Here is a 213,047-nt window from a genome sequence, read left to right as displayed (position 1 = left end):
GGCCAAACACATAGCAAATGAAAACAGAGCTTGAGCCTCCAGGTCAGTGTAATGTAACCACTCCTAAAACAAACATCTGTCTGTGATGTAAACCCCTTAGGAAATCCAGATTCTGAGTCCATTAAAGAGATGAGGTAGTTTAGGCCCCAAATATAGGCTATTTTTTGAGGGGACAACTGTTGAAGAAAACCCATTTTTAAAATAATTATTGTGAAACTTTTAATAAAAAAGAGTGCATCGGGGTGTGTTTTGTTTCTGTACTTTAAATTATACATCCCTCTGGGCTTTTGTGAACAGAACTACCCCCACTACCATGAAAATAGGAAAGTAAAATTGACTAGAAACAGACTAGTCTCATTTCACTGCCCTGAGTGAAATTCCAAAAGTAAACAAATGTAAACAGCCAAATGGAAGAAAGAAAATTATAGCCAGGATCTTCTAAAAGCAGCTGCTGATTTTGGGTGTCCAACGTGAGCTGCTTTAAAGGGGCCTGATTATCAGAGGAGAGGTGTCAGCACTTCCTGAAAATCAGAGCTCTTTAAAGTGTCTCAAATTGGGCACCCAAAATCACTCGTCACTTTTCAAAGTCTTGTCCTAGATTTTTGGAAATCTGTTTTTGTAACCTATGGTGTTCTTTGTAATGCAAACAAAGGGATATTTAAAAACATATATATTTTCAACCTAACTTTACAACATTATTATTTTAACAAGTAGCTTGTGACATGTTCAGCAGTTTCATGCCATGTAAATGGGAGATATAATTGTAGTGGACAGGGCATTTCTTCAGTTTCAGATACAAAACTCAAGCTGTAGTTGTTTAGCCATTAGTACTTCATGTCATAAAACCTGGGGCTTCTGCTATTCTTGCACTGTGAATGGCAGGATTTTTACTTCTCAAATAAGCATGATTGTGGTAACTCTTCTTCAGGGAAAGCTTTAGGGTCTGAATTCTGACCATATGAGAAAAAGAAGAGAGAGAGAATCTGTACTTATATATGGGGTGGAGGTGACAGAGTTTTTTTATTGGTTTATTTTGTTTGTGGTTGCTAAATATTTTTCACAGTGATACCGTCTTAAAATGCTTGAAAAATAATTAAGGATGAGAATAGCAGTAGATGTATTTACTGTTGATGACAGGGAGCACGATTTTAATTATGGATCATTCAGATGAAACTTAATTTACCCAATGTATTGCTGTTTCTTAGGTTTGTATAAGGTACCTATCACCATAGCACATGAGTGCTGAACTTAGTGTGTCACATAAATCTGCAAACACTGTACCTGTTGTATTTGGTAAGGGTCAGTTATTCTCCTTGCTATGGTTCCGTTGCTGTATAAACACAGCTACAGCCCGTAAGCAGGAATAGAAAGCATTGTGCTCTGTACACATGGTGGTCTAGTTCTTAGTGGGCAGAAAATGTAAGATTGGTGGGGTGTATAATTCCTTCGTGTATTGAGAGCAGGACAGATCTCATTAGACACAAAACAGTCTTTAGGAAACCAAATTAATATAGAACAACTATGCCATTTAACATGGAGTAATTGAAATAGTAAGACAACATTTTTATATTAAAATGCATTAGTACTATAAGTGCAACGACTCATATTAGTAACATTCAGCAGCAAAATCCCATTCTACATCATCTCATGGTTAATAATTAATAAATCAGCAGGATATGCTTGAATAGGATTCCAACCCACGCCAAAAACTTCCCCATTTAAACTCCCATTCAGCAAAGCAGTTAGGCATATGCTTAATTAGATCATTTCCTTAAATGTTTTGCTGAATTGGGGACTATTAAACCTGAAACAGCATGTGTGGGTAAACATCAGCATCTCATCCATTTTAACAGATGTTTGAACTTCTCTCCTCTTCTGTACAGTGATGTCTGAATTATTAAATGAGTTATAAGCAAAAGTTATAATGCAGCCATAAGTAACGGCGCCTAGTTCTGGAAGCTGCGTAGGGATGTATAATAATCTGTTTTCATAAGAGGCTCTTTGACCCGGGGGAACCATAGCTTGCATTCTCAATGGGGCAGTGAAACACACCGCACACGCATCACTGCAGAGTACAGCATTCCTGTTATTTTATATCCGCACATCTGCTGCCTATTTCTAAATACCCAAATAATGGCTGCTGTGTGCAGTGTATTGGCTTTTCTTGCAGTGATGCTTGTTGCAAGGCTTGCTGTCATGCACAATTCAAATAACTGAACATGTAAACAGGGGGAAGGGATGTTGCTAATTATTCTTTCAGACTGTTTGGAATCTGGTGGTTTCTAATCTCATTTCAAATACCAAACTTTTGAGTTGCTTCAAATTGGCTTATACCATAAATAATCATTAGTCATCAAACGACTAAAACATTTGCTTGCTCCATATTCTTCATGGATGTTGACACTAGTAGACCATATTTCTGTCTCTGAGACAAAGAAAGCCTGATTTTGAATTCTATATTCAGGTATCTTTCTCACTGACTTCAGTAGGAGTTTCACTAGTGTAAGGAGCATTGTCTTAAGAATACGGATGCACAAAAGTGCAGAATGCATTATAATCCAATTCTGGAGCCTTAAAATCCAAGGCAAAGAGGAGTCTTTCTTCCTCACTTTCGCATGTGCAAAGTTACAACAGACTGAATTCCACTAACACCAGGCATCCTTGTGGTACCCCACAACAGTTAAAAGTCACGTCAGCGAAACAGCTGGAGTGTATCCTTGTGCAAGCCATTTGTTCTCAGAGTCTGCGTTTTCCCATGCTAGATCTCAGCATTAATATACCTTCCACAGAAGCTCCGGGACGGTCCATCATCGTTTGCCAGAGGTGCTGCTCTTCCCCGTGAGAATCCATCCAATCAACTTCCTTCCCATTACTTATACCTGGCAATTGAAAAAACATGGAGAGTTTTGGCATGCTAGTGAGATGTGGCTCCTTATCTGTTTCAAGAAGGTATATGCAGTGTTGTTGTAGCCCTGTCAGTCCCAGGATATTGGAGAGACAAGGTGAGTGAGGTAATATCTTTTATTGAACCAACTTCTGTGGGTGAGCGAGACACGCTTTCGAGCTTACACAGAGCCCTTCTTCAGATCTGGGAACGGTACTAAGAGTGTCACAGCTAAACAGAAAATTGAACAGATAGTTTAGCATAAGTAGTTAGCTATGACACTCTTAGTACCTTTCCCAGATCTGAAGAAGGGCTCTGTGTAGCTTCAAAGCTTGTCTCGCTCACCCACAGAAGTTGGTCCAATAAAAGACATTACCTCACCCGCCTTCTCTCACAAGAGGGTACAGAAAGACAGCCTTCTCCTTCATTCACTGCTGTGTGCAAGGCAGTACTAGCAGGCATGTGCCTTACAAAAATTATGGATTTTTCCGGGGAGGAGGGTTTACATTTATCTATTGAGGGAAAAAAACCTGGCAGATCATAAAAGGAAAATAAAGAACAAAGAAACCAAAAGTATTTCATAAGTAAACGAACAAAGATTTTTAGAAATATCTCAAAAATAATCATGCAATAGAAAATGTAAAAGGTGATTTGTCAGCCTGGGTTTGGCTGGGGTTTTTTCTGGTCTTGTAAATCCAGCACCTCCCCATTGTGATTTTAAAAAAATTTTTTTACAAGTTTAAAAAACAAATAAATAATGTATATATCCTGAAAGACGTTGGATTTTTATCAATTAGCTGGAGACTAAAGTTCTCTTGGTAGCCACAAAATAGGTACACCATGGGCCTAACATGGCTCTATCCCACAACCATTGGCTTCCTAGCTGAGGAGGAATGGACGACTCTTTCTTCATAGCTGCCCCTTCATCAGCCAGAAGCATTGCTGCTGAGTAACATGAAACTCATTTCTCACTCAGATGGTAAGAAGTGTGTCCATAATTCTCTCAGTCCCAGTTGGCTTTGGAAGCCTAGTTACAGGAGGGTAACAAACTCATGTCTCTCACTGGATAGCATAAAGAAATAAGTTGCCTCTAGGCTACTAAGCCACTCTTTTTTCATTTCTCATAGTTCCTCTGTGCCCCATATTCACAACATTTCCATCCTTTACATGGCTATGAGACATGTGCTGAACAAAGTGATGATTCCCAGTCAAACAGAGCTCTTACCGCTTCCAGTGCTCAAACGGACACCTCCCAAAAAGATGTTACTGGAGAGTGACTCCTTGTCCCAGACTGTCAGTTCTAGGCAGACATTGTGTAGATCTGTAGGATTCAAGCTGCTGAAAGTGAAGCTGTGATTCCAGTGAGGGTTCACACTCTTCTTTATGACAGGAGTTTTATGTTTTGTTGCTTTGTTATTATCTGGGAGCAGATATCTGAGGGAGACAAACAGAAAGAAAGAGAAGAAGAAAAAACAGGTAGATGGGACTTCAGGTCAGTCATATTTATCATTTGTATTACAAAAAGAAAAGGAGTACTTGTGGCACCTTAGAGACTAACAAATTTATCTGAGCGTAAGCTTTTGTGAGCTACAGCTCACTTCTTCGGATGCATTCAGTGGAAAATACAGTGGGGAGATTTATATACATAGAGAACATGAAACAATGGGTGTTACCATATACACTGTAACGACAGTGATCACTTAAGGTGAGCTATTACCAGCAGGAGAGCGGGGGCGAAAAAACCTTTTGTAGAGATAATCAAGGTGGGCCATTTCCAGCAGTTGACAAGAACATCTGAGGAACAGTGCTGGGGAATAAACGTGGGGAAATAGTTTTACTTTGTGTAATGACCCATCCACTCCCAGTCTCTATTCAAGCCTAAGTTAATCGTATCCAGTTTGCAAATTAATTCCAATTCAACAATCTCTCGTTGGAGTCTGTTTTTGAGGGTTTTTTTTTTTTTGAAGAATTGCAACTTTTAGGTCTGTAATCGAGTGTATTACAGTATCACCTAGAAGTCAGCCAAAATCAGGGCCCCATTGTGCTGAGTTCAGTACAAACATATAGTGAGAACTGTCCATTCCCTGATGACCTTTCCTTCTAAATAGACGAAACAGAGAAAGGATGGGAGAAAGGAAGCAGTATTATCTCCATTTTACAGATGGAAAACCAAGACAGAGAGAGATCACCCCAATCAGCAAAGCATTTAAGCACATGTTGAAATCCCATTGAAGTCAAGTTAAGCATATGCCGAAGTGCTGTGTTGAATTGGGACCCAAGTGACTTGTCCAGGTTGTCTGGGTCAGAGACAGGAATTGAATCCAGCTCTCCTCTGCCCCAGGTTAAGGCACTGCTTTTAACCACAAAACTCTCAATTTCAGTGGGATTCCTCATGGAGAACAATGCTTCTCCATGTGAGTAAGAGTTTCAGATTCATGGTGAGAAGCAACACTATTCCATGATGATACACACATCTAACCTAACTTGGGCAAAAATAAGTGGTTGGTAGAGAAGGAACAGTAGCAGATTGTCCCCTTGAATGGAAATAAGCTTATGTTTACATTTATACCAGAGGCCTGATTCCTGGAAAAAACACAGAGCCCCTGATGCTATGAAATCTGACAATTTTTTCAACTCCATAAGCCTTATATTTTTACCAGAGTACTCTTTTCTTGAAACTTTGTAAACACAATATATAATTTTCAAAGTCGAGTAGTGGACAAACCTCCCTAGTCTGTACCTACCCTTCCCCCAGTACAGTTTATGGGTTCATCTCAGCTATAGAAAATATATTTTTAAAAACCTTGTAACCTGATGGAAAATTGTTTGTCCAAAGGAAATTGGTTCAATCTCCACTTACATAAAACAACCCATGCCAGCAACAACAGATGTGTGTGATGAGCTAGCCAGAGACAGTCCACAGTGTCAGCAACAGCAATGTGCTGCCAATTCGTCAACAAGGGGCTCCAACAACAAAAATTCCCCTTAGCCTGGTGTAAACTCCATGTCTCAAGTGTGTACGAGCTGCGGAGAGGAGAGTGAGGGACCAGACAATCTGTTTCTTTGTTTTCCTGTTTAAACAAAAACGCTTTTCTCATAGTCATAGCCAACCATAGAGAAAACAGCACTGAGCAAACCAACATAAAATAAGCCTATGGATTGCTCTTTGTGCCTAAAAAAATGTACTCAGTACACTGATCGTAGAGCACTTGGATCGTGTGAATAGGAGGTGCAGGGTGAAAACCTTACAATGAATTTTGGGTATATCTGCCCCAGGAAAACTTGCAAAAATACATTTGTCACTTGAGACAATTTGAGCTACAGCAAAAGCAAAATATTTTTCCTTCAGAAATATTTTTTATAACCTCAGGAACAATTGACCACTCTGAGAGGAATGGTTTAGCTGGTCCGGAGAGGAGGTGAATCCATATGGGGCATCAGGTTAGTGGTGAAACTTTGTCAAGGGGTTCACTTCAACAAAAACATGCAGACTGTAACCAACACACAACTATATGTAAAACAAGCAACTATGAAAGCTTTTATTGACAGGGAAAATGGCAAGGAGAAGCACTCTTGTCAGCTGTCCATATTTCACTCATTTAACACCTTGAGTGCCATGCTCACATTTATGATGACTCTAGTATAATCAGTCACCTAGGATTATATTTATTTATACAAACGTAAGTGTGTTCCTATAGCAAATATTTTCTGCTTATTCAGGGATATTAACTAAAAGATAAATAATATAATGAGGCATATGTATACAGCAAAAACCTGACACATTATATATATGAAATCATATTGTATTACAGAAATGTATATAAAGTATGTATACATATATCACATGCTCATCTTTTTAAAAAAAAAAAAAAAGTTTTACCCTTAATGTCAAATTTCAAAGCCACATTTTGAAGTCTACGAAGTAAAATTAAAGCTCTTATTTAAAATCACATATTATGACCTAAATTTAAATATAGTGGACAAAGAAGTTAAACTCCATTTTGAGGTGCAAGTTCTTTTTCAGGAGTAAAGTTGAGTAGCTATCAGACAAAAATGATATTGATCAGATAAACTAGGATTCAATGCAAAAGCTAGTTTTACTCTTGGCATGCTATGCAAAACATGGGAAAGTAAAAATTACCCTTTAACAAATGTGTCAGAAGTGCCTCCTGACTTCACAGCTGTTAAATTCTTGGCTTCCTTGATGAGGACCTCCAACATACCCCCAGAAGGTAGCTGTGTGTTTCCTTTCTTTCCTTTTTTTAAACTCTTCTTTCCTGTACATAAGACAAACCAACAACAAAATCAAGAACTTAATACTGCAAAACCAGTTTGGAAATGTAAGCCTTTTTGGACAGACTCTGCCACTTGTTTACTTCAACAGGACCATCCGTGGAGTGAAGCACTGCTTGCGTTTACAATCTGGTCCTTTATCTGTAAACATGGTCGGGCAAAAGGAGGAGATCACCCCACACCCGGTAAAAAAAAATTGACTCAGATGTGGTCAATCCTTGACAGACATTACAGGGCTGGGTTGTCCTAAGTCTCCAAGTACAAATATGGAAGTACTAATACATTGAAGGGAAAAGGTCAAGTTTTCTTTAAATCCTCTCCTCTTCTCTGCTATTACAGATGGCAAATAATACATTCTGAGTTGTGGTGGCAAAGAAGAGCTCTTATCAGACAGCCTCCCCCCATAGGCAGAATCTGAAACATCTCTCTCAAAGCCTGATATACAGGCATATATGGTACAAGTTCACTCCAGAAGAGATACCTTTGCTGCATGGAGTTTTTTTAATGATTTAGTTAAGATCTAGATTAATGAATATAAAAATTGCTCAGATCCACGTGCTGGGAAGGTCATTCGTTCACAACTCTGTTGTCACTGTGCTTTCTGAGTAAGATTAATACTTAAGAATTCAAGAAATCTGGGGCATACAAATTATAATATGCAGCAACTGGTTTCCTCAGACCAAAGACTACCAGATTATAGCAGAGGACCTTGGAATTTACTACTAATAAACTGAATGTAATTCATCTGAGAAAAGAGCCTATGCTACCAATGCTTGCAAAGTAGTATTGTCTCTTTTGGCAATAAATTTCTATTGTTCTCAAATCTCTCTGCCTATGGTCTGTATGTATATTGTGTGTCCAAGGACAGAATTACTATCTGGTCATTGCTACCTCTTTGGACCATCACTTCTCTGGACACTACTGCAGTACATGTAGTAACTAATAATATTTTCCTCCACAGAAACACTGCCCATTTCAGAGGACTATAATGGACCACCCTAGACAATTCTAATAGGATCCTCAGGGATATAATTACAGTAGGAATAATGGGATGAAACTGAGCAAAGGAAATTGTAGACTAAATCATGTAAAAAGGTTCTGAACAGTGAGGTATGTATCAGTAAGGATGATCTCCTGAGAGGAACTGTGCTAGCTGATCATCCATGTACTGTTTAAAACCAGACTGCACAACAAACACAACAACTCAGGATTAGAGTATTGCTTTGGATAATAACTGTCCTAAACCATGGCTATTGACCAGCTGGGTCTTTTTAATGATGTCACAGCTATGCAACAACTCCTAATGGTGCATAAATGGCATCTCATTACTAGGGGCAGGGGAGCATCATCCTTCCTTTGAAAATTCCCTCAGATATAGGTGCCTAATTTATTTCCACAGAACTTCAACCTTCTGCAACTCTGTTACTTCATAACTCAGCTTTCATCATACAGGTTATTTCCAGTACTTAGAGGATGCTGCCATCAATGTTCATTTTACCTTGAAACTGTCCGAGGGGAAGCATTAGGTTTTTCTCAGGGGGAATGTAGTGTAAAACAACTATCAGCTCTCCTTTATACTGAAGCCCGATATCTGCTGCAACCTCCAGCTGATGGAGAGGAAAGAAAAACAGAAATCCAACTAAGCTTAATAATTCACCCATTCATTTTCAATTTTTTTCATTGTACATGTAAGCCATGATATATGCTTAAATAGGTCATGCCACTGCACAGTGCTCAGAGCTAATTAGCCCTCAGTGATTGAATATAGACAGCCACATTTTTGAAAATGTAATAGTCTAGGAAGTGCAAAAAGCTCAGAAGAACAGACATCACATGCCCTGCACTAAATGCTGTTCGGTAAACATAAACGGGAGAGAGAAATTCGGTTTGTTAGAATGAAGAAAAATTCCAACCCATGTCACGCACTGATTTACAGCAAACAAACAGGTCCGAGTAAGCTGGATATATAAACTGTAGCTAATTTAGGGCCAGATTCTAATACCCTTATTCATGTTGATTAGCACCTTACTCCATAACTAGCCCCATTGATTTCAATAGGATTATTGTTGGAATTAGACGGCATAATCTGTCCCTGAAACAGAACAGAGATTTATGGATACAAATATTATTTCCCAAATGTCTTATCCTCTTCTTCCCAAACATCATTTCTCAACGTTCTGCACCTCTTTTTCCCCATTAAATTTCTAAAAGCAGTCCAGAAGAAGCGTGCTCTATGCTTTTTTATAACATTAATCAAAAGCAATATTAGACTTATGTATTTTTTAATTTAAATAAAAAAATGGATTATAAACTCATTTTTAAAAACTAGCTGCTTTTGTAGGCCTCCCCTACCCATAAAATAAACCAATCATATATCAGTAAACAGTGATTTCTCCTAGAGAAATGGAATACAATAGAGAAATTGTTCATGAAATTTCATTAAATTCCCAATCCTGTGGAACATTTAAGCATGTACCTAACTTTGCTCACACCGGTAGCCCCATTGATGTCAATGGGACAACGCATACAATCAGAGTTTATGAATGTGCTTCACAAACTTGGAGCTTAAAGGTGTGTTGGATCCAGATACCTAGATCTGCGGGGCTTAATCTGCACCAAGGGAGATTGAGGTTAGATATTAAGAGAAGCTTTCTAACTATAAGGAGGGAGAACTCTGAAATAGGCTTCTAAGGGAGGTTGTGGAACCCTCATCACTGGAGGTTTTTAAGAACAGGTTGGACAGACAAGTACAAGGTATGGTCTAGGATTATTTGGTCCTGCCTCAGTATAGGGAACTGGACTTTCTGACCTTTCAAGATCCCTTTCAGCCCTACAATTCTATGCCTATGATACATGAAGTGCTGCCCAGTATGACAACACTGAGTATCTGGGCAATACGCTATGCCTGGAATTACATTCTGAACACTGCATCAAGATACTGCACTGCTTATGAAATAACTGTGCTGGTGAGAGCTTACATCCGAAACTTGTTCAGCTTGCCTCCTCATCCCAACTACTAGGTAAAGAATTTTACTTTCAGGAAAAGAAATAACCTCAGAAATATGTAAGGTGACATACAAAAGCTCAGCCTGCCTTTAAAGTTAGGCTGCAGGTTAAGACACTATCACCTGATTAATAAAAATTTTAGGGCTAGATCCTGCCATGTGCTCATACACAGGGAGCGGATTCAGAGGAAGGTGCAACAAACCCTATACTGGACAATTGCAGAACAACCTGCCCATAGGGGAAAATTTCATTTTAATAATCCCTGTCTGCCAGGAAGCTTTATTATGCCCTGAAGCATGTGAGTTTAGTTTCACAACTTCCCTGTGAAGATGGTAAGAATAATTTTCCCCATTTCACAGATGGGGGAAATGAAGCACAGAAGTTAAGGCCCTAATTTTTAGAACTGACTTGCTCAAATTACCGAGGAATTAACACACATGTCTCCTGACTCCCAGCCCTGTGCTTTAACCCTAAAGCTATTCTCATGATCATTCTCATCTAACCACTCTCCCCTCAGAGGACTGAACATCCAACTCTCAGAGGACAAATGAATCTTAAAACCCTCAAATTCTTTCTTAAAACAGCTGAATAGCATCAGATTACAACAAATGTCAACTCTTAGCAAAGTTTAACTGGCATTCTTGTCAGAAACATGGAGTTCATATTGTAGGACAGTATTCTGCCTAGCATATGTATAAACAAACCAGATCTTTAATTCTGTTTGAAATAATTTGTTATTCAGAAAAAAAATTTTCTTTGCTTACCAACAAACTGAGCTACACTTACAGAATCAGAGAATCACAGAAATGTAGGGCTGGAAGGGCCCTTGAGTGGTCAACTAGTCCAGCCCCCTGAGGTGAGGCAGGACCAAGTAAACCTAGACCAACCCTGACAGGTTTTTGTCAGACCTGTTCTGAGAAGCCTCCAATAAGGAAGATTCTACAAACTCCCTTGGAAGCCTAGCCCAGAGCTTAACTCCCCTTGTGGTTAGAAATTTTTCCTAATGTCTAACCTAAACCTCCGTGCTGCAGATTAAGCCCATTACTTCTTGTCTTACCTTCATTGAACATGAGAAACATTATCTTTGAAAACATTATCCAGATCATCCTAGCAGGCAAATGAGACATATTCTAGTTCTCTTTTATTTGGTAATAATGAAGCAGAATTAATAGCTCTTATAATGAGTTTGGAAATAATCAGACACATTTCTTAGCTGGAATGTCTGAAATGCTTAGACCTGACTACTTTTTGGTCTGAGTGAAAGTGCTCCATCAGTGCCTTTGTTATGATTTAAAAAAAAAAAAAACCACTTAAAATGATGTGAAGCAGAACAGAGGCTGAGCAACAAGTCTTACAGTCCAGTAGTTTCACAATGTAACATTATGATCAACCTGAACACACAATGTGAGTGTATCTCATGTAAAATTCTCAATTCTAAATAAAAGCTAAATCCTACACTAGCCAGTACTGCTACAGAGAAATAGGAATGCTGACAAATATGTTCTCTGCTCCATGAATTGAGCCAGCCAGGGCAGGCTGTCATGGAACCAGCCTAGGGAAAGTGTTGCTCAGGATATTTTATTACTAGTAAAAAGGAAAAGCATTTGTCTCTAGCTGTTCAGGGTGCTGACTGCAGAAGTTGTTATTCACCAAGTGCAATAACGAATTGTTCTTTGAAATGTGTCCCCCTACTGGTGCTCCACTGTAGGTGTGCTTGTTTCCCTGCACTGCTGATTGTAGAACTTCGGTAGTAGTATCTGTTAAGCCTGCATGTCCACAGTCTCTCCTTGTGCCCCGCCACAAGGCTAGCCAGCGCATGTGGGCTAACCCCCCTCAGTTCCTTCTCTACTGAAGTCATAGACAAGAATTCTGAAGTAGAGGGGAGGAGGGTGGGTTGTGAAGCACCAAGAGGGGGACACATCTCGAAGAACCATCATTACTGCACAAGACGAGTAACTTCTTCTGCGAGTAGTGTCCTTGTGGGTGCTCCACTTTAGGTGATTCCCAAGCAATATCCCAACTAGAGGGCTGGGAGGCTTTGGAGTCTGGTCAGTTAGAGATGACAGCACTGTGGAGCCGAAGATGGCATTGGAGGCAGAGTCTCTAGCAATTGCATGATGCTCTAAGAAGGTGTTGACTGATGCCAATGTCACCGCTCTACAGATTTCTGAGATGGGGACTTTCTTGAAGAAGGTGATGGATGAGGCGATGGGCCTCGTGAAGTGTGTACAAATAGTATCTGGAGGGGTCATGTTGCGAACTTGGTAACATTGTCTAATGCAGTTTGAGACTCATTTGGAGAGTCTTTGGGCTGATATTGCTGAGCCCTTGGATCTTTCAGCAACAGAGACGAAAAGTCTAGGGGACTTCCTGAAACCCTTCGTCCTAGCCAGGTAGAAGGCTAGGGCTCTCCGGACATCTAGAGTGTGTAATATAGCCTCCCTGTTGTCTCATGAGGGTTGGAAGGTGAATCAATTGGTTCATGTGGAACAGGGTGGTTACCTTGGGGATTAATTTTAGATGTGTCCTGAGTGTAACCTTGTCCCGAAAGAATACCATGTAGGGATTTGCCATCAGAGCCACTATTTCTCCTATTCTCCTGACTGCTATCAGGAAGATCATTTTCACTGAGAGGTATGTAAGAAAACAGCTGGCCATAGGTTTGAAGGGAGGCCTAGTCAGTCCTTTCAATACCAGGGCTAGGAAGTCGGGGGTGTGGTAAAAAGTTTACTGTACCCCTGAGGAATCTTTTAGTAGTTGGGTGTAATAGCACTGAGTAGCCCTCTACTTGTAGATGGAAGGTCGCTACAACTGTGAGGTAGACTCAAGGAGCTGAGAAATAGTCCTGATCTTTTTTAGAGTCAGTCAAGGATCTTCGGAAGAGCTTCGGACGTCAGGGACATTTGTTGGAAGGTACACCAAATCCAGAACCTGGGCCATTTTCGTAGGGAAGTATGGCATGTTGAGAACTTTCTACTGTGTAGTAATACCTCTTGTACCTTCTTTGAGCAGGAGTTCTCCAGATATTGGAACCATGAAGGAGTCACGCCTTGAGAAGAAAAATTCCCAGGCTGGAATGTAGAGTGTGCCCTTTGTTCTGTGAGAGGAGGTACAGAGTGGATTGGAGAGAGATCGGCACGCACTTTGTGAGCTGTGACAGGTAAAGGTACCAGGTCTGTCTTGGCCAAGTGGGAACAATCAGTACAACATGTGCGCCTCTTCATTTTATTTTTAACAGGACTTTCAACAGTAGGGGAAAGGGAGGAAAGGCATTGAGAAGGTCTCTGTTCCAAGGGAGGAGGAAAGCATCACCTAGGGAATGTTGGCCTATTCCTGCTCTGGAGCAGTAGCGTGGACATTTCTTGTTTAGGTGAATGGCGAACAGGTCTGTAGTTGGCGTCCCCCACTGACTGATTGGGCGAAGTACTGCCGAGTCTATCTCCCACTCATGGTCGTGTGGGAAATTGGGGATTGAGACTGTCCACTATCGATTTTTGTGTTCCCGGGAAGTAGGCCGCAGACAGTGTAACATCATGGGAGATGCACCAGCTCCATAGTTTCATTGCCTCTGCACAGAGGGAGGGTGACCTGGGCTCCCCCTTGTTGACTGATGTAGTACATACAGGCTATGTTGTCTGTTAGGACTCTCGGGAGTGTTCCCTTGATCGGTGGCAGGAAATGGGCACAGGCATTCCTGACCGCGGTCATCCCTTCACATCAACCTCCTTAAGCGATCATTGTGGATGAGCACCTGCCAAGTGTTGTGAGATCATTTAGATGGGCACCCCATCCTATTAGCCATGTGTCAGTGGTGAGAAGCAGTGGTGGGAGCGTTTGTGAAAAAGGGATCCCCCTGCAAACATTGGCTGGGCCCTTTTACCAGGCTAAGAAGTTTTTGACCTGAGTGAGTAGTGACAGGGGTTGAACCACATCTGGAGGCATCACATGTGAAACCTGGCATGTGGTATTACAGCTGTGCCCACTGCCATATGCCCTAAGAGTTGAAGGCCATATCTGTTTCAAATGGTCTCTACAAATGTGGCCAAGGAGAGGAATCTGTGTTGAAGTAGGAGAGCTCTGACCTGTAGTAAGCCTAGGTCAGCACCTATAAATTCTAGGTGCTGCTCCAGAACAAGGGTTGATTACTGGACGTTGATCTGGAAGCCCAGCTCCATGAACAAGTTTATTGCAGATCTGGTGACTCGGTAAGTCTCTTGGAGGGAATCATCCAGGTAAGGTTAAATCATGATCCCTTGGGAGCATAAGTGCACTGCCACTACTGAGAGAACCCTGAAGAATACTCTCGTGGTGGATGATAGCCCAAAGGGGAGTACCTTGTACTGGTAATGGTTTTATCCCAGGGTAAATCTGAGGAACCGTCTGTGAGATGATAGGATTGAGATATGGAAGTAGGCATCCTGAAGGTCAGGGACCAAAAACCAGTCTCCTTGTTCCAACGTTGGAATAATCCTTCCTAGTGTGACCATCTTGAATTTTTGAGCTTTGACAAACCTGTTGAGAGCTCCGAGGCCTAATATGGGTCTCCAAACTCCCTTCCTTTCGTGTATTAGGAAATAATAAGAGTAAAAACCTTTGCCTCGTAGATGTTGAGGTACTGGTTCTATGGCTCCTAACAGGAGGAGACGATCTCTGTCATCATAGAAAACTCTTGTGAGAAGGGTCCCTGAAGAGGAATGATGAAGAGGTTGTGGAGGGGATAAGGAGGTAAAATGCATAGAATACCCATGGCAAACAATTTCCAGAACCCATTGGTCCAATGTTATGCATTCCCAAGAGCTGAGGAATGTTGCAAGATGGTTGCTGAATGGGTGGGAAGCAGCAGTCAGCTGTTGCGGTTGGGGGGGGGGGGAATGGTCTGTCAACGCTTTGACCAACACGACAAAATTGGTGCTTGGAAGACTATGGGCCACATGGAGGATGCCTAGGGAACTTAGATTTTTTTCCTCTGCGATTTGTAATAGCACTGAGTTTGGTACTGGGAGGTGTGTGGTTTGTGTTGGGGCTGCAGACTAAATTTCCTAATTTGTCCAGGCATATAGATACCCAATGAGTGCCCTAGACACTTTCAGGATATGAAGAGAAGTGTCCATCTTGTCCACAGAGAGGTTTGTGCCTTCAAGGGAAAGGTCTTCAGTGGTTGACTGCACCTCTTTGGGGAAGCCTGAAAGGTGTAACAATGACGCAGGATGCCTATCTACCACTAGAGATGGACCGGGATGGTGTGTCAGCTGCATTGAGGGCAGACTGTAGCACTGTCTAGCTGACCCTCCTGGATGACAGCTTTGAACTGGTCACGTTGTGACTCAGGAAGCTGATCAATAAAGTTGCTTAGTTTCAAATAATTGCCGGAGTCATATTTCACCATCCAGATTTGGTAATTGCCGATTTGAAACCATAGCATGGTCAAAGAATAAGCTTTGCTCCCAAAGACGTCCAAACGCTTCCAATCCCTGTCATAGGGAGTGGACTTCATTTGGTGTTGACAGCCCCGAAAGTTCACAATGTCAATGATGATGGAATTGGTGGGAGGGTGGGAGAAGAGGCATTCTGTCTCCTTTGCCTGTACATAATATTTTGTTTGGCTCTTGCAAGTGGGCGCCACAGATGCTGGTGTCTGCAAATGGTTTTAGCAGGTTTCAGGAGAGCTTTGTTAACAGTGAGGGCTATTTTAGAGGATGAGCAGGAATGTAATACATCAAGGAGCTGATTATGGATGTCCTTGACTTCCTCCAAGGGGCTCTGCATTGTATCTGCCACCCCCTTTGCCACGTCCCGGAAAAGCCAAAAGCCATCAGCCAAGGACAATGACGGAGGCATGACAGCCTCATCTGGGGAGTAAGAAGATATATTGGGCCTCGGAGTTCTCTCTTCCTCATTGCCACCCTCCTGTTCCTCCACAATCTCCTCTGGAGGTTCTGAATGCTGTGGCTGAGTGAGAACATCTCATCGATTCACAGAGAAGGCTATACACCTGAGAGGCATGAGGGCAATATGCAGCCCAGGGATCCCAGTATGGCCACTGGGGAGGTGGTATGGAGAGTGGCTATGGTGCCCAGGGTTGGCTGTACCACGGCGATGGTGGGACTGTCTGAGGGTATGCTCCGGGGGGCCTCTTGGTAGTGGGCAGCATAGGGATCATGAAAGGAGTAATGGTAAGCAGTCTCCTCTGGCTCGCTGTCAGAGTCTGCACTAGAGAGCAGAGGTGTGTGGCAGGGCAGCAGAGAAGATTCCTTTGCTTAAAGACTTCATGCTGAGGCACTGGTGCTGAGAAGAGGAGACGCTTGTATGTTGGATACTTGGATACATTGGAGGTCCCTCAAGTGCCGGAATTCTGGTGGTGTGAGCCAACTCAGTGCCATCAGAGATACCAAGGGGGTTGGAGATCTTGCCTGCACCAATCCCTCCAGTGTTGGATGGGGCCTTGATTCATAGATATTAAGGTCAGAAGGGACCATTATGATCATCTAGTCCGACCTCCTGCACAACGCAGGCCACATAATCTCACCCACCCACTCCTGCCAAAAACCTCTCACCTATGTCCGAGCTATTGAAGTCCTCAAATCATGGTTTAAAGACTTCAAGGAGCAGAGAATCCTCCAGCAAGTGACCTGTGCCCCATGCTACAGAGGAAGGCGAAAAACCTCCAGGGCCTCTTCCAATCTGCCCTGGAGGAAAATTCCTTCCCGACCCCAAATATGGCAATCAGCTAAACCCTGAGCATATGGGCAAGATTCACCAGCCAGATACCCAGGAAAGAATTCTCTGTAGTAACTCAGATCCCACCCCATCTAACATCCCATCACAGGCCATTGGGTCTATTTACCATGAATATTTAAAGATCAATTAATTACCAAAATCATGTTATCCCATTATACCATCTCCTCCATAAACTTATCGAGTTTAATCTTAAAGCCAGATAGGTCTTTTGTCCCCACTGCTTCCCTTGGAAGGCTATTCCAAAACTTCACTCCTCTGATGGTTAGAAACCTTCATCTAATTTCAAGTCTAAACTTCCCAATGACCAGTTTATATCCATTTGTTCTGGTGTCCACATTGGTACTGAGCTTAAATAATTCCTCTCCCTCTCTGGTATTTATCCCTCTGATATATTTATAGAGAGCAATCATATCTCCCCTCAACCTTCTTTTGGTTAGGCTAAACAAGCCAAGCTCCGTAAGTCTCCTTTCATAAGACAGGTTTTCCATTCCTCGGATCATCCTAGTAGCCCTTCTCTGTACCTGTTCCAGTTTGAATTCATCCTTCTTAAACATGGGAGACCAGAACTGCACACAGTATTCCAGGTGAGGTCTCACCAGTGCCTTGTATAACGGTACTAAAACCTCCTTATCTCTACTGGAAATACCTTGTCTGATGCATCCCAAGGCCTCATTAGCTTTTTTCACGGCCATATCACATTGGCGGCTCATAGTCATCCTATGATCAACCAATACTCCAAGGTCCTTCTTCTTCTCCGTTACTTCTAATTGATGCGTCCCCAGCTTATAACTAAAATTCTTGTTATTAATCCCTAAATGCATAACCTTACACTTCTCACTATTAAATTTCATCCTATTAGTATTATTCCAGTTTACAAGGTCATCTATATCTTCCTGTATGATATCCCGGTCTCTCTCTAAATTGGCAATACCTCCCAGCTTTGTATCATCTGCAAACTTTATTAGCACACTCCCACTTTTTGTGCCGAGGTCAGTAAAAAAAAGATTAAATAAGATTGGTTGCAAAACTGATCCCTGAGGAACTCCACTGGTAACTTCCCTCCAGCCTGACAGTTCACCTTTCAGTAGGACGCGCTGTAGTCTCCCTGTTAAACAATTCCTTATCCATCTTTCAATTTTCATATTGATCCCCATCTTTTCCAATTTAACTAATAATGATGATGGTGCCGGTGGTACAGTGCATACTATCAGAATCTTTTTAGTGGAGTGCTGTCTCCTATCTTTGGCCTTCAGTACCATTGACATCGGGTCATTAGGTACATCAACGGCACCTGTCGCTACAAATTTTTGTGAGCCATGGGTTCCAGGCTGGGATTGTCTCAGTGCCTATGGTACCAAGGGTACCGAGTGTGCCAAGGATCTCTTATGGCTAGTTCAGGGCTCACTCTGGGACTTCACGCTCTCTTTTTTGATGACTTACGAGAGGGGTCTGCAGCTGATTTCTTCAACCCACAGTCCTTGGATGTTGAGAGCTGTGGGGAAGACTCACGTCTGCCAGATGACTCTCAGCGCGGATCTGGGGAGGGTTGGAGGGCTGCCTCCATGAAAATAATCTTCTGTCTTAATTCCTTGCCCTTTCAAGACCTGAGTCTGAGTTGCTGGCAGAGACCACACTTCTATGGAACGTGGCCTTCCCCGAGGCAGAGTATGCACTGGGAGTGCTCGTCTGCCATGGGGGTGGCCTCTTTGCAGGAGAGGCACTTATTGAAGCCCAGTGAACTGGGCATATCCTGTTGAGGGAAGGGGTCCTGACGAAAAAAGGGAGGGGGAAAAATAAAGTCTTTTTTTGTTATTGGTTTTTGGGTTTGTTCACAAAAAGTAAAAGAAGAAGAAGAAAACTACAACTAAGATTAGGGAGACTAACTATAGAGAGGTCAATGAAGATAATGATCGCAAATGGACTGCAAATAGCTCCATCTGTAGCCAGGGGCGGTTGAGAAGGAACTGAGGAGAGTTAGCCTGGGTGCACTGGTTAGCCTCATGGCGAAGCACGAGGAGAGACAGCGCATGTGCGGGCCTAATGGGCACTGCTACCGAATTTCTCCCAGCAGCAGCGCAGGAACACAAGGAACACCTACAGTGCAGCCCCTAGAGTGACACTACTCGAAGAAGAATGAGCACTAGCCATCTGGGGAACAAGGCGTGCCCCATCTGGGCAGACCGTGCCCTTTGGGGGTTATGACGCAGGACAAGACACAGAACCCAGTCATCCCATTTGCAAACTTGAGTGATAAGGAATGTCCTTCCCCTCTGCTTTTGCAAGTGGAAAGTGTGTAAAAAGAAGGGACCGATTCTCACATGTGAGATGGCAACGTGGCATGGCCACTTCCTGCACCAGCCCTATCAGTATCAAGATCTCTGCAGGCGAGTCACCTGGAGCTGCCAGAACTGCTTCTTTTAGATCTCTCAGCATTACCTCACACTTGATTTAGTAGCATTTTGTTCTTTATTTTCTGAAGGGAGCATTCTCCACAGAGGCCCTTCTCCTTATCTCTGCACGCCCAATAGCCTTCCTCCACCAACAATTGCTCACGTTTCGGCAGGAGCGCAGGGGCTGCTAGCATGTAAATGGAGCGGGGAACAGCTCAGAACTAGAGCTGGGCAAAGTTTTCTGTGCAACTACTTTTTTCAGTAAAAAAATGCAGATTCAGATTGACTAAAAACAATTTGCAAATTGGGGTCGATTTCTGTGAATCATTTCAGTCAAGGAAAAACGGTTTGGGGGGGGGAATGTTGAAACATTGTGACTTTTTGTTTTGTTTCACAATTTCCCTCAATTTTATTTAAAAAAATATTAAAAACCATTTAACCTCCCAAAATCAAAACAAAAGATTTTGTTTTGGGTCAAACAAAATGTTCTGTTCAGCCCAATACTAAATTTTTCAACTTGAAAAAATCGGAAAAAAAAGTTGTTTCAGGCCAATCTGAAATGATTTTTATTTTTTTTTAATTTGATTTGGTGGCTGAACCAAAAAACTGGTTACTCACACAGCTCTACTCAAAACCACCATCCCCCAGCCTGATCTCTGCATGCTTAATGAGCTTTTGCTCCCTTCTTTGTTGCGAAGGGGAGCCTAGAAGATTAAGATGCTCCCTTACTTTAGCTCCCTTGCTCAAGTGTAACAATTGTAAATCACATCATGTATCTGACAGATCTGAGTGAGACTGTTTCATGCTGCAGCAGCTTGCCCAGGAGTGTGCAAGCCACTGAGCCTGGTCCAGTGGTACAGCCATGCCAGAGAAGCTGCCCGCACAGGGCGCTGGGTCCTGTGAGTGGTGGCCTGGTGTGCGGCTACTTTCGTCACTACCATTCCTGACAGAGCCCTGCAGCTCCTTGGAGATCCGCTTTATAGCTGTAGATATAAAGCAGGTGTCTGCACAGGGCTCTAGGATTCTGGCTGGTATAACAGCAAGCAATTTAGAAGCATATAATCTTCACGTTTATAAACAGCTCTTTAAAGTTGTTCCAATTCCAAAAACAAACACTTTTGCCCTCTCCAGTGAGGGATCCCATAAGTGCCAGAAGACATAGCCCATTAGTTAAGCATGCTCTAAATGCCATATTCCATAGAAAGAAAAGGAGTACTTGTGGCACCTGGCACCAGCAGGAGAGTGAATTTGTGTGGGGGGGTGGAGGGTGAGAAAACCTGGATTTGTGCTGGAAATGGCCCACCTGTTGATCACTTTAGATAAGCTATTACCAGCAGGACAGTGGGGTGGGAGGAGGTATTGTTTCATATTCTCTGTGTGTATATAAAGTCTGCTGCAGTTTACACGGTAAACATCTGATGAAGTGAGCTGTAGCTCACGAAAGCTCATGCTCAAATAAATTGGTTAGTCTCTAAGGTGCCACAAGTACTCCTTTTCTTTTTGCGAATACAGACTAACACGGCTGTTCCTCTGAAACCTGTCATATTCCATAGAGTTACTGTTTTGTGTACCAAATAGCATGATGCTATACCTACCTGTTTATTCAATATCAATGAAAGAGCAATGCCGAACTTCACTACCACAGAAAATTGTTAAATGCTTAAAACTGATGCATGAAGAAAGGTCTATTCCTTTAGCAGGTGATTGAGAAAGATCCATTGTTTCATGTGCTATTTCTTTAACAGGTCCCTTTTGATTATGTCTATTATTGGATGCATGTGTATGTTTATTCTTTTAATAGGTTTGGTTAGAATAGGCATTCATATATACTGACATAGACAGTATGTGTTGCTTTGTTAGAAGTATTATTCCTTTCACAGGTCCATCCCAGAAGTAGTTTATTAGAAATATATCATTTTACAGCCACACTTCAGTTGGAAAAAACAAAAACAAAACTTAATTGATCTTGCTTTACTGTTATTCCACTAAAACTGGAGAGCCTCACCTTGGGTTGGAGCACAAACCATTCATCTGTCTGATTTTCAAAATTCCAGGAGTCCAAAGGAATTTCCACCTCCCCAAGAAAGCTGTTGTGCCCAAATCTGTCATAGTGCCAAACAGAAAGTTGGAGGGTCCTAGTCTCTAGCTGTGTATGGCTGATGACATACTATTGAAAGACAAACAGAGTGGAGGATCTATTTAATGAGAGTCAAGTCCAGTTCCATAATGACATTATATAAAAAACATACAACCTTATCCTCATAAAGTACATGGTAGCTGACAAATGAAGCACAGAAGAGACATTTGTTTTCCTTACAAGTGAAAATCAATACAATTGCAGAAGGCTATTATTCAAGGGAGATCTATAAAGGATAACTGTTCACCGTACAGTCTGCATTTATCTGTTTACATTATTTTTGTTGTTGTTGTCACTTGTCTGTATTATTTCTTTACCAGATAGTTTTTACTACAAAAGGAACTTCTTAAAATAACCTTTATTTAATTCTTACACTGTGGCTTCCACGGTAATTAAATAGAACAATTAAAATAAAAGTCTATTCTACAACAAAGAGCCTTTATAAAAAAAAAGTTGGCAGCAGCGTAATGAACTTTCTAAAGTGTCCCCTCTTCTCAGTAAAGTATCGCCACAGTTTTTCAAAAGCCCAAGTGGTTACAAGTGCTAACAATTAAAATATATATTAACTAGCAGATTGTAAGAGGCCAGCAGTTACCCAATTCGAATGATGAGACTTTGCCTTGAAGGCCTGAAAAGGCCAAAAGAATCGATTCTAAGACAGTTTTTAAATTATAGTAATGGGAACAGTTAGGACAAACAGTTCTTCTGCTATTGAATCTAACTATTTAGCTCTTTGTCAGAACATATATAATATTTCATAAGAGTGTTAGGTCCCATCTACACAAAGTTCAGAAGCCATGTTAGGGTTGTCCTAGAGAACAGCGTTAAATGTGATCTTTGCTAGATGGATTCTAACTCACTTTTCCCCACTGCAGACCAGACCCAACTATACTATAAACCATTTCGCAAATGATGCTATAAAACAGGTCCCCCCTTGGTAAACAATCTGGCCAGACCAGGTGTATATACTGTAGTTTGTGAAATGATTTTATAGCCAGATTACGCAAACTACACTGGCCACAGAACTTAAATTAGCCCCTATAACAGGAAACTTATTTGAGCACATTTTTATTAGCCGCCATAGGAAAAAAAAACCCTGTTTAAGTATTTGGGGTGGGATTTTCAAAAGTATCTGAAGGACTTCGGAGTATAAATCCCATTTACTTTCAATGGGACTTGTGAGGTAATTTAGCTACTTTAGAAACTCCCATCATTTGGTTCTAAACTCACTGTACAGGGTGTGACGTTACACCCCATACTCTGCATAGAAATATCGTTATGATATGAATATGGCATAACTAAGATGTTTTATGGAAGATGGGTCGTGTGAGGTGTCATTGAAAAAGTTATGATCTACTGAATGTGTTTATCCAATTTGCATGCATGTATCATTTCTGTATCTGAAGTTAGGAATATTGACTATGTAACAATTACAACTGTGTGTACTTGGGGGAACACCCACCAGACAGTAGGTAATCAGCCTCAGTGGGCCATTAGGAAGAACAATAAGACTTGGAAGTACTTCCCAGTACAATAAGACTTTGGAGGTGGGACCCAGCACATCTGGTGGCACCCCGAAGTGGGGGTCCAACCCGTCACAAAGAGGATTTCAATGATTCTGAAACAGATCCCCGAAAGTAAAAATACAATAGTTGATTATCAAAAGTTATGTTGTAACTGGAAAGGAAAAACAAAATAAAAACTCTCCCTCAATACTGAGAAGTCAAAAGCTACAATCACTGTGACAGCTAGATATTTTAACTCAAATATTTCCATTTTTAGCACCATTTCCCAGGTTTAAAATCAATTTCCCAGTGTTTGGCTTATGGTATAAATAAATGAAATAAAAAACAAATTAATTTAATGGCAAAGATCAGCATGGATTACAGGCATGGCAGTGTTCTCACCTTTAGTGTTTCATTAAACTCTGGATTGGTGGTGTTGCTTTTGATTTTGGTCTTGCGTTTACTTTGGCGAGATTTGTCTGGCAGGAGGTATGCTTTGACATAGCTGCAGATTAAGTAGTAAATTATTAACAGAGAATAAAAACAACCAAGTCTGAGAGGGCCACCTAGCAAAATTACACCAGGAGTGTTAGTCAGGAAATCAATTTTTGCAGAATAATCTGTGCATAAATATTAGCGAGAATACAGTCAACAGGCAAAAGTGAGCTACATGTCTACAAACACACAAATGCACAGAGGATTCTGACGGCATCAAGATAATCACAAGAGCAAAGTTTAAGTAATTTGACAGTCCTGAGAAATACGTATAACTTTATTAGCAATTTCCTGTGTTGCAGTTTTTACATTTTTGATTGACCATATTTGCTAATAGGCAAAACTTGAAATTACACACAAACTCACCCTTTGGCCTACCTTCACATATTTATAGAGTTAGAGATTTTTAGAAATTGTTATTAATAGAGATCAATTAATACATAAAAAAATTCTCAAATATTTTAGACTTTTTATTTATATACTATCATATAGTTTACCACAAACCTGGGTAGATGTACACACAATTACTAAAGAAATAAGACATAAAAAGACACGTGTGGGGGCGGGGGGGAAGAAACAAAAAAGACTGACCACTCATTGCATTGTTTAGGCAATCAGATATTAAATTTGGTAATTTCCAGTTGAAATCTAAAATGAATTTGCTTTGGTCATGATCATCTCTTTTTGTGTTCACTTTCTACAAACTTTCATGCAAATGAGTTTTACTAGCATGAATATTTGGGAAAACGCCCTACATTTTAAGTTTGCATTCTCAAATATTGGTGGCAAAGATTGAATTTTAATAGAGCACTGATAGCTGCAAACCGATTGTGACAGTCCTCCAGTCAAGTAAAATAAACAATACTGCGTGGTTTATGTGAGCAATCACAACTAAGCAGCATACTCAAATAGCAAATCAGAGTAAACAAACTTAGGTAAAGTTTTGTCAAGTAACTTTGAATAGCAGATTTGAGAAAGTCATGATCTGTCGATGGATATTCAGAAAAAAGAAGGTTTCAGAGTAACAGCCGTGTTAGTCTGTCTTTGCAAAAAGAAAAGGAGTACTTGTGGCACCTTAGAGACTAACCAATTTATTTGAGCATGAGCTTTCGTGAGTTACAGCTCACTTCATCGGATGCATACTGTGGAAACTGCAGTAGACATTATATACACACAGAGACCATGAAACAATACCCCCTCCCACCCCACTGTCCTGCTGGTAATAGCTTATCTAAAGTGATCATCAAGTTGGGCCATTTCCAGCACAAATCCAGGTTTTCTCACCCTCCGCCCCCCCCCCCCCCAAACTCACTCTCCTGCTGGTAATAGCCCATCCAAAGTGACCACTCTCTTCACAATGTGTATGATAATCAAGGTGGGCCATTTCCTGCACAAATCCAGGTTCTCTCATCCCCTCACCCCCCTCCGAAAACCACACACACAAACTCACTCTCCTGCTGGTAATAGCTTATCCAAAGTGACCACTCTCCCTACAATGTGCATGGTAATCAAGGTGGGTCATTTCCAGCAAAGATCCAGGCTTTCTCACCCCCCCCCCGCCCCGGGAACACACACACACACACACACACACATAAACTCACTCTCCTGCTGGCAATAGCTCATCCAAACTGACCACTCTCCAAGTTTAAATCCAAGTTTAACCAGAACGTCTGGGGGGGGGGGGTAGGAAAAAACAAGGGGAAATAGGCTACCTTGCATAATACCTTAGCCACTCCCAGTCTCTATTTAAGCCTAAATTAATAGTATCCAATTTGCAAATGAATTCCAATTCAGCAGTTTCTCGCTGGAGTCTGGATTTGAAGTTTTTTTGTTGTAAGATAGTGACCTTCATGTCGGTGATTGCGTGACCAGAGAGATTGAAGTGTTCTCCGACTGGTTTATGAATATTATAATTCTTGACATCTGATTTGTGTCCATTTATTCTTTTACGTAGAGACTGTCCAATCTGGCCAATGTACGTGGCAGAGGGGCATTGCTGGCACATGATGGCATATATCACATTGGTGGATGTGCAGGTGAACGAGCCTCTGATAGTGTGGCTGATGTTATTAGGCCCTGTGATGGTGTCCCCTGAATAGATATGTGGGCACAGTTGGCAACGGGCTTTGTTGCAAGGATAGGTTCCTGGGCTAGTGGTTCTGTTGTGTGGTATGTGGTTGTTGGTGAGTATTTGCTTCAGGTTGCGGGGCTGTCCATAGGCAAGGACTGGCCTGTCTCCCAAGATTTGTGAGAGTGTTGGGTCATCCTTCAGGATAGGTTGTAGATCCTTAATAATGCGTTGGAGGGGTTTTAGTTGGGGGATGAAGGTGACGGCGAGTGGCATTCTGTTATTTTCTTTGTTAGGCCTGTCCTGTAGTAGGTGACTTCTGGGAACTCTTCTGGCTCTATCAATCTGTTTCTTCACTTCCGCAGGTGGGTATTGTAGTTGTAAGAAAGCTTGATAGAGATCTTGTAGGTGTTTGTCTCTGTCTGAGGGGTTGGAGCAAATGCGGTTGTACCGCAGAGCTTGGCTGTAGACGATGGATCGTGTGGTGTGGTCAGGGTGAAAGCTGGAGGCATGTAGGTAGGAATAGCGGTCAGTAGGTTTCCGGTATAGGGCGGTGTTTATGTGACCATTGTTTATTAAAACTGTAGTGTCCAGGAAGTGGATCTCTTGTGTGGACTGGACCGGGCTGAGGTTGATGGTGGGATGGAAATTGTTGAAATCATGGTGGAATTCCTCAAGGGCTTCTTTTCCATGGGTCCAGATGATGAAGATGTCATCAATATAGCGCAAGAAGAGTAGGGGCTTTAGGGGACGAGAGCTGAGGAAGCGTTGTTCTAAATCAGCCATAAAAATGTTGGCATACTGTGGGGCCATGCGGGTACCCATAGCAGTCCTGCTGATCTGAAGGTATACATTGTCCCCAAATGTAAAATAGTTATGGGTAAGGACAAAGTCAAAGTTCAGCCACCAGGCTAGCCGTGACATTATCGGAGATAGTCTTCTTGACAGCTTGTAGTCCATCTTTGTGTGGAATGTTGGTGTAGAGGGCTTCTACATCCATAGTGGCCAGGATGGTGTTATCAGGAAGATTGCTGATGGATTGAAGTTTCCTCAGGAAGTCAGTGGTGTCTCTAAGTATTACCAGCAGGAGAGTGAGTTTGTGTGTGTGGTTTTTGGAGGGGGTGAGGGGGTGAGAGAACCTGGATTTGTGCAGGAAATGGCCCACCTTGATTATCATACACATTGTGAAGAGAGTGGTCACTTTGGATGGGCTATTACCAGCAGGAGAGTGAGTTTGTGTATGGGGGGGCGGAGGGTGAGAAAACCTGGATTTGTGCTGGAAATGGCCCAACTTAATGATCACTTTAGATAAGCTATTACCAGCAGGAGAGTGAGTTTGTGTGTGTATGGGGGAGGGGGGGTGAGAAAACCTGGATTTGTGCTGGAAATGGCCCACCTTGATTATCATGCACATTGTAGGGAGAGTGGTCACTTTGGATAAGCTATTACCAGCAGGAGAGTGAGTTTGTGTGTGTGGTTTTTGGAGGGGGGTGAGGGAGTGAGAGAACCTGGATTTGTGCTGGAAATGACCCACCTTGATTATCATACACATTGTGAAGAGAGTGGTCACTTTGGATGGGCTATTACCAGCAGGAGAGTGAGTTTGGGGGGGGAGGGCAGAGGGTGAGAAAACCTGGATTTGTGCTGGAAATGGCCCAACTTGATGATCACTTTAGATAAGCTATTACCAGCAGGACAGTGGGGTGGGAGGGGGTATTGTTTCATGGTCTCTGTGTGTATATAATGTCTACTGCAGTTTCCACGGTATGCATCCTATGAAGTGAGCTGTAGCTCACGAAAGCTCATGCTCAAATAAATTGGTTAGTCTCTAAGGTGCCACAAGTACTCCTTTTCTTTTAGAAAAAAGAAGCAAAGTCATTCAAATAAATTACCTAGTTCATTTATGACAAATATTTGCAGAAACTATTAAAAATGAACAACATAATAGCCAATTATTCTCTTTGCTCTTGTTCTATTTAAGGATAGTTATGGAACATTATTTTGTGGTAAGACTGACATTAATAGGGACTTTTCACAGGACCATACAATTAACACTAATTAGTTTGTACACTGTCATGCTATTGGCCTGGGGGCATGGATCAGCATTCATGCCACACCCCCCGTCAGTACTTGCCCCGGGCCGGGGAAGCTAATGTTACAACCAGCAGACCAAATTCAGTGATGAATCCTGGTCACACTAAGAAGATGCTATTGGCCAAAAAGGCAAATTACAATTAATCCAGGAGTGATTATTTTCTGTTGTCATCGCATAGGGGCTGAAATTTCCCGTACTGTGGAGACCAGTAAGGCTGTGTTTGCAGAGCGGGCCCAATTACACTATTTTCTGGTAGTGGTGCAGTATCTATTTTTTTTAATTATAAAAAAAGGATCAATGAATAAAGTGGAATTTAGGATTTATATTTGATTTTAGAAAGAGGTATATTTGGAGTGAAGGATGAAGAATGCAATTTCTTTCTACTCTATAGGTTGCTTTTTCTGGCTATGTTTTTATTACTAGGAAATGGCTATTTTAAATTAAGGGAATTTAGAGTTCTATAAAGGTACCACCCTAACACCTCTGGCGGATAAAGTCTTCTATCAAAGACAGAGCAAACCTTCCCATTCAACCTTGACTCTAGCAGTAAGAAATTAGTTCAGTCTCTGTATCCATTCAGATCCCTGGCCCTTCTGCCCAAATTGCCAATAAAAGCATGTCAATTATTTCCAAGTGCAATAATGGCTGTTAATCATATGAACTCTCCCTCATTAGGAAACACACTGAAAACACCAACTCATTTCACATGAGACTCGAAGCAGTCAGAGTGTTATGGCTTCTGATCACTTGGGACATAGAGGTGAAAGGCTTCATATCCCGTTACCAGTCCACATAGTGTAGGGCTACAATATGTTCTCACATGCAGTCTAGAGATTCAAACTGTGCAGTAAGACTGAGAGCACTTCTAGGAAAGGGTAAGAAGGAAATTCTCTATGCTTACGGATCTGTTCTTTGCTTCTTTTCATCTGCTATGGCCAGGTTTCTGCAGTTTTTTACCAGGATGTTGAGGGCACCCGTTTTGTAGCTGTAGCTGAGGTGGAGAAGTATTTCCCCACTGACCTTCACATTGCCATAGTCCCCAGTTTCACTATAAACACTCATCATGCTGTTAATGCTAGTCTGAAATAAAGACCAAAAGAAGACAACTTGGAAGCTCAATCATTCTCTTTCCAGAACCAGTTTTTTCAAACAATGAGAGCCCTGCAATTACTGTTCTGCTGAACCTGCTATTAAAACTAGGATATCAAAGGACGTACAGAATTACCACTTACTTGATATAGAAAGGTATCACAATATCTCAAATGCCTACACAGTGTTTCTTCATATGTTGAACTCAAAACGATTTATAAAGGGGGTAAAGTTAGTACGATCACCATTTCCCAGTGGGGCCACTGAGTAACACAGAGGGTTAAGTAAATTGTCTACGATCACATAGCAAGTCCCAGGAATAGAGAATTGCCATACTGGGGCAAACCAATGGTCCCTCTAGGTCAGCATGCTGTCTCAGACAGTGGTTAGTACCAGGTGCTTCAGAGGAAATTATATGAAACCCCATCATGGAAATGACACAAAAACATATACAGTATCCTAATAAAGCAATGTCACCTCATCATGGGCATTTCTAAGAGCATAAGCAGGTCTCACAATTTTTAAAATTGTCCCTAATATAACTACTGGAAAAGAATTAAATCTTTGTAAGACAAAAATTAGGACAGTTTGTACATTGCAGAAACCCAAGGCATTTTAAAACTCTGGTGTACATTTTTTTGCTGGCTTTTAAATAATATTAATCAAAAACATATCTAACTTTTGGTGTTTTAGAATTGTTGTATGTAAAAAGCCTGGGTAAACCCCCGAAAGAGTTCTCAGCACAAAGAAGGAATAAGAGGGAACATCAGAAAAGCAGAATATCAGAAAAGCAGTTGACAGGAAGCAAGAGAACTCACAGTATCACCATCTGCTTCAGGTACATTTAAGTAGGAGCATTTTCTGTCAGAGCCTTCAGGAAAGTTCTTTCAGGAAGACAAATGCAAAGGTCAAAAGAAAATAGCATTAGATAGCTGCAGGAAGAATTCAGAAAAGAAATGACAAGTTCTACAGACTAGGTGGGTAGTGTGGTGTTAAACCACAGTGATACAGTACTTACAGCAGTGAGGCACCAAGCCATACCTAAATCCCCCTCCAATAATGAATTGTATAATTGTATAATGAGTGAAAAAGTGTCACCTGCTTATCTGCAGGAATACAGGTTAGTGACAAACGAAGACAGAATCTGCTGTACTAAGGTAGCACCAAACAAATTAAATGTGAACACCGACTCATCAGACTGGGATTTTCATTTTGGCCAAAAATCCTGCAAACACTAGTTAACTCTCTATGTGACTATTCCAATTGAAATGAGCGTCTTGTGTGAAAATTTAAGCATGCATGCAAGTGTTTGCAGCACTGGGGCCTGCATAAGAAACTAGAATTGTGATTAAAGCAAGCTTGTCTGAACACTTGTAGGTTGAGAGGTTAATTCTGGGGAGTTTTTAAGGGTACGTGTAAAACAAAAAACTTTTTTCTGGTTTTACCCTTTATTGTTCCTTTAAAATTGGCCTCCAAATTTTGTGAAAAAAATGCTTTTGGGTTTTTTTTTTTTTAAACTGAAGTATTAAGAACATCAGGGGCCCGTTTTCCTCTTGTTGCTGAAAGACCTTGGCAAGATGTCTGAAGGATCTCACCAGTGAGGTCACAGGAGTTTATAACTTGGTCACAAGCTCCTCTTCGAACCAGCGAAGGGAGAATGTATGAGCCACAGCTTAAGCTATAACCTCTTCTGACATTACTGGTTGTATCCTCCAAACCTCTTGCTAAGGTCCTGCAGCAAAGGAAGGAAAGTAGGGACTGGTGTGCTTATTCTTGATATCTCAAATTTAAAACCAAACCACCAGGAAATGTTTCTTTCCAGTGGAGCCCGGAATTCCATCAGAAAATCCCTACATTGCTAATAATTGCTTTAATAAAATAACAAAGACTAATTTAGAAAACATTTTATAACAACTGAAATATTTCACTTCTTACAATAAAAGCCTTTTGTTTTGTGGGATTTACACTGGGAGTCATGTTAAATATGATAAATGTGGCTGTTTAATGAAAACTTACTTATGTAATGACTGTATGTCTCAAATATCACTAAGAGCATCAGAGTGCAGAGCTTCCTTTTACTCAACATCTGAGGCCTGTATTAATCATCCTAGCATTTTATATCTTACTGGTAAAATATAAGACACTGGAACAAGGAATTAGACCGATGCAATGATCCTGACAAGTTGTTGTGTCCAGTGGTGGAACCCAGGAAAAATAACCTCTCTTTTCTTTTAGCCCAAGTACTGTGGTTTTGATTTTCAGGGCACTCTAATTATCTACACTGTAATCTCCCTACTCAGATTTCTATAAAATTAGGGTTCATTTGACATTTATAGAATTATTTTGTGCCACAGTACAAAGTCATTAGTTTCACTATCAAAGGTTAAAACTCAGCAACAAGCAAATTACTCGCAGCATTTGTACAATGCTGAAGGATGAGATGCACAGAATAAACTAAATAAAATCAGAAAAATGTGAGTATTCGAGATGGGGAATATTAGCAACAACATACATTCAGAGTAGGTCAAAATAGACTAGTAAAACTGTTCCACTCTAGGGGGGAAGAAAAGCTGCTTGCTGATAGAAGCTTTTCCATTAACATAGCATGCAGTGACTTTAATAAGCATGCTGGGGGGGGGGGTGTGAAGAGGAAAGGAGCACTGAGGCATGAGATCATCTCAGTTCTACTGCAGCAGGAAAGCTGCATTTAGATTAGGAGAAAGGTCAAAAGGAATCAATATAGGAAGACAAAACCTACTGCTGAAAGTACCATGGAAAATGCTCATTAAATAAAGTTACCACCTAAGGGCCGTTACCAAGGGAAGTATTGAGCACCTGCAACTCCAGAACTCCAGTCTCAGAGTTCAGACCAAGGAAAGGAATTCATCTATAAAACCTATAGACTGGCAAGCTATAGGTTTTATAGATGTGTTGGCAACGAGTCAAATTCAAATTTGGTTAAGTGGGTGTAATTCAGCTGATTTTGATTGAGTTACAGTTGCTTACTAGGGTTGATTTGGCCTGACATGCCCAAGTCTCTTTTAACTCTGATTCCTTGAATTCCTTGAGACCCTGGAATAAAGGGTTTGACCCAGCTCTTTCTCCTTCCAAAGCAACAAGCTGAATTCCATGCTGACAATTGAACGCAAGTCTTTTGGAGGTGACCTTTACTGGAATTCCATCTGCTTTGTGTGAGGCATTAAAAATACAATACCACATGCCACAAAATAGAATTCATTTCCTAGTGTCATGGCCCAAAATTTCCCTTTCCTTTATATCAAATGTCCTGATCACTAGTTCACCTTGCTACCACCCTCCAACCCAGAGACTGCTGCATTCCATTGGCACTGTGTATATTTGCTGCAATCTTGGGTCCCACAGAGCTATTCTGGCACAGGACCTAAGGGAGGGTGGGCAAGGATGGCTGTATGCAATCCCCCTATCCCTGGAACAGCTGGGGAGTCAGTTAGTCAAATCCCAGGAATGACTTAAAACAGCCTAAGGATGGCTCTAATTTATGGTTTCCTGCAGTGTGCACCACTCAGGCCCCTTCCCCTCAGCATGACTCCTATCTCAAGGAGTATAAATTGACTATGTAGTGCTGGTTACACCAACTCTATCCCATCTGGGATTCCTCTGCTTTAAGGGGATCCACAGCTTGCCACTTCAAACAAACCTAAGGCTGCTTTACACTCCTAGAATAGCACAAAGCAGCCTTCTTAGGGCTAAGGATCTGGTTCACTGTCTATAGTTTGTGAAGCGTCCTGGGAATGAAAAGCTGTTGCAGAAATATACAGTAGTTTTCATGGAAAGCAGAAATGCTTTCAGCAAAGCTGATCCCCAAATATCTTACTCTATGCATATGAAATGTCTTGAAACCTATGAGCCACACTGGGATTGTGTTGCATAGAGAATGGAATATATGTGGGGAGTTGGGGTCACCATTAGTACCAACTCCATATGGGTTATGAAGCTACTGACACACGATGCAAATGCATAAAATGAAAGCACTTGTATGTTGCAGGGAGCTTAAAAAATGTTCAGTTTTTTCAGAGTGAGCCCAACCATTCACAACCCCACCAAAGACTGTAATGAGAAGGCAGGAAAGACAGAACAGGGTGGGATCCTCTTTCAATGAAATGAAGAAGCTTCAAATCAATCATTTCTCTAGGCTAACTCTGAAAAACTGAGCTTGTTGCACACTATAAATCCCTATTTTTAATTTCTCCAGGTACAGGCCTGTATCTCACATCATCATTTACCAGGAGCTAGGGTTGCTAGTTTTTGTTGGAAGTATTCCTGGAGGTTTCATCACATGACATTAATCTTTAATTCCTGGAGACTCCAGGGAAATTCTGGAGGGTTGGCAACTCTAGCCAGGAGCCCGTGAACAATGGCTATTGTTTACTCTCTTCCCCCGTCGCCCCCAGACAAGCCCGCTATCCCTCAACTATCAATAAAAATCTTTTCTATCAAAAGGATAAATTGTGCCTCTATCCCCTTCCCAATTCCTCAGAACTTAGGGAATTTCCATTGCTACACTTCACCAAAACTATTAAAAAAGAATCAAGACTGAGCATTTTCCTTTCCGCTGTTTGGCACAATTTAAATAAATACAGACATTTGCTATCCTTGGTGTCTTGTGAAAAATGTTTTAACTTCTGAATAGGCTTGTCTGACTGTGGCCAGAAGTCAGGCATAGTGGATGGAAATCACACGTCCTTCTGATAATGGGACAGTCATTACAAGTGACAGAGGATTTTATTTTAAAGCCACATTATCTCCTCATATCAGTACCAGCTATTCTAGATTTGCTCATTTTGACAGAGCATCTAGATTGGCCAGATGTTTCAGGTTTCCTACTCATTTTTTTTCATGTTGAAATTTCTCACTGTTCACATACAGCATCTGCCAAACAGATCACAGTTACAATTAATGACGGTTAATAAGACGATTAAGAGCCTGATACTGAGTGCCCTGTCCACACCTTCTTTTGAGATCATTTCAAGGTGAGGGCACTCAGCACTTTGGACAAGGTGCTCAGCATCTCCGGAGATCAGGTCCCAAGTCATCAGTGTGCAGGGAGGACAGCTACACTATAAACAACAATGGATCTCTGCTTCAGTACTGATGGCAGAGAATGGCATTTTAGCTTTACAGATAGGGATACTAAAACTACAACAAACAGAAAAATCACCAAGAAGTCAAAGTTGCTACTAAACAGCAGTAGGAAAGGAGGTCTGGATATGAATCAATACAAAAAATATCTACTGAATGAAATTGAATGCTCAGTGTGCGTTCTGTGTCATTAGCCCACATCTATTTCAGCAAGAAACTGCTTAGTGAGAAAGAATGAGGGAATTCTAGATGTTTTCCAATGGAGACCTTACTGTTGATAATCCACTTGCCAAATGTCTGCGATGTTTTAGATAATGAGAGGTCACTATGTCATCAGGGTCTTCCTCTATCTCGTCCAGGTAATCCTAACCGCAAAGAAAGAAAGAAAGTCATTCAATTACTGTATATTACTGTCAACTGTATATCTGACTCCTTCCTTGGGTTCTATTCCATATTTTTCTGTTTAAGAAAGATTGTGTCAACACATCTCCCAAACTCAAGTCTCGAGAGACTTTTGATTCACACTTTCAACAATTTTACACAGTCACAATCAGTATACCAGGAACAAAGGGCGCTTCTGGTTCACCTTTCAGCTGTTTGAAAACTGTAAAACCTCCAGGCTTCTATGTCCCCAGAGTAGGAAATGGATTTTTACCTTACATGGTGGGGCACTGCATTACGAAGTCGATTTCCAAGCACCCTACATTCTCAGTAGCACACCTGAATTACCCTATTCTGCTAGGCATCTTCACACACGTATTTAGGTTGGGAAACAAGGGAGGGACGGAATAGGTGTTTTTCAATCTTAAGAAAATAAATATGTGAACTGGATGGCTTTGGATACCAGTTATGGGTTATGGAGGCTTCAACCTTTAAGTCATCAACTAAATTCAGCCCAAATCCATAGTGACCACAAGTTATTCCTACCATTAACTAGCTATTCAGTGAGCTGAGTTTCTGATCTCAGTCCAGTTTCTAATGGACATGTTTACATAACAACTAATCCACACCACTAGTAATATTAATTTGCATCCTTGTTGGCAATCGTAGCAGACAGACAAAGGACTGATTAAATATAAAAACAATATTTAAAAAATACTTTTTGACTGGTATTTTGAGTGCTCCAAGTCATGGTTGTGGACATTGAAAGAAACGTGTCCTACCACTGTCTGTGCTGAACATAGCAGCTGAATAAACAGAAAAATGTGGTTTCCAGAAAAGTCATTCTGGAAATTTTCAAGAAGATTATATTCATAGTTCTTTTTTCTTCAGCATTATAAAATTTTAACAAAGAAATGATATTTTCATAGATAGATAGATAGAATTTGCATTTTAGTAAATTACCTAATTCTTACACCTTGGGCACACCTTAGGTAATTATAAACTAAAACTATTAACTGAAACTTGAAAGCAGATGATTAACAGGAATGTTAGCTTTTGAAAAAAACCCAAACAAACAGAAAGTTACCATTCTATTATGAGTCATGTGGAGACTTCATAGGTTTTAACAAGCATTATAGATGTAAGCAGAATCTGAATGAGTTCTCCCCTGACAGCCAGCTGGGATGGGGAGAGACTTCAGGAGCAAACTGTGTTTACATGAACACACCTACTCTGCCTAAATATCCAGCAGATAGAGTGGTGTTGCTCAAAGTGATCAACTTTGGCTGGTGTTAGGTTACAAATCACTTTAGCACTGAATGCAGAGGTAATGAAATGTTATCAATTTTGTTGTCTTGATTGTATGAATAAAGGGGAGCAAAACTATGCTTAACCTGTCCCAAATGAGGGGGTCACCCTCAACTGAAAGGACATCGTTAAGCCAGGGGCTCAAATGCCAGACCCCTGTAAAAGTAAGAGAGGTGGGGACAGGTATCCCTTCCAGGAGGTGTGGACTCTCCTGAAGCGTCCCCGGTCTGGTTTAACCTGTTCCTCCCCACTGTTCAAAGATAGAGCTAAATAGGCTCCATTAGGAGCCTTTGGTATTTTAAGTGTTCAAAGCTTACAATCACTTGTAGGGACAGCTTGACAGTTTCTGTCAAGCCTAAGAGCTGAAAAATCACTTGAGCTTCCACCCAGCTCTTAGAGACTGACCTGCAGAGGTCATAGCAGAGAGGCAGGTGACAGAAGGTGACTGGCTAGCGAAAACAAGCAGCTGGCTGGACGGCCAGCAGTGCAGAAGTACTCAGATGGTGGAGCAAGCAAGGTGCCTTCTTCCCTGGATGGGAGGTGAATTCACACAGATGCACCTCTGAACTCTGGGTCCTCACTGACCAAGGACAATCACTGTGAGTGGGGTATGGCGAGGGAGCAGAGAGGGGCACAGAAAAGGAACTGTTGGCTGTAGAACCTAAGAACATAAGGCAGAAGACACTGCTCCATGCACTCTGGGGTGGGTGTCCTGTTCACAGTTTTAGGTTTATGAATCCTGATTGTGGCATTTTCCCTAATCAATGTCAGATGACTTCCCTCCTTTCATTAAAAGTTTCTTATCTATACTCAGATTCTGTGCTTGTGAGTGGGGAAGTATTGCCTCTCAGAGACACCCAGGGGTGGTGTGTAATTTTCCCAGGTTACTGGGTGGGGGCTCAAACCCCTGTATATTGAACCCAGCCCTGGCTGCTGCTGGCTCCACCTGGCAGAAGGGTTACATAAAGGTTATCACTGACATTTTCAAAGCTGCTGCCATTAGCTTTAATGGGAACTGACCACCCACATCTCTTAGGCAGAGGTTTTGAAAATTGGAAGACAGCAACCAAATTCCCCTTAGGGCTTTGAGAATCTCACCCTACATGCCGATCTAAAATACTGTTCTCCTTCTCCCAAACCAAACGGACCCTTATCTCCTCCAAGCTCGGTCTCACAGCTTTTTATGCAGGCCAGGAGAACAGAGTGGCAACTGGGCATGTAGGGAAACGTTTTGGGTTAGAATTGTTAACATTTGTCAATGGATTCCCAGTTATTGCATGGCAACTCAATTTCAGAGAAAGAGTATGTCTGACTGCAGCTGGTAGTGAGCCTCCCAGATAGACAAGATTAAGCTAGCTTGGCTCAAGCATGCTAAAACTAGCCATGCAGATATGGTAGCACTGGCAGAGGCCTGAACTAGCTACCCAATCTCAGATCAATGGCATTGGGTGGGCTTGAGAGCCTGAGCCTGCCACCCATGTTGTTAATTTCACACTGCTATTTTTAGCATGCTAGCTCAAGCCAAGCTAGTGTGAGTATGTCTACAAGGCTCACTGCCAATGGTGGTGTAGACATACCCATAGAGGGTCAAGTCCTTCACAGGTATAAATCAGGGTAGCTCCCTTGACTTTCCCTCTCTCCACTGACTTCAATGGAGCTACCCTGATATTTTGAAGGAGCAAATATAGAGACACAGTCAGGACTATTTTCTCCCTCAAAGTTATACAGAATACATTTATAGTTTAATGAAAAAATAATAGTTTTTGATTGCCCAGCAAATAAATGTGGTGTATGAAATTTGGATCAACATTTTCAAACTTGGGTGCCTAAATATGGCTTTGGATATCTAATTTCAGACAGCCACGCTATACATTTTGGCCATCTCGTCCTCCTTGCCAAAGGAAGTATGAAAATCTAACCATTAAAATCTGTAATTCAACTTGTACAGACTGTGAGCACATTCTTGAAACCAAGAGATTGCTTGGAAAGCTAACATTTCGCCTCAGACTCTCTCATTTGCCAGCAGAGCCACAGTTCATTTTACATGACAGCAGCGATGTTTCTCACGGGTGCTAGAGAAGCACAGCCACATAATTGGTTACTGTTGCTTATTAAAGTTAGAAGTGGTAAGAGACTAAGTAATCTTCATTGTCTCTGTCAGCGTTATAAAAATACACCCAATCCAATTCCTTCTACTAAAATGGCTGAGGAAGTGGTGAGCAGTGCTTTGTATTACTATAAAGTGGCTGAATAGGTGTTTCTTAATAGACCTTTAAAAACTAATTTAGTTTGCTCTGATACACTTTTGAAATTGCTTGTTTTAATTCCCTGCTTTTCCCTGTTCTGACAGAAGTATTTTTTCAGTAACCCAAACACACACAACTAGAGAGTTCTCTCAACTTTGAAGCAGACACCACAATTAACTCCCCTCCCCCCCCCCAGTACTCCTTGATAAATGTATTTCACAGTATTCAGCTTTTAAAGTCTATTTGGAAATTGCAACCAAGAAGCATCATAGACTCAGAGAAAGAAAAGACCTATCAGTTATCCAGTCCATCTCCCTGAAAAAGGAAGACTGTGTCCTACCAAAATCACCAATAGCTGACTGCGAGCAAGGGAGGCAAGTGCCCTCCCTCACTCTTTCAGCCCAGTTCATCCAGGCAATCTGCTTCTCGCATCCATGCAGGACATCCCCCACACCAACAGCAGCTCCAACTATCCAGGAACAGATACTTCAAAGTCCAGCTACCACCACCAGCTGGCCAGGCATAAGGGAGATACAACCTTTTCAGCCTCCAGGATTTGATTCTTCATTTTGCACACTACCCCTGAGATGCCTCTCATCTCCCACACCACTTTCAGGGAACCTAAAACACTGTGAAGGCCACAACCTTAACCCCATGAGCACAACATTACTGCATCCTCAGTCTCTTTGGGACAAGGGCTTCCAAGGTGAGTGTTTTTGTCTATCTTAGGTACTTATATACCCCCTATCACTAGGGTATTTGAACACCTCCCAAACTCGAATGAATTTATTCTCACACCACGCCTGTGAAGCAGAAAAGTGCTGGCATCCCCACTGTACAGCTGGGAGACTAAGTGACTTGCCCACAGTCCCAAGCCAACACCCTAACCACTGGACCATCCTTCCTCTCTGGTAGGTTAGGCCCAACTACCCCTTGATACCAGCATGTATGTCTGTGTGTAGCTACAGGTGACAGAACATGACTGCCTGGGTTATTACTTATAACACAGTAGTGCCTGTGAGGCCTAATCAGGATGGGGGGGGCATTGTACTAGGTGCTGTACATACACACACAGACATGATCCTGGCTCTGCAGAGCTTACAATCCAAGAAGACAAGTGACATATGAAGGGTGTGGGGGGGAGAGGAATACAAGTCAAATACATACAATTTTTATATACAGATATCCAGTTGAAAACTTAAAAAATAGTTATAAATACATAAAACAAGAGCCAAATAACCCCATCTGTGCATCACACATCATTAACTAGTTGATTTCTTATAGGCACTGAGGCCCAGGTGGGACTTGGATATATTTTGAGGAGGAGAGGGAAATGGTTTATGGATCAGTCTGTGTGCAAGGGGAAAACATGGAAGTGGGCATGGAGATGTTTGTGAGAAACTGCGAAATAGTAGGAGGTGACTGGCATCACTGGGGAGCAGAGACCGGGAGGGTGACGTGTTGCAAGACTAGAACAGACAAGCAGAGAGGGACAAAGCTGAAGAGCTTTGATACTGAGTATAACTCCGAATAAAAAAAATAAAAAATCCAATGAGGCAAGAGTTGGTGAAGATCTGAAGTGTTCAATGCACTACATGAACGGTATTCTAAGATGAGACTCCATCCACTTACAAACTAAAAAATTCCCAGATGAATAGCTATTGTATCTACCATAACTACAAAGAGCCTTAACTACTGTATAGCTATTACTTGGAATCAATCCATACACATCGTGTTTGGAAGGTAATGTTGCCCAAGGATATCATTTGTTAACGGTCCACAAAATTCCACACAATTGAGGCACCTTCTTGACAAACTGATTCCCAAACACATTTGTCTCCATAAGCCCAAGAGTCTTCTACTCCAATTTTTAATACTATTGTAGTGTGCGGTGCTTTACATTCTGCAATGATTGCAGCATAAGCTAGATGCAGGCTTGAATTTATACAAGTCGGAGTTCACTCTCGTGCAGAACTAGGAGTTTAAAGATTATGCCGACTTCAGAAGCTAGAGTGACAATTTTTCCACCCTGTGAGCTTTAGTGTCACTTCTAACTCACCAGGTCCTGGTCTAAAGCATCAGGTACAGATTTACTTCTTAAGCTTACAGCATCCTTGTTTTCTTCTGAGAAAGACCCACTCAAATCTATCTCAGATCTGCTGAGATCTGGAAAACAAAGGGGAAAGGAAGGTGTTCATTAATATACAATTTATACAACAAACACTGTTCTTTTCATATTGTCACCTTTTAGTAGTTGTTGCTACAACACCAAAATGATTTTTTTTTAAATCAAATCAAAATAATCTCCATCAAGGTATTTGTGCCATGGCACCCAATTGTGGTATCTGAGCACCTTCAGCTGAATGATGGAAAAATAATTTTTACCATAATATTCAACTTTTTGGATACCTCCCTTCCCTCAGTACTATTATGGGCTATATGGGTCTGTCCCCTATGGGTCACACGCCATTCAGCCTTTGGCCTTCTCATGCAGGGCCACCTGCTTGGGTCATTATGATATCAGGGACATAGGCAGCAGGAGCTCTGGATGAATCTACACGTTCACAATGACTCCTGCAACCCTTCACCTCAGCAAATAAGAAAAAAAAAACCCAGAGTCCGAAGTTTCAATGTTGAGTGAATGATGATACGGTGACCCTGGGAGCTCCTCATACCAACAGGCCCGTGGAGTATATCCATTATCATAATTTTGCCCATGATGTAATAAACTGGTACCCTGGCATTACCTTTTGCAGTAACTCACTACAGGCCTGACACACTCATTGGCCCACCACACTGTTGTCATGATATTCATTTAAGACATGTTTTGTAATATATCATTTGAAAATTAAGAACATGCTGGTCATTAATGACACTGGGAAATGTAGGTAACACAACTGTATGTGAAAGTATGGATACTCTCTGTTATTGTGTTTTGGAGTCTGTAAACAGACAAAGGAGGTAAAACGGGTTTTTTCCTAGACAAAGGAATCAGTGTTTCCTCTAATTTTTTGGAAGTGATGTGTGACACCTTAATATTGGTGCACATAACCAAATTCATGTGGTGGGGGGTGGGGCTGAGGGGTTCGGAGTGTGGGAGGCGGCTCAGGGCTGGGACAGAGGATTGGGGTGCAGGCTCTGGGGTGGGGCCAGGGATGTGGGGTTTGGTGTGCAGGAGGGTGCTATGGGGCTACATCAGGGAGAGAGGACTCCCGCCAACTCTGTCTCCCTGCAGCAGCACCCTGGCTGGCAGCTCTGGGGCTGAGGCTCCAGGATAGGTGCCCCTGCCCGGGCAGGTCCAGGCTGGGGCCGGGCTGGGGGAGGGGCACCCGGGCTGCGGCAAATCAGGGCACCCCAGCCATGGCAGGTCCAGGCTGCGGCTGGGTTCAGGCCAGGGGAGGGGTGCCCCAGCTGCGGCAGGTCCCCAGGCGGGTTCCCTGAGCACCTGCACAGCACTAAGTAGGCTCTTGCACGGCCGCGCAGCTTACAGGGAACTTAGAAAGGAATGTTTATTTATTTGTCTGACCTGCTTGATCACAGGCAACTACGTTTACATATAAGGTAAACAAAGCCATCAAGCTAAAAAGCAGGAGAGAAGACCACTTAACGATGACAATGAAGGACAGAATCTGCAGCCCAGGAAGTCTTCCTGGCTCTTGAGACAGAGACAATGAGCGTTGGTCAATATAAGACAAGCAAAAAGATTTCACCCCCCCACCCCCATACACACACAAACTCACTCTCCTGCTGGTAATAGCTCATCCAAAGTGACCAGTGGTCAGTTTGGATGAGCTATTGCCAGCAGGAGAGTGAGTTTGTGTGTGTGTGGGGGGGGGGGGGGGTGAGAAAACCTGGATTTGTGCTGGAAATGGCCCAACTTGATGATCACTTTAGATAAGCTATTACCAGCAGGAGAGTGGGGTGGGAGGAGGTATTGTTTCATGGTCTCTGTGTATATATAATGTCTTCTGCAGTTTCCATAGTATGCATCTGATGAAGTGAGCTGTAGCTCACGAAAGCGCATGCTCAAATAAATTGGTTAGTCTCTAAGGTGCCACAAGTACTCCTTTTCTTTTTTAGAAAGAATTAGGACTACTAATGAACACTTACCTGATGCTAGAGATGCCCTAGAAACTGCTATTGAAGGTGTTCCAGATGCATTCCTACAGTGTTTCTTCACTAAATCTTCAGGTACACTTTCACTTGCAGGCACAAAAGGGCCATTTTTTAAACCAGGGTCCTGCTGAATAAGAATAATATATATTCCATAAGCATCGAGTCATATACGAGCAAGCTTATTTATGGTCAGTCTGAGGCAGCACCATTACAGTCTAATTCCCATAACCCAAAAGAACACTATGAGTACACGATCACTTATTAAATATTTGTATTATAATTAATCAGCATTGGGGCCCCATTGTGCTCGACATAATACAAAGGGAAATGACAATGCAATCCCTGCATACAACCTCAGCTTTCACTTTAAGGGGACAAGTGGGGCAGGAAGGGTGGAGGGAGGCAAGGAATACAATCAAATATATACATTTGCCATTTTTCAAAATTATAAATATACCCGATCTACACAGTTTTTATACAAATACAGCTTTGTTAGTCAGGAGTGTGACTCATCTGACATAACTATAGCGGCACAGTCATACTAGTAGAAAAGTATTTAATACCCGTGCAGTTCCTATACGTAAATAGCTACAGCTATAACTGCATCCACACTAGAGCGGTTACACAACTTTTGTGCATAGACAAGGCCATAGACAAAGTAAGTGCCAATTTACTTATTTGCCCCTGAGCCAAGCCAATATAAATTTACTGTCATGGTACAGGTGGTTCATAAGGAGAATCATAGAATATCAGGGTTGGAAGGGACCTCAGGAGGTCATCTAGTCCAACCCCCTGGTCAAAGCAGGACCAATCCCCAATTTTTGCCCCAGATTCCTAAATGGCCCCCTACAAGGATTGAACTCACAACCCTGGGTTTACCAGGCCAATGCTCAAACCACTGAGCTATCCCTCCCCCCAGATCTGAAGGAGAAGAAATGGTAGAGCCCTTAATGATGAATTCAAGGAAGGCATTCTGTGTATAAAGGACAGCATGGAAGAAGGTGCAGAGAGCAGCTGAAAAACATACAGGCATCTAATGTACAGAAATAAGAATATTATAATCAAACACATGTTATTACCAATTATTGTGCAAGGCACTGGCAGAGACACAAAAGAAGGCAGAATCCTTGCTCCGAATAGCTTTTACTCTCAGAATATAGACAGTAGGTAGGAAAAGGGGGAACAACAAAATATTAAGGTAGTCAGCTGGTGATGTAGTGGTTGGCTACCTGCCGATAATGTAAAGTTTTTAACACAAAGGTAAACAAACTTATCCTACCCACAATCTGTCTGTTTTGAAATTTTAGAGTGTAAAGTCCTCGGAACACAGACTGTGCTTTCTTTTGTATTTGGGTAGTACCTAGCATATTGTGGATGCTACTGGATATAAACAACATCATAGGTTTGATAGCATATGCTGGATCATATGAATTTGTGGGTTTTCATTGTTAAATATCCCTAACAAAAAAGACTAGCAATTGTTCTAGCCAAGAAAGACATCCTGTTACGTGGGGCGAAGGGGGGGGGGGGGGAGACTACATCGTAATTAAAAAAAAAAGAAACCTTTGGTGCATATGTAGCAACTACAAGAACTACTAGAGAACCATAGGCAACATGAAGGAAGCTGGTCATGATATCAGTATCTGTAGACAGATTGCAATGTCCCACCTCTAGCAATCTATTATGGAAGCCACTGGGAAGAAAGCATACCTATGAAAGGTTCCTGCCTTTACAATGTCCCGGACTTTACTAAGCATCACACCTGTATAAAATGAAGTGGCAAGTCACTAACAATTAAAAGCTTTCCCTCCTGCATGCCAGAATCAGGCTAATGGCAACACTGCTTATTAGGAATCAGACTGACTATTCAGACTCATTTCTGCAGCTGAGATATGGTTAGCACTTGCAGCTGAACCTCTCTATGCCTGCCTTTGGCAGCTCTGTATTCAGGAAAGGCAGGTCGTTCTCTCTCAACAACACAATGTTAACTCACTAACTGATGCTCAGCACAATTGAGATGAACATCCTGGAGCTCAAAGTGAAGTGAAAGAGGTATTTTTATAATCATGTGGAAAAAGCGTCATTGATCCAACTGAAGGTAATTCTGGCTACTGTCTTCTAGGCATTTGCAGGCACTTTTTTCCATTACAAATTTTGTCCACATTATCAATTAAAATATATGCATAGTCAATATTAAAGCAGGAGAATAAAAAACAGAACAAGAAACTATCTTGATGGACAGAGTGAATCTCAAAAGCTTGCCAATTTTTAGTTAGTCCAGTAAAAAAAAAGACCACATAAGATGTAATGGGGGATTTATATCTATCTATATACAGAGAAAGTAATATCTTTTATTGGACCATCCTATGTTGGTGAGAGAGAGAAGCTTTCGAGCTACACAGTGCTCTTCTTCAACTGGGCTATATCTTGTCTCACTCTCACCAACAGAAGTTGATCCAATAAAAGATATTATCTCAGCCACCCTGTGTCTTTAATATCCTAGGACCAACACAGCTACAACTACGCTGCATATACTGTATACACACAGAAGCAAGGTGGGGAAGGTAATACCTTTTACTGGACAAACTTCTCTTGGTGAGAGAGACAAGATTTCAAGCTACATAGAGCTCTTCTTCAGGTCTGGGAAAGGTACTCTGAGCATCACAGCTAAATGCAAGGTGGAACAGATTGTTTAGCATAAGTAGTCAACACATATTCTAAGGGCGGCAAAGAGTCCTATGGCACCTTAGAGACTAACAGACGTATTGGAGCATAAGCTTTCGTGGGTCACCCACAAAAGCTTATGCTCCAATACGTCTGTTAGTCTCTAAGGTGCCACAGGACTCTTTGCCGCTTTTACAGATCCAGACTAACATGGCTACCCTTCTGATATTCTAAGGGACCAGTCAAGTTGAAGTGGCTCATTAATGCCCCTGTAGTCATAGAACAAAGCTTGCTCTCTCTCTCACACACTCACACACACATCTCTCTTCAGGAAACACTTAAGTGTCAGGTGGGATTAAGTTAAAACAGGGAATCTCAGTCAGTGTTAGTACAAAGGCTGCAGTCATTGCAAAATCTAAAATCAGACAAATCTCAAGGATAGTTGCCTTCCTGAAAAAATAAATGAAGGATAATTATTATTACATCCTTCTCAGATCAACATTTGTGCACAGGGCAGAAACTAGTCTCTTCCATCCCTCTGTCATTAGCTGCTGTTTCGATCTGCTCTATACTGTTGGGATCAACTGTTCTGCCCTTGCTGCTAGTGGTTGTTCTTAAAACTTCTCTTCGGTGTCCTTGTTTCCTCACACTAGTTGGTTTCCACTTAAAAGCTTCATGTGGGAGTCTGGGTGTTGGCAGCTGGAGTATTTGCCCCAAATATGTCCAGCACTTCCTTCTGATTCTAGTGGAGATAAGCTGCTTGTTGGTGATTTGTCTCATCTTTTAATTGGCGCTAAAGTCTCTCCATCCAATGCCCAGAATCTTTTGTAGGCACTTAATTTCAAAGTCATCTAGTTTCTAACGTTTTAAGAGCTCACCAGCTCTCGCAGCTGCATGTTAGCACTGAGATTACATTTACATTGAAAATTCTGAGTTTTGTTTTGGTAATGTATATCTTTGATTTCCATAGTTTGTCAAGTTTAGTGAATGCTGTGGATGCCTTTCCTAGCCTTGATGTCACTTCTTTCCTGTGGTCTCTCTTGGCTAGTATATAGGGTCGCCAACCCTCTAGGATTGTCCTGGAATGTCCAGGAATTAAAGATTAATCTTTAATTGAAGATTATGTCATGTGATGAAACTTCCAGGAATGTATCCAACCAAAACTGGCAACCCTACTAGTGTAGTACTGCCCAGATAAATGAACTGTTCTACTTTCTTGAGGTTTTTGCCTTCTATTACGACGATACTGCTTGATGTCTGGGTTTCAAGGATGTTTGATGACCCCTCCTTGGCCTTCGCAAAGGCATCTGCCTTCGTAGCTTTTCAGGAGTGTTGCTTGATAGCATGATAACATCAGCAAAGTCTAGGCCTTCTAGGCATTTGCCATTATCCATGACATGCCAGTGTTTGTGTTGCTCATGCACATCTTCATTATTCAGTCTATGGCGATGCAAAACAGCAGCAGAGATAGAATGCAGCCAGGCCTCATGCCAGTAACAACAATGAACCACTCTGTTGTTTGGTTTTTCACCCTTCCATCGCATTTTGCTTCACTGTACAACGCTGTGATGATGATGATGACTTTAGCTGGAATTTCATAAGACTGAAGACTATTCCGCAATGTATGCCTATATAGGCTGTCAAATACCAATTTCACTGATTTTTTTTTTCAAAAGGTAAGGGGAGCTTGGCATTTTATATGTTTGTCTACTACAGTCCTTAGTGTGAATATCTGATTTACACATGATCACTTGGGCCTAAATCCAATCTGTTCTTCCCTAAGCATTGCATCCACTGCCTCTTTTTTCTGTGTAGTTGTAGTATTTGCAATAAAGAAGATTTTCCCTACAAAAGAGAGTAGTGTGACTCCTCTCCAGTTGTTACAGTCAGTCAGATCACCTTTTTGGGGGCAGTCTGACAATTAATCCATGTTTTCACTGGTCGAGGGGGAGGTTTTTTTCCTGAGACTTCGCTGAGCCGTTCTGCCAGTTTCATTAGTCTAGTAACGTCATGTGCGCTTAGCATTTCTGCTGTGATTGGATCATCAGCCTCGGCTTTGTTGTTTTTCAGCGTCTTGATTGCAGCTTCTGACATCTCTATTGGACCGATGTTGAGATCAGGATGATTAGCTGCTATAAAACATTGTAAGGCAATTTTGGAATGAGAAACCTCCACAAATGTTAGGGATTTGTACTAATTAAGCAGCAGTAAGAACAATTTCCTTGATCACATTGCCCTGCTAAATGACTGATGGGGGGTTATATCTTTTACCCAACACAACAGAACTACATGAAATAGAATTGTACTAAAAGACTGTATTCCTGCCTGGCACTTTCAAAACCTGCACACGTACATCACTGCTTATAAACAGATGTCTTGCAACAGCTATCACTTCTTTATTAGGTCCTGCCATTTTTTTAAAAAAAGCAACAAAATAGAGATTGACATTAGAATGTTTGTACCAGGGGGGCTTGGAAGGCCAGCTGGAGTGCAAGACTTCCTGCCCCCTGCTTCTGTGGTCGATGTGCCTCAGCCTTTAAGGAGGGAGGGTAGCGGGACCCAGGCCCTCCAACTCCACTGGGTCCCAGCCCAGGCCCTGTGTAAGTCAACCTCTGAGTAAAGGAGCTCTCAGCGGGGAGTCTATGTCCACTGCCCTGGGCTACTTCCCACTGTTGCCCCTTCAGTTTGGTGTGTAGCCCCTATAGTACAAGTTCCTGTGATGCTTGTCTCTAGTATTGCCCCCCTGGGCAGCATCCTGCTGCGGTCCCAGCTTCCTCTGGCAGGGCAGCCATATGCTTTGTGGGGTGGGAACCCCCGTCAAGATCTCACTGCTTCAGAGACCCTGGTTCCTTGTAAGCTGGGTGCTCCTAGACCTCTTTCGCTGCCTCTTTTGGCCAGGAAGACGGTGCTTGGTTCCGGTGGCTACTTCGGGTAGCAAGCTAGTGATCCTTCCCTCAGGTAGGGAAGCAGCTAACACCTCCCTCTTCAACAGTCAGCCCCGAACAGAGCAAAGCTCCCTCCTTGTCTCTCCCCTCCAGGCCTGGCACTGGCTGCAGGTGGAACGGGGCAAAGCTAGCTGGGCCCAAAGGCTCTCTTTAATCCCTTCCATGCTGATGGGCAGTTTCTCTGCTTCACCACACTGTTGTTCAAAAATCAGGACACACTTGGAATTGTGAGGAGAGGATCTGACTGCGATGGAACCGCTCAGCAACCTAGCATTTGTGCAACTGGGATTCGTTAGTACTACAGATCAAACTTGTCCTGAATGAAGGAGAGAAATCTTTGGAAAGACTCACTATCCCAGAAGAAACAACACACCAATAACAGGAGGACTCCTTCCCCAGAACATAAGTTCATTTATGCGAAGAAAGGAGAAGGTCCTTCCTCTCATTCACTTTGCTGTCATGCTTAGGCCCTGCCAGGGAAGGCGGATATGGCATTCAAGAATGTGGCAATACCTCTGAGGGAAAGAAGTGGTGCTTCCTCCTAGGGCCTTAGAGAGCTTAGCACAGCATCCAATCCTTAACTGACCCTTTGATCACGAATCCTGGACAAAGGTACAAAGACATTTAAGAAGCTAGGCCCAGAAACCACTTGGATGTTCCCTTTCATGCCCAGCACCAGCCAGAGGAGTTCTGGGAGCAGCTTTAAAGTCCCAACTTTGGGAGCCTGGAGCTCTGCACAGTACCCACAACAGAAGCAAGTCCTTCACACCTGTACCAGCCTCCTGATGTCAACAAAGCCTTCAAACTTGAACTCCTGTGACTCAGTTTTTCTCAGCTGGTTGCCTACCTGGCTCTCCTGTCAATTCCTTCTGCTATCCTCCCACTCTTTTCCTTCAATCTTTCCCTTCACAGCCTCCCTTGGGTTAAAACCTTGTGGAAACTGATGGGTGTGGATGCACCATTACATCTTAAGTAGTAATTTTTAACATTTAAGTAATAACGGTCAATAACAGGACATTTTAGAATGAGAAAAAATGTTTGTCAATCCAAAAACCAGGTAATTGACAATGAGTTTAACAGATTTCATTATGGTGAGAGACTGTCACTTGTCACAACAGGATTAAGGAATAAATAGCATTATCTTTGGCAGGCTTAGCCTTTCTTGGTTGCAAGCTCATCAGATACTGACTGTGGTGTACATGGTTGTGGTGTCAGTGATGTCTGAGGGGGACATGTGTGCAGCTAGTAGCATTGCCACATTTACCCTGCCATAATCTGAAGTCACGCTGCGTGTGCTCAGTGCTGGTGACCTCGGATGGACTGGAGTGGAGGCATTGCTTCGGTTCCCAGAACTCACTGTGCCTTTCATGTTACCGGGAAGGGTCTCCGGGTCATTGTTGTTCAGCGAAAGAGTGCTCCCCCTGAGGAGACAGGACAAACAGATCCCTGCTTTCAAAACATTGGCAACACAGCAAGTGGGAAAAATAGGAAACAAAGTTTACTAGAACTATCTTATATCATATAAACTACATGTGATCTACTGTAAGGATGGATCAGCTACAAACACCACATAGAAAGCATCTGGTGGCATGGAAGGGAAGAATTAGGTGACGGTTGGTTGGAGATATTGTCTGTATACATTGCTTGATGCATTTATTCTCAGAATTAGGAAATTTTTAAACATCTCTCTGGCATACAGCATTAATATAATCCAAGAACTATACAAGATTTGTTTTCCTGCATGTTTATTTCATAAGTACACTTATTTCCAGCAGCTGATTCATTGGTTCTGCACATGGCATTCCCCATCACACTGCCCCTTGCTTCGCAATAGAAGTTACTGCGGCATGATGGTTCTGGATACACCTGCAGATTCTTTCAGTGCCAACAGACACTTCCGGTGAGTCGGCTGGCTCAGCTGCTCCAAACCTCTCCACCTATCTGTCTGCTCCTCAAGAGGGACAATGCGCCGCACTGTCCCATTTACCTTGTACTAAGAGTTCCTGGCCTGACCGGGCTAGCAGTTCCTACATGACTCGGCTCACTAGTGAAATCACATCACATTTTTTTGCAAGCTTGCAGCCATTCAACAAACCTGACAGAAAGGAACAGCGTTCAGAATACAGGAATCAGACTATTAATACTCAACAGCGTTATCATCTCTAAATGGGCACCGATACAGTAACCCAAGTCCCTGCCAGGAGGAAAACCTGATCACAGAAGATCCTGGGATAACAATAAAAAGGTGACGGAAGGAAAACTGAACTGAATTGACATTTTCACCCACATAAACAAAATGTCACTAGCCTGCTTAATAAATCTTCAGGGGTCTGTTGGAGTTCCCTTCATGCTAGACACGACACATGAGGGACACCTTTGCTTGGTTCATCCCGTCATATCATGTTTTGAATAACTGCACTGAAAACCCCTTTTGCCACATTGGAGACTTTTATAAGAGCTGCTGCTGAACTGAGGAACAAAATTCTTGACTGTGACAGCTCATGTCCCTCTAGTAACTTAAGTTAGAATACAGATTCATGAGACCAGTGTTGTATTCAGACTGAACATATCCTATTTGGAGAGTTTAATACCCCTTAATAAGAAAAACACTTTGATGACTTATCTGTGAATGTAAGACTAAAATACTCTGCCACCCCAAAGAAAATTAAATATTTTAGGAACAGCAAGGAGGTGACCGGTGTGTACTGAAAACCCCTGGATTTTAGTTCAGTGATGACTCCATTATCTTGACGTGTTTGTGAAAAGCTCAGATCAAAGAATAATGTTTAGGGTTCTCTCCCAACCACCTCCCCTCTCCCCACTGCTTATATAAAGACCTGACTCAGTACTATTAGGAAAGAAAGCTAAAATTATTCTGTGTCAACTGTGTTCCAGTGTCACTGTTGGGTTTGGATTCTCAGACCTCCCAACTTTCAAACTTGCAATACAAAATAACCAGAATGCGGAACACTTGGGTTTTGTTGAATGTTGCACCATAACTGAAAGATTGTAATGGATTTTAAACTATAAAACCTGTTCTTTAGGATGTTTTCTCACTATAGGAATTAAAAATAAAAGTTGTTCAAAAAAAAAGCTAGAGAAACAAATTCCATAATGTGTAACCATAAGAACACCTATGTGCATCATCAACCGGATTTGAAACAAGGACTTTCAGACACGCAACACAGACCTCTGCTACTTGAGCATATTTTCTCCTTTACTTCTGTTTGGGTCAACTGCTAGAGGGGAATGCGACAAAACAAAAAAAATTCGTTTACAAAACTATTTGCTAGACAGTGATGAAACACTGAGAATCAGGATTTGTTGATTCTGTTCCTGGCTCTGGGAATATGTCTACATGGAGTCAGAAGGTGTAATTTCCAGCTTGAGAAGACATACCAATGCTAGCTCTAATCAAGCTAGTGTGCTAAAAACAGAAGCACAGTCACTGTGGTGCAGGCAAGCAAGAGGGCCCAAACATGCACCTAGGCAGGGCCGTCTTTGGAGTGGGGGGTGCAGGCCCTGGACAAATCATCCTCCACCGGCTTGGGAGCCTTGCTCTGCATCAGCGACAGTTGGGGGGCCAGCTGCACTGCAGCACCCCTTACACTCCTAGTTCCTGCATCTATGTCTTCCGGGACCAAGCACGCCGGCCAATCACACTGGCCTGCAGGGCCCCCCAAAGCGCAGGGCCTGGAGCGGTCGCCCTGATTGACCCTACCCAAGGGACAGCTCTGTACCGAGGGTCTTGGATAAGATCGTGCTCAGGCGGCTAAACTGTCCCACTGCTCACACAACCATGGCTACACTTCTGTTTTAGCATGCTACCTCGAATAGAGCTCACAGGAGTATGTCGACTCAAGGCAGAAATTACACGTACCAGCACCAGTGTAGACATACCCTGGGAAGGGAGGCAGTCCTGCAGTTATTACCAACGTGTTAGCCAAGCACATAGATTGCTGTTCATTCAGTCTGAAAGGGCAGCGTGGCTAAGTAAATGAGATTTAGGTCTCCATTTTGAAGACCTTGGTTCTTTTACCATTTATGCTAGAAGTGACCTTCCGCAGCCTCGTACTGAATTGTCAAATACCCATGTATCTTTGTTGGGGTGGGGTAAGCCAGTGGAAGAAGGGAGCTCATGACATTCTGGCTCTCAGACCGGTGCACCTTTCCCTAAACCGAAGGGGGGTGGAGTGAGAGTATATTCACATTCTTTTCTTCCTTCCCTTTTGTTAAATACTGTTTTTTATTTATTTTTTATTTCATTTGATTCTACATTTTCTTTCACATATAGTGCCATTCCCCCTTCCCCCGCACGACCTGTTCTGTCCTTCCGATATATTTTGTACCCCAGAATGACTGTGTCCCAATCCACCCCACAATGATTGTGTCCTCACTCCACCAGGTTTCTGTGATGCCTATTATATCAATATCCTCCTTTAACATGAGGCACTCTAGTTCACCCATCTTATTATTTAGACTTCTAGCATTTGTGTACAAGCACTTTAAAAACTTGTCACTGTTTATTTGTCTGCCCTTTTCTGATGTGTCAGCCTCTTTATGTGAATGTTTCTCATCTGATCTGGCCCATACTTTATCCTCTTCCATCCCCTCCTCCTAACTAAAACCTAGAGAATCTCTATCGATAGACTCTCCTCTAAGAGAAGTCTCTGTCTGATCCATGTGCGCCTCTGCAGCAATCACCCTCCCCCGTCTCTTAGTTTAAAAACTGCTCTTTGCAATTCCAAGCAGATGTATAGGATGGTTAAGAGAGACTTTGATGCTATTTTTAACAATTAGTATTTAACTCTTTAAATTAACAGAGTATACATAATAAATGTACCTTATGTATGTGGCATTGTTACTTTTTTAATCTGATGAGCTATGAAGAAGATACTATACTGTAAGCATCAACATGAGCTGCTCCCTAGTCATTCCAGACACCACTATCTCAATTAATTCAACCTTTCCTGTAGGCAGTGAGGTAATTCAGTCATCCAGAGTCCCTCCTGAACACACAGGCATGTAAAGATGTGCCTTTAGTAGCTCTATTGATAGAAGTCACTGATTTGGATGGTGAGGCTGAGATGATGGAAGAGGTGAAAATTGCCATGCTGAATCAACACTGATTGAAGAAATCCTGAATCTTGCCTAGGGCCGAGGCCACTATGTGATGTTTAGACCCACTTACAACCCACCAGAGCATTCCTAATGCCCATGGCCTGCTTCAACACAATATACGAATGGCCAATTCATTAGCATTTTGTTGTCATGTTTACATCATTTTAGTTTACATAAGTGTATAAATAGACAATACTGTACATAAAAACAACTTGTCTAAATACATATAAAACAAGCTGAATTTAAAATATAAATCAATACAGATGACTTTAAATCTTATTAAAATATGTAAAATTTGTTTGGCCCACACAAAGTTGTGCTCAGGTTCATGTGGCCCTCCTGTGTAATAAGGTTGGGCACCGTTATTTTAGATGACGCCCGAAGGGGAAAGTACTTTTGAAGGTTCTGATGAGTACCTGTAAGTTTGCCCTCTCTCTCTCTCTCTCTAAGGGTATGTCTATCCTGCAGGTGAAGGTGAAATTGCAGCCCAGCAGGCATACTCATGCTAGCTTTCACCTGGCCAGAACAGCTAGCTATAGCAGTGTAGACATGCCATCATGGGCTAGAAACCAGACCAGAAGTCTGCTCGAGGTTCTGGACACGTGCTCTGGTTACTAGCTTGTGCTGCCACACCTACACTACCTTTGCCACCCATGATTAAAGATAGCACAGGTATGCCTACTCATGCTACAATCACACCTTAACTTGCACCGTAGACAGTCTACGGCTACATCTACACTACGAGCTCAGGGTGTAATTCCCTTGCTAGTGTACACGTTCCCACATTAGCTCTGACTGAGCTAGTACAAGTATGAATGGTAGTGTAGCCACAGAAGCACGGGTTACAGCAGAACAGGGACAGTTTAGCCATGCTGAGCACATATCCATCAGTTTCAGGCAGATTTGTACTTGGCCTGGCTAATCCATGCCTCTACAGCCACTATCCCTGTGACCACAACTACCCTGCTACTTATACGCATAATAGCTCAATGGGAGTTAGTGCGAGTATCTGTACTTACAAGCAGGGGAATTACACGCCTAGCTCGTAGGCCTAGACATAGCCGAAGCTTTTGTACCATGCTCACTGCGGCGTATCTGAATACCCACTGCAAAGTCTATTCTGCCTGCTTTGCAAAACACATACTACAGAAGGGAATTTTAATGAACTGGGTGATCTAATTGCTGTTCTATCTTTGCATCGTACCAATGCTAAACAGTAAGACAGATTCTTGAAAGCAAAGCTCTCTGTCACCCCAAACCTTCCAGTTAAGCAGAAAAAAAATACAGGTACAAAACAAAAAAGAAACAGCAAAGAGCCCACATCTGTTTTAATAAAACTTCAAGGCACAAATCTTGGCTGTGTACCAAAGATCCAATTACCTAAAGGAAACTTTTGGATTCTAGACAAGAGTTGACTTTAAGGTTGGCCTGGCTAATGAGATCTGTTCAGAGTGGATAAAGGCAGATTGGGAGAGTTCAGGGAGATTGTAAACATCAATCTTTCACCTCCTGAAGTACAATTAATAATTATAGTCAATAAATCAAAAGCCAGGAGGGAAATAAATTGCTTATTTAAATAACAGGACTCATCTGTAATACATCAATTATGATTATGTTCTTTTCACCTAATACCATTCACAATGAACTTGTCATAATGCTGCCAAGGAGATGAATATTCAAGCTGCTGTTCATTTAATTGGCTTGGAAGTTTTGTATTTGAAAAAGCTACCATTTATGTTTATTCCTGGAAGAATATAAATATTGTTGCGGTTTTTTCCCCATCATCTGGTACCAGATTTTCAATAGAACTTAGGTCTTATTTCACACACCAAATTAACTGGCCAGATCTTAAAATCTATGAACGTTGAAGGCCAGAAGAAACCATTATGATCATTCAGTTTGAACTCTTGCATAACACAGGCCCAAGAACCTCACACAATAATTTCTACATGAAGTCCATAATTTCTGATTCAGCTATAGCACATCTTTTAGAAAGACATCCAGTCGTGACTTAAAGACCTCAAGTGAAGGACAATCCACTATGTACCCTGGTAGGTTGTTCTAATGATTAATTACCCTTGCTGGTAAAAATTTGCACCTTCTTTCTATTCTGAATTTGTCTAATTTCAGCTCCCAACCACTGGATTTCATTATGCGTTTTTCTGTTTACAATGGAGTAAAAAGTGGTGCTGCTCTGCAGTGCCATCTTCAGGGCCCCGGCTGGTACTGCAGGACCTCCCACCTGAGTCTGCAAGGGTCTGCGGCCTATAGCCTGTGCTGTAACTCTGCATCAGTCTCTAAACAGTCATGTTACAAAACAGCAACTCAGGATTTGGCTGTCTGTGCCTTAAGACAGAGAGGAGGAAAAAAAGAATCTGAAATGCAAGTACTTATTTGCAGTGCTCAGAATCATAGAATATCAGGGTTGGAAGGGACCTCAGGAGGTCATCTAGTCCAACCCCCTGCTCAAAGTAGGACCAGCACCAACTAAATCATCCCAGCCAGGGCTTTAAAAACCTCTAAGGGTGGAGATTCCATCACCTCCCTACATAACCCATTCCAGTGCTTCACCACCCTCCGAGTGAAATAGTGTTTCCTAATATCCAACCTAGACCTCCCCCACTGCAACTTGAGACCATTGCTCCTTGTTCTGTCATCTGCCACCACTGAGAACAGCTGAGCTCCGTCCTCTTTGGAACCCCCCTTTAGGTAGTTGAAGGCTGCTATCAAATCCCCCCTCACTCTTCTCTTCTGCAGACTAAACAGGCCCAGTTCCCTCAGCCTCTCGTCACAAGTCATGTGCCCCAGCCCCCCAGACATTTTTGTTGCCCTCCGCTCGACTCTCTCCAATTTGTCACCATCCTTTCTGTAGTGGGGGGACCAAAACTGGACAAAATACTCCAGATGTGGTCCCCCCCAGCGCTGAATAGAGGGGAATAATCACTTCCCTCGATCTGCTGGCAATGCTCCTACTAATGCAGCCCAATATGTCATTAGCCTTCTTGGCAACAAGGGCAGACTGCTGACTCATATCCAGCTTCTTGTCCACTGTAATCTCCAGGTCCTTTTCTGCAGAACTGCTGCTTAACCAGTCAGTCCCCAGCCTGTAGCAGTGCATGGGATTCTTCCGTCCTAAGTGCAGGACTCTGCACTTGTCCTTGTTGAATCTCATCAGATTTCTTTTGGCCCAATCCTCCAATTTGTCTAGGTCACTCTGGACCCTATCCCTACCCTCCAGCATATCTACCTCTCTACCCAGCTTAGTGTCATCCGCGAACTTGCTGAGGGTGCAATCCCTCCCATCATCCAGATCATTAATAAGATGTTGAACAAAACCGGCCTCAGGACCGACCCCTGGGGTACTCCACTGCCAACTAGACGTCGAGCCATTGATCACTACCTGCTGAGCCTGACAATCTAGCCAGCTTTCTATCCACCTTATAGTTCCTAGGTCAAGGCCCTGGCCTGGGCTTGGGTTAGCCCTGAGGAGCTATTCCTCTGTCCCAGTCTCACCCAGCTCTGCCCCTGACCAAAAGCAGGCATTCCTTCTTTAACTGGCCTTCTGGTTCTTCACTGGTGAATATTTCTCTTGGCCCTTCTAGGCCTCTGGAAGACTGTTGTGTTGGTCACCTGGTCTGAGTGGATTTTCCTTGGGCAACAAGTGTCAAGGTGCTGATGCTTCCAGCAGGATTCAGAGACGGTCTGAGAGACCCCCATCCCAATCAGATGCTGAAGTCTTTTAGCAATCTGGCAGCAGGTTCTCAATTGGAGCAATGTGTCATAGGCCCCTGAGATACGAGAATTTACAGCAGTTGATTATGTGCCCCCTTACCCTTATTGTGAGGGCTGAGCGCTACAAAATCAAGTGGTTTCTCACTGCTTGTTTGGAATTACCATCACAGTACACCAGGGGGCTGTAGGCCTTGCCCAGCACCATCAAACAGCCAGAAAAACTCACTGCTTAACAAAAAATTAATAATAATTTTTAAAAGTACTTTCACACATACTCTGTTCATTCTGTTGCCTTTTTATGGAACGAGTCTTGCGGTATATTAAGAAAACATGTTACAGAGCAGTGGGATCAATTGCTCTCATTAGCTAATGAGGACAGAACAAGCAGTAAGGAGCAGCACAGAAAATTTACTTACAGTTGCATAACTGTTCTTGTTATTAATAGAACAAACTCCTCTGGGAGACTATGGAATTCCCATCACTTCACATATTCAAAGCTATGTGTAACACTGATCTATTACAGATAGCTCAGGGATAATTAAATTATTTTTTCCATGGTATGAGGGATGGATTTGACCCCACTAGGCCAACCCACGTGATTTAAGGATACCAGCATAGGAGTTGGCAGCAGACCATTCTTAGTGAAAGCCCTGGACACTGGAATTAGCTCCACCCTTTGCCCACCAGAGTTAATGTTGGTGAGCACGGTGTATTTCCACTTGTGGGAAGTAAGGAAAACAAACCCATCCAAGTTTCAGAGTAACAGCCATGTTAGTCTGTATTCGCAAAAAGAAAACGAGTACTTGTGGCACCTTAGAGACTAACCAATTTATCTGAGCATGAGCTTTCGTGAGCTACAGTTCACTTCATTGGATGCATACTGTGGAAACTGCAGAAGACATTATATACACAGAGACCATGAAACAATACCTCCTCCCACCCCACTCTCCTGCTGGTAATAGCTTATCTAAAGTGATCATCAAGTTGGGCCATTTCCAGCACAAATCCAGGTTTTCTCACCCTCCGCCCCCCCCCTCCCCCAAACTCACTCTCCTGCTGGTAATAGCCCATCCAAAGTGACCACTCTCTTTAAAATGTGTATGATAATCAAGGTGGGACATTTCCAGCACAAATCCAGGTTTTGTCACCCCCCCCACCCCCCTCCAAAAACCACACACACAAACTCACTCTCCTGCTGGTAATAGCTTATCCAAAGTGATCACTCTCCTCACAATGTGTATGAAAATAAAGGTGGGCCATTTCCAGCACAAATACAGGTTTTCTCACCCCCCCACCCCCATGCACACACAAACTCACTCTCCTGCTGGTAATAGCTCATCCAAAGTGACCACTCTCCCTACAATGTGCATGATAATCAAGGTGGGCCATTTCCAGCACAAATCCAGGTTTTCCCATACACTCCCCCCACACACACACACACAAACTCACTCTCCTGCTGGCAATAGCCCATCCAAACCGACCACTCTCCTTACAATGTGCATGATAATCAAGGTGGGCCACATGGCCCCACAGTATGCCAACATTTTTATGGCTGATTTAGAACAACGCTTCCTCAGCTCTCGTCCCCTAATGCTCCTACTCTACTTGCGCTATATTGATGACATCTTCATCATCTGGACCCATGGAAAAGAAGCCCTTGAGGAATTCCACCATGAAATTCAGCCATAAAAATGTTGGCATACTGTGGGGCCATGCGGGTACCCATAGCAGTGCCGCTGATCTGAAGGTATACATTGTCCCCAAATGTAAAATAGTTATGGGTAAGGACAAAGTCGTGAGGAATTCCACCATGATTTCAACAATTTCCATCCCACCATCAACCTCAGCCTGGTCCAGTCCACACAAGAGATCCACTTCCTGGACACTACAGTGCTAATAAACAATGGTCACATAAACACCACCCTATACCGGAAACCTACTGACCGCTATGCCTACCTACATGCCTCCAGCTTTCACCCTGACCACACCACATGATCCATTGTCTACAGCCAAGCTCTGCGATACAACCGCATTTGCTCCAACCCCTCAGACAGAGACAAACACCTACAAGATCTCTATCAAGCATTCTTGCAACTACAGTGCCCACCTGCGGAAGTGAAGAAACAGATTGATAGAGCCAGAGGAGTTCCCAGAGGTCGCCTACTGCAGGACAGGCCTAGCAAAGAGAATAGCGGAACGCCGCTGGCCGTCACCTTCAGCCCCCAACTAAATCCCCTCCGGCACATTATTGGGGATCTGCGGCCTGTCCTGAGGGATGACCCAATACTCTCACAAATCTTGGGAGTCAGGCCAGTCCTTGCCTGCGGGCGGCCCCCCGGTCTGAAGCAAATGCTCACCAACAACCACATACCACACAACAGAGCCACTAACCCAGGAACCTATCCTTGCAACAAAGCCCATTGCCAACTGTGCCCACATATCTATTCAGGGGACACCACCAAAGGGCCTACTAACATCAGCCACACTATCAGAGGCTCGTTCACCTGCACATCCACCAGTGTGATATATGCCATCATGTGCCAGCAATGCCCCTCTGCCATGTACATTGGTCAAACTGGACAATCTCTACGTAAAAGAATAAATGGACACAAATCAGATGTCAAGAATTATAACATTCATAAACCAGTCGGAGAACACTTCAATCTCTCTGGTCACGCAATCACAGACATGAAGGTCGCTATCTTACAACAAAAAAAACTTCAAATCCAGACTCCAGCGAGAAACTGCTGAATTGGAATTAATTTGCAAATTGGATACTATTAATTTAGGCTTAAATAGACACTGGGAATGGCTAAGTCATTATGCAGGGTAGCCTATTTCCCCTTGTTTTTTTCTGCCCCCCCCCGCCCCCCCCCCCCCCGACGTTCTGGTTAAACTTGGATTTATGCTGGAAATGGCCCACCTTGATTATCTTGCACATTGTAAGGAGAGTGGTCCGTTTGGATGGGCTATTGCCAGCAGGAGAGTGAGTTTGTGTGTGTGGGGGGGAGGGGTGGGAAAACCTGGATTTGTGCTGGAAATGGCCCACCTTGATTATCATGCACATTGTAGGGAGAGTGGTCGCTTTGGATAAGCTATTATCAGCAGGAGAGTGAGTTTTTGTGTGTGTGTTTTTTTGAAAAAAGGGGGTGAGGGGGGTGAGAAAACCTGTATTTGTGCTGGAAATGGCCCACCTTGATTTTCATACACATTGTGAGGAGAGTGATCACTTTGGATAAGCTATTACCAGCAGGAGAGTGGGGCGGGAGGAGGTATTGTTTCATGGTCTCTGTGTATATAAAGTCTTCTGCAGTTTCCACAGTATGCATCCAATGAAGTGAACTGTAGCTCACGAAAGCTCATGCTCAAATAAATTGGTTAGTCTCTAAGGTGCCACAAGTCCTCCTTTTCTTTTTGCGAAACCCATCCAAGTGTTCAAGGGCTACTGTATATATGTTTTGAGTTGCTAAACAATATTGGAAATTTCCATTTGAGCATTAAGTGAAATTACACTATTTTTCAACCCACATCATAAGATTTCTAGGCAGGTGAAACAATCAACACTGAGTGAAAACAATTTGCATCCACCATAATTTATCAAATAAGAAAAGTAGTAGATATCAGCTGGCCAAATTCTGGCTTTATTTTTGCACATTACAAAATCTGCATTCAAAATATGGGCATCACGTTATTTATACTCAACAGTATTACTATTTGTAAATGGGCAATAACTGAGGCCTCTTACACCAGAAAAACTGATCAAGGAATTCAGTTAGATATAATCAGAATAATTATGGAAAGACTATGGAAGTGAACCATTTTAAGAGCTCATCTGACATTTTGCCCAAGTTAGATATTGCTGTCAGCTTTATGCTTGACTGACTACAGGCTCTGTTTTGCAAGGTGCTGAGCAGAGCTCGCCAAAATAATTGACCAAAAAGGACAAAATTTTCCTGAAAAATGTTGACTTTTTCAACCAGCTCTAGTAGTGCTGAGTACTCAAGAGTGCAAAGGGCTACACAGGACTGTTCAGCGCCTTTCTGGATCAAGCTCTGAGCTATCATCAGACTTCGCTGTCCCTTACCTGTCAGAACAGGGAGTTGACCTGATACTGCGTAAACTTTGGGCATCAGCGTCCGAACTGCTGCTTCTTCCACCTTCAGCTTTCACATTGGCAATTTCTCCTTTGGTCACTGCCCTGATGGCCTTCCTGAGGAGCATAAATTAAAAAAAATAAAACAGGGTGAAAATGTAAAGCACACAACAGTTAAACCAATGTTGCTTTTGTGAGATCTTTCCTGTTAGAAAAGAGAGAAGGCAATGGCTCTGATAGCACCATGCTGTGCTTCTAGTGGATGTGTTTTGAGTATTGCTGAGGTCAAAAATGGAAGAGGCAGTCACAGGTTTAGAAAAAGGCTCACCTATCTCTCTCACTCACATAAATAATAATAGTGCCATGTATATTACAGTAGCACTCAAAGCATGCCAGGAGTTGTACCAACACATAAGACGATACAGAGCCAGCCCCAAAGAGCTTAAGAACTAAAAAGGAAAAAAAAACAGAGGCGGAAAGGGGCATGATTAACGCCCTACTCGAACAGCAGGATGATTGTCAAATAATTGCGGCTGAGTTGCGGACAAGACATGGAAAATTCTGGAAAAGTAATAATAGACCTATATTAATTGCAGTAATTTGGAAAAGTCAGAGAAGACCTATTTGTTAAAGAAAAAATTGCTGGAACTATATAAACACTCAAGTATTACATTATGCCTTCTAATTTTTTTTTTGATAACCATACATTTTGCTGCAACTATATTACAATCTTTAATGTACAGGGCTGACAGCGGGAGCACAGCCAGGCTCCTGCTGTCATCCCCGGGCGGCTGATAAAATTGCAGTGGATGCCTAATATTGTGGGATCTTCAATTCTTGCAATATTGTGAATTAAATAGGGCCTTAGGTATGACATTCAATCAATGTGGTCAGAGTGACAACCTCAGCTAGTAGTAGTTCTGATGGCACGTTAGTTAGTTTGGTTTCCTTTTTATTTGTTGGGGGTGTAATAGGTGGGTAATGAGATAAGAAAGGAGAGAAGCAAGAAGGGATAAGTTTGCGAGAATGAGAAAAGAATGGGACGATGGCATAAAGTAAAGCAGACAGAAAAGGAGGAGATGATGAAAAGGGGAAGTGGAAGAGTCCTGTGTTGTGACTGGAGCAGAGTTTTATCATTCCCTCCCACCTCCAAGAGCCCAAGTAAAGATGTCTGGGTGATGTCAGGAATCTGAGGGTCTGAAGCTGGCTCCCGCTGTGGGCTGCTAAGGCACCTTAGTTAAATTTACTGACGGAGACTATACATTATATATTAGCTGTGTTGCAATAACAGATGTAATTGTTTCCATGGCTTTTCAAAAAGCTGTGTAAAATGACTCTTGGCAATTGTAGGAAGTGCTTTGCTCTGATCTTCCAGTTATAAGATCAATCTCCCATAATCAGATCAATCTCCCATAATCAGTGACAGAAATATACTGCAGAACTGTTTATCACAGAGGGTGACTTCTTGGTAAGCTAATACTCCTTTTTTCCCCTCTTCTGGCCCTCTTAGATAGCTGCTAGATGCACACTCAGCAAACTGACAGACAGGCCGAGCGTCTTCAAGGAGAGAAGACTGTCCAAGATAAAAGGGATCTCAGAGCTTCTGGAGGTAAGCTACTGTTGACAGCAGATGGAGAATCACTTCCATTTGGCAGCATAGCACTTCCTTGTAGAGAGCTTCCTGCTGCTAAGGATGGACTGTACCTGTTCAGAGCACAACCTCTCTCTAAGCACCAAATGGAGGGAGGGTGGGTTTGGATGGTTGGTTCTGCCCCCTGTTCTGAGACAGTAAGTTCAGGAACAGGTACATACATATGAATGGGCGAAAGGCCACCAAATTGTCTTGGCCACCAAGGTGCCACCAGGATTATTGTTGCCTTGTCTTCCTTTGACCTTCTTGAAGACATGGGATAATAGATATATATTAGCGGACCTGACCACTGTACCAGAAAGGCATTCTCCTGGAGTTACGCCTATGGGTACTCAGGAGCTGTAGGCATTTCTAGTTTGCTTGGGTTGTAAAGAGGTCCCGCAATGGGAAACCCCACTGCCAGAAAATGTACTGCATCACAGAAGAATGGAGCTCCCACTTGTAATCCTGGTGGAAATACCTGCTTAGGTTGTCTGCTAAGGTGTCCATTCCTTCCAGGAGGTGTGCTGCTAAGGAGGTTATCCAATGCCAGATCCACCAGTTCCAGAGCATGACTGCTTCCATGCCGAGGGGCAGACTTTGTTTCTTCCTGTTTGTTTATACAAAATACAGTAGTCATGTTGTCTGACATCATTTAGACATGTGTGGACTGGATGAAGGGTAGGAACCTCTTGTATGCTTCATGCACTCCTGAGAAGTCTGATGCATAGTTTGGATTCTTGCAGAGTCCAGGATCCCTGAGCAATATAGTCCTCCAGGTGCACTCCCCAGCCCAGAAGAGAAGCATCCGTTATGAGTGTCTTTGTGGGTGGTGATGGGGGGAACATAGGAATCCCTATGAAAACAGTCTCTTTCGTTTCCCACAAAGTGAGAGATGTGAGGATGTTTGGAGGAAGTGAAACTCCTTTGTCCAGGGCAGCTGTGCTTGGCAGCCTCGATTGTCCATAACCATGCCAGGAGGCACCAGAGGTGGAGCCTCACAAAGGATGTCACTTAGGTGCAGGCAGCCACGTGACCTAGAGGGACCATGTCGGACAGGACTGCCATCTGGGGGCTGAGTCAGAGCTGGGTGATGATGTCCCTCAACATGTGGACTCCGTCCAGTGGTAAGTATGCTTTGGGTATGTAAGTATGCTCTAGATTTCACTAAGAAGCCGAAGGGGAAAACTCTGTAGTGAAAGTGATCGTGGTGCACCGTAAAGCGCGGGCCTCGCTTGTGAGCTGGATGAATGTCTATATGAAAATATGCATCCTCCAAGTCAAGGGCCACAAGTCAGTCACCTTCATTTAGGGATGGGATTATTGAGGCCAAGGTGCTCATCCTGAATTTTGAATGACGTATAAAAACATCAGTTTGTCTGAGGTCCAGGATTGGTCTCCAGACCTTCTTCCTTTTGGGTACAAGGAAATATCTTGAACAACAACCCTTGTCCCTATGTTGAGAAGGCATAAACTCTACTGCCCACAGCGGAATTAAAGAGTTCACCTCCTGTTTGAGATACCTCTTGTGAAGAGGGCTGGGGAGGGGCATTTTGGAGAAGGAGTAGAAAAGAGTTCTATGGTGAGGCCTATCAAGATTTTCTCTAGGACCCCTCTGTCCAATGTGATATGGTGCCACTTTGGAAGGGAATGGGACAGGCATCCCATCAAAATACCTTTTCCACGGGAGGCTGGGATTGAAGAGAGGAAAGTAGTGGTGCACTGTGACTGCCATGCTGTACATGTGTCACTTCCTAGGGAGCTCAAAGGCCCTTTGATCATAGATGGGCTGAGAGCCAGGACAGTGTCTATGAGTTCCTCCTGTGCACCAGGATATATATCCCTAAGAAGTGGAGAGCTGCACAAGACTCTTCAAGGGAATGAAGTGCCTCATCTTTCCCTCGCTGAACAGGTTGTTACCCTTGAAGAGGAGATCTTTTACTGTTGTCTGGACCTCCTTGGGGAAACCTGAGGATTGCAGCCAGGAGGCCTAACTCATCATGACCAATGTTGTCATATCTGCTGCATCAAGCAACGCTTGCAGGGACAATCTATCAACCAATTTCCCCTTCTCAAGGCCTGCCTGGAATTGGAGACCGCACTCCTATAGCAGCTTATTAGCTAACTCCAACAGCTTGGACATCAATACTTGGTAATTCACTATATGAAATAAAAAGCTAGATGATGAAAAATTCTTTCTGCCAAAGAGATCCAGCCTCTTGGCATCCTTGACTGAAGGGGTGGACCTAGGCTGGTGCAGCATGCTGCCTTCCATGACAGTCTGGACCATGAAAGAGTTCGGATTTGGGTGAGAGAACAAATATTCTGCCTCTTTGATGGAACAAAGAAATTTTTGTCTGCCCTTTTTGGGAGAGTGGCACAAGTGGCTGGAGTGTACCCCACCACCTTAGCAGCTGCCAATATGGCGTCATTACCAGGAAATGCCACCTTGTCCGGAGAATGTCCAGGAGCTTATGAGTTGGATCTTGGACCTCCTCCAGGGGGATCTCACCGGTTTCTGCAATCTTCCTTATAAGGTCTTGTTACTGTCTATAGTCATCTAGTGGCAAGAGTTAGGCTGGTGCCACTCCCTCATCTGGAGAGGAGGAAGAAGAAAGTGCTATCGGTGGATGCAGCGGTACCAGCTGGTCCTCTTCCTCAAAACACTCCTGGGGGGACTCAGGCTCGTGGCTTGAAGGTAACCTCTGTTAAAAGCATTGCCCAGTCTGGGACTCTAAAGTAAGGATGCCCGAAGCCTCAGTATGGCTCCTGGCAGGGGATCATACGGATGGGGGACAGTCCCGTGGGGAATACCACTTGTCCCTATACCAATAATGTGCTCAGTAAGAATGTGGAGGCATTCAGGGGGCTCTGAAAGCCCTGTCAGGGCTCATCTCATGTCTCAGGACCATGGGTGGAACCACTGGCCCCAATTCTTGTTCGTCAGTGGAGCTGGGCAACTCCTGTTCCCCTAATGGAGCTGATGGTACCATTTTGCCCTGTGATGTTGTGGCTGGTAGAACGAACCAGCAGCTGGTGTACAGAAGGTGTTGGAGCCTCTACACCATGGCTGGTATTCAGAACCAGCAAAGGCCGTGCCATCATTGTACGGTTGTCCCTGGGCACTACGGGGTCTGAAAGAATCAGTCACTCTGGATTGGTGTAGATCAGAAGGTCGTCAAGAAAGGGATATGCAGGTCTAACGGGTGGAGAGTGTGAGGGTCTCTGATTTCTGGGTCGATCCCCCCCATGCAGTTTTGTGCAAGGCGTCTTCTTGCAGCGTAGTGCAGAAGGTGAATGGTCTCTTCTCTCTTTCGGTGGTGCAGGGATCAGTCACACCCCTTGTATTGATGGTTTCAAAGCACTCAGCTCTCAGTAGCATCGGTGCCACATGCTTCCCGTGAGCTATAGACACACTCACACCTGGGTGTGGAGTCTCACTTGGTACCGAGGGTAGGGGAGAAGCAGTCCTCTTCTTAAAGGACTTGTGAGGCAATTTATCCCTCTTCTTACGGGGGTGTTAATCCTTACCCGTCTCATGCCTCCACTTAGATAATGTCAGGCACTGCGGCTCTCAAACCCAGGCCCATGGGGTTGCCAAACAAAAGCCTTACTCTCCGTGCCACCATGCTGCAAGCTGAGATTAGGGAACCACAACTAATGCCCCACCACCAGAGACTACATCCACTGACTCAGCAAGGTCAGATGACTAGCAACAGACTGCTGATTGCACACCACCAGGCATAAAGCTGCCTGTTCCTGTCCCACCTCTTGTCTGAGCAATTAGTTGCTAGGCCTGCTTGTGCCCAGACCCCTGAGACCAATTTACTGCCTCCTTGCCTGATTACTGGTCCTCGTTACTGTTCCATTAAGTACTCGCAGAGTCAGAACTCCCGCAACTGTCTGGTCCAAGGGGGAAAGAAATGGCAGATTGCACACTTGGAGGAATGTCTGTTTCCTGAGACAGTACAGGCAGCTCTTGTGAAGGTCACTGATTGGGAAGACTTGGCAGCAGGCCAGACAGAGCTAAAAGCCTGGAACCATGGGCATACTAAGAGCCCCAAATGGTAGGAAACCCCTAAGCTTCAAACTATCTACTAACACTAACAGCTAACTAGTAGGGCTGTCAAGCGATTAAAAAATTAATCACTAATAATTGCATGATTAAAACAATTAATCACACTGTTAATAAAAGAATATCATTTATTTAAATATTTTTGGATCTTTTCTACATTTTCAAATATACCGATTTCAATTACAACACAGAATACAAAGTGTACAGTGCTCACTTTATATTTATTTTTTATTACAAATATTTGTGCTGTAAAAATATTTTTCAATTCACCTCATACAAGTACTGGAAATTCACCTCATATAAGTACTGTAATTCAATCTCTTTATCATGAAAGTTGAATTTACAGATGTAGAATTATGTACAAAAAATAACAGCACTCAAAAATAAAACAATGTAAAACTTTAGAGCCTACAAGTCCACTGAGTCCTATTTCTTGTTCAGCCAATCACTCAGACAAACAAGTTTGTTTACATTTGCGGGGGATAACGTTGCCTGATTCTAGTTTACAATGTCACCTGAAAGTGAGAACAGGCATTCACATGGCATTGTTGTAGCTGGCATCACAAGATACTTACATGCCAGATGTGCTAAAGATTCATATGTCCCTTCATGCTTCAACCACCATTCCAGAGGACATGCGTCCATGCTGATGACAGGTTCTACTCGATAACGATCCAAAGCAGTGTGGACCGACGCATGTTCATTTTCATTATCTGAGTCAGATGCCACCAGCAGAAGGTTGATTTTCCTTTTTGGTGGTTTGGGTTCTGTAGTTTCCGCATCAGAGAGTTGCTCTTTTAAGACTTCTGAAAGCATGCTTCTCACTTCGTCCCTCTCAGATTTTGGAAGGCATTTCAGATTCTTAAACCTTGGGTCAGGTGCTATAGCTATCTTTAGAAAGCTCGCATTGATATCTTTTTTATGTTTTGTCAAATCTGCAGTGAAAGTGTTCTTAAAACGAACAACATGCTGGATCATCATCTGAAACTGCTAGAACATGAAATACATGGCAGAACGCGGGTAAAACACAGAGCAGGAGATGTGCTATTCTCCCTCCAAGGAGTTCAGTCACAAATTTAACGAACCCATTATTTTTTTAACGAGCAGCATCAGCATGTCCTCCGGAAAGGTGGACGAAGCACGAAGTGGCCCTACGAATGTTTAGCATATCTGGCATGTGAATACCTTGCAACGCCGGCTACAAAATTGCCATGCAAACATCTGTTCTCACTTTCAGGTGCCATTGTAAATAAGAAGCGGGCAGCATTATGTCCTGTAAATGTAAACAAACTTGTTTGTCTTAGTGATTGGCTGAACAAGAAGTAGAATTGAGTGGACTTGCAGGATCTAAAGTTTTGCATTGTTTTGTTTCTGAGTGCATTTATGTAACAAAAAATATCTACATTTGTAAGTTGCACTTTCACGATAAAGATTCCATTACGGTACTTGTATGAGGTGAATTGAAAAATACTATTTCTTTTGTTTATAATTTTTACAGTCCAAATATATGTAATACAAATAATAATATAAAGTAAGCACTGTACACTTTGTATTCTGCATTGTAATTGAAATCAATATATTTGAAAATGTAGAAATATATCCCAAAATATTTAATAAATTTAAATTGGTATTCTGTTGTTTAGCAGTGCAATTAAAACTGTGATTAATCAGGATTAATGTTTTAAATCACGATTAATTTTGTTGAGTTAATTGCATGAGTTAACTGCAATTAATCGACAGTCCTACTAACTAGCTAAGATAAAACTATGTACAAGAGAAACAAAACAGTTCATGTGGGAACGCTAGCAAAAGCAGTGGGCACTGGAGGGCTCGGTCTCAGACCATGAGCGGTAGAAATGAAATGGGGAGGTGGTTGGTTCACACCACCCCTTATCCTCTTGGTTTAGAGTACAAGGAGGTGTAAGGCACAGCCATGGACTAACAGACACTGATGTTGAAAAGTCTTTCAGCCTTAAGCACATGGAGTGAATGCGCACCCACAGAGAATATACAAAGGGACCAGCACTTAAAGAATAATACTGTGTGCCATACTGGTCACCTCATCTCAAAGAGGATATGACAGAACTAGAGGGGTTCAGAGAAGGATGAGGAGAATGATTAGCGAAATCAACCTAGAAATACTCTCATATGGAGACTGAAAAGATTGGGATTGTTTATCCTAGAAAGGAGATGTATAAGAGGGAGTATTATAAAGGTATACAAAATAACAAAAACATGGCCTAGAGAAAGTAGACTGGGAGCTTCTATTCTCCTTGTCTCCTAACACAAGAACAAGGGGACATTCAATTAAATAATAAGTAAGCAAATTCACAACTGATCAAAGAAAATACTTCTTTGTAATTAGGCTGTGGAACTCATTGCCATAGGAAGCTGTTGAAGCCAAGAATTCAGCAAAATTCAAAAATGAATTGGATATTTACATGGATAACAAGAATGTCCAGAGTTATGAAGATTAATGATAAAATGTTGGAGGAATTATTAATAATTTTATATATTATTATTATTGCAGACCACCTTGTGTCCAGGAATCAGCCAAACTCTAAGTATTAGAGACCACGATAAGGCCTAATATGAGGGACAGATAACCCAAAAGCTGTCTAGTGAAGGTTTCTTACACTTTGCTCTTGAGTTCCTGCACTGGGCCAAAGTCAGTGACAGGATACCAGATTCTGTAAAGCTTGGGTCTGACCCAATATGACAATTCCCATGTTTTCCTAGCTTTCTCTGCAATAAATCTTTCCCCTTTGGAGATGATTTGTCACTTGAAATATTGACATTTTAACCATAGCAGATTTTCCCATTTGGCGGTGAATTGCAATAAAAAGGGAAGATAAGAAACAGGCATAAATCAGTTCTCTAAACATTTAGTTACTGTGCTACTAAGTGTTCACAACAAAGATGGTAAATGCTCCACTCCACTAAGGAGGCCGATTTTCAAGATACCTTCACCATGGCTATTATCTGCATGAACTGTAATTAAATGCAATTTTTAGTGCCACCGATTCCTTAGGCTGTATCCCCTTCATCTGCATAGGAGTACTCAGAAGCCGCAGCTGCTTCTTTTATCCAACGTTAATGAGGAAAAATCAAGTGAAGTTTCAGATTGATTGTCAGAGGTCCAGTTCACTCCTCTATTCCCTTGACCATCACAGCCCTCATAATTTACATACTCTATATGCTGTAGATGCACCTGCATAGCAATTCAGTAAGTAGTAATTAGCAAACTCTTAACCAAGAGCTTTTCCTATGAAGAGTAACTATAGGATCTATAAAAAGAAAAGGAGTACTTGTGGCACCTTAGAGACTAACCAATTTATTTGACCATGAGCTACAGCTCACGAAAGCTCATGGTCAAATAAATTGGTTAGTCTCTAAGGTGCCACAAGTACTCCTTTTCTTTTTGCGAATACAGACTAACACGGCTGTTACTCTGAAACCTATAGGATCTATGTTCCCTGTCAAAATTTGCTCAATTTACCAATAAAAAGTTGTTTTTCTAATTGCAAGCCTGGATAACTCAGCCCACGATCTGAAAGTTAAGCTGAGTTCTGTCCTCCCCATGCATCAATGCCAATTTATGCCCCAAAAACAACTATTCAACCCCACCGCACGTGTATCGCTCATTCTTTACAAACATGAGGGAATGTTCTGGAAACAACAAGGTTGCACAGGTGTCACAGAGGCCATCATATACCCAAGCACCGTTTTTATTTACTGAAGAGGCTTCATGAAAAGAGAACATAGCTTTCAGATCACATGGGGGGAGGGGAGGGGTCACAGAGCTGGAAGTTAGGGGCAAAACATCATTTTCCTTGTGAACTGAGCTAATTTTATGCGGAAGCCACTCAGAGGAAACAAACATGGAGCTTCAAGGTGCCATTTTTACAGCCATTTTTCAGAGTAGAAGCACACTTAGAAACACTTCAAATTCGAAGTGTTAACCTCTTACCAGGAGGAAAAATCCAATAGTCGCCATTGCCTTTTGCTGCTACCTTGTAGCAAAAGGTAATTATAGCTGCATTTCCTAGGAGACTGCAGTCTAATTATAGCAATTGTTTCAAAGCAGATTGTTTCTAACCCTGGGAGATTTTGGTGTGATCTGCAATACTGGAGACACAGAGAGAAAGAGAGAGAGGGAGACTGGAGAGACTCAAAAGAAAATCTGCTCAGAGGTGCTGTACTCTGAATGATCAGTTTCCAAAGTTCAAGACTTTACCCTATCTTTCTGGGTCCACTGAATATTGATTTCTGCCCACTTGTGGAGGAAGCTGGGGTATCTTGCATTTGCTCTGCATTCTCCTGGGTGTGATCTTTGGCTTGCCCTCCTTCTTTCTTACCAGAAACAGTATCTGAAGGAGAAAAAAAATATTTGGGGAAATAAAGACAACATATGCCAAGTGTGCATCTGATATAGATAGAATATTGTTTTAAAATTAATAAAAAAACCTGTTCAGACTATCACAAAGCCATTTTTGCATAGCTCAGTTTCTTTTTTAAATAAGAAAGCATCACAAAAGTAACCAGTTTTAGTTTAGTTATTTTAGAACTTTGATGCAGGTGGGTTGTTGTTGGTTTCTTTGTTTGTTTTGTTTTTCAACATTTTCCTTTGAATTATGCCCCCAACTTTGTTGCTAATTAATAAATTAAATAAATTTAGTGATGGAGAAACATGGGAAAAATACACCTTGCAGTTTATAGCTCTTCCTGTGTTAAGTGAGAGAGCACATTCTCTGCATTAAAAATGTTTTCAACTGGGAGGAAAATGTGGACAAAATGCTTTGGACATTACCTTTTCTTCTCATAATATATCTAACAAAAATATAAATACACAAATACAGTAATATAAACAAAATATACATCTCGATATCTTGCATAAAATAAAGGCAGAAAACCAAGAATGCTAGTCATGTGCCAATGGATAATTCTTGAGGTGGCACACATACCAGAAAGGTCAAAATTTTGCCAAGTAGAATATCAGAATTCATAGTAATTTTCTTTTAATAGCAGCCAGCCCTCCTTCTTCCTAAATACACTTAGTCACTGTAACTTAGCTGCTGAATATGATAAACACTACCTGGAAAACACAGGCTGTACTTAGATGGTGGCATGTGGGTGAAGTGTTAAAATAGTTCATCTGAGAGGAGGGACCTTTGTATTCAGAAATAACTCCTACTCCTTAAACTGGTGACGCTGTAGTGGAGGTGAGACATGCATGCAGCTCTGAGGAATGTAATATGTGCTATCCCCTGTTGGATCAATGAAGCAGACCACATTATCCACGTGTAAACATGTATGTGCATGTGCAATGGGTATCTAGGTGATGGGAAAGTTAAGATGTTGCCTCAGAATAAAGAGGTACAAAGAAGCTGGTATACAGCCTGTGATCTAGCACTTAGCGAGTCTTCCCCCACACAGAATAAGAAAAAAAAAAGTTTAGTACAGTAGAGAATTACAATTTGAGTTCCATGGGGGGGAAAAGAAGTGGCAAAGATGGAAAAATCATGGAGCAGGTCCACATGGAATCAATCCTGAAGCACTTAGAGGAGAGGAAAGTGATCAGGAACAGTCAGCATGGATTCACCAAGGGCAAGTCATGCCTGCCTAATCTAATTGCCTTCTATGATGAGATAAGTGGCTCTGTGAATGAGGGGAAAGCAGCGGACGTGTTATTCCTTGACTTTAGCAAAGCTTTTGACACGGTCTCCCACAGTATTCTTGCCAGTAAGTTAAAGAAATATGGGCTGGATGAATGGACTATAAGATGGATAGAAAGCTGGCTAGATCTTCAGGCTCAATGGGTAGTGATCAATGGCTCCATGTCTAGTTGGCAGCTGGTATCAAAGGGAGTGCCCCAAGGGTCGGTCCTCGGGCCGGTTTTATTCAATATCGTCATTAATGATCTGGAGGATGGTGTGGATTGCACCCTCAGCAAGTTTGCAGATGACACTAAACTGGAAGGAGAGGTAGATACGCTGGAGGGTAGGGATAGGATACAGAGGGACCTAGATAAATTAGAGGATTGGGCCAAAAAAAATCTGATGAGGTTCAACAAGGATAAGTGCAGTTAGGACGGAAGAATCCCATGCACCGCTACAGACTGGGGACCGAATGGCTAGGCAGCAGTTCTGCAGAAAAGGACCTAGGGGCTACAGTGGACAAGAAGCTGGATATGAGTCAACAGTGTGCCCTTGTTGCCAAGAAGGCCAATGGCATTTTGGGATGTATAAGTAGGGGCATTGCCAGAAGATCGAGGGACGTGATCGTTCCCCTCTATTCGACATTGGTGAGGCCTCATCTGGAGTACTGTGTCCAGTTTTGGGCCCCACACTATAAGAAGGATGTGGAAAAATTGGAAAACGTCCAGCAGAGGGCAACAAAAATGATTAGAGGACTGGAACACATGACTTATGAGGAGAGGTTGAGGGAACTGGGATTGTTTAGTCTGCGGAAGAGAAGAATGAGGGGGGATTTGATAGCTGCTTTCAACTACCTGAAAGGGGGTTCCAAAGAGGATGAATCTAGACTGTTCTCAGTGATAGCAGATGACAGAACAAGGAGTAATGGTCTCAAGTTGCAGTGGGGGAGATTTAGGTTGGATATTAGGAAAAACTTTTTCACTAGGAGGGTGGTGAAACACTGGAATGCATTACCTAGGGAGGTGGTGGAATCGCCTTCCTTTGAAGTTTTTAAGGTCAGGCTTGACAAAGCCCTGTCTGTGATGATTTAGTTGGGGACTGGACTAGATGACCTCCTGAGGTCCCTTCCAACCCTGATATTCTATGATTCTATGATAGTTAATGTTTAGAGGTCAGCATAATTCATGCTGGAATGTCTGTATGTAAGGATACAGAAAATGAAATTTGAGAGATCTTGCACTACTGAATAATTTGTCTATGTTTATTTAGGTCAAGATCACATACAAATAGTAAGCTCTTCAGAGTAGAGAGGGTGTTCTTTTCAATGTTCTGTAAAGTATCCAGTACTCTTCAGACCTTAGTTGCAAAATAAAAAAGCTGACTAATACATAATTATTATTCAAATTCAGTGATAATTGGGAATTGTTTAGGAACACTTTACTAGATGCCAAAGAAGCCACAATCAAGGAAGAAGGCCATGTTGGTTAAAAATATCACCGGGTTTAGAAGACAACTATAAAAAATAAAAAAGATTAAGAAATAACAAATGGAAGAAAGGGGAAGTTGATAGTAAGGAATGTAACTGTAGAAAACCGAAGAGGGAACCAAAGGGACACAAGGAGAAATCTATGGCCAGCAGAGTTAAGAACAATAAGGAGTTTTTAAAGTATATTAGAAACACAAAAAATCCTAACAATAGTATCATTCCATTACTAAATGGAAATGGTAGAATTATCAATAATAATGAAGAAAAGCAAAAAATCTTCAATAAATATTTGTTCTGTATTGTGTGTGTGGGGGGGGGAGACTATGTAATCATGTCATATAACACAACACTCTCTCCATTCCACTAGTATCTCGAGAATGTTAAACAGGAGCAACTGAAGTTAGAGAGTTTAAATCAATTTATCAAGATAATTTGCATCCAAAACTTTTAAAAGAGCTGATTGAGGAACCTGATGGACTGTTAGTATTGATTTTCAATAGCTCTTGGAACATCAGGGAAGTTCCAGAAGACCAGAAGAAAGCTAATATCATGCCAATATTTTAACAAGGTAAACAGGATGACCCGGGTAATTACAGGCTTGACAGTTTGACGTTTATCCCAGGCAAGATAATGAAGCAACTGATATGTGACTTGATTAATAAAGAATTAAAGGAGTGTAATATAATTAATGCCAATCAACATGGATTTATGAAAAATAGATCCTGTCAAACTAACTGGATTTTTTTTTTAAGAATAAAAGTTTGCTTGATAAAGGTAATAGAGTTGATGTAATAGAGAGACTTCTGTAAGGCATTTGACTTGGTACCACACAACATTTTGTTTAAAAAGCTAGAGTGATACAAAATTAAGATGGCACACATTGAATGGATGAAAAACGGATAGGTTTCAGAATGTAACTGTAAACGGGGAAATCATCATCGAACGAGTATATCTCTAGCGGGGCCCTGCAAGGATTGGTTCTTGGCCCTTATGCTATTTAACACTTCTAGTAATGACCTAGAAGAAAAACATGCAATTATTACTGATAAAGTTTGCAGAGAGAGTGGTAAATAAATGAAGAGAGCAGGTCACTGATACAGAGATATCTGGATTGTTGGTAAGCTGGGTGCAAGCAAACAACGTGTGTGTTAATATGGCTACATATAAATGTATACATCTAGGAACACTGGAAGTAGGCCATACTTACAGGATAGTGACTATTCTGGGAAGCAACAGATCTGAAAAAGATGGGGAGGGGGGTTGCGATAGATAATCAGCTGATCATGCTGTGGCCAAAAGAACTAATGTGATCACGGAATGCATAAACAGGGGAATCTCGTGTAGAAGTACAGAGGTTATTTTACCTCTGTATTTGGCACTGGTGCGACCACGGCTGGAATAGTGGGCATCAGAATTGGTCACAGAATTCAAGAAGGATGTTGATGAGTTGGAGAGGGTTCAGAGAAGAGCCACGATAACGATGAAAGGTTTAGAAAACATACTTTATAGTGATAGACTCAAGGAGTTCAATCTGTTTAGTTTAACAAAAAGAAGGTAAAGAAGTGACTTAATTACAGTCTACACATACCTACATTGGGAACAAATATTTAATAATGGGCTCTTCAATCTAGCAGAGAAAGGTATAATATGATCCAGTGGCTGGCAGTTGAAGCTAGACAAATTCAGAGTGGAAATAAGGTATAAATTTGAACAGTGAGAGTAATTAACCATTAGAACAGTTTACCAAGGGTTGTGGTGGTTTCTCCATCACTGGCAACTTTTAAATCTAGATTAAATGTCTAACAGTTCTGCTCTAGGAATTATTTTGGGGAAGCTCCATGGCCTGTGTTACGCGGGAGGTCGGACTAGATTATCACAATGGTCCCTTCTGGCCTTAGAATCTATTACTCTATTGAAAGTATTGATACAGGCTAGGAGTTCTATAATATGAAGGATAAAACCCACATTGGTAAAACATTTTGACAACTAGGTTAAAATATAAGCCTAAACAGAGAACAACTTTTCTTGTGCATTCTTATTTTTACCTGAGGCTTTGCGTAGGATGGACTGTCTGACAACATCAGTTCCAAGGAGGTTGGATTGCTTGAAGCGCTTTGCCCTCTCTTCAAAAAACCATTCACCTGTCACTATCCTTAGCTGTCTACATGAGAAAGAAACCAAACAAAATGCACACATGAACTGTTCCAACCAGCCAAAACTGTTTCTTAAATCCTCAGGACGTTGTCCACCCTACATGCACACATACAGCTATGGATCACAGTCACACAGTACAAGCTAAAGAATCAAAAATTAGCTTGCAAAGTGTAATAGAATAGAATAGATTTGGTAGAAAAATTGTGAAAACTCCCTCCTCCCTAAGTGAAAAATGGCTTTTTGGTTAAATGGAAGCTTGCATAAAAATTGATTTTCATCAAAATTTTCATGGTTTCAGGAAAAACTGGAAACCAAAACATTTTTGATCATCAATAGAAGTTAGAAGTTCTTGATTTTGTATTTAGTGTCCAATAAACATTTTCAGTTTTTAATTTACAATGCCTTCCCCTGCCCCAAATGTTTTTTAAGAGATGGGATGAGGGATAGATAGGAGGAGAGGAGAGCAGGGTCAGAAGTGAGGGTGGGGCAGAGAGGAGCAGAAGGCACAGGAAGAGAAGTCTCTACTAGGGCAACCCCCCCGCCCACCCCGGACCCTGTTGTCTGCAGAAGCTCTGCTTTGTATTCTGCAGAATTGTGGGAAGGTTTGTACTGAATGAGGCAAGGGACTACAGGAAGAGAAAGAAGGGTCTCATGATTAAGGCAGCTGAAGGCTGCCCTGGGGAACTGGATTCTATAGCAGCCTCTGCACAGAGTTCCTGTGTGATGCTGGGCAAGTCACTTAAAACAAATTTTTCACAGGTGTTCCTCATTTTCTGGGTAAGCAATATGAGACCCTGGGGTCTGATTTGCAGCAGTGCTGAGCATTCAATTGAAAGAAATGGAAGCAGTGATTCGAACATGTGTAATGTTAAGTACTCTGAAGAATCAAGCCCTCAGGTATCCAAAATTAATTGGATTTCTGAAAATTGAGGCCTGAACATCAATGTGCTTCAGCTCCCCAATTGTAAAATTGAAAAAATAATATCATCTAATCTCACCAGAGCATTGTGTAAGGTAATCTGATGTCTACACCAGCTGCAAATCACAACCCCAACCGCAATATAGACATCACCATACTGGGTGTCCCTTCGTTCCCAGAGGCCCTGTTTAGTCATATGGGAAAAGTAGTTTGGTGGTCCCATTCTAGCTCACATAACCACCAAAACTGAATCAGATATGCGGTTTCTGCTTAGAAGAGGCCCAACACTGACTGGAAGAGCAGCATTTGGCAGGTCCACACTGAGGCGCGCTAGCAAAACTGTACAATGAAGCTTACCCAGCACCTGCTTGCCACATGCTTGGTTACTGACTGCTACCAGCCCTCATTTTTACAAGGAACAAAGTAGATCAAAACATTTTTAAAGTAAAATAAATAAGCTTGATTTAAAAGGCTGTTTTATCTCATAATTGCTTAATACTAATACTACATACAAAAGTATTTTATTTTTATTTATGGAAACTGGTTGAAGGGGAAGAAGGAGTTACTCTAGGCTGCATCGAATCTTGAGTGTCCACTGGCCTCCATAGCTATTTAAAAACTACTCCAATAGTTTTTCTCAACACCTGTAAACTCACTGAACTCAACCCTAACACTGGGAGGCATTTCCAGTAGTGCATAATCTGGTATTGTAACGAGGAGTGGTCCATCTCCACCCTCAGGTGCCCCAGGAACCTCTCAGACTCTGCCTATTGAGTGGCAACTTTCTGTGATTTATATTCACCAATGCCAATACTGTCCCATGTATATACAGTGCTTCTCTACCTTTAGCCCTTTCCTGCAGGGCTGAGGATGAACAGAGGTCTCCCTTCCTTGAGATCTCCACACATACTGGGATGAGCTAGCCGTGGTCACTCCTCCTCTTCCTCAGTACTTTTCTCCTGTGTCCTCCTTATACGCCTCTGCTGATGGACTACTGGCTCATCCAACCTCCCAGCCTGATCAGCCAATTAGCTAACACATCCCCAATCAGCCTTCGCCGGGGGAGCTGATTGATGCCTAAGTGGTCAGCGTGCCGGGCTCACCAGCTAGCTCCCAGCACTCCATCACGGATTTAAAACCACAAAACAACTGTACACTTGTATGGCTCCACTAGCAACGCCACCTGTACCAAGAAACATCTATGCACTAAAATCACAATTTTCCCTCTTCTGGGCAAGAATTATTCACACACACACACACAAAATACATTTTAAGATTACCGACTTTAACGGTTCCCAAGCTGATCTATGGGCTACATTTCCATCATTCTTAGCTTGTAGCCTGTTAAGAGTATTACATCCTACATCCTTTGGCTGGCAGAATTACTTAGCTTTATAGTTCTCAGGCCCTTATAAGGATTCATCCTTGAAAAGTCAAGAAATGTGGAAATTCAGTCAACATTGGTTGACAAAAGTCCTTAGTACTCTCAATTGTTTGAACACCCACCCCAATGAACTTTTCACATTTTGAATAAAAGTTGATGCCACTCATGCATAAAACATTCTTGTCTGTAAAGCACTCTTCCAGTCTGTTAATAAGCCTCTTTTTGAAATATTTTCAATTGATAGTACCTGTGTAAATTAGCTACATGGCTCAAGTTCATAATAAAGAAGTTTTTTGATAACTACTGATCTGCAGAATGCTGCTTCTCTGAAGCACCTAGAAGGATGTCCAACACGGGTAGTCTATTCAGGCACCAAAGCAGTCCTATTCTGCGCTGTTATTTTCTGTAAGATATGTTATTGATACTAATTGTTGTCTTTGCAAACACAAATACAGTAAATGGTTTTATTATGTTTAAGTGTTGCCACTCCCACTGACATCTCATTGAATACCATCAAGACATGTTTAGCTGCAATGTGCAATCAATGCTCAATTTCAAAGTATACAAGACTAGACAAAAAACACCTTGGGCATGGCTACACTGGAAACTTCAAAGCACTGTCATGGAAGCGCTCCCGTGGCAGCACTTTGAAGTGCGAGTGTGGTTGCGCGCGAGCGCTGGGAGAGAGCTCTCCCAACGCTCCTGGTAGTCCACCTCCACGAGGGGATTAGCTCCAAGCTCTAGATTTTTCAGACCCCTGAGCCAGTAAGTTAGAGCAATATCAAATGTAAGTGTAGCCAAGCCCTTTCTCATGTTATTCCCCATGGAAATACTGCATGGACACATCACCTTTTGCTATAATTTTTGTAACAGTTAAAAGCTTTTGAGTACAGAATTGCACGTTGTATAGAGCTGGTGACTACAAGTATTTCCCATGAATATTCACTCAAAACACTGATTTAGCTCCATTTGTGTTCATGACCAATTTGTGCTTGAATACTACAACTTCCTAACAAACAGGTTTATTCGCCTGTTCATAGAAACAGCAAATATTTTCATTTCCTTTGCTAATTGTTTCTTCTGCTTGTCCTTTTTCTTGGGAAAGAAAGGACAGGATTTCCCAGCAGTGAATCCATGGCAGTGGATGGACATTGTATGACAGAATTTGCCTCTACATTTAAAGAAAGTTTAAGTAACTGTTACTGTTTCAAAATCTTACACGACTCCAGCAGAGTGTGATTTTTCATTACCTGCATTCATTTACAAACACATCAGATAAAGAGAATCATATTTAGTTTGTGTGAGAATGGATACGATTACAGATGATTTTAGGGCATTGATCCGTACTTCTTACTCAGACAAGACTCCAACTTAGAGAGTTTTGCCTGGCTAAAGTCTGAGGAGTACTGAATAGGGCTCTATTGTCAATGAAGAATTCACATGAATGCAATTCTCTCTCATCCAATTATAGATTAAGTTTATGTGAGCACTACCAGAATAAGTTTAAAAAAAAAACAAAATCCAGACATATGCCTGCAAATATGATAATGAAAGATTATTGCCTTATCTTTTTGTTTGCAGCCTGTTGAGGACAATGCAAAAACAATTAATAGAAATCAATTAGTTATTGCCCAAAAGGCATTCAGAAAACCATTTCCACTCCATTTTTTTGTTTCCTTTCTAAGGATGTTCGCTTAAAAACAAAACTTAAAAACAAACCAAAAATTCATTGGAGAACACACAGCTTCTGGTTAGCAGGAAGAACAATTTTCCCCTATGTGTGATAAAAATATATATTGTCACTACTCACCAATAGCATGATCTTCTGTGGGTGCTAATTCTTCATAGTAAGGCTTAACATAAGTTTAGTACTCTACATCTGTCTTACCGTTGACTAAATTGCCATTGCAATTTGAACTTCAAAGTTCATTAACTCTTTCCAAGGTTAGTCCTGAGTTTGACAATGAAACCCCGAAGTGCTGTTTCTCTCTTACTTGCACATCTTAATTTCCCAAGTCTTGTACCACCAACACTTCCCTTGATCCAAGAGAGCTGGTGCACGCCTTCCAAACCACACGCTCATAGATTCATAGACATTAAGGTCAGAAGGGATGACTGTGATAATCCAAACTGACCTCTTGCACATTGCAGCCACAGAACCTCACCCACCCACTCATGTAATAGACCCCTAACCTCTGGCTGAGTAACTCAAGTCCTCAAATCATGATTTAAAGACTTCAAGTTACAGAGAATCCACCATTTACACTAGTTTAAACCTGCAAGTGACCCAGGCCCCATGCTACAGAGGAAGGCAAAACACCCTAGCCCCCACGGTTTTTGTCAATCTGACCTAGGGCAAAATTCCTTCCCAACCCCAAATATGGTGACCAGTTAGACCCAGAGCATGTGGGCAAGACCCAGCAGGCAGTTACCTGAGCAAGAATTATCTGTAGTAACTCAGAGCCCTCCCCTTCTAGTGTCCTGTCTCCAGCCAGTAGGGATTTTTGCTACAGGCAGTTGCTAATGGGCCAAATGCCATTGTAGGCAGTCCTGTCACAGCATCCCCGCCATAAACTTATCAAGCTCAGTCTTGAAGCCACTATTTGGTGAAGAAATCTCTCAGCTATCATATCCAGGAAAATCTGATCCCCAAGTTTATAGATTCATTAAAAATTCTTGCTATTGGACTTGCAATTTCATGTGTCGGGTCCTTTAATATTCTTGGATGGAGATTATCTGGCCCCCCTGATTTAATCCCATTAAGCCATTTGAGTTGGTCTTCCACTTCAGATGTGGTAATTCTACCTCCATATCTTCATTTCCATTAGCCATCCTGCTACTAACCCGAAGATCTTCATTAGCTTCATTAAAAACTTCCAGTGGTTTGCCAGGTGGGTAGAGCCAACATCCCTTGCACTGCCCTATAAGTTCTGGGACTGTCCCTAGTCATGATACAGAAGCAGGCAAAGCCCGATCAACGAGGATTAGTGGAGAGATTACCCTGGAGAATAGGTCCTTCAGGGATCATCAGGTAATAGTACAGATACCTATTTTAGTTGCAATCCCTTAACACAATAGAATCTGGATAAGTATGGAATGAAAATGAAAATGGATGAGTAGCTCTTGGATAAGCCAACAGGCTTAGTACTAGCTAGCTAGTTAGAATTCCTTGAAGTCACCAATGCTAGGTAAATGGCAGTTGAGGTGAGGATCATATAAACCTAATTTAATGATTGTTTTTGTAGTTTGCATCAGGGACGCTTAGAGTTCTGAATACCCTTTTTTATTGTTGTAGGGTGCAAATTAATAAATACAGTAAATTACAGACAGACTGGCATAAAAGATGATTTTGTCTGTGATACAAAATGCAAGAGTAGAATAATGGCTGACATCATCCTGAACCTTTCGCTGTGATGCTCTTCAAAACTAGGACTCTTCCTTATTTGGTTTGTGAAACAGATGCTCTTTGCTTAAGGCTAAGCCTTGAAGATATTTTAAGCCAAATTACCTGTCAATGTAACTCCAGTTACATCAATGAGTTACAACAGCAGTGAATTTGGCCCACAATTTTTCCCCCTTTATCTGTTTAATTTATTGCAATGGTGGCGGGGAAAAGGAGAATCTTTTCTGTTTTCTTTTTAAATAATTATAAAGAATGTTATATAATGCATGAAAGATGCTAAACATGAAAGCATTCTATATGAGCATGGTGGGTTGTCAAATAAAAGGCTGAAAAAACAGTTTACAGTATTTTTGGCTATTCCATTTATAACAAATTGTAATGCCAGAACCCCACCACCATCCCAACTTGCAACAATGCTACTGTGAGAGGTTGATTACAGGATAGCTAAGAAAAGTTCATTTAATCAGAAAAGGCAATTCACTGAATCATCAATACTCCCTCCAAGTGGCACATAAATGCAAAATGTACATTTGGCTCTTATTGGATGTGGCAAATGTCTAGTATAATTTGTGCGGCCTGAAAAACAAGTAGAAGCTGCTGACAGAAGTTCCAACTTATTTTTGGCAACAAATGCTCTTGGGATGTTTCATCTAAATTAAAGCATTTAATAGGGCTGGGCAGTGCTTTGGTGAGATTAACAACTTTCCTGTTTAGTCGTGTACATCCTTCGCATCTGAAAGAAACTTCATTGTGAGATCTGCATGACTGCTTACATGACTAACAGATTCCTGGTAATAAGTAAATACTGTCTGTTCACTGGTTCTCAATCCATGACCCACAGACCACTGGTGGACGGCAGACGACTTTTGGGCGGTTTGCCGATTGGTTGCCTGAAAATGAGCCATGCAGTGATTTCAAGCATGAGGAGGACTGCTACTTTGTTAAATAAAATAACCTAATTTCCATTTATGAGACAGAATGGAAGCGTTAACTGTTGTAACCGATCCTTTGCATGGCACATCTAACACCTCCACATAGGGTTTCTCTCTTAGGACACTCCTACCGCGGAAGCTACTGGCAGCACTCTGGCTCACACTGTTATGGAGCTGGTGCCCACCTGCAGAGGCCCTGGCTCCTAAGGAAGCTTGCAGCACTGCAGCTATTAAGGACTTAATTCCTACTTGCTAGGTCACTGTTCCTGAAAATGCAAATTGGAAGCTAAACAGAGATGGAGTGGAGATCTTAAAGAAGCCATTTCATCTTGGTTTGAGCAGACAAGAAACCATGTGACTGTGCAGTATTTTGAAGGACTCTGGAACTATGTGGCAGTACAGCTAAAAAACTATAAATTGTGTTTTCATTCACCACTCTAACCAAATTGATCATATTAAGCAGAAGCTACTGTATTTTAAAATCTAAATGCATCGTTGCCATCACATTAGCTTTATTTGTTCATGAAACTGACAAATTTGACATAAACATGACAAGGATGTATTTAATATATATATATATATATGTAAGCATAGTCAGGATGAGCTCTCCCCTGACATCTGGTGGTGAGGTGTGGCAAGTTGTGGAAAAGAACTTCAGGGGCTGATCTCATTTGCATAGGCACACCCACCCCGCCTAAATGGTCACTTTGGCTGCTGTAGGAGCCCCAGTTTCTCAGTTATTGGGGCAGGAATAAACTGTTGTTATTATCCTGATTATGTGAATCAAGGACAGTGGAACTGTACTTGGCCTTTTGTTATGATGGAGGGACTCACCATCAACTAAGCAGCACTCGCTAGGCAAGGGTCATGGGTTCCAAAACCCAGTGACTAGAGAGAGGCTGGGGACAGGTATTAATGCCTGGTGGTATGGGCTCCCTGGTGAGGGTCCTACATGCCAACTGCACCTTCTCCTCTCTCCACTGTGGAATATCAGAGCTAATATTTTGATTCTAATAGGAATCTAGTTACAGGCTGCTAAGCTGAAATCACTTTGGGCCAATGGTGCACCAGCACTGAGGCTCCCCTGCTACAAGCTGAAATCACTGAGCCTTGTGTTAAGTAGGGGCAGGCCCCGAAGCTATACTGTGAAGCACTTCGCAGGATAGCTGGTGCAGCTCATGGGATGGCTAGTGGAGCGGAGCAGTTTGCGAGACAGCTGGAGTGGCTCACGGGATTGTTGGTGGAGTGGAGCAGCTGCCAGAGCAGAGCGATTCATGGGATGGCTGGTGGAGCGGAGCAGAGCAGAGCCCCACGGAAAGGTGAGACAATTGGCTTCGGACCACGTAAGGTGCCCCTTAACTTCCCCCCACCCATTTCCACCCAGGTTGGGAGGTAAAACTCTACAGATAAACTTCTGAACTCTGGGGCTGCACTGACCAGGGACAGAGACTTTTGGGACTTTGGGTGACTTTTGGGTTGCTGTACTCAAGAACCAAAGGCCCAATTTGCTTGTAGCGGGTTTTTGCTCATGGGTTGTATTATGAATCCTGTTGGTGCTGTTTCCCCAGCATAATGCCACATTGTTTCTCTCTGTTATTAAAAGGCTTTTGCTACACTCAGACTCTTGCGATAGGGGAAGTATTGCCTCTTAAAGGCGCCCGGGGGGGTGGTATATATTTGTCCCAGGTCACTGGGTGGGGGCTCGAGCCAGTTTTTCATTGTGTTATTAGAATGGAACCCCTAGATACTGAACCCGGCTTTTGTTGCTGCCAACTCTGACGGGCAGAAGGGTTACATATAGTTGGTGGGTCATATTTTTTTTCTTTTTGAAAGTGGTGCAAGGCATGAAGAAGGTTGACAGACACAATTTAGATGCTATTTTACATTGGGAAGCTGGTGACCAATTCAGATTATAGCATTACCTGATTGGTAATGTTTAAGAAAAGCACTGTAATAAATGTTTATACCTCAGTAACTTTAGAACTGCTTTCCTGTGAGATAGACTAAGCCCATTCTTCTCCTTCAACACAGCTACAGAATTTATGGAGGGTTCAGAATAGTTCTACTCTTAAAATTGATTTGAACAGACATGCCTGAAATAAACAATAAAAGTAAAACCTATCATCTGCTGCATGAAATGTGGAGAATAAGGACATATGGATTCTTACCAAGCATTTGACCTCTCTGGCCAAGTCTAGTGCCATCCATAGTGAAAGAAAATCATAAGTAGAGAGTCATAGCAACTGACAGGTTGAACAGGCTTGGAAACCTCAGTGTCACCACCTTATATCTTTGTCTTTTTCATCATCAATGCAAAAAAAATTTAGGATCTTGAGTCATAGCAGCCTTCATTGTTAAAAAGCTCATGTCTCATAGACCATATGTACAGAAATACGTATCTTCTAATAAGGCAAGGGAGTCCAAGAGTTAACTGTTAGACACCCCATACTTTCAATTCATAGTGAACAATCTACGGAAAGGGCTTCAGGTTACAGTTGCTTAATCCTTCAGCTCCTTTAGGAGCATCAGATCCATTTACCTACAAAAATACTTTTTCATTCAAAATATAAAATGAATTCCTAAATCTGTCTTGAAGTTTGAATTTAATAATTGCATCTCACATTCCAAAACTAAAACTGAAGAACTAGAAGTGAAACTGTCTCTTGCACTCTATTATTTTCAGACACTGATAACTGTAACAAGATGGGAGTGTTTTTCCTAGCAATCTATTTTTCTTTCTCCAAATCCTGATGTGGGACCAAACTGCATTGTCTGACTTAGATAATTTTTTAGTATATTTAATGGGACACCGAACCAAAGCTTTTAAAGTATTTTTTTAAACTGACCTGAGATCCAAGTTCACATATGAAAACATGATATTCTTTTACTTACACCCCTCCAAAAGCCAACCTCTTGCATTCTCAATAGCAAGTGTAGTGATAAAAAATACCCTTTCCAATGCATTTTATCAAAGTAAGGTTTGGATGGGTTCTCCAGTATAGCGCCAGATAGAGTGTATTGTGACCAATAGCTTTAGTGAGCAAGCAAGAGGATTATGATAGCAATAACTTTGTCTGCTTCCTCTTACCCCTACCTTAAATGCTTGGGATTGTTTTAAAGAAAATCATGCACAATCATAGAATCATAGAAGTGTAGAACTAGAAGGGACCTCGAGAGGTCATCTAGTCCAGTCCCCTGCACTCATGGCAGGACTAAGTATTATCTAGACCATCCCTGACAGGTGTCTGTCTAACCTGCTCTTAAAAAAATCTCCAATGATGGAGATTCCACAACCTTCCTGGGCAATTTATTCCAGTGTTTAACCACCCTGAACTTTTTCCTAATGTCCAACCTAAACCTCCCTTGCTGCAATTTATTCCCATTGCTTCTTGTCCTATCCTCAGAGGATAAAAAAAGAGAACAATTCCCCCCCCCCCTTGTAACAACATTGATGTACTTGAATCAGCTGGGTGCTATACATTTTATTTTGCGTTTCAATTGACTCATCACATATTATTCATCAATCTACATAGTCCCGTGTCCTGAACTAAACGGCTCAATAGTGTGAGCAATTATTTGAAATCCTACAGTCCCTTGCAACTCTATCACTTACCCTCTCCTGCCAAGGGAGGTTGCATCCGGTAGCAGACTGCTCTACACTAAAGCACAGCTCAGCTCTGTGGGGTGCCCATGCCCATTTAATTTAAATTTGATATTTTTCAGCCTCTCCTTCCCCTTCCTGATGTGTTTTCTAACTATTAAACTGCCAGATAATCCCAGCGGTTTTCGCCTTTTTCTTTACAAGAGTGAGTATGCACTTGGAGCTACCCATTTACTAGAACAGGTCAGGAATTTTCTATTGAAATATTTTTTTCCAATGGAAAATGTGGTTTCCACAAAACAGAAATTTTCCATGGAAAAATTTCCATTTTGCAGAGAATTTTCAAACAGGACAATCTTAAAAAATTCATTTTTGGGTTGGGCCAATCTGAATTGAAACATTTCGGTTTGGACCGCTTTCATATTAAGCTGTGTCTGCCTGAGCTGCCACAGTGCCTCATGAGTGTCGTAGCTTGGGTTCCTCACGTACTGCAGTCTCCCCTCTGTGGAACTGCCACATTAGTCAGGGACAGGGCTGGCCTCACCATGAGGCGAACTGAGGTGGCCGCCTCAGGTGCCAGACTGTGGGGAGGACGCCACTAGGAACCAGTGTGCTAGAAAATTGTGTCTGCTGCTGTTGGATATGTATTCTCTCTGTTCTACATGCACAGAGATGGTGGAGTGCTGTGCTGGAGGAAGAAGGACACAAGAGACATAACATAGGCAGGAGAAAAAGTGAGAGGGAATAACAGAAAGCAGCAGGAGCTGCAAGGAGAGGGAGGAGGAGGAGCCTCTTATGTACCTCTCTAGCACCCCCAGGAACCTGGACTGATTAACATCAGCTTCTCAGGGAGCTTCCTGTTTCCTGCTGCTTCCCTGAACCCACTTGAGGAGAACAGGCAGTCAACTGACGTAGGAGCCAGTTAGGTCCTTAAGATGCTGATATCTTCCCTGACTCAGGCCCTGCTACCAGCCTGCTTATTTGTCCCCTTCAATTGAGTGTTGAGAGCCACTATAGCTGGCACAGAACAGCAGTCATGAGTGAAAGAAGAAAACGCCCCTTTGGGGCAGCGTTCAGAAAAAGAAAGCAAGCAAAGGAAGCTTTTCTATCTAAGCAGGAAGGAGCTCTCCTGAGATACATAGACACAAATGTTCACAGTGAGCCTTCCGGCCCCAGTGAGCATGTGAGTGGTGAGGAGATGTCTGATCTTCCAGTTAGTCAGAGTGCAGGTGACCTGGCAGCTACTGCAGCATCCATATCTCATTTCAAATGGATGTAACCATGCACATTCCTGAAGAAAAAAGTGTAGATCAGAGAAGTGTGTGGTAGAGGCACAAGAAACAGCCGCTGCTGAGGTTAGTTCCTTAAGTCTAGATGATCCAGGACTGTGGACCCACTTGAGCAGTAGCCCGAGGGACTTCCTTGTACTGCATGGCCACAGCAAGTGAAAAACTTCATGTTCCCCAAAGACAGTGAAAATAGACATTTCCATCCAACACATTACTGGCATGAAATCCCCAATGGTGACAAAGTGGAGAGGCCATGGCGATGTACTCAAAAACCCAGAATGCTGCATACTGTTTTTGTTGCAAACTCTTCCAGTCTAATGTTCCCAACACATTGGGTTCTACAGGAACAAAGGACTGGAAAAATTTGGATAGAAATCTGGCATGCCACGAGAAGGCAGCAAATCACGAGAGAGCATTCCATAGGTGGAAAGAGCTTGAGATGAGACTAAGGTTAAAGGCCACCATAGATGATCAGCATCAAGAGAAGATTGCATCAGAGTCTCTTTACTGGCAAAATGTTCTGAAAAGGCTCATTGCCATTGTGAGAATACTTGCTACCCAAAACCTAGCACTGTGTGGCACTTCAGATCAGCTGTATGTGCCAAACAATGGAAACTTCCTTAAAATTGAGGAGCTGATGGCGGAGTTTAATGCTGTACTCCAGGAGCATCTAAGAAGAGTCACCACCCAAGAAATGTACACACACCACTACCTTGGAAAAACAATTCAAAATGAGATCACACAGTTACTGGCAACAAAAGTCAAACAGAAGATTGTGGCAGATCTGAAGGCAGCAAGGTATTACTCTATTATTCTGGACTGCACACCTGACATCAGCCATACGGAACAAATGACTTTAATGGTGCGTTTTGTAACAACAATGGAACCTAGTGAAAATGTCCCTGTAAGGGTGACTGTCAGAGAGCATTTTCTAGAATTTATTGACATTGATGATACTACAGGAGCTGGTATGACAAATGTGCTTCTTAAAAAGCTGGAAGATACAGGAATTGCAATAGCTGACATGAGAGGGCAGGGCTACAATAATGGTGCCAACGTGAGAGGAAAGAACAGAGGAGTGCAGACACGGATCTGAGAGTTAAACCCTGGAGCTTTTTTTGTCCCATGCAGTTCTCATTCATTGAACTTGGTGGTCAGTGATGCAGCATCAGCTTCTAGTGAGGCTGCTGGATTTTTTAAATGTAATTCAAAGCATCTATGTATTTTTCTTTGCATCAACTCATCAATGGCAAATTTTGAAGCAATATCTGGGAACATCCTCTCTGACACTGAAACCACTGAGTGACACATTATGGGAAAGTCGAGAGGAGGCGATAAAGCCTATCGAACACCAAATTGGGAAGATAGTTGATACCATCGTTGCCTTTATGGAGGATAATGCTATGACAGGAACTGTTCATGGGAGAACAATGGCAGAGGGAAATGGAATCACCAGAAACATACATAACTTCAAATTTCTGTGTGGCTTAGTGTTGTGGCATGACATAATGTTTGAAATAAATGTTGTAAGCAAGAGACTCCAAGGTGTTGACCTTGATATATCTCAGGCAATGGAACAACTGGACAAAGCAAAGTCATAGCTACAGCCTTACTGGTCAGATGAGGCATTTCAAAATGTTCTGAAAAGAGTGCACAGAAATTGGCAGAGAAACTTCACACTGAACCTATTTTCCTACACATTCAAGAACACAAGAGTCACCAAAGAAGACATTTTGATTACGAGGCACAGGATAATCCCATAAGAGACCCCAAACAACAATTCAAAGTTGAATTCTTTAACCAGGTGCTAGATTGTGCAATACAGTCAGCTGAAGAACGTTTCATGCAGCTCAAGGAACACAGCAGTATATTTGGGATGTTGTAGGATATTCCAAAACTCCTCACTATACCTGAAGAAGACCAGCAATGCAGGGCACTAGAGACAGTGTTGACACATGATGACATGCGCGATATTGATGCGAGTGATTTAGGTGATGAACTGAAAGTCCTTTCAAGATACATTTCAGCAGGATCAACTCCAAAGGTTGTTCTGGAATATATGTGCACAAATAAGATGACCACCCTCTTTCCAAAGGCTTTTGTTGCTCTGCACATACTTCCAACACTTCCTGTAACAGTTGCCAGTGGAGAACGCAGCTTCTCCAAGCTGAAGTTAATAAAAACACATCCAAGCTCCACAATGACACAGGAGAGGCTGGTCGGCCTTGCAACCATCTCATTAGAGCATGAGCTGGCCCAGACTGTGGACCTTCAGGAAGCAGTTCAAATCTTTGCAATCAAGAAGGCACGGAAAGCACCACTTTGATTATTCAAACAGATAAAAATGCCAGTGTTTACTATGCAGACAAGAAAAGTTACATTTGCTGTTCAGGTGTTTGAATGTTAAGCGTTACTTAAAATTTTTGAACAAGGCATTTTAAGTTGTTAGTTCTCCTTTATTGGGGTAGGTAGCAGAGCAGTATCATGAGAGGAGTAGAACAGGAAGAAGGCAGAATTGAGACCTTTCAAAGTTTTGGCCCAAGCAAGGGGGCATGGGGGCATCATTTGAGCTCCCCGCCTCAGGTGCCAAAATGTTGTGGGATGGCCCTGGTCAGGGAGGCCCAGGACAGGAACAGTAAAAAAAAAATATAGTCCAGTCAGGGAGTCCAGCCCATATAGGAGAATGAGGACATGGGGGACATGGGGCACCCGAACTACAACCCCTGTAAGACATCATGGCAGCTCAGGCAGACTCAGTTTAACATTAAACCAAAACGAAGCATTTCAATTTGGTTAGATGAACTGCAACAAAACATTTCCACATCAAAATATTTCTTAGCTTTTCACTCAGGATGAAAACAAATGTCTAAACAGTGGAATCTCCAGTGGGACAGAAATTCATCCATCTCTACAACTTACTTCAGAAAAGTCTCATTGGACAAGCAGGTTACTCACAGAACTGTGTGCCTTGACAGAGAACAAGAGCTGTACCAGGCCCCCAGTAAAGCGAAGTAGTTAACTCCGGCTTCCCTTTCGTCTCCCATTGCACAGCTGCTCACGGGAAAAGCTATAAGAATGGCTGATGGGGAACCAGAGGCAGGAGAACACCTAGGGGAGGCAGGGCTCCACACCCAGGCTCTGTAAACTGGATGATGAAGCCTGGGCTGATCAGAACTTTTACTTACGGTAACTTGCTACAGTTTATAGTTACTGAGATTAGCTCCTGCTGATAAAACTCTTGTTGATAACTAGTATACAATCAAGCCACCATCTTATACACCCACGCATACGTGCAGGTACACATACACACCCCTTTCTGTGGGTTTGCTTCCACCCAAAATATTTGCAATATGCTCTTGAGGAAAGAAAAGAAAAGTGTAATTATTAATTAAAAAAAAAAAAAAAAAGACAACCAGGCAAATTGTCACTGAAGAGTCACTGAAATTAAAAACAGTAAGAACCACAAGGAAGATTTTTGTGTTAACTTGTTTGAAAATTCTCTGTTTTTAGGCTCGCTGTGTGCTATGGAAAGTAATTAACATTACTGATGACTTTTCCTGTTACTTGGAGACAGCATATTTATTTCAAAGATGCAGATAAAGCTCCTTATTTCTGCTATGTACTTCTATGGCAACTTGGCTGTCCAGGCATTTAACCTCACTTATTTATTCATTCCACAGGAGTAAAAGATGTAGGCCATACATATATAATTAGGAATATTTATAGCCTGAAGTTTCAAACCAAGCTTCCTGGCATTCTGACTGCAGAACAGGGCTTTCCCCAACCTATCACAGGCACCTTGTTAAACAGGTGTGTTTAAAACACAAACTGACCAAGGTTTTATTGACAGGATTTTAGTAAATACACCAAAAAAAGCCCTATTAAAATGGAAAGTTTCAATCCAAGGTTAAACATTTCTCAGTTACTATTCATTTGAGAAAACTATTGATGACAATTGGTCCTTATGCAGAAAGGGAAGAAGGAGGGAAAACTTTGAAGTCCATTAGGGACCTCACAATACAGATTCAATTTATCCAGGGAAGTACTTAAATACTACAGTGATTAAAACTATAGAAGACCCTAAGTTTATGAACAGGTGACTAAAGACTATATTTAGGCTTGATAGGATTATTTTTTTAATCAGTAAATGCCAGTAAATGTTGATTTTACTGTACACACACAAACCAGCAAAAAACATTTCCATCAATAATAGTAAAAAAATTAAAGATAGGCAAAGTATGAAAAATGCTGCTTAAGAACTTATATAAATTAAATATCCTTAAATCAAACTCTAATATTTTGACATGGGATGTTGACCATTTGTGTTTTAATGGTTATAAAGCTTTAACTTTTTGAATCTCAAGGTCTATTGCCCTCCCCCAATTTCCCTCAACTGTGAAAATTCAAATAGATAAAATTTGGGAAAAAATGCTTTAAAATGAACACCAATATTATCCGTCAGAATTATATATACAAAATACTGAATTCTGCCAAGCTTAACTATATTGTATTACACATGGCGGCAGAATTAAGAATGTGGGACAACCTTCGTTTTGCATTTCATGACTTCTGGGCACTTTTACAACCTTGATCTCTGCCAGTTAAAATAGGGACGCTCCAGATGACAAGATAACTAATTCTCTTGTTCCTGATCATGAATAATAGTGTTCATTTTCTGTTTTCTAGTGACATATAGTTCTTTTGGAATACAATTTGCATATAAAGCTAGATTTCTTATGTTGTATTTAAAAATGCTTGAGGATCTCATTTTTTATATTAAAAGTTCCACCCACAGAGTTTAATGAAGTTCTTCATGAGGTGATTTTTCTTTTGAGGGTTCTAGAATGTAGTGAATGTATTGTAATGGCCAACTCCCTCCCTGCCATTAGCAGGGCTGAAGGCAAGTGTGGTTTGAGAGAGAGGCTGGGGCAATTAAAACAAAGTGGTGTTCTGGGGGAGCTGGAGCTGCCTTTTGCTGACTCTGGGGAAGTAGATGCTGTTGTGGTGGTTTGACTGTACTAAAGTTTTGTTGGCGTTTTTTGACATAGTCTTTCCTCCTTCATTCAGATACTCTGATACTAAAATATTATTCCCTACATTTATCTGATAATTAGTTACATCATTTTATTTAAAACTATAAGTATTTTTAAATAATTTGGGGATAAAGGCTGCATATTCATAATTTGCCACATCTTTCTCTGGATTTCTTGACATTTGAATGGAAAGCCACTGTAAATATTAGAATAGTGCTGAAAATCTGTCATGGACTACATGAGAAAATGCCTTCTTACTGCACAGAAAATGCCATGGATACCTCTGACATAATGGGTAGGCGGGACTGAGAAATCAAACTAGAGAAATCAAGAGGAGTGAAAGATGGAAGTTTATTAAAGAAAGAGACAGGTGATGTTCAGATTTTCTTTCATGGCTATGTGTTTTGGCAACCATCTACTTTAGAATATCTACTCAGATCAGGCAAACTCGACAATACACTCATATGTCCAGCCATGATAGAAACACACAGGTATTATTTTCAGTAAACACACCAACAACAATACTTTGCTGCACCATAGTACGCTTTCCAATGACTTGAAGAGAAATGCTTTTGAAGCTTACTGAAGAAAAAATGGATGATTCAAGCGTAACAGATCCACCTACAGATCATGGATTAAAATGGTGGACTACACTGGTAATGATGAATACTCTTTCTTGTCCAACAGCAGCTTAAGGTCCTATGTGAGAGGAGTTGGGTGATCTCATTTCATAGCGGACAGAAATAGAAGTTACACATCCGAAATAGAAGTTAATAGCACACAGGTGACGATTTCAGCAGAAAAGTCAAGAATCAGATGACCAAAGAGCCAAGCACTGAAAGAGTAGAGTGTCTGGATTTCATTCCTCAGGGGTGTCAGATTTGGAATCTTCCATGAATACTAAATTAAATGTAGTTTACAGGGAACACTTTCGCCAAGATACAAGCACAATGAAACCACCATGAAGGAAATAGACACCTTTTACAGATCCACACCACACAGCTGAAAAATAACGTTGAAGTTTTTGCCCCTCTATTCACACCTCTTTCACTCCACGCAAGCTGCATGACTAACTGCTCCGTCCTGTCATGGTCCCACTCATTTCCGTACCTTCTCCCTCTGCCATCACATAACCCTCTCCTCAAATGCAATTCTTTCAAAATGCCTAAAACCCTAGCCTTCCCTGCACAAAAATTAAATAAGATGTCTGAAAATAAAACTGAACAAATCCAAACTAGAACTGTGGCAGTATCAAAAGGTATGAAAATCTACACTGTCCAATCACAGTGTTCTTAGTTGCATCCCATCTCCCATCCTTCATTAGTACACTGTCTATTTAGATGGTAATCTCTTTAGGGCAGGAACCTAGCATTACTTGTCTGCAAAGTGCCTTCTGCACAGTTCAGAATATACAAATAGATACCACCTGCTTGCAATAAGAACCTGTTCACTACATTTAAAAATCTAGGAGTAAAATGGTACTTTATGAATTGTATAGTAAAAGTAAAATTATGCATAATGCTGATATATCAGTCTAGCAGATTAAGCAAGAAATTCTGTGGTGCTGTAAAATACATACAGACATGCTGTAACTCTGAAGTGCTCATAGGCAATTCTGTTTAATGATGACTGCACTGAGGATTGCTTAGCAACATTTGATACCATACTCTATATTCTAACAGCAGAAAAGCAAAGGTTGACTCGCCCTGTACATTTGGCACAATGCCATTCATTTCACAATTCTATCTAATTCTATAAGCATGGGGAGATGTTTTACATTAAAGCCTTTTTAACAGATGTGGAGGTGTTAATATAACAGAGGCTAATGAGACAAGGATAAAAGTGTTGCTGAAAGTACTTTTACTCGTATTTTTGCAGGCCTTCTCTTTTGCAAAATAAACAGATCATATTAGACTGGACATCCATGGACCTTACATAGTTTTAGTTTTACCATTATTCAATTATTAGATCTGTTCCTTTATAATAAAAACAGATGTATTATAAAACAATAATCTTCTCTTATTTTCAGCTCATTCACACCTGTGGTTTAGCATCTGTGATGCTAGGAGCATTCTTTAAAAAAGCCAAAACACAAATAAACAAAAAACCCCAGCAACAACAAAAACAACAAGCAGGTGCTGAAGAGAAGATGATGAAATAAATATTGCTGAAAATATAAGCCACCTAAAATAAGCCTTTCCCCTTCTACGCCTGCTATGTTATGCCCTTGTGTTAAAGATGAGAAAGCAGCAACAGCATAAACTTATTTATAACACAGATGGCCTCTAACTCCATATTTACAAAAGCTTCAGAACTTACGCAATCTTGGCGCACACAGTGCACTTCCAGTTCCCATCAATTCCCAAAACACGACACTTGTTGCAAACTGTGAGTTTGCATTCTTGGCACTGGTCCCCCCTGTCAAAGATTAAGCCCAGGTTTTTCTGACAGCGAACACAGACCCTGCCACGGTCCTGTCGGCAATGGCGGTTTCCACCTTTTCGTCTCACTTCCAACAACTCATTCTTCAATTTCCTGGAAATAAAAAAAAAAAAAAGAGGGCACTTTAAATCTGATATACCACTGGGTTCATAGCATTTCATGGTAATATTCTGTATCCTCTTAGGTTCAAGTAACAGAGTCTCTAGGGAATGTGTATAAAATGATAACAGGATAAGAGTGTTAAGCATTATAGAAGACAACAGTAAAGAAGATCTATGCAAATTTAAGTTATATTTTCCACACCAAATCCCTTTACAGACAGACAGACATACTAACTACACAACCACCCCACACTGAAATGCAGCCCTTCATAAGATAAAATGCACCAGCTATTCAGCAGGTCACAACACCACCATACTTTCAGCTATGAAAAAGTATAATGTGGCCAACTGGAAACTGCAAGGTATATATAAGGAGGCAAAAAGTAAAAGCCTTAGTATAAATTTGGCTAGGACATTTGGGTTAACATTTCTGGATAAGTTCATGGAGGATAGGTCCATCAATGGCTGTTAGTCAGGATGGACAGGGATGGTGTCCTCAGCCTCTGTTTGCCAGAGGCTGGAAATGGGCGACGGAATGCCCCCCTTACTTCTGCGCTGCTGCCTTCAGAGCTGGGTGTGGCTGATAGTGGCCGCTACTGACTGAAGGCCCAGCTCTGCAGACAGCAGCGCAGCAGTAAGGGGGGCAGTACCATGCCATGCCATCCTCACTTCTGCGCTGCTGCTGGGGATGGCTTTGCCTTCAGAGTTGGGCGCCCGGCCAGCAGCCACCGCCCTCCAGCTGCCCAGCTCTGAAGGCAGCACTGCCATCAGCAGCAGCACATAAATAAGGGTAGCAGCACAGCAACCCCCGCCCTACAATAATCTTGCAACCCTCCCCCCCCAACTCCTTTTTGGGTCAGGACCTCTACAATTACATCACCGTGACATTTCAGATTTAAATGGCTGAAATCATGAAATTTACTATTTTAAAAATCCTATGACCATGAAATGGACCAAAATGGACTGTGAATTTGGTAGGACCCTATCAATGATTAATTCCTTTCCTAATAGGATTAATATGGACAATGGGTGTGTGTTCAAGAGACAAATAAGCCTGAACCAGAATTCCAGATCTGAAACCCTGTCAGCTTTGAGGAAAGTCTGATCTAGACCAGAATTTCTCATCTCTGAATTTTCTGTAATAAATATAAAAATCACTTTTATTCCAGAATAAAGTGTCCACATGGGGAGCTATTGCCAGATAGTTATAAAGGAATAGCTTATTCCACCATCGCTATGCCAGTCAATTTCCCGATGTAGACAAGGCCTAAGAAAGGAAGAGAGACACAGTAAAGTAAGTAAGAGTGAATTCCCTTAACTGGCTAAATATTATTCCTACTTTTAAAGCTATATTCCTTTTCTTGATGGTGAAAGGACTTTTTCTGAATAAGAATATGTTTAAATTGTTAACAAAGGCATGATTATGAACTCGAATTATGTCCTGCTGTAAAAGGTAGCTTTAGGGGATGAAAGGCATCCATACCAATGATGACTAGTACATACTGGGTCCATTGCTAGTCAAGCCTTTGGAAACCCTTCTAGAATGAAATGCATTTAAATTAAACTCTTCACTGCTAAAAACTAGCATTTACTATTGAAGCCCTATTTGATGAGGAAATTTTTTAAATTTAAAAATAAATTAAAAGAGCAGCCGATGCTTGCCAAACTGCTTGCAGCATAATTCAGGGGCACATCTCTTCCAAGAATCCCATCCTTCACATACCGTGTCCCTTGAATGCCACATGGTATTAAAGTTTGCAAAAGTGACAGAGTCAGACACAGAAAGCACTCCAGCAACGGCAAAGGAATTACAGCACAGTAGTCCCTGGCAAACACTACCTACACTCCAGGTGCAGATGCTTTCCATTTCAATTACTGCTAGCACTGGTCATTAAGAAGGTGGATGGAGATTTTTATGGGTCACCTTATTTGGCTTTTGTGTTGGTTTTTATATTTTAGTTTTCTGGTATCTTCAATATCACTTTAAATGGTTGTACAGTGTTGCCAAGTTTCTCAGTATGTATTTGCTCCATGTATGCAATTATTATTTGCGAAGTGCACTGTCATTACAGTGTCTTCCACTTGCTATATACTTTCACTCTAAGAATTGTAACCGGGGTTTTTGCATTATAAATAGATTTACTGATTTGTTTAGAGTTGTAATTATTTCTTACAACTCTAAACAAAGTTCACTTATAGAATGTGGCATGCAGGTCCGAGCCTGACATCTGAAGAATATCTCAAGTAGGATTGTCCAAATAACCAAATATTCTGTTCAGGTGAAAAGGAAAAAAAAAAAAGCCCAAACAAAAAAAATTGTTTCAGGTCAACCCAAAACAAAAATGTTTTGAAGTTTTCAGCAAACTGAAACATCAAAAAATATGTTTCATTTCATGTCAATCAAAACATTTTGGTTGACTTGAAACAAAACATTTAGTTTCAATGTCAAGGCTTTTAAAACATTTTAAAATTGTTTTTTTAAATAAAATTGGAAGTTAATTCGTAATAAAAAGTCAACATGTTTAGTTGCTGAAATGGCAAATGACAAATATTTCAACATTTCCCATTTTTTTTCTATTTTGAATAAAATAAGTTGCCAAAATGGACCCAAATTCATAAATTGTTTCAGTTGACGTGAATCTGCATATTTTGGTGAAAAAAAGGTTTCACATGAAAAATTTCGCCCAGCTCTAATCTTGAGTCTTACAAAGTACAGCAGAACATACATAAAACCCTATTCTTTCAGCTAATGAAAGCTTTATTTTTTCTTCTCCTGTCCAGCAGAAAAGGAGAATAGTCAATATTGAGGACTGCATGGGAACTACAAGAGAAGGGTTTCTTGGTCCCACTTGCAGGCTGGGCTCTGTAGGAAAGCATTTATCAGAGCGAGTATGGAAAGAGACTGCTTCAAGCAAGTTTGGGTTAAGTAGTGTCTCACCGCCAAAGGGAGCAACCTGTTTGCTCTCTTGCTGATTTGGGGTTCTTGTGTGTCATTGCTCCGAAGTCTAAGAAATAACGTAGTGTTATGCTACAACCTTCCAGCAAGAATATTTGTTTTTAATCTAACTTCTTTGTGTGTATGCAGTGAACATAAAGAGTCAGGACAAAAATCCTTATTCATAAAACTTATAGAAAGAAATAGCCCAACTTCAAGCCTGCTTTAGTAAGCCCTTCGACGTAAGTACACTATCTGAAGTGATGGAAAACTTTTTTTTGCTGAAGTTGCTTTAGCAACAGGCAGCCCTATTTCAGAAACTATATACATCAGACTCTGTGCAGCTGCTGTACTCATGGAGTTTAATAAAGCCAGTGCATGGGAAAACTGCTTAGAGTCCACAGGCTTGATTTTTTCTAGATACTCACCAGCCTGAGTTTCTGGATTCTTGCTTTTCTCTCCAGCTCATCCATTATCTACAGGCTATCTTTAATAACCTGAATAAGCACTAGTGAGTTCTAGCCATGCCTTTCTGCTCCTCTGAAATAAGGAGTTGTCTTGGTATCTCAGAATTCCCAAACAGTGCTTGGTTGACCCTTTGAATAGAAAGGTGTGACTTTTCTTAGCTTCCTGTGACCCTACGCCCCATATTCTTCATAAGAGATATGCTTACAATATGAATATGGCATAACTAAGATATGTTTTATGGAAGATGGGTCATGTGAGATATCATTGGAAAGGTTATGTTTTACTGAATGTGATTATCCAATTTGTATGCATGTATCATTTCTGTATTTGAAGTCAGAAATATTGACTATGTAATAATTACATCTATGTTTTTACGTGGGGAATGCCCACTGGACAGTATGCAAACAGCCTGGATGGGCCATTAGGAAGGACAATAGAACTTTGAAGATGCTAATCTCCCTCCTTCCTGAGAAGTTTCCTGGGATGCTGCTTTAACACTGCAGGGTCAGGTGATCATATCACCTGGTACTGGACATCATTTTTGACTTTTGGTATTTTTCCATTGGAAGGGGGTGGGGGTCAAAATAGGAAACAAAGGATTCCCGCCATATGTAAATCCTATTTAAGGTGGGGAGTGAGTTAATCTTGGCTCCACTGCCTCCCTGCCCAAGAAGGAAGACTGCTGAAAACACCTGAAGAAACAAAGGAACTAAGCGGGGAGGATGTAGGGGACGGGGACGGGCTGAGCCCAGGCAAGAAAGGTCAGCCTGTGAAGGGTATAACTGCAGATTTAAGCTGCAAGCAGTGCAGTTACCTTCAAGAAACTCTGCAACCTGCATAAAACAACTTTTAGGGTGAGAAATTACTGTTTGTAGCCAATTTCTTTAATGTATTAAGCCTAGTTTGCATGTTTGTTTTATATGCTCATTGGTCTGCTTTGTTCTGTTTGTTGTCCCTTATAATCACTTAAAAACTACCTTTTGTAGTTAATAAACTTATTTTGTTTATTCTAAAACCCAGTTTGTGCAATTCATAACTGGGGCGGGGGAGCTGTGCATATGTTCCTCCACACTGAAGGAGGCAGCGAATTTCATGGGTTTACACTGTATAGATCTCTCTACATCACAAGACAATGCAACTTTGGGTTTACACTCCAGAGGGTACATGCACCAGAGCACTGGGTAATTCCCCGAGCTGAGTCTTCCCACACAGAGCTGATTGCAGACTCTCTGTGATTCCACAGCTGGGTGATTCCATGTGTGTGTGCGCGTGTGCGCAGCAAGACAGCGTGTGGGAGCCCAGGCTGGTGGAACAGGTGGGCTCGGTGAGATCCCAATACATCAGGCGGCACCTCCGAAGGGGGGGGGTCCAACCCATCACACCTTCCCATCCAAATTAGGAGCTTTTAGATATTATTAGCATAATCACCCAATATTTGTGCAGGTGCAGCAGGATAATCATCTCTGACCCTCCAAACACTTTGTATGTTCACGTTTTATTTAATATTGCATAGGCCTGTTCAATTCTATGTGGTAACTCTACAGGAGTCTATTCCATTCACTGCCTGTTTTTTCTGGGACCTGCTGAATTCTTCCCACTAAGCACCTGTCTGTACCCTGCACAAGAGGTTCACTCTATCACTGAGAACAGGTCCATTAAAGGTGACCCACATGGGATTTTCTATTCATACTGGTACGATATATGGAGAAGGCCTGAAAGCTGCTGCATGGGGCGGGAGAGGAGGAAGGAGGGGATAATCTGCTTTGTTTGTCTGATTTTAGAAAGAGCTAGCAGGAAAGTCAGCTCAATTGTTGCCCAGCTACTGGATCACTTGTAGGGGCTCTCTGCGGATGTTTATCATTAGCTCTCAGATCTTAATTGAAGAGCTACAAATGTTGAACCTCTAGCAAGAGCTTCATTTCCCAACAATGTCAGTCAGTCATTGCAGTTATATTTGTTGAAAACCCAGAAATTTAAAATGACTAAAAATCCCCTCCCCTCAGTGGTTACAGTCTTGGCTCTTGTGATGTCACTATTTCAAAGGTTGTCCAGTCACCATAGAGTCTTACAGGATGGAAAGGATCTGAGTTTCTAATATAAAAATAAGCCCAAAAGTAACCCCTCACCATTTTCATGCCTTCTTTTTGCATTATAAAGCAGCAAAACTGGGTACAAAGTCTTTTTCTGTCCTGCACAGCATCTTTAAAATGGAGAAATCCCTTTGGGTCTCAGCTCAAATCAGTAAGCAGTTCTCCTCCTTAATCAAAGTGGAAATGTTTCCTTTGAGGTTAACATTTCCTATCATGGCTAAAGTGTCAGTCTCTCCTTTGGTACTATATTTAAAGAGGCAGTATCCTTATTTTCCAGTAATTCCATCTGCTCAAAAAGGAAAGGAGTCCTTGTGGCACCTGAGAGACTAACAGATTTATTTGAGCATAAGCTTTCATGAGCTACAGCTCACTTCATCGGATGCATTCAGTGGAAAATACAGTGGGGAGATTTATATACATAGAGAACATGAAACAACGCGTGTTACCAAACACACTGTAACGAGAGTGATCACTTAAGGTGAGCTATTACCAGCAGGAGAGCGGGGTGGGGGGGGGGACCTTTTGTAGTGATCATCAAGGTGGGCCATTTCCAGCAGTTGACCAGAATGTCTGAGGAACAGTGGGAAGGGGAAGGGGGGAATAAACATGCGGAAATAGTTTTAATTTGTGTAATGACCCATCCACTCCCAGTCTTTATTCAAGCCCAAGTTAATTGTATCCAGTTTGCAAATTAATTCCAATTCAGCAGTCTCTTGGTGATCTTCCTGAAAACACCATCCTGGCCACTATGGAGGTAGAAGCCCTCTACACCAACATTCCACACAAAGATGGACTACAAGCTGTCAGGAACAGTATCCCCGATAATGTCACGGCAAACCTGGGGGCTGAACTTTGTGACTTTGTCCTCACCCATAACTATTTCACATTTGGGGACAATGTATACCTTCAGATCAGCGGCACTGCTATGGGTACCCGCATGGCCCCACAGTATGCCAACATTTTTATGGCTGACTTAGAACAACGCTTCCTCAGCTCTTGTCCCCTAATGCCCCTACTCTACTTGCGCTACATTGATGACATCTTCATCATCTGGACCCCTGGAAAAGAATCCCTTGAGGAATTCTACCATGATTTCAACAATTTCTATCCCACCATCAACCTCAGCCTGGACCAGTCCACACAAGAGATCCACTTCCTGGACACTACGGTGCTAATAAGCGATGGTCACATAAACACCACCTTATACCAGAAACCTACTGACCGCTATTCCTACCTACATGCCTCCAACTTTCATCCAGACCACACCACACGATCCATTGTCTACAGCCAAGCTCTACGATACAACCGCATTTGCTCCAACCCCTCAGACAGAGACAAACACCTACAAGATCTCTATCAAGCATTCTTACAACTACAACACCCACCTGCTGAAGTGAAGAAACAGATTGACGAAGCCAGAAGAGTACCCAGAAGTCACCTACTACAGGACAGGCCCAACAAAGAAAATAACACAATGCCACTAGCCATCACCTTCAGCCCCCAACTAAAACCTCTCCAATACATCATCCAGGATCAACAACCTATCCTGAAGGACAACCCATCACTCTCACAGATCTTGGGAGACAGGCCAGTCCTTGCTTACAGACAGCCCCCCCAACCTGAAGCAAATACTCACCAGCAACCACAAACCACACAACAGACTCACTAACCCAGGAACCTATCCTTGCAACAAAGCCCGTTGCCAACTGTGTCCACATATCTATTCAGGGGACACCATCATAGGGCCTAATCACATCAGCCACACGATCAGAGGCTCGTTCACCTGCACATCCACCAATGTGATATATGCCATCATGTGCCAGCAATGCCCCTCTGCCATGTACATTGGTCAAACTGCGCAGTCTCTATGTAAAAGAATAAATGGACACAAATCAGATGTCAAGAATTATAACATTCAAAAACCAGTCGGAGAGCACTTCAATCTCTTTGGTCACTTGATTACAGACCTAAAAGTTGCAATTCTTCAACAAAAAAACTTCAGAAACAGACTCCAATGAGAGACTGCTGAATTGGAATTAATTTGCAAACTGGATACAATTAACTTAGGCTTGAATAAAGACTGCGAGTGGATGGGTCATTACACAAAGTAAAACTATTTCCCCATGTTTATTGCCCCCACCTCCCCACTGTTCCTCAGACATTCTTGTCAACTGCTGGAAATGGCCCACCTTGATGATCACTACAAAAGGTTTCCCCCCGCCCCACCCACCCCTGTTCTCCTGCCGGTAATACCTCACCTTACGTGATCACTCTCGTTACAGTGTGTAAGAGAACATGAAACAATGGGTGTTACCAATGTACATAAATCTCCCCACTGTATTTTCCACTGAATGCATCCGATGAAGTGAGCTGTAGCTCATGAAAGCTTATGCTCAAATAAATTTGTTAGTCTCTAAGGTGCCACAAGTACTCCTTTTCTTTTTGCGAATACGGCTGCTACCCTGAAATCCATCTCCTCAGTAATTCCTATTCTTTATCCAATACGAATCCTTGATTGATGACATTCATTCTGCTAAGGCTGCTCATCTTGCAGATTGACTTTTTTAAAAAGTGTACTGCTGTCTTAAAAGCTTTCTTCAAATCCTGGTAAAATAAATTGTCCCTCAACTTCCCTACTGACTTATTCATCAGAAAACATTCAGGCAGATGTGTTGGTCAGAAGCTTTGCTTTGTGATTCCTTGCAGAGTCTATTGGATTGAACCACAGACAGACTGTAACAAATGGGATCACATTTCAGAATATGAAGAATTAAGTGTTCCAAAGGCGAGGAAGAGTAGGAGGAGGTGGATGAGTCATCTGAAAATAATCCATCTTCACAGCAGCCTCTAAACAACCACTGCATAGCTGTGACCATTAAACAGGACTGAAAAGGGATAGCAAATGTACCACCATCTCTTCTACAGGCAGCACAGGAGGCAAGACTTCCGAAATGTTAAAGCAATGGACTCTCAAGCTAGGAGTCGGACGCATTTGTACTCACACATGGTATACAAGAAATGAAACACGACCAAACCATTTTCTAGGAGTACAAAGAGAATCCAAGAGAAAGCAAACCCAGCAGAATCCCATTTATCAAACTCCTGGGAAAAATATCCTATAATACCCCTAAGAAAGCTAAATTATCTATAATACTAGGGGTTTGATAGGAGAGATAAGTATTAACATCTGTCTCTGCTAACACTCAGCTATTCTTTTAAATGCAAAGGGTATATTAAAAAACACCACTACTTCAGAGGGAATGTACCAAGTGCACTGAAGATGCATTTTGTTTCTTATACCCAATAACTAGGCAGCACTGACATACTAAACCTTTCTAAATGGAGCATAAAATCAAGGAACATGCCCTCATAAAATACCAAAGTGGAAGGCAGAATAGTCTTAGTATACAGCAGGTTTGATAAATGACTCAGAAGAGCAAGGGTGAGGATAACAGATAACGTCCATGTGATAAGGAATGCTGTAAAACATGACGTCTTATATAACCACCTTTTCCACCACTGCATGCAGTTTTAATTTTCCTTTTTCTTCCTTACCCCCCACACCTTAACTTTTTAGAACTATCTCACTGAAAAAAGTAGTAGAGTCCGTGTTCCAGTTTTCCTTTTTCTGCTCTAATTGTTCCAAAGTTTGCAAAGTTATGAAAAATTGCAGACTGAATTAAGAAAAAGATTCACTGGGAAAAACTGTGAGGGGGGGAGGGGAATGGAAAGGACAAAAAGAGTGAGTTCATTCCAAAACCTTGGATCAGCCCCAAGAAAACTATGTCTCCTGTACAGATGAATTGGTAGAAAAATGTATTATGCCTGAGGAGCTGAGTTGCCAGCCACAGTCATCATTTGGAGCTGCTGGTGATCTTTGAGCTATTCTGGACCTAGGCCATACACAGGCTGAGGAAGCTAATTCAGCCCTAGAGTGACAGAAGCAGCTATAAAGTGACTCTGCCTTCCACCAGAATGATTTCCAGCACATAGACCTGCTACTTGGAACAGGATTTGCATCTCTACATTTTATCTTGTGTTGGATGGGATGATGAAGAGTAAAATTAATTTTATTAAGAACCAATGTATGAACTGATAAACTAATAATGATTTCAAGTGGCATCTCACCACACTGAAAATCAGGCCATTTATCTGCCTAAATATGGTTTCAGGTGCTCAATTTTCAGGAACCCAGGTATGAAAATTTTGGGCTATTTTATTTCCTTATATAATTATTTGATTTATATTATAAAACCTGGTTTTAAGATGTTTGATGGGTTATTTTGGAAAGCATGCATGTTTGAAGTGGGCAAGAGGAATAGTGAAATACAAAGGAAGTTTTGGAGTAAGACAGGGAATTAGCTAAGGGAAAAGGAAACTGAAGGAGTAGGGTGGTTGAAAATGGAAAGAAAAGGAGGGAGGGTGGGGGGAGAGGAGGGAGGTGAGAAGCATTAATGGGGAGAATGATATTGTACAGCTGAACGGTTGCAGTGAAGAGTGCATTGAAGGGTAACCAATCACCAATGACAAAACAGCAAATAAGAAAAAAAACTCGACCAAGTCCGAGTTTCAGAGCTGAATTAATGTGATGATATCAGGAGCAATCCCTCTAGGTTGGTGTGGGAAGCAAACTGGTGGCTAGAAAACTCTTCCCCAATGTCCCCTCAACTACAGCTAGTGCTGGCTGCTTTGGGCTAATACCACCAAGGTCCCACCTTCTCAAGCTCATCCTAGCTACTTCTGCTCATTCCTATAGGGCAGAGGAATGCAAACTCAGGGTATCATTTGGGTCCTGGATCCAAGATATATTGATGTGAATTTGGGGTAAGAAAATCCTTTTAAAAATGCCCCCTTATACATTCTTCCCCTTCTATAGTGCAGAGATATTGTCAGACAACTAAAAACAGCAAAAGAGATCAAGTATGTATGTTGTAGTCATGCACTCTTAGGCTTATTTTTTATTTTTTGGAAGGAGGATGGAAATTATTCTCGTTGGAATGTCAAAAACGGGCTCCTGGGAGAGAATGAAGGTGGTAAGAAGAAGAAAGGAAAAAAAGAGGAAGTTTAAATCATCACACAGGAGGAACCTTTGGCTGCCGGAATTTTTAAAGATAAAATTATAAATTATGTTAGCAAGATGAAATACCTTCCGAGTTACAAACTGTTGGATTCTTACTATATGTTGGTAGAATCAATGGTAACCCCAGTACGATTAAAAAAAAAGCCACTCTAGTTATTAATTAGCTCAGAAATGGAACATTCTTAATTTTTAAACAGAATTTTTAAACAGGCATCTGTGTTTATGGTACTAAAAATAGTAACTATTTATACACAAGAAGTATTTTATTTCAAATAATAAATGTACTAATGGAGCAATTTACTTGTCAAATGCGATAGTTACCAATCAGCTTCTCTCTTCCCAGACACATATGGATGAAACATACGGTATCACATAAGGTATATTTTCTTTAAAGAACTATTCATCAGTCTTGCAAAAACATACACTGTACACAGTGTATACAAGCCATAGTATTTTACAACACTTGCCCTTACAAGCAACTCCAGATACATCACCTGACAAGTCAATTTCCATGCACAGATAATTTCTCAAAATCCATTTCAACTCACTTCATGAATTTGCTAATAGTTACCAGATAGTGGTATCTAAGAGAACAATTTTGTCCTATATTTAGAATATGCTGATATTTTTAAATATTTCTATTGTACTGATTGATAAGGAGAGTCTTTATTCTAATTGGCGGCCCTGACCGTGCAGAATCCTTGCCAGAGGAACCATTGAGTGGACTTGGCCAACTAAACTGCTGCTAGGAGGCCAAGAGGGGATTACAACACACAAGTAATAACTTGATAGCATTATGTTGGGAAAGGCTCAAGTTACTTCCCTTCTCTGTTTTCTGTGTTCAGCTATTATTCTATTACTTTTTGTTTAAACAAGATCCAGAATTTTAATTCCTGTTTAAAGAATAAAAAGAAGCTTTACATTTAAAAACTGGATGGGAAAGGTGTAAATGTAACAAAGTACTAAGAGATGCAATAGGCAGGATATATGCCCATATGTGATACTATATTAGTGGTAGGTTGAATGCTCTGAATGCATAATATATTTGACCACATCAGCCCTCTCTGCATCTCTCCATTGACTCCTTCTCTATCCCTCAAAACGACTATTTGACTTCACTTCCAAGGCCCCTCAAGGTCTATCCTCATCCTACCTATGATCTCTCCTTTAGAATCAAAAGTTCGACTTCTGCCTCTGATCAGCCCATGATGTCAGTCTCCATTGCCCACTTGTTAAATTTAAAACAGGCACCTTCAGGGCTTTCTCCCATGCCACCCCTCACTTGTTTCTTTGCACTTGCCTGTCGGTCTGTATCCATCCATTGTTTCTTGTCTTACACTTAGATTGTAAGCAATTTGGGGCAGGGAGTGTCTTTGTTCGGTGTGTGTACAGCGCCCAGCACAGTGGGGTTTGGGTCCATGATTAGGGCTCCATAGGCACTACAATAATACCAATAATACATTAAACTCAAATACAGTGTGTGAACTGAGCATCTTGCCAGAATGAAAAACAAAGCTAATGTAGAAGACTGTGTACTTCTGTGAAATATGTTTCGATAAGACACACACCAGATTGCACCAAATGGCATCCCAAAGACAAAACATGTTCTTCAGAAGTATATTTATGAGCCAAGGATAAAAGATATCCTTGCCAGGGATAATTTAGCTGCATTCAGAGAGAGTCACCATGAACTCTCCTTGGAGGTAGGGAAATCCACCCAGCTCCCTGTTCAGATCCAAACATGTCTTGAATATATTGGGAGACTTTTTAAGGTCTTGGAATTTGATGTTATCAGGCACAGTGAGCAAAACATGTGTGAGGGACAATTCTCCAAATAACCAAAGGGTCTCGCATTCACTAGTCTCCCTGAAGTAGCCGAAAGACTGTGTATGCATTCCACTGAATTTAAGATTAGGTTTTTTTCAAAAGGTTCCTCATAATTATCATCAGGATCTTCACATTGATTTCAGTTTTCAAGCTGTTCTTCAGGTAGTCTTCTCCCACTAGACAAAAAGCCAATAAATCCGCCAGACGGCCCCGTACGCAGAAAATGTCACCAGTTTTCACCTTGCTAAGCCACATACCCACAATTCCACACTCAAAGGGGCAGGCAGGTAGGGTTTTTAAGCGACCATAAAGGGACAAGAACTTGAGAAAGGATGACAACTGAATGAGGAAGTTGCTGCAGAGAGCTTGGGAAGCCAGTGGCCCATTTACCTACTGGAATTGATGCAGGAATCTTTGATAGGAGCATAAGCATGATAGCACCTTCTGGGATAGTTATGCAGCTCAAAATTCCCCATCAGAGGCACTTCTGCAGAGCCAGCTGCAAAGCCTAAACTCCCAACCATGAGCTTGCACTACTAACTGGGCTACTCTCTAGTTTGCAGCATCCCTGCCCATTACTATTAAGGCTGATCCAGCTCCAAGGGTGAATACCGTGCCTAGAACAAACTGTGTCCCAACTGTTGCTGGGTCTGCACTTCCCTTCTTCATCTCTCAGTGATAACAACCATGATCAGAGCAAATTAAACACAACTTCCAGGCTGGAGATCTGCGTTCCTGCCTCACTCCTACATTAAGTGAGCTAGACTAGGCTTAGGCAAAAGGAAAAGCTTTCAGTTTACTCTGGCTGCCACATTTCCCACTGGGTAAAGAGGCTGCCAACAGCAATGGGTGCACTGCATTTACTCTAGTTACTTCGTTTACCTGCAGAGGGTGAGGGGGAAGAGACAGTTAAATGGAGAGAACTCAGTACAGACCCACAACCATAAAAATTTAACTGGATCTATATTGAGAGACCTCAGTGGGTGCTGAATACACGTGTCTGTGACACTTGCCAATCCAAAGAGAAAAACAAGCTATAGCCTGGCCTTTGAATACAGAAGTAGAAACAAACAAGCACTTGAATTCCATCTCCCTTTGCAACTTGGTATATCTTGCACGCTCTAAACCAGGCTCCCCCTGACCAAGAGACACACATAAATGCAGTCTAAACTTGTTTCTCAGAGCCAAACTACACAAAAATTTAGGTAGGGGGACAGTGAGCATCATGCTTAACTGAAACAAATAAATTTGAATTGTCATCTGAAATATCTGCATCCAATCCCCACTGAACCCCATTGTCCTCTGTCCCCAAACAATCTCCTTCCAATTCTAATTGTGTAATCTTTCAGGAAAGGAGAGGGTTACTAACCCTCATGGAGTCTCTACACCTTCCTCCCAGGCCTTTTGAGAGCTAGCAGGCAAGGCTGCTATCCTAAAATCTTGGATGGCAAAACCCCTTTCCCTGAACACTGTAGGGGAAAGCAGAACAGAGCTATTCCTTGCTGCTACTACTGACACCATGCTCACTCTCGCTCACTGGCTCTGAAGGAGCACACAAAACATAGCCACTCTCTCTGAGAAAAAAAGTGTCACAATAGCTTTGTTTAACCCTTTTGAGCGCATGGGATCAGTTCAAACAAAATAGCAGAATCAGTACCAGGCAATATTTCTAACTCTACTTGAAATACAAAAACTTTTGCCACAAATGTTTTCAGTCACCTTCGGTGCAGGAGTTAATCAGCCCATCGATAGAAAAATGAACTTGGTAACATACTAGAAAATAATACTTTCATTTTTATTGTAGGATAACCACTTTTTCCTGTTTTACCAAAATTCAACATTAGTGCCTAAATGATGACTTCCTATTCAAGGTGCCCACAGGCAGAGGCAATATCACCTCACAGATTTTGTTACTTTGGGACTCTGAACATTTCTGTGGGAATCAAACAGGAATGCTGGGATCTTAAATTTGGAATGAACATCAGTCAAGAGAATTTGTACATATTTTCAATGCAAAGTATCAGATTTCATTATGCCATAATTTTAGCACATTTAAAATGTTCTACAAACTTATTAAGACAATCTTATGGCAAATTTCCAAGGTATGCGGTAGATCTAGGTATCATTAATTCTCAGCATGCACTGGCATTCTGTTGCAGGTTAACCTTGCATGAAGTAATATTACAGCTTAAGAAACAAAACAAAGAAACAACAAATCTGCAGAATTCATGTGTGTGTGTTAACAAAAAGGTACTGGATTTAAGTTTCCAATGACTCTGCTATCCAGGATATCACTATCCCTAGTCTTATACCCTGTAGCCAGTGGTGAGCTGGAGCCAGTTCGCACAGATTCACTGGAACCAGTTAGTGGTGCCTTAGGTGCCGACTCTGTGGGTGCTCTGGGGCTGGAGCACCCACGGGGAAAATTTGGTGGGTGCACAGCACCCACCAGCAGCTCCCCACCCAGCTCACCTCCGCTCCGCCTCCTCTCCTGAACGCTCTGCTTCTCCGCCCCCTCCCCCTGCTTCCCGCGAATCAGCTGTTCGTGCAGGAAGCCTGGGAGGGCTGAGAAGCAGGCGGGGGCTTCGTGCTCAGGCCCAGGGAGGCGGAAACAAGCTGGGGCAGGGGGGCATGAGGAGGGCCACCCGCACCGCAGCAGGTAACTGGAGGGGCGGAGGGCACGCAGGGGAACCGCTCCCTGCCCCAGCTCACCTCCTCCTCCCTGGGCCTGAGCGCGAAGCCGCCTCCTGCTTCTCAGCCCTCCCAGGCTTCCCGCGCGAACAGGTGATTTGCAGGAAGCCGGGGGAGGTGGCGGAGAAGCAGAGCGGGGCGGCGCGTTCAGGAGAGAAGGCGGAGCGGAGGTGAGCTGGGCGCGGGGTGGGGAGCTGTCGGTGGGTGCTCTGCACCCACCAAATTTTCCCCATGGGTGCTCCAGCCCCAGAGCACCCATGGAGTCGGTGCCTAAGGCGCCACTTTTGATGTGATCAGTGGGGGGAGCGGCCGCTCCCCCTGCTGCCCCCCCAGCTTCGCTACCCCGCCCCTAGGAGCCAGAGGGACCTGCCGGATGCTTCCTGGGAGCTGCCCCAGGTAAGCAACACTGGGACTCCCCACCTCACCCCCTAGCAGGTCCCTCTGGCTCTTAGGGGCGGGGCGGGCACCCACTACGGTGGCCGATGAGATGCTCCTGCCCGGTTCTGGGGGCAGTCAGGGGACAGAGGAGGGGGGTGGATGGGGCTGGGATCCCGGGGTGGGAGGGGTGTCAAGGAACGCAGGGGGTTGGATGAGGCAGAAGTCCTGGGGGGCGGGGCCCCGGGGTGGGCCCCGACCCCCTTGTAGGGTGAGGAGGGAACCAGTTGTTAAAATTTTGGCAGCTCATCACTGCCTGTAGCTATGCATGCGTCACACACATTTACAAAAAGATGCATTAACTAGTGTTTTCCTCCCACTTCCGCCATACTTCTCTTTGCATGAGACTAGAGGAGCAATTGTGCTAAAGTGACTCCTGAAATTCAGGACTCCCACGTGGGTGAAGAGACCCTCAAGTCAGGTCCCAGTCTTAGGGCTGCCATCTTCATAATATTTAGAAACTGGACACTCCAGCAGGACTGCCAGAACCTTCCCTGCCCTGTCCCTTCCCCCCTCTGCTTCCCCTCTCCCTCAGTCTAGGTTGAGAGGATCTCGCCTGCAGAGCTGGGGCTGGGAGCTATAGCAACCTGACACAGGTAGGAGGCAGCCCTGGTTGAGTTGGGGCTGGAGCAGGTAATGAGCCAGTGCTTCCCCACTTTCCCCAACCTCAGCAACCGGACTTTGGGTGTCCAGTCAGTAGATCCGCCCGGACACTGTCAGGTCCACTTTTTGATTGGACTTGCTGGTCAAAAACCAGGCACCTAGCCACCCTACCCAGTCTGCAATATTCTAACAACTCCTCAAGCAAGAGAGAATGAAAAAAAAGCAATTTTTTAGAAGAAGAATGTTAAAAGATTACCTTATCCTCTTATCTTCCACTTTTTTCAAATACTCATCTCTCTTCAATACTCCTAGTATTGTTTCCCTCTCATGTTCCAACAAAAATGACAAATTGATGATCTCCAGGTTTTTTGACATGATTCTTCAATAGTGATTTTTCCAACAGTTGGGTTTCCAGAGAATAAACTGTTTACTGCAAGTTTCAAAGGCACATTTGTCACACAGGTACAAGATTTACAAGATAGCCTGACAGAGAGCTCTTCATTAAATTACCCAGATATTAAAAGCATGTGACCATGTCTTCCACCTGCAGGAGAGAAAGGTTTCTGCTGTGTTCTTTAAGAAATTCTCTCATTTTCCTGGTTACAGAATGTTCATTGCATCTTTTCTGGTCTTCCTTGACATGCTGCAAGCCTTCAACCCACATTCATAGAAGGTGTCTGAGTTCATCTTCAACACATCAACTGTCGTCTGAAGCCACACAACAGCTGGATATTTAGACTCAAACTATCTGAAAGTCAAAAAGAAATAAAAGGAAGTGATTTTGACATTATCCCGGTCTCATCTAAGAGAAGCTAAATGAAACAGTGGTTTGGGAATCAATGTCTAATCACCTGCAGACTAACAGATTGCCCCCAGGGTCATCTATGGCCAGTACTTTCTCTTTGCTACTGTTTACTCTAAAGTGTATGAATGTCATCATGCAGGCGCCCCTCCTTCTGTAAATTCATTTGCAATTACTCTCTGGTTGTGGAAGTCCTGAATTGGCTAAACTCACTTTGGACTTGATTTTGCTATTCTTATCATGATTAGCACCATGCCACACAAACACTCCACGAATTTCACTCGGACTACTTGGATAGAAAGGTACTGCTTAATGAGAGGAGGGATGGCAGAATTGGGCTCGAGATGTCTTTGTGTGCTCTAAGGATATCACATTTCCCTTCCTCCTTCTCCGCCCCCCTCACCAATGGAACAGAACAACAAGAATCCTGAATGTCTATATCTGAGTACTAAACATACCACCATTTCAAACAGTTTGCCTCTGCTTCATGTGGTGCATGACAAGAGAACTAAAATTTTAGGGCTGTTAACCTGGAAGTTCTAGTCATCACTGCCTCACAAACTGGAACTGAAGGAAGGCACAACTGATACCGAGCTTATTCATTTAAGATAGAAGTACATTTTTATATTTGTGTGAGTCTTTTCAAAGGTTGATCTAATCTGAGTGTGTTGGGAAAGTCTGATGTGGGAAGGGGATGAGAGGCTGGGTCCAATGGAAACAGGCAGAGCTTGTATACAAGTTCCTGCAGCTCTCCTTCCTCATTAAGCCTACTCTCCAGTCACTTTTGAAAGCTTTCCTTGCCTCTCTTACATCTTCCATGTAAGTAAAAGGCCAATGGCAAGTGGTACCGAGGTGGAAGCAATAAGAATGAAGTAAAGCTAAAATGGACAACAATGGACCTGAAGAAGAGCAGTGTGTGGCTCGAAAGCTTGTCTCTCTCACCAACAGAAGTTGGTCCAATAAAAGATATTACCACACCCACCTTGTCTCAACAATAATAGGGATAGATAAACTTATGCTTCACTACCTAGTCATCACCAACAAAAGCACAGCCACAAAATACAGTATAACTGGACAAAATGAAAACGTCCTTTCCACTAAATTACTTAAATCTAGGAACAGAAATTCTGAAAAATTAGTGTTCAAGTGTGAGACCCCCCACCCCCAAAGCTTGGTGGTGAGCTTATTAGTAAATCAAGTAAATGTCACACTTTCAGGAGATTCTGCCTTGCATTGACTTCTGTTACAACAGGGATTACGTCTGACATTTCATAACCTCTTCTCAGAATGATCTTAAAAACCCCCCACCTCAGATCAATGAAAAGCTTACAGCTCCTCTACAGAATATTGCTTTTTCTCTGAAAGCAATTCAATTGCAATATTACAACAGCAGTGTTTTATGAGATGAAAATGCTGTAAAAAAACAAACATCAGATCTTAGCAGTACTACTGTGATTCAAATAAATATATTATCATGCCCCCTTTTGTGGGTGAAGAAAGTAAGACAAAGAGGTCAAGTGACATGCCCAAGGCACACAGCAACTTAGCTGCAGAGTCAGGAATAGAATTCAGGACTGCCCCACTCTCATCTCTGTGCTTATCCCTCCTGGAACACGGGAAACAAATATTTGAGTTATGGACCAGAGTATGTCCTTTGTTCAGATTGTGATTTATTTTAAATATACCATAAAAATAAAATAATTTAAATATACTTTCTAAGCAATTTTACAATGATTGATAGTAACATGTTTGATATGCTGCTTTTAAAAGAAAAGCACCAACAATGAATTGCTTCTTCTAATTTTCACTCTAAAGTGCACTTGAAGAAGCCTCTATTCATGGTTGGCAGAAGAAGTAGCTGAAAAATGTAATGCTGATAGTTATGTACATAATTTGCATTTGCTGGATTCCACTTCAGCATCTATGTCCTGGCCATGCCCCATTTCCACCCCAACACATTCACTTTTCCTCTGTCTCAGCCAGACTCATTTCAGTGTTCTGGGAGTGCCTAAATGTGCATCCATTTCTAAGAACCGTGCACATCTCCTCCTGCTACATTCAGGTGCTGAGCAAATGGTGATTGCTCATTCTTTGGTTCCTTATACTTTTTAGCAATACTTGGTAGCCAAAAAGACCAGCCAGATCGTTCTTCTAAACAGTAGGAACTCTGACCATACCAATTCATTGATGGACATCAGGGTCTCAGTTCAGCGAGGTATGTAAGCACATGCCTAACTTTAAGCACACGAGTACTCCCATTAAGAGCAATTACTTCTAAAGTATGAGTTCTTACTGGCAAACATAAAGCCATATTACTGTATTTGTGAAGCTGAGAGACTGGAAAAAAATATGGAAAAAATCTACATGCGAAGTGAATGTCCCATTACCAAGCTTTAATCCCACAAACAATTCTTTCTGGAAAGCCCAACTGACCCAATTCTAAATCTAATTCAATTCAGTTTACAAACTGGGGAGTTGTAATATACTCATACTAGATATCACCGAAGACAGGATTCAGAGAAGAATTAGGCATTAATGTGGATAATGAGAACGCACATGGTTACATTGGATAGGGTAACTCATGCTTCAGGTAGAAGCCCATTACCAACTGACAGGTCAGGTTCTACTCCCATGGGCAGGTTATCCATTTTGTAGTTTCTTACTCCTCTCTCAAAAGTGTCCACTGATAGTTACCTTCAGAAACAGGAGAGCAAACTGGATGGACACCTGTTATGACAATTCTTGTGTTCATATCTGCCTGTCTGCACTGTAAAATAGTGGCTTAATGCCATCTGTGTCCTGCACAGAAACCATTACAGCTTTTTTCCGCTGAATGCATCCGATGAAGTGAGCTGTAACTCACGAAAGCTCATGCTCAAATAAATCTGTTAGTCTCTAAGGTGCCACAAGTCCTCCTTTTCATTACAGCTTTGTTTGTGAAGTCTATTGAAACTGATTTGACTTGTGTTACAGAACGTCTTCTAGAATATTATAATATTTACCAAGTGGGCAGTTGGGCACAATTAACAGGTACGTTATCCAGATTTAAAAGGTGTTTGTAGTTAAAGTCTTTTCTTGTGTAAAACATACCATTGGTTAACTGTTACAGTGCCACATAGTTCTCCCATTACACAGCCGGAAAAGTTTCACTCTATTTGAAAACTGTTTTTGAATCTTTTACAGAAGTAGTCTAGGGACAAATCCTTCAGTCCTTACTCATGGAAAAAATCTCCCTGATTTCAACAGTGGCTTTACCTGAGTAATGACGGCAAGATTTGGCTCCTGTTGATGTAGGTGTCACCTAAAGTTACTGTTTTGCTCTGGTTTCATATTTACAAAATAGTCTGCCCTATATAAAAACTGTTAAACTACTTTTAGTAAAACACTATTCTCTTTCCTTCTTGCCTACGGCCAAGATTACTGGCTGATGAATCCTGCAGCACAGGCGAATAAGGGGATGCAAGGCTACCTAGAAGCCCTGGTCATGGACATGGACCAGGACCAGGCACTACAGAAATACAAATAATAAAACAAACAAAACAAAATAAATACCACCTGTGCCAGTTGCCCTCATTGCAGGTTGTAATGGAAGGGAAGGAGGCGGGGAACAGCAACCTCCACAGGACCACAACTTCCACCCCCCACCACTCTGGTGTGTGGGCAGAACCCCCAACACACATATCAGTGCAGCTGTGCCAGAAGAAATATTCTGTGCTACGCAGAGTCAGAGTCTGCTTCCTGGTTCCCTTACCACCAGCATCAGTGGGAGGAGTTATCTGGGCAAGATATAGGCCTTACCCCCTGAATCCCAAGCGGGAGCAGGGAAACTGGGAGGTTGCTTGCGACTCTGTCACAATCTGGTTCCCGAGTTGCTCCTGGGATAGTGACAGTATTTAATTTGGTTTAAAAAGTCTTGGACAGTTCCGTAATTGGAATCATTGGATTCAGCAGCCAGATCATTTTTCTAAACAGTAGGAACTATGACCATACCAATTTATTGATGGACATCAAGGTCTCAGTTCAGCGAGGTATATAAGCACATACCTAACTTTAAGCACAAGTACTACCATTAGCTTCACTGCAACTGCTCGTGTGCTTTAAGTTAGAAGCGTACTTCAAGGCCGTACCACACTGGAGGCCCAGTAAGGAGTGAGTAACTGCCACTGAATCTAGTCTGGGTTTGATGAGTCCTGCAAGGGCTAGGGTTGAGGACTGTTTCATTTAGTATTTTCACCAGCAGTCTGGAAAACACACATTTGCCCAAGATACAAAGCAGTAGCAAATGACTGGGAGAAGAGAGAAAGTACCAATGGGCCAGAGTTCAAATGGAACAAGAGATTATTCCAACGAACAAGAATTAAAATAAAATGAAATGTAAAATAAGAAGTCAGATTCAAGCTAGTGAGTTCTTCCCCCACAAAGGGAAGAATAAGTGAGCACAGTTAAATTCTGTGATTAACGTTAACAGTCTTTTCTGACTTTTATATTTAGGTTTATTGAATCACAAACTTTTGATGTCCTGGTTTTTAAACTCAGACTCCGCTCACTTACAAACGCTTGGGTTTGGCTACAACTACAGTGCTCTAATAACGTTTTAGATAAACACATATCTGTTGGCAAACTTAGGGTTAGAGAGCAGCTAAATGATCTATCCTGAGTATGGGGCAGCAGGAAGTAGTGTTGTCCTGGAGCAGCTCAGTTACAATCTGCCCTCTTGATCTCCTTTGCTTCTCCTGGGGGTTGGGGGAAGTAAACCATACCAGGCTTACGCCTGCCACAGTACAGTCACCCAGCTTGCTGGTGCAGCAATGCTGACAAGCACATTGAGGGGTGGAGGTAAACGGGGGGCAGAGGGGACGCAATGAACCTAGAGACCACCCAGTCCACACCCTCCTTCACTCCACCCTCCAGCAGGCACAAGGTGGAAGTAGCAGCTCTGCCTCTCCTCCTGTGCTGCAACCACTAAGGAAGCACTTTACACTCCTGTGGCTACTGATGACAGTGCCCTGAAGTGGGACAAAGAGTCTGAGTATGTCCTAGTGAATGAGCCTGCTATTGACAGAGGGTAAACAAGATCTGAAATTTCCATGGCCAGATCATAGAATCAGAACTGGAAGAGACCTCAGGAGGTCATCTAGTCCAGTGGTTCTCAAAGCCGGTCCGCCGCTTGTCCCGGGAAAGCCCCTGGCGCGCTGGACCGGTTTGTTTACCTGCCGCATCCGCTAGTTCGGCCAATCGCGGCTCCCACTGGCCGCAGTTCGCCGCTCCAGGCCAATGGGGGCTGCAGGAAGCGGCGTGGGCCAAGGGATGGACTGGCCGCCCTTCCTGCAGCCCCCATTGGCCTGGAGCGGCGAACCGTGGCCACTGGGAGTTGCGATCGGCTAAACCTGCGGACGCAGCAGGTAAACAAACCAGTCCAGTGCGCCAGGCGCTTTCCCCGAACAAGCGATGGACCGGCTGTGAGAACCACTGATCTAGTCCAACCCCCTGCTCAAAGCAGGACCAACACCAACTAAATCATCCCAGCCAAGGCTTTGTCAAGCCGAGCCTTAAAAATCTCTAAGGATGGAGGTTCCACCACCTCCCTAGGTAACCCATTCCAGTGCTTCACCACCCTCCTAGTGAAATAGTCCAGTCCCCTGCACTCAAGGCAGGACTAAGTATTATCTAGACCATGCCTGACAGGTGTTTGTCCAACCTGCTCTTAAAAATCCCCAATGATGGAGATTCCACAACCTCTCTAGGCAATTTATTCCAGTGCTTAACCACCCTGACAGTTAGGAATTTTTTCCTAATGTCAAACCTAAACTACCCTTGCTGCAATTTAAGCCCATTGCTTCTTGTCCTATGCTCAGAGGTTAAGAACAACAATTTTTCTCCCTCCTCCTTGTAACAACCTTTGATGTACTTGAAACTCTCAGTATTCTCTTCTCCAGACTAAACAAACCCATTTTTTTCAATCTTCCCTCATAGGTCATGTTTTGTAGACCTTTAATCAATTTTGTTGCTCTTCTCTGGACTTTCTCCAATTTGTCCACATCTTTTCTGAAATGTGGTGCCCAGAACTTGATACAATACTCCAGATTACTCTGCGCTGATTAGGCCTCAAGTGGAAGAATTACTTCTCGTGTCTTGCTTACAACACTCCTGTTAATACATCCCAGAATGATGTTTGCTTTTTTTACAACAGTGTTACACTGTTGACTCATTTAGCTTGTGATCTACTATGACCCCCAGATCCCTTTCTGCAGCATTCCTTCCTAGGCAGTCATTTCCCATTTTGCATGTGTGCAACTGATTGTTCCTTCCTAAGTGGAGTACTTTGCATTTGTCCTTATTGAATTTCATCCTATTTACTTCAGACCATTTCTCCAGTTTGTCCAGATCTTTTGAATTTTAATCCTGCCCTCCAAAGTACTTGCAACCCCTCCCATGCTTGGTATCGTCCGCAAACTTTATAAGTGTACTCTCTATCTAAATCATTGACGAAGACATTGAACAGATTCTGTGGTTCCATCACTTTCATTCAAGCTTGTATGAGTTATATTGTGATGTGCACACAAAACCATCACCTGCTTTACAGTAGGTAAAGTAGAATAATCTCACAAGACAATATTTGTTTTGGCTCCCATACATTTTGTCGGAAACAGTGGACATTTCTGTTATACCTAAGTGTTTTGTTTAATAAACACTTGGGGCTTGTCTACACGTATAGCTGCATCTCTCCCATCAGCATAGTAAAACTACCTCTGCGAGGGGCAGTAGCTGTGTCTGCAAGAGAAGCTCTCCTGCTGACACAGCACTGTCCACACCGGCACTTCTGTTGGTGTAACTTATATCACGCAGGGGGTGATTCACACCCCTCAGTGACATACGTTAGGCCGACATAAGCTGCAATGTAGACATAGCCTTGGACGTGTATCAGTAACAGCAGGAATCTTTGCTCAATAGAAAGAAAGCCACAATTGCTAAAAAATGGTTTGATATTATTTACAGGAAAACAACACAATGCTTCTGTATTTTAAAGAGCTATTTACACCACAGTATTAGGGACTAGGCCTGTGGTTTCACATATCGGCCGAAATGGAAATAAGCCTCCAAAATTGGATTTCTAGTCTCCTTTCACACTCTCCTGTTTCCACCTAATTCTTTAAGTACAGTAGAACCTCAGAGTTACAAACACCTTGGGAAGGGACGTTGTTCGTAACTCTGAACAAAGTGTTATGGTTGTTCTTTCAAGTTTACAGGTGAACATTGACTTGAAACATCTTTGAAACTTTACTCTGCAGAAGAAAAATGCTGCTTTTAACCATCTTAATTTAAATGAAACAAGCACAGAAAGTTTTATTACCTTGTCACATGTTTTTAAACCCCCCCCCCCATTTTTTTTCCAGTAGTTTACATTTAACACATATTGCCTGATTGTGTATTTCCAGTTCCAAATGGGGTGTGGGGCTGATGGGTGTTCATAACTCTGAGGTTCTCCTGTAGTCAGGAAAACATCTAACATTAGTTGCATTCAGCTCAATATATGAACACACACAGGGTGAATCAGCAGTTTTTGGAAGCTACATTATCTAAGCAGCTCTGAGAGTCTCTTAAAATGTTTGTTGAGCTTTTATTGGACAGCCCCATGGCTGGTTATCTTGCAGTTATCTTCATCCCAAGTGGAATAGAGATTTCACACTAAGCCAGCCAGAGGATTTGGTGGTTTTCCAGATGGCAAATTAGGATACAAGGAGGGATGTAAAGTCCCCCACAGAATGGGCTTGGTTTTATTCTACCTTTTCTTTGGGCCAGAGCCTCCATTTCATGGGCCAAAGAGCTGGGGGATTTCTGAGGCACGAGGAAAGAAGATGGAACCAGCAGAGTGGCAGAATGGCAAACTAGAAACTGGCAGGCCTTTCCATTTGTTTTTGGTTGTTGTTGTTGGTTTTTTGTTTCTTTTTTTTAAGAGGGGAGGAGTAAAATAACAGCTCACTTTAGCTATGAATACGTACTCCCTGCTAGCCACACCACTGCTGTGCTGAAAGGTAATTTCTGGAATATGGACTCTTCCACTGTAAGGCTGTAGTTAGAAAAATAGGTTTCAGTGTAAGGTTTTGTAAATGAAATGTCTTGCAAAGCCACATAAATATTTGCATGCATACACAACAACATACGCTGCATTCTGTATGTGGGCGTGTGTCCACAGAGATCACATGGAGGGGAGTAGTGGCCCACTCCCCACAAAAGGAGAAACTTGACCCACGCAGATGACAGTTTATTTAAAAAGCCAGGACTCAGTACAGAAAGATATGCTACTGCAGTGAAGGTGTGCAACCATGGGAAGTCACAATAATCAAGACACAATGGTCTTCCAATCCCTTCCCCATAAACCCCTTGACCAGAAGCGGATGATGAGTAGCTCCTAGTGGGGAAGGGTAGCTGGATGTGCTATTACCCACACCCACCACCACCAGAGACTTTTGAGGTTCTCCCCCAAGGACAGAGTTTTGAGGGATAGGAAGGAGAAAGAGGGAGAAGCAGGGACATTCCCAGGGTACATCGACATTGGAGCTGGAGGTGTAGTTTTCAGCTCAAGGAGACATATCCACACTAACTCTGCTTGAGCTAGCATACTAAAAATAGAAGTGTAAGCACAAAAGTGCGAGCAGCAGGAGGGGCTTCCCAGCTCAAGTACAATCCCGTTTGAAACCCATGGTACATACTCAGGTGGCTAGCCCCTCCCACCACGTGCTGCCACAGCTCAATTTCTATTTTTAGCACATTTGCTCACTCAGAGCTAGTGCAGGTACATCTATTGGAGCTAGAAATTGCCCCTGCTGCTCTGGTGCAGACATACCCACTGATCTGGGATTTCCCAGGTCCCAGCGTCCAAAAAAATTAGGGGTAGGCAAGCAACTCCATTGGCCCCTTGCAGGCTACGAATGGGTATGGGCAGCAGACAACAAAGCCTAGGTCTCCCCAGCAGGCAGAATGTTACAGCTCAATCATCTCTGAGCCAATTCAGAGAGAGAGAAAGAGGCAGGGACGGTCCAAGGGCCATTGAGAGTGCCCCCTGCATGAACAGGGTATGTGGTGTGGTGATTACCCCCATAGTTAGCCTCCATCTTCAGAGAGGCAGGTTTAAAGAAAGAGTGGCTGCTTCATGCAGAAGATTCTGCGGTGGGAAACAGGATGAAGCCTACCCAAATCCCCACAGAGGTGAGCCAACTGCCTTCCCTTACTGAGGAAGCTAAGGAACAGCCAAGTGTTCCTGTGGCTAAGACCACAGCCAAAAGTGGGGAGATTAAGGCAGTACTGCATAGTATATGATTCTTGTTCAATTTCACACCCTGGATGGTCACCTCAGGATGCATATTTTGCACTTGGAAGTCAGTTGCCTCTTCAGTCACAGCCAGACCCAATTTATTATTAAGGGCAAATTAAGAGATGTGGGTTTTATTGAGTGCTGGACAATTCCATAATCAGTGCAACACGGTGGTTGGGGTTTTTTTTGTTTTTTTGGGTTTTTTTGGGGGGGGGGAGGGTTGTTTTTTTGAAGAAATGATTGGATGTCAGATTCAGACCTGAAAGTTGACTGCAATGCATTGGGAGGCATCAGGTCTTGCATAAAACAAAACATTACCCCCATAAAAAGCAGCAGCTGTTGGTCCCTGTTATTAGGATTAGCATGATCCAAACCTACCTTTCAGCACATAGCACGCCACCACACCAGCGGGCCTAGACCCTTTCCTCCCACAATCCCCAGAGGGAACAGACAAGTTGTCCCACAACACCCTGCAAATGTGAGTACAGAGCAGCACAGTGAATTGTAGGGCTATGAATCCTGGGATACCTGCCCAGAGAGCTGTATTGCTTGTCATGGCGAGATGCAGCGGATGTGTGGGGTATGACAGCACAGTGATGTGGCTGCATTATCGCGGGTTATGTTACCATGGATTAATTTACCCCATGATTTGCATGCAGTAAAGATACAGCCTCAGACAAGTTCTTAGCCACCAGAGGTGCCACCAATCTTTACAAACACAACTGCACATATGCTTATATACAAAATAAATCAGCAAAAAGAAAAGGAGGACTTGTGGCACCTTAGAAACTAACAAATTTATTTGAGCATAAGCTTTTGAGAGCTACAGCTCACTTCATCGGATGCATATAGCTCACGAAAGCTTATGCTCAAATAAATTCATTAGTCTCTAAGGTGCCACAAGTACTCCTTTTCTTTTTGTGGATACAGACTAACACAGCTGCTACTCTGAAAATAAATCAGGAATCTCATTTGCATTCCAGAACTCCCGCACCTAAAATCTCCTGAGTTTCTTGGGTAAAGTCCCTCTGGATTCTAGGGCAATATATGAAGGGAGAGCAGGATGAAAATTTAGTCCTGATGAACTTTCTCACTGTTGCCACTATCCAACAGCTCTTGTTATAAGATATCCCTCCTGCTTCTAAACCACTTTGATTGTTTAGTCAGAAGTCTGTGCGTATTCAATGACTTTGTGGTACAGCATCACAGACTATGTTTTTGGTATGCACTCTAACATGGCAGTACTGGAACTCAGGTGTCAAAACTAAGGCAGCACACCTTCACTTGGGCCAGATCTACACTACAAATGTTTGCCTGGACAGTAATGTTGGTTAGGGGTGTGATTTTTTACATTTCTATACTGGCAAAAGGCCTTGTGTGTAGATGCAGTTAACGGCAAACTTACTGCATTTGTGAAAATGGAATAAGCTATATAAGTAAAGTCACTCTTTTGCCAGTATAAGCTGCATCTCCACTAGGAGGGGTTTGCAGATATAACTATACCAGGCAAACCTTTTCTAGGGTACACTAAGCCAGACCTATTCAGACAGAGATCGAGAGGCTCTTTTTTTCCACTTCAATCTATCAAGAACTAGAGCCCATTCTTGAACTTTTCTCCATTTTGGTGTAATTCCTAACAGCAATAACTTAATATGCTGGCTTTGACACTACAGAACCAAGGGCACCGATACATATATTAACTTTCTAGACTCCAGTTAAAACACAGCAAGTCTGTATACACCCCAGACTCGCTCACTGGGAAGTCAAAAAATGACATCTAGAACTAGGATAACATAATTAGCTAAACTCTCAAAAAGCACACCATGTCTACAACTATCTATTAGTTTAGGATTTTTGCCTCTTTCTCACAGTCCAGGCCAACATACAATTCTACACAAGAGAAAGAAAGGACTGTCACTGTCATTTCTAATAAATGCCAGCAAAAGCATTAAAGTTATATACCATACTAAGAACTTTAACACATGTAAATCTTACCTTTTTTCAAAGTGTAACAGTTGGCTCACCTGTTTTTCTGTTCCAACTGTGGAATACTGCTATAGGTACAGAATGTTATATACAGGAACTAGAAAAACCTGCCTCACTTCCCCCAACAATCTATTTGCACAATGCACACACCCAGCTGTGCAACGTAATGTTTGCCAGCAGCAGTCATTCAGCTACCACAGTACCAGGAAATACTTGTTGTACTAACCCACTGAGTTTGCAAAGGAACTAGAAGTGGCTTCTTCCTTTAAGAGCCTATTTGGCAAACTCTGAAGTAAAGTGGCACAGTACCTGTCAGAGGAGAATTATTAATTTATTTAAACAGCAATTGGGTTAATGGGACACAGATCCCTGACTGGGGCCTCCAGGTATTACCATAATATAAATAATAAAACTAACAATTACTTCTTTCTTTTCAAGAGACTCTGAACATGGGCTTTGAGTCCTTTACATGCAGCATGGGGAAGAAATACAAACTGACAAAATATTTACTAAATTAATGAAAATACCATGCACTCTTCTGGCAGTAACATTATTTGAAATGGTTAAAAGTACAGAATAAAGTTCACTCATGTTAACATTACTGCATTAGTATGAATAAAAGCCCATAAAGGTATACTGAAACCTCCAACTTCTTAAATGAGTGTCACCTACTGTAGTTAAGGATTATACATTCTATCAGTATGTTTGAGTTCAAAATAATAAGAGTCTTACGTCACATTCATCATGCAAACATAAGCATAACTTGGAAGCTGTTCTTTTATATCAGGAATAATGCCAACTCTCTCACACTGTCTGGGCAAAGCTCTTCCCATTTACCTACAAGATTACTACTCTTTCCATGATCAGAGCCAAAACCCCACAGCGGTGTCTAATTTCCACCACAAGGATGTACATATATGTAATAAAGTTTCAACAGTAATAATGTTTGAAGATTTAGAATGCTCTGTTAGTGGTAATTAATTCTAAAGTATCACACTTTACACTTGGAAAAAGTAAACAGAAAGGTTAAGTGACTTGCCCAAGGCCCATATTATGACAGAGCTCAGATTGAGCACAGTTCCTGACTTCTAGCCACTTGTTCACTCAGCTAGACTCTGCAGCCTCTATAGTATTGCCATATGCTTATTTGGAGCTATTATTTTAAGGCTTCCAAAGGTTTCACTAGAAAAACACACAAAACCCACTACAGACACAATGAACTGTTCAGTTCCAGTGCAGGACTTCAACCCTGCCCAGCTCCACAAAACATCACAGTACAGTTCAGCGTATGAATTGAGTATATCTATTTACAGTGCAATTTAAAAAAAATACAATTTAGATAAACAGTAGCAAACTGGAGAATTTCTGTATTACTGTGTTCAGGGTAACTACATATGTGACAGAATATTATGGAGGAGGATTCCTAGTTGCTTTGGAAGCAAAGGACACTATTTACAGAATCTACTGTGATATGGGACACTACACACACACACACACAGTGAATACCAATTAAACTAGCTACAATATCCAAAGAACTGGGGCGGGGAGGGATGAAATACCTGAGCTGACATTGCCATCAACTTTATAACATCCTCCTCCTCCAAGCACGTCTGCCTCTGAAAATTAATACAATTCTCATAGCTTGCCATCCACAGACTCCTCAGCTTCTGGATACACAAGTAATTCCGCTTCCCCCAGATGGAAATGTCTTTCTCCATCGATGGCCAGCAAAAAGACCATACGCACTTCAGACTGAAACTTGAGGGAACATCTACACAGCAATTAAATACCCATGACTGACCTGGTCAGCTGACTCAGATTCTCAGGGCTCAGACTGCAAAACTGCAATGTAGACATCCAGGCTCCAGCCAGAGCCCACGCTCTGGGACCCCACAAGGGGGGAGCCTGAGCCCAAATGGCAGTTTTGAGTTCTGCAGCCCCAGATCTGCAAACCCAAGTTAGCTAACCCAGGTGTTTAACTGCTGTGCAGATGTACTCAGTGATCCAGGTGTTCCTGACCTCCAGACTGGATTACTGTGTTCTCTCTGCCTACCTACCTGTGTTGGGGGAGAGCAAAAGCTACAGTTGGTTCACACCACAGCAGCCCACCTGCTCAGCTAACACAGGCCATTCAGAGCTCATCACTGCGACACTCTGCTCTCTTCATAGTCTCCCCAATTAACGCTGGTCAAATTCCAGGTTTTAGCCCTCACCTTCAGTGTCCTCCACTCTGAGGGATGACCTCACCCCTGTGTTCATGACCCCCCATCACAGCAACAATGGAACCATCAATGTTAGAGTGAAACCTGGTAGCTCTGCAGAGGACAGAGCTTTCTAGGTCACTGGCCACGAATCTGGAACTCAATCCTTGGAGATAGCAGGATGACCATGAACCTTCAGCTCTTTCAGAACAAAATCCAGTGTTTGCTTCTTCAACCCAGCCAAAACAAACAAACAAACCCAGTCACGCGCAGGAGGGAAAAGGAGGTAGATATACCTGTGCGTGCACACGTCAACATTCTGGGAGGTGCCCAGACACCACAGTGTTTTAAGAACCTAGACAAGCAGTACCAAGAGCCTTGGTTCCATTGAGCCACCTGAACAGCTCAAAAGCAATGGAAAGTAACTAACTGGCCAGCTGGCAATTCCCCTCCCATAAAGGAATCCGTGGGTGGTACTGAGCCAGCGATATCCCACCCTCGTGGCCTCTGGCATGGGGAGCATTAGGAACAGGACTAGGAAGAGAAGGCATGTGTGGAGTGCTGTAGTGCTCCAAAGATCCAGGGCTGGTGAAACAATCCTTTCAGAGCCATTAGTAGTAGATGGGAATTAAAGCAGCCTTGAGGGACTGAACCAAATCCTAACAGCCCCAGAAGAAGCGAAGACACACTGGTGATATTAAGCCACCTTTGTGAGCATGTCCCCACCACCAGATTCTGAGCAGAGTGCAGCTCAGCCAAACCAGAAGCCCAGGGTCATAGATTTCACACTGAAATACACTAAGCCTGGCTCGAGTTTTGCCTTTGTAATCAAGCTTGAAACCAAAAAAAACTCTAGTTTCACTATCTAAGTATTGCCCAGCTTTAACTGTTACATTTAAAAGTAAAATAGAAGGAGGGAGGGGAGAGAGGGAATCCACAAAGTGACAATTTTTCTCCTTTTGTTTTGCTCACCACTGAGTAAATAGAGTTCATTTTACTGGCTGAGTATTCAACAAAAAGAGACTGCATATCTCATAATGCAAATAAAAACAAATTCAATGTCTGCTTGCAAAATTAAACAAAAAAAAAATCACCACCATAAAATGAAGGAAGAATAAATGTTTTTCATTTGCTATTGCAAAACAAAAGAACATCTGTGTGATGTGAAATCACCCAGAAAGAAAAAGCTTAGGAAATGAGTCACCTCAATTTTATCATTTTTCTTGCAGCACTTGTTAAAGCAGCGTTTATACAGAGCTCCAGCTTACCTTGTTATGTTTAAACTATGTCCTGTTTCTTGTCACTTTTTGTGATGAAATGCAAATGCAATGAATTTCACTCTGGAAGGGGGTAGATTTAAAACACCATGATGCACAGCTTATATAAACATTCTGTTCAACAGCCTGCAATATATCTGAAATACCAATAAAAATACTAATCAGATGTGGGGGGTTATAATTATAATCAGCAAATGGAGTTTGCTGATACTGGATAGTTTACGTCAAAGTACATGTAAGGGTCCTCCCCACATTAAAACCAGAGTTTTAGTTTGGCCTTTAGCAGTTAGAATTTACTATTGGATAATAACTTCACTTGGGTTGGAAAATAAGCAACAAGTACAATAATATGGAACTTTCTGACAGATTCCCTTCTAAATTTTGTTGAATTTTCCCCACTATATCCCTATATTATAATACTCCAAATGTAGAGAAAAAGTGAGGGTGTAATGTATATTATAGTCTGAGGTGATTGGTCCAATGGATAGGGCACTGCGCTGGGATGCTGGAGATCACCACCAGGTCTGCCACTGACCTGCTGTGTGGCCATGAGAAAGTCACCTGACCTCTGTTTCCCCTCTCACTCTTTATCTGTCTTGTCTATTTAGATTGCAGGCTGTTCTCGGCAGGGATTATCAATTACTATGTGTATTTGTACAGTGTCTAGCACAATGGGATCCCAATCTATTTGGAGCCTCTAGGCTTCACTATAATACCAACAACAGGAAGGTGTTTGACATGATGTACAGCAAAACAAGAGAGAAGAATTACATTCTTTATTTAACAAGGTACTTCCATCTGTTCTGTTGTGAAAGACGTCTGTTTCATTCAGTCAGCCAATCACTTACTGCAGCAGCCAAAATAAAGATATCTTTGACCATAATAGAACGGTTTCTAAAGGTAGTAAGTAGAGTTGATCATAGAAAACTGTTCTGTCAGAAAATGCTGATTAGGTTAAATTAAACTTTTAGTGGGAACATATTGAGTTACTCAAAATTTTCAATGGGAAATTATCAAGACAGTTAATTTCAACCTTATAGTTTTGATTTTTATGTCATAATGTAAAAGTCAAAATTTTCCAACTAATATAGTCAAAACAAGAAGTTTAGATCTTATCAAAATATTTCACAAAAAATGCCAAGATTTTAACTTTTTGTTCCAATTCAGGCTGACATTTTTCATGTGAAAACTTCAATTTTGCCAAAAAAAAAAAAAGTTATTTTCTATTGGGAAAATTGAAATGATGGCTACCCACCTTCCACCTGGAAGACTTATCAATTTCACTTTCTGCCTTCAAGGAGAAAGTGAAATTGACAAGAACTTTCCAGGTGGGCAAGCAACCAGCCAAAAAATTCCATTTCAGTTCTCCTGCAATGGAATTTTTCCAAATTTGTCCCACAACGAATGTCATTGTTTTTATTTTTTATTTTTTTTAATCCCAGTCAGGACAACACTTTTCCCCCAAAACCATGAAATTTTCCCTGGGATAGAAATTCCATTTTTCAGCCAGCTCTAATTCTCCCTTGCAAAACCAGAAACTTGTAGTTACAAATATTTAAGAACTTAAAGAAAGATTCCCATAAATAGGTTCCTGCAGAAGACACAGTACTATCTGTTTTCAGCTAGGATGTAAATGGCAAAACCTTTCTCCATGTTTCTGATATTTCTCAACTCAGAATTAATGTCAGAGAACCAAGTATAAAAAATGATTCATCAACCCCATTACAAAGCCTCAGCACACTGTATAGAAGAACTAAAGAGGTTATTTTAATCTTCAGGTCGATGAGTAGAAATGCTACAAAGACTATAAGCTACAATAGTTTTAATACTCATTTTGAATTTGAACACAATACCAGTTTATGATAACTTTCAAAACACATAAGAGCCAAAGGCAGCAGTCAATTGAATTGTCTCGTTAGACTGACCTCACTCTTGGTAAGGCAACTCACATCTTTTCATGTATTTACACCTGCTCCTGTATTTTCCACTCCATGCATCTGATGAAGTGGATTCCAGCCCACGAAAGCTTATGCCCAAATATATTTGCTAGTCTCTAAGGTGCCACAAAGACTCCTAGTTGTTTTGACAAATTTAAGTGGGACTTCAACATCTTAGAGAGGTCAAGTAGACAATATTTAACTCTGCAATCTTAAGTCATTTTTTGGTTGTTACTTGTTGTGAGAGGGTCGGGCCAGATGGCTACAGGAGAGTGATTTTTTTTCCAGGAAGTGGGCGGGCAAAACCCGCCCATACAGGAGAGTGATAGAAGGCAGATATATTAGCCCTAGGTTAAGTAGGTCCCTTTTCCCTGGGTAAGGTAACAGGGAAGGTTCCAGAACAATCAGAAACTTTCTGGAAACAATTAAGGCAGACAGGCTGATTAGAACACCTGCAGCCAATCAAGAAGCTGCTAGAATCAATTAAGGCAGGCTAATCAGGGCACCTGGGTTTAAAAAGGAGCTCACTTCAGTTTGTGGTGCGTGTGAGGAGCTGGGAGCAAGAGGCGCAAGAAGCTGAGAGTGAGAAGGCATACTAGAATCATAGAATATCAGGGTTGGAAGGGACCCCAGAAGGTCATCTAGTCCAACCCCCTGCTTGAAGCAGGACCAATTCCCAGTTAAATCATCCCAGCCAGGGCTTTGTCAAGCCTGACCTTAAAAACCTCTAAGGAAGGAGATTCTACCACCTCCCTAGGTAACGCATTCCAGTGTTTCACCACCCTCTTAGTGAAAAAGTTTTTCCTAATATCCAATCTAAACCTCCCCCACTGCAACTTGAGACCATTACTCCTCGTTCTGTCATCTGCTACCATTGAGAACAGTCTAGAGCCATCCTCTTTGGAACCCCCTTTCAGGTAGTTGAAAGCAGCTATCAAATCCCCCTCATTCTTCTCTTCTGCAGGCTAAACAATCCCAGCTCCCTCAGCCTCTCCTCATAACTCATGTGTTCCAGACCCCTAATCATTTTTGTTGCCCTTCGCTGGACTCTCTCCAATTTATCCACATCCTTCTTGTAGTGTGGGGCCCAAAACTGGACACAGTACTCCAGATGAGGCCTCACCAATGTCGAATAGAGGGGAACGATCACGTCCCTCGATCTGCTCGCTATGCCCCTACTTATACATCCCAAAATGCCATTGGCCTTCTTGGCAACAAGGGCACACTGCTGACTCATATCCAGCTTCTCGTCCACTGTCACCCCTAGGTCCTTTTCCGCAGAACTGCTGCTTAGCCATTCGGTCCCTAGTCTGTAGCTGTGCATTGGGTTCTTCCGTCCTAAGTGCAGGACCCTGCACTTATCCTTATTGAACCTCATCAGATTTCTTTTGGCCCAATCCTCCAATTTGTCTAGGTCCTTCTGTATCCTATCCCTCCCCTCCAGCGTATCTACCACTCCTCCCAGTTTAGTATCATCCGCAAATTTGCTGAGAGTGCAATCCACACCATCCTCCAGATCAGATCACCATCCTCAGATCCAGTACTACTGGAAGACTGAGAAGTACAAGCATTATCAGACATCAGGAGGGAGGTCCTGTGGTGAGAATAAATAAGGTGTTCAGAGGAGGCCATGGGGAAATAGCCCAGGGAGTTGTAGCTGTCACGCAGCTGTTACAGGAGCCACTGTAGACAGCTGCAATCCACAGGGCCCTGGGCTGGAACCCGGAGTAGATGGCGGGCCCGGGTTTGCTCCATCCCCCGCAACTCCCTACTTGATACTGGAGGAGTTGACCTGGACTGTGGGTTCCACCAGAGGGGAAGGCTCTGGCCTGTTCCCTGATCCACTGGATCAGCCGAGACTGCGGGGATTGTTCCTCTTCCTTTCCCCATGCTGGCCAGTGATGAGGCTAACTGAGTGAACAGCAGATTTGAGCCACGAAAGTGGCCAAACTGAGGGCTGCCATGAACCTCTGAGGTGAGAAAATCCATCAATAAGTGCAGGACCCACCAAGGCAGAGAAGGAACTTTGTCACGCTTGTTTAACCTATCAAATTGTCATGTTATAACCAGCAGGTACCACTTGTGGCACATTTCTTTTAGTGAAAGTTGTTATAAAATTAAGTAACAATTGTAGAAAGATGCCAAGGCTACAGATTACCAACTAGAAAATAAAAAAGATGTATTCTGACTACAGGAGAAGAAACAAATTAGCCAATCAAAAGCATTAAATGAAAGTACAGTTCTGCATTTATCCATCATAGAATTCAAAGTTATGTCCAGTTAGAACTGCAATCATTTAATTAATTTGGAATTCTATTACCCTTTGACTGCAAGTAATATAGGCACTGTTTTATAACTAGGGGGGCAGAGGGATTTCCACATGGCATTAGAAAATAGCAACTAAAATTAGTCTGATTTAGTTTCTTTCATATTGATGCAATGAAACTATGACAATTAATTATTAGAAGAGACAATTGTGCAATATGATATTTTGGAAGTTGCATGTAATCATGTCAATAGAACTATTGTAACGCATAGGTGCAAGTTTCTAAAATTAAGCCTATGCCTGCAAACTTAACTGTGGCATTCCCTTACTTGACTGCCTAACCATACAACCATAACATTTCCTTAATGGACCTATTAGTATACCATTGTGTAGTATGTTGACTCCTAGACAATGGCAGGATCCAGGTTTTAATGGGCTTTAACATTGTACACATGGTATTTTTAAGAGTCTTATCAATTCTCCAGAAGAGATTTACTACATTGGCACAAATCAGTTTTGTGTATCAGCAATAAAATATGTAAGATAAGAGACTATTAGGAAGTTTATTATCCTGTTGCTTCTCTCATTAAAAAGTAACAGCTTTTATCTTGCTGAAGTCCTAAGCAGTAAGGACCTGGTCCAAAGCCACTGAAGTCAAGCAGAGACTCATTGAATGCAAGGGGCTTTAGATTGGGCCCTAACAACAATAAATCATAATAAATAAAAGTCAGCTCATTGCATCAGCAGAACACTTGCTACAACATAATTAAGGCCATGATTATGTCAAAGATTTTGAATGAGTGTAGCTTGTAATTACTCCCTCAAGGGATATCCGAAAGGTTGACGCTGACACTTGGTGGACCCCCACATAGATCTGTGCCCTGAACATTGGGTTGCAAGGTCAGGATATTAGTATACACTGAACACTCAGATTTAAGTTTAGGGACTGTAGAGGTGAGCACCTGATAAGAAATATCACTATTCCATTTCAGAAGTGAGACAGTCAATACAGCCAAGTACAGTGCTGTCTTGTCACTTTTCAAACTTCAAGGCAAAAGAGTGGGAGAAGATCAAAACTGTCTGGACGTATTTAGCCTAAATCTCAGAATATCATAGCTTCCATCCACAATCATGTGACAAATGTACAGCTGCAGTCATCACTTGAGTAAAGTGTTTAAAACCCAGACACATTAAATTGTGATGCTGGAAAAAAAAAATCTAAAAAAAGAACATTTTGTAGGTAAGCAGTTGGTAGCACATAATCTCAAAGTGCTACTGAATTAGCACTCCTGATTGCTACCATGTGGAATTTAGAATGCCTCTACTTCCATCACCAAATGACAGCAGTAAGCATTGCTTTCACAGACTAGCTCCTGATCTCCATGTTAGTCACCATCTGCTGAGGGGTGGGGAATTAACAGAATCATTGTTTTCCCAATAATTTAGATTTTAAATTTAACATTCTACTTTTCCTGGGAAGTGTAAATAATAGTAAATGTTATCAAGTATACTTTTTTGATAATTGAACATTACATTTAACACTTGTGTTACTTAAGCTACAGAAATAGTGACTTACTTCCAGACAGCCACTGTAAGGGCTAGTTTTAAAGCTAGATTTATGTTTTGCTTATCCTTCAATAGTTTCTCAAGTCCACGCTATTATAAACCTGAAATAAGAGACCCAAACTTTAGGGAAAGGATGTTGTTAACAGAATCTGAAACCAAATCTGAATGTTGTGGCCACCCCGATCCCTGCAATACCAAAACCTTGAATCTCAACACTGCCAAATTTTGAGGTTTGTGGGAAGAGAGAGGAAAAAGAAAGAGTAAGAGACCAGCAGTCAAAATCAGGATTTTGCAGCTCAGGCTCCAGCTCAGAGTTGAGCCAAATTCATGTGTGGACATATACTGCAAGTTACGAATTCAGAATATGTTTCAAATAAATAACATTGGAAGTAGGATATCCCTTTTAATATTTATGGAAAGCCGTATATTCATGACACACAATCACTTCCATTAAAAGGTTTTAATGTTAGACTGAAGTGAAAAATAGAATCCCCCAATTCTTCTCTCTGAAGCTTGCACTAACCTCGTAAGACCACTACCCTGGCAGTACTCAGTCTGGCAACACTAACACAGAGAAGCAACAATGACACCACAATAGAAGTACTGAAAGACACTGCCACAAGAAAAGAGGTGTGCTGCGGACACAAATGATGGCAGCACCGGTGACATCCTCATGATGAAATGGAGCACCCTTGTGGATGCTAGACCTATTGCCAAACTCCTCTGCATATGCACACATTTTCTTCCTGCAGTGTTAACAGGTAGCTGTGCTATATGGGAGTTCCCAGACACCTGTCAGTTGCTTTCTAATTATTTTACCTGAACATGCATTTGCCTGCATAATTAGCATATTCATATGCAGAATTGGGCAAAAAATGGCTTTAGGAAACTTGTGAGGTACAAAATTACAGGATACATAGGACTGTACTTCTTCTAAAGTAGGTTAATTTGTTCCCTTATAAAGTTAATAAAAGTAGAATCACCTCAAGAGGAAGGGTTTGATTTGAAAGCAATATGCAGGTTCAGAAACCTCTTCCAGTTTTCCAGATACAGGGATTAGGTCTTATTCAGAACCGTTTTAAGTAGTATCATGAAAGTCACAAGAACCAGAAATAAACCAGCTTGCATGTATGTCAAAGGTACAGAAAATAACTATACCTTGCATTGTTTATTTTTCACATAGGTAAGACACCTTATTTCTTTGAATGTGCACTGACTTATTATATCAGGCATTTTAACAAGGGCTGTTCAACTTGCCCAGAACTTCAATCTTTACAGAAACTGGAGCAGGTGACTAGCTCCTTGGAAAGCACCCCTCACCCAGGACAACAATGCATGTAACTGGACCTGCCTGCTAGGTTTTTCCTCCCCCTTGACGAGGGAGGCATTAAATTGACTCTAAATCAGTTGACTCATTCAGCTTCAAACCCTATTATTCTGGAGGTAAATTTCCTTTGGCAGAAGAACATGCTGTTACTCAGACATTGTTAGAAAACTCACCAAACTAACCTTTTAAAATAATATTTTCCTCAAAGTTTTGTTTTCTAGCTTCCATTAAAGTCAAAAATGATTGATAACATATTTGTGGACACACTCTAGTGCTTCAGCCTAAGAAGAAATAAGGCAATACTTTCCTATCAAACATGATGCTCCAAAGCCTGCCTATGAATACAGTAAAAATACACAGGCTACCTAACAAGACCTACCACATAGTTATGAGGGTAGATGTGCCCATACTAGATTAACAATAAAGATTCTCCCAATCATATCAGTTCCCTGAACTCTTGAAGTAAAGATGGAAAGAACTAGCCAGTAAATGTAATCTCCTTATCATAGGTTATTCTGCGCTCAGTCAGAAAAGTGGATTGTGCACCAGTAGTCAGTTTCCTGAAGTTTGTTGCCAGGAGAGGAGAGTACTCCTGTGCTTAATAGGTGATTCTGAACATTTATCTCCAGGTTAATAATACTGGCTCTGTATAAAGCAGCCACAGATCCAGTCCTTGACATAGAACCAAAATATATAGACCAATAAAAAAACTGAAAGTTATATACTGCTGACTCATTCTGTGGGGCCCTATTGTCTCCAACATAATGTTGTGAGCTGTCCTGTAGAAGCACATACAGACTTGGCATCTCCTTGCATACACTGTATAAACAAGAATGGAACAAAGAGAAATTTGGTAAGCAGCAGTTAAGAAGTATTTGGGACATTGCAGGGGTTACAGTGGTGCCTGGCATCTTTGATCTGAGCCCTCTCTGCTCACAGAGTATCCTTCAGTGACACAATGGTTTCTGTCCAAAGGAGAGACTGCTACCCTCTTCATGCTTGTGGCCAGTGACAGGCTACCACTGACCTGCCTCCTTACAAGAGGACATTGATAGCATTCGCCTTAAAGGCATCAGCCAGTGCTCTTTCAACCCACAATAGCCCAGGCAAAGCCAATTTGTTATATTTTAAAGACATAACAGAAAAAAATTAAACTATCCGCCTAGCAGAACACCTAGAGAAAGATCCTGCAAAGTTTTCTATAAAAACTTCAGTTACATAGGAAAGATAAAAAGGTTATACCTTATATAACCTAGCCCTGGTCTACACTAGGACTTTAGGTCCAATTTAGCAGCGTTAAATCGATGTAAACCTGCACCCGTCCACACGATGAAGCCCTTTATTTCGACTTAAAGGGCTCTTAAAATCGACTTCCTTACTCCACCTCTGACAAGTGGATTAGCGCTTAAATCGGCCTTGCCAACTCAAATTTGGGGTACTGTGGACACAATTCGACGGTATTGGCCTCCGGGAGCTATCCCAGAGTGCTCCATTGTGACCGCTCTGGACAGCACTCTCAACTCAGATGCACTGGCCAGGTAGACAGGAAAAGAACCGCGAACTTTTGAATCTCATTTCCTGTTTGGCCAGCGTGGCAAGCTGCAGGTGACCATGCAGAGCTCATCAGCAGAGGCAACCATGATGGAGTCCCAGAATCGCAAAAGAGCTCCAGCATGGACCGAACGGGAGGTACGGGATCTGATCGCTGTTTGGGGAGAGGAATCCGTGCTATCAGAACTCCGTTCCAGTTTTCGAAATGCCAAAACCTTTGTCAAAATCTCCCAGGGCATGAAGGACAGAGGCCATAACAGGGACCCGAAGCAGTGCCGTGTGAAACTTAAGGAGCTGAGGCAAGCCTACCAGAAAACCACAGAGGCGAACGGCCGCTCCGGGTCAGAGCCCCAAACATGCCGCTTCTATGATGAGCTGCATGCCATTTTAGGGGGTTCAGCCACCACTACCCCTGCCGTGTTATTTGACTCCTTCAATGGAGATGGAGGCAACACGGAAGCAGGTTTTGGGGACGAAGATGATGATGATGATGATGATGAGGTTGTACATAGCTCACAGCAAGCAAGCGGAGAAACCGGTTTTCCCGACAGCCAGGAACTGTTTCTCACCCTGGACCTGGAGCCAGTACCCCCTGAACCCACCCAAGGCTGCTTCCTGGACCCGGCAGGCGGAGAAGGGACCTCTGGTGAGTGTACCTTTTAAAATACTATACATGGTTTAAAAGCAAGCATGTGAAAGGATTACTTTGCCCTGGCATTCACGGCTCTCCTGGATGTACTCCCAAAGCCTTTGCAAAAGGTTTCTGGGGAGGGCAGCTTTATTGCGTCCTTCATGGTAGGACACTTTACCACTCCAGGCCAGTAACAAGTACTCGGGAATCATTGTACAACAAAGCATTGCAGTGTATGTTTGCTGGCATTCAAACAACATCCGTTCTTTATCTCTCTGTGTTATCTTCAGGAGAGTGAGATATCATTCATGGTCACCTGGTTGAAATAGAGTGCTTTTCTTCAGGGGACACTCAGAGGAGCCCGTTCCTGCTGGGCTGTTTGCCTGTGGCTAAACAGAAATGTTCCCCGCTGTTAGCCACGGGGAGGGGGGAGGGTTGAGGGGGTAGCCACGGGGAAGGGGGAGGCAAAATGAGACCTTGTAACGAAAGCACATGTGCTATGTATGTAATGTTAACAGCAAGGTTTACCCTGAAAGAGTGTAGCCACTGTTTTATAAAATGTGTCTTTTTAAATACCGCTGTCCCTTTTTTTTTCTCCACCAGCTGCATGTGTTTCAATGATCACAGGATCTTCTCCTTCCCAGAGGCTAGTGAAGATTGGAAAGAAAAAAAAACGCACTCGAGATGAAATGTTCTCCGAGCTCATGCTGTCCTCCCACACTGACAGAGCACAGACGAATGCGTGGAGGCAAATAATGTCAGAGTGCAGGAAAGCACAAAATAACCGGGAGGAGAGGTGGCGTGCTGAAGAGAGTAAGTGGCGGGCTGAAGACAGGGCTGAAGCTCAAATGTGGCGGCAGCGTGATGAGAGGAGGCAGGATTCAATGCTGAGGCTGCTGGAGGATCAAACCTGTATGCTCCAGTGTATGGTTGAGCTGCAGCAAAGGCAGCTGGAGCACAGACTGCCACTACAGCCCCTGTGTAACCAACCGCCCTCCTCCCCAAGTTCCATAGCCTCCTCACCCAGACGCCCAAGAACGCGGTGGGGGGGGCCACCGGCCAACCAGCCACTCCACCACAGAGGATTGCCCCCAAAAAAGAAGGCTGGCGTTCAATAAATTTTAAAGTTGTAAACTTTTAAAGTGCTGTGTGGCATTTTCCTTCCCTCCTCCGCCACCCCTCCTGGGCTACCTTGGTAGTCATCCCACTATTTGTGTGATGAATGAATAAAGAATTCATGAATGTGAAGCAACAATGACTTTATTGCCTCTGCAAGCGGTGATCGAAGGGAGGAGGGGAGGGTGGTTAACTTACAGGGAAGTAGAATGAACCAAGGGGCGGGGGGTTTCATCAAGGAGAAACAAAGAGAACTTTCACACCGTAGCCTGGCCAGTCATGAAACTGGTTTTCAAAGCTTCTCTGATGCGTACCACGCCCTCCTGTGCTCTTCTAACCGCCCTGGTGTTTGGCTGCGCGTAACCAGCAGCCAGGCGATTTGCCTCAACCTCCCACCCCGCCATAAACGTCTCCCCCTTACTCTCACAGATATTGTGGAGCACACAGCAAGCAGTAATAACAGTGGGAATATTGGTTTCGCTGAGGTCTAAGTGAGTCAGTAAACTGCACCAGCGCGCCTTTAAACGTCCAAATGCATATTCTACCACCATTCTGCACTTGCTCAGCCTGTAGTTGAACAGCTCCTGACTACTGTCCAGGCTGCCTGTGTACGGCTTCATGAGCCATGGCATTAAGGGGTAGGCTGGGTCCCCAAGGATACATATAGGCATTTCAACATCTCCAACAGTTATTTTCTGGTCTGGGAATAAAGTCCCTTCCTGCAGCTTTTGAAACAGACCAGAGTTCCTGAAGATGCGAGCGTCATGTACCTTTCCCGGCCATCCCACATTGATGTTGGTGAAACGTCCCTTGTGATCCACCAGAGCTTGCAGCACTATCGAAAAGTACCCCTTGCGGTTTATGTACTCACCGGCTTGGTGCTCCAGTGCCAAGATAGGGATATGGGTTCCGTCTATGGCCCCACCACAGTTAGGGAATCCCATTGCAGCAAAGCCATCCACTATGACCTGCACATTTCCCAGGGTCACTACCCTTGATATCAGCAGATCTTTGATTGTGTGGGCTACTTGCATCACAGCAGCCCCAACAGTAGATTTGCCCACTCCAAATTGATTCCCAACTGACCGGTAGCTGTCTGGCGTTGCAAGCTTCCACAGGGCTATCGCCACTCGCTTCTCAACTGTGAGGGCTGCTCTCATCTTGGTATTCATGCGCTTCAGGGCAGGGGAAAGCAAGTCACAAAGTTCCATGAAAGTGCCCTTATGCATGCGAAAGTTTCGCAGTCACTGGGAATCGTCCCAGACCTGCAACACTATGCGGTCCCACCAGTCTGTGCTTGTTTCCCGAGCCCAGAGTCGGCGTTCCACAGCATGAACCTGCCCATTAGCACCATGATGCATGCATTGGCAGGGCCCATGCTTTCAGAGAAATCTGTGTCCATGTCCTGATCACTCATGTGACCGCGCTGACGTCACCTCCTCGCCCGGTATCACTTTCCCAGGTTCCGGTGCTGCATATACTGCTGGATAATGCGTGTGGTGTTGAATGTGCTCCTAATTGCCAAAGTGAGCTGAGCGGCCTCCATGCTTGCCTTGGTATGGCGTCCGCACAGAAAAAAGGCGCGGAACGATTGTCTGCTGTTGCTCTGACGGACGGAGGGGCGACTGACGACATGGCTTACAGGGTTGGCTTCAGGGAGCTAAAATCAACAAAGGGGGTGGCTTTACATCAAGGAGTATTTCAGGCATGACTTCTCAGAGGGTTCCAATAAGAAATGGTGCACCTAAGTTATTGTTCTTATTGGAACAAGAAGGTTAGTCTGGCCTCTGATTGATACATGGCTAGATTTACCTCGCTGCACCTTCTCTGTGAGTGACTGCAGTGTGACCTAGAGGAATGAGTCCCCTAGACGGGGGAGGAGGCAAATGAGTACAAAACAAATTTGGTCTATTTCTTGTTTTGATCCACTCCATCTACCTTTTACATCTTTGGCTGGCAGCAGACGGTGCAGAAGGACTGCATGCCATCCACATCTCATGGCTGCTCGGCAGAAGATGGTGCAATAGGACTGCTAGCAATCTGTATTGCCTGCCTGCTCACCATAAGACGGTTCAATAGGACTGACTACAGGACTAAAGAGAATGACCTGGTCAAGTCCCTGCGCCCATGTCTGCCCAGGCGCTCCCAGCCGACGTGGCCAGGAGCACCTCGGACACGACGATGACGGCTACCAGTCGTATTGCACCGTCTACTGCCAGAAGGCAATGGGTTGCTGCTACTGTGTAGCAATGCCATACCGTGTCTGCCAGCACCCAGAAGACATACGGTGACGGTTACCTGAGCGGGCTCCATGCTTGCCGTGGTATGGCGTCTGCACAGGTAACTCAGGAAAAAAGGCACAAAACGATTGTCTGCCCTTGCTTTCACGGAGGGAGGGAGGGAACGGGGGCCTGACGATATGTACCCAGAACCACGCGCGACAATGTTTTAGCCCCATCAGGCATTGGGATCTCAACCCAAAATTCCAATGGGCAGCGGAGACTGCGGGAACTGTGGGATAGCTACCCACAGTGCAACGCTCCGGAAGTCGACTCTAGCCTCGGTACTGTGGAAGCGCTCCGCCGAGTTAATGCACTTAATGCACTTAGAGCATTTTCTGTGGGGACACACACACTCGAATATATAAAACCGATTTCTAAAAAACCGACTTCTATAAATTCGACCTTATTCCGTAGTGTAGACATACCCTTAGAATGGATAAAGTAGTTCCTCCTAACTCTGCTCCGAGAAGGCACAGAATGTTATGTCTGCCTCTTAAACTCAGTCTTCCCCTCCTCCCCGCCCCGAGTTCAATCCCCTAAAGAACTTTCTGATCTTTATATATGAAATCAAAATTTAATTTCCTTTTCCCAGCACCATTGTACATTTTAACTTAATCAGAATGTATTGTCTGGGGATGTTTATGTCCTTTCAGTTACATATATATTTATTAAGTCATGTCCAGTTCATAATGTTTTCTCTCTCCAGAGCTATAATTCTCAGGTGCTGGAGATGGCCTTATAGCCTCCAGAAGGCCTTTCATAGTCTCCTGTATGTAAGGCTACAAAAGGAGCTCTCAACAGCGGACCCCTACTCAGGCAAGGAGAATCAAAAAGAGGTTACGAGGATCCAAACTGATGAGGAGGTCAAGTTAGTCAGTGCCTAGCTCCAGAAGAGTGTGGAGAAGAAGTGACAACAGTGCCAGGTAGGAGTCCCTGAGGGCCTTAGGTCAGAGAGCACAAAGGAGGAGAGAGGACTGGTGCTTCCTCTCTCTCTTTTGCTTATGTCCCTCTGTGATGAGTCATCCCTCAAGCCTCAGCTGGTAGGGTCTGATGAGTTATCCCTCGAGCCTCAGCTGGTGAGTTATCTGAGGTAATTACCTGAGTCACAAAATAGACCAATGCCAATCAATCAACCAGACCGATCCACAAGCAGGGGCCTAACCAAGTGACCCCAAGGTACCTATATAGGCTCCTAATGGAAGCAACCCCTCCAGGCTGCTCAGTCACTACCTGTTGGGAGAATTCCCAGTTGCCTGGTAGTTCTGACAAACTGCTCCAGCCTGTGCCCATTCCTGCTCCCACTTCCACCTGCACCTGTCATTGCTTCTACTCCAGCTCCAGCCTCAGCTGACTACTGGGCTATCCTGAGTCACTCTTGTGAGGAGATGGGCTTCCTCTTCTCTTTCCTTTCACGCTGACAGGCATCTGCAGTGAATTGTGGTGCCAAGACAGAAGCATCACAGGACAGAGAGAAAGGTGGTGCTGAGGCTAACTTCCAAAAGAAGAGTAGGTACTGAGGTGGGGTTTTCTTTCATCAGCACCCAAGGCTACTGAGGCCTTCATAGGTAATGCCAGTTTGGTGCCACTTCTGATTTAGCCAGTGATGGTGGTGACGGGCAGTGCTGGGTAAAAGATTTGTTCTCAGTGTAAGACTGAGGAGATTCTGGTCTGGAGCCTCATGACAGAAGACAGTGCTGAGACCAGAACAACAAAGTACACCTTGGGTCCTGTGTCAAAAGAAGTTGGAATGGAGGCTGGTCTTGGTACACTCATCAGGACCAGCAGGGTTGCAAGCTATAGGCTTTGAGAAGCCAGATGATCCTGAAGCCTCAAATGTCTTTCTATTCTGAAGCAAGCGTGTGGCAACCTGTACATTGGGTTACCAAGTGAGCCTCCCTCAGATATAGATGGCACTGGAAATGTATCTTGGTATCTTGCATGATCAAGAGAGTGCACCTTCTGCCTGTTGAAGCTCTTATAGGGCTTGGGGCCCAACATGGAGCTAGCTAGGGACCAAAGACTCCCAGGATAAGGGCCAGCTACGTATACTGAACTATCCTATACAACTCTTCACAAACTAACTACAAGAAATAGAAGAAGAAGAAGAAGAATATAGACTAAAAGTAAGTCTAGTCCCAAAGACACAAAAGATGAGTACCATTCACTCTCTGCAGCAGCCATGAAGGAACTGAGGCAGTGATGGGGGTCACTCCCTTATATAGAGTAAAGCAATATCACCCTCACACGAAAATCTCTCATGCATCTCCAATGGACATGGCTTTGCAAGGCAGTTCTGCAGCTTGACCATTTGACACCATTTATATTTCAAACATCAAATTGTTTATAGTTTCAGATCCCAGTTGATACCATTCGGTTTACTTCCCTCAGTTTTTCCGGCCAGCTCAGCTAATCCAAGAGGCATTAAAAGAACTAAAAGATCCGGAAAGTGGATTTCCATTGTTTCTATCCACAATGTTAGTTACTCTCCAAATACTGGGAAGAGCAGAAAGAGGCCAAAGTCATCCAGTCAGGGTATAAGTATGTAGATGAAGTGGCAAAAGACACTAACCAGGAAAAAAGACATTGTAGAGCATATAGTGATACTATATAGCTTGACTCTTTCCCAATGCCTTTTTTCATCCTCCTGTCAAGCGCTGCCAGGCACTCGGGTATTTTGCATTATATCAAAATGTTCCACTCCAACCTTTTCATTGTGATGGCCAGTCTGTTTATACCACCAGAAAAAACATAAATACCAACATTTACTAAGAGACAAAGTGTGGCATTTAGCCACAGCTCAGCACTTGGCACGGGGGGGATGAAGTGCTGCAGTGAGAGCTCTAAGGGGGACAATCCCTCCCTAGATGCCCCAGTGTGCATAGGGCAGGCTGCGTAGCTGCTCATCCCAGAGCATGCCATTGGGACAGGGATCATGGTAGTATGGCCCACCTGAACAATGCGCGCTTGCAGGTACACTTTGGTAGCAGTTGAGTGACCCTTGAGAGAACAGCACAGACCAGCGAAGGGGCTTTTTGCCTCTTCTTCCACCTGTGAGCCTATCTCAGTCCCAATTACAATCTGGCCCTTAAATCAGCAACACATTTTGGTAGTTATAGTTACAATTATAAAAGCATGTGTATCAGTTTATCCAGGCACACAAAGTGCACATTTTCATTGATCAAATACTGCACAGAAATTGGACACATACTCCTTAGTTTAAAACACCAACATTCCAAAGATAGCATTTCTTTACAGATGAAGTAATTGTATGTATCATTCAGTGACTAGTCAAAGTGTCAGATACCCTGAGAGATTACATGCTAGCAGTGAAGAACAATTTTAGCCTAAAGCCAAGCAAATCTGTGCTATTTCTTCAAGCAGTGTATGAAATACCAGCATCAGCACACTCAAGCTGAGCCTGCTTTATTTTGTTCCCCCCACACACACCCCTTGCATTCATTAGCTTCTCAGTCTCTTTTTGCAAAAAGTTAATTTTCATTAACTTGGGATAAGATTTCCAGAAGAATTCCTACAATCCCTTTCCCCAGTGCGTCCATGCTTATCTCCCAACAAGATCCAGGATGTGCACCTCCTAATCTCATGCTAAATATAACTGGGAGGGAAGGGGACTGGCAGTGATTTGCTCACCCACCACTCTGATCCTAGGGAAGGTGGGTCTTTCCTCTCTCTTATTCAGGGATTGCTGAAAGTCTGCTTTCCTCAGCAGGTACTTCAAAGGGTTTCTACAGGTAGGCTGCTGCCCTTGGAAATTAGGGTCCTCCCAGCAGCCAAGCAGGCAGGGAATGAGAATAAGTCTGTATGGGAGTTTGATGGATTCTGGGGGTGTTTGGAGGAGGAGGGAGGGGTAGAAGTTTTGTTGTTTTTTGAGGGAGGAGCCCGATATTTTTGATGGATCCAGACCCTAATCCATTACTGCTCTTACTATCTCTCTCCTCTTGCCAGTGGCAAGAGCATTCATCTCTAGACCTGACCTGTTGTGAGACATCAGCACTTAAAATTCCAAGCCCTTGATTGTTAGAAAATCTTAGAAAAATATATTAGAACTATGTTTTCTGTTCTTCTGGGGCCTAGACTCCTAGTACTTTAAAAAAAAATCAGTCTTGCCATGTAGGTGGAAGGATATAAAAATAAAACCAACCCTTTTTTAAAACAAAGTTTCTAAACTAACTGTTTCTGAAAAATGTAGAACAAGCAAAATATAAATGCTGTGGTATGTAGGATGTATAGATAATAGTTTGGGATGACCAGAGTAACTCTGGCTCCACCACTTATGAATGATACAGCCATCCCAAATTCAAGCCAATAAAACTTATATATCACCAAACAAACATCAACAGGTGTGTGTAATAGTATATATCTTATTCCATTTTTAAAAAACCCTAAAAGAATGTTGTCAACATTGCAATGTCAAACATGCAGAAGTTAGGCAATTCTAAAATTAAGGTAGCGAGTACAACCTTAATTTGGCTCCCTTGTGTGTTTGCATTACAAGAGTCTTTAATTACATGATCACAAACTAATCATTCCAAAACTCCTGCCTCATTCAGTGCACAGGATGCATCATGCTCAAGCAATGAGGCAGCTGTTCAGTATTTCCTTTTGTTCTCATCATTCAGCATGTGGTCCATATCTTATTTATGGCACACCATGCAAACCCTGTATACACAATTAGGTGCCTCCTGGGCTTTTCTACCACACTGTAAAGTGCAGTATCCCAGTACTTTGCAAACTGTGGTCTTCACAATAACCCTACAAGGTAGAAAAGTATTATTAGAGTCCAGTGTTTTTTGCAAATGAGAAATAACAAACAAACAAAAATAAATTATAAAACTAAATAAAACAAAAACCTCATCTCGTAGCCATGGCTCCTGTTCCATGGGGTTGGGCCTGGCTTCCTGTTCCAGCCATTGTGACCTGGCACATGAGGTCAAAGCACCGCTCACTCAAATCACGACAGAGGGGCAGCCAGGTCAAACCTGAGTGGCACTGTGACCCTGTGTGCCAAGTTGTATCACCCAGAGCAGGGAGGCAGGCCCAGCCCTGTAGGACAGGAGCCACTGCTGCAAGGTGAGTGGGGGATGGGCTCACTCTGCAACACAGCCATCCCCAAGGCCTCATGCTCCCTCAGGGGCAGAACCTGACCCCACTTCATGACACAACCCAGATAAGTGAAATCAATACAAAACACAGAATTCCCAAAAAATAAAAAAGTTTCACAAGGCTCAAAGTATTATTATCCTCAGTTCACACACAGGGATGTGGCTCTCTCTAGATTAAGGCCATAATTTGCAAAAGTTTCCAGTAATTTGGTATACCTCATTGCTTGGGTACGCGAAACCCCGAGAGCCTGATTTTTCAGCAGGGCTAAGCATCTGCAGCTCCCACTGAGTTTAGAATTGCGAGCACTCAGCACCTCTGAAAACTGGGTCCCTGGGCTATAAAATTCTTTAGGGTTAGGTATGTAACAGAAAACGTATAGGGGGAGTCCTAAAAAAAAAAAAAAAAAAAAAAAACAAACCACAAGTATTTGTTACAGGAGAAGCAGATTTAAAAGATGTTTATACACACAAATATAAATACTACTCTGAAAGTGAAGCAATCAATGACCAAATTAATCTCTAATGTAACTATTTGGCACAAAGAGTTCAGGACCCGAGGCAAACCCAGGTTGAAAAGAAGTTGGATGCAGCATAATAATACATATTCATTTAATTCCAACAATGCACCTCAGACCAATCAGAAGTCTGACATCATTCCCTCAAATGTTTGTTTAAAAAGCTGTATAATAATACAGTTGATACAGCTACTCATTTCCATTGCTTAACTGGCTTTTATTTGCTGTCACTTGCTATCCAATTGTTGCATTACTTTTCTCTAAAAGACATTAAAAAAGATAGCTAAAAGTATTCTTTTAAATGATGGGAAAAATATGAAACTTGTATAAAGAAATTTAGAGCTATTTTATAGAAAAAATGTAAGGACTGCTTATACACAAAATGTGCAAGGCTGAGTATTATAAACTATGTCAGGTAATTTACAAACATATGTTACCATTTCTAACTGCTGGATATATGAGTGGCTCGTTAGTTGCGTGCATAAAAATAAGTCATTGTCATTAGTTTAAACTGTGACTACTATATTGGGAATAAATTTCAACTAAAATGAAATTCCTTACAAGTGCAATTATAGATTTGGTCTCCATGTACTAAGCAAAGATATGTTTCATTTTATTCTGGGAAATGTTATTATGGTTAACTAGCTTGAATGTCAAGTTAAATACATTCCTAAACACTTTAATGTACTGATTAAGATTTCAAAATAGACAAAAATCAGTCCTTTAATCAATTTGTTGGATGCACATTTTCGTGTTTTGCCTTTTCACTAAACCATTAATGTTGATCTTCAATAACTCTTGGAACACTGGTGAACTTCTAAAAGAAAAGGTGGAACATGATCCAATAGCTGGAAGTTGAAACGAGACAAATTCAGACTCGAAATAAGACAAATTGTTAACAGTGAGAGTAACTAATCATCGAAACAACTTGCCAAGGGTTGTGGTGAATTTTCCATCACTGACAATTTTTAAATCAAGGGTGGATTTATTTATTTATTTCAAAGACATGCTCTTGGTCCAAAGGAATTATTTTGGGCAAGTTCTACAGCCCGGATTGTACAGGAGGTCAGACTAAATAATCATAATGGTCCCTGCTGGCCTTAGAATCAATTAATTTAGGGCTGTTTGTTGCCTATGATCAACACTTCACCCTGAATTACTACAACAGGGAGGGTAACAGACATTAAAACTTATTTTAACTTGCTACATTAGGCAAAGTGTATTTTCAGCACTTCCTCACAGGCAGACTCTGGCTGGTGCAAAGAAAGCTTCCAAATTCCACTGCAGCGGTAGCAATGGAGTTCTAGCGTTCTATTGAAAACTGCAGGTGGGTAGATAGAGTTAGTGTCTCACCCTGTAGGCCATTGCCTTCCATTCCTAAATGATGAGCCCTAGGAACTCCCTCTTACTACTTTCCACTGGCTATACTTTGATTTCCGGTAAAATTTTCCTCTCCCACCTCCCGTAGATTTGTTTTTAGACAGGATCATTTATATAGCATTGGATAGTCTTTCAAAATACAGGCACAGTATGTTACAAAATAATACAGGATAGCAGATGGAAAAGCTTTCCCTTTAATTTAATTCGGAATTGTTTAGCAACCTAATTGATCGTGCAACTCTGCGGTGAATCATGCTATCCCATAGGTCAAACACAGTATGAATTCAAATATTTGCAGAGAGTCCACAGGACGCAAGGTTGTTTGCCTACGACATCCTCTGTAAGGTGCTAGGTTCTTCCTGTCCTAAGGAAAACATGTGGTAAGCAAGCAGGGAAGAATATTCCCTGAAATGAAAAACAGCTGAAGTTTAAATATTCTTTTTAAAACATTAAATTAGAGCTTAGGGGATTTTAGGTAAAATTCACTCACTCACAATGAATCACTATTTATTTTCTACCATTGAAATATAAGGACAATAAATCATGGGATAACTATGAATGAATGTTGTCTAAATTATTCATGCAGCATTTTTTGTTAAGAGAACCACCAGATATATCTAGTTTCAAATGTACTACAGAAATGGTAGTTTCTTCACTAGCCAATGTTAAATGAATTTGTGGTCTTAGTCTAGTTCGTAATCAACCTTTTCTGGCAGCTTGACAGACTGGAGGATACTGAACTTCAGAATTATCTTCTGGCCTACCAATCTATTTTTATTCAAGGCTCATCTTGATGTGTTCTAAATGTGTGTGTATTGTTACTATTTCTATTACACTAGCACTCAAATGCCTCAAACACTATGGAAGCTCCATGGTGCTGAGTGCTGTATAAAAAAACACTTCCTGCTTGAGGTGTATATGATACAGAAAGACCAAAAAAATCCCCCACACATGGAAGCCCTATGGCCAGATGCTTCAGAGGGGAAAAGTTTTCTATTCTCTTATTGATTACAAGGGGAAAATGCTCCCATAGAGAGTTTCATTGGGAGAGACTACCCGCAATTCCTTTAGTGACACAATTGAGAACTCACCACAACTAGCCCTGGGCAGAAATGGTTGTCTGATCTGTGAAAATTTTCAAGATATATATATATAAAAAAAAATACCACACCACCCATTTCCATTCTTCATTGGGATAAAACAGGCATCTTTAGTAACTTTTCAAGAGACTCACCACCCAGAACAGTCAATGGCCTGGTTGTTAAGGCACTCCCCTAGGATGTGGATGACTCAGGTTCACGTCCCTGAATTGCCTGATTCATCAGGGACTTGAACCTGGGTCTCCCACTTCCACCAGAGGGGCGGGAAGGGAGTTAGCCTGACTACTGCCAGAGACACTGGGAGAAGCAGGCTATACTTGCCTCTGTATTTGCATATATCTTCCGTTGCTGTGTGGTCCCTTTCCCCAACACAGATTTCCTTGTGTACAGTCTCCAAGTGCTGGCAAGTGGGGAAGCTCCAGCTGTTGAGGGCACCTAGGCAGGGTGCATTTAGTTTTCCCAGTTTCTGGGTGGAGTCTTGAGACAATTTAGGTATTCGTCAGGAGGGATCCTAGCTATATAGAACCCAGTCCTTATGGCTCCCACGACCCACCTGGCAGAAGGATTACACACATAGGGAGTGGGGGGGAAGAGATATTACTTCTAATTTTGTCACACTTCCCCCTCACCCCTAACCACCACATTAGGAGTTTAAGTTTTAAAAGGGACATAACTAGCTTTGCAGATTAGGCTGTTCTAAAGTGTGATTGCTCCCTATGCCAACACTGATACTATCTATCATATAAAAACCTATAGCTTTCTAAACTCCAGATTATTCAAATGGTAAATAGTAATGATAGAATGTAATAGGTGTTCATAATGCCTTACAGAGCCCTAAAGATAGGTCCTAGCTTGAGGAATTTACAATGTATAGCTCCAATCCTGTATACTGTTACTCATGAGAGTATACTTTTGCACAGTGTTCCACTAACTTTACATGTCTCTAATAGAGTATTTCTTTGATTTTTTTTCCATGCTTACTGTTAGGAAATAAATGGTCCAACATAATTTTAAATAAATGTTCCATTCAGGAGAGTGCAAATAATTTTTGTTGCCACTATTTAGCTGATAATAACACTTTGCAAGGCTGAGTGAATGGGTCAAGAATGCATCAGTTCTCACAATGGAAACTGACTTTGGAAGAGAAAGATATTCTACAGATATTTCAGAAACAGCCAAAAAGTCACAGGATACTCTATTTTGTGTGTGTTAATTTCTAGCATCCTTGGTTATATTTTATGATTGGCCAAGTTTGCAAAAGCCTTACACTCAACTAGAAGGCATTTCTTTGTATGTACATAATGTGAAAACATTTGAATACTGTGTGTCATGACTGGAAGTCAAAGACTCAAAATTAATTCCTCACTCTCTGTCATCAAAGGAAAAGCCCGCATGGGTAGTGACGCTGCCAGCTTGTTTTCTGAGATAAGCTACAAGAATGAATTCAAGGAAAGATCCTAGGTCTCTGGACTGTTTGGATTCTTACAGGGAAGTGTACCAGATGCAAAGTGAAGATCCCCAGAGACAATCTGGGTACCCTGAAAAGACTTTTGGGAAACTGGCAGTTTATTACATCACTGCCTCTATTTGGCATTACCAACAGTGTCACCTGTGTATATATTTTAGCTGCTTTAGCCTCTCAGTAACTCATTTCATTTTCTTAGCTAATAAACTTTTAGTTTACTATAGAATTGGCTGCCAGCATTGTCTTTGGTGTAAGATCTAGAGTACCAATTGATCCAGGGTAAGTGACTGGTCTCTTGGGACTCGGAGTAACCTGATGTGATGTGATTTTTGGTTTAAGTGATCTTTAATCACAAAGTCCAGTTTGTCTGGGTGGCAAGATAGGCTGGAGAGTCTAAGGGGAGTGTCTGTGACTCCACTGTAAGACTGTTATAGTGATCCTAGAGTTCACATTTGCTACTAGCTTGGTGAAATCTAATTATAGAACACACCACCAGTGTGCACTGTTCCCTCTAAGCTGTGCGCATCCACGCACGCACACAGATCCTAAACCCCGTGTACACAGCGAAACACCGCGCACACAAAAATTTGCACAGAAGCACAGAAGAAATTTTTTGCGCACATAGCCTGTCAAAAATTAGAGGGAACATTGCCAGTGTGGGGTATTTTCCCTGAGGTAGGCACTCACAGTTGTCAGCCACTCCATTCAGCATGACAAACACCACTTCCTGAAATTTTAGAATTGATCGGATGCATTCTAGGCATCATTGGCCAGAATCTTATTGATTTCGGGACAAGTTGGAAAATGGAAAGGGGCAAATGGAACCCTTGCCATCTGATTAGCACAGCCTCAGCCTCAAGCACCTCTGCAATTGATCAAACAACTGGTTGATAACACCCATTAATGCCTGCCAGCATAACAGTTACCCCTTCTCATCTCTGCCTATCCTCCCAGTGTTGACACCCTGAATGATTTATCTCCCAAACAGAAAGAAGAAGAATACTGTATGTGCAGAGGTCAGGGGAGAGAGACAGGTGCACACAGAGTCCCTGCCGTGGAAAGGGAGGAGAATGGGGCACACAGAAACCCTGGTGGGAGGGAAGATTGGAGGACCCTGTGAGGGTGGAAAGGGAAGAATGGGGAGCAGACAGTCTCTCTATCATGGGGGGAAGGGAGTAATGAGGGTTCACACAGAGCCCCTGCCATGGAGGGGGGAAGAGAGCATACACCACTCCTAGCATGGGGGGGAGGTGGGAATGGGGCAAGGAGAAATGGGGCACACAGAACCCTTGGCAGGGGGAAGATTGAGGGGAGTTGTAGGGAGTATCTAAAATGAGAGAGATAGATGGGGTGGCACATGGGGAGCTTGTGGGGGGGGGGGGGGAAGGAATGGAGTGATGCAAGAAGCCCCTGCTGAGTACAATAACCTTACTCTACAGAAATTACAAAGTGTATGACCCACCCATCCTTTCCCTTCCCTCCCCCCATCAGAAAAATAGGAGCATCAGGACAATTTCAGATACTGTAAAATATCATCTAACCTAAAGAGCAAGCTCAGAGAGACAGGACTATGTTCTCACTTAGTTACTGGATATAGACATCCAAATTCTTCAGTACTACTATTCTAATCTGTTCTACACCTGGTCATCACATAGGACTCAGTCTATCAAATCCTCCAAAACCTGTTTTAAAAGCTTCCTAATCATTTTAATATAGACCTATACAATATCCCAGGGAATTATATTCATGTCTTCCAGTCTTACTTCCTCCTCAAAATTAGCACGTCTGAAAGCTGGCATCTCGTTTATTCTGAGCTCTTTGAAATTCTAATGATTTTTCCAAACTATTCAGACTATTCTCTCCCATGGTAGCACACAAAGCTTACTGCAATTCATTTACAGGCATTTAAGGAGCAGACAGGTCTAACATATTTTTTGTCTGTCATTTTAAAACTACAAACAATTTGTTGCTGCTCAGTAAATTACAGAAACTTTTTAAAAATGTATTTCATAGAATGTACATAATATGAATTTAAAGTCTCCCATTCTTCTTGAAAAGCTCCTTAACACACTCTTGTTCTCTGATCCATTCCAATCATAAATGGCCACTCACCACTCTGTTACTACACGATTGGAAGTTATCAGAAGAAGAATGGTCCAGTAGCTGACACACTAGCTGCAACTTGGGAGACGCTGGTTCAATTCCAGTTCCATCACAGGCACCCTGTACAAGTCACTTTGCACCTCGGTTCCCCACCCATAAAATGGGTATAATAGCACTTCCTACCTCACAGGAGTGTTATGAGGATACATATAGCCAAGACTGTCAGACATTCAGATGCTATAGTAAGGGGAGCCCTACAAGTAAGATGAATGTCTAACACTGAACTGTTAAAGACCCCTGTTTGCCTTCTGTTAGCAGAAAGTAAAGCCCCTTCCAGAATCCCTTTTTCACTTTGATTATAAATAGGTTTGGCAGAAATCAATTTTAATATAATTCTGATGGACCATATAGATAGATAAAATTTAAAAAGTTTTAAAATATTTAAATTTTCACACTCAAAATCATGGGCTTCATGCATTTATTTCTATTTTAACTTTCACAGTTGTGGGAAATTAAGGGGGGTGTTACAGAATGGGTGGAGTCAGACGATAATTATTTAACGACAGATGTTGAGATTCAAAATGTTAAACACGAGTTGCCAACATCACATATCAAAATATACAACGCAAATATCCTTAAATCAAACTCAAATAACTTCTCAAGCAGCATTTTTCTTACTTAGCCTGTCTGTAAATCTCGATTGTTATCAATGGAAATATTTTTTCGTATGTTTCTGTATGTACACAGAAACCAACATTTACAACACTTACCAGTACGAATCTAATCCTTCCAAGCCTAGTTATAAGTGAGGCTGGAAACACCCCCTATTAAAGCTGCCAGACACTTCCCATTATAAAACCCTGTTTGCACTTCCTTATAACTTTGCCAAACTGAAACTATTTATGCTGAAGTTTTCTATGCCAGGTACCTGCCTGATGCCGAACTGCCTTGGAAGCCTTTAGCCAAAACAATCCAGCCATTTCTGAGAATAAGGATAAGGAAGAATATGTTGTTTTTCCCAATTTATATTCTGGTGACCTTTTATTTGAGAAGCAAGCCCTACTTTGGAACAGGGACTTGAAATTTGGCAAGGGACTGGCCTTTTGCTGCCCCTGTAAAAATATACACAAAATTGGCCAAGTTATGACCTTTGAAAAATTAGTTTGCATATGCTCAGTGAAGACTTGCTATAGCTGTGCAGCTAAGACCCCCGAATATTGCATCTGCACAGTGTATATTCCAGGCCAGTGCTGAGCAGATCTTTCCCTACAATTGCAGCTTTGGGCTACCGTGAGCCATGCCAGGTCCAGGCACCAGAATTAAGAGCAGGGAGCCAGTCTCTCCGGTGCTCTCAATCATCCCCCTGCTTGGTCAAGGCGGCCTGAAGAATGGAGCTGCCTGATGCAAACACCAAGGGGACAAGAGCCAGATCTGGAAGGGGGGATGGGACTAGATTAGGATAATGAGCTTTGGGAGTGAGTGGGGGGAGATTGGGAATCGGGGGTGGGGGGAAGAGATGGAAATCAGGCAAAGAGCTGGATATGGAAGGGGACTGGAGCCTCGTGAGGAGGAAGTGAACACTGAGATTTGACAAGAAACCTGAGGAAGAAAACTGGGAATGGGAGCCACTGGGGATAGGGAGTGTGTACTGGAGGGGAAGGAAGAGATACAGATCTGATGAGGAGCCAGAGGCAAGGAACTGGGGATGGCTGGACAAAGAGTGGGAGTGAGAGTACAGAAAGTCTGGTAATGGGGAGGAGACTGGGACAGAATGTCTATAAGGGAAGACAAGGACTGGCTGGGGAAAGGAGACTGGGACTGTGAATATAAATCTGAGGATTGGAGGCTGGGACTCACTAGGGGAGGAAATGAGACTGGGGTGAGAAGCCAGGGTGGGTGGGAAAGAGACAGGATCAGGGACAATTTGGAGGAGAAAGGCCAGAAGTAGTCAAGCCTGGGGAGGGAAGAAGTAGAACAGGTAGAAGAATCTGGGCCCACTATAGCACACTCCCCAACCGAGCCTGGTGTGGAACCCAAGAGCCCAGAGTCTCATCAGTCCTCTGCTGTCAGCAAATATCTGTAAAATTGCTGGCAAAGTGTGTCTCATCCCTTGCTAATGCTGTTCCACATAGCAATAATAGTTTGTCCTCTTCTATCTGCCACTTAGAATCATAGAAGATTAGGGTTGGTAGAGACCGCAGGAGGTCATCTAATCCGACCACCTGCTCAAAGCAGGACCAACATCAACTAAATCATCCCAGACAGGGCTTTATCAAGCTGGGCCTTAAAAACCTCTAAGGATGGAGATTCCACCAACTTCCTAGGTAACCCATTCCAGTGCTTCATCACCCTCCTAGTGAACTTGCTTTTCCTAATATCCAACCTAGACCGCCCCCACTGCAACTTGAGACCATTGCTCCTTGTTCTGTCATCTGCCACCACTGAAAACAGCCGAGCTCAATCCTCCTTGGAGCCCCCCTTCAGATAGTTGAAGGCTGCTATCAAATCCCCCCTCGCTCTTCTCTTTTGCAGACTAAATAAGATCAGTCCCCTCATAAGTCATGTTCCACAGCCCCTAATAATTTTCACTGCCCTCTGCTGGACTCTCTCCAGTTTCTCCACATCCTTTCTGTAGTGGGGGGGGCCCAAAACTGGATGCAATACTCCAGATACAGCCTCACCAGTGTCAAATAGAGGGGAATAATCACTTCCCTCAATCTGCTGGCAATGCTCCTACTAATGCAGCCCAATATGCCGTTAGCCTTCTTGGCAACAAGGGCACACTGACTCATATCCACCTTCTTGTCCACTAAAATTCCCAGGTCCTTTTCTGCAGAACTGCCATTTAGCCAGTTGGTCCCCAGCCGGTAGCAGTGTATGGGATTCTTCCGTCCTAAGTGCAGGACTTTGCCCTTGTTCTTGTTGAACCTCATCAGATTTCTTTTGGCCCAATCCTCCAATTTGTCTAGGTCACTCTGGATCCTATCCCTACCCTCCAGGGTATTTACCTCTTCCCCCCATCTTAGTGTCATCTGTGAACTTGCTGAGGGTGCAATCCATCCCATCACCCAGATCATTAATGAAGATATTGAACAAAACCGGCCCCTTGGGCACTCCGCTTGATACCGGCTGCCAACTAGACATCGAGCCGTTGATCAATATCCGTTCAGCCTGATGATCTAGCCAGCTTTCTATCCACCTTCTAGTCCATTCATCCAATCCATACTTTTTTAACTTGCTGGCAAGAATACTGTGGGAGACCATATCAAAAGCTTTGCTAAATTCAAGGTCTATCATGTCCACCACTTTTTTTATATCCACAGAGCCAGTTATCTCATCATAGAAGGCAATCAGGTTGGTCAGGCATGACTTGCCCTTGGTGAATCCATGTTGACTGTTCCTGATCACCCGCCTCTCCTCCAAGTGCTTAAAAATGGATTCCTTGAGGACCTGCTCCATGATTTTTCCAGGGACTGAGGTGAGGCTGACCGGTCTGGAGTTCTCCAGATTCTCCTTCTTCCCTTTTTTAAAGATGGGCACTATATTTGCCTTTTTCCAATCGTCTGGCACCTCCCCCGATCACCACGAGTTTTCAAAGATAATGGAAAATGGCTCTGAAAGCACATCAGCCAACTCCCTCAGCACCCTCGGATGCATTATATCCGGCCCCATGGACTTGTGCATGTCCAGCTTTTCTAAACCGTCCTTAACCTGTTCTTTCACCACTGAGGGCTGCTCACCTCCTCCCCATACTGTGCTGTCCAATGCAGTAGTCTGGGAGCTGACCTTGTCTGTAAAGACAGAGGCAAAAAAACCATTGAGTACTTCAGCTTCTTCCACATAATCTGTCACTAGGTTGCCTCCCCCATTCAGTAAGGGTCCCACACTTTCCCTGACCTTCTTGTTGCTAACATACCTGTAGTAACCCTTCTTGTTACCCTTCACATTCCTTGCTAGCTGCAACTCCAATTGTGCTTTGGCCTTCCTGATTACACCCTTGCATGCTCGAGCAATATCTGTATACTCCTCCCTAGTCATCTGTCCAAGTTTCCACTTCTTGTAAGCTTCTTTTTTCTGTTTAAGCTCATTGAAGATTCTCTGTTAAGCCAAGCTGGTCGCCTGCCATATTTACTATTCTTTCTGCACATTGGGATGGTTTGCTCCTGTGCCCCCAATAAGGCTTCTTTAAAATACAACCAGCTCTCCTGGACTCCTTTCCCCCTCATATTAGCCTCCCAGGGGATCTTGCCCATCAGTTCCCTGAGGGAGTCAAAGTCTCCTTTTCTGAAGTCCAGCATCCATATTGTGTTGCTCTCCTGTCTTCCTTTTGTCACAATCCTGAACTCCACCATCTTATGGTCACTGCTGCCCAGGTTGCCACCCACTTCTACTTCCCCTCCCAATTCTGCCCGGTTTGTGAGAAGCAGGTCAAGAGGAGCACGGCCTGTAGTTGGTTCCTCCAGCACTTGCACCAGGAAGTTGTCCCCAACACTATCCAAAAACTTCCTGGATTGTCTATGCACCGCTGTATCGCTCTCCCAGCAGATGTTAGGGTGACTGAAGTCCCCCATGAGAAGCAGGGCCTGTGATCTGGAAACTTCTGTTAGTTGTCTGAAGAAAGCCCCGTCTACCTCATTCTCCTGGTCTGATGGTCTATAGTAAACTCCCACCACATAAGAAAGGCCATACTGGGTGAGACCAAAGGTCCATCCAGCCCAGTATCCTGTCTACCGACAGTGGCCAATTCCAGGTGCCCCAGAGGGAGTGAACTTAACAGGTAATGATCTAATGATCTCTCTCCTGCCATCCATCTCCACCCTCTGACAAACAGAGGCTAGGGACACCATTTCTTACCCATCCTGGCTAATAGCCATTAATGGACTTAACCTCCATGAATTTATCCAGTTCTCTTTTAAACCCTGTTATAGTCCTAGCCTTCACAACCTCCTCAGGTAAGGAGTTCCACAGGATGACTGTATTAATAAAATGTGCTTTTCTTTTGCAGAAGCCACATGGGACCCTGCTCAAGCAAAATCCTCCTGAGGTGAAGTGAGTTAAAAATTCAGATTTCTTCTAGTGAATTTCCAAAATATCACAAACTTTCACTGAACATTACCCCCCCCAACTATATTTCTACTTGTTCTGCTTTCATTTTGATGCCTCTCATTTAATTTTCTTCACATGAGGGGGATGAAAAGAGTATCTTCCAGAATTGTCAACCTTAGTAACTGAAAATCATCTTAATGTGCTGCAGCAAAATCCACTTCCAGAGTCAGAATGCTGGAGCATTGAGGTGAGAACGTTCTATATACTGGATGATTAAGAACCAATGTCTGAAGTCTAGCAGGTATTTACAGGAAAGGGAGATCTGACAAACAGGGTGGTTTGACATCACGGAATTCTTTACATACAAGCTTCAACTTGTCAGTTACCAATGCAGAGTATCTGCATGTTCACGTGACTAAGTCAGACAGAAATCCTTCTGAAATATTTGGATAGCAGACACATTCAGCATGTTTGCATAAAGGCTAACAAGATCTGACCCAAAGCCCAACAAAGTCAATGGAACAACTCCCGTTGACTTCAGGAGTAGGCCCATTGTACTTTGCACTAGTCAAATTCAATTAGAATAAACATGGAGAGTGGAGGTTGTGGTATCCGAGTGAGTATAGAGTATCCTTTTCATGACAAGTATAGTCCACTGATGCTCTGTTGCCAGGCCATCTTAAAGCAAGTCTTCCTTCTCCGTACAGCACTTTAAAAAATACAGAAGCAAGGTTTGGATGTGTGAGTTTCTGTATGCCTGAAAAAGAGCTATGCATCAGGAAGTAAAAAGATTCTAGAAACTCTCTCTAGATTGCAGAGCACAAACTCTTACCTCTCACTGACCTCCTTTCATTTTCCTCACTTTGATATGACGCTGCATAATTCTCTGATGAAGTGAGCTGTAGCTCACAAAAGCTCATGCTCAAATAAATTGGTTAGTCTCTAAGGTGCCACAAGTACTCCTTTTCTTTTTGCGAATACAGACTAACACGGCTGTTACTCTGAAACCCATAATTCTGCTGCCACCACTCATTTGCCCAAAATCACCATTTAGTAGCCATATAAAAATAATAGTTTGTAAATCATACAATACGAGGAAAAAAGCAGAATTAGAAGAGAAATAATAAATACCCCCTCCACACACATTATATATGAGAGAGAAAGAAGAGAATATAAATATTCATGGTTTTTGTTAAGTTCCCATAAAAAGAAAACTGAGGTCATTTTTCCTCCACAAACGTTACATAACACACTGCTTTCTAGGCCTCATATAATCCTTATTTTCTCCATTTAGATCCTTTGTCTGAGCACAGTGTTAAAATATCCACTTTATTACTGCACACTGGATATTCTTTTGACTTATAGTTCTTTGCTATATTTTCCATGGTTACAAGAACACAAAATTACATGGAAATAACAAGCACGGTAGGATCCTACATTCACACATCAAGGCCAAAGAATATCAGTAATAATGAGAAGACAGAACTCTTAGCTTTCTCTCATAGTGTTTTATACAAAACTAACAATGGAATGTGAACTCATTATTGTCCTCAGACAGGGAACTCTGCCTTACAATATATAATTCCATAGTTAACTTTAACAAAACAAATTAAACTTGCATATTAACTTCAGGCAGTTTTTTGTTAATATTCTTTGTTCATGAAGCCTCCAGCTCTAGCCTTGATACAAACCACAATTAAACTCTGATACTGAACCTTGAGGATTCTACGGTACACTCTTGACAACTATGCAACTCACCTGGGAGTACGAACCCTGTGCTACGTGACCCAGCTTACATCGACCTAACTCTGTAAGCATCTACACTAACATGTAGCTCTCACCAATGTAACTCACCCACTACACCAACTTAACTCCACCTCTGCAATAGGCGTAGCACCTAAATTGATGCTAGGTTGAGTCAGTTGCTTATATTGAATGTTGCTGCCTTTCAGAAACCTTCTCACAACGCTCCACACAGGCAGTTAAAATAGTGCAAGTGACCCTGGTGAGGATGTGCACCGCTGACACCAGTAGCATAGTGTGGATGTGTAAAACCTATTCAATTACTGTGGTGGCTATACAAAGACGTAACTTAGGGTGACTCAATATTGTAGTGTAGACTTAGCTTGGATTTCATGCAATTAAGGGTATCAGAAGACAACAGACTTGAGAATAGTGATGCTGAAGTAAAACAGTATTCGTTACTGGTGTGAAGAGAAAAAAAATCTAATGCAAAGAAAATAATACACACCATAATTTACTACTACCAGTTTTGAGCTATTGATTCTGTCCTTTAGCTTTTACCTATATAAATGAGACATAGCTCCACTGATTTCAGTGTAAAATGAATGTAAATGAGAGGAAAAATAGACTCATTGCCTTAAGTTATCCTTATCTTAGTGCTGAAAAATAGAACAAAATATACAACTGGATTCCTGTAAAACCACATCAAATTTTACTTGGGGTCTTCCATGTCTTTGCAGAGTCTTTAAATTATTATGTTTCCCTTTCCATTCCTTTGTTCTTGATCCTGGAATACTACTTTCAATAACCTGCTCTTGTGAGTTGCGGCTTGTTCTTTCATCAGTATCTGGATGGAGAAGGCCTAAACAGGAGATTTTGTAAATGCCAAAAGCAAAGGTTGGATCAAAACACGTGCAAGTGTTGTATAGGATGCATCAGCCTGATGAACAACATAGATTCAAAGATAATAAATCATCCTTTCATTATTTATGGCCTTTGAGCACACCAGAGTAATGAACCTTATGTCTGTACGGTATTCTTTAGATTTAAATTATTTTGCTGCACAAGCAATAGACTCAATTTAAAAAAAAAAGTTTGGAAATAATGGATTTCAAATTTGAGACTATGCTAGTAATTCAAGAAATGAGTGGGCCATATTACTGGATGGTCCTCTTTTCAGCATCAAGGAAAGAAAGATTTTTGCTTCATTTTTATTTTGAGAAACGATTGTACTTCTATTGACATGAATACTTTATTTAAGAAGGTAAAGGAAAAACGGCTGTAATTGGGATACATGCTGCCTCTGAGAAGATTATAGATCTGAAGAAGCCTTACTCAAAACATGCAAGGAGTGCCCCAGCATTGAACCATAATATGATGAAAATAAGTTTGATCCACCAATATAAATAGCACCACTGTGAGCATTCCCAGCAGAGTCCAGGGACAGAATGAACCTGGAGACTCAGCTGCTTAGAAGGACACCTCAGAAGTGGAAGGAGACACATTGATGGGGAAATGGGAAAGTTTTACAATTTTCCAATAAACAGCTTTGGCTTGGTAATGCCAGTAAAGTAGCAGGGTGCACTGACCCTTTAAGATTGGTGATGCCAACCTCTGGACAGCACAGCCCAGAGTCACAAAACACAGGCGTATAGAGAGAGGCATTTCATTTACAAAGAGCAAAGCAGAAAGCAAGTTAAGTTGAACTATTTATTTCAGTGACAAAATAAATTTTTCACTACTAGCATTCTTTGCTATTAAGAACACAGGGATTTAAATCATATTAACTAAGGATCCTTTATTCATCACCACAGGAAATATACTCCCATGCCAATATTCTCTTGAAGCGGGAGCAAGATTCAGTTCTCCCTTGCATATCATCAACAGAACAGTTAACTAAGGGCTTGTCTAAATAGGAAGTTACTCCAAAATAGCTATTCCTGATGAATGTCCACGTGGAATTACTATTCCGGAATCAGAGTGCCTTATTCCAATTTAGCTTAATCCACTTCAAGCACTCTTATTCCAAAATAAGAACCACCACACATTAAGCTAATCAGGAACAGTGAAACTGCTTTAAATTCACACCTACCTTATTCCGGATTAATTTTCAAGTGTAGACAAGCCCTAAATTCCAACTGCAGAGACAAAATCTGCTGTAAATTATACTTATGTACACCTCACTGTAAATTGAACATGTTTGACAAGGAAACAGTGAACAAACAGAATGTCAAAATGCCTCTTTTCCCTCTCTCCTTCTTCAGAGCAGATCTGCATTTTGAGAATATTCGACATAGCTCCAGCAATCATCTGCTCTGTTGTCCTGATCCATTGCTCACTGAAATCAATAGAAAAACTTCCACCGACTCCAGTGGTTATTGAATCAGGCCTGAATCAAGGGCTGAACTATTGTTATTTCTAAATACTAGCCCTTTTAGAGGGTGTGATATATTATGGCAAACTGATTAAATATTAAAACTCTCAATATGCGTCATAAAATATCCAACAGAAACCTACATAATTTCAGTTTACAATACTTTTAATTAACAATAGAACAATTATTTACTACGAGACACTTAACTGAGAATATGCAATTAGCTAAACTCATTTCCCCATTATGGCCCTCATTTTGATATATCCCTCCCCCAACTTCACCACAAAAAACCTGACCCACCTGAAATTTCATGCGAGGTCTTAGCTCAGGGTACAGCTTTTCTTGAATGTCTGGGGCAATTCAGACAAAGTGTCATAAGAACATTCCTAAGCAAAAAACTTCATGATGGAGTTAAATTTGAACAGATATAACCTCTTTGGATAATGCCTTAGAACAACACTGAAGTTAAAAACCACAAGCCATAGATAAAAATCTTCAGGAAGCCAAGAAATCCAAAGTTAAGGTTACACTTTAAAACCAGTTAGAAAACTGCACGCTAAACAATCTTAATTCTGCTTCTGTATTACCCCATCCTCAAAACAACCAAAAATATAAACAAAGGGCCGCTAGTCTATACTACCATGCTACATCAGCGCAGCTGCACCAATTAAGCTGCACCAGTTTAGCATGTCTGGTGAAGACATGCTATGCCGACGGGAGAGCATTCTCCCATTGGCATAATTACTCCACCTCAGCAAGAATGCGGAAACTATGTTGGTGGGAGAATGTCTCCCACTGATTTAGTGCTGGCATGGACACCGCTTAGGCTGATGTAACTTGCATCGCTCAGGGGAGTGGCTTTTTCACACCGCTGAGTGACGCAAATTACATCAATTTAAGCAGTAGCATAGGCAAGCCCAAACTTTCTGCGAAAATCACCCAGCTTCATTTTGTCAGCACCACCACCCATACTAATGCATATTCTTACAGTGAATTGATTACAGACTGCAGTATCATCAAAACTAAATTCCACCTGTGTTTACACAGATTATGCATAATACTTCTGCTTTCTTTATGCCCATATTCAATCCACGAAAAGAGATTTATTTTACCACTTCCTGAAGAGAAACAGAACACACCCAGGAGTCATTCTCACAGCACAAGATGCATGTGATGACTATTGGATTTACAGGGTAAAAGAAAGGAACTATTACACAGTTTCAGAGATAGATATGAATAAAAGACAATATAATTCTGTAGTCTACACTCTTGGAAAATGTCTTTCAAGTAAGCTTGCATGTGATTTACAGTAAAATGTTAATGTTATGACTAAATTGCCTTAAATCCTCTTTAATGGAGTTTTTAGCTAGGCATTATGTACCCAATTGTGTGAAATGTTGAGTGGCACTTGAGGGAGCTCAGAATCTTGCAAGATTTGAAATCTCTCTATTACTTTAATAAATTGTTTGTCATAGTATCAGTTTCATGCTTAGTCATTTTTCTTAATAGCAATTACAGACTTTATGGAATCATATAAGTTAGACATGAGGAAAAATATTAGGAAAGAGGTATTATATTAGGTGATCCATTTGTTTGTTCAGTATATTCTCTAGTATTTTGAGAACACCATTAGAGATTTACAATTTTTCATTTACAGTACCAGTACTTTGTCCAACCAAGTTTTAAAATGGCCTAGACAACAGGACACCCATTATGCATCTTGGGAGACTACTCCTATACCTAAAATCAATCTATTTTAGTCATTTGTCAGGCACCTATCATTGATTATTAAATTACTGTAGCACTCTGTCAGAAAACTCTTCCCATATCCAACTCAAATTTTCCATTTAATGTCATACCATGACTCCTACTTACCACCTCTTGTTCCACATTAAACATCAAAGCTTCCTCTCTGGTGTTTACTGACTTCATATCTTTAGAGATTCATGTCCCTACCCCATAGTCATTCCTTTTTAAGCTTTACATATTTGACTCAATCATTCCTTGCACTTCATTACCCTTCAACACCTTAATCAGTGCTTTTTTCTCTTAATTCCTTCAAAGGGTTAATAACTTTCTAGTAATAACTTGAACAACATTTTATGTTGTGTATGTGTATGTTATGGTCACACCAGAGCCATAGGTTGTGATGTCACTAGCCATTTTTCCTCTAAGATTTCCTACTGGTGGTAGCAATGGTGGGGGCACCTTGGTCTACACCAGTGCTAACAGCAAATAGCCTTTATTAAAGGTAATGTTAAAAAAAATCTATATAATACATAGGTTGGGGAAAGAGTGTCTGTACATGTGGGTATAGTGCTTAGATTATCCACAAATATAAAGTTAGTTTTTAAAAAGTCATATGATACCCAAATTTAGTTGAATGGAGTTAACAATACAGTTTAGATATTAGAATCCGAATACTCGGGTACATCACTCATGAAAAGTTGTACAGAGATTTGGTTGTGGAAAACAAAGTATATCAATGAGTGGAGATTGTGCCTCAGGCTCCTTTCTAGCCATTTACTTCCCTCTCCATCAGCTCCTCCGTTACCCCTGACTCTCCCAAGCCTTTACTCTGCTTCTGAGGGGTGTGGGAAATACGGTTCTGTATTGTAGTTTAAATGAATTATTACTCAGAGTTTTGTATTAATATGCCTAGTAAGGAATCTATTTGTCAAAAAAACATTTCCTGAATCTTTTTTGTTGTCTGTATTGTTACAGACATACTTGCTGACAGGGATTTTGAAATAAATGACCAAAAATAATTGAAACTGGTGAGATTATACTGTGTTATTTTGACAAAATACGCAGAATTTAAAAATATCGTGCGCAGAATTTTTAATTTTTTGCCACAGAATTCCACCAGGAGTACACTATGCAACACTTCAGTGTAAACAGCCCATGATGCAATCTCATGACAAACCTGCTATCCACCGTAAACATTACTGGTTTGTAGGTTTCTCCCTCTCATCATGTATGCATGTTTTGGATTACTTCCTCTTAGATACATAGTGATCCAGAGAAATGAGAAAAAAGGGCAGAAAATAAGATTGATAACTTGAAAAATGTATTATTTCTTGTCCTTGCTAACATTTACAATGTCTCCCTATTTCACATCTGTAGATGTCACTAATTCCCTGTACTCCTTCTTGCAGATTATTAAATGAAGATGTTTAAATCAACATTTTCAAACTGAGGTGCCTAAAACTGGGCTTCTTAATCCTTATTATGGCTCCTAAATAAAAGTGGCCTGACATTCAGGAGTTCCTACCACCTGTAGCTCCCATTGTCACTGGAAGCTAGGGGGTGCTTAAATTTTCTAAAAATCAGACCACTTAACTATACCTTGATAAAAACCAGACTTGTCACTGACCCCTGAAGTACCCTGCTGGTGACCTCCCCCAGTTTATTACGTTGTTTTTCTTATTACACTTTGCTTATGGTGCTTCAAGTAGTTTTAAGTCCACATGACAACATTAACCATACTGACTTGAATTAATAAGAATAAGATTTCACAAGATACACTATTAAATGCTCCATTAAAATCCAGGTACTCACCACTTTACCCTGGCTACTAATTTTGTAATCCTATTAAAAAATCCAAGTTTCTCTGGTAAGTTTTACTTTTGTAAACCCATGCTACTTATAACTCATATTTCCATTTTTCATTAGATCCTCTGATTTTTTTCAGAATATTTGTTCCATTACTTTACTAGGAAAGCGACGGGATGGTAATTTCCAGGACACACTTTTCTTTGTTTGAAAATCTGTATGATGTTCGCTTTTCTTCAACCTTCTGGTACTTCGGCAGATGTTCGTGACTTTTCAGAAATAGTTATCTTTGTCCCATTTTTGAACTTTAAAATGTGTTAAACATTAATATGCTGGAGAAGGAGGTTCAATTCCCTCTTTCCCCCTTTACCTCTCCCCGCCTTCCAGGCTCTGGGTTAGCTAGAGAGGGTAGAGGCAAAGGAATACATTCCTGAGAGTGATGCAAATTATTCCCCTTCCCTTTAAGGCTGATCTCACTATGCTCCTATAGTACAATGGCTTCAGAAATAAGGGACCAACTTGAACTCAAATCCCATTGTAGCACAAAAACCACCAGTCGTGTCACGTTGTAAGTATTACTACTAGTCCCAAAAAGTGGCACGGGCTGAGGGACGTACTGGCCGCTGCTTCCAGCGCCTCCCATTGGCCTGGAGCAGTGAACCGTGGCCACTGGAAGCTGCGATCGGCCGAATCTACGGACGCAGCAGATAAACAAACCAGCCTGGCCGCCAGGGGCTTTCCCTGCACAAGCGGCGGAACAAGTTTGGGAACCACTGATCTAGAGCAATATGTCTCCTTAAAGGAATAGTTGAAAACATTAAGTATCATCCCTTTCGGTCTACAGCTACAGATATCTGAACATAGAACTTTCACAGAGAACTTAAAGATTCTAGAGACATATTTAAGTGGAGATAAAAAGCCATTCCCCTTGCCCTCCTCCAAAAACATGGTGCTCTCTTAGTCATGCTCCTGTTAAAACATGTTCTGGGAGTGGTAAATACTGTGAAGGACCTTTCATCTTTCCTCTAAAATCTGCAGTGTCAGCAATATAAAAGGTAACACTATCTAGTAAAAGATAGGATAGAAATTACAGCTGAACTGAAAGGCACAGATTGGGCGCACTGAGGCAAATTATGGAAAAGTGACAGAGCATTGGACTAAGAAGTTAAACCACATAGGCAGGGACTAACCTTTTTCAGCTACCTGTCTCTGCTCTCCTCTGGATCTGAGACAGCCTCAGCACCTCACACATGGGAGACTGAACAGAATCCAGCCATCCACCCCCCTCTGTCTCAGGAGATGGCCCAATGGTACAAACTTGGAAAGAAGAGGCTTGCCACCAAACAGACCAGGTTCTTTTGCACCCAGATGGGAATTTATTTGTAATACTGTAGTTTTACATCTGCATTGAAGATTTTTATGAACATTTGTAAGACACTGTTTTTGCTCAAGAGGTTTGTTTCAGTTTGAATGCATTTGTGAATAACGCTATATCAAATATTTTCCAAAATAAAGAAATCCTAGCTATTTTCGAAGATATTTATATGTTGCTATTCAGTTTGATAATTTCTTCACGGCTGAGCTTTAGGCTGAAGTTAAAACTTCAAACAGTTATCAATTTAAAAAAAAAAAACAACGAATACACACATTATGTACCTCAAGGTAGTAACCCACAGATACTGAAATAACTTTACAAGTTACAAAGCAAACACTAAAACAGCAAAAACAGTAAAAGACTATCTGACCTTGTAGAACAGGCAACTCACACCGTCATTTGCAAACTTTGTAGCAAAGACAGAGAGAGATGGAGATGGGGAAGCAGCCCTGAAAGACTGCTCTTTTTTAGCTTCTAAGAACATATTCCACCAATGACTTCTAAATGCTTCTCATTAATCTACAACTTAACCACCATGCTGGGACTCAAACCTTCCAGGTGGGCCTTCCTCTCACTTCAGCCATACCTGATCTATTTTGCCGCTCTTTCCCTTTCTGGCTTTGGGAAAGGTCATCAGTTTTCCCCTCCTCCACACTACGCTACAAGTTCCATTTGCTAAGGTGAGGCAATAACCTTAGCAGATAGAGAAAACAAGGTGTTCAGTCACTACCTAATCTTGTGCTGCAGTTTTCCTTAAAGCTTTCACTGCAGTGAAATTTTTTTTCAAAGCTGTATAAACAGCATGTCTCACCAATGAATGCAAGAAAAAAAACATTAGTTAGTGGGTGGAAAATCTGCCTCTCCCCTGTTAAAGTGAGCTGGAGAAGAGGAGTAAACATCACCTAGTGAGAACATGTCTACATATTAGGCTGTACATCAAGACAGGTTTTTCCACCTCACCTGCTATCACTCGAGCATTATTTGGATGGAAAAAACTGCAGGCACAGCATCCACTGTCACTAATCAGGTCCACCTCCTCTGTGATCCTACCAGAGGACATTTTCTGCCCTCTTCTCTACCACTGCACTGGCTGGTCACGCAGAAACATTAATTCTCATATTCGGCATATTTCTCTCAACTTCTTAAATCGGATTTCCCTTTGTATCAGATACCTGCATTTAGAGTTTTCAAACTCATTCTAATTTCAAGGTTTAGCTACCACTTCATTCCCCCACTCCGCCTTCCCACTCCCCCCACCCCCCAAAAAATTCCTAGTATCTGACAAGGTTATTAGAAAAGAGAACAACTGCCTCCCTTGGTCTACAGGCCATTCTCAAAAGTGACTGCTCAATGCTACTCTCCTTTCCACTCTGTCTTTCACTTATCCTCCCTGACAGACCAATCCTTTAAATTGCTTGGCTGCACAGAATGCACGAACCTAAGCAAGAATGTGACTCACCGATGATCCTTAAAACAAAAAGCCATATCATACACACCAGGCTACAGTCAGAAGTTAACTGGTGTAAACAAGTGAAACTCCGTTTGAGTTACAGCAGATGACTAAAGCTCAGACTTCGGCTAAAGATCACTAGCTAACAGAATAACTTCTTCCACCTCAGTGATGACAAACACTGTGTTGCTTCCATCACACACTTAGCTATAGTTCTCCAAATCCACACATGGTTCCCTATCTTCAGAAGATGAAATTCAAACAAGAATGGAAATTGTTACTACTTTAGTTGGAAAACATAATGCATGCTTTCTAGTTTTCTGCTTTCCCTCTCTTCTCTATCCCATCTGCATCCATCTCTTCTCCAAAAAGATAGAAAGGCTCCGCCTCCTTTTTTCTGTTTATTAAGTTAGCCATAAATGAGATTCTGCAGAAGAGACAAGCACTTTAAAGTTAAAAACATGCTTACTTGAAGATCAAGTAAATCCAGTTCTATCTAATTAGAGCTCAAGCCTTAAATACTCACGCAAATGAGTTACTTTATTCAGAAACATAGCCTAACTGAACCCAACATCTTGAACTCAATAGAACTACTCACAAGTTACTCATGTGCATCTTGTTTGCAGGATCAGACCTTAATTCATTAAATAAGATCATTTGTAACTGGTTACATTCTTCGTTCCTCTCTAATAATGTATCGTCAGCCAAAAAATAAAAAATAGAAGAAACTTTTGTAGTAAACTTTATCATCAAGAACAAGACTGGTGAAGAATAATCCCCCTCAAAGAGCTGCATATTTGAAAACTGATAATTGATTTAGAAGGCAAAGTAAACATGTTGAAATCCTTAAAAACTAAAGTACATCAATAAACGAACAAGACACAAATATTCAAAATGTAGAAAGCTCTTCCTCAGTTTTTGTAACCAGATTCATAAAAAGTGATTTTTTCTTAGTTATTTGAGCAATATACATATAAATACTAATATTGTGTATAATATTATGGGGATATGGGGAATCTGGTGGATGTGATATATCTTGACTTTAGCAAAGCTTTTGATACAGTCTCCCACAGTATTCTTGCCAGAAAGTTAAAAAAGTATGGATTGAATGAATGGACTATAAGGTGGAGAGAAAGCTGGCCAGATTGTCGGGCTCAACGAGTAGTGACCAATGGCTCAATGTCTAGCTGGCAGCCAGTATCAAGCAGAGTGCCCCAGGGGTCGGTCCTGCAGCCGGTTTTGTTCAACATCTTTATTAATGATCTGGATGATGGGATGAATTGTACCCTCAGCAAGTTCACAGATGACACTAAGCTGGGGGGGAAGAGGTAAATACCCTGGAGGGTAGGGATAGGATCCAGAGTGACCTAGACAAATTGGAGGATTGGACCAAAAGAAATCTGATGAGGTTCAACAAGGACAAGTGCAGAGTCCTGCACTTAGGAAGGAAGAATCCCATACACTGCTACAGCCTGGGGACCAACAGGCTAAGCAACAGTTCTGCAGAAAAGGACCTGGGGATTACAGTGGACGAGAAGCTGGATATGAGTCAGCACTGTGCTCTTGTTGCCAAAAAGGCCAGCGGCATATTGGGCTGTGTTAGTAGGAGCATTGCCAGCAGATCGAGGGAAGTGATTATTCCCCTCTATTTGGCACTGGTGGGGCGACACCTGTAGTATTGCATCCTGTTTTGGGCCCCCCACTACAGAAAGGATGTGGAGAAACTGGAGAGAGTCCAGCAGAGGGCAACAAAAATGATTAGGGGGCTGGGGCACATGACTTATGAGGAGAGGCTGAGGGGACTGGTCTTATTTAGTCTGCAGAAGAGAAGAGTGAGGGGGGATTTGATAGCAGCCTTCAACTACCTGAAGGGGGGTTCCAAGGAGGATGGAGCTAGGCTGTTCTCAGTGGTGGCAGATGCCCGAACAAGGAGCAATGGTCTCAAGTTGCAGTGGGGGAGGTCTAGGTTGGATATTAGGAAACTCTATCTCACAAGGAGGGTGGTGATGCACTGGACCGAGTTACCTAGGGAGGTGGTGGAATCTCCTTCCTTAGAGGTTTTTAAGGCTCAGCTTGACAAAGCCCTGTCTGGGATGATTTAGTTGGTGTTGGTCCTTCTTTGAGCAGGGGATTGGACTAGATAACCTCCTGAGGTCTCTACCAACCCTAATATTCTATTATTCTATAATAGCTACGCACACACACACATACACTCCACAATCCTGAAATCAGATCCTTGCACATGGACCCTTGCACTCCACAGAACTCCATTGCAGTCAGTTGTGCACCCCACAGGAACAAAGGTCTGCCCACAGATTGAATTGCAATTTGGGGTCATATCCGCTCAAACATAAAAAGCTAGAAACTGACTAGCAAAACTTTGAAAGAGTTAGTCCAAATTGAACTACTTGTTTGGGAGGGATGGGGGGCAATCTTGAACATCATTGCCCCAAGTCCTTTTCTGAGTCACTGCTTCCTAGGATACAGTTCCCCATCCCATGAGCATGGCTTGCATTCTTTGTTTTTAGATATAGGTCTTAACATTTGGCTGTCTTGAAATGTGTATTGTTTGCTTACACAGAGTTTACCAAGCAAGCCAGATCCCACTGCATCAATGACCTGCCCAATTCAATATTTACCACTCCTCCAATGTATGTGTCATCAACAAACTTCATCAATAACGGTTTTATTGTTTTTCTTCCAAGTCATTGATAAAAATGTTTAAAAGCATAGAGCCAAACACAAAACCCCGTGGGAACCCACTGGAAACACACCATGATGCTAAACAATAGCAATTAGTTCACTCTCTCCCTCCTCTCCCCTTTTACAGAACACTGTAAGAGATAAATAGCATAAATAAAAATAGGATGGTTACAGCCAACCACTTCCAATTTATAGAGCAATTTTATATTAGAGGGGGAAAGGTTGTCCCATAGGTCTGTATTACTACGAATTCTTAGATTCCCCCCGTACCCCCCCCCCGGAACAATAATTTGATCCACAATAAATTCTCTAGCCTTTTACCAACTGAAAGGGGGAATGGGTATGTTTAAATTCTCCACAGTAATGACCCAAACTTGCAACGATCCAGAGACGTGGATCTTCAATTTACTGCAGCGTTGTTGTAGCCCAGGGTAGAAGAGAAACACCTCTCTAATTTACCAGACAAGCAGAGCTCAGCGCAATCATTTGAAAAGACAGTCTCCTCATCCACACGTGCCAATATCACTCTGATTAGCACTCACTAAACACAGAGAGAAAAGACAGAACAGCCTTTCGTCTCGGTTACTCGTGTGTCTTTAAGTCAAGGTAGATCTCAGCGAGGACCTCGCTTTGCCACCGGATTACCTTTCCCCCGCTTCGATATCGGATTCCTACTCTTCGTGTTCCTTCCCCAGCCGCTCAGAAAGCGACGCTCCCGTCGCATCCGCCTCGGAACGACCATTAAGAAATGCACTTACCGGGAAATCATCTCGGCCAAGAGGCTTGTTCTGGCAGCAGCCCCCGCCACTGCCGAGGCAACCAAGAGCTGCTGGTGGCAACTCTGTTCATCCAGCTGAGCTGGGAGGCGGAGCGCTCGCTCTAGCCCTGCCTCACGCCCTAGCCCTCGCCCCCTAACACTCCCCCCATACACACACACACACACACACAGAGGGGCAAGGCTAGGGGTGCTACCGCCAGCCCGGGCACCAGCCCCAGCTACAGCGGCTCCTCACGTGGCCGGGGCAGTGGGGGCAGCCCCGCTCTGTAGCGGCGGCGCTGCCGCTGGGGGGGGCAAGGGAGGCTGGCTCGGTGCAGAGTCCCGGCGGGCACCTGCCCCCGGGGAGCTCCCTCTGCAGGCAGCAGGCGGGCGAGCCCGGAGAGATGGCGGAGGGAATGGGCGGGGGTCAAACCCCCTTTCCCCGAGCGCGATGCGCGCAAGCTGCCGCTCCTGGGTCACCAACTTGCTCCCACGGAAAGTCTCTGCCCCCTACCTTCGTCCCTTCCCGCCGCCTCTGGGCACGCCCCGAGCTGCTGCGGTGCACCTGCGGCGGGAGCATCGCCGGCGGAGCGCAGCTGGGGCCTGGGCTGGAGACCAGCCCTCACCGGCAACGCAACGGCAGCAGATCGGCGCTGCCCGCCCCGCCGGAGCCCTCGGCTCCCGTCTCCTGCATCCACCGAGGAGCTGCGCCTCCCCGCTGCCAGGGCGCCCGCTCCAGCAGCAGCGCCGCGTCGAGAAGCGGCGGGAAGAACGGACGGGGAGCGGGAGGCGGGAGAGTCCGCAGCCCCGGGAGCAGCGGCTGGGGAAGGGGCGGTGCAGGAGCGCACACGGGACTGGCGGGAGGAGGCCCGCGCCCAGAGAGTTCGCACGGCTGGGGTCCTTGTGGGGCTGGGCTACGCGGGCGCTTCTCCCCGGGAGCGAAAGGTGTCCGAGCGCATCCCCCTGCTCCAGGCGTGGACGAGGCTGGGAGGCGACTCGAAATACAGCTACACAAAAGGGGAACCAGGTTTCCTTCTGCAACAGCCCCCCCAGCTCTTCTTAGCTGCCCCGCAGCCTGAGTGTGCAATGTGAGTTCATCAGGAGAGAGGGGCTGGTCTCAGCCCCTGCCCAGGGGCAGGGTGATTTTAAGATAAGAAAGGGCTGGTAATTAAATTAAGGATCTGGAAATCCTTAGATGAGCCCGTAAAACAGGGATTCCTCTGGGGGGGGTGTTGAACAGGGAACTCAGGGGATTTAGAAGAAATACAGCCAAGCACTCTGAGCCAAAGTCCCATCAGAAAAGAGGGAGATGTGAGGGGGAGGGGGGAAAAGACAGGGCCAAAACCCAGGGAAGGGATAGCAGTGGTATAGAGAAGTTCCCCCTCTGCCTGTGGTACTTATGTGGCCCCATCACCGTAGTATCTGTATCCCTCACAATGTCTGAATATTTCTCCTCACACCCCCTCTGTGAGGTAGAGCACTGCTGTTATCCCCATTGTAAAGCTAGGGCACTGAGGTGAACAGACTAAAGGCCAGCTTTTCAAAGGTATTGAGGCACCTAGTGGGATTTTCAAAAGCACCCAGAAGTTTAGGTTCTTTGTAAACCCCACTAGCTGCCTCACTGCATCTTTGGGTGCCTAAAACCTTTGAAACTCTGTCCCTAAGGCAGGGGCCTGAAGTCATACAAGAAGTCCATGCGTGGAGTAGAACCCAGGTCTCAGACCCTATTCCATGCACCAGCCTCTCTCTCTGCTGCATGCTGCAAAAAAAGACTCTGATAGATGAGAGCAAAACCAAGGTGGCCAGTTCTCTGAGACTCCAGCAAATGGTTCCAGGCGATTGGGAAGGATGTCACTTGACAGCATGAAAAGCAGGTCAGGAAGGATGAAGAGAGATAATGAGAGTCAGATGAGAGGAGATCACTTAACCCCCAGAGGGTGGCAGGTTCTACCCCATGGTGGGCTGTAGAACAACGGCTGCTGTGAAATGTTATATTTTAACTGAAAACCATTTTGTTCTGTCATTTTTTGTTCTGAGGTTGAGGAAAGGAAGGAATGAGAAAGTGTCGTATAAGTATCACATATGATTGTATATCAAATCCTTAGGCTTTCAGCTGGCACTGACTCCAGGCTGGAGCACCCACAGAAGAAAAAAACAACTAGCAGGTACTTAGCACCCACCAGCAGCCAATCTCACCCCCTCCCCCAGTGCCTCCTGCCTGGCGGTGGCCCCGCTAATCAATTCCTCCCCCTCCCTTCCAAAGCCTTCTGCACACCACAGAATAGCTGTTCCATGGTGTGCAGGAGGCACTGGGTGGGAGGCAGAGGACTGAAGAAGGGTCAGGAAGAGGCACAGCAGGAGCGGGAAGAAGTGGGGCAGGGGTGGAGCCTTGGGGGAAGGGCTCGGGGGGTGTGACTTCCACAGTGCAGAGAGGAAGTCAGCACCTATATTCAGCTGTATTCAGGCCAATTCCAGAACAAAGAACTGAAATTGCATCCACAGAGTCCATAAAGTCGATGATTATTGTCATGATTTGTATTATTCATGATATCGTATCTCTAGCCCCTGTTTGCCAGAAGCTGGGAATGGGCAACAGGGGCTGGATCACTTGATGATTACTTGTTCTGTTCATTCCCTCTGAAGCACTGGGCATTGGCCACTGTCGGAAGACAGGACTCTCGGCTGGATGGACAATTGATCTGACGCCGTAAGGCCATTCTTATGTTCTTATTCACTGACACCATGGGTGTGCTCAGCACTGTTCACAATGTGCCAGAAAATATAGTCCCTGAGCCAGTGCTTACAAAATGTGTAGCCCTGGATAAGATGGCTCAAGATATTTAAGTATTAGGTGTATAATTATTGAACACATGTTAATATCTTTGAGTGGAGGCCCTGACAGCAATAGAAGTTTTACCTGATTAAGGACTGGAATAGTTGACCCAACTTTTTTTTCCAAGAGAAAGAGCTGCCCAGAGCCCCTGTGCCTGTTTATTTTCCTTTCCTGTTTGCAGTGCCCTGATCTACCTCAGAAGACTCCATTTTTTCTCAGCTTTAAAATGTGGAATTTTCTTGGTGTTCGGTTTGGTCCTTTGAGAACTGTAACTCGATCACTCTAATGTTTTTCTTAAAAGCCTTCCGGAAAGAAACAGTCTTTAAACAGAAGGAAAGCTGAGTTGCCAACTCTCATGATTTTGTCATGAGTCCAATGATAATTATTACTTTCCTTAAAGCCACAACTCTTGGAGTCAAGTGGATATGTGATGATTTCAGCCTTCATTCTCAAAGAAAAAGTAAGTGTCTAACCTTTGTGGCTGTGGAGAAAGCTTCAAAATGTAATACCAGTGCACCCTAAAGGCTCAAAAAGCAGGTGGCAAATAAAAAGAACACCAAATCTATTACTTTTACATAATCTCATGATTTTTAAGCCAATCTCATTATTTCTGAACATTTGGGGTTGGTAATACTGTGAAATTAACTTGAAAGTATCAGTTTCACTCCTGTTTAAAGTCACTTTCTAGTCTATTATTTGTAGTATGGTAACACCCCTAGAGTCCCAGGCAGGTGCAGTATAAACTCATGAGATCTTGCCTTAGTAGGATGTTTCCAAAAATTTAATGTTCTATTCCAAGCTTGATGAACTGCAAAAAGAAAAAAGAAAAGGAGTACTTGTGGCACCTTAGAGACTAACCAATTTATTTGAGCATGAGCTTTCGTGAGCTACAGCTCACTTCATCGGATGCATACCGTGGAAACTGCAGCAGACTTTATATAGACACAGAGAATATGAAACAATACCTCCTCCCACCCCACTGTCCTGCTGGTAATAGCTTATCTAAAGTGATCATCAGGTGGGCCATTTCCAGCACAAATCCAGGTTTTCTCACCCTCCACACAAATTCACTCTCCTGCTGGTGATAGCCCATCCAAATGATCACTTTAGATAAGCTATTACCAGCAGGACAGTGGGGTGGGAGGAGGTATTGTTTCATATTCTCTGTGTATATATAAAGTCTGCTGCAGTTTCCACGGTATGCATCCAATGAAGTGAGCTGTAGCTCACGAAAGCTCATGCTCAAATAAATTGGTTAGTCTCTAAGGTGCCACAAGTACTCCTTTTCTTTTTGCGAATACAGACTAACACGGCTGTTACTCTGAAACCTGCAAAAAGAAAGTAGCCTAAATGATGGAAAGTAATCTACATTATTCTACAATTATTTCAATTGTTGTTTTAAATTGCCTAAGCAGCCTCTGGAATCACGGTTAAAGTTGCCCTCCTTACCAAAATCTGAAAAGGCACCCCTAATAATGCTCTCATTTAAAAATTGCACAACAAATCTGACAACAGAAGAGTTGAAGAGCCCTGTCCCTCTTTCCTAAGCCACCCTTTGTGCCTCTTACTTTTCTTGTGTTCTCTTTTACCCAGCAACCCTTTTCCTTGTTTATTTTAATATATATGACATGAACAGCGTGCAGTTCAAGACCTCAAGCATGAGAACTAGAAGTGAGCCCAATCCACAAAGTTCAGCTCCAAATTTCCCCAAAGTCTGGAAAACTCTGGAAACAGAATTTTCATTCACATCACTGATAGTGAGAGTGAAGAGGGTAGGGCCACTGCGACATGATCAAGGTCTATACAAAAGGGGATATGATAGAGGGCTATAAAATTTTGACTGGTGTGGAGAAAGTGAATAAGTAAGCGTTATTTTACTCTGTCATAACTCAAGAACCAGGGGGTCACCTAATGAAATTAATAGGCAGCAAGTTTAAAACAAACAAAAGGAAGTATTTCTTCACACAACACACCGTCAGCCTGCGGAACTCTTTGCCAGAGGGTGTTGTGAAGGCCAAGACTATAACAGGGTTCAAAAAAGAACTAGATATATATTTTAGTGATAAGATCAAGAAGAAATTGCTGCTGCTTCTTTGAAGCAACACTAAAAAAACTTCAAGAGGTGTGTAATTTTACGTCAGTAGGCATCTTGATCTCCCAAAGACCACAATTAGCCACTATCACCGGGCAGCTGAGGCAATAGCGAAAATCAACAACAGCCTCATAATTTGAGGCACAGTTTCATCAACCAGTGCCACAAAGGATGGCAGAGTTCCAGAGAGTTAGCAGATGCACCATTCTTTCGCTGTTGCTGGAACAGTGACCCCACCTGTCTCTTCCTGTACACTCCGGAATTCTCTAATATTTTAGCATCATGAATCTTGCCAGGCTTACATCCATTAAGGGACTTCTGTGATCCACGACAGGCCGTATGACTTATGGTGGTAGAACTCCATGACCTATTGAGGAGGGGCAAAGAACTGAGATGTGAGTTTCATCACTTGTTCCAGCATGTCTTAGGAAACCTCAAGATTATTCCAAGCCTTCCATTATTTCAGAGACATTAGTAACCTTGATTCCCTAGGTCAGCAGCACCTGCTTCATTGCTGTGCATTCCTCCAGTAGCGCATCTCCTGCTTCTGTGATCTTTCTCACACCAGAGAGCTCTGTGAGGAGTAACAGTCTGCACTCATGGCCACTTTCCAGAGTGTGAGGTGAGGGCAGTGCTCTTGTTCATAGGGTCAGCAGATTTTTTTCAGGGTTGTTTTCCACTGAAAGGCAGCTGCCAGCTCTACACACCAGAAATCAACTGTAGATTGGGGCTTCTACAACTGTAGTCATAGTCAGTCCAGACAGCCACAACATTAGCCTACTAGCAGTTGGAATGTGGTCTGATCCACAATTCACCCTTCTCACAGTTCCATCCAGTAACATACATGGACACAGACCTCAACACCTGTCTTTGCTTTATTTTTAATTACCACCTCAAAGTGCTCTGGGTGCTCTTTTTTCTCCTTGTCCTGTCCTGCTTCCAGGATATCCAGCACTAAGCTTCAGCAAGCTGGAGGATGCAGCAACCTGCAATGCCAGAAAGGGTCTCAATGAGTAAGAAATCCTTGGCAAAAAGGTGGCCTATCTAGAAAATATCCACAGTCCTTGTCAGTAGGTGCTGCTATGGCTCCATGACCCAGGTTCAGAGCCAGAAGCTGACTCACTACCCTGTCACTCAAATCACCACCAATATAGGTTAATTGGCAACTAAATAGAGGATCAATTGACAAGTGTAGCCACAGCTGAAGGGCTAATTAGAGGCGAAGCAACCCCAGCTGCTGGGGGCCGATAAATAGAGAGGAAGCAATCCTGGCATGAAGATCATAGAGGAAGGTGCTAGCACTGTGCCGTGCCTCCCAGGGTATGTCTATATGGCAGTTAAAAACCCATGGCTGGCCTATGCTAGCTGACTTGGGCTCAGTCTAATGGTCTGTTTAATTGTGGTGGAGACATTTGCGCTCAGGCTGGAGCCTGGGCTCTAGGACTCTGCTAGGTAGGAGGGTCCTAGAGCTAGAGCCTGAGCCTGATGTCTCCACCACAGGTAAACAAGCCCCTTCATCTGAGCCCCATGAGCCAGAGGCCTCTAGTGTAGGCCCACTGAGGGTGTCAAACTGTAGTGTAGACATACCCACAGAAGAAAGAGGGGGAGCTGGCTGGGACTTGTAAATAGTACTACATGCAATGACCTGCGAGAATAGTACAATAAAGCCTCGTGGGGGTGAAGGTAGCCTGGAGTGAGTGTGGCCTGCACCTTAGGTAAGAGACTCAGAGAGGACTTTCCTGTCCCACAATTCGCTCCTAAAAACAAGGTCAGCTGGACAGGCTACAAATTGAATGTTGCAGTTATCTCTTCACAGCCATCTTTTCTGCCCTTGCAACCACTTAGAGTACTATGTGTGGATGCAAAACATGGTTGCAAGGGCAGAAAAGATGGCTGTGAAGAGATAATTGCAACATTCAATTTGTAGCCGGTTCAGCTGACCATTCCCCTAACCAGTTACACAAAGTCACGGTTCTATCAGTAACATGTACAGGGCCTTACATTTCTTAGCCATTTACATCACTATGAGTTTTGAGCTGTTGCCAGGAGGTGTTCTACATAAAAGTAAACATTTAACAGATTTCAAAATTATTGTAGGGATCAGAAAGTTAGGGAAACTTTTTCTAACATTTAATTGAAAAATATGTTGTGGCATTGGCTATTTTTTCCAACGGTTCAAGACCAGTTTGGGTCCACACTTTAAATGTAGGACTTATTGGTATATCTGGAGAACGGGTCCTTGCCCTAATTTATCACAGTTTAGAACAAGTGTTCTTTTCCACTGCTGGTGAAAGAAAATAGGCACACTAATTTACTGTTTTTAGAAGAGGTGTAGCAATGCCTGTTGTGATGCACTGAGGAAAAAGGCAAAAATCACACTCTAGGAAAGAATACAGAAATACTCACAGAACATGCACTGGAGATAGCCCATTCTTTAATCCATTTATTACTGCCTACAGTTCCTTGTGACAGCAAGTTAGTTTATTTGCTCAGTATTATTTTGTTAATCTGTATCCACTAAATTTTAATAAAAAGCAAAAATAATTTAAAAAATGCAATAGAGACATTATCCATTGACAACTCCTATTTGTCCAGTGTTTAACATGGCTGGGTACAACTGTTTCTATTATACACCTAATTGCTACCAACTCATGAAGAGTAAGAGTGATGTTCCTGCTAGAATATGGTAATTTGATCTTGATACCTATTAACATAGTCAGACGTCACAGGGTGGATCAGGCCTGTGTTTTCATAATATATGCCGCCTCCCACTGACAAACTGACCCCAAGCTGGAGATCACTGATGCTAGGAACACTACCCCAAAGTTACACTTGTTCCAGTGTTCCTTTGCCCCCTTTCTACTTATGCAATATGAAGAGAGGAGCAGGATTGATCTATTGAGATGTCCAGGAAACTTTATAACACGTTTTATTTTCATTTTTCTCTCAGAAATGAATCTTTCTTTAGGCACCACTTTCCTGCTTTCCCTCTCTGCTTCCTCAAAAAGGAATGCCCAAAGAAGAGTAGAAGCAGGCATAGGCACCCGCAGAAAAAAAGTGGATGCTTTAGCACCCACCAGCAGCCAAACCCCCTCCCTGCCCCCGCCCAGTGCCTTGAGTCCACTGGGAGCCCCACCGATCAACTCCTCCCCCTCCCTCCCAGCACCTCCTGCATGCCATGGAACAGTGGATTGTGGTCGGCAGGAGGTGCTGAAGAGCGGGGACAGGGCGTGCTTGTGGGAGGGCACAGAACTGGATGGGAAGAGGCGTGGGGGGGCAGGGGCGGGAAAAGGCGGGGCGGGTTTGAGGGAAGGGGTTGGGTTGGGACAGGGCCTGGGGCAGAGTGGGGAGAGAATTGAGCACCCCTGGAGCCTGGAGGAAGCAGGCATGGATTAACCAATGTGCACTCAGTGTACTTGCCCAGGGCCCTATGTCAGGGCCCCCCCCAACCTCTGGGGGAAAAAAAAAACCTTGAGTGGTGCTGTGTACCTGTGCACCCAGTCGCAACTCAGGTTTGGCCTGATTGGGTGGTGCTGTGACCTGGCTGGTGATTGGCCCTCCCATTTCTACCATAACCACTGAACCATCAGGTTTTCTGCACTTGCCCCAGAAAGTCCAACATCTCACACTCCAGCTGACAGCCTCTGTTCTGGTGGTGGCACACTGAAGTTTTGCCTAGGGCAGCAATATTCTTGCATTTCAAATGCTGTCTAGTTTAAGGAGGGGGGGGGGGCGCAATTTCCATAGTGTGTGGGGCTCTGCAATTCTTTATTCTGAGCCTGGGTATGAGTCAGATGAAATCTAAAGTAAGAAGATACAGCCCTGCTCTCTTTTCTGTAACAGATTTGTATTTTTAAAAGTCAAATATCTAGGGTCCTATGTATACAATGTGAATGGGATATTATATGTCAAAGCTAGAAATGAAAAGGAAGTTTGATGTGTAATTAATTCTGTCCGTCTGTGGCAAGAGCATTTTTCAGTCAGTGAATAGATTTAGATAACCAGATATTTATAAAAAGCTTTTAAATATCATTAGAATGTATCTTTTCTTTTTTAAGGGAAAGATAAATCTTACACAGGTAGATATTAATCTGAAACAGCAGTAGCACGTGTGTGCTCATCTTTTGTACAATTGATAGCCAGGGATCCACTTACTTTCTACTGGTTTCCATTTAGCCACATTTATAAACCTATTTAGGAAGGATCAAGTGGGCAAAAGGGGAAGAGAGTGGCATTACCTGTTTCTGAGTCACTGGCACCTGGGAAGAAAGTCATCTTGAATGCTTATAGATCAATGTCCTAACAAATAAAACACAAGATGAGGTACTAGCTGGTGTCTGTTACAAACCACCAAATCACACTAGAACAGTGTGACCAGCTCCATAAGCCCCTATCCATAATAGGGGATAAGACTGGGGGAGAGCTGCATTATAATGTGGGATTTCAAGCTTAGTGACAGGCTGGAGGTCTCATGCTGCCAGTACTGAAACATCCTCAGAATTTCTAATTATAATAAATGACAATTTCCTAATTCCAAAATTGCTGCATTCAATATAGCAAAATTCTATTTCAGACCTCATCTTGACACAAAAAGAGGAACTGATTACAGAACTGAAAGTTAGTGGTATCTTAAGAACAAATAATCATGACTCGATCACATTTGTTATATGCAATCAGAATATAATCCGCACACATTTTTTTTATTTTATATTACACACACACACACACACACATACACTTTCATACTTTGTACAACTGGCACTCAAAACTGAAAACAACTATAAGCTAAGTCATTTTGGAGCAAATGGAAACAGAAAAATGTGAATGATCATTAGGAACTATCTAAGAGCATTTTACTAGATCCCCAGAAAACCACATCCCTCAACTGAGGAAGATTCATTGATTCCAAGACCAGAAAGGACCACTGTGATCATCTACTCTAACCTCTTGTATAATAAAGGCCACAGAACTTCCCCAAAATAATTTCTAAAGAGTATTTTAGAAAAAAACATCAAATCTTGATTTAGAAATTGCCAGTGACGGAGAATCCACCCGACCCGCTAAATCAACACTGCTGCATCGATTGCAGCAGTGCCTACTTAGCCGGTAGCGTAGACATGGCCATAGCTTCCACCACTCAAGGAGGTGGATCACCACACCAACCGGAGAAGCCTTCCTGTCAGCATAGGTAGCGTCTTCACTAAAGCATTACAGTGCTGCAGCTGCAGCAATGCAGACAAGTCCTTAGCATACAGCTCCCAAGCCTGTTTAGCCAACACCAGATGCAAAGTCTCTCTCTCTCTAGCATTTCCAGAGTCACACTGTACTTGCAGGCCCCTGCTTGGCTTTTACTTCTTTTCTTCTCACTCTCCTTGTTCTTGTCTGTGACTTTGTGCCTGTGCGTGTGTATGTGTTCTCTCCTACACCCACACACCTACCCTAGCCCAAAAGCTCTGGGGTGGATTCTCACACACCTTTTTTCTGAGGTGGGAGTTTGTTTATAGTTGTTAATTGAAAGGTGAGTTAATCAAGATCAACTTCAACAGGGTTTTAATGCAACCCATTACAAGGTTGCACCCAGCTCATAAAAGTATTTTTAAAAATCTGGCCCTTAAGCAATTTTGAAAGGTTTACCGGGGGGTTAATCAATGACACAGAATATATACACTATTAATGATGTGGACAGAGCAAGGCAGCTTTGGTAAAAGGCTTCATTTTAAAGAGAATTGTATTTAAATAAAGTTATCAAGTAAAAGCTTTTTCTAGAGTAATGTGGGGGTGGGGAGGACTGGGCTGCCTGCCAGCACTGGACCCAAAGAAAAAGCGAAACTACCACACCTGTTATTTGTGCTTGCATTTTCTAGCAAGATCTCTTAGAAAGCTACATTTCTGGAGTTTAGAGGATAAAGAGAAATGATGGAACTTGTGGTTAAGGAACTGGAATTGGACTCAAGAGATCTTATTACAATTTTTGATTTTGCTATATGCTGAGAATTAAGCAAATACAATCTGAGTTGCTTCTTTAAGTCACTAAATGAAAAAATTCTTTCAGTTACTAAATTTCATATGACTTACATTAGCAAGGCTGCCTGGCGAAGTGTCCTGTAGGAAGCAGACTGAATTCTTATGGGAGGTTTAATATCTGTTGAAACTGCTCCTAAAGGAAAACAAAAGAAATTACTATTGAACAAACAGTGGAATTCTGGGACTTGGGGTCAAACTCCCCAAATCCCATGATTCTGTTCCCTCCATCCTGTGGTTCCTCTCTTCCAAGGTGGGCTAGAGCCATTTCTGAATTGCCGTGGGCCAGCATGGACACAACAACACTCCATGCCAGCAATGACGAACATGCAAAGGCTGTTTGGACTTTATTTGAGCTCTCAGTGCTGGGGGGCTTTGGATTTGGATTTCAACCACCAACCAACGGATGCAGCCACAACAGCAGCAGAGGGAGAAGGAAAGTCACTGAGCAACTGCTACTACATGGGCTGTTCTTAGAGTAGCTGCACACAGCACAACACCATTTCTGGGCTTGGAAACCAGCATCAATGGGTTGGAAAGGACGGTTCTGCAGACCTGGGAGGATATGGAGTGGTGACAGGATTTCTGAATGGCAAAGACAGCTCTTTTAGAGATCTGTGCCGAACTCACTTCAAAGCTGCAGTGGCAGCATACTAACATGCTGTTTACCATCGTTAACAAACAGGTCACCATCTGTCAACAGTTCACCCCCAACTGTTACTGGTCCGCAGACAAACAATTCAGTGTTGGAAGATCAGCTGTGGGGACACAGTCATGCAAGCGTGTGCTGCTATCAGAAGGTACTGGTACACTGGCTTATAAAGCTTGACAATGCTAATGCTTAGGACTCTATTGATGGCTTTGCACACATGGGGTTCTCAAAATTGTATTGGAGCAACTGATGGGACCCACATACCTATCATTTGCCTTCAACATCAGGCATCAGAGCTTGTCATAAATATAAAGGGAAGGGTAAACCCCTTTGAAATCCCTCCTGGCCAGGGGAAAGCTCCTCTCACCTGTAAAGGGTTAAGAAGCTAAAGGTAACCTCGCTGGCACCTGACCAAAATGACCAATGAGGAGACAAGATACTTTCAAAAGCTGGGAGGAGGGAGAGAAACAAAGGGTCTGTGTCTGTCTGTCTGCTGGTCTTTGCCAGGGACAGAACAGGAATGGAGTCTTAGAACTTTTAGTAAGTAATCTAGCTAGGTATGTGTTAGATTATGATTTCTTTAAATGGCTGAGAAAAGAATTGTGCTGAATAGAATAACTATTTCTGTCTGTGCATCTTTTTTGTAACTTAAGGTTTTGCCTAGAGGGGTTCTCTATGTTTTTGAATCTAATTACCCTGTAAGATATCTACCATCCTGATTTTACAGGGGGGATTTCTTTATTTCTATTTACTTCTATTTTTTATTAAAAGTCTTCTTGTAAAAAACTGAATGCTTTTTCATTGTTCTCAGATCCAAGGGTTTGGGTCTGTGGTCACCTATGCAAATTGGTGAGGTTTTTTTTTTTTTTCCAACATTTCCCAGGAAAGGGGGGGTGCAAGTGTTGGGAGGATTGTTCATTGTTCTTAAGATCCAAGGGTCTGGGTCTGTAGTCACCTAGGCAAATTGGTGAGGCTTTTTACCAAACCTTGTCCAGGAAGTGGGGTGCAAGGTTTTGGGAAGTATTTTGGGGGGAAAGACGCGTCCAAACAGCTCTTCCCCAGTAACCAGTATTAGTTTGGTGGTGGTAGCGGCCATTCCAAGGATAACGGGTGTAATATTTTGTACCTTGGGGAAGTTTTGACCTAAGCTGGTAAAGATAAGCTTAGGAGGTTTTTCATGCAGGTCCCCACATCTGTACCCTAGAGTTCAGAGTGGGGGAGGAACCTTGACAGAGCTGAACTGAAAAGTGCTCCCTATGATGCTCTAAGGCCTGGCTGACGACTGTGGCAGGTTCACAAACATACATGCAGGGTAGTCTGGAAAAGTCCACAATACTGGGATCTTTTGGAATTCGTGCCTGTTTATCTTAATGAATGGAGAGTTTGCCTCCAGGAGCACTATGGACATTAAGGGCATGCAGATTTCTCTGGGTACTGTGGAAGACCCAGTTTATCCTCTGTGACACCGGACAGTGAAGTCATTTATGGTGTACTTTGACAGAAGGAATAAACTGCTTAACTATCGTCTCAGCAGTTGCAGAATGGCAGTGGAGTGTGCATTCGGCCGTTTGAAATCAAGACGGCATTATTTTTCATTAGATTAGAAACTGCACAATGATATTTACCTAGGATTATAGCTGCATGTTGTATTTTGCACAATATCTGTGAGAGTAAGAAAGTCTTAATGTGTGCGAGGCTGTGGTGCAGTCATGCAGAGACATGAGCAGCCCCAAGGCATTGTCAGGGACTGCTTTTGTTCTTACTTTGAGTTTGGTGCCTGAAAGAGTGCAGCTGTACATCCAGCTGTGGGGGTTTTGGGGGGAAAGGGAGAGAATTTTGAGAATTGAAGTTGATTTTATGGATGTTGGAAGTGGCACATTTGGGTACTCTATTTTATACCATCTGTGCTTTTATAAAAACTTACGACACTGCTGTTCAGTTGAAAATTTGTGGGTTGTGTGTACCATCCATTGCAGGTACTTTGGTACTTAATGTTTTTTATTGCACAAATTATTGCAATAAATAAAAACCAAAAATAAAACTTAGAAAATGTTACAATCTTTGATCATAGTGATTAAAACAACATCAAACACAGGTTTAAAGTGAAAAAATGTCTTTCACATACAGTGGGGTGAAGAGGGCAACATACAACAAGTCAGGGGAGGGGACTTCTGTTCACACGCAGGTGAACATCTTGTCTTTGCTTCTTCTAGACCCTCTACCTTCTAGGGTAGCATATTGGGGTCACAGTTGCCACATGCATTGGATAGTGCAGATGTGCTGGGCTCCCATGTGGTGTTCTTACTACCCAGTGCTGAAGCTGGGGAAGTGAATGGCCTCTGGGAGCAAGGCTGCAGGTCTACTGCGGGAAACATAGGCTGGTGTTCCCAGTACCCTAGATCATACAGGGGCTGCAGAACATGGCTGGTTCTGGTTGAAGATGCTCGACTGTCTGCTGGCCTAATTTCACTATGCAACCCAACAGAACGTTCTGCCTGATCATTGCCTCCAGGAGTCCCTATCTTCCTCCGCAGCATCTTTCGTCATGGCAACACTGTCTCGAGCCAGTTCAATGCCGTCGCTGGATAGCTGCCTGTCTTTTTCTCTTTCAGACATCAAAAACACTTTCCAGTTATCAGTAGTTTTCCAGGGCTTTTTGGAAAGTCTGTAAGGAGGGCTTCAGACATCTCATCCTTAGACCTCTGTTTCTTCCTTTTCATATCAGTCAACTGCTCAGCTCTGGATAAAGGGGAGTACAGAAAACAACAAGTAGTTATTGTCCACATTAGTGCTGTTTCCATAGAAGCAATTACAGCATTCTTTTTGTTTTAGCCTCTATTTCTGAATTCCATTCCTTTAGATTCATCCCAGCCCTGGGAGGCCTCAGAGGTGATAAGTGTTGTGTACACAAGGGCTAGATTAGGATGTTGGGATTTCTGTTCCCGGTTTGGGATTTGCAGTTTATGCTGTGCCTTGGAGGAACTAATATGGTGCGGAAGTGAACTGGAAAGCGATCCACTCTGCATCCCCTTTAAGCAGTCCTGACTCTTGATATTATACTGAGACAGGGGATTCGGAGGCAGAGAAGGCGCTTATTCAAGACCAATGAGATATGCTGCTGTGATGTAATTCACCAAGATGGTCCCCGCAGAAGTGCTGCAGGAGCGGAAGGGTGTCACAAACTATGCCAAGGGCAACGATCATGTTACGGTTCCACTGAATGTCTATACCAAATATCTAGCAATTTCTCAGTCTTAGATTCTGCTTTATCTCCCCTGCTGACATGAAGAAAGCACAGAAAAAAAAACCAGATAAGGTTCTGGACTGATTGTCAGAAACCTTAACAGTTCCCAGTCTTTTTTCTATGAAATGTGTAAGCCTGTGAAAAATCATTATGCCACCTTTGTCTGCTTGACTGCTGTAATGGTTAAATGGTATTTGATGTACCTTGGCTAACTGCCTTAAGATCCTTATAGCTATGCTATCCCCAACCTAGTCTTCTTTCCTATATGAATTCCTATTTGCAATGCTGTTACAGGGCATATATACCTCAACTTGGAGCACTTGCGGCACCTTAGAGACTAACCAATTTATTTGAGCATGAGCTTTCGTGAGCTACAGCTCACTTCATCAGATGTATACCGTGGAAACTGCAGCAGACTTTATATACACACAGAGAATATGAAACAATACCTCCTCCCACCCCACTGTCCTGCTGGTAATAGCTTATCTAAAGTGATCAACAGGTGGGCCATTTCCAGCACAAATCCAGGTTTTCTCACCCTCCACCCCCCCACACAAATTCACTCTCCTGCTGGTGCTAGCCCATCCAAAGTGACAACTCTTTACATAATCAAGTCGGGCTATTTCCTGCATAGATCCAGGTTTTCTCACATCCCCCCCACCCCCATACACACACAAACTCACTCTCCTGCTGGTAACAGCTCATCTAAACTGACCACTCTCCAAGTTTAAATCCAAGTTAAACCAGAACATCTGGGGGGGGGGGTAGGAAAAAACAAGAGGAAACAGGCTACCTTGCATAATGACTTAGCCACTCCCAGTCTCTATTTAAGCCTAAATTAATAGTATCCAATTTGCAAATGAATTCCAATTCAGCAGTTTCTCGCTGGAGTCTGGATTTGAAGTTTTTTTGTTTTAAGATAGCGACCTTCATGTCTGTGATTGCGTGACCAGAGAGATTGAAGTGTTCTCCGACTGGTTTATGAATGTTATAATTCTTGACATCTGATTTGTGTCCATTTATTCTTTTACGTAGAGACTGTCCAGTTTGACCAATGTACATGGCAGAGGGGCATTGCTGGCACATGATGGCATATATCACATTGGTGGATGTGCAGGTGAACGAGCCTCTGATAGTGTGGCTGATGTTATTAGGCCCTGTGATGGTGTCCCCTGAATAGATATGTGGGCACAATTGGCAACGGGCTTTGTTGCAAGGATAAGTTCCTGGGTTAGTGGTTCTGTTGTGTGGTATGTGGTTGTTGGTGAGTATTTGCTTCAGGTTGCGGGGCTGTCTGTAGGCAAGGACTGGCCTGTCTCCCAAGACTTGTGAGAGTGTTGGGTCATCCTTTAGGATAGGTTGTAGATCCTTAATAATGCGTTGGAGGGGTTTTAGTTGGGGGCTGAAGGTGACCGCTAGTGGCGTTCTGTTATTTTCTTTGTTAGGCCTGTCCTGTAGTAGGTAACTTCTGGGAACTCTTCTGGCTCTATCAATCTGTTTCTTTACTTCTGCAGGTGGGTATTGTAGTTGTAAGAAAGCTTGACAGAGATCTTGTAGGTGTTTGTCTCTGTCTGAGGGGTTGGAGCAAATGCGGTTTCCTCTTGTTTTTTCCTACCCCCCCCCCCGATATTCTGGTTTAACTTGAATTTAAACTTGGAGAGTGGTCAGTTTAGATGAGCTATTACCAGCAGGAGAGTGAGTTTGTGTGTGTTTGGGGGTGGGGGGGAAGTGAGAAAACCTGGATCTATGCAGGAAATAGCCCGACTTGATTATGTAAAGAGTTGTCACTTTGGATGGGCTAGCACCAGCAGGAGAGTGAATTTGTGTGGGGGGGTGGAGGGTGAGAAAACCTGGATTTGTGCTGGAAATGGCCCACCTGCTGATCACTTTAGATAAGCTATTACCAGCAGGACAGTGGGGTGGGAGGAGGTATTGTTTCATATTCTCTGTGTGTATATAAAGTCTGCTGCAGTTTCCACGGTATACATCTGATGAAGTGAGCTGTAGCTCACGAAAGCTCATGCTCAAATAAATTGGTTAGTCTCTAAGGTGCCACAAGTACTCCTTTTCTTTTTGCGAATACAGACTAACACGGCTGTTCCTCTGAAACCTGTCAACTTGGAGCATTAGCCTTACTACCTGTATGGGCATACAATACCTCATGAATATACCTAATGCAATACCTATGCCTACATATACCTCATGTAAACTGGTCCACCATATCATTCAACAGGTGTTCTAACATGATGCAATTTTCCAGTCTAGATAAGACCCTACACATACAGGACACTCTTTAAAGGGATCATTTACAGCTATGGAGATACCAATACCTAGAATGACTCAACTAAGAACTCTCTTATTTAATATGTATTTAATTATCCAGGGTGTAATTAGCAAGCCACTAGTTTTCTTGTAATATTATTAAAATAGCTCTTGACAATACATATACATGATGGGCCAGATCCTGAACTCCTTATGCAGGCACAATTCTCATTAGACTTCTGGCTGAGTAAGTAGTACAGGATCTGCCCAAACATGGCAAAGAAAGCCAGGACAGACTAATGCCAGAATTTTATTGCTTTTGTCTCTGGCAGTTTAATAAACACTTTTTTTTAAAGTGATATAAAAATTATCCCTTGATACTTTAGCAGCATTAGCATTGACATTACATTGAATCCTCTCAAGCAGCATAGACTCTTCACAGATTACTACGGCTCCCATGTGTAAAATCATCATCCTTCCCCAACAAGTATTTACTTGATATCACCAGAATGATTTAATAGAATCGTAGATTCAAGCTGCTCTGTTCATTCTCTGCATTTATATGCTCCTTTTCTGCATTTAAATGAAGAAAGTCTGCAGTGCATGAAAAAACAGTTCAGGAATCTACCTCTGCATCGTCTCTTTCAGCACAGTTCCTTTTACAGTTGACAGAACTATACTGAACTACCCATCTTCACTTGCCAGCGTATAGTTCCCTCTAGTGTAATAAACAATAAGTAGCATGATCAAGCAATACATCATGGAACAGGGGGTCAAAATATTTCTTTTCAATTTATAAGTGTTTTTGTGACATCAGTAACAGATTTAGTCATTTTCCATGACAAGAGGAAGAATTTTGATTGTTGAAATTAGTTTAAAGATGAATCTCTCTGAGATAAATAAAATACACAATGGAAAGCCAATAGCAATGGCTCAGTAGGTCGGGAAGAGATAAGCACAGATGAACTAGAAGCTATTTTAATTTTATATTTTCCTACATCCTGAAAAGACTCAAAAGTGAAAGAACTCTTCCAACCTTGGGGTAAATCCCCATTCCACACTGCTGATTTCTTCTTCGCAATGCGGCTCACTAGTGTATATTCTACACCTATATCTGACAGAAAACTTCTATTAGTTTACATTCAGCAAGATGGAATGTTACCATTAGCTGCCATAGTAACAATTTATTAAAAAAAAAATAGCTTCAAAGCATGGAGTCTTGAGAAAGCATTGCATGAAACATTAAGGAGGTGCTGCGATACAATAGAAAAATGAAATGTGTTATGCTGAAAAACTATATAACCTTCATGTATTTTTTCATTATTCGGTTTCCATTTGTGCTTGCTCATAATGATATCTGTTTTAAACAAGGGATTTCTCCCTCCTGATCAATCTTCTCTTACTCTGTTCTGCAGCACATGCCAAACCTGAAAGCTAGTTCCAGGGCAAGTGACTGAAGTCAAAAATAAAATAATAATTTGGTATGTGATTTTTATATTTTCAAAGTGCTGTGCAAAATTAATCCACAAAATACTCCTGTGAGGTAGGCAGGCATATATCAACCCTCTTAAGGAATCACACAGTCAAAACTAGGATTAGAACTCAGGAGTTCCTGACTCCCAGTCTTGAGCTTAGACCTAAATGTCTTTTTCAAATTAGAGTGAGTTAGGGGAAGAGAAGAATGATGTTACAGTGGCTAAGTCTTTCTATGTTGTGAACAAAATAAATCACAAAAGTTACAACACTGAGAAGTCTCACTACTTCAGTACTCCAACTTGCAGTATTTTGTGCTGGTTACCCAACCGGTCTCTCAAACAACAACAGATAGTGGTGACTTCCTATTTATTAGCTATTCATTGTTTTATTATGTGCAAGAATAAAAGTAAATGTCAGTATTAACCTTTTCAATTAAACACAGCAATTAGAGAACATTACCTTGCCATTCACTTTTAATACCAGTCTGTAAAATGGTGACTTTGCATCAGATGCATGACAAGGTCATGCAGAGAAATTAATCTAGAAGCAGAAGAAAAAAAAAGTTATTACTCCCATGAGGAAGTGTCTCATTTACAGAATTACAGGGCTCCCTAGCAGATATAAAAATAATTGGGCTTTGTTGTTTTTAAAGCGAGATTGTAAATGCCTCACTGAAACATCTTGGAAGATGTCACCATGCCTCAGTGGGTCATGGCTGAGAATACTACATTCAGGGCAGATTGCTGAGAAATAGAGCAGACTCACCCCAAACTGGTGGTTATTCTATCATTAGATTATACCCAGCCAGTAACAAAAGTGAACTTCTGTCTCACCACACTGGTTAACAAAGAAGCCAAAAATGCAGTCTCCTTAGGCATTCCAGCCCTCGGCTCACCACACAGACACTGAACTTCATGATGAGTGGTTACTGAAAACCAATTTAATCAAATATAGGGTCCTTCTAATCCCAAGGGACCAGCCACTTAGCCAGGTCAATATATAACTCAGATCTTATCCAATAATTATGTTGATGCCAATCCTTACTAACTAAAAACTAAAGGTTTAATAATAAAAGAAAATAGAGTTATAAATGATTAATAGATCATATACACACACAAGTGATTTTTCAGTGTTCATAGATCAGGATCATGGAAATGATGGAATAAACTGCTAGCTTGCAAAACTCTCTCCCTGGAATTACCCAAACAGGTTGGGGGTAATCAGTCCTTGCTTAGAGCTTCCTTGTTAGAAATCCAGTCTAGAGAAAATGAAGACAAAAATGGAGATATGTCAGGGTCCTTTTATATCCTCCGCCATGTGCATGGAATTTTGCTGTCCCAACTAAACTCACAGCCCAGGTGCATGGAAAATTACTAGTCCAAGATGGAGTCCAGGGTCATGCTTTGATGACTCACAGGAGGTGGCCATTGGCCCCTTGGAAACTGATACATCGGCAAGAAGAGCTATCTGGGCAGGATGAGTTTCTTTGATGGCGCACTGTGAGAGTGAAGTGTCCTTGATGGACCATCACTACATAGCTGTCTGGTACCAGTGTAAATCCTGTCTGGTAGGTGTTACCCAGGACTATAACACATGTATAAAATACAAGTCCATGGCCAATATTCATAACTTCAGATATAAAGAGGATACCTGGATTGACATTTACATGACATACTTTGTAAAAGATTTGTTGCAATTGTAGAACAGTGGTAATATCAGTGATGTAAGTGGTCATATTCAATCATACAGCAGCACAGAAGAGTCTTTCAGAATTACTGAAACATGCCAGTTATGGAGTAAAAAGGAAATGCCACCCAATTCCAGGAAAAAAGAAAATCTCAGGGACAATTTCTCATTTACATTCTGCCTACCTACAGACAGCTGCAGTTTCTAAATGGTATTCTTCACTTCATTTATTATATTGTTGTGGAGAACTGCTATGCCCAGCTGAACAACTGATCAGTTTTTCTACCTTCAAAGTACAGTCACCACTGGGAAAAATTATTCCTCCGGTTATCAGCTGAAATCTGTAAAATGCTCTGAGACCCTTCACGATTAAAGGTGCTCTATTACTGGAATATAAATACAAAAAGGCATTTTATTTAGCACAGGAAACTATCTTTGGGTTTTGTGCAGTATTGTGCACACTGTCAACATTTACTAGTAATAAAAGCAAATTCTCTTTTCCAGTTGTAGGGGAGATTCCTGCCCTTACAACAGGGTCACTGCACAGAACTCAAGGTGCTATTAAAGGTGAACTACAAAGGGAGAAGGGTTCTATAGACTTTTATGCTGCTTTATGACATATGAAAAAGACACGAAAAAGGATTTTTTCCCACTTTCTTAAAGGCTAAAAATTCTAGTTTTGTCCACCTGGAAACCCTGTTTATGACTACTGAGGGGATTATGAAGTTACAAGGGAAAAAAACCCTGAAAACTGAGCAACTGAGGGTGAAAGATTTTTCCTGCAGTTTTTAAAGCTGTTTTAACTCCTATTTAACGCCAAGGTTTAACAGGGAAAGATCCCACCACCCTAGCCCCTAATGAAGAGGCACAAACGCTCATACTTAGAATTTATACCGCATTTTTCGTCCACAAGAGCTCAAAGTGATTTAACGAAGGTGCCTAAGCATTAGCTCCAGTTTTCAGCGGGGAAGATTTAAGCAGGGAGAGTTTAATAATTTGCCCCAAGCCACACAGCTCTGACAACGGCGGAGCCAGGAGAAGAAGAAGCCAGACCTCCTGAGTGCCAGCCTGGTGCCTGAGCCAGGAGGCCACCGCCGGTCCGCAGTGCGGCACCGGAAACCTCAAAGGGTTCTCCAGCAAACCCAGGGGAGCCGGACTCGTTATTTCTTGTGGTAAAAGCAGAAGAGGAAATAACCCCCCTCCCCACACACCGATTTCACAAGCCCTGTCCAGCCTTTATTACGCCCTGGCGGGGGGGGGGGGGAGCAGCACACAAGCCCATTTCTCCCCCCTTTGGACAGGTCACCCGCCGAGCTCGCAGCACCGGGCGGCCGTGGCCGACGGGCTTTCGCCACAGGCATCAGCCCCCTGCCCATTGACTCCAGAGCAGGAGCGGGCGCTGCCGCCGCCGGCCTGTCCGACCTTCAGCAGCCTCCTTTCTCCCGCCCCCGCCCCGGCTGAGCCTCCGGAGAGGAGGGCTGGGGGCCGAGCGGGCGCTCTCCCCGCGGCGCCCGGCAGGGGTCGCTGCCGCCGGAGGCCCGCGGGCCGGGGCCGGGGCCGGGGAGGCGGAGCCGCGCCGGGCTGAGGAGTCGCCGCCGGAGCCGGGCCATGGAGGAGTTTCACCCCCACAGCGACGAGGTGGGGGCCGGGGACGCGGGGCGGGCGTTGAGCGAGCGGCCTCGGGGGGCTCCCGCCCGCGCTGGGAGCCCCCCCGGGGCAGGGGAGCCGGGCCCGGGTCGCTGGCCTGTTCGTGTCCGTGTCCAGCAAAAGCCCGGAGTCCGTCCGGGGCCGGGGGCCGGGCGGCAGCGAGTGTTGTATTCCCCGCGGCCTGCCGCCTCCTCGCGGGCGGTCCCGGTGCCCGGGGCAGGCCGGGGTCGTGTATTAAGCCGCCCTCCCCTAGGCCCGTGCTGCTGGGAGCAGCGACCGACACGAAAAGGCGGGTAAGAAACGGCGGCTGTAGAAAACGGAAGGAGCCAGCACCCTCAGCAGCCCATCCCCACGGGGAGTCATTTAATCCCCTGCGCTTGGCGCTGCGCGTTGCCGCAGGGCCCTGGTCCAGAAAGCCCCCTTCCCCCCGCCCCGGGCGGCTGCTGCTGGGAAGAGAGTCACCCTGGGACAAGGCTGGGGTCTAGCAGGGGTGGGAGTTGCAGGTAGCCAGAGCTGTACCAGCAGCTGCTTCTTGCAGCTCCCTTGACACAGAGTAGGCAGTGGTTTGAAGCAGAGCGAGATGCACTACTGCACCAGAAGACATAAGCTCAGTTGCTGGGGAGAAGGTAGGAAAAAAATCATCCGCAAGAAGGCTTCAGCATCGCTGTGGGGAAGGGATGTGGCGGTGGGGTGAGCAAACAAGTGTAGAAGTTTGTTTATAAAGTTCACGCTGAATAAATCCACACACGTGGTTTTTTTTTTTCCTCGCTGTCTTCCTGTGTAAAAAGAGAATATATTCTTAGCACAATTCTTGAGCTTTCAAAGAGTGCAGAGAAATTGAGAATGGCAAAATGGCTTTAGAGGGAGTGATTTCATTTAGGGCTGGTTCCTGCAAGTGGATCTGCTTGCACAGCCTCCTGCACCATGCACAAAGCCCTATTGATATCACTAGCAGGGGTTCACCTGCGCAACTTCAGTTTCAGGATGTGGCCTTTTAAGGATTAAGGGGACAATCTTCCTAGAGCACAATGTTTATATTTCAAAAATAACCTTTGGAAACCCTACAGTTTTAGTTATCTATTGATATTTATGACAAGGTGTCAGACAAGGTTATTTATGACAAGGTGTCAGAGTAACAGCCGTGTTAGTCTGTATTCGCAAAAAGAAAAGGAGTACTTGTGGCACCTTAGAGACTAACCAATTTATTTGAGCATAAGCTTTCGTGAGCTACAGCTCACTTCATCCGATGCATACTGTGGAAAGTGTAGAAGATCTTTTTATACACATAAAGCATGAAAAAATGGGTGTTTACCACTACAAAAGGTTTTCTCTCCCCCCACCCCATTCTCCTGCTGGTAAAAGCTTATCTAAAGTGATCACTGTCCTTACAATGTGTATGATAATCAAGGTGGGCCATTTCCAGCACAAATCCAGGATTTAACAAGAACGTCTGGGGGGTGGGGGGGGGGGTAGGAAAAAACAAGGGGAAATAGGTTACCTTGCATAATGACTTAGCCACTCCCAGTCTCTATTCAAGCCTAAGTTATTGTATCCAATTTGCTAATGAATTCCAATTCAACAGTCTCTTGCTGGAGTCTGGTTTTGAAGTTTTTTTGTTGTAATATCGCAACTTTCATGTCTGTAATCGCGTGACCAGAGAGATTGAAGTGTTCTCTGACTGGTTTATGAATGTTATAATTCTTGACATCTGATTTGTGTCCATTTATTCTTTTACGTGGAGACTGTCCAGTTTGACCAATGTACATGGCAGAGGGGCATTGCTGGCACGTTGGTGGATGTGCAGGTGAACGAGCCTTTGATAGTGCGGCTGATGTTGTTAGGCCCTGTGATGGTGTCCCCTGAATAGATATGTGGGCACAATTGGCAACGGGCTTTGTTGCAAGGATAGGTTCCTGGGTTAGTGGTTCTGTTGTGTGGTATGTGGTTGCTGGTGAGTATTTGCTTCAGGTTGCGGGGCTGTCTGTAGGCAAGGACTGGCCTGTCTCCCAAGATTTGTGAGAGTGTTGGGTCATCCTTCAGGATAGGTTGTAGATCCTTAATAATGCATTGGAGGGGTTTTAGTTGGGGGCTGAAGGTGACGGCTAGTGGCGTTCTGTTATTTTCTTTGTTAGGCCTGTCCTGTAGTAGGTGACTTCTGGGAACTCTTCTGGCTCTATCAATCTGTTTCTTCACTTCCGCAGGTGGGTATAGTAGTTGTAAGAATGCTTGATAGAGATCTTGTAGGTGTTTGTCTCTGTCTGAGGGGTTGGAGCAAATGCGGTCGTATCGCAGAGCTTGGCTGTAGACAATGGATTGTGTGGTGTGGTCAGGGTGAAAGCTGGAGGCATGTAGGTAGGAATAGCAGTCAGTAGGTTTCCGGTATAGGGTGGTGTTTATGTGACCATCGTTTATTAGCACTGTAGTGTCCAGGAAGTGGATCTCTTGTGTGGACTGGACCATGCTGAGGTTGATGGTGGGATGGAAATTGTTGAAATCATGGTGGAATTCCTCAAGGGCTCCTTTTCCATGGGTCCAGATGATGAAGATGTCATCAATATAGCGCAAGTAGAGTAGGGGCGTTAGGGGACGAGAGCTGAGGAAGCGTTGTTCTAAGTCAGCCATAAAAATGTTGGCATACTGTGGGGCCATGCAGGTACCCATAGCAGTGCCGCTGATTTGAAGGTATACATTCTCCCCAAATGTGAATAGTTATGGATAAGGACAAAGTCACAAAGTTCAGCCACCAGGTTAGCCGTGACATTATCGGGGATAGTGTTCTTGACGGCTTGTAGTCCATATTTGTGTGGAATGTTGGTGTAAAGGGTTTCTACATCCATAGTGGCCAGGATGGTGTTATCAGGAAGATCACCGATGGATTGTAGTTTCCTCAGGAAGTCAGTGGTGTCTCAAAGGTAGCTGGGAGTGCTGTTAGCGTAGGGCCTGAGGAGGGAGTCTACATAGCCAGACAATCCTGCTGTCAGGGTGCCAATGCCTGAGATGATGGGGCGCCCAGGATTTCCAGGTTTATGGATCTTGGGTAGTAGATAGAATATCCCAGGTCAGGGTTCCAGGGGTGTGTCTGTGCAGATTTGATCTTGTGCTTTTTCAGGGAGTTTCTTGAGCAAATGCTGTAGTTTCTTTTGGTAACTCTCAGTGGGATCAGAGGGTAATGGCTTGTAGAAAGTGGTGTTGGAGAGCTGCCGAGCAGCCTCTTGTTCATATTCCGACCTATTCATGATGACAACCTTCTTTGTCAGTCTTTTTGATTATGATGTCAGAGTTGTTTCTGAGGCTGTGGATGGCATTGTGTTCTGCACGGCTGAGATTGTGGGGCAAGTGATGCTGCTTTTCCAGAATTTCAGCCCATGCACGTCGGCGGAAGCACTCTATGTAGAAGTCCAGTCTGCTGTCTTGACCTTCAGGAGGAGTCCACCTAGAATCCTTCTTTTTGTAGTGTTGGTAGGGAGGTCTCTGTGGATTAGTATGTTGTTCAGAGGTGTGTTGGAAATATCCCTTGAGTCGGAGACGTCGAAAAGAGGATTCTAGGTCACCACAGAACTGTATCATGTTCGTGGGGGTGCCCCAAAGCACAAATCACAGAGTTCTTTGACAAGAAATGCAAAAAAACTTCTGGGCTCACTCTAAGAACAGTAAAGTGAATGACAAGACCTTATTTATTTCATTTTGCCATGTTGTTCCCCAGCCAGAGTAGAAGAATTAAACTAACCAGATTTAGTCTATTCAACCGCACCTCTCCACTTCTAGGAACCACTAGAACAAAGTGAAAATTATGAGAATTAGTACTTTCTCACTGGGTAGACTACTATGCATCTTTCTGTCTGTAAAGACGGCACCCAACACCAAAGTGATATATATTAGGTAAAGCATGTGGGGGAGTGGAGGGAGAAAGTAACATGTGGAATAAACTAATGGAGGGAAGGCAACAGAGAAGAAAAACAACAAAGATGAGAAGGGAAAACCAGGAGACAAATGCAGAGAAGACTGATGATTTAAATGGAAAAAAAAAAAATTCTGAATAAGTGACTTGGCATTCTAGTACCTATAAAACAGTCAGCAGTTTTAGTACTAGGATTGCAATCCCCTGTTTTATGGTTTTCTGTTAAAATTTGTCAGTAGGAATCCTCATTTCAGTGGGAGCGGGCTTGGGATCCCTATGAAGGGAGTTCAGTTCAGTCTTTTGTTCTGGTGGATATTCATGATATGTAATACCATGCCTCTTGGCATGGCTAAGAATCTTTTAGGATAGGGAAAAATGAGCTTGGACCCTGGTATCCAGGCCTCATCTTTTAAAACTTCTTTTTGAGGGGGTTGTAGGACAGGGATTAATGCCAAATGGCAGCTGTGTTGTGTTGGAGAATGTGGAGGTATTTTTAAAACTACTTTTGATCTAATTTGGGTTTAAAATACAGTTTACCTGGGTGTGGTGCTTGTCCTATGCCTTTTCTAGTTGGGGTAAGAAAAACTAGATCCAAGTATTTATTTTCTCCCCAGAATAATATGAAATGCTATAAGTAACTGATTATACTTTTAACTTTTTAAATTATAGATGACCTTCAATGCTGAGGAAGCCCACAACATCGTTAAGGAGGTAAGCTATGTTTAACAATTTTAGTGACTTGAATGAAATACAATATCTAGAAAAAGCTGCAGGTCACTTTCAGTGATACTTTCACACTTTTAGCATACATGCATATTTATTTATTAAATATAATTTTGGAATTAGTTTTGAAGACAGATTTTAGTGCCTTTTTATACAAGGGAAAGTAGGCTATGATGAATAGTCTGTAATAGAATTTGTTAAATGTAACACCATGGCAACCAGCAACTGAATAGTGCACACCAGCTTTCAAAAGAATCGAACTAAGCATGTCGATTTTTAAGAAAGCTTGACTTTTAAACAGAAGTCATGTTGCAGTCTTAACTATTTAAGTCTTTTTCTGCAATACATTTCTGCTGACAGCTTCACTTTACCACATCAATTGTACCTTTGAGCTAGACAGACGAATATATAGTAAATCTCTCAGCATCTATGGATTCTGAGTTATATTTTATTTCCCAATTCAGCAACTGATATGCAGTGAGCTAAATTGATTTCAAATGGTTATTCTAAGATACTCAGTTGCCCTGCAAGTGTTCTGGAATTGTTTAGTAAATATTTGGAGTTACTCTATTAAACATGGTTTGTTTTGAGACATTTCATATTGATGTATTACTAGTGCAATTGATTTTTCTCTATTTTTAGTGCATAGAAGGGATTTTGGGCAAGGTAGATTACAATCACAACAAAGTCAATCAGTGGACTGCAACTATAGTGGAGCAATCTTTAACACATCTGGTAAAACTAGGAAAAACATACAAATACATTGGTAAGTACCAGTATCCATACTTTCCCTTATACAATTCAGATAAGTAATTGCTGGGAAGAATTTGTTTTCAAGCTAGGGGGTACTTTGAAGTTTAAAAACATACCCTCTTAGTTTTCTCCTGTACTGTAACCCCCCTTCCCCTCCGCCTTGTGATTAGGAACTGAGAAAATGTCTGTATTATTTCATTGTGTTTGTGCTTAATCACTTAGACATTTATGACAGGTTTCAGAGTAACAGCTGTGTTAGTCTGTATTCACAAAAAGAAAAGGAGGACTTTTGGCACCTTAAAGATTAACCAATTTATTTGAGCATAAGCTTTCGTGAGCTACAGCTCACTTCATCAGATGCATACTGTGGAAAGTGTAGAAGATCTTTTTATATACACACAAAGCATGAAAAAATACCTCCTCCCACCCCACTCTCCTGCTGGTAATAGCTTATCTAAAGCGATCACTCTCCTTACAGTGTGTATGGTTTCAGAGGAACAGCCGTGTTAGTCTGTATTCGCAAAAAGAAAAGGAGTACTTGTGGCACCTTAGAGACTAACCAATTTATTTGAGCATGAGCTTTCGTGAGCCACAGCTCACTTCATCAGATGTGTACCGTGGAAACTGCAGGAGACTTTATATACACACAGAGAATATGAAACAATACCTCCTCCCACCCCACTGTCCTGATGGTAATAGCTTATCTAAAGTGATCAGCAGGTGGGCCATTTCCAGCACAAATCCAGGTTTTCTCACCCTCCACCCCCCCACACAAATTCACTCTCCTGCTGGTGCTAGCCCATCCAAAGTGACAACTCTTTACATAATCAAGTCGGGCTATTTCCTGCATAGATCCAGGTTTTCTCACTTCCCCCCCACCCCCAAACACACACAAACTCACTCTCCTGCTGGTAATAGCTCATCTAAACTGACCACTCTCCAAGTTTAAATTCAAGTTAAACCAGAATATCGGGGGGGGGGTAGGAAAAAACAAGAGGAAACAGGCTACCTTGCATAATGACTTAGCCACTCCCAGTCTCTATTTAAGCCTAAATTAATAGTATCCAATTTGCAAATGAATTCCAATTCAGCAGTTTCTCGCTGGAGTCTGGATTTGAAGTTTTTTTGTTTTAAGATAGCGACCTTCATGTCTGTGATTGCGTGACCAGAGAGATTGAAGTGTTCTCCGACTGGTTTATGAATGTTATAATTCTTGACATCTGATTTGTGTCCATTTATTCTTTTACGTAGAGACTGTCCAGTTTGACCAATGTACATGGCAGAGGGGCATTGCTGGCACATGATGGCATATATCACATTGGTGGATGTGCAGGTGAACGAGCCTCTGATAGTGTGGCTGATGTTATTAGGCCCTGTGATGGTGTCCCCTGAATAGATATGTGGGCACAATTGGCAACGGGCTTTGTTGCAAGGATAAGTTCCTGGGTTAGTGGTTCTGTTGTGTGGTATGTGGTTGTTGGTGAGTATTTGCTTCAGGTTGCGGGGCTGTCTGTAGGCAAGGACTGGCCTGTCTCCCAAGACTTGTGAGAGTGTTGGGTCATCCTTTAGGATAGGTTGTAGATCCTTAATAATGCGTTGGAGGGGTTTTAGTTGGGGGCTGAAGGTGACCGCTAGTGGCGTTCTGTTATTTTCTTTGTTAGGCCTGTCCTGTAGTAGGTAACTTCTGGGAACTCTTCTGGCTCTATCAATCTGTTTCTTTACTTCTGCAGGTGGGTATTGTAGTTGTAAGAAAGCTTGACAGAGATCTTGTAGGTGTTTGTCTCTGTCTGAGGGGTTGGAGCAAATGCGGTTTCCTCTTGTTTTTTCCTACCCCCCCCCCCCCGATATTCTGGTTTAACTTGAATTTAAACTTGGAGAGTGGTCAGTTTAGATGAGCTATTACCAGCAGGAGAGTGAGTTTGTGTGTGTTTGGGGGTGGGGGGGAAGTGAGAAAACCTGGATCTATGCAGGAAATAGCCCGACTTGATTATGTAAAGAGTTGTCACTTTGGATGGGCTAGCACCAGCAGGAGAGTGAATTTGTGTGGGGGGGTGGAGGGTGAGAAAACCTGGATTTGTGCTGGAAATGGCCCACCTGTTGATCACTTTAGATAAGCTATTACCAGCAGGACAGTGGGGTGGGAGGAGGTATTGTTTCATATTCTCTGTGTGTATATAAAGTCTGCTGCAGTTTCCACGGTACACATCTGATGAAGTGAGCTGTGGCTCACGAAAGCTCATGCTCAAATAAATTGGTTAGTCTCTAAGGTGCCACAAGTACTCCTTTTCTTCTTACAATGTGTATGATAATCAAGGTGGGCCATTTCCAGCACAAATCCAGGGTTTAACAAGAACTTCTGGGGGGGAGTAGGAAAAAACAAGGGGAAATAGGTTACCTTGCATAATGACTTAGCCACTCCCAGTCTCTATTCAAGCCTAAGTTAATTGTATCCAATTTGCAAATGAATTCCAATTCAACAGTTTCTCGCTGGAGTCTGGAGGGGGTGCAAGGACTCCTTCCAGCTCGTGCTGCTGCTGGCACTTGCTTCTTCAAAGGCAGCTGGACCATGCTAGATGCTGCACCCACTTAAAAGATGGTGTAAGACTACATGCTGCTTCTGCTCAGAGGAGTTCCAAAAAGCACCATCTGTGTCAGGCACAATTCCTCCTGCAGCTCGCAGTGGGACATTGTGCCTTCACACCAACTTGGTGAATGGCTGTGCCTTCAAGTGCAAATTAATTCTAAATATTTTAAAAGATAATAAGGGAATTTAGTCATACGAATGAGCTTTCTGGGAAAGGAGTTATTTACATACCACTAGGGTTATGTCTACACTATGAGCTAGGGGTGTGATTCCTCTGCTTGTGTATACATACTCATGCTAGCTCTCTGAGAGCTAGCATGAGTATAAATAGCAGTGTAGCCACGGTAGCAGCGGCATGGCTGAACCTGAAATCAGTGGCTATGTACTCAGCCATGTCTTCACTGCCACTATCTGTGCTACTGCCTAGCCTAGAAGATATCTAAACAATTACTCCAAAAATGAGAGATCAGTATTTAGACACTTGCAGTAGACTTCATATTAAAAATCTTAGAATTAAGATTTTTAAAGGAGTGTTGCATAATAGCTTTCCTGGTTTTGAGACCTAGTTAGAAGGTAACTGAAGGCTTGCAGGACAGTAAAATGAGAGCTTGTATACAACAGTGTGATATAACAAATACATAAAGGGAAGAGGCTGCCATTCTTGTGTTGTTACTAAATGAATGTGTCTTGGCTGTGTTTTGAGGCTTCCAATTACAGTATATGTTTCATGATGGTAGTTTCACGTGGTCTGCAGATTCATCAGTCTTGTTTTATTAATGAAAAAAACTGATTTTATTACTCTGTCCTTCAGTAACCTGTGCAGTAATGCAGAAGAGTGGAGCTGGTCTCCACACAGCAAGCTCGTGCTTTTGGGACACCACAACTGATGGTAAGTTTCCCTCATTCAGATTCAAGTCAAATAAGACAGTGAATGTGCTACCTGTTGCTCAGCTGTGTTACAAATAGTATTTTTAGCAGTTTGAAGGGTTGATTACAAAAAGCCACCAAATCCAGAACTGGAAGCCTTGTATGCATTTTCAACAGATACACCCCAGATTGAATGAATAATAGATGGATGGAGAACACTGGGGTATGACAAAATTAGCAATACCAGTGGAGCTATCTTCAGTATGAAAGAAAGATTGTGCAAATTAGTCCCCATAGAAGATCTTCAATTGTAGGGACACTGATTTAATTAGTAGTGTGTGCTCTAAATGTAAATTTGCAATCCTGAATGTCTGCCTACTTATTATAAGTGGACTGCCCTACTCTAAGAGAAGCTGGCACGAATAAAGAATTGGCTTTTTTTTTTTAAGCTAAAGCAGAAATACTTTGACTAATGTTATTATAGCTTTTATTTCTTTCTTGCAGTCAGTTGCATGTTCCTTTATTTTATTAACTTCTGCATTATTTCCAAGTGCCCCCATTTCAGTTCACAATGTGGTGTGGTAAGATTATTAGAATGCTTTCAAGCCTGCCAAGACAGTTTCTTCAAGTACTGTAGAAAGGACTTAAAATGAGGCACCAGGATTCTGTTGTAAAAAAAGGTTAAAAGGCTGCATTTAAAACACAAGACTGAGTTGAGTCATTATTTAGAAAATAGGTTCTAATAAATAAGTACATTCAGGTCAGAGTTTGTATTGGGGTATGTATATATTGGTGGCTTTAGAAATGTCAGAGCAGCAGCTTCTTTTGCTGATTTCCCATTATGTCCATGTAAATAAAACCACATATTCTTATCTATGTTCTTAATGTCATAAGTGTAGTATGAGTCTATTCTTATTTTGCCATGGAAGATTCTTTTACATACAAAAGAGCCTAAAAGGATTTGAAAGTATTGATTCATTGGCTGAACATGGAGGTAGGGGGAATTCCTTGTTGGCAGGGTGCCAAGGACTTTCTTAAATCAATGTTTTTAAAAACTCATTCTGAACCAATCTTCTCTCCCTGTGACTGTGCCAGGTAAGCTATGAGCTTAAGTAACTATCAAACGCTATATGTTGACTGATAAGGAAGAACAAGAAATGATTCTCTGACATCAGGAAAATTATTAGTTCATGAGGACAGGAGGAAGTCATTAATCAGAGCTTATCACTCCACTCTTACACCCCATAACTATTTACATTTCTCGTCTCTTTAGCTGCAGAATCAAAAGTTGAAGGAAAAGCTATTTTTTCTCCAGGTTTATAGAGAGAACTTAATTTGTTATATTATATTGGAGTTTTTATCCTATTTAAAACTAAGTTTATTAGTAAATAGTAGTGTGTGTAAGTTTGATGCAGTTTTGATGGTATTAGTTTCTGTAATCCAAAGAGAAAAAGGTAAGAGTAAATTCATCTTTATGGAGAGGATTACAAATTCCTATTACATTTCCTCTGAGAAATGAGTGAGAGGTTTTTTTATTCTAAATTTCTGGTCTTTTGCAGTGAAATGTAATGGAATTTAACAGAGATGGTATGGGGAGCAAGTTTATTTTCTGATCTTTTTAAATTATCTTTTAGGTACCTGCACAGTGAGATGGGAAAACCGGACTATGAACTGCATTGTCAATGTTTTTGCCATTGCTGTTGTCCTGTAGCTGACTGGAGTACAAATATTAAGTTACACCAAAGCCTTTAAGATCAGAAAGTATCAAAATCTCAAAGCATATTGCCATTATATAATACTGTTTGTGCACTAAAGAAAAAGGTATGAACATGCTGTGAAGTCCACTACACAAAGTGTACATTCTGAGCAAATTCTTTCAATTTAACTTGTGACAGCTGGCTTTTCTTTAGCAAATTTTAGCAATTTAAATATTCCAGATTGATGATATGTTAAACTGGAGATGCCATGATATTAGAGATCAAATGAAAATATGGATATTTGGGTCAAAAGATTACATCTGTAATTCAAGTGAAGGTGTGACTAGCACAGGTAGGCATACCCATGCTTGCCTTAATCTAGGCAGCACAATAGTATAGATGTGACTGCACTGGCTAGCTGCCTAAATACAAACCCATGAGTGAGCCCGGGTATGTGCTCAGGTTGCTAGCCAATACAGAAACCTGTGCCACCATGTCTACACTATTGTTATCCGTACTAGCTAGATTAAAAAAAACAACACAGGCATGCCTTCCCACACTACAATAACGCCTTCACCTGCAGTGTAGCCGTAGGCAAACTGACACTTTACTCACAGAGAGATGGAGTAATCTAATCAGCAGAAGGGAGATGAAAGGATACAAGTATTAAGAAACAGCCAGATTAAAATGCAGTTGGGAACATACTAGGAATTTATTACATTTACAACATTCCTTGTGTTGAATGATAAGTATGAGTGCCTCATATCTGATTAAACAAGGCGATTTCTATATTATGCATGGATGCTGTATGAACACCACAGTTACTTGATCAAGCGTAAAAAGCCCAAACAACTTATACATTTATGCTTTTCTGCTTGGGGAACAAAATGACTTCATCATGCCAAAGCATTTATTTCTTCAGTGGACTCTTGTTCTTTTAAAGGGTATGATCTTTTTTCAAATACCATTTGGAACATTGTCATTGAATTAAGTGGAAACATGATTGGGTGCATTGTTCATATTAGCACTCAATGCATATTGCTTAAGAAGAATTCACCAAATTATAAAACTAGTTTAATCTGACCTAACATGATTGGTTCAGTGACTAGAAGAATGTAGGAAAATTCATGACGTGAGCACCTTGCACATTCCTGATCCAGTTTAAGTAGGTGTCTTTCCTAACAAAGGACCCAATTCTACACCCGTTGACCTCAGTAGAATTAGAGTTGGGCCTTGCTTTAAATAACTTTGAGTAGTCAATCCTGTAGAGCTAAATAAATGAGTTTGTGTAGGTACGAGATGCCCACGTTTTTAAAAGAGCCTTATTCTCTCTAAGCACAAATACATGATACAGAACATATCCTTATATTATATTTATAAAGTATTGCCTATACTCCAAGTCTAAAATTGTGTAATAACTATGGAGTAATAAGTATAAAATAGTTAAAAATTAGTGACATAGCTAAGGCCTCCATCTTGCAGACATTCACACACATGCTCAGTTCACTGATCTGAGCAATCCTATTGACTTACATGAGACATTCACAGGATTCGTAAAATTATTTGCGAATGTAAGCAATTGCAGGATTGGGGCCTATATTTTAGTCAATGCATAAATTATGTAAATTTTCAAGTATTTGTACTGATTATAAAAAGATCTAAGTTGTTACTGCCACTGAGTGGCAGCCATTTTAAGTTCTGGCATATCTCAAACAACACTTAAAGATTTTTTTCTTATTTACTACCTATTCTAAAGATATTCAGTAACTATCTAATAGTTGCGGTAAATCTGCTTTGCATTTTAACATGGACTTTGAAAGCACTGCTTCAATTTTATGCAATTCTGATTTATTTATTTTTAATTATTTTTCACAGTCACTCTGATTTGGTCAAATGGCAAATACGTCCTAAAAAAAAAAAAAAAAAAGTTATAACAACCCTGGTTCTTCAAACTGTATTGGAAATTGCTACAAGGCTCCAAAAGTTAGAACCTACATACATCTAGAATACACAATGCTAATTCAAAATCCAATGCTTGGCAGGCATAAATAAAATAGAATTCAGCCTTTATATGAGCACAAATAGAGTTAAGCGCTAGAATATTGCATTTGTCTAGGAGGCAGGTATAGTATGAAAACATTTGCATGGTGCACTGAATTTCAGATATATAATAAAGTAAATTAAGAAAGATTATTTGGTTTAGGGCAAGATGTGGATGGGTAAAAACATTGGGATAGCTTCTATCCCATTAATGTTATAAGCTGTAGCTGCCATGACTGGAATAATATTCCTAATAGCCATTAACTTTGTTAGTCTTTTTATCTTCAAATACAGCAAAGATACGAAGTGTTATCTTATTCGGTGTAACTAGGTTTGGTGGAGTTCCACTATGGAAAAGCTCACTAAACAATTTTAAAATATTGATTGTTGTAAAGTTACTTCATTTTGTTTCTACCAAAAATAAAGATGGTTTGCCTTGGCTGCATTTACCTTTGGTAGGATCAGATCATCATAGATAGCAGCTTACTACTATACTTCTTCCTCCATCTTGTATTGTTTTATAAATAAAGCATGTTATTACAGGTGCAGAGATATTTTGGAAACTATGGATCTGTCCTGGCAAGTGTCCCAAAATTCAGGGAGTAGTGCCGATTTCTCATATCCCTCCCCAACATTACATTCATCCTCTTACTGCCTTCCATACTATTTTACAAGATAACCTTTATTGGATCAAAAAATTACGTTCATTACAGAAACTTCAGGACCAGAGCACTTTATTCTACGTTGTTTAATTTTTGACCTATTAGAAGACATTTCTCAAATCCATTTTTTTCACATTGGCCAGTATCAGATGCTTCTGAGCCAGGTGCAAAAAAATCCTGTGATAGAAAATTCTGAAATAACATGCCCACAAAAAGTTTTTATTACTCTTGATCAGTTAGGGCTTGTCTGCACAGTGGAGTAATGCAAATTACCAGGGTGTGATTTGTAAAAGATACTGATGTGTATTGCACATCAGTTGGTCCATGTAGACCCTGCTGGTGCACGCTAAAGGTTCCCTCAGGCTCTTTACCATAGTACTGTATGAAATCATACTGTATAAACCACATGAGGGAACCTTTAGCATGCACCAGCAGGGTCTACAAAGACCAATTAATGTGCATTATATTCATACACTTTAGAAATCACTCGCCTATAGTTCCCATTACAGTTCTGTGTAGACAAGCCCTTAGCTTTATGCCCTGAAGCACAAAGGTTTATATACACTGTAAAAAAAAAAAAAAAATCAAAGTTTTAAAGTAATTGTCCTTTTTTGAATCCTACATGACTCTTAACCTTTATCTTATCTTAACCTATCTGTAGGTTTATACATATAGTGTAAGAGGGCAACAAAACTAGGCTAAATAGACATTTAAAAAAACCAAATCCCTATATCTCCTGTCCCAAAGAGCTTACGTGAACTATCTATAAAAAAGTAATGATAAAGTGGGGAGGAGGGAGAAGTAATAGGCTTAAACAGTTGCTGTGCTTAGTAATGCACACAGTTTTAATTTTTATTTCCTTCTACTTACATTTATTTCCTTCTACTTACATTACATTATAAATAATAAGAGGATGCGTTACTAACCACAACCACCATAAGCCTGTTACTGTAACCAGTTTCCTCCTATCCTTCCGCCCACTCCCCTCTATATCATCCCTGGTTTATATTTAGATCACATTAGTTCTGTGGGGAAGAGGCCAAGCTTTTTGTTTTGTTCGTTTATTTTTAACTGCCTGAGAGGCCTAACCCAAAAGGAAAGTTTAGACAAAAAAAACAAAAAACTTCAGGCATTTATTTACAGCTAGCATTTGACATTGCTTTGTGTAGTCAGTTTCACTTCCTACCATCACACACAGTCACAGTGAGCTTACACTCATGTTATATTCTGGGAGCACAAGACACTTCCATCCATTCAGTGAGCGTGTAGTACCCCAACATGCCTATCACCACTGGATCCCTCCATCTAGACAGGAGAAGAAGTGGCCTAGCAAGACAGACCACTTACCCGTGATGGTTCTGGGGGACTAGGCTTGTGGGTCATCACTCCCTAGACTTCTATGGGGTGAGGTGCACTGGAGGCTGGTGGAGGGCTCATCCTGGTTCCATAGTGGAGTGGGGAAAGCAGCCCTCTGGATTCTGGTCATCTCTTCCTAGGATCATCCAAAAGCCTGGTAGCAAGTCTCCCGTACTTGTCCATGGCAGCTACTTTTGAATCTGCTTGAAAGCTGCATTTCAGTTTCCAATGCCTTTTGAACTTGTATTTAGGAAATTTCATGGCTACTTCAGTGTGACATAAAATAGTTTAAAAATTCACAGTGAACCCTGAAAGCTAACTGATCAACAGGCAGGGTATTAGCATAAGCTATGAAGCAAGCCACAAACCTGCTGCTCTTGGCAAAGGACCATTAAGATGCATGCACGTGTGAGGAGGCAGGAATAATAATAAGAATTCAGACAGCCGCAGTCCATTTGAGATGATCTTTTAACCATAGAGCATTAGGGTAGCTTAGAATCCATAGCTACTTGACCTCTTGGTGCAACATCCTATCCCCCAGACAAACAAATGAGTCAAAACAATTAAAAAACTCTAACCTCAGTGGAAGCTGGTGAAACAGATCAACTGGTTTGTAGGAGCAAGGTTGCGGAAGATTGGCGAGGAGCTAAGTGGTGCATTGAGTATGTGACTGGATGTAAACGGAGGATGCAGGCAGTTTCAATGAACTTTGTCTGACAGACCCTGCCAAAAGACATTGTAGTATAGCTCAGCATATTTTTGTCTGTAAACGAGTCAGTTTATGTAATAAGCATAAATTATATATATAAGAATGTAACCAGCTGTTGACCCCATGTAACCCCGAGATAAGCGCGGAGAATATAGCGCTGCAGAGGACTCCCCTCCGGCAGAGTCCTGCCTGGTCAGCTGTCCCGAACGGCCAGAGTCCCCTGCAGCTCCTCCGTGTGACCTAGGGGCTCCCCGTGCAGATTGGAGCGTTAGTTCTTCCTTCCTTCAATAAAGCATAGTTTACTATTCTTAGGCCTGAGTGTCCTCCTTTCGCTGGTATCTCCCCCCCCCCAGCTCTGGCGGGCACAATTGATTTCACAAACAGGATACCAGCAGAGGGATGCCTCTTTGGGGAAGGAAGGATAAGGGGGAGGTAGAGAGCTACATCCCCTGGTGGCTCTCCACAGGACGGTGGGCACTGGTGGCACGCAAGCTGGTGGGGTTGGTTGCCCCTGCCGCATGGCCGCAGCGAGAGCAGGAGCTGGGGTTACCCCAGTCAGGCTGGAGGAACTGATATCCAAGCTCCGGCTGGACAAAGTAGGACCCGCAGAGCGAAAAGCGGCAGGAGACCTGGGATGGGTCTTCCTGACCGTGCTCCACGCAGTGGACAAGGCACTGCTGATTCAGCGCCAGAGGATGGGAAGATTAGAGGCTGATTTGCAGCAAGCAAATGAGGCCTGTTCACTAACCCAAGAAGTCATTACTAGTACGGCCAAACGGGCTGATAGGTTAGAGCACCGCTGCGCGGTTATGGCGGCTCGCATTGCGAACCGCTGGCGGCGAAAGGGAGGACGGCAAGACGTGCGTCCCCTTGCCGCACGCATACTGGTACGCAAAAGCGACTGGGATCCAGAGACCTGGGATGGGGACATTTGGGAGACAAGCAAGGACGAGTCCCCTGGGGAGGGGGATGCCGGGAAGGCGGGACTGTACCCACAACTGCGACCCGTTGTCGAGACATGATACAAGGAACCGCATGGGGAGAACAATCAAATGGTAGGAAGGGATTTTATCCGGGAATATAAATCCTCCGAGATACAGGATTTCGTGCAGCATTTCAAGCAGCATCCCAAGCAATCGCTGCTGGCCTGGCTGCTACGGTTGTGGGACGATGGAACGGATGCGATTACCCTTACCCCCGCTGAGCTAGGCAGGATGGGCTCGCTCACCACAGACCCCCTCCTTCATAGGAGTCTCAAGATAGGGGCCAACTCGGAGGCGAATTATCTGTATCCCTCTCACATGGCATGGTTAACCATGGCTGTCAAAACCATCTGGAGCTTGCCTGCAGACATGGATGATGGGTTGGAACACTGGGCCTCCATCCCAGAGGGGGTAGCCAGCTCCGCAGCTGGGCATGCTCACCGGCATCTTTGCTGAGCACTTCCAAGGGCCTGATGTTGTGGAGCTGACCCGTACCATCCACACCTGGCTTCTGCGGAATGCCCCCCCCAACCTCAAGGCGATGATCCTGTCGATGGTTGGGGGGGCCGTAGGGTTGGTGGGGGATGCGGTGCAGCTCATGATGCAATTAACGGAAATTGACAGTATGACGAAAACCACAAAGCTGCGGCAGGTGAATGTGAAGCAAAAGGAGGGGGTTAGCCGTAATACTATGTTTAAAGACCTACTGAAAGCAGGGATTCCCCTGGGGGAAGTGGCTGGGAAAACCAATGCTGAGCTGTTAAAATGGTGGTTGCAGCTTAACCCGGAACAGTGTACCAAGGAGAGGGTAGGGGCCCCGACTACAGGGGGGGGCCCCAAAACAAGGTAGATGGCACCCTGCAGCAGCCCCAACCATCTGCCCTGCCGGAAGACTATATTGAATGGAAGCTGCCCGCCCAGTATTGACAGGGTGGTGGGTCCCCCTCACCCCCCGCCCTAGAGGTAAGGCGCTATGTAGTGGGGGACCACCGCCCTTAGGTCCCAGTAGAGATCTACTGGCCTAGCGGGGGACGACGAGTAATGGCCCTTGTGGACACAGGAGCAGAGGTGACTGTATTGCATGGCAGTCAGTAACGTCGGGGCCAGTCGGTAATGGTGAGTGGCCTCGGAGGGGTGGACGTTCGGGCCACGCTGATGCAGTTACAGCTGGCCATCGGGAAGGCCCCCCCCCATACGAATCACTGTTTTAATCGCCCCCATTCATGAATATATATTGGGTATAGACCTCCTCCGAGGGCAGACCATAGATACCCAATGGAGATCCTTTTCCTTTGGGCGCCTGCTGTATGTCCGAGCGGTTGTAACCATGCTGCGGGGGTATCCGCGGTGGGACCCCATGGTGCTTCCAACCCCCACCACAGTGGTCAATACCAAACAGTAACGGATACCTGGTGGGCACAAGGAAATAACTGCTACTGTTAAAGGTCTGCTCCAGGCGGACATCATTCGCCCTGCCATGAGCACATTTAACAGCCCAATTTGGCCAATCCATAAAAAGGACAGAACCTGGTGCATGACAGTAGACTATCGCAACCTGAATAGGGTCACCCCAAGCCTGACAGTGGCAGTTCCCGACATGGTCTCCATCATGGAGCGCCTTGCGATGCGGGTAGGGCAGTGGCATGTCGTGGTGGACTTGGCAAATGCCTTCCTCTCCATTGCCATTGCCCCACAGAGCCAGAATCAATTTGCCTTTACATGGGAGGATCAGCAGTACACATTCACTGTGCTGTCTCAGGGCTACAAGCATAGCCCTACCATCTGCTACCAGTTGGTTAGTCGAGACCTGGAGCAGGTGACTCTTCCAGAGGGAGTGGTACTAGAGCACTACATTGACGATGTCCTGCTGAGTGGGCCCCATGAGGCGGCACTCTCCGAGGCCAAGAACAATGTGTTGCAGGCTCTGGCAGCCAGGGGATGGGCTGTCAACCCTAGTAAAATCCAGAGGCCCAGCCAGGAGGTGATCTTCTTGGGAATACTTTGGTCGGGACCTCAACGTAAGATCCCACAAAAAGCCATCGAAACAATTACCCACTTCCCAGACCCCACTAGCGTAAGCCAAGTCCAAACTTTCCTGGGCCTCCTTGGGTATTGGCGCACATTTATTTCCCATCTAGGGTACATCTTGCAGCCCATACAAGCAATAGTCTGGAAGAAAGCCACGTTTAGTTGGGGAGCCAAGCAGCATGCCGCAATCCAGCAGGCTAAAGAGGCGCTCAGCCAACACGCAGTGCTGAGCCCAGGCAGATGAGGCACCCCCTTCGAACTCGAGGTAACGATGGTTGACCACGTGGCCTCATGGGGGCTGTGGCAGCAAGGTTCATCTTGAAAGGAGCCCATAGGGTATTGGTCGCGATCCCTGCGAGGCTTGGCTGAGCGTTATACACCCCTTGAACAGCAGCTGCTTGCAGTAATGTAGGCCCTGCAGCAAACTGAGCCCATAACAGGTGCAGAGCCTGTAAAAGTGTGTACCCCACTTCCGATTATGGGTTGGGTCCGGGACGAAAGCCTGCTCACACGGACTGGGGTAGCCCAGACTCAGACCCTATGAAAGTGGAAACACTACCTGCAGCTGCGTATGCAGATGACCCAGGCAAGCATTACCGATGCGCACGCGCAGCTTTTGGGTGCTGTCACCTTCAAGGAACTGCCCTCCGGGGGCCAGCACACTTATGCCCCCCGGTTGAAGTGCCTCAACCCCCCTCTACGGAGGCCCCTCCCCATGCCTCCTTAACCAAACAACAATGAGAGCTTGCGTGGTTTACTGATAGATCGGCCTTGTACAGGGGGGCAGAATGATGGTGGTGAGCGGCCGCATATAATCCCTGCCTTGAGAAAATACTGTTCGAAACCAGCCCTGGCCTGTCTAGCCAGTGGGCTGAGCTATGGGCAGCATTCATGACCATCACAGAGAACAAAGGGCCCCTTTATCTGCATACGGATATCTGGGCAGTCTACAAAGGCATGACACAGTGGATGGCCGTCTGGAATGTGGCTGGCTGGAAGGTGCATGACAAACCCCTTTGGGGTTACGACATGTGGCCTGCCATTTGGGATGCCTGTAGCCAGAGGCCCATTGCTGTTCATCATGTAGAGGCCCACCTGACAGGGGAATCAGAGGAGTCCCAGTTCAACAGAGAGGTAGATGACATAGTCACAGTATATGTAGTAGCTGCCCCCAGCCTGGCCGGGTTGAGCTGTAATCTCCGCCAGGCCATGGCTGCGCTCAATGACCACCCTCTGTACGGCTCAACCCCGTACACTAGATTCAAGGGGGAGGTCATTGAGCAGCCCCCTGTGTTGCGAGTGCAGCGCCTGCACCCGCAAGCCCACCTCCCCATTCAGGCCACCCCGAGAAGTGCTGGTCTCGATCTGCGGGTCCCTCAAGAGGGCCTCACTCTCCAGCCCAATAGCCGGAACCTTGTAAGTACTGGCTTAGCCATAGGGCTCCCGCAAGGCTATTATGGGCGCATTGCCCCACACAGCAGTCTGGCCCTTAAGGGAGTCCCTCTTCAAGGGAGCTTACTATACCAGGGAGGTTAAGGTGCTGCTGGTTCACAATGGCCCACAGGCAGTAACCCTCCCCCAAGGTGAACGTATTGCACAGTTGATTTGCGAGCGTATTGGGTTGCCTGATGTCCAGGAGGTGGATGCGCTTGCACCCACCACTTGAGTGGGAGGGTTCGGCTCGACTGGACGTGCCATTTGGGTCCACAACCCCCCAAACATAACCCACTCGAAGGGGAAATCCTAGCTGATGGTCCTGGGGACACTCACCTCGTACTGCTAAAAGGGAAGACGCCCCAACTTATGTGACCGCTAAGCGTCTTTCTTCCAGGCAACCATAACCGCCGCACTACAGTTTGGGCGGGTCTGTGGAGCATCCTGGTTGCGCCACCCGAAGGCCGACACCAGCGACGGCCCTACGGCATGTTCACTACGGAATAATCCTCAAACTGATTTTAGCTGCACAGGTGCCCAAGCCACATGGCACCACAGCTCGGCCGTCCAGTGGATGCAATTGGTGGCACTAGCAGGTAACAAGTCGGACTGTTGGTACTGCGCACATAGCCCACAATTGGCAAGCGCTGGCATTCCATGGGCCGCAATGCCGTGGAATGAATCCTGGGCCCTTAATGACACCACTTTTCTCACTAAGTATAATGAAACGCCCCCTTACCGGCGCCAAGGGACACCGGTAGTGATACTGGGGGACGTGTATTAGCGTGTTCAGTGGCCTTCAGCGACAGGCGCCGCTCGTCCCGCCAGAAAACTTCCCCGTTCCTTGTGCGCAGTGATAGCAGAATACCTGCCAGACACCGGGCAGTTTAACGTTACTGCTGGCCCACCACAGTATGCACAGCGAGTGGATGGCCGGAGAGGCGTGGGTCTCGAGTGACAATTGCTCCGGTTCCTCCAAAACCAATTTGACTTATACCAATGGCACCACCCTCTGCCATCGGTGGTGGCGTTGGGGCGAGTGGGGACTACATACCCGTGGTTTTCTGTATTCCTACAATGCCGGTGCCCCCGTAAGGAGAACGCCCCTCAGCACAATTAGGCATAGGCAAACCCCGCGTGCACATTACTGGTCTCAGTGTGACCAAAGCTCCAATAGTTGGTGTCGCAATGCCTCAGATAGCACATGGCTCCCCACGGCAGGATTGCCGGGGCTGTACTGGCTATGTGGCCACTGGGCATATAAAACCATACCCAACCAATTCCAGCAGGCTAAAGAGGTGCTGTGCACACTGGGACAGCTCATCCCCTATACGTATGAAATGCAAACCATGCATGCTCAAGCAGTGCGTAATTATATATTGGTGGGACGTCCACGACGGAGCCCAAATCCCACTGTGCAGAGACCCATGGGCTTCCATCAGTTTGTTTCCATCAGTTTCCATCAGCTTTCCTCCCCTGGCTAGGGGTGGCTGAACTGGAGTGGGCTATTGTAAATATTTCAGCCACATTAAAGATTATAGAGAATAATACCATGGATGCAATCCAGGCCCTGCAGTTAGAAGTAGCTTCTTTGTCACAAGTTGTATTACAGAATTGTATGGCGTTGGACTACTTATTAGCTGCTCAAGGCGGCATTTGTGCCTTGATTAATGAAAGTTGTTGTTTTTACTCAAATCAGGATAAGCGCATTGAGACTGATGTTCATAATATGATGGACCACTTGAAGGTGTTACATGACATGGGCTCTGAGGCTTCTGTATGGGGTGACTCTTGGCAGTG

General features: G+C 42.8%; 2 protein-coding genes and 1 long non-coding RNA gene across 8 annotated transcripts; 1 reads left to right on the top strand and 2 right to left on the bottom strand.

Annotated features, from left to right (window-relative positions):
• Positions 1–1,383: 1,383 nt before the first annotated feature.
• Positions 1,384–170,482, bottom strand: SYTL5 (synaptotagmin like 5). Of its 4 annotated transcripts, none has more exons than XM_048864042.2 (18): positions 170,115–170,482; positions 110,916–111,407; positions 94,307–94,522; positions 75,318–75,433; positions 70,367–70,499; positions 60,416–60,541; positions 48,743–48,899; positions 41,864–41,996; positions 39,813–39,919; positions 34,091–34,183; positions 29,519–29,584; positions 28,513–28,691; positions 23,356–23,458; positions 21,317–21,478; positions 8,676–8,784; positions 7,026–7,161; positions 4,110–4,318; positions 1,384–2,879 (listed from the first exon to the last, which is right to left on the bottom strand). In XM_048864042.2, exons 2-18 carry the CDS (start codon positions 111,032–111,034, stop codon positions 2,737–2,739), a joined length of 2,307 nt encoding a protein of 768 aa, XP_048719999.1. In that variant the 5' UTR covers positions 111,035–111,407; positions 170,115–170,482; the 3' UTR covers positions 1,384–2,736. The 4 variants fall into 4 exon arrangements, with proteins under 4 accessions (XP_048719999.1, XP_048719988.1, XP_048720008.1 ...); XM_048864031.1 differs by lacking the exon at positions 170,115–170,482 and adding an exon at positions 169,602–169,727; XM_048864051.2 differs by lacking the exon at positions 170,115–170,482 and adding an exon at positions 169,602–169,727 and having other exon boundaries at positions 41,864–41,993.
• Positions 170,483–183,226: 12,744 nt separating this feature from the next.
• Positions 183,227–191,241, bottom strand: LOC125642660 (uncharacterized). 2 transcript variants are annotated; one of them, XR_012669876.1, is made up of 4 exons: positions 191,078–191,241; positions 189,295–189,438; positions 188,640–188,720; positions 183,227–183,937 (listed from the first exon to the last, which is right to left on the bottom strand). It is a non-coding gene; the product is annotated as an uncharacterized LOC125642660 (long non-coding RNA). The 2 variants fall into 2 exon arrangements; XR_007358462.2 differs by having other exon boundaries at positions 189,295–191,241.
• A 139-nt stretch (positions 191,242–191,380) lies between these two features.
• Positions 191,381–207,109, top strand: DYNLT3 (dynein light chain Tctex-type 3). 2 transcript variants are annotated; one of them, XM_048864302.2, is made up of 5 exons: positions 191,381–191,504; positions 196,081–196,122; positions 196,777–196,900; positions 200,283–200,360; positions 201,973–207,109. In XM_048864302.2, the coding sequence occupies exons 1-5, from the start codon at positions 191,475–191,477 to the stop codon at positions 202,047–202,049; spliced, it is 351 nt and encodes a 116-aa protein (XP_048720259.1). In that variant the 5' UTR covers positions 191,381–191,474; the 3' UTR covers positions 202,050–207,109. The 2 variants fall into 2 exon arrangements, with proteins under 2 accessions (XP_048720259.1, XP_048720265.1); XM_048864308.2 differs by lacking the exon at positions 191,381–191,504 and adding an exon at positions 191,996–192,139.
• The last annotated feature ends 5,938 nt before the right edge of the window (positions 207,110–213,047 follow it).

This window comes from Caretta caretta, chromosome 1 (genome assembly GCF_965140235.1).
Source record: "Caretta caretta isolate rCarCar2 chromosome 1, rCarCar1.hap1, whole genome shotgun sequence".
Classification (NCBI taxonomy): Eukaryota; Metazoa; Chordata; order Testudines; family Cheloniidae; genus Caretta; species Caretta caretta.
Note: the sequence above shows the minus strand (reverse complement) of the source record. Positions and strands in the feature narration are given on the sequence as shown.

Coding starts and splice junctions, on each gene's coding strand:
- DYNLT3 (XM_048864302.2), top strand. CDS start 191,475: ATGGAGGAGTTTCACCCCCACAGCGACGAG. Junction 191,505..196,080: donor TTCACCCCCACAGCGACGAG/GTGGGGGCCGGG, acceptor TTTAAATTATAG/ATGACCTTCAATGCTGAGGA. Junction 196,123..196,776: donor CCCACAACATCGTTAAGGAG/GTAAGCTATGTT, acceptor CTCTATTTTTAG/TGCATAGAAGGGATTTTGGG.
- SYTL5 (XM_048864042.2), bottom strand. CDS start 111,034: ATGTCAAAAAACCTGGAGATCATCAATTTGTCATTTTTGTTGGAACAT. Junction 41,997..48,742: donor TGACTTCAGATTATGGCAGG/GTAAATGTGGCA, acceptor ATTCTTATTCAG/CAGGACCCTGGTTTAAAAAA. Junction 28,692..29,518: donor CTGAAGCAGATGGTGATACT/GTGAGTTCTCTT, acceptor TCTTTATTTCAG/ACTAGCATTAACAGCATGAT.